General features: G+C 44.5%; 3 protein-coding genes and 2 pseudogenes across 15 annotated transcripts; 2 read left to right on the plus strand and 3 right to left on the minus strand.

The window, feature by feature from the left end:
- Positions 1-1,778: 1,778 nt before the first annotated feature.
- Positions 1,779-57,166, minus strand: LCMT1 (leucine carboxyl methyltransferase 1). Of its 2 annotated transcripts, XM_060078723.1 has the most exons (12): positions 56,904-57,166; positions 36,842-36,933; positions 34,629-34,750; positions 33,940-33,972; positions 28,284-28,360; positions 27,325-27,386; positions 17,972-18,074; positions 13,551-13,671; positions 10,143-10,244; positions 8,423-8,514; positions 4,798-4,895; positions 1,779-1,996 (listed from the first exon to the last, which is right to left on the minus strand). In XM_060078723.1, the coding sequence occupies exons 1-12, from the start codon at positions 57,008-57,010 to the stop codon at positions 1,974-1,976; spliced, it is 1,032 nt and encodes a 343-aa protein (XP_059934706.1). In that variant the 5' UTR covers positions 57,011-57,166; the 3' UTR covers positions 1,779-1,973. The 2 variants fall into 2 exon arrangements, with proteins under 2 accessions (XP_059934706.1, XP_059934707.1); XM_060078724.1 differs by lacking the exon at positions 33,940-33,972 and having other exon boundaries at positions 56,904-57,165.
- A 9,073-nt stretch (positions 57,167-66,239) lies between these two features.
- On the minus strand, positions 66,240-71,489 carry LOC132476957 (thyroid receptor-interacting protein 11-like; annotated as a pseudogene).
- A 1,151-nt stretch (positions 71,490-72,640) lies between these two features.
- Positions 72,641-162,492, plus strand: ARHGAP17 (Rho GTPase activating protein 17). 7 transcript variants are annotated; one of them, XR_009534616.1, is made up of 22 exons: positions 72,641-72,811; positions 108,143-108,182; positions 111,883-111,987; positions 117,545-117,618; positions 118,858-118,969; positions 119,204-119,280; positions 124,440-124,551; positions 126,794-126,862; positions 127,023-127,104; positions 132,074-132,201; positions 133,643-133,754; positions 134,307-134,388; positions 136,586-136,666; positions 138,486-138,599; positions 141,057-141,148; positions 142,484-142,643; positions 144,326-144,559; positions 146,999-147,162; positions 153,355-153,960; positions 155,104-155,408; positions 156,937-156,985; positions 161,994-162,079. XR_009534616.1 is itself a non-coding variant. In XM_060119939.1 (21 exons), the coding sequence occupies exons 1-20, from the start codon at positions 72,759-72,761 to the stop codon at positions 155,148-155,150; spliced, it is 2,544 nt and encodes an 847-aa protein (XP_059975922.1). In that variant the 5' UTR covers positions 72,641-72,758; the 3' UTR covers position 155,151; positions 161,994-162,079. The 7 variants fall into 7 exon arrangements, 5 of the variants coding, with proteins under 5 accessions (XP_059975922.1, XP_059975923.1, XP_059975921.1 ...); XR_009534617.1 differs by lacking the exon at positions 156,937-156,985 and having other exon boundaries at positions 161,994-162,062; XM_060119939.1 differs by lacking the exon at positions 156,937-156,985 and having other exon boundaries at positions 155,104-155,151.
- On the plus strand, positions 122,147-123,053 carry LOC132503690 (tubulin alpha-1C chain-like; annotated as a pseudogene).
- A 7,112-nt stretch (positions 162,493-169,604) lies between the features above and the next one.
- SLC5A11 (solute carrier family 5 member 11) lies at positions 169,605-214,369 on the minus strand. 6 transcript variants are annotated; one of them, XM_060120072.1, is made up of 15 exons: positions 214,235-214,369; positions 210,154-210,225; positions 205,132-205,236; positions 203,873-203,932; positions 195,306-195,410; positions 194,017-194,122; positions 191,014-191,094; positions 185,377-185,582; positions 180,743-180,878; positions 175,161-175,268; positions 174,671-174,821; positions 172,466-172,634; positions 171,853-172,068; positions 171,002-171,170; positions 169,605-169,810 (listed from the first exon to the last, which is right to left on the minus strand). In XM_060120072.1, the coding sequence occupies exons 1-15, from the start codon at positions 214,367-214,369 to the stop codon at positions 169,605-169,607; spliced, it is 2,025 nt and encodes a 674-aa protein (XP_059976055.1). The 6 variants fall into 6 exon arrangements, with proteins under 6 accessions (XP_059976055.1, XP_059976057.1, XP_059976056.1 ...); XM_060120074.1 differs by lacking the exon at positions 195,306-195,410; XM_060120073.1 differs by lacking the exon at positions 191,014-191,094.
- Positions 214,370-248,145: the final 33,776 nt, after the last annotated feature.

Raw genomic sequence — 248,145 nt, forward strand, 5'->3', positions numbered from 1 at the left:
TTTAAAATTCTAGCCAAATGCTATTGCTCCCTCAGTTGGAGAAATGCTATAACACTCTGACCTCCACCTGTGATCAAAACCAAAACCAATGCTAAGGGGGAAGGGTGGTTGGGGGAGGGAAGTATTGGGATGTAGGGATTGGCAGATGCAAACTATTATATACAGAATGCACAAACAAGAAGATCCTACTGGATAGCACAGGAAACTACATTCAGTATCCTGTAACAAACCATAATGGAAAAGAATATAAAAAAGAATGTATACATATGTATAACTGAATCACTTTGCTGTACAGCAGAAATTAACACAACATTGTAAATCAACTACACTTCAATTAAAAAACAACCCAAACCAAAACATTAGAAACAGTGCTAACATGGTAGTATATACACACATAAAAATGAAACAAGTTACAAAAAAAGTACTCACCCTTACTACGGACGATGTGCTATGACATTCTCCGTTCTAGTCCGTATCTGACAACGTGCTATGACATTTTCCGTTCTAGTCCATATCTTTTTAAAATAAGGGACTTGATTCCCTACATGGAGTCACCACCCATTAATGGCCTAGTACACGGTTTCAAAAACAATGGATTAGTAAATATGGCATTAGTGTTAAAGACACACCAGCACCAGCCTGAGATCTTCTCCTTGGACTTCTTAAGATCTGAAAGGTCCTTAAGACCTTACTGAAAAGGCAGTAACTTTCTCACTGGGTGATTCAATGTCATTTCACGCTGTGTCACCACCCGGACTCCTGTCAACAGGCGTGCTGCTGTGTAATGGGGGACAGGCCACACTGTAGGGAAAGCTGATCTAGAGACTCTGCAAGTCTCTAGTAAGGGGCCGTGATCTCTCTCGGATGGGAGAGGGCTGGCGGGCTGCCTCACTGCCGTTCTGCACACACAGGCTCAGGTTCACAGCCCCAGTCACATAACCAAAAATTTCATTAGGTGTGGACAGGCCTTATGTCTTTGAATTGGAGGCCAGGTCTCCAGGGCCCCTTTTAATCTGTATCATAACTGTATTAGTTTCCTACTGCTGCTGTAACAAGTGACCACAAACTTGGCGGCTTACAACAACACAAATTTATTCTCTTACTGTTCTGGAGGTCAGAAATCTGAAACCAGCTTCACTGGGCTAAAGTCGAAGTGTCAGCAAGGCTGGCTCCTTTTGGATGCTCTGAGATGTTCTCTTGCCCCTTTCAGCATCCGGTGGCCAACTGTATTCTTCCACTTCCACCCCTTCCCCCACATTCAAAGTGCATCACTCCAGTCTCTGCTTCTGGTGTCACATGCCTCCTTCTCCTCCGACCCGGACCCTCCTGCCTTCCCTTATAAGGAAGGACTCTTGTGAGGACATCCGGCCCACTTGGAGGCTCCTGGGTAATCTCCCATCTCAAGATCCTTGATCACATCTTCAAAGCCCCTTTTGCCACATAAGGTAACATATTCACAGTTGGAGGGCTCAGGGGCTCATCATTCATCCTGCCACAGTGACCAAGGTGAAGGCGGATTTAAGCAGGAAAGGGCAAAAACGGGAGCAGAGATGAGCTCCAACATCTGGTCAAGGTGCCAAGTCCCATGTCGGGTGCTGCAAACAGGAGCACACAGGAGTAAATCCCACAACGGACGCAAGGGCATGAGCTGAGTCTGACTCACAGGGAGTGAGCCAAGGTCAAGGTCGGGTTAGGACCTCTGGTTCCAGCTGACACAGAGGTGAACCGCAGCCCACCCAGGGGAGCAAAGGACAAACAGCAGAGGACCAACACACCGGCAATGGCAACTGAGATTTATTTAAACGGTAAAAGCCGACAGGAGCAGGAACTGGTACAAGCACCTCGGTCAGTGAGGTCTCTCGGCGAGCGGGGAGACTGGTAGCCGAGGCCTAACCACCACTCAGAAAACCCGGAGACTCAACTCCGGAAAGGTCAGTGGCTTCAGCTCTGGCTCAGCACGAGTCTTGAACAGATCAGTAAGTTATTTCCTTCAAGCCTGGGAGGAAACACACAGAAGCTGTGAAGAGACTCTCACGGATTGGGGCAAACAGCCAGAGGTGGGAGAATGTGACTCCCGGATCCCAGGCCCACAGTGACCGGCTCTGGGGCACCAGCCACATGTGTGATCACCGCAGCCCCGGCCTCCTGGTTGTGTAAGATGAGACTTCCCAAGGCAACAGGAGGTTGGATGAGACTGTGTTTATGGGTGGTTTTAAAGGGATTGAGAAATGTTATAAGAGTTTAAGGGCTCTCTGCAGTAAACCTGAAAGTGTATCCTTTAAACGCTGAACTTTTTTTTTTTCTGAATAATACTTCTCATTCAGACAACTTGTTTAAGGAGATCATTCTTTTTTTTTTTTTTTTTTTTTTTGGCGGTACGCAGGCCTCTCACTGTTGTGGCCTCTCCCGTTGCGGAGCACAGGCTCCGGACGCGCAGGCTCAGCGGCCATGGCTCACGGGCCCAGCCACTCCGCGGCATGTGGGATCTTCCCGGGCCGGGGCACAAACCCGTGTCCCCTGCTTCGGCAGGCGGACTCTCAACCACTGCGCCACCAGGGAAGCCCCAAGGAGTTCATTCTTGAGTCTTCTGCTTTTTACTTTAAACATTTAAAAATTAATATTGGCCTGTTTTTGGTGAGAAAGAAGCCAAAGGGCCAGTGACTAGCCTTAGCAATTTTGTTCACCCTTTTCTATTTGAGTCAAATTCAGGAATAAAAAAGACTAGTGTAGGAAATTTATTTCTTCACCTGTCTAGTAACTTTTTTTTATCGTATACTGACATGGCAGATAATAAGTTGAGGAGACTCTGAATTCTAATATCTTCCTCTGAAGAGTGTTGAGTTTTGTTCTAGCAGGCAATTATATTATTGGAGAATCATCCTGATCTTCTACAGTCTTGGTTGCAGGGTTGTTTTAGTATGAATCTGTCTAGGTTTTGTACCAGAGCCTATTCTTTAGGAACTTGGCCTTTTAAATGCTGAACTTCAAGCAAACACAGTTCTTTCTTCCCCCCACACACAGAAGTACAGTAAGTCCCCTACATACGAACAAGTTCCATTCCGAGAGCACATTCGTTAATTCCAATTTGTTTGTTAAGTCCAACAAAGTTAGCCTAGGTACCCAACTAACACAATCGGCTATATAGTACTGTACTACAGGTTTGTAATACTTTTCACACAAATAATACATAAAAAATAAAGAAAACATTTTTAATCTTACAGTACAGTACAGTACCTTGAAAAGTACAGTAGTACAGTACAACAGCTGGCATACAGGGGCTGGCATCGAGTGAACAGGCAAGAAGAGTTACTGACTGGAGGGGGAGAGGAGGTGGGAGATGGTAGAAATGAAGGAGCGTCAGCAATAAGAGACGGAGGGCAAGCTGTAATTTCACTCACGCCTGATGTTGATGGAACGCAAGTTTGCATCTTTGAAAGTTCGCACCTTGAAGGTCTGTATGTAAGGGACTTACTGTACTGATACAACAGAGCAGCCATGCGCAAAGTGGGGAAAAGAAGCCCCTTACATAAAAATGCTCAATACACCGCTAGTTACAGAAACTAGAATTAACTCTATGCTATTACAAGCCACCTATATTTTTTAAAGTGTGAGAAAGTTAAGTAAATTCAGACATAGCCTCATGACAGAATATTTATAAAGCCATTAAAATGCAAGGGGAAATGCTTATAATATTAAGTTAAAAAGATCAGGAATCAAGGTTACATAAATAGATAAATTCAACTCTGCTAAAAACAAAACAACAGCTAGAAAAAGAATGGAAGTGAAAAGTTGCCAGAGGTTATCTCTGAGGGATGGGCATACGGGTGATTGTTTTTTCTTCGCCATACTTTTTTAGAAGTTTCCAAAGTCCCTACTAAAAATTACACTGTGTTTAAAAGTGCGGGAGGACAGCAGTACAAAAACACACTAATAAATGATTTTTTAAATAAAAAATAATTTAAATGGATTTTGTGCACTGAACTGCCCAGCTGGGTAAATTTATAAACTAGCGGAAAGATAAGCCCAAGGGGGATGATTAACAACCTGGAATTTTCACACAGGAGACAGTCCTTGACTCTGCCAAGTTCTTTGTTTTGTATGGACTACCTGCCTAAAGCCATGTGTCAGACACATCATAGGAAGCTTAAGGGCACCTATGACATTAAAGGCCAGGACCGAGATCTAAAATGGTCTCCACTGGCTGGAGAGCCGCCCAAGGGCTATTCCCCCAGGGGAAGCAAGGTCAACAAGGGGCAGCTGTAAAGGAGGAACTCGATCAAGATCAAGGCAACAAGAAACACTGAGACAAGGCTCCATGCTCTGTCCCTATGGCCCTACTCTTCCAGGCCGGGGAAATTCATCTTAAATATAAGAGAAGAGAGAAATTCAACCCACAGCTGCAGGGGTGTTAGAGAGATATAATGATCTGTGTGTTTAACATCTAGTAAACCTGGTTACAAGCTGATTAAAAACACAGTCATTGGGTCCTTTTATTAAGATGATTACAAGACTCAAGGTCTCTTACCATCCAGCTGAGAAAATTCCACAGTCTTCTAAAGGGCTATTGATTTGTTTTCATACATGTGGTTCATTTAAACAGTTCTCCTGGGTTTTGTGCTATAAAAACACGGAGGATATAACAGCTGATTCTCTGGCTATGTTCATGGATCGGATCCACGTATATATATACGTCCCCTAGTTCCTCCTGAGTCAAAAATTCCCGTCAAGTCTTATGTTCTCTGGAGACAAAAAAATTCCCCCTTTCTAGGTTAAATCAATACAAGTGAAGTCACTTACCCAGTTCACTTCCTCCTTTGGTGGCCCAGCAAAGGCAGTAATGCTGCATCAGTTGTTCAAGAAGCTCCATTTCATCCAGGAATTCAAGGGACTCTATTCTGTGGAGAGAATGAAGAGACAACAGTATAAATGTATCCAATCAAAAATGAAGGTCATGACCCATGCTTATTATAGTCATGGAAAGGTGCTCAGGATATACTATGTGAAAAGCAGCAGGCTACAGAATAGTATGCATGGTGTGGGCCCATTTTAACTTATTTTTATTGAAAAGGAGAAAAAATCCCATAAGCAAAGTCAAAAGTGACAAATGACAAACTAGAAAAAAATGTCTGCAATAGAAATGACAAGGGGTAGATTTCGTTGTTATATAAAGAGCTGTTACACTTCAATAAGAACATCTTTTAAAACTTATTTAAAAGATGGGTAAAAGACCAGTTCACTGGCAAGGAAAAACAAGAGCTTTTCAACCTCATTTATGTGAAAAGAAATGTAAATTAAAACACATGAAATGTTTTCAGCTAACAGTTGACAAAGATAAAAAAGGCTGATACATCCTTAAAAATAAATAAATAAATAAATAATTTTAAAAGGTTGATATACATTTTACCAAAGACATGGGAAAGAGGTGCTCTCCTGCATTACTAGCAGGATGACAAAATAGTATAACCTCTCTGGAGGGCAATTTGACCACCTCCATCAATGTTTAAAATGTACGTCCTTTCGTTCTGCAATTCTGCTTTAAGAATGTACCCTATAGGTGTTCAAGAAATCTCACTGCAGCATCACAGCTGCAATGTAGTAACAGCAAAAGGACAAAACAAAAAACAAACTTTAAAGTAGAAGAGATAGGTTGAATAGGTTAAACACATTCATACAATAGGATACTGTGCAGCCATATAGGGTAGGTTTATATGAATTGACATGGAACAGCCTCTAAGATCTATCATGGAATTTAAAAAGCACGTTGTTTAGGAGGTAATGTACCTAGTATATTACGATCTATGTAAAGAAAAAGTGGGGGATATATATGGTTATACACGCATGGACTAATTTTGGAAACTGCAGAAGAAAGTGGTAATAGTGGTTGTCTCTTGAAACAGAAGGTAGCTGATAGTAGTGAGGGTGAGTAACCGGGTGTTTTGTTTTGTTTTCACTCTATACTACTTTATTCTGGTTACTTTTTTCCCCCACCATGTGCTTATATGACTTTTTTCCAAAAATCACTTTAAATGTAAACTTTTAAATATATATACACACAGAGAAACATATGAAAACAGCTCTTTAAAATGTTTTCTGTTGAGATATGCACACACTGGGGCGGTGGGGACAACACAGGCATTTCCAAAAAGAGTAAAGAAGAAAAATAAAAGGTGATCCATATTCCACTATTTACAGCCACTGTTAACATGCTGGTATTGCCATTAGTCCAGGCTGTGTGCGTCTGTGTTTGTGCGCATATGCGTGTGCATGAAAGTGTATAGATGTACACGCTTGTGCATGTTTCTGTATTTGTGTTTAGCTCCCGCCCTGGTGTGCAGGCCAAAGAGTCACATCTGAAGAATGACTATCCAAGGAGTACTCTGGTGGCTTCCCAACTAATCTTAGCAGAGGACCTCAAGGCAGCCTTCCTAGTATGAGAAGAAACCAGCATCACGATCAAGGCCCCATCACCGTCATGACCAAGTTCAACTATCAGGACACACTAGACTGTGAGGCTGTTCCCTAGAAGGTGAACTCTGCAAAGGCAGGCATGATGCACAGTAGGCATCTGTTAAATCAACAGGCCTGCCTCTGGTTCCTTTTTATACAGAGTATCTGGCAAAAGCCCTTGACAAATGTAGACACAAACCATGAGGCATCTACAGAGCTGGGAGGGCTGGTCGGCCTGGGGTGGACAGACCGAAGCCTGTCCCGCCTCTTTATCCACCTCTGTTAGGACAAAGGCTGCTGTCTGCAACATAACTAAATGCGCAGCTATAGACATTACTTTTTAATTACTTTAAAATTATTATTATCAAGGAAACAACCTAAGTATCCATTGATGGATGAATGGATAAAGAAAATGTGGTATGTATACTGACATTTACAATGGAGTATTATTCAGCCATAAAAAAGAATGAAATCTTGCCACATGTGACAACATGGATGGACCCAGAGGACATTACGCTAAAGGAAATAAGTCAGAGAAAGACAAATACTGTAGGATCTCTCTTCAAGTGGAATCTAAAAGAAAACAAACAAACAAAACAATTGGTAGGTGCCAGAGGTGGGCGGTGGGAGGGCAGGCAGGCAAAATATGTGAAGGGGGTCAAAAGGAACAAACTTCCAGCTGTGAAATACGTAAGTCACAGGGAAGTAATGTACAGCATGGTTATTATAGTCAATAATGCTATATTGCATATTTGAAAGTTGTTAAGAGTAACTCTCAAAAGTTCTCATCACAAGAAAAAAAAATTCTGGAAAAGTAGTGAAGATTGCTGCCATTTGCTGCACACGGTGGGGTGTTGCTCCAGGACCTTGCTTCAGATGTGATGGCCCGCACTATAGAACCAGTGGAAACTTCTTGCTCATCATTTGCCTGAAATCTTGGCTTGTGTTCACCTTTTTAAACAAAAAATATGCACCAAAAATGCCCACAAATTCAGCTACTACATCTCCTTTAAAGATCTTCTTTAGAAGATCTTTTATTCCTTGGACTAACTGTGAAGAAGTTGATGGAAGGTTTATTATGTTCTAAATGGAGTTTTGTTTACTACTCAAAATAAAGTGGTTCTCCTCAAAAAAAAAAAAAAATCCTGTATATGCAATGACCGATGTAACTGGATTTATTGTTATCATTTCACAATATATACACACATCGAATCATTATGTTGTGTACCTGAAACTAATGTTGTCTGTCAATTACACCTCAATTTTAGAAACTGTTATTAATATATATCCACACATAAATAACAGGTACCACTAAACAGGATGTGGTAACCCTGAACATCTTGACATGTAGAGATAAATACAATCTATTGTTAAGCTTTTGAAAGGATGGTGGTTTACAGACCAATACATGTAATATCAATCTACTGATTCAAAAAATATAAATCTATATATTGATAAATATTTATCTTTATATACACATAGAAAAAGAATACACCCCAGCTGTCTCTGGAGGGTGCTACAGAGCTCACAACTGCTCTATACTTCATGCACTTTACACTGCTCGAAAATTGTTTTATTAGAACGAGCATGTATTTCTTTTATAATGAGAGGAAAAATCCACTTAAAAATCCATAAGCAGACTTTTCCCCCCTTAGGAGCCCTTGGGCAATGTCATTTTCCTGCTTCTCCAAAACACAGGGATTGTGCAAGATTTCCACTGCAGAGGTGTAACCGCTTATTTCAACTAAGATAATCTGTTTGGGCATAAACCTTATCTTGGCTAATAGCTAATGAGTTACTCTCAAGGAGCTATCAATGTTTAATCTACATTAGCAGCAGCTTAACTTGTTTCAAAATAAGTCTAGTTCAGGGTTGAATTTTTTTTTGTTTTTGTTTTTAACATGAAAGGATACAGACAACGATGCCTTTAGTTCACAGTTATCTGCCACGGAGCAAACTCTTGCCAATCCCATACCTGCTCACTTCGGCACGAGGTAATTTGCTGTACAATTCCATCATGTCGATGGCTGATGCCGATTCCCACCCACTTGACAGGAGCCGTTCTTTCTAAAATGTGCAGTGGAGAGAAAGGGAGAGGACAACGTGCTGTCATATGACCCAAGACACTCTTCACGTACACAGAATTTCCCTCGGAGGACTCCTCTTTCAAAAGCCCACCGTGGCCACTATCATCTTTTTGTTTTTAATTTTCCCATTTTCTATACTGAACACACATTGTTACAATGGGGGAAAATGCACACTAAAGTATAATATTTAAAGAGAAATAAAGGAAGAAACTTTTCTATAACCAACAGTTTTTTAAAGTACCTCAGTTGGTAATGTGACACAAGTCAAAACTAACGTATTGGGCCTCCCTGGTGGTGCAGTGGTTGGGAGTCCGCCTGCCGATGCAGGGGATACGGGTTCGTGCCCCGGTCTGGGAGGATCCCATATGCTGCGGAGCGGCTGGGCCCGTGAGCCATGGCCGCTGGGCCTGCGCATCCGGAGCCTGTGCTCCGCAGCGGGAGAGGCCGCAACAGTGAGAGGCCCGCATACCGCAAAAAAAAAAAAAAAAAACTAACGTATTCAAATGGGGGCAGGGGTGGGAAGTGTCTCTTTAGCAAAACATTTTCAAAGGTTGGGGAGTGGTGGGGGCGGGAACTATTACAGGTTCCAAGAGATTTAAGGGACCGATCAGTCAAGTACAAAGTGGGAACCATGTTTGGATCCTGATTCAAATACACCAACTATGAACATTTTTTTTTAGATGACTGGGGAAAACTGGAGATGAATTGGGTGTTAGGTGCTATGTAGGAGTTCGTGTCGACTTGTAAGGTGTGATAATGGTATCATCACTATCCTGGGGGTAGAAGATCCTCATTTTTTTTTAAATTTAATTTTATTTTTGGCTGCTTTGGGTATCTTTTTGCTGTGCGTGGGCTTTCTCTAGTTGCTGCGAGCGGGGGTTACTCTTTGTCGTGGTGCACGGGCTTCTCATTGCAGTGGCTTCTCTTGTTGCGGAGCACGGGCTCTAGGCGCATGAGCTTCAGTAGTTGTGGCACGCGGGCTCAGCAGTTGTGGCTCGTGGGCTCTAGGGCACAGGCTCAGTAGTTGTGGCGCACAGGCTTAGTTGCTCTGCAGCGTGTGGGATCTTCCTGGACGAGGGCTTGAACCCATGTCCCCTGCATTGGCAGGCAGATTCTTAACCACTGCGCCACCAGGCAAGCCCAGAAGGTCCTTATTGGTAGGAGAGTCACACTGAAGTATTTATGGGGAAAATGATACACTGTCTGGGATTTGCCTTAAAATATTCCAGTGACACCACCAGCAAAAATTTGGAGGCAGGGGGATAAATCAAACGATAATGACAAAATGTTATTAAATTATTGAAGCTGGCTGATGGAATATGGGTGTTCATTTTAACTATTCTCTCTACTCTTATGTTTGAAAAACGGCATAATAAGAAGTTAAGATAATAGGGGGTCGGAAATGTAAATCTGCATCTTCCATACCAAGATGGCAGGACAGGGCTTGGATTTCCCCCAGCATGATGAACCAGTAGCCCACGTGGAGCCCTAGCTGCCCAGAGGCAGGCACTCATGAGGGGCTCTCACATTCTCTTATCTGTGAAGGGAGGGTGCCCTTTCTCGGTTGGCTAACGGTACAAGAGGACGTCCTGGTCTCTGCCCTCTGACCTGAGACTCTAACGACTTGCAGGTCTCCACTCCCGCCAGGTCACACTGTCGTCTCCGCAGGTTCTCAATCATGATCTGCCCAAACCGGTCATCCATGTTCACCTGGGAAGGGACAGAGGAGGCTGGGCATTGCCGTAAGGATCTCTTTCTTTGTTAAATATGCAAGATTAAAACAACGACATCCTATTTCTAACCAGTCAAGGCTGATAATACCCACTGCTGGTCACAGAATCCTGAGTGCCATGCTGATGCAGTAGAGCCCCTCGAAAGCCCAACTGGGCAGTGTCCATCCATTGCAAACACTCAGTCTGGGATCCAACAATTCCACTGCCAGCAATCTGTCCTACAGATAGACTCACACGTGAACGCAAAGATGCAAGCACATTTACTGCAGCATTATGTATGATAGGAAGAATCTGGAAAGAACTTAAATACTCATCATTTGGGGTTAAATTAATTCTGGCATGTTCATATAATGAAATACTATATAGCTGTGAAAACAGGAAAGGAAGATAGATAGATAAACAGACGGACAGATATGAAATGATCCCTAAGATAAACTCTTGAAAAGTAAGGTACAGAGGAATGTGTATAGTATGCTCCCATCTGCCTTTAGGGAAAAAAAAGAAAAGAAAAAAGAAACTCTCTCCACATTTATATATGCATAGGAAAATTCTGGAATACAGCAAGGTTGCTTCCCAGATTAGAGGCTGAGGTATTGGGTAGATAAGAGACTTACTTTTCTTTGTCTACCCTATCGAACTATATGATTTTTTTGTTTTATTCTGCATGTGGCATTACTTTTTGAATAAAAAACTGGTTTATAAAACATAATTTATATATGTGCACAACTGCCACAAAACAAAATATTATGTACATGGGAATTCCCTGGTGGTCGTGGATAAGAGTCCGTGCTTTCATTGCTGAGGGCATGCTTTCATTGCCAAGGGCGTGGATTCGATCCCTGGTTGGGGAACTAATATCCCACAAGCCGCATGCAGTGAGGCCAAAAAATATATATATATTATGTACATTATTGTACTGATAGCATATACACTGTTACTTTGTCATATACAAGGTATCAAAAATTCAGCACTTTAACAATATATGAAGTGATTCCCAGATTCATAAGCCAACACCAACGCCAACGCTGCAAGACAAAATCCAATGTTACTCTTTTTTAGGGGGATGAATAAGGCTTATGTGGCACTAATGATAGGATTGCACACTATTCATTCAGGATACAAGCGTATTTGTGAGCACAAACTCCTTCATTTTATTGCCTAGGTTTGAAGCCTGGCTTGATACTTAATAGCTGTGAGCAAGATGCCTAACCCCTTGGTTCAATAGTCCTCTTACCTGTAAAACTAGGATAGTACTAGTACCTACCTTGAGGGCTGTTGTGATGATTAAATAAGTTAATATATATGAAACTCAAAGAATAGCGCCTGCTATATAAGTCATCAGATTCGAAGAATGTGCAATAATTATTATCATTACTGAAATAACCGTCATCCATGTGGTTTTGTCATTTAACCACTAATTAAAAAATAATACATGTTATGTGAGCAATTGACAAATGTGAGGATGATGATTCTGTACTTGTTAGGAAAGAACTGAATTAAGTTAAAAGTTTATTATTCACAAAATGAAGGTGTTGGGTAGGGTTTAACCCCATCTAAGGACAGCTGTGGTCAACATATTGAAAACTGGCACATTCTCAGGCCTGTTCCAAAGTGACAGTGTCTCTAGTCAAAACTCACTTAACCCACAGTCTCTCATGTGATGTTGAATAAAGGTTTGTTGAATAAAAGAAAACAAAAATGAAGCAGAGTGAATGAAATGGTACACATCCGAAATGTGTGGAAACATGGGAAGTGGAATTCCTTTTCCCCCAGGTATGGTATCCTGAAAGCAAAGACAGGTCACCAGGATTTATCCACATCAATACTAAAGACCAATGAGGCCAGCTACCATTATATCCATTCACTAGGACAGAAGACTGAGTCTGAGGAATGCCTCCAATTAAACAGAAAAGGAAGAAAAATCAACGAACCAAGAACCACCTATACAGGAACCTGGACTGGGTGAGGGGTGGGCAGGAGGCCAGGAGATCAAGGTCTAGCCTTAGACCTCTCCAATAGCTATGTGACATTGGGCAAGGTCCTGTACTGCCCTTATCTGTAATAAAATATAAGAATAAAATAAAACGAGGTAAAAAACAAAATAAAATCAATAAAGCTAAACTAAAATAAACAATAAAAGTAGCTAAAGTGTATTCAGTGCTTATCATTAGTCCTCTGCTGTTCAACATCTCATGAATTCCCATAATAATCCAGAGAAGCAGGTATTCTTTGTTTTAATGAATGCACTTGCCACATTTAATCTGAATTATTTAGACTTGAGAGGTAGGTATTCTTATCCTAGGTATCTAGGTATCTAGATACCTAGATACCTAGGTATCTAGGTAGGTATCTCTCTCTATCAGAGAGATCCAAATAATAGCTAACTTAATAATAGCTTACTTAATAGCCAGGCAATGCTGTAAATGCTTGTGCACCTATTAACTCATTTATTAATTATGAAGTCGGGATATTATTATCCTCACTTTTCTGATGAGGAAGCAGACACAGAGAGGTTAAGTAACTTGTCCAGGTCACAAAGCTAGGCAGTCTGCCTCCAGAGCATGGACTCCCAACTACCAAGCAATTCTGCTCAGGTCACACAGTCAATAATAAGAGCTAGGGCCAAGATTCAGATCCAATCTGAATTATTCCGAAGCCCTAAAACATAACCCCTTTTGGCACTAGATCAAAGGAGAAAAACAGGGAGCTCATGGGCCAAGCTCAGTGATTTTAAAAAGTAGGAAATTTTACATTAAAATCCTGCATTTCTAACATTTCTTGAAAAACTGGGAGTTCAGGCAACTCCAGGCTCACTCCACATGGTAACAGTTGGCTGGAACTGAATAGTGGGCACCCCATGAAATGGAACATGGGTGCCCCAGTTCACCACAGTCCCCATGACTCCACACTATATAACACCTAACCAACTGCCTGCATCTGCATCACTACCTGCCTCTGAAGGCATCTGAGTTTGCTACCCCTACACTGATGACAGCCAAAATTCCTTCCATCAAAATCTATGACACTACAGGAAACACAATGATAAGAACTCAAACAACTTTCTTAAAGGACAAGACAGAAGTTCCAAAAAATCTGGCTAAAAGTTTGCCAGCAGTCAAGAACTCAGTACTAGGTTTGCGGGAACCGATTAATAAAGGAGATATGTGAGTGGCTGGAGGCAAAAGGAAAAGAATAAGTGAAAACATATTCCGAGGGTGCTCAGAGAGAGAAAGCCACCACCAGAGTCCCAAGAAGAAGGCAAATTTCTCATGCTTCCTTTTACCTGTTCGTAGTTTATGAACATGGCAGTCTCAAAACTCTTGGCTGCCCACTTGAGAAGGTTTGTAGACTGCTCCGGAGTCATGTAAACCAGCACACATTCAGCTATCAGGAGGGTTGGCAATCTTAAGGAAAGAAAAAAAAAAGGCACATAAATATGTTTTCATCAAAATGGGACTCTCAAATTGCACTCACATTACAGGGGAGGCACTTCATACCCCAGGGAAACCAGAAGCACTAGTTTTCACATCAACAATCAGTGCATTGGGGCCCAAAGTTTTACACTGTAAAAAGGCGAGCAATCAGCAATGAGTTTTGTCTTGCTGGTGAAAATGTGTTAAATGTGTGTGGTAGACTATAAAAATAGCTAGTCTTCCCTACCGTGCACCCACAGTGTGGCGATGTGAACCCGCAGATTCTCCCACTCAGGAGGTGAAGCTTATTTCCCTTCCCCTGGAATCTGGGTTAGTCATGTAACTTGCTTTGGCCAATGGAACAGCAACAGACAGGATACAAGCAGAAGCTCGGAAATGACTTACACACTGGTGCTTGCTCTCTTGCGGCACTTGGAAACCTGAAACCACCACGTGAATGAAACCAAGCTAGCTTACCACTGGAGGGGAGGTCCTGTGGATGAGAATGAGGCAGCCCAGCTGACCTGCCCACTGTCCACACATGAGTGAACCCCAGGGCACATCACCTAAACCTGGCCCCCAGCAGGTGAGCCACCCACCTAAGCCCAGGCCAGGTAAAGATGGCTATATGGGAGTTTTTTGTATTATTTTTGTAACTTTTTTGTAGATTTGAATTATTTAAAAATGAAGTTAGACATTTGTACAATATATTTTCTAAGAGGTAGCCATTAGCAATATTAAAAAAGAGGATTAATATTTTTCAAAATATAAGTGAAAGAAAAGCAAAGACAAGACAGCCCATAAAGGAAAACAGAGAATACAAATGAAACCACAAGGAGGAATACATAATTCGAATACTTGTTTCAACAATTGTTTTTCATCCATTTTATAGATCTCCAAAAGCGAGGCAAACTTCCCAATCAAGAGCTAGCCCAACTTATACCCAATTACTTCCCTAACCTTCCAGCACATCTGCCAAAACAGATGGTTACTGCAACTATAGTTAGAGTCAGAGGCAACTGACTCAGGGCCTATCACGTGCCAATTCCTGTTCAACTGTTTTTGCATGCCGTTACTTGATCTTCAAAACCATCTTGTGAGATAGTTTTTAGCCCGGTTAATAAATGAAAACACTAAGCCTCAAAAAGATTAAAAAAAAAACAAACAAACCCACTCCCCCCTATTAAACAACTAGTGAGCAGAAGTAAGACAGAAACCCAGGGTGAGATTCTAAGACTCGTGCTCTCCTCATTCTGAGAGGGCTCCAGGCCCATCGGTATCAGCTTTAACCAATCTACTTCTGACTTCACAAACCCATGTGCCCCCAAGAAATCCAGTGGTGTCCTTGAAAGTTAAGACTTCCCTTCAGCTAAAAGAAAACACACTACTTGCTCAACATCGCTAATTATCAGAGAAATGAAATTCAAAACTACAGCAAGGTACCACCTCACACCGGTCAGAATGGCCGTCATTAAAAAGTCTACAAATAACAAATGCTGGAGAGGGTGTGGAGAAAAGGGAACCCTCCTACACTGTTGGTGGGAATGTAAGTTGGTGCAGTCACTATGGAAAACAGTATGGAGGGTCCTCAGAAAACTAAAAATAGAGATAGAGTTGCCATATGATCCAGCAATCCCACTCCTGGGCATATATCTAGACAAAACTCTAATTCAAAAAGATACATGCACCCCTACGTTCATAGCAGCACTACTCACAATAACCAAGACATGGAAATAACCTAAATGTCCATCGACAGATGAATGGATGAAGAAGATGGGGTACATATATACAACGGAATACTACTCAGGTATAGAAAAGAATGAAATAATACCATTTGCAGCAACATGGATGCAACTAGAGATTACCATACTAAGTGAAGTAAGTCAGAAAGAGAAAGACAAATACCATATGATATCACCTATTTGTGGAATCTAAAATACGGCACAGGGCTTCCCGGGTGGTGCAGTGGTTAAGAATCCGCCTGCCAATGCAGGGGACACAGGTTTGAGCCCTGGTCCGGGAAGATCCCACATGCCGTGGAGCAACTAAGCCTGTGTGCCACAACTACCGAGCCTGCACTCTAGAGCCCACGAGCCACAACTACTGAAGCCCGTGCGCCTAGAGCCCATGCTCCACAACAAGAGAAGCCACCTCAGTGAGAAGCCTGAGCACCACAATGAAGAGTAGCGCCCGCTCGCTGCAACTAGAACAAGCCCATGCGCAGCAATGAAGACCCAACGTAGCCAAAAATAAATTTTAAAAAAGGGCACAAATGAACCTATCTACGAAACAGAAACAGGCTCACAGACAGAGAGAACAGACTTGTGGTTGCTAAGGTGGGAGTGGTGGGAGGGACGGACTGGGAGTTTGGGGTTGGCAGATGCAAACTATTATATTGATATATAGGATGGATAAACAACAAGGTCCTACTGTATAGTGCAGGGAACTATATTCAATATCCTGGGATAAACCATAATGGAAAAGAATATGAAAAAGAATGTATATATGTGTATAACTGAGTCACTCTGCTGTACAGCAGAAATTAATACAACATTGTAAATCAACTATATTTCAATTAAAAAATAAATTTAAGAAAATTTAAATAAATTTAAATAAATTTAAGAAAACACACTACATTCTGCAATCAGTGAACCACCTAAGGGTCTCCCCAAAGGAAAAAAGAAGCACAAATACTCTTTACAGTGTATTGACCTTACTTCTGAACACCTGGTGAGACAGACTCAGACAATAAAGCTGGAGTGACAACACTGGGTCAAGTAGAGCTGTTGTCCCTGACATTTGAGCTGGTGGAAGTGTAAATCCTAAGAATGACAACCTGGTTGATGATTCTAGACTGAACACGTAAGCAAGAACTTCAATATGTAAAGGTCACAGCCATCACTGTGCTCAAGTGTTAGGAAGATCACACTTTAACCCCCTATACTTCCCACCCCTCCATCGCCCAAAGCTCACCTGTATTTGCACCTGTCCTTACCCTCCTTCCTGCCCTCTCAGAAGAACAGAAAGTGTTTCTCTTCCCTCAAGGCTAGTTAACCTCAGTCCATGCTCTACATCCTCCCTTCCCTCTCCTCCAGCAACGATTTCCCTTGTTGCTAATTTCCTTCATCGTTTGCCACTGATTCTTTGCCTTCAATTTATTCTTTAAAATAACCTTCCCTTTCCCTTACCTGCCTTCCAAACCTCTCCCTTGAGTTACTCACCTCAAATATCCTTGAAAGTGTCATCTTCACCTACATTAGACCAGGTGGATATGCCTTTTCCTCCCACTAGCTCTTTATCTATTTGACCAGCATCACTGTGCTAAAACCACACATCTCACTCCCCTCCTCTGCCTCCCAAAGGTAGCCACTCTCAAGAATTTGGTGTGAACCCTTCTGGTCCATTTTAAAAATACTTCTGCTACGTATATATGTAATCATGAAAATACAGTATTTGGGGGGGTTTGATTTTACACATTTGGTATCACACTCTGTAATTTAATTTTGAAAAACTCAACATTAAGTTTTTGAGTTCTTGCTGAAGTCATGCATTTTACATAGCATTCATCCATGCTCCACCTGATGGACATTTAAGTTGTTTCCAATTTTCTACTACTAAAAACAGAAGCTGCAATGAACATCCTCCTTGTACATACATGTAGACCTTCTCGGGGGGACACACCCAACAATGGAACTGCAAATTCATATGGTACTGACAATTTTACTAGATAATTCCATATCATTCCTTGCAGTGGTCACACCAAGATCACTCCCACCAGTGGTGGATGACCATTCCTTTTCCCCCGATATCCTTGCCAACACTTGAGACTGTCAGACTTTTACATTTTTGCCAACTTGGTGGCAGTAAAACAGAATTTCATCTGATTACTACTTAAGTTCAATACCATTTTAATATGATACCCCGTTTCCTCTTTGAGCTGCCTGGTGATCTATCCTTTGCCCATTTTTCTACTGGACTTTTTAAAAAATAGTAGGTATTCTTTATATACCCTGGATGCTAATCCTTTCTTTATATGTTACAATTATATGTTTCTATGCATACAATTATCTTCCCTCAAACTTATATTAGTAGTCACTATTTTACAAAAGCAATACAGGTGATTCTCATGGGAAAACAGACTCAAGGAACATTGCTTCTCAAAAAATTTCAGAAAACTACTCTAAGTAGCAATGAAAAAAAAATGGTACATGTTATCATGCCGTACCTCCAACTGGCCTTATCTCAAATTGGCACGAAATCACAAATGTAAGAGGTTAAAAAAAAATCTCACTGTGTATTCATGTTACATTTCTTTAGTTTCTCTTCCAGTTCAGGTATATCTCGGAGATCTGCTCCAATGATGGCATATCTTGTTGAATCCATCATGTGCCCATCTGTAAATGTAAGAAGAGATTATAATTTCAACAGAAATTGATCAAGAAAAGATTATAATTTCAATGGATGTGACTTTTTCAAAACTAAAGTAAATGTATGGTTTTTCTCCATTATAAAAATGCATGCTCGCGCTTCCCTGATGGCGTGGTGGTTAAGAATCTGCCTGCCAATGCAGGGCACACGGGTTCAAGCCCTGGTCCGGGAAGATCCCACATGCCACAGAGCAACTAAGCCCGTGCTCCGCAACTACTGAGCCTACATTCTAGAGCCCGCGAGCCACAACTACTGAGCCCACGTACAACTACTGAAGCCCGCACGCCTACAGCCCGTGCTCCACAACAAGAGAAGCCACCGCAATGATAAGCCCGTGCACCGCAACAAAGACTAACTCCCGCTCGATGCAATTAAAGAAAGCCCTCATGCAGCAACGAAGACCCAACACAGCCAAAAATGAATGAATGAATGAATGAATAAATAAATTTATTTAAAAAATAAAAATAAAAATCCATGCTCATTATGGGAAAAAAAATCAGGTAAGAGGAGGGTGAAAATTAACTAAAAATCATACCTTCCAAAGACAACTATTAGTGTTTTGGTGTATAACATTCTAGCCTTTTTTCTATGTGCTTAAACTCCTATATACAACACGGACACATCCACTCTCTCTCTCTCTCTCTCTCTCTCCCTCAAACGCACACACACACACACACACACACACACACACACACACAGCACAAAAAAAGATAATGGGGTCACCCAATACTTGTTTTGAAAGCTTTTCCTATTTAACAATAGTATCACGGACATCATTCTCTATGATTTCACCATGCTCCACGGAGTAGAAAAAACAACTTACTTAGCCAATCGCTCAATATTAGACAGGCAGTATTTCCAAGTTTACTCCATCTCAGGCACTGCAACAAACATCCTTGTATACATGTCACAAAGGACTTGTCTGTCCAGTTACGCAGGTTATGATGAAAAGAATTAGGAGATCAAAGAGTAAGCCTATTTAAATATTGGTACCAATTGCTCTCTAAATGTTTTGTCAACTTGTGAGCTATTGTGTTTAAAAGAAAATAGTTTATGTACTAAAGTATTTACAAATAAAATATTTCCTTTAAAATATTCCACCAGAGGTTGGATGGAATGGTATGTATAGTAGTTCTCAAGCTTTGGCAGGCTTCAGATTCGCCCAGAGGGCTTGTTAAAACAGACTGATCAGGCTCCGGCCCCTGAGTTTCTGATTCAGATTTTTCAAAAGTAGAAATCTGTATTTCTAACAAGTTTCCAGATGGGGTTGATGCTGTTAGCCTGGGACTACACTTTTAGAACCACCAGTACAGATGAAATGAGACTGGTAATAAAGTTAGGCGATAGGTACATGGAGGTTCATCAATCTAGTCACATTATTTTTGTGTAGGCCTGAAATTCTTTTCAATTTAAACTCTCTATTTTTAAAAATAGATTATAATAAAAAAGAAATTAAATTGCTTGATTATTTACCTGAAGCACTGTTCACTCAAATTCCTCAAAGGTACAAACCACGGAAGAAGCTGGGACATTCTACAGCCATCCTACATCATTGCTAAGAACTCAGGTTCTCTCCTGAGAACCGACAGCAAAAAGTGTGGGAAAGGCGAAACAGCATGTAAGCAGGTTCACCCTTATTTTCTTGAGAACCCCATTCAGCTTGTTCAAATACACTTGGCCACACCCCATAAGCTACAAGAAATACCTCCTAGGAATCTGCTAGATGTCAGGAAACCACCAAAGGGCAAGGCTGGGAAACCCAGAGTCAGTCCCAGGCACCATAACACCTGAGTCCAGAAAAGAATATCAAGGATGTGAAGGCACTTGCTTGCCCTGCTGTGAAAACAAGCAGTGATTCCCAAATGCCTGTGTGCCTTCTTACAAATAACATATATATTCAAGATGAGTTTTTCCATCCCTGACCACACACACACACACAGACACACACACAAAGAGACCATCAGAATGTTGAAGCATGTGGTTTCCTTTAACTGTGCAATTCACGGAAGACACGTCTTACTCAGAGATGTGGATCTAAAGGTAGCACACAAGACAAAAATGGCACATGGTCATGATTACTCTTAAAAATTGAGCACAAGGTCAAAATTGAGCAAGGGTCAATGACCTGGGGCATACCCAGCAGTGGCCCATCCGTGTGCCCTGGCAAGCTGGCATACTGCCTGGGAAGTGCTGGGTGTGATGTCCCCAAGGTCCCATTAATGATAGATCTGATGCTCTAATAACGCACACCACACACCCATGATGATCCCCATGCTCCTCTGAAGTCAGGGGCTACTCAAGCTGTGTAGAAATAGAAGGTCTAGTATCTGCCCTTGAAGGATGCCTTACCTTCATTTCACAAGAAACAGAATGCATTTGGTAGAGGATACAGGCTCAGGGCAAGTTTCAAAGGAGTTCTACTATTCTGGGAAGATATGCCATTTTTATAAAATCTAACTCTAGCAAGAGACCATGGGAACAACAAAAAAAACCTTGACACCTTTGGAACGCTTCTGAGACTGGGTGAGAAAAAGACCTTGCTCATCAAAACGAGACCCACAGTCCCTTCCTTTTTTTCTATTTTCTACTTCTTAAGAGAAAAACGGGAGAGGATTAAAAAGCTTTTTGTGTGATACTCTTATAAGAACAACTTTCTAAAGGAATAGCCCATAATTGCCCAATTCTGGAAAAGCCAATTAACATTGATTGAAAACCTCCGAACTGCTACTAGTAGTTCCTTCTGTGATCAATCTTTAGAGGATTGACTTCTAAGAGGATTTAAGAGGGAGAACCCCTGAAAACATAACACCATGATGGGTTTTTAAAAAATTAAGAACCCATTTGTACACGGCCAGAATGAAGAGACAAGTATGAAAATTCTATTCCTCAGGCTTGGTCATCATTTCATTCAAGCAGCAGTTCTCAACCAGGGCAACTTTGTCCCTAGGGAACATCTGGCAGTGCCTGGAGACATTTTTGGTTGTCGCAACTGGGGGATGCTAGTGGCATCTAATAGGCAGAGGTTAGGGATGCTGCTAAACATTATAAACTGTGCAGGGCAGCCCCACAACAGGGAATTATCCGGCCCCAGGTGTCAGGAGGGCTGAGGTTAAGAAACCCTGCGTTAAACTTACACACAAAAATTCAAAATCACTAGTCGATGTTAAATTTTTAAAATCCTTAAATAGTCCTAACTATTCTTGGATAGGGACAATTTAACATGCCGTAGCTTTTATCCAGGACATGGTTCCCAAGATGAAAACTCTCTTTGGAGTACACCTGCAGAGGAATGGGCTTTGGTCTCAAACAGCCCTGACAGCAAATGTCTGCTCTGCCAGTTCCTAGTCATATGACATACTGCTCACGCCTACTTTTAAGTATAAAATGCATACAATGGCAACCTCATACGGTTATGGCTAAGATTAAGGGAGATGTCAAAGTGCTGAGCTCCATGGATCCCAAACTGCACTGAGGTGCCCTGGGGTGGCACAACCAACTCACAAGGGCAGAACAGGATGTTTTAAATTTTTGAGGGAAACCCAGAGATACTCAACATGCACCAGACACAAGCAGACCACCAGCTCAAGGCAGTCACAGTTTCCACAGGAGACTTCTCTGCACTCCTAATGACACGTATCTCTGCAAAGCTGATTTCTCAGGTGTGACTGTGATGAAAAAGCCACTATTGCTCAAACATCATTTGCAATATTGCAAGAGGAACAGGTGGTAGTGTCCAATCTGGCTCCCAGGTGAGGTCATAAATGGCCCGACAGGAGCACATATCCCATTAGAAGTAACTGTGGTTATTTAAGAATGAAATTAAGAGAGTATTTGTTCTTAGAATGTAAGTGGCTGTTTTTTCAAATGACCAAAAAGTTGTTAGGACATAAATACTTACAATGCTTGAACCCAACTTATTAATAAACAGAACTGCTGATATGTTTTTTAACCTAGAGTCATCATGAAAGATTTACTGAGGCGCTTAGTAAAGGCAAGTGGGCATGCACTCCTTGGCCTAACTCAATGGTGGTACATCATGGAGGTCTTCTGTGAAGACCAGACCACAGATGATTAAATCCGGCAGGTGCTAAGAAGCTCCACCCAGATGAACCCAACCCAAGTTGCCAAGCTGCAGGATTGTGAGCTAAACAGACGGCTGTTATTTTAAGCCACATGCTTTGCAGTGGTTTGTTACAGAGCAAAAGCTCATATAGGCTTTAATTATCTGCCTCATTCAGCTCACACCTATGAAAGGCAGGAGAAAGTGGAAGATTTACACAATGTAACATGGTAGTTAAACACACACACACACACACACACAGAATCCACAGGGCATACAAGTCACGACCTCTTCCATCACCTCCAAGTCAGCATTTCAAGAGAGATGTGTTCCCATGTGCTACTGACCTGTAGTGAGTCCCATCAATCCCATTCATTATATGTCTTCAAAGACAGACTTATTATTAGGATTGCAAAGTGTTCCTTTAGGTCCCCAGATTTTCCTAGAACATTTTAGTTTAAAAATAAAAAAGCTGGGGCTTCCCTGGTGGTGCAGTGGTTGAGAGTCCGCCTGCCGATGCAGGGGACACAGGTTCGTGCCCCAGTCCGGGAAGATCCCACATGCCGCGGAGCAGCTGGGCCCGTGAGCCATGGTCGCTGAGCCTGCGTGTCCAGAGCCTGTGCTCTGCAACGGGAGAGGCCACAACAGTGAGAGGCCCACGTACCGCAAAAAAATAAAAATAAAATAAAAAATAAAGCTGGGATTGACATGTACACACTGCTATATTTTAAAAGGATAACCAACGGGGACCTACTGCATAGCACAGGGAACTCTGCTCAATATTACGTGGCAGCCTGGATGGGAGGGGAGTCTGGGGAGAATGGATGCATATACGTGTATGGCTGAGTCGCTTTGCTGTGCACCTGAAACCATCACAACGTTGTTAATCGGCTATACTCCAATACAAAATAAAAAGTTTAAAAAATTATAATAAAAAAAAAGCATTGTAAAATAAAGACAGCCTCAGGTGGATTTCTGGACCACACAGAAGTTTTGCTTGTTTGTCTGTCCATCTGTCCACCCAGGAGTACTTACTGAGCTCTCATTATGTCCTGGGCACTGAGTCCTGGGAAGAAACTGATGAACAAAAAGGCACGGTCCTGCCCCCATGGGGCCTGCAATCCAGCAGGGAAGATGAAGAGTGGACAAGTGTGGGAACACTACAAAGGGGGGTGCAGTCTTTTGGGAGCACATAACAGGGTCCCACCTCCCTTAGAAGAGAGTCCACACTACTTGGCCTGGCTGAGGAGATTCTGCAAGATGCAGCCCCGCCCCTTCTTCAGCTTCATCTTGAGCCATGCACCCCTCCCCACTGCCAGCTCCAGTCACACTGGCCTTTCAGCTTCCTCGCATGCTCCTTCTTTCCCTAAGCTTGCCTTGTGTGAGACAATCTCCCCCCTAGAGAGTTTCTCCTTCTTAAGGTTCAGCTGAGATACCTGACACCACTCTGAAATGCTTTGATTTGTTGCTCTTTTTACTTTATACTCAACCAGTTCCACATCGGAGTTGAGATGGATTACAAAGACACAAACATTCACTCATTCAAGCATTCAGGTATGTATTTATTCCATCAATAATCTCTGTGTGCCAGGCACTGTTCTAGGTGCTGGGGATATAGTAATGAACAAGATAGGAGAGGTTCCTGTGCTCTTGAGGCTTATCCCCTCAAGGAGGGAGAGATGGTGAATCATTAAACAAATGAAGAATCAAGATAGCATCAGAGTATTAAGAGCTATGAAGAAAATAAAAGAGGATGAGAGAAAACTATGCCTAGAGTAAGAGGTGGCAGCTGAAGTGGGACATGGGTGATGAGATGGAGCCCATTAAGCAAAATTAGGGGGAAAGAGTTCCAGGCCAGGGGAAGAGGAAAGGTTTGAAGGTGAGAGCAAGCTTGGCACATTCAGAGGACAGCAGGAGGGCAGTGTGGTGAGATCATAGTTACTGTAGTCGAAAATAAAATCGGGGGACTTCCCTAATGGTGCAGTGATTAAGAATCTGCCTTCCAATGCAGGGGACACAGGTTCGATCCCTGGTCGGGGAATTAAGATCCCACATGCCATGGGGCAACTAATCCCGTGTGCTCTAGAGCCTGCGCCACACCTAGAGAGCCTGTGTGCCACAACTAGAGAGCCCACGCACTCTGGAGCCTGCACCACAACTAGAGAGAAGCCTGCACACCCCAACGAAGAGCCCACACACCACAACTAAAGATCCCACGTGCCTCAACTAAGACCCAATGCAGCCAAATAAATAATAAAAATAAATATTTTAAAAAAAGGAAAGAAAATCAGGAAGCATCCAGACACCCAATTAACCATGTAAATTTCGGCACTAGAAAGATTGAAGCAGGAAAGTAATAGAATCTGACTTACTTTTTAAGAACTCATCCTGACTTACTTTTCATTGTGTGCTCATTTACATACTTTTAATTTCTTACCCTGTGCATAGTTCAGCTTAAGAAAACATCTATCATCGATTCTAAGATGCATATATTTTTCACATTTTCACATTTCTGAAATCTGGATGCATCTAACAGTCGATAATGTATCAGTTTAATTTGTCAGCACTTTTTCTCTCCTATTGATAAATAAATAGTGGTGATTCTTACAATCACAGCCCCAGGGGTTTGATGAAAAAGGGTAATTTTTAAATGAAATTTTGGTCAGTTTTATTATCATCTATCACATTTCTCAGATTTTCATTCACGTTTTTATTTATTTTTACTCAGATTCCTTTCTCAGTATGATGGCAAGATCAAAAACTATTGATATAAAGGACAAGACTGGAGAATTTACCCACATAAGACACAAACACAGATTTAAAAAAACAAGCAAAAGACTAAGAAAAAAATATACAATAAAAAAAGTTGACAAGATACTTCCCTGGTGGCGCAGTGGATAAGACTCCATGCTCCCAATGCAGGGGGCCCGGGTTCGATCCCTGGTCGGGGAACTAGATCCCACATGCATGCCCCAACTAAGAGTTCACATGCCACAACTAAGGAGCCCACAGGCCACAACTAAGGAGCCTGCCTGCCGTAATTAAGGAGCCCTGGAGCTGCAACTAAGGAGCCCAGGTGCTGCAACTGAGGACCCGGCAAGCCGCAACTAAGGAGTCTGTGAGCTGCACCTAAGGGAGCCCACCTGCTGCAATTAAGACCCGGTGCAACCAAATAAATATAAACATATAAACAAATACTTTTTTAAAAAAAGTTGACAAGAGGCTTTTATCAAAGAACATATCTGTATGTTATAAAGGGTTCCTACAAATTGAAAAAAAAAAAAGACTGGGGGGAAACAATGCAACTGAAGAAAAAAATGGGCAAAGGAAATGAAAGGCAATTTACAAAGAAATTCCTAAAGGCCAATAAAACTATAGAAAGATACTCTATCTCATTAGCATTCAAAGTTATATAAAATTTTAAAATAATGGGACATTGTTACAGCCCATCAGATTGGTAGAAATTTTTAAAAATGATAATATCCAGCATTAGTGAGGGTGTAGAGAGAGAGAGTCCTCATCTGCTCTTAATGAAAACATAAATTAATAAAATGTTCTTGAAGATCAGTTTGGTAGTAGCTATTAAAATTCAGAATGTACAATTCTCTGAGCTAGCAATTCCTGCAAATACGCACATATATATGTGTTTTCTACAACACTGTTGAATATAAAAATATAAAAAGGCAGCAATCTAAATGACCATCAGTAGGGAAAAGATTAAATAAAATGGACTTTCCATGCAGAGGAGTACTGTAAAGCCATTAGAAATAATGAGGTAGATTTATATATTCTGACATGAAAAGACAGCCATGATTTACTAGGACATGAAAAGAGCAAGTCACAAAACAGTATGCATAAATTATTTATTTTATTAAAATTACATATAAACCTATATTTATATATAGAAGTATAGATCCATTTGTTCAACAAATATATGTTACACTACAACATATATTTATTCAATGTATATATACATTCATTCAACAAAAAATTATTGAGACTTTTATGTGCCACGCACTGGATTATATCTGTGTGTGTACTTTATTATGTGTGACATTTACCTTTCTCTGGGTATACTGTTCATCTGCAGTAGAAAATACTCTGAACACTGGTTATCTTGGGTGGGAGAAGGGATTATGGTAAGTCTTTACTTTCTACTTCATATGTTTCTACATTGATGGATCAAAGTCCTAGGAAAGTACTAGCACATTCATTGCAGATAATCATTCTGACACCAAATACATAGAAAATTACGGTAGCAAAACTGTACAGAAAGCAAATAGGCCAGCAAATGGCAAAGCCTGAACAGCTTCTACTTACAACTTGTATAAGGGAAACAAAGGATGGGGGGAGATATCATTTTCTGTGGAAACTTTATTGGGAATCTGATCACCAGGAGGATGACTAAAGCACTGCGGTTGTGTAAAAGAGGAAGCGTATCTGATTGTCTGATGTTTGCTGTGCTATCTGTGTCAACCATCCGAGAAGGCCATCCTCTCTAAGCATGTTTTCTGACCCAAATTATTAATAAGGCCCTGGAACCTCTCTGTCAGATAGAGACTGAAAACAATGGAAGATTCTGGAAGAGTTTTACCAGAATTCGAAAGGCTTAGAAATGAGGAAAGTGGTGTTGTAAACATTCATAATTAAAACTTGAGGGGAAAAACTGACTGCAGGGGCCAAGGAGGTGACATAAACCAGGAAGCAGGTCAGGTGTAAGACAAGAGGGAGTGGTAGGGTCAGAACTGGAGAAGACACGACCCTTCTAAATGAAGCAGCCACTGCTCAATGACCGCCAGGTAGGAGCTAGATGTGATTTTTCCAAGCAAAACTGAAAATCAAGACTTTCATGAAAAATCTCCCATTTTTGAAATGTTCACAACTAATTTAAATTCTTTTTAAAGAGTGGGACCTATGGACATCTAAGAAGAATCACATCAAAACTGTTTTAAATTCCTTCATAGTAACTGTGGTGGAAGTGAAAATGTATCAGCAGAAGGATACGTGTATTCGTGCACACACACACACACACAAACAAACACACACACACACACACACACACACACACACACACACCATCTTTAAAAAGAAAAGGGGAAAAAGAGCAAAAATTGTTATATAGCCCAGGTTGTATTACTTAGGTTAAGGATACTTGCCCATTTGAAGTGTGTCCTCTGAATGTAAGTCTAAAATGGGTTTTGATAGGAGAGGTTTCAATCTGTAGAAGATGAGAAAAAGAAAGGTGAGTCAAGCAGCTCATTTACCGCTAAAATGCAGGCAACCACTACAGACATGGCAAATAGGTATCACTACTACTCAAAGCAAGGGCCACGCCAAAGGGTCATCTGTTTAATCACATTTGACCCTAGGCACATACAGTAAAAGTCCAGGGGATACAAGTCAGTTAGGTCAGCTAAGCTTTACACGGAGAATCTGATATCAAATCACAAACTGACCATGACATACTTACTTAGAAACAGCTACACACAGGTTAGCAAGAATTTTCCAAATGTTCCAGTGTTTTTAGTAACATTTATGTGATAACTCTCCCAATCAAAAATATGCAAAAAAACAGGGAATTCCCTGGTGGTCCAGTGGTTAGGACTCTGTGCTTCCAATGCAGGGGACATAGGTTCGATCCCTGGTCGGGGAACTAAAATCCCATAGGCCGAGCCCAAAATAACTGATTAACTTCAGCCTCCCATTCATTCATTCAAAAAATATTTACTACACATCTATTCTGGGCCAGGCACCTTTCTATACCCTGACGATAAGTAAGCAAAATACACATAAAAATTCAGACACAACATTGTTAATCAACTACAATCCAATATAAAAATTTTTTAAATTCAGATTATTAATCTACTCTAGGTCATTTTTAAAAATGTTCAGAGAAATTACATGAATGGAGAGAAGAGTCACAAAGGAGGGTATATTTTATGTTGAAGACTGCACAATATGTTGGAATGAGGGTCCCGGGGGCAAGAAAGAGGGAGGAGGGGATGAAAGGAAAGCAGTGCCCTAAAATGAGGTCTCCTGCCTCAGACCTGCCATCTACCAGGATCTGGATCTGGTTCGTCACCAGGCTCTTGCTTCCGGCCAAAGCCATACTTACTTGATGCTGTGCAGCTTTCTCGTGACTATCATTGGAAAGTCGATTTCAAAATATTTACTTGGTAGAAGATCTTCATCCTGAGAAAAAACACACAGTAATTTTTCTATAATTATTTATTACTCATACATTTACCTATCATCTTCATGTACCAAGTGCTAGGGGCCTGAAGAGCAATGGGATACTTACAGATTTAAAATCAGGGGAACGATATGGTAAGAAACGTACTTTTCAAGTTATTTGGTCTCAGCATAAAGAACAAATGGAGGGAAAAAGGAGCTTATTGTAGCTGCCCAGTAGACAAGTGACGGGGAGCCTGAATCAGGGGAATGGTCACTGGGATGTTAAGAGGTAGACTGGAAGCAGGACATTAAGAGTATTTCTCAAAAAAACAGCTTGATGTGCTCCGCAACAAGAGAAGCCACCACAACGAGAAGCCCGCGCGCCGCGACGAAGAGTAGCCCCGCCTCGCCACAACTAGAGAAAGCCCGCGCGCAGCAACGAAGACCCAATGCGGCCAAAAATTAATTAATTATTTTTTTTTTAAAAAAAGTAGCTTGAGACCTATTAGAGAGGGTCAAGAAACCAATGTGGTGGGTTGTGACCAGCAGTTTGGGGATGAAATAGAATAAAGTAGCAAATATCAGAAAGCATCACGTGGAATGAGGGATACATTTATTTTTTTCTGTGATAGTGGAGAATAGTGGGGTGGTAAACAGCAGGCACTCTGGAGCCTGGAGGGACAAGGTTCAAATCCCAGCTCCACCACTTGTTTGCTGTGAGGCCTTGGGAAAGTCACTAAACTCCCTGGGCCAAGGTTTCCTCATTTGAAAAGTAGAGAAAATAACACCTCATAGGGTTGTGGGGATTAATGAGGAAATACGTGAGTGACACTCAGAACAGGGCCTGCCCTTAGTAAGTACCATGTGTGTGCCCTTATTATTTACAGACATAGGTACATAGACGTGGGTCCTGGCTAGGGATGTACAGTTATTTTTTTTACTGTGGCTGCAGTTTTAAAAAGTGTGAAACACACACACACAGCCTGCTTCCCCCTCGTGCTTTTCCTAGCTTAGTCGGTGGCTACACGCCCATCCACTCACCTACTGGTCATGCTAGAATTCTCCAGCTCCTCCTTCCTGTCCAATCAATCACTCAGCCCGAATGTACACAAATATCAGATCACTATGTAATACATACTATGCAACTAACGTAGTATTATGTGTCAAATCATATGATATCGCTTATATGTGGAATCTAAAAACAATGATGCAAATGAGCTTATGTACAAAACAGAAATAGACCCACAGACAGAGAAAACAAACTTATGGTTACCAAAGGGGAAAGGGGGGAGGGACAAATTAGGAGTTTGGGATTAACGTACACACTACTATATATAAAATAGACAACCAACCAGGACCTACTGTATAGCACAGGGAACTCTACTCAATATTTTGTAATAACCTATAAGGGAAAAGAACCTGGAAAAGAATAGATATCTATATCTATGTCTGTTATCTCTCTCTATATATATATAACTGAATCACTCTGCTGTACACCTGAAACTAACAAAACATTGTAAATCAACTATACTTCAATTAAAAAATTATGTCAAGTATTGATATATTTCAATTTTAAAAAATCACTCAGCCCTGCTGAGTATTCTCAAATGCATCCTCTCCTCAGCTCTATTATCACCAGCTGTAAAGACTAAAACACCACCCCTTTCTGCCTGCAACAGCTCTTCACACCCCTAAGACTTAGCAAGAAACAAGGCGTTCCATAACCTGCTACTCTTTTAATACCCTCATGCCCACCTGCACTTATATCCCAGAAATAGAGAGCTACTTATTTTTAAAAAATTTAAAAAGAGGAAAGAAAAAGAAAGTTGCTGATATCCAGAACCTGGTGGTGGCTTCTTTGGTGTAGGATGGGATAAAGAAAAAGGAGGAGTAAGGATGTTTCCTTGTTTCTGTTGAGCAGACTGGCAGGTAAGAGCACCATTTACACAGACAATAACTAGAGATGAAGGACAGGTCAGGAGGGGCAGCAGATTCCCCCCCCCCACCCCAGGACAGAATGATGGAGGCAGAAATCATGAGGAAGCAGTTCCTGGTAGGAAGGTGACCCCTAAAGGCAAGTAACAGAATTGGAAGATCCACCCACACGGAAAATGGTCCTCAGTTAAAATTTCAGGGGGTCTGGTCTGGGGGAAGGAGGGGAAGGACAGAGAAGGAAGAAGAGAAAAAGAAAGAAACAAAACAAAGGGACAATACGGTTTCCTGACATCAGAGGAGACCTGGACTCACCCACCTTCAGCTGTTCACTCTTGGAATTGCAACACATACCTACTACCTGACTACAGAGCAGGGCTATGTAAAAGTTATCTGAAGACATTCAGAGGATGTGTTTAAAGTATACACAGAAATAACTTTCTCTAAGAAATTCTACAACACCTTTCAAGAACTTTTACTCACAAGGTATAGAGTGTTAAGAACAGTCTAAAATTCCAGAAGACCATGAGGACAATCAAAAGCAAATAAATGAAGGACAGCATAGTGTCCCACATCTCACACAGGACTTCTGACTTTTTTTTTTAACATCTTTATTGGAGTATAATTGCTTTACAATGGTGTGTTAGTTTCTGCATCATAACAAAGTGAATCAGCTGTACATATACATATAACCCCATATCTCCTCCCTCTTGCGTCTCCCTCCCCCCCTCCCTATCCCACCCCTCTAGGTGGACACAAAGCATTGAGCTGATCTCCCTGTGCTATGTGGCTGCTTCCCACTAGCTAGCTATTTTACATTTGGTAGTGTATATATGTCCATGCCACTCTCTCACTTCATCCCAGCTTACTCTTCACCCTCCCCGTGTCCTCAAGTCCATTCTCTACGTCTGTCTTTATTCCTGTCCTGTCCCTAGGTTCTTCATAACCATTTTTTTTTGATTCCATATATATGTGTTAGCATACGATATCTGTTTTTCTCTTTCTGACTTACTTCACTCTAAGACAGACTCTAGGTCCATCCACCTCACTACAAATAACTCAATTTCGTTTCTTTTTAGGGCTAAGTAATATTCCATTGTATATGTGTGCCACATCTTTACCCATTCATCTGTCGATGGACACTTAGGTTGCTTCCATGTCTGGACTACTGTAAATAGAGCTGCAATGAACACTGTGGTACATGACTCTTTTTGAATTATGGTTTTCTGAGGGTAGATGCCCAGGACTTCTGACTTTTTAAAGAGCTTTCCCAGGCAGTCGTGCACTTGATCCTCATAAGAATTCTGAATAAGGGGTAACCGAGGAAGGAAAGCTTACAAAAGGCACACCTGGAGCTTTTAAGAAACAGACATCCTCTTTCTCAGCTTTCAGAAACGGGCAAAATGGCTCTGGCAAGTGATGCTTCAACTTTTTATTCCATGATTCTCTGCGGCCCTCTGACACTCCACTCCCAAGTAGCTCGCATGGCACAGGAGGCAGGGGAGACACCCAAGGCAGGGCACAGTCACCGGGGGGAAGCCAGGAACAGCCACGAGGAAGGGTGGCCCTCAGACTCCAAGATCCAAGGTAGTCGACCACTTCACAGGCGGCCAAAACTGAGTCTGCTTCCCCTCCATACCCGACCCTTTGGTTGTACAGGAACAGAATTCAAGAGACACCAAGAAGTGAGGCCACTTAAAGGGTTTCACTCACCCTTTATTCTTTGCTCATGACAATACCAGCTTTCCCTCGCCCTGTTTTTGCCTGCTGCCTGAAGATGAGAGTCTTCAACTGTCCAGTCTTGGGCCCCTGAGATTATACAGAACAAGCTCACACAGTAGTGGCCCCAGAAGGCCTGTGACTCGCAACTAAGCTTCTGCTGGTGCAGCCGGGGGGGCCATCCCAGGTGGAAAGAGCACGAGACTATAAGATCGATGGACACGACTTCCCCTGCTCTTTTATAGAGGCGCATATAGCTCTAAAACAGGGATTAACAAACTTTCTGGAAAGAGTCAGAAAGTAAGCATTTTAGGCTTTGTAGGTCATAATGGTCTCTGCTGTAACTACTCAGCCCTGCTGTGAGAGCCATAGATAAGATGTAAATAAATGGGCATGGCTGTGTTCCCATAAAACTTTATTTACAAAAATAGGTGGCTGGCCAGATTTGGCCTGTGCAACCTCAGCTCTAAAAGAGCAAACAAGGGAATTCCCTGGCGGTCCAGTGGTTAGGACTCCGCCCTTCCACTGCAGGGGAACGGGGTCTGATCCCTGGTCGGGGAACTAAGATCCCGCAAGTACGCAAGCAGCCAAATAAATAAATAATAAAAAATAAAAATGAAAGGAAAACATCAAATCGGGGGGAAAACTCACAACAAAACGGAATAGACTTTAAAAAAATAATAAAAGAGCAAACAAGCATAACTTAAAAAAAAAAGAGAGAGAGAAACTTCAGATTTTTAAAAATCCCTTCAGATCAATACAATTATCAATAAAACAAAAAACTTCCACAAAGGACTTTAAGGCCCTGTGCTACTCCCCTTCCTCACCTTTGACAGAGAACCTTTTTCTTGGAAGGGGCACATAAGCCTCGGTGTACCTGGCTCAGAAATTAAAATCTCAGATTTATTCATTATTAACCTACCTACAAGATGGGGGAAAAAACCAAACCACATGACCAAGTCAAAAGGGTAAAAAGGAGGGATTTCTCCAGTGTCCCCTGTAATGCCGGCAGTGCACACACTCTTACACTACATTCTGTTCCAGTTGCTTCCACCACACCAGGGTCACGGCGTTACAGAGGCACAATCGACCCACAGAAAAGACTCTCCCGAACAACCACAGAGCTGTGTGCAGAGGAAAGAGGAAGGAATTGGGAGCTTGATGAGCTGGAGCCAATGTTGGTCCCACGTCCTAATGCCACTGGCTGTCCAATTTGGGGGAAGACACAGACTTTCAAAGCCCCACTTCCCTCGGATGTGTAAGCTCCCCCACCCAACACAGCTCTTGTGTTAACTTATGATGTCATATATGTAAAGACACTTCATAAATGTCAGTTATCTCACCTAGAAGGAAGAATGCAGAGGCAAACGATACTAGGGCCATGTTGAGGACACTGATTCTCAAGTAACAGAAAGGTTGGGAGCTCTGATGACCAAAGACCTTCTTATCAGGTGAGCTAATTAGGGACAAAATAGATAATGCAGGTCGAGTTATACCTACATACTCTCATCTATCTTGGTGTACACCTGCAAGAAATCTGAAAAGGGACTTCCCTGGTGGCGCAGTGGTTAAGAATCCGCCTGCCAATGCAGGGGACACGGGTTCGAGCCCTGGTCCAGGAAGATGCCACATGCCGCGGAGCAACTAAGCCCGTGTGCCACAACTACTGAGCCTGCGCTCTACAGCCTGCAAGCCACAACTACTGAGCCTGAGTGCCACAATTACTGAAGCCCGCTCACCTAGAGCCCGTGCTCTGCAACAGGAGGAAACACTGCAATGAGAAGCCCACACACTGCAAGGAAGAGAAGCCCCTGCTCACCGCAACTAGAGATAGCCCGCGTGCAGCAATGAAGACCCAACGCAGCCAAAAACAAATTAATTAATGAATTAATTTTTAAAAAGAAATCTGGAGAGATGCACATACCCATTACTACCACATGACTGACCTGACAGAAGAACCAAGAAAAATCTGTACAAACCTACAAAAAAAAAAAGAAAAAAGAAAGAAACTGCAATCAGTGAGATATTTGTAGGGAAAAGGTTTGGCAATAAAATCCAGCCCGGGAATCAGAGACCAGAACTTTAGTCCTGGTTCTGCCACTAACTAGACCCAAGTTTCCTTTCCTATGAGTGAGTATAATTACACCTGCCCTTGAACCCAAAGAGAACAATTGAGGCATCAAATCAGAGAAGGACTACAAAAGGGCTTTTGCATCATGTTATCATTACCCAGCCTTGCAAATCTCCAAATGGTACCTAAAACACTGCGATGCCTACAATAAAATCTTAAGTTATCGTCAAAATTACAAACGCGAGTGTTCTTTTGTCCCAGCAGTTCCACGGGTAGAATCCTTGCTCCTTCTCCTGGTATACTGCCACACATGCAGGGGAAATGTACCCAAGAATGTTTACTATAACCCACTTAGTAGCAGCAAAAGGTGAGAAACCACCCACATATCCTCACTAGGGCTCTGGTGAGATGAAGTATGGGGACGGAGGCAGTTGTGGGGCTGGCGGGCTGCAAAGAGAGGCGGGAGACAGGCTGCCACTGCACTGCACTTTAATCTTCTGAACCAGGTGAATGTCTTCAACAAATTAAACAACTGGAAAGAGAAAATGGGAAATTTTAATTTACCTTTAACCTCCAGAAGGTGGTATCCATCCCAGCCCCGAGGTTTAGAATTTGACAATTACATTCTGTCTTCCGTACAAATGCCTTTATAAGCTGGCTGACGCCATGGACTCGAGCAAAATATCCTAAGAGACAGACAGAGAAGCAAGCTATCGCTCGGTGACGACAGAAATAATCTCTGCAAAGCCCACGGTGTTAGGGAGAGCAAAACTACACGTTGCCCTTCTTCAGGGTCAGCATTTATCTGTAGACTTCATGGGAGAAATAATGACTTTCAAACTCTCTTCCATTTTTTTATTTTTAAAAAGCTGGTTGAACAACAATAAGTACTAGCTACTTAATGGTGGAATTAACGATCTGAAGAAAAATAGTGTCCTATACTTTTACTTAGGAAAGACAAGTGTTTTATAACAAAACATCTGATCTAAATGTTCCTCTTGTAAATGTGCTTTTTCACGGCTCTAGGGAAAGCTAATTAGTACTCTGGTAAAACTCAAAATTGCAAGAGCGTGTGGGAAATAATATTTTTAGGTCAGGAAATGGGCAGATGAATGTCAGTCAAAGCAAAGAAAACCATGCTTCTTATCTTGTTCCTTTCACCTCCGTCTTGTCTGGGTTAGAGCCTCTGTGTTTATAAAATGGCATCGCATCGCAGACAGCGGGAGGAGAGACACCAGCAAGTGGTGGCCTAATTAATGGCCTTGTTAAGCTCTGGGGTGGGGAGCTGGGACAAAGGAGATGGGAAACCCAGAAGGGAGACAGGAAGACAGTGTCTGTCTTGTTCTAAATGCCTGTTGCTCAAGGTGTGACCTTTTTCTTTGTTGTTGTTTTTCTTTTTTGTAGTACGTGGGCCTCTCATTGTTGTGGCCTCTCCCGTTGTGGAGCACAGGCTCCGGATGCGCAGGCTCAGCGGCCATGGTTCATGGGCCCAGCCGCTCCACTGCATGTGGGATCCTCCCGGGCCGGGGCACGAACCCGTGTCCCCTGCATCGGCAGGCGGACTCTCAACCACTGCGCCACCAGGGAAGCCCGAGGTGTGACCGTTTTAAGAACAAAATTTGAGAATAGCATTTAGAAACTTTATTGCCATTTGACAGAGAAATTTTATGTCTGGTGAGTGTGTTAATAAATAATTCGGGGAAATTCCCTAGCGGTTCAGTGGTTAAGACTCTGCGATTCCACTGCAAGGGTGCACGGATTCGATCCCTGGTCGGGGACCTAAGGTCCCGCATGCCACGCAGCATCACCAAAAAAATTAATTAATTAATAAAATAAAATAATCAATTTGATAATCCCTACCTTATAAATAAATAAATAATTTGGGCTTGTGTCTACATTTCATTTTCCTAGTAAATCATCTTTATTGTATATTACAGAATATCATCCACAACGGATTCGACTTGGGAGAAAAAAATATGTCTTCACCACAGACATCTGGGAAGCGCTCTCCTACTGGGCTGGAGGTCCCCAATCTAGAGATACAAACCGGGAGAGGAAGAAGGAAGGGGGGCTGACGTGTCGCCTGGGGCACCGAGCCAGTTGCCGTGGTGGGTCCCTGTCTCCGGAACATTCGTTGGGAAATCTGTCTCAAGAGCTGCGGAGGGAGGCTTAAGAAAGGCCTCTTAGCCAGGCCTTGCCCAATCTAACTGATGCCTGGATTCACCCTCAGCTCAAAGTAACTACCATGTCCTTCTTCTCAGGAACAACCATTTACAAATTCCTTTGCCCTTCTTATAGAACCCACCTATGGAATCCATCTTTAGGGCCTAGATTCCCCACACATACAAGAATTACGTTCACTGGTCAGTTTCTCAATCTGGCTGAAACTAAGTCACACTCCTGTCTCAACTCCTTTGACTTCCTTGATGGAAATTACTTGCAGAACCTAATAGTGTTACTAACACTTTAATAGGGCAACAACAACAAAAATAATCCCTTATGTGAACAGACAGCTCGCAGTAAAAGATATATAAATGGCTTTCATAGTAAAAGATATGTAAATGGCTTTTATACTACTGTGAAAACCATTTTTCACGTATCAGGTGAACAAAGATGAAAAGTTTCATAATACACTGTGCTGGTGAGGAAGTTGGGAAACGAGTACTTTCATACACTGTTGAAGACAGTACACCCCGGAACTCTCTTTTTAAGAATGAATTCCTAAAACCTCAGGCCTCTCAGCTGATGAGATGTCGGGGAAGGAGATGGTCACTTGCCTCTGTTAATTTCCGGGGCCTTCCTCTCTTTAGATAGTCTCACCAAGTGCTGGATGTAAGGGTCCTGCCAGTAGCCAATGCTCACTGCAAACCTGAGAGATGAAAAAGGAAGCAGGTGAGTAGAGAGTAGGTTCAGGCCAGGTTCCACGGCCACGTTCCCAGGAACCAGGTCAAGGAGCCACAGGAAATCTATTGACCTCAAAAGGCCAAATCATGCAACTAGAGATCATCATACTAAGTGAAGTAAGTCAGAAAGAGAAAGACAAATACCATATGATATCACTTATATGTGGAATCTAAAAATATGATACAAATGAACCTATCTATGAAACAGAAACAGACTCATGGACACAGAGAACAGACTGGTGGTTGCCAAGGGGGAGGGGGTTGGGGGAGGGCTGGAGTGGGAAGTTGGGGTTAGTAGATGTAAGCTATTATATACAGAATGTATAAACAACAAGGTCCTGCTGTAGAGCACAGGAGACTATATTCCATATCCTGTGATAAACCATAACGGAAAAGAATATATTTTTTAAAAAAGAATGTATATCTATGTATAACTGAATCACTTTGCTGTACAGCAGTAATTAACACAACATTATAAATCAACCATACTTCAATTTTAAAAAGGCCAAATCACATTTAATGCTCCAGCATGAGCTTAAACAGATTCATCCATCCACCTCTGCATTCACATACACTGCCCATCACATCTCCCACCACGACCATTTCTTACCTCTTCCCCCTTATCACTAATTCCTTTCCCAGGACCCTAAACAGCAAATAACCTCACCTCATACTTCATACAGAAGACCTGCAACCAATTATTCATTCAGCAAACTCACTGGCCAGAGCTAGCCAGATAACTCTGCTCAACCAAGTTTTGTGTCCAGGGGAAGGGAGACCCAGAAATATCTGGCAAACGTCACTAACAACTACCAAAGTACTTCTCCTGACTTCGTATTAAATACTTGTCCTTTCATGTCCCTTAAGGAGGTCACAGTGGGGAAACTAGGAACAAATAAAACAGCTATAACTTGGAAAATGCTAGGGTAGCCCAAACTCTCTCTAACCCAGTCTACACTACAAGCAGTTAAAGTTGTAGTGTTCCAAGCCTAGGAGCTGAAGCCCTGATTACCACTGGAAGTCTCCTGGCGACCATGAGTGGAACCAGCCTTAGGACAAATGAGAAGTCAGGGAAGGAAGCTGGATCCCTAAGGCCACATCACACCCCTGTGGGCCTGGAGCCTTCTCTACCTGGCAACGAATACTTAGTGAGATAAGAAACATCTTTACCACTTAAGTCAAATTGAGTCAGGCTTCTGTTACTTGCAGTCTTAAGCATCCTAAGTGATATCCTGAATAATACATCCATTTCCATGTTGCTTGATAAATAAGCTGAAACTTAAGGTGGCTGGGTGTTTGTGTGTTTGTGTGTGTGTGTGTGTGTGTGTGTGTGTGGTGTCACCCAGCTAAGCTCTAAGCTCCCAGAGCACATATTACATCTTTCCGTTTCTTCATATCTACCAACAAGGCTTACTGCTGCCTTGACAGCAACAGGTGCTGAATTCTGCACAAACATGCCTCCTCCAGTCTCTCGCATCCGCGTTTGCACATCCACAGACACCCACAACAAAGCACATATGTTCAACTACTCAAGGCAGCAACTCAACACAGAAACACACAAAGTACTAAGGAACACAATTTGCTATAAGCCCAGACTGTCCAAGGAAAACAGCAGACCCACAGAGTTTTACAAACAAACTTGCTCAGTTGTCTAAAATAGTGCTTTTCAGGAATTCCCCAGCGGTCCAGTGGTTAGGACTCTGAGCTTTCACTGCTGAGGGTGAGGGTTCAATGCCTGGTCAGGGAACTAAGATCCCGCAAGCCACACAGAACGGCCAATAAAATAATAAAATAAAATAAAATAGTGCTTTTCAAACAATGAGTTGTGACCCATTCATATCATAAAATCAATGTAATAATTTGCAAATCTCCCTTTTAGAAAATGAAGTCGAACAGAGTAAAACAGAAAATAGCACCATCATTCCACATTGTAAGAGTGTTTTGTGAAGCTTTTGTTTCAAGTGTGTGTTGGGGGTGTAAGTGCCGTGTGTTCTCACTGTGGGTGGCAGTTTGAGGAACGCTGATTTCAAAGGAATCATCTCGCGCCATCTAGTGGTAAAAGCCATATCTGCAGTTGAAGCAAGGACGGTAGACCAGTGATGAGAACACGCCTCGAACAATTTAGAGCTTGGAAGGGATCTTAGTCAAGCCCAACATCCAGAGCAAGAATCCTTTCGACAATATGGAGCCACTGTTGACTACTCCCCACAGAGAAGGCACTCACCCCACTGCGAAGAAACTCGAACTGGTGAAAAGCTGATCAATTTGCCTCCCTCTAAGTGCTCCTTGTTGGATTTATTAGTGCCCTCTCGGATAACAAGGAGCAGTTTCTATTCCTCCCAACTCTGCATTATCAGTTGACTTAATATTATTGATTCGGTCTAGCAATATTTATTGAGTGTCTGCTAAGTGCCAGGCATAGGGTTACAGTGGTGAACAAAATAGAGAAGGGACAAAGACAGAGATTATGACAAACGAGGGATATAATGGTATGGTGGATGGAGGACCTACTTTAGAGGTGAAAAGGAAGACCTCTCTTAAAGGGCATGGCTGAGTCAAGTCCTAGAGAATTAGGGAAAGGCAGCTGTGCAAAAGGCATTCCAGGTAGGAGGAACAGCAGATACAAACACTCGGGGGTGGGAGTGCACGTGGAGTGTTCTAGTAGCAGGAAGTAGGCAGGGCGGCCGGAGAAGAGTAAGAAAACAGGAGAAACTGGAGAAGAGGTTGGAGAGAGAAGCAGACTCCGGTCACACAGGGCCTGGCAGGAGCCTGGGATGATCTCCACAACACACTGGACGCGGTCAGCGATGTACAGCAGTACAGAAAGGTGGGGAGATGCACGGACATAACACAAGGGCCCCCGATCATTTGGGGAGATGCCTGGACATAACACAAGGACCCCCGATCATTTGGGGAGATGCACGGACATAACACAAGGACCCCCGATCATTTGGGGAGATGCCTGGACATAACACAAGGACCCCCGATCATTTGGGGAGATGCCTGGACATAACACAAGAACCCCTGATCACTAGTTCCCATGACTCCTACTTCTTAATTTTTCCAACATGTGTCTCTCTGCAGTCCTCAAATCTAGATGACTGCCAGTGGTTTCCATGCCTTCGAGGAAAAAGGCTCACTGCTTTGTCTGTGAGAGTGGCCAAGATAAAAAGATGTACAACACACTGCTGCAAAGAAGGAAGAGGGTGCTGCTGGGCATTGCTGCTGGGAGCTCTGAACGGAGGCGGGCACCATGATTCAGCCGAGCAGATTACAGTGCATCCACACAATGAATACTAACAAGTCATCTGAAACGTAAATTAGAAGAACTGGGGACGGCAAGAGGTTCATGAAACATAGGCTATATTTCATTATATCCAGGACACCACCAACTGTAAGACTGAAAAAAGAAATTAAAGGGACTTCCCTGGTGGCACAGTGATTAAGAATCCGCCTGCCAATGCAGGGGACACGGGTTCGATCCCAGGTCTGGGAAGATCCCACATGCCGCGGAACAACTAAGCCCATGCGCCACAACTACTGAGCCTGCGCTCTAGAACCCACACGCCACAACTACTGAGCCTACACACCGCAACTACTGAAGCCCGCATACCCTAGAGCCTGTGTGCCGTAACTACTGAGCCCGCACTCCACAACAAGAGAAGCCACCGCAATGAGAAGCCTTCACACCACAAGGAAGGGTAGCCCCTGCTCGCCGCAACTAGAGAAAGCCCACGCACAGCAACGAAGACCCAACGCAGCCAAAAAATAAAAATAAAGAAAAAAGAAGTTAAAAAACACTGCCAATTAGTTAATGTTTTTCTTATCGCTTAGAATTTTAATTTTGTGGTTACTGAAAAAGCTCCTTCATTGGGACAGAGTGTCATCATCTCTCTCTCTTGTACAGACAGAAAAAGGAAAAGGTGAGTGAAGTAAGCTGCTAAGACTTCACGGTCAGGATGTCTGTGCCTTTCGACACAATATCAACCTCCGTGCCAAGGGCGTTGGCGAGGATACATTCCTTAACAGATCTCCACCATCCTCTCTGAGATTTTCTTCCAAGCAGCTAACCCTCACCCTGGAAGTTTTGATACTGGCTCTTTCTTGATCTCATTAGAAGGTATCAAGGGATGATTTCCAACAGCAATCAGGATCTGGGTTCTTTCTTCAAATGGCCCTTAAACAGTATGTAGACTAAAAGCACCAGGGACTGTGGTCACAGCTGCCCAACCATGCCATACCAGCAGAAATAACCTCCATGCCTGCTTGCACAGGTAAGGACACCTCTAACAGACTTGACAGTGTCTGCAGGACACATTGAGAGTAAGTCACATCTGATTTCAGAGAGGTTAAAATGCAATACCATGTGTGCTACAAAATGGCTCAGATAGTATTGTCACATCTAGATAACTGAAATCAATTTGTTGTACACCTGAAACTAACACAATATTGTAAATCAACTATACTTCAATTTTAAAAAATAGTATTGAACTATGAGGAACCACCATTGCCTATGATGACAAGGGACTCGCCAGATGTCAACATTTAGCAACGGAATAGCTAACAGGGGAGGAATAGTTGCCTTTTTTTTTTTTTTTTTTTGGCTGTGCTACACGGCATGTGGAATCTTAGTTCCCCGACCAGGGATCAAACCCGCACCCCCTGCAGTTGAAGCGTAAAGTCCTAACCACTGGACCACCAGGGAAGGCCCAATATCTGCCATTTTTAAATGATGTTATTCTATTTCTTTTTAAACTAAATTAATTATTTCCATCAAAAAGATAGTATTGTCTTCACAACAAGAGCAACAGTAAGTTTGGATTTCATAAACAAACATACAAGGCAAATATTACACTAGGAAAAATATTTGTAACAGGTCACAAAGTGCTAATATCCTTACAATATAAAGGACTCATAAATTAATATGGGAAAAAACTAATATTCCAGAAGAAAAAGAATGGGTAAAGGACAAAAATGAACCATTCACAAAAGAAGAAAAACTGACCAATGAACATACAAAAAGCTCAGCCTTATCAATGATTTTTTTAAAAAAGCAAAATGAAAATGAAAGCAAAAACAAGAGAGCAGTACTGCTCTTATCAAATCAGCAATAAAACTGTTTTAATAGAACCTGGCTTTGGAGAGGAATGAGGAAGAGGGCCCTGGAGCACCAATGTCCAAACTGGAAACTGGCACGGTCATGCTTCAAGGCACTGTGGCAACAGGTATAAGAAGCCAGAATAACGTGCGAACACAATAGCCAAACAGTCCCACTTCTGGGATTTTATCCTTAGGAAATAACCAAGAATGAACACAAAGATTTTTTTTTTTTTTTTTACAAGAACGTTGTACCTGGAGTTATAGTATCAGGTCGACAAAACAGGCCACAAGATTATATGGACAGGACATTCCCAAGTTTGTTAGAATGAACGTACACATATATATAAAGAGTGCCCAGAGTAGATACCAAAATGTTAATAGTGGTTATCTGCACACCCCAATACTGTGCACCCAATTCTGTCACTTCCACGATCGTCCTCTGCTTCCCAAATCCAGAGAACATCCCTTTCATTTGAATATCTTGATTTCATGTTTCAAACCCAGAATCAAAGAATCAAAAATCTCAGATCTGGAAAGACCCAAAAGATTTATTCAATCTTCATTCAATCACTACTGCTTTCAAAATGTTCATGACACTCACATACCACCTGTTCAAAGTAATGTCTTTTTTTAAACATTTATTTCATTGAAGTGTAGTTGATTTACAATGTGTTTACTTCTGCTGTACAGCAAAATGATTGTTATACATATATATATATTTTTCATATTCTTGTCCACTATGGTTTATCACAGGATATTGAATATAGTTCCCTGTGCTCTACAGCAGGACCTTGTTGTTTAACCATCCTATATATAATAGTTTGCATCTGCTAACCCCAAACTCCCAATCCTTCCCTCCCCTGCCCCCTCCTTCCCAATGTAATATGTCTTTAAATAAACTCAATTTTCTTAGTACTCAGGTCTGATGTGTTACCTAATATTTTCTTCTAACACACACTGTAACGAATACCTAACCATTAACATTTAAAACATCTATCTGTGTACCGCCTAAAACCATCTCACATTCCTCTCATGGGAAACAGTGATCTGGCCCAACCACCAATTCATTAAAGAGACATTTACTGATTCTGTCCTATTTGCATAAGTATCAGCTGTAACAATGGGAAATTCATGTGAAGTTGTGAAACACCATCCAATAGGCATTTCTTCATCTGAGGATTCAGGGACTGGGAAAGGCCCTCCCTGTCTCCCTGACTATGAGGGTCAAGGCTGGGGCTGGTTTATTTCACTTCTCCTGGACACTGACTGCGTGCTTACCGCGTGCCAGGCATCATTCAAATGCTCGACAAATAGGAACACATTGAGCCCTTGTAACAACCCTAAAGTAGTTTGCCCAAGCTGTGGAACCTTTAGGGAAATTAATTTGACTGCTTTACAAACCTACCTACCCACCTGGATTTAGATCCCTCCCCCAACACTTCAGTACTTAAATGATACATATCTATCGTGTGTGTGTGTGTGTGTGTGTGTGTGTGTGTGTGTGTGTACTGTTTAGCTGCTTATAGATACATATGTATCTGTATGTATGTAAATCCATATATATGCAATTGCAAAAATCAACTGAATATTCTCAGCACTAATTTTCAAGTTTGGGATTTTAACTGCATACTTCTTGTGGTCCTCCAATTTTTAATTTTATTGTTCTTCTACACCTTTTAGTTTCAATTTTTGGTTTCTATTTCCTGTTGGTTTTATTCTTGGTTTATAAATGGAAGATAGGAAGCAAAGTCTTAAGGGCAATAGACTCTGTACCTAAACAGAGTCTGGATTTGCTTCCTTCCTTGGGAGCTCTTGAAAGCTTCTTTTTGTTTTCCTAAGCAGATCGGCAGACCTTAAGTGTTCAATCATCTAAAAAACTGGGCCTGAATAACTAAGAAGACTCACAGGCTAGTTTCCTCCCAAAGGAGACTACTGGTATTGCCTTTTGGCTTCATCTAACATCTAATTACTTTACAAGTAATATGATCTACAATCTACTGTCTGTCTTGTAAGCAGTCACTGAATAGTGGGCAAAGCGCAAACGGAAAAGGAACCTACATTCACAGAGAGTGAAATAAGTAGAAGAATCAAATCAGTCCCCTTGGTACAATGTCCCATATCTAACTTTTTAACCAAAAAAACAGAAAATGTAATTAATAAAATTAATACAGAACACAGTAACAGGATGCCATGGACCTGAATAATGCTGATGTACTTTTGAAAAAAATAAAACATTTAAGAACCTGTATTCTGAATATTTTCTCCAGTCTGAGGCTTGCCTGTTCATTTTCTCAGTTTATCTCTTTATCTTTTGTAGTTAGGACTTTTTGTGTTCTACATACTAAATATTTACCTACCCAAGGCTGCCAACGTATTCCCCTATGTTTTCATACAGAAGCTTTACGGTTCTAGCTTTCATATTTAGGTTTATGATCCATCCCAAATTAGTATGTGTGTACAGAATAAGGTCAGTGTTCATTCTGTTTCCACCTGAATACCCAGTTGATCCAGAATTATTGGTTAAAAAGACTTTACTTTTCCCCACTGAACTGCCTTGGTACTCGGGGCAAAAATCAACTTACAGCACCGGTATAGGTCTATTTCTGTTTCATTGATCTATTTTTCTACCTTTATGCAAAGACCACATTGTTTTGATCACTGTAGCTTAAGAGTGGGTATTAAAATTCAGTAGATTAAGCAGTGTAAGTTCCCCAACTTCACTCTTCTTTTGAAGATTTTTTTGGGCTAGTCTAGATTTTTTGTGTTTCCATATACATTTTAGAATCAATTGTTAATTTCTTCAAAAAAGATGGCTAGGGTTTTGACTGGGATTTAGACAGTTGGTTTTTTAATGTTATTGTAAATAATATTTAAAATTTTCACTTTCCTATATGTGTACATACATTTATAACACATCTATCTGACAAACAATTCCTATACAGAATATATAATGAACTCCAACAAGTCAAAATCAACATTATCGTTAGTGAAAACGGGCAAGGGCTTGAACAGACAATTCACAAAAGAAGATGCAGGAATGGCCAATAAGCACACAATAAGTATACATCTGTCACCAGGGAAATGCCATTTCAGACCTTAATGAGATGCTATTTCACACTCACTAACAATACTGAATGTTTAACAAGGATATGGAGCAACTGGAGTTTTGATACATTGCTGGTGGGAAGTGTAATCTGATAAACCACTTTAGAAATTAGTCTGGCAGTTAAATGCATACCCACCCTGTGACTAAGCAATTCTACTCCTAGATATTTATCCAAGAAAAATTTCAGGCGTATAAAAGAACATTCATTGCAGCTTATTCACCATGGCCAAAAACTAGATACAACTCAAATGTCCATCATCAGGTGAATGGATGAACAAATCGTGGTACATTCATACAACACAAAAAGGAGCAAACTATTTTACCCTGAGAAAGCTCCTCTCCTTGACCAAACTCTAGCCAGGCTCCTCTGAGACCTCCTCTATTAGGCATCAACCTTGGCCTATAATATAAAGACCTGAGCAAACATTAACATAGTTCCTAACAGCTCAAGGCCACACCGCTAGGGTGTCTCTAGTCCCCCTTAGCATGCCTGCCTGAGAAAACTCAAGGCTGCCAAAAGAACTTACTGTTGGTTCCAGGCAACACCTAAAGATAGGGCCTCCCTGTCTCCCAGCTAGCAAATCCAGATGGTTTCTGCTGGACCAACACCCCCTTTTCTCATTTTCTGTAATTTTTTCTCTGATTCTACTGAATCCCTGCTCGGCCCCCTCCTTCCTCCCTCATTTGCCCTTTAAAACACCCTCTGTACAAATCAGAGTTGAGTTTAGTTCATGCTGGATTCTTTTCCCTGTTGCAATAGTTATTACTGATTAAAATCTGACGTTACCACTTTAGCATCCGGCTCTATCTGTGACAACGGGTGTTTATCTTTGACAACGTGTACAACATGGATGAATCTCAAAGAACATCTTGGGTGAAAGAAGACACAAAAAGAATGCATACTGTATGATTCTGTTTATATGACATTCAAGAATAGGCAAATCTATGGTAGCCCGAAACAGCAAATGGTTGCTGGGGGGTGGGGGAGTGGTAAGGAGACTAACTAGAGACAAGGGAACTTTCTGGAGTTTCAGAAATATTTTGTATCTTGTTTCGGGTGGTGGTACACAGATATATGCAACTATCAACACTCATCAAACTGAATATTTTATTCTGTATAAATCATCTCCCTCTCCCCATTCCCCTTCTCTCTTAAGAATACCTGAGGAAATTCTAGAAGGAAAAAAAAAAAAGGTGAGGGATATAGCAAATCCTCCAAGTTCCCTTTCCAATATCCATTCACCCTTTCTTCCTAAGAGGACCCCAATTTTGTTTGAGGCATCAATCTGCCCTATTAGAAATTCTTACCTCCCCACACTTTGCTGCACCCAGGAGTGGAGCCATGTGTCCTAATCATGGCTAATGAGAAGTACACAGAAGTCTACAGGGTTGGGCTTCCCAAAAAGCTACTGCTTTCCTGACGAAAATGGGCAGATTCAGACACATACATGTCTCTTGCTAGTATTCCTTCCTTTTCTTTCTTCCTGGAGCACAGCTGCTCAAACAGACCAAAAAAATTCTGATAACCCTGCTACAAACCTATCCTCACCCTGTGAAGCAAGCTGTGGGAGCTTTGAATCAATTCACAGCTGAGTAACTTTGTGAGTTGAAAGTTTTCAGACATCAAAATGGAAAAAAAAAAAAAAAAAGCGATTTCAACTGGAAGTCAAGAAATGACAACCAAGGACCTACTGTAAAGCACAGGGAAGTATACTCAATGTTTTGTAATAACCTATAAGGAAAGAGACTCTGAAGAAGAATATAGATATATATATATACATATATATGTATAACTGAATCACTGTGCTGTACACCTGAAACTAACACGGTATTGTAAATCAACTATACTTCAATAAAAAAAAGAATGACATATGCACTGCTGTGTTAAAGTATATATAAGAATTTAGTATACAAGTGACATTTCAAATCAATGGGGAAAATAAGACCATTCAATAGATGATGTAGGAACAAATGGCTAATAATTTGAGACAAAATTAAGTTAAAACTGCTACCTTATAACGTCCAAAATAATAAATATAGATGAATGACCTAAGCATAAAAGCCAAAACCATAGAAGTGCTAAAAGAAAATGTTATAAAGATTGAGAATGGCCTTTCAAAGCTTTACCCAAAAACCACAAGCCATAAAGTTAGATTGTCAGATTCTATACCCTAAAGCGTCACCATTTCTGTATTATGAAATGTACAGTACAAGCTATACTGAAAGACAAGCAACAGCTTGAGAGAAAATGCTGCAACAAATACCAAGGCAAAGGATTACTATTCCAGATACAAAAGGTTCTTACAAATCAATAATAAAAATACAAATAACTGAACAAGAAAAAGACAACAACCCAGTAGGACAGCAACATGGGAGAGAGGATTCACACAGAAAATATCAATGAGTGTGTGAGCAGACAAAAAATGCTCGGTCTTAGTCATGATTTTAGGAGTACAAATTAAGAACAGGTGTTATCTTCCACCTGCCAGTTGGTGAACAATCTAAGAGACTGAGAATGTTCCATGATTAGCATCTACGTTCACCATAGATAAGAATGGAAATGGATTATCACCTCCTTGGAGGACCATCTTGCAGAAGCTTCTCCCCTGAAATCTGTCTCAAGGGAAAACTCAAACACGTGTGCAAAGATGCTCATCACAGCACGATTTTAAGAGTAAAATCATAACCACCTAAATGTCAACCAAAAGAAGAACAGTCAAATAAGGTACAACCACACTGCAGAATACTGTGCAGCCAATAAAAAGAATGAGGCAGATCTGGGTGAAATTACATGTACAATATGTTCATAGTAGGCTCTTGAGTGGGGAAAAAGTACAGTTGACCCCTGAACAACGTGGAGGTTAGGGGTGCTGACCCCCATGCAGTAGAAAATCCAGGTACAGCTTTACAGGTGGCCCTCTGTATCCTCGGTTCCGCATCTGCAGATGTGACAACTTTGGATCGTGTAGAGCTGTATTTAATGAAAAAACACTCTCCCTGCATAAGTGGACCTGTGCAGTTCAAACCCATCTTGCTCAAGAGTCAACTGTATTCACCTTTCTCATTTAAAAAATTAAGCTTTTAAGAGAGGGGGGAAAAAAAGATGTGATATTACTATTTGAGATCTAAGATCACTACCTTTCACAAATGTTTTCCAAAATCTAATGTTTTCCTTTTATTAAAAAAAAAAAATGGGGGCGATAAAACATCCACAGTTTATTTGACCTTTTTGATGGGCAAGGTTGGCAGCTAATGTATCCTCCACAGTATGTTCTAGTTCTAAAGTGACATGTCTTCTCTGGGAGTGGAAGGTACCTTGGCACCTGCCTTCAAAATATTTCAGATCAGAATCTCAGCCCTGCTCTCTGGGGCATAGCTGTGAAGACGCAATCCGTGTGCTGGAGAGGCCAGGGCCCTCGGGAAAACGCTGGCTTTCCTGAGAGGTGATCCTGTGTCCTGCTTTCATGACGGGGTAGCGGGGGACATCTGTCGATTCGGTTGAGAAATCAGATGAACTTCTATTATTTGCACAGTGGAATTTCAGCCTTACAGCCCTGGTCTGGCTTCTAACACATACGGACCACTGAAAACCAGTTAAACAGAAAACCAGAATTTTTAAGACCTCATCAGGAAATATAATCTTGAGCATTTGCATTCGGGTCTAATCAATTTAGCCATCCGACAGATAATTATTGTGTGTCTACAATGCGAATGGCACTAAGGTAGACAGGTCCCTGCTCTGTGTTGTTTTCATTCTGGTCGGAGGGACAGACATTAAACAGCATGTCTGAACTACAACTGGGCTGATGACCACAAAGGAGACGTACAGAGTGTTATGAGAACACGGAACAGAGGCTACGTCTTGTCTGCAGGGGCCAAAGAGGCCTCCTGGAGGGAGCCACACCTGAGATAAGCCAAAAATCTTGGCGTCACCTCTGACTCCTCACCGCACATCCAACCGTCAGTACATTCCATCAGCTTGACCTTCACAGTGTATCCAGAATCTAACGGATTCCCAGCACCTCCACCGCTACCATCCTGAGCCAAGCCCCCAGCAGCTCTGACTTGGGATATTCTGAGAGCAGATCTCCCTGCCTCCATGCTGCCCCCTACAGTCTGTTCTCAACAGAGACGCTGAAGGGATCCTGTTCAAACCCAAGTCCCAATGGCTCCCATCTCACTCAGAGTGAAAGCTGTGTCCTTAAAAGAGCTCCTCTCCCCCTCACTCAGCCGGCCTTGCAGCTCCTGGGACAGGCGGGGCCAGCTCCTGCCTCACAGGGCCTTTGTACTCTGCCTGGGACATTGCTTCCCCAGAAGTCCATCCTCAGGGCTCACTCCCTCCCCAGAACTGACCTTCTTGTCCCTGGCCATCCCGGCTCACGTGGCCTTCCAACATTCCTACAGCATTGCCCACCATCTCACGTGCCAGATATGTTGCTCGTTTGCTTCCTGGCTGCTTCCTCCACTGGAATACATGCCCCACGAGAGCTTCGCTTTTGTCTGTTTCATTCACTTCTGCATCCACACTAGAGCAGGGCCTCCATAAATTGAGCAGGGTCTCAATAACGAATATCAAGTGAAGGCATCAGTCTGAGGGATGACATGAAGCTGATCAGACAAGGAAGGGTGGGAGAAAGCATTTCGGGAGGGAACGGCCTGCTGAAAGGCCCCAGGAAAGACGGGAACAGGGCTCGCCTGAGGAACTGAGAGGACGGTGGCGAGAAGGGAAGAGTGGGGGGAAGCAAGACTGGAGAAGCCAGACAGAGCAGGCAGGGCCGGGCGGACCATGTGAGAAACTTCACTCGTTTTCTAACAACAACAAGAAGCCATTAAACTAGGGAGTGACAAGGTCCCATGTGCCTTTTGCAAACCTCTGGCTTCAGTGTGAGAACTGGACTTGGGGAGGTAAGCATGACTGGGGAGCTCAGCTGGCAGATGAGTGTCATGGCTCAGACCACGGATGACCTGAGTGTGCACTGAGATGGCAGCCGCAGAGGTGGAGGAAAGGTGGTAGATTCCAGAAACACTTTGCAGACACAATCTAAGGTCTGGGTGATTGATCACACAGGGGGTAAGTGAAAGGGCAGCTCCACGATGACTCCTACCTTTTTTACTCTAACCGAGGGGACAATAGCATCACCCACTGAGTTGCGGGGGTGGGGTGGCATGGAGGAAAATTCGGGAAGGTGATCTTGAGCACAGTTTTGGAAATAATGAATTTGAGATCATTCTGAGAAATCCAAATGGAGATTTCCAGCTGGCAAGGATCAGATCCAGGGCAGCGTGATCAGATCAGGAAAGGTGAGGTGTGTCGCTATTCATCTTGTGGCTGACGGAGAATCAAAGAGTTTCAAGTAGCAAAGAGACAGGGTAAGATCTGTGATTCTGAAAAAATCACCCTGGCCACGGCATAAACACCTGGACAGGGGAGATGGCCAGACTAGAAGCAGGCAGAACAATAAGGACGTGTTGCAACAGATCAGGTGAGCGAGGGCTGTGGCCGTCGGGAAGGAAAAGGGACCAGACTTTCCCTTTGTCACCAGCCCATCTGCTGCACAGCTGCTGGGGATTTTTCTAAAACACAAACCCAGATCATGTCAGTTCCCCAACTTAAAAGCCCTTGGGACCTTCCCCATTTTGTTCTCTGACAACCTCTCCAGAATTCACTCTTGCTACCCAGCACCCATCCAAGGTCAAGTTCCCCTAACACTTCCCCTAAGAGCTTCAATCTCTATGTTCTTTGGCTCCTGCTCTTTTCTCCTGCCTGGTAAACACCCATTCGTCTTTTTAAGACTCACCTCTCCTCCCCTGTGAAAATAAGAAAACCAGTGCTGACCGCTAGGAGTTGGCCTGGTACCATGAGCCAGGCTTCTCTGCAGTTAGATGCTTGCCTGGTGCTCACAGAAGCCATGCTGTCCTTCTGTTGGACAGAAACAATCTCGCAGGACCAGCAGCGCAAGGTCGCGCTGCAAGAGCGATGAATTGAGACAAAACAGGACCCCTTCAGAATTGTGTCTAACAGACAAAACCAAGGTCATCATGCCAGCCACAGGGTCCCAAACACTCCTCTCTCCTGGCTGAGATGAGCAACTGTGGCTTCTTTACGAATCACAAAGTGTCTAACTCTAGAAAAGTCAGACACACCTCCTCCTAGAAAAGACTGAGCTACCCAATCACAAAATTGTCCCCGCCTCCTGTGAGCACCGAATCCCAGGCAAATCCTGCTTCCTTGAACCCTCCCCCAAATTACCCAACTGAAGCCCAAATCCTGTAAGTTCTTTCTAACACCCCTTACGGATAGGCCACAAAGCTCCCTTAACTTAAAAAGAGACTCCTATTTTAACTCAGGGCTTTCATCCGCTTTCCCAAGATTAATAACTTTAAAGTTTCAAATTCATAGATGAAAAAGAAAACTTCCCACTGGCTGGAAAATAAGGCAATTCTAAAATAAAATGTCTAGGGCTTCCCTGGTGGCGCAGTGGTTAAGAATCCGCCTGCCAGTGCAGGGGACATGGGTTCGAGCCCTGGTCCAGGAGGATCCCACATGCCGCGGAGCAACTAAGCCCGTGTGCCACAACTACTTAGTCTGCGCTCTAGAGCCCATGAGCCACACCTACTGAGCCCGCGCGCCACAACTATTGCAGTCCGCGCGCCTAGAGCCCGTGCTCCGCAACAAGAGAGGCCACCGCAATGAGAAGCCCGCGCACCGCAACGAAGAGCAGCCCCCGCTCACTGCAACTAGAGAAAGCCCGCGGGCAGCAATGAAGACCCAACGCAGCCAAAAATAAATAAATAAATAAATCTATAAAATAAAATGTCTATCAACTTTTTTTTTTTTTTTTTTTTTTGCGGTACGCGGGTCTCTCACTGCTGTGGCCTCTCCCGTTGCGGAGCACAGGCTCCGGACGCGCAGGCTCAGCGGCCATGGCTCACGGACCCAGCCACTCCGCGGCATGTAGGATCTTCCCGGACCGGGGCACGAACCCATGTCCCCTGCATTGGCAGGTGGACTCGCAACCAGGGAAGCCCTCTATCAACTTTTTTTTTTTTTTTTTTTTTGCGGTACTCGGGCCCCTCACTACTGTGGCCTCTCCCGTTGCGGAGCACAGGCTCCGGACGCGCAGGCTCAGCGGCCATGGCTCATGGGCCCAGCTGCTCCGCGGCATGTGGGATCTTCCCGGACCGGGGCACGAACCCGTGTCCCCTGCATCGGCAGGCGGACTCTCAACCACTGCGCCACCAGGGAAGCCCTCAACTTTTTAATGTTTCATTTTTATTACGAATTTTACACTCAAAACACTGGCGAATAGGAAAGTGAGCTAGCCAGAGAATCACGCTGGAATGAGCTGATCCTGCAAGGGCACAGGTGAGGCTGGCTGACATGAAATCACAGCAGTACGAAGCCACCCTGCTGTGTGATTTCTACCACCAGTATTACGGGTGAAAACGGAGAGTCTGGTTCAACCAGGGTCGGGGTTTACTAGGATTAAGGGCAAGGGAAATAAAGCCATTGTCAAGAGAACTACTGAAGGATGGACTATGAACTCGAAGCTCAATTAAGAGGTAGCAGCCTACAGGGAAGTGTCTAAAGGCTGGAGAAAACCATGGAGGTCCTGAGGAGAAAGATGCTGAGGGCAGCGCAGAAATAACTGATCCAGCGTGCTGGAAAGAAGAGACTGGGTTTGAAGGGCGCTGCACTGTTCGTCTGTGAGGTGGTGCATGCAGCACCGGGACGGAAATCCAGGGGATGGTGGCAGGAATGGTGACAGAGGTGGATGAGCAGAGGTAATCACTGCAGATGAGGTGTTCAAGAAAATGAGTGTTCCCACGTGTACACTGGGTCCTCCACATGCACGCTAGGAAGTCAACTAGGATGATGGCAAGAACTGAGGCAGAGAGGAAGGCCTGTGGGCCAGATACCCAAGTCATCAATGAATTAGGTGAATAACCCGCAGAAGGTAGAAAACAGTAATATGGAGGAGAGGATGCTGGGGACGTGGGCCTCAAAGAAATGGGGTGAGGGGACAAAGAGCAGTGAGGACACAAATTTTGATCCTCCTGATTCTAGGATATCCAGGGTATGAGAAAACAGAGGCATGACTTGGCTTCAAGAAAAGGATATCCCCAGGGAAGGGCCAGCGTCAATACAAAGAGAGGGAGGGAATGACTAAAGAGAGGCTAAGGAAATAGAGGTGGGGGGTGATCATGGAGTGGTAATCTCAGAGGGCACAGTGGGGGCTGCAGGAGGGGTGCGATCAAGGGTAAAAAAGAGTGGGGAGGGCCTCCCTGGTGGCGCAGTGGTTGAGAGTCCGCCTGCCGATGCAGGGGATGCGGGTTCGTGCCCCGGTCTGGGAGGATCCCATATGCCGCGGAGCGGCTGGGCCCGTGAGCCATGGCCGCTGAGCCTGCGCGTCCGGAGCCTGTGCTCCGCAACGGGAGAGGCCACAACAGTGAGAGGCCCGCATACCGCAAAAAGAAAAAAAAAAAAAAAGAGTGGGGAACTGACGTAGGGGCACAGCATGATGGGGAAGATAAGGAGGACTGGGGAGTGGGGTGAGTTAGCCATCCTGGTAAGTGCACTATAGATAGCTGTTGAATCGAATGGGAGTTATTAGGCATAAACCTAATATATCCAATCAGAAGCATTCTAACTGTTGGACTGTAGGCGTGATAGAGTCTGTGGTGATGACGATGATGATGATGATGATTTGGTGACAATGGGACAGTGATGATGACAACAACTACCAATTTTGAACATCTACTGTGTGCCAAGCACTCTTGGAAGAACTCCACATTTAAGCCTCACAACAACCCTCTGAGACCGATAACAGCATTATTACCTGCAGAAGGGCTCTAAACCAAAAGGAGGGAGCAAATTAAAACAGAAATCACAGAATCGTAGGAGCCCTAAGGAGCTAATCGGCTTTTTGAGCATTATTTTAGGGATCTTACAGCTGTAACTCGTGGGGGCAGGAACCAGCCTGATCCACAGCTATTTCAGTAACTTCAACAAAATAATATTCAGACTGGAGGAAATATCAAAATAACAATAAGAATTTATTGAAGGCTTCACTTCGTGCCAGATCCTGTGCTAACCTTTGCATGGATTATCTCATTTAATCCTCACATCTAAAAGGCAAGTTACCATTATTATCCCCATTATAAAGGTAAGAAAACTAAGGCAAAAAGAGAGTAACATGCCCACAATTCACACAAGGAATCCCTATTTAATAAGATGACTTTTTGACAAGACTTAAGAGTTTCATATGTCACAGTGAAGGTGCAGGTCACAGTATCAACAGAACTTGAAAGTCATTAAATCCTGCAAAATATCTTAAAACATTAACTTATGGATTCTCACCATCTCTTTGCATGTTTTTTCCAGACGAGAGAAAACCCAGTGCAAAAAAGCTTTGATGAAATGCATCCAGATGGCAAACATGTCTGGTTTTTACGGCCCGGGAACCTATCCCAGAAGATTCTGATTCAGTGGATCTAGAGTCAGCCCTGAGTATCTGCGTTTCTTTTAAAAGCTCCATAGGCTATGCTGGTGTGCAGTTTGGGCTGGGAACTACTACCTTAGATTCTCTGCAGTTCCAAATCCAAACTTCCCCTATGACGTTGAGATGTCTGAAGACACCAAGGGCACTGGAAACTGAGGCAGAGAAGAGGTGAAATTATAAAAACTATCCAACAGAGAGCCAAGGAAAGGCATGCTCTGGTTATACTATTTCTCTGTACTTTTGTGTCTGAACTATTTCCCAGCTAATTTGCTTTATTTTCTTAATTTTTATTGTAGTTGATTTACAATGTTGTGTTAGTTTCTGCTGTACAGCAAAGTGAATCAGTTATACATATACATATATCTACTCTTTTTTAAGATTCTTTTCCCATACAGGTCATTACAAAGTATTGAGTAGAGTTCCCTGTGCTAGACAGCAGGTTCTTATAAGTTATCTATTTTATATATAGTACCTAATTTGCTTTATGTAGGCAAGTTGGCCAAAAATGTTACCAACAAATATTAAATGAGCCAAGTATTACCAATAAATATTAAGTAAACCTGGCCCTAATGTGCTACTGAAAAGTATTTTATTTCTCTCTGGTGATTCTGATGGCACTTCTGATTCTCTTAGCAAACAGCAGTCAAATACGAGAAAAATTGCTTCTAATTCAATAATGCTACGGATGTGGTCAATAGAGATCAAAAGCTGGAGAAGAAATACAGTTGGGTATAATTCATTAAAGTTCACAAATTTCACCAGGGACTGCCTTCAAGCCTTTAATACTTATGAATGTATTTATCTATTTATTTAATCAACCACCACTAACACGTACTACATGCCAGACGCTACACTAAGTGCTTTACTAATATTTAATATCATTTCATCTTTACAAGCACCTATGAAGTGGGTATTATTTTCATCCCCACTTTACAGATCAAGAGACTGAGACACAGAGTGATTTAGTAACCTGCCCAAGTTTACGCAGCTAGTGAATGGCCCAGCATGACAGTCTGGCTCCAGAGTCCATGCTCTGAATCACTATGCTTAGTCTCCAAGACCTACAAAAAGTTCAAGCCTTAACCCAAAACTTGTTTTCCCCACCAGGTCCCTACAAGGCCGCAGCTTCCAAGGCATTCATTCAGTTCCTCAAACAGTCCATACTCCTTCCTTGACCTGCCTGAACACCCTCCTATATCCCTATTTTCTTTCTTTTTTTATAAGTCATCTGTTCTCAGCTCAAACATTATCAACTAAATTTCAAACTCTAATAGCACACTGTATTTCTCAGCATTAAACACAAAATTGTAATTATATTACTTCCTGGGTAATTATTTGCTTCCTGTCTTTTCCAACTAGGAGGTGAGTTCAGACACCGTGTCAATCTTCTTCAGGTGTTCTCAATCACTGAATACCCACCAACCAGCCAAAAGGAAGTAAGCTCTCCATAATTTGGGGGTTTTTTTGTTTTTGGCCGCGCTGCCAGGCTTGTGGGATCTCAGTTCCCTGACCAGGGACTGAACCCGCGCCCTTGGCAGTGAAAGGGCAGAGTCCTAACCACTGGACCGCCACGGAACTCCCTCAATAATTTTTGTTGAATGAATGAATGAGTGGCATACACTCAAGTCTCATGCTTTCTTTTTCATGCTTTCAGGTACGTGACACATACGTGTGCTCGCAACGACCCCCCACATAGCCCCCACTACACCCGCAAAGTTCAGACTCCAATAGCTCACAGGAAAGCACTCTGGAAAATACTGGCTCTGCACACAAATATTATGTGACCCTGAACAGGTCATTTCCCCCCTTAACTGACCTGAGTTTCAGGTGCACAATGGGGATCACGCCAAGTCCCAATGGAATGTAACCTACCAAAGAGGGAGAACCTGCACTTCTCCCCATAACCTATCGAAACTGTAGTTATTACTCGCTTCAAGTGTGTTTCCAGCAAGACTTTGGCTCCGAGAAGGCCAAGTCCACGTCTGCCTGGTTCAGCGCCGTATCCCAGGCACGGTATCCACGGGCTTGTACCGTGCCTGGCCCACAGCAAAAATTAGATAATTATGAGTTAAGTCGATGAATGCCTGCTCTGAGCACTTCACAGATATCGCACGAGTTGACGGGTAACTTCTGGCGTAAAAGCGTATTCCTTAGACACAGGCCCGGCTCCCACCTAGGCCCCAGCCCCCCAGGGATGCCAGCCCCTAACCCCACGCCAGGCACTCACCTCTTGCATATAGAAGCATCTTCGCAAGTGCCGCGCACGCCCTCGTCGTCCGTGTCGGTAGGAGAAGAACAGGCGGTGAAAGAGGGCCTCCTCAGGCTAGCGGCCATGGGCGTGAAGGTTTCGGGGTGCTGCGTCCACCGGTGACATGGAAGCGGGGTCGACGGACGCCGGGAAAAGGAGCGAGCCCCGGACAAGGTAGTAGAGAGAACTAGGCTCTACAAGGCTCAGCTGGCGCGGCTCAGTGACGCCGCCCACGGCTGCTTCCCCAGCAACCTTCCCGCTGATTGGCGCCTTTGCGGAGACGCTCATTGGACAATTTCCCCGCCCCATCAGCCCGCGGAGGTTCCCATTGGACAACACCTTGGCCCCGCCCACACAACCCGGAAGTACACGGAGGGAGAAAGTAAACTGAAATTGACGCAAGGGAGCACCGCAATGCTCTCTGGGAATTGTAGTCTTATGTGCTTTGAGAGGCCACTGGGTTTCTTTTCTTTTCTTTTTTTTTTTTTGCGGTACGCGGGCTTCTCACTGTTGTGGCCTCTCCCGTTGCGGAGCACAGGCTCCGGACGCGCAGGCTCAGCGGCCATGGCTCACGGGCCCAGCCGCTCCGCGGCATGTGGGAATACTCCCGGACCGGGGCACGAACCCGCGTCCCCTGTATCGGCAGGCGGACTCCCAACCACTGCACCACCAGGGAAGCCCCGCCAAGCCCCGCCAAGCCCCGCCAAGCCCCGCCAAGCCCCGCCACTGGGTTTCTTATTGCTAGTCACGAAATTTTATAACTGTAGTTAACTCAGAGCGGAAGAGCTGGAAGAATCCTCAGCACTGGGGTGAAGGGCAGAGAATCCAGCCGGAAAAACAAGTGTCAGTGTTACAGTCAGTTGGGGCTCAGTCTCATTCAGAAATTGAACAAGTATTTACTGAGTGCCGACTCTACCCCAGGAACTGGGCGAAGAGCTTTGCACACGTAATCGCCTTTGAAATGTTGTGAGGGAAGGAATATGTGGAAAACGAATACAATGGAAAACTATGTAGCAGTGAAAATGAACGAACTAGAGCTACCAGTTACAAGCATCAGTGTCTGAATTTCAAAAACATGATACTCGGTGAAAGAAGAAATAGATAACAGTTTTGTAAAGTTCAACCCAAGCAAAAGTAATGTTATTTAGAAAAACAACATATATGGTAATAATGTACAGAAAAGTAAAGGAATGAGTGGAGAAAAACAGAAGTTAGGCTCTTTGTGACCTTTAGGGAGGAGGGTAGGACACTCCAGGGAAAGGGAATGGGGAAGGAGTATATAGACACTTCAATAATTTCTACAGCTGAGGTAGGTTCACGTGTGTTTGTTTCACTATGATACATTTTCAAGATGTTCATATATTTTGTACTAGACTTATTATAAAACATTATCTTTTTTTAACTTTTTTTTTTTTTAATTTTTGGCTGCGTTGGGTCTTTGTTGCTGCACACGGGCCCTCTCCAGTTGCAGCGAGCAGGGACTACTCTTCACTGCAGTGCACAGGGTGCGCAGGTTTCTCACTGCGGTGGCCTCTCCTGCTGCAGAGCACGGGCTCTAGGCAGGCAGGCTTCAGTAGTTGTGGCGCACGGGCTTAGTTGCTCCACAGCATGTGGGATCTTCCCGGACCAGGGCTTGACCCCGTGTCCCCCGCATTGGCAGGCGGACTCCCAACCACTGAACCACCAATAAAACATTTTCTAACTAAAAATTTTAAAGTGTGTTTGCATGTTCCATTTCATTATCTGTCAGGAGCAGAGAATGGATATACTCAAACTTGAAGAACCTTGAATCTTACACACACACACACACACACACACACACACACACAAAGTAAACAAATGACAACAAAAACCCACTACAGATATCTTGGGGCAAGATCAGTTATCAAATCCTTGCTTAGTATTCAGTGGAGGAACAAGAGCCCATTGATACCCAAAGTAGAAATGACAGTGGGGAAGGCTGAGGTTAGGGAGTTTTGCCAGGGGTAGTGGTGATGAGATGAAATACACCACTTTCTTTGAGTGGTCCTTTGCCAAGAGGGTAATGCAAACCAGTGAACACGCATAGTCTCCCAACTTGACAGTGTACACATTCCATGGGTGTCAGTGGGCAAGAACAGTGGGTCAACAGCAAGTAGTAGTATAAGACATCAATTCCATAGGTCTGGATGGTGAGGCTGAGGGACTAGAAGAAGGTGGAAACTTCTTCCTCTCTTGTTTGATGAGCAAAGAACATCTCTGATCTTTGCTGAGAGTTTGATTCAGAAAAACTGTTGATTCAGAGGACTTTGGTCAGTTTTTCACTGAGGGGTCACCCCAGAGGCTTCCTGCAGGCAGGGCTAGCTCATTCCATTTGAGCTCCTGGTTAAGGTGCTGGAACTTTATGGTACAGGAGTAGAATCTGGAAATGGCAAGCTTAGCCATCTTAAGCTGCATAATGCCTCCAAATATGAGGCCACGCTGGGGTGGTCATGAACAATGTCCCAGCGAAAGTTCACTGACAATTAATCTGCATCCCCTGATAAAGTCAAGAAAAGAGAAACTAGGGTTTAAAAGCCCTGTTGAACATTAGTTAATATTGGGAGCAAATAGCTGGACTTTAACCATGAAACTTCTCCCTGAGAGGCTAGAGTGGATGTTTGCCGCTTTGGCTATTCAGTATTCTTTCTTCTATAACAACAACCAGAGTTTATTATGGAGAACCAAATTCTCCTTTTAGTCCACATGGATCAGGTAAGGCTCCGTGCCTGACACTGGGGGTGGAACCTTACCAAGGCCTGGCCAATCATACACAAAATCACCCTAGCTACACTTCAAGAGTGTGTGTGTGATGTGGTGGTGGTGACCAGGTTGGTCCAATTCGAATGAATCCCAGGAGTTGAATGGGAGTTGTTAAGTCTATAAGAGCTCTCTTTTCTGGCAGACTTGAACTCAGGAGGCTGTACCTTTGAAGCTACTGAGGGCCATCTTGCTACCTTGTATAGCCTGAGAATTTTTCTACTGGGAAGGCTAATGTTGTCTGGAGCACTATATGCTCAGTTAGGGGTGACCTGACTTTGCAGTGTGGGGCTGATGGGGAAATCACCAGAGCCTGTGACGGATCAATCAGAAGAGGCTGAATTCAGAAAGATGAAATAAACACCTGCAGCTTTCATCCTGAGCTGCGTGCACATTATCCCTCCCCGCCCATCACTACCTGGTAGAACCTCAATCAAATCATTGTCTTCCTTCTTGGCTGGTCCAGTTTTCCAAGTTTTTAGCCTGCAATTTCCTCACAAGCTTTCCATAGACAGCTATGGCCTGTTAAAAAGGCTATCTTTCCTGCTTTGAACTGCTTTTGCACAATTGTCAAAAATCAGTTGAGCGGGCTTCCCTGGTGGCACAGTGGTTAAGAATCCGCCTGCCAATGCAGAGGACATGGGTTCGAGCCCTGGTCCGGGAGGATTCCACATGCTGCAGAGCAACTGGGCCTGCACGTCACAACTACTGAAGCCCGCATGCCACAACTGTAGAGGCCCGCATGCCTGGAGCCCATGCTCCGCAACGGGAGAGGCCACCAGAGTGGGAGGCCCTCGCACTGCAGCGGAGAGTAGCCCCTGCTTGCTGCAACTGGAGAAAGCCTGCACGCAGCAATGGAGACACAACATAGCCAAAAATAATAAATAAATAAAATAAATAAATTTATTTAAAAAAATCAGTTGAGCATATTTTTGTGGGACTATTTCTGGATTCCCTGTTCATTGATCTATATGTCTATCCCTCTGCAAATACTACACAGTATTGGTTACTACAGCTATATAATAAGTTTTGAAATGGAGAGGACTGACTGCTCCCATTTTATTACTTTTTTCAAAATTGTTTTAGCTATTTTAGTTTCCTTATCTTTCCATCAAATTTTAGAATAAACTTGCCTATATCTACAAAAAAAAGGCTTACTGGGTTTTGATTGGAATTGCATTAAATCTATTAATTTTGGGAGAATTAACATGTTTACTATGTTTTGTCTTCCAATTCATGAATGTGGTATATCTCTGCATTTGTTTAGATCTTTGATTTCTTTTACCACTGTTGTAGAGTTTTCAGTATGCAAGTCCTGGACATGTTTTGTTAGATTTACACTTAATTATTTTATTTTTATTAGTGACTGTAAATGTGTTTTAATTTTTGCCGTCCACATGTTCATTGCTAGTATCTAGAAATACAATTGATTGTTGTCTTTATTTTGTATCCTCTGACATAATTGAACTCAATTATTAGTTCAAGGAAGAAATACTTTTTAATAACTTCTTGTGGCATGAGGCCTGAAATTAAAATTCAATATTGAGAGCTGTCTTAACATCTAGTAAAATTAAGAGGGCCTCAAATGGTCTAACTGCAATTCCCCACTACCTCTTCTCCCACAGGTAAGGTCCCCTAGCTATATGATCCTTCTTATCATAGGAACCAGACACAGTGCCTGTTTATTCCCGAGTAGCAGGCTTCAGTTCCCTATCAGCCCACTGAATTATCCAAACAAGCCCATCATACCCTCCTGTGGGAACCAAGGCTTGTCCCCACCCTCTTGTTACCACAAAGTCTGCCTCCCAAGCCCCTACTTGTTCACTCTGTTCCAAGTGTAATCCCCCACGTGGCCCTGCATGGTGAGTGGTGTCCTCTCTTGGGCTGTGGGTAAATGTGACTTGTAAATTGCTGTTCATCCCATCTTTCAGTGTAGAGTGTCATGTGTTCAGCCAACCCCATTAGTCTAGGGAGGGAATCTCTCTCTCACTGATGGATTGAAGAAGAGGTGAGTAAGACAATTGGCATCACAAACAGGATAGTCTAACCTCAGCTGAGGACACTTGGTCAGCTTTAACTACCAGCTCCTTTGAGACTTAACTGGTTTGTAAGGCAGCAGTTACTATCTGGGATGTAAGTACCATTTGCTGGCCAGCTTGGGCTTTAGCTCATGTTCTGTTATTTCAAATGGATGTTGCCATCTCTTCGCACCCTAATGTCTCATGCTTGCCAACAAGGCAAAAACTATTGTTAATTGACTGTATCCCAGATGGAGGTGCCATCAAGTGTGGCTTGTATATGATAGGTGGTCTCTGAGGCTCCTACCTGAGACCAGTGACAACATAATGTCCTAACTGGTGGGTGTTTGAGTTCCACTTACTGGGCATGGGCTAGCACTTTGGTCATTGTGTCTAGCCTGATAACCATCACTGGCTGCTTGGGGCAGCCATAGAACTCTGGGAAAGTAACCCCCACCCCTACCACGCCAAACACAGTCCTGGGGATGACCCCTTGTGTTGTTTGTAGAAAGGAAGGAGGCCATGATCCCAGGAAGATTTAAGAATGGCCCCTTGATTGCCTCCTGAGTCATTGCTGTTCAGGCAAAAGTAGTGACCTTGTCCATCTCTCCTGTGCTGCATCTTCCCTTGGAGCAGTTGTGTCCTCTCGTTACTCCTAACGGTTTTGAGGTGCACATCCATGGCAGCCCATGGCCCGAGAACTGATGAAAAAAACAAAAGTGGGGGGAAGGGTCATGGCAGGGCCCTCCAAGGTGTGCTGTGCCTCCTGTTTCTCTGGATCTGTAGGCATAAAGACTTCCTCCAGGACAGTCATTTCTGTATCTTTGTGTCTTACTATACCTGATTAAAACAAATCCTGGGTACCCCTGAAATACCTGGGATCCCACTAAATTTAAATATGGTAAATATTTTGCTATTATAGATTTGGCTAATAGGTTCCATTCAATGCCTATTTCAACATTCTCTCAGCCTGTTTGCCTTCATCTCCAAAGGGGCACAGTACACTTTTACCTTGTTACCCACAGGGCAACTAAACAGCTCTGCTATCACACACAGTCTTTGCAGACAAGACCTTAAATGCACCCACCTTTCTCCAGGAGTACAGGTATGACATTACCTTTATGACATCCTCCTTTGCAGACGTTTGTTTGACACACTTGTTAAGGATACACAAGTCCACCATCTTTTAGTCCTTTCTGGGTTCTGGAGGCAACGTATTCCTGGTTTACAAATTTTACTTAAGCCCATTTATGCTGTTACTTTTAAATGAGCCCACCTTGAGTGGGGGTCCCTCCAACAACAGGCTCTAGAATCTGTCTAAATTAAAATCAACAGGCACTCTCCTTCGTGCCCTCAGAGACTCCTTCAGTGAAGAGGCTTTAGCAACTTCCCCTCCTGCTTCCTGGAGTCTCTGGACTGCTCATGATGTCTGTAAGTTGTCCTTGGGCTTCTGATGCAGGAAACTGCCCTCCTTGGCCCTGCATCACATACCATCAGAACAGGAATTTCTGGCCATGCACTGGGCTCTTCTGGAAATAAATTCTCTCCCAAACCCCAAGCTTCCATACCCAGCTGCCCATTATTCCTTGAGTCATGGAAGCAACACTCCCACAAGCTCAGTAAGGTTATCAAGGCCTCCTTGCTACAGGGTGGAGCCAAACCTGAGCCCTCTAGCACATCCTACCTGTAGGTGGGTATGGCCTCCCGTCATCAGTCCATTGCCAGATGCCATGGAGCTGGAAGATGTTCCTCTCCCCCAGACCCTTTGGGATCAACTAAGTGAACATCAGTGAGTTCATATACTTTATGATGTTGAGGACCACGTCTCCCTCTTGATCAAGTGCCAACTTCACTGCCTAGGGAAGGACTTCACCTACTCCCGAAAAGTCTCAGCCATCACCAAGGTTTAAATTGATGTCAAGCTATCAAAGAGTCAATTGTGAGGGGCTTCCCTGGTGGCGCAGTGGTTGGGAGTCTGCCTGCCGATGCAGGGGACACGGGTTCGTGCCCCAGTCCGGGGAAATCCCGCATGCCGCGGAGCGAATGGGCCCGTGAGCCATGGCCGCTGAGCCTGCGCGTCTGGAGCCTGTGCTCCACAACGGGAGAGACCACAACAGTGAGAGGCCCGCATACCGAAAAAAAAAAAAAAAAGAGTCAATTGTGGTATAAAGCCATGAAATCAAGATTCACTATTAAGCATTGCCTTGACATCTGGCAAAATTAGAGGACTTCAGATAGCCTAACTTCAATCTATTGCTTGGTGACAAGCCTATTGCTTGGGTGACAAGATGGACAGAGGTTTAGGAGATGATAAAAGGAAAGGAGGAGGAAGAGGGTTCTGAGGGAAGATACTGAGTTCCCTTTTGGACATGACAATTGTGAGAAGCCCATGGATATCCTGACAGAGGCGTCCAGCAGACAATTAGATAAGTCAGTGTCAAGGCAGGAGAAGGGGGAGGTCAGATATAGGCATTCAGAAGTCATCAGCATCCAGGTGAAAGTCAAGTGGATGAGCTTGCCCTGAGACCACAGGGAGAGTGAGAAGATTCAGTCAGCTGACAATGATACCTTAGAGAACATATGCATCAAGAAGTGGCCTGAAGATGAAGTCACAGAGGAAGCAGAGAAAGAAAAGTCTGATGTTAGGAAGGGAACCTAAGGAGAGTGGCATCCCCAAAAGAAAGAGGGTGGAGAGAATTTAAAGAATGAAGATGGAGGGCTTCCTGGTGGCGCAGTGGTTGAGAGTCTGCCTGCCGAAGCAGGGGATATGGGTTCGTGCCCCGCTCCGGGAAGATCCCACATCCTGTGAGCCATGGCCACCGAGCCTGCGCGTCCGGAGCCTGTTGCTCCACAACGGGAGAGGCCACAGCGGTGAGAGGCCTGAGTACCGCAAGAAAAAAAAGAATGAAGATGGGGATAACATTTATCAGACACTACAGAGAGTTTAAGTAAGTAAAAAGACTACTTTCTAAGGCATTCAAAAATGCCTGGGGCATTAATGAGACAAGATTTTGTGATGCTTTCAAAAAGAAGTCAGTGAGAAATGAGATGGTGACAAGGAGTAAAGAATTTTTTTCAGAAGCTTAGCTGTGGAAGGTAGAGAGAGACGGTGGTAGCTGAAGGAGCAGAAAAGGGAGGATTGGTTGCTGGGAGAGACTTGGACAGGTTCTGAAGCTTAGGGAAAGAGACAGGCTCAAGATAAAGCAGGAAGGAAAATTAATGGAATGAGGTCTTTGAAAAAGTCTGAGTGGACAGTTTTGGGGGTACAATGGAGCAATTAGCCTTAAACTGCAGAGCTGGATCCCTTTTCCTCTAAAAAAGAGGGAAAGAGTAGAGGTGGATGGAGGGAAATGGGTGGATGGTTAAATATAGGAAGGGGGTATGGGAAATTGAGAGTTCTTGACTGCTGGCCTCAAACATCTTCAGGAGGGCATAAGGCCTGATAATGCTTCAGGAAAGTGGTGAAGATTTGGAGCAGCTCTTAAGGAAATGGGCAAGAGAGTTGGCCATGGCCATTTGATCGTTTGGGAGGTAGAAACTGCTTAAAGGCTGATTAATAGGAGCTAGTTAAAAGAATTAGGGCACATCCACACTGCAAACTAATGACTGCTTTTAAAAAGAATAAGATGGGGACTTCCCTGGTGGTCCAGTGGTTAAGAATCTGCCTTCCAATGCAGGGGATGTGGGTTCCATCGCTGGTCGGGGAACTAAGATCCCACATGCCGCGGGGCAACTAATCCTGCACACTCTAGAGCCTGTGCGCCACAACTAGAGAGAAGCCTCACGTGCCGCAATGAAAGATCCCCCTGCATGCTGCAACTAAGAACCGATGCAGTCAAAAAAAAAAAAAAAAAAAAAAAAGAATAAGATGGAATTCATTTGCATTTGGAAAGATCTCTAAGGTGTAGTGATTTTTTTTTTTAAAGTCAGAGAATAATATGCTCCGATATACACAAATCTGCATATATTTCTAAAAGGCCTGAGAGAATACAGATTACCAATGGAGTGGTTTCCCAGGCAATGAAAAGAGGAGTGGGACTTAGCCAGGAAAAGTGAACTTTTATTCATTTTTTTTTTTATTATTCAAACAGAAAGTCACAAAAATTATAATCATCCTCATAATGAACTTTCATTCTTAAAAATGTTATGCATCTTGTACTTTTGGGCTGTTCACCTTTTTTCTTATATGAAGAGTATGCACTTGTGTATTCTATAATTTTGAACATTAACACAAGTTAGTGTTTTAATTCCCCAAGATCTGCCTAAGTACCTGCTCCCTGTAAAACATGAAAGCATTACAAAAACCATTTGAAGCATCCCTTGATCAGCCTTCAACCCCACTCATGCCCTTTCTCACAAGAAGTAACCACTGTCTGAAGGTGGGTGAATATCTCTGAAGTCCTTAAAACACCCTTTTTTTTAAAGTATTCGTATTTTTATCAAGCAAAGTCAAAATACATGGCTTTTTCAGTGACTTGGTTTCTTAAAAATGCCATGTTGTCTGTGGCTGAAGAATCATCTATGGCTTTGAAAGGTCTTTCAGCACAACTCCAGCCCTCTTGCCAGGTGAGAGCAGCAAAGGCATATATGTGGGCAAAACATCAGTAACAGCATTTAAAAGAAGATGCCCAGATCCATCCGTTTCAGGTCTGGGTGGGTTAATCAGAGAGACAGCTGCAGAACGTTGATTCACATCTGGTTTTTTGGGTGTGGATCCCGAGGTAGTTTTAAGACTTGATGGTACATTTTTAGCTAGTTTTTTTCTTTCCCGGTGAATCCAGAGGTTTTGGATCATGAGCAGAGGGTTTTAGTGGTGGAAGTGTGAGATGAGATTCTGTTTCTAGAAATTTAACAAAGAGTTCTGAAAAAGAATTCTTTGGCCTCGATTGCTGATTTGGACTCAGAGGTGTGTTGGGGACACTTTTTGATCCAAGCCAGCCAGTCATCCATCTGGTACCACCGCCTTGCTCTTCATTAAAAACCAGATCTATTTCTTTCTTTCTAATACCCAGAATGTTGCCCGTTATCTGTAGCACTTCATGACGTTGTTGTTTTGGTGTTTGAAAATACCCCAAGAAGAGGTTCCTCATGAGGCTCTTGTCAACTTTTCCTTCTGTGTTACTTAGTAAGTTCATCAATTTCTTCTGCACATCATCCAGCACTTCCTGTTGGACCTCATTTTGTTTTTTCAAATCTTTAATTTGTTCTTCCTTCAGAGTCGAGGCAGCATTCACTTTCTCCTGGTGTCCTTGTGCCGATATTAGTTTTTCTTCTAGATTATCTGCAACTATTTCCATCCATTCTGCGAGTTCCATCCTCATGTTAGCTTAGCGCTTGTGCATACTACTTTTCTTGTTCTTGGGAAACAGAAAGCTGTAGCCAAATGTCATCTCTCTGCTTTGTGACAACATTCAGTTGTTCCTTCAACGACTCTACCTGCAAACTGGCTTGCTGATTTGCATTTTCCCTCGCATTGGAAGATAGAAGGAGCTTTTCCTCCAATGCGGTGACTTTCATTCTTAGTTTAGCTGCTCTGTCTTCTGCAGCCAAAGCTTCGTGGTTATGAGACACTGATTCTACTGCGTGCTTACGCGATCTCTCCGGCTCCTGCTTTAAGTGTAGTTCTTTGTCGTGTAAATGTTGAACCTCATTCCGGAGGGCACAGTTTTCTACTTGTTTCTGTTTCAGTGCCAACATGGTCTCATTTCTGGCCTGTTGAAACATAATAGTCTTTTCTTGCATTGATGTAACTGCATTTAAAAGCTGACTTAATTCCCCTGTCTTGCCGAGTTCTGTTTCTTTCAAAAGATGCTCAAAAGCAAGCGCCTTCTCCTTCATTGAACATATTCCAATTCTTTCTCTCTCCGCATCATAGAAAACCACATCTTTGTCTCTTGATTTTGTTTCCTCTTCCCTAGATGTTTCTACTAATTTTTCATTTTCCTCTTTCAGTTTAAACATATCCAGCTCAAAGTTGACGACTCCCTCCTTCAGGTTGATTACTCCCTGCCTCAAAAGTTCATTTTCACTCACTACATGAGTGAAACTTTCACTTAAAGAAAGTAATTCATCACTTTTTGCTTTGATTAAAAGCTCTTTTTCCTTAAGTAAGTTTTGCAAGTCATCTTGTTTCTCCCGTAGCTGCTTCATTTCTGAATCCATTTGTTCACGTCGTTTTCTTTCTAGTTCTGAACTGTCTGCAATGGAATCAGACAATCTCTGATTATCTTCCTGGAGTGTTCTAATGGTTGCATCTTTTTCCTCCATTAATTTTCTTAACTCTTCTATCTCTTCTTTGAGCAATTTAGAAGATTCACTCAATCCATCAGGTTTCATTGCCTTCAGAGAGGCTGCTGACTCGGATGTAAGTGATTCATTGGAGGACTGTAGTAAAATAAGGTCAAACATCCCTAACAGAATATCTTTGGTATTGCAAAGCTGCTCTAGGCTAAACTGAATTTGCGCTACTTGCTTCTCCAAGTTTTTGAGTTTGATTTCATTCCCATCATAAGTTTGATCAGGTCAGTATAGTTCATCTGTAGTTTAGAATTATTATCATTGTCAACTAACACCCGTGCCTGAAGTTGTTGAAGCTCTTTCTGAAGATGGGGTGACCCACGCTGCATATTTTGTACAGTGGCCATCATGTGCTCTTTCTACTCTTCCATTATCTTAACTTGCTGTTTTAATTTATCACGTTCCTGTAGAAGCTCCTCAAACTGATCCATATTAACACCTCTCACTTCATCACCATTGCTGGATGTTTGCAGTATTGCCAGTAAAGTCTGACACTTCTGAGTTAAAGCATCAATTTCAATATCTTTTTCTCAAATGATGTAGGATAAATTCTGCATCGTTTCTCTAAACATATCCTGACCACTGTTTTCAAATCTGGTGGAGAGTTTTGTATTTGCATCTTTGAGTTTCATGAGGTCTGCTTCTTTGGCAGCAATTATATCCATCATTCTCAAGTTTTCTCTTTTAAGATTGCTGTTTTCCCTAGTCTTCTCATCTAAAACAGCTAATATTTGTTCTCTTTCCAAAGCATAGGCTCGCAATTGCTGTTGACTCTGTCCATTATCTTGGTCACTAGAGGAAGCTGAAGATACTTTCATGTGGAGACACAGATCTTTTTGCTGGATAAACTGAGTTAGTTTACCAATCTCACCTTTGGACGGCTGATCAATCTGTTCCATTAAAAGGGTATTCTTTTCAATTAGAAGTTTAATCTCCAATTTTTGTTCTTTTATTCCTTGTACTGATCTTTCAGTTTCAGCTTTAGATAAGTCATGCTTTTCATTTCCATTTTCTATATTAAGACTCTGAACTTCTGTTACTTGAAAAGTATCAGAATGTTCTGTTGGCGTGTGCTGGAATTTTTCCAGCGGCTGGGTTTTGATTTGTTCTATTGCATTTTGCAAATTCTCCTTTTCCACCCCTTTGGCCAAAAAGAGCTGATTGTGTTTAATATTCATTTGCCCGTGTTGGTATTTCAGATTTTTCTGTTTCTGCTCTTGTGAAGATTGAAGTAGTTGCATTTTACTCTGGTTTTGTTCTTCAATTATCTTTTGATGAGGTTTAATCTCAAGATTATCTTCAACTGTTCTCTGTTGAGTTACCTCAGATTCTAGTTCTGTAACAGTGTCTAGAGTTTTAGGGTCAATCATAGGTGCGGTTTGACTGTGTTCTTCCCTCAGTCATTCCAATTCTTCTTTCAGGTGACTGTTTTCTTCTTTCATGGATGCAAGACTTGTATCTTTTTCCTCTATGGTTTGTTGTAAAATTTCCATTTTTCTTAAGGCTTGAGTATATTGATCTAACTCCTCCTGAAGCTGTGAACTTCCTTGAAGTTTTTCAATAAAAATTTCTTTCTCTCTTATGAGTTGTTTCAATTGCTTCTGCTCTTCTAAACTAGATGACAAAAGTTCCTTAGTTTCTTTGTGCTCAGCAATCATCTGCTCAATATTCTTTTTGAGTTCTGATATTTCACAGTCTTTCTCTTGACCGAGTTTAATTAAACACTCATGCTCCAGCTGTAAGGCACAGCTGTCTGGGTTATCTGTATTTGACAGTTCTTTAACAGCTTGCTCATACTTCTTTTCTTCCAACGGTCTCTGTTCATCCTGACAAAATTCTGCTTCTAACTGTCCTTTTTCCATTTTTAAATGAATTAACTTTTCTTTTTGCCCATCTAACTCTTTAGGAATGTTCATTTTATCATCTTCAAGTTAACGAACTCTTTTTTTCCTCATATTCTAGATCTTGTTTTACTTTCCTGATGATGCTCTCCCCTTCATTTTGTTGTTCTGTTTGCTGGTCTTTCATCAAAACCACGTGCATTGTAGTTTTTTGTTTTTGCCTGTGCAACTCTCCTAACTCAGGAATCAGTAATTTCTTTTAAGTAGTACTCTCATTGACTTTTCCTTCTTTGATTTCCCAGTCACATCTTAAATGATGTACCTCTGAATCCAAATTCATGTCTCCTGTAGCTGCTCTTTTAATGAGTTCCTATTCATTGCTCAATTTGACAAGTGATAATTGAAGTTCTTCCTTTTCTTTATTTAATAATGAATTTTCTTTTTCTAAAACTTGGACTCATTTTTAAAGTTTCAGGTTCTCTTCCATGAGATTTTTATCTTGCTTTAAGCTACTCAATTGTATTATTTCATTTTCAGCATCAGACAGTGGCTGTTTCTATCTGGACACTTCTTCCAGTGATGTGCTCTGTGGAAGAACTTTTTCTTTTTCTGTCACAGCATCACTCTACCTCCTAATAGAAGGCTGCAACTCACCTTCTTCAGTTCTTTCATTCATTTCATTTATCTGGTCTTGTTCTCTAATTAAAGCATCCCTTTCCTTTTCTACAGAAGATAATTTTTTAAAAGATATTTTACTCTAATCTCAAGTCCTTTGATTTTTTTGGTGGACTCTATTTTTTCAGCTGCTAGGACTTCAATAGCTTTTTGCATATCATGAATCATTCCCTCATTCCCTTTAATTGTTTTTGATGCCTGCGACTTATTTCTGCCAGTTTCTGTTGATGAACTTCCTGCAACACTGCTATTTCAAGTTGATGGTCATCAATTTCCTTATTTAGATTCTGTTCAAATTCCTTGATGGTATTTTGCAGTTTGTAGATTTCATTTACATCAAAACTATAGATCTAAATGAAATGCTGTAGAAGTTTGAGCAACATGTCTCCAATGGCTGACATCAGCCTCAGGTCTTAAGACTTCTTTTGACAATCTATTTATTTCTTGCTGTGACCAAATTAGGTCAGCAAAGTCCATATCATCATTCTGGAAAACTAAAGCATGCTGATAGATATCATAACCCAGTGAAGAGGGTACACGAGTTGAGGGCACAAGGCCAGCCTCAAGATTTACTATCTGGGTGACTGACTGCACCTTTAGCAACTGATCCTTTAGCGCTATCTGCCTTGCTTTAAGAAGTTTGATTTCTACGTCTTTCTGGTGTAATTGATGACTGTAACTTGCAGCTTGCTGCTTTAGTTGAAGCTCTGAGGCTTCATACTTCTCGTCCACATCACTACAAAGATTCTAAGTCTCTCAGCCTCTGATTTTAAGACTGACTGAGAGTCTTCAACCTCCTCTGTTGTAGAGTCAGGTACTTCTACATTTTCAGCTCCCTTCCTCAGCACAGCTTTTGTGAAACTAGAAATGTGGCCTGTGAAAGATGCCACAGTACCACCCACTTGCCCCAGGGAATGGCCTAAGCAGGAGCCAAGGCCACCAAACCAGGAGGACATCAAAGCAGGTCATAGAACTGACCTGGTCCGCTCCGAAAAAAGTGTCCAGCACAGTCGGACAATGCCGCCAAGTGTCACTGCACTGCTGCCAGCGCGAGGTTAAGAATCAAAGCACAGTGAGAGGTTTCTAGGCAATGCGGGCTGCGAGGGCCCCTCAATGGCCACACCTGCCTGGCAACGCCCAGGCCTGGCCTGGGACATAACAAAGGGCCCATCTCCAGTGACCTGTCCCCTCTCGGGCCTCTGTTCATCCACGACTTCCTAGCGCTGGAGTTGGGCTCTTCTCCCCTCCTTCCGTGATTTTCCCAGTGCCCTGCACCACCTCGGCCCCCTGGACGCAGCCACCATCACAGCCGCTCTGAAGGTGCCATCTCTGAGCTCCTGTTCGTAGAAAACACACCTTGCCTCTAATATTTTTTTTTGATATGGAATGATATGCAAGGTAGATTTTAATCAATAAAAGAAAAGCAGTACTAGAGTAATACTTTTCGAATAGGAGTAAAATATATTTAATTGCCTTTGACTTTTTTACTAAGTGGCATCACACTGTCCTGCAGCTTGTGAGTTTCACGCAACCATTTTTTTTTCTTAAAAAAATCGAGGTAAAATGTACATAGTGACACGCATCCCTCTTAAGAGGACAGATAGGTGCATTTTGTCAAATGTCTACACCTGTGCATAAGTACGGCCCTGGTAAAGACTTTGAACAGTTCCATCGTCCCAAAGCTCCTTTTCGGGTCCACCTCGGCCCTCCTCCCTCAGCGAGCCCTGCCCGGGTGTCTAGTTCCGAAGATAAGTTTTGGCGGTTCTTGGACGGAGTGTCGCACCGTCTACACTCTTTGTGTCTGCTTTGTCCACCGTGTGTTTGAGATCTAGTCTGGGAAGTGAATTAAATATCACTCGAGCGGGCGATCGCTGAGCGAAAGCACGCCGAGGTCCGAGTGGACCTCAGGGCCCTGGGCGGCCGCGCGTCGCGAGGCCCGGGGACCGCCTGCGGGCTGGGAGTCGGGCGGCCCCCGGGCCGGGGTCGGAGGCCTGGCTGCGCGCCGCACGGGGCCTGGCACTCCTCGCCCGACCAGACCCCGCGGGCCCGGCGGGCGGCGTCGCTGGAAGTGACGCGACGAGGGCGGGGCCGCGGGCCTGGGGAGCCGCTGCCGCCGCCGCCGCCGCCGCCGCCGCCTCCGCCTCGGCCGCGAAGCGATGTAAGAGCCGCCAGGCCGTCCCCCGTCCCGCCCGGCCTGAGCCCCGCGGGCCACCGCCGCCGTCGCCATGAAGAAGCAGTTCAACCGCATGAAGCAGCTGGCCAACCAGACCGTGGGCAGGCGAGTGCGCCGCGCCGGGCCGCCCGGGGGTTGCGCGGGCCGGGGGCCGGGGGTCACGGCCGGGGGCCGGCCCGCTCCTCCGCGGGCCCGGCCGCTCCGGGCCCGGCCGCCGCCCCGCCCGAGGCCGGCGGGGCCCGGGGCCGGGGGCGGCGTCACGCCGCGGCCTGGCGCCCGGCTCTGGGCCGCCGCCTGGCCCCCAGAGACCGGCGGGGCGGGCCGCGCCTCCCTGCTCCCACCCCTCGGGGTCCCCACTGGCCCGCGAAGCATCGCCCTCCGGGGACTGGACCTGTCCCGGGTCTTTCCCACCAGGAGATCGAGCCGGCCCGGGCCGCCGCCTGCGGCTGAAACTCCGATCAGTGGTGTGTCCGAGGCTGCGGGGCTTGGGGGCGGCATTCTCAGCCTTTCCGGATCGCCCCGCTGCCGCAAAGCCTAGCTTACAAGTGCATGGTGGCAGTAAAGAAGTAAAGGGTCATTAAAGCCCAGCGGATCTGCCTACTGAGTTTCAGAACGCCCTTTGAGGGAATTTAGAGGTGGTGCCGTCTCCAGACCAGGGGCGAATATGAACGGGATGCCTTGACATTTAAAAAGTTGGAATTGGGAGAAAAGGATTCTGGAAACGCCTAGTGCCAATTTAAAAGGAAATGACTGTTTTTTTTTTTTTTTTTTTTAATTCTTTCTCACTTTGGGTTTGGAAGCAAATCCTGCACCATGTTTCTTTGGGATTCCTCGACTGCTTGACAAGCATTGATTCTGTAATGACAGAATAGACCAGAGTTTGTAGATGACCAGGCTGTTGGAACAGGACTGGTTTGTGGTTTTGAGAGCTTCTGGAGGTGATTGTCATGTGCTGTGTTATCTGGGGCAAATATTTCAAGGTCTTCCAGGGCAAGTTAGCTGTATGGTACGGATTTTGCTGTTTATTCTGGGAAGAGATATGAAAGTGGGAATTTTTCACAGCTTTTGCTGCTTCTTTCAGCAGTTGAGTCAAACGGGGAGTTTGGTTTGGCCGGAGCACGTGGGACACTTCTTTTTTTGTGTGTGTATGAAAATACTTTTACTTCCTCCTGAGTTTTCTAAATTTGCTCTTTACTGTTTCGTTTCCCTCAACTTTCTGCTTAGTTTTGTTGTTTAATTTTTTTGGTACCCCACCCTGTTGGCTTGGTGTGCATTTATCCTATTTCCAGAGTTAATTCCTGTCTAGGCTAAAGCCTAGGTGTGCCTCCTTTTCTGTTATTTGTGGGGAAATGATAGAAATAATGCTGAGAGAGAGGAAGGTAGACAAGAGTATTAGTGACGGCTAATGTTTCAACCAAGAATCTGTAAATGAATTACAAGATAATTTCTGTGAATTTTCTGCCCCTCTTAGCGTTCTCAGTAACATGAATTGTGGAATCAGTACTTAGTGAGTGTCAAGATGCATTTGTCAGATAGTCATTTTGGCCTGTTTGTACATTGTATCAGGCAAGTGATTTTTTTTTTTTTTTTAAACAAATTTCTGAGGCTTTAAAAGCTACAGAGCAGTTCAGGGAAGCTGTTCAGGGTGTCTCTGGCCCCTGCTTCCTCTGTAGCAGCTACTCTCTTTACACTTTTAAGTTCTAGCCATACTTGCGTACTTTCAGTTTCCAGAGGAGGCTGTGCTTTCTTATGTTTTAGCCTCTACCTGGAACTCTGGGAAACCTCTTTCATCACACCTGCCCTAGGCCACTTCCTGCTCATTCTTCAGGTCTCCTCATAAAGGTCTCTGCCTCTAAAAGGCCTTCCCTGATGCTCCTGCATAAACTGGATGTCCCTCCTTGGTGCTTTCATAATTCCATGTAGCACCTGTTTTTGCATAATGTAATTGCCTCTTTACTTGCCAGCGTTCTCCATTAGACTAAACACTTGAAGAGTTTTTGCCCATTCTTTTTTGATTCCCAGGGTCTGCTGTGGTTCCTATAACATGGTACATACTCAGTAAATATTGTTAAACGAATGTAAATCCAGTTCTCAGTAGATTGCCCTGGTGGTGTGGGCCCAAGTATGGGAAAACGAGAATTGCATGGAGTAAGTGGTGTGACTCATCCTGGGACTATAATTCTGGCCCTGACCTTTGACTCTGTTTGAAAATCTTTATTGCTTGATGCAGTGGAAGCTGCAGCTATTACAGAGCTATTAAGGGTATGGCAATTATGCACCTAAAGTCAAAACTGTTTTTACTGGGGAACCTGTTGCTTTACTGCTATTGATTTCCTAGATATATTTGTTGTTGTTTTTTTCCACTTAAGTAATTGTAAAGGACTAGGGAGGGAAAATGGAGGTAGGAGAGAGCCTAGAATTGTTATTGGGCAGAAGCAGATGGTTGGTGGGCACCAGAATCAGGCTTCTGGTTGTATTTGGGTCAAAACAAAGCCTAGAAAGCACACATGCACTAATGAATGAAGTTATTTGTGTGAATGGCTTGCCCATGGTGTGTATGTACTATCAGTTTGTAGAGTTCTAGGTGGTGTCTTGTGATGAAGTATTCTCTTCGCAAAATTAGGAACTTGTGAGTAACCCCACAGTGAGGTTTCATGGGATGGGCATGTGGGAGAATTAGTAATGGATGGAAGGAGTGAGTTCTCATGATGCAATTTGTTTACAAGGGGTAGATGAGTCTGTTTCAGAAGACGGTTTGTGTCCCATAGGGTCAAGGCTTAGGAGGTGTTCTCCTGATATGGGTGTCCCAAAGGAGAGAAGGAGGATGGTTCCTTTCGTCCTCCTGACTTTTGTTGATTCATCCATTCAATAGACACTTGTCGGCCCAAACTGTGTGCCCGTGTGTGAGGTATTAAAGGGTCAAAAGTGAATACGACACAGTTTCTGCCCTGAAGGAGCTCAGTAGATTTGTGGAAGAGATAGGCAAGCAAAGAAATAATTATCTACCCTGAGCTAAGTGCTTATAGAAGGATGGCTAGTGCCAGTTCTTATTGGATGGAGAGAGGCAACCAAAAAAGAGGAGAAAGTTTGAGCGAAGGCTTTGTTTCCATCTTCGAGCACTTCTTTCAAATTTCTCTTGTATTGATGAGGTCTCTTTTGATTGTAAGAAAACCCAAATCAAACTGCTATAAGCGAAGATGGGAGTTTATAGGCTTACATGTGACCAGAAGAATCCAAAAGGAGTATGGCTGCAGGTTGGTCTGGATGCAGGGCTTCCACTCTTTAGACAAGCTGTGTCCACAAGGAGAACCCCCAGCCCCACCCCCTTCTTCCATTGCCCTCAGTTCTGGACCCAGAGGGACAGAATATTTTTCTTCCAGTCACCGTTGCCAAAGGCCCAAGATTGACTCTGAGTGCTTCTGACTGGGTCCCATGCTTTTCCCTGGAAATGGGTATGGAGTAAACCCTGTCTGAACAACAGGGACTGAGAGTGGGGGAGCGCTGGCTCCCCAAGGGAAACCGGGGTGCTGGTCAGGAAATAAGAAACATCATGTCGTGTCTTTTGTAGTCCTGCTAAGAAAGATATTTTGTTGTTTGAAAATCCTTGATGCAGATAATCCAGTGGATGCAGGTGGTGATTTTGGGGAGGTGATGCCCTGCATGGAGGAAGGTGTACACAGGATGAGGAGCTTGAGGGAAGTTTGGTTATGAGGTCGAAGTGTCCAGGAGAAAAGGAAGCTGAAGGACTAACCAGGAGAGTTATTACCTAGGTGAGGCTCTGGGAGGGAGTGTCTCATTGGGTGTGGGTTTCTGCCTGGGTTGAAGTACTACTCCCTGGAGGTTCAAATGCTTTCCCAGATAGTTCGCTTTAGATAAGCCAAGGTTACAGACTCAAATGCCTAGAGGGGCCAGACTAGTAAAATAAATGAGTGACTGAGGCCAGGTAAGGGTTGGGGGCATGCCCCCCACCATGAGCTCACCAAAGGGGCATGTGGGAATATGGGCCCAGAGTGACTCAACCGTTGTAGCTTTCCAGAAAAGCCTGAAATCTGGATTTTAATGAAGGTTAGATGGCAGTTAATGCAAAGGAAACAATCACCATGATACTATGTGGGGCTAAACAAAATATATCGGTGGCCAGATTTGGTGTGTGGGTCACCAGGTGGCAGTTGCTTGTCTAGAAGGACCTGGAGTTTCAGAATCCCTATTATTATTTTTCTTTTTCCCCCTGTACCTTACCCTGATATTACTGCATTCCTAGTTCTTTGGATTTGTTGAAGAGCTCATTCTTTCCTTTGCAGAAACCTTTAAAAGATTTGATAGTACTAATCATCAACTTTTTTCTAGTTGGTTTAGTTTGCCAAATGCTGTACCAGACCACCTGGCTTGGTTCTCACCTACTGGCAATGATCATTTCTATTCTAGAAAGAGGGAAAATGACTTGCCATGTTCACACAGCTGCTAAGTGGCCGAGGCACGACTTGGGTCCAGGGCTTCTGACTCTGGATCCCATGTGCTTCCGACTACAGAATCTGGGCTGCCTTTTCACCAGGGAAGGATTAATGTTTATTAAAAGTTTTTCGTGCTTATTAAGCCGCTGGGCTCAGTGCTTTGCATAAATTATCTCACCACATTCTTGCAGCAGCTCTAAGAGGCCATGTTATTTGTTCCTGATTTAATGATGAGGAAGCCAGAACTCAGAGAGGTCATCAGGCTAATAAATGACAGAGCTGTGGACTCAAACCCAGGTTTCTGATTCCAAAGCAGCTATAAATCTTCACGTGGGCAACTCTTATGTGAAAAACCTGTTGTTTGAGTCGTGAGTGCTGCCTTCGTAAAATCCTGAAGGCTGAGAGCTGGATGTTGCTCTAGTCCAGTGGCTCTTACCAAGGTATGGTTTTGCCCCCCCAGGGGACATTTGGCAATGTCCGGAGACATTTTTTGATTGTTGTGACTTGATTGGGGGAGGGGTAGATAGAGGCCAGGGAGGCTTCTGAATATGCTGCAGTGCACCTGACAGCCTCACAATCCAGACTGATCTGGTCCCAAATGCCAAGACTGCTGAGGTTGAGAAACCCTGATCTAGTCCTTCCAGGGTCTGGACGTCTGACTTATCAAAACCAAAGCTCCACACTGCTTGCTTGCAGGCCAGAGATGTGTTCTCTTTGGCCTATTCAGTATTTATTTATTTATTTACAATCATTGGCTCATATTTAAAAATGAGAAGTTTTCACATGAAAACCTGGATTTCCAGCTGCTTCTAAAATCTTGGAAGACCTGGCAGTGCCTGGCATCCCTCCCGAGCACAGAAATCAGGAGCTCAGCAGCAGCTGTCCCATATGGGTGGGGCATGAGCCGTCCAGTCCCTACCTGGCTCGTTTTATTCTGTTGCGGTCTTTGCCGACCCTCCCTGAAGGGCACAGGTATCTAATGACCTTCTACTCCAGGCGGGCAGCACTGATTCTCAAGGTGAGTCAAATACCCCTTACCCCGCACACCCCAGAGCAGTCCTCTGGTGCCTCATTGAATCCGTCTTGTCTCTCTTCCGTGGGGCGGTCCTTCCTATGTTTGACAGTGCAGACCGTATCCTTCCTTCTGCCAGCATCATAGTCTACGTCCCTTGCCTACTTTGCTGCCTCATTTTACTCACACTGATTCCCTCTGGACAGTAATTCTGAGAAAGGGGAGGTAGCTGTGCTCTGCTTCAGCCCGAGTGGATTCCATCCAGTCTCTGCATAGAGTGGGGGTGGAAAGGAGTCTGGTGTCTTCGCAGCTTCTTCTGAATCTGATCTTCTGTGGCCTTGTTATGTACTTTACATTTTGTGAAATCCTAGAATAGCAAACAGGGTATTTATAGGTGAGTGAAAACCCATTGTTCACTGAAAAAAAAACCCACAATCCTAAAAGGATGAGGTTATAAGCATCATTTTCACATATCATATAGAGTATGTGAACACAGCATGTTATTCTAATATGGAGTTACCTTGGTGCCAGTGATTCCCAGTGTGTGCACGGCAGGACCCCGTCCCCCGCCCTGGGAATCAGCACTGGGGTATAGGGTCCTAGAGTCAGCATGTGCTCTACGCTTTCTTATCAGACTGCGATGGTTTTGCATATATCATTCTATTTCTGTTTCTCAAATGGAGGTAGATGCCATTGTAATTAATCCAGTATAAATCCATTTAAAAATATTATTACACTCCTATCTGCTTTGTGTATGTGTGTTTTCTTAAACGTAGATAGTAAAAGTATAACAGGCCCATGGTCCTTTATCCAGAACCCCTGGGGTCAGATGAGTTTCAGAACTCAGAATTTTTCAGATTTTAAAGAAAAGTAGGTACTTCCCTGGTGACACAGTGGTTAAGAATCCACCTGCCAATGCAGGGGACACGGGTTCGAGCCCTGGTCCGGGAAGATCCCACATGCTGCGGAGCAACTAAGCCCGTGCGCCACGACTCCTGAGCCTGAGCTCTAGAGCCCACGAGCCACAACTACTGAAGCCTGCGAGCCACAACTACTGAAGCCCGCGCGCCTAGAGCCCGTGCTCCACAACAAGAGAAGCCACCACAATGAGAAGCCCATACACTTCAACGAAGAGCAGCCCCCGCTCACCGCAACTAGAGAAAGCATGCGCCCAGCAATGCAGCCATAAATAAACTAAAATAAAATAAATAATTAAAAAGAAGAGACAAGTAATAATGCACATATGCTGTTATGTAGTATTTCCAGTAGGGTCTGAGGCAGCAGCCTGTAATCATCATACATGTTACTATTTCCATAGCAAAATATATGAGTGTATTTCACACTAAATGGAACCTTTAAAGATTAAAAATAGGTTCATGTTAGCTTAGGTCAAGTTATGTTGCCAAATGAGCTACAAAAAATCTTTTGTTTTTTTAGATTTCAAAGTGATGGATAAGGGATTATGGACCTGTAATGTTCCTGGTGAGAGAGTCTGAACTTTTGCTTTACATATGTCTCCCATATTGCAAAAAGTTGGAAACCACAATTATAATTTGTAAGCAGGGGTCGCAAATTCAAGTGCCAGGGCAATTAAAAGTAATAAGTGAAGTAGGAGATAGGTTTAAGGCAATAGGGGATGATGAGGACTGCAGTGAATTAGTGAGTACATGTTCATTTAAAGGGGAGAGTTGCTCTCAGCTCCAGCTAGTTGTTGCCATGGTGAAATGTGTGTAATATAGTCACCTCTCCTTATTTCTAATGGTATTCCAGCATGCTGATTTCTTGATGTTTAATGTTGGCAACTAAAAAAAAAAAAAAACCAAAAAAAGCACTGCGTAGGCCAAAGAAAATGTATCTTCAAGCTTTATCTGGTCTTGGGCTGCCTACTTTGATCTCTAGTTTAGAGACTAATTCTTACGGTATGAAAGTTGGACAGTGGTGTTTTGGTAATGAACTTCTTCACTTCTTCTTAAGTTGGAGACCAAATATTTGTTCTGTCGTCATTCATCATACTTAATGAACATGTTATATATGTTTTGAGTGTAAAATTCATAATAAAAATGAAACATTCAAAAGTTGATAGACATTTTATTTTAGAATTGCCTTACTTTACAGCCAGTGGGAAGTTTTCTTTTTCATCTATGAATTTGAAACTTTAAACTTATTAATCTTGGGAAAGGGGATGAAAGTCCCAAGTTAAAATAGGAGCCTCTTTTTAAGTTAAGGGAGTTAATGGAGATTAGGCCATAATGTCTCTACCGTTCCAGGGCTGTAGCGACCCAAAGACAATGCCCATCTGCCCTTGTACTGGGACAAGGAAGTGTCCTTCATGTCCTCTCTTCTGAGGCCATTCCCCCTGGGTGATCTCAGCCCCATAACTGCCACCACCTGGCTGATGACTCAGTTTTATTCCTCTGGCCCTGGCATCTCTTCATCTGTAGATTGAACATCTCCACTTAAATGTCCTGCTAACACTGAACTCACGAACTTCATCCTGAAATTGGCCTCCTTTCCCTGGATCCCATAGTCTATGTGTTGGCAAACTTTGGCCTGCAGGCCAAATCCTGTCTACCTCCTGCTTTGTAAAAAAGGTTTATTGGAATGTAGCCATGGGCTGATGCAGCAGAGCTAAGTAGTTTTAACAGTGACTGTATGGGTCGCAGAGCCTATGCTATTTACTGTCTGTTCCTTTTACAGAAGAGTTCCCTGACACTTGCTCTAGTGCATGGAATGCCACCACACCTACTCAGTCACCTGTCAGTCCCCCCATCTCTCTTGCACGTTCTTTATTATCCAGGCTCTCACCACGATCTGGCAGTTCTGCCTCCTGAGTGTCTTTTGACTTGGTCTCTGCCTCTCGATGGCCATTCTTCCAGTTACTTTAGTTCAAACTTTCATTTTTTTTCCCTTGGACTCACAGTTGTCTTTCAACTGGCTTTGCTGTCTTAAGCTGGTCGTTATCCCTTCTGAAGGACATCTAGGCCTCCCCTTTCTTTTGACATGGCCAGTCACCATTTTAATGATCATAGCTGTTCCCCTCTAAATTATTTTTTTCTGATGAATTCTCTGGAGTTTAGAATCACTACATTTGTAGGAAATTAATATTTACATAGCGTATTGCCAAATTGCCTTCTAACAAGATAGCGCTATCATTTCACTTGCAGCACAGCAAGTAATGTTGCATGGCAACACATGTCACTGTGTGTGACATGATGAATGCCATGTCTCACCGTCACCCTAGTAGCACTAGACATTGTCTTTTTAAAATTTGCTACTTACTTAATTTTTTCCACTAAGGTTGAAATGACCATTGTCCCTATATTCATATTTCCTTATATGTTCAAGTTTTCTGTATGTCATTTGTTTATTTAATTGCCATGGAATTAATGTTCAGTTGTCAATTTCATCGTTCAGTTACCAGTTCAGCTCAACTGATGTCTGTTGAGAACCTGTCAAATGCTAGGGTCTGGGGTTAAAAACATAACCGGTTCCTAGGAACTTGAGTGGGAAGATGGACATACAAACAGATAATTTGAATATAGCCAAAGGTACCTATTCTAACATTTCAGGTGTTAATAATGAAATGTTAATGCCATATCTTGATTTATTCATATATTTTAATATAAACAAGTTGATATTCTTATTCTCAGATATATTACTTAATGAAAGCAATGATGGAATCTTGAGAGAGCATGTCTATGACTAGGTGCCGATTTGATATAACTTTCAGAAGATAAAGCAGATTCTGTTGAAAATCTAACCCTGTGATTTATATAAGAAACTGCTTTTGAATAGGTAGAGCCTATTTGTAGCAAATGATGTGAAAACAATATTCAGTTCACCTCAGCCCTCCAGGTTGTAAGACTTGTTTCCTATGTCCTAATATTTCACATTAATTACGGCTTATTGATTAATTGCTTAGGCCACTTCCTTTTAATTAGTTCTAAGATGTTTCTCTTCCTCTCCTTTCCCTCGGTTCTTTTTTAGGTGTCTTATCAGAGATACCTTTTGGTCTAGCAGTCAATTTGATCTCCCCTTTAATGTTTCATTAGTATTTCTTCTATGGTTTCTCGGTGTTCTTCCACGTGGGTTAGCCAAGTTTATGCCTCCTAAAGAGTTTAAATGATAAATTGTAGACTAAGTAAACAGGTGCTCAAATGAATACAAATATTTAAATATATAAATGTTCAGAACTGACAGAAATTCTTGTATGCAGCTACCAGCTACCTGTCACCTATCAGCGTGAACATTTACACATCTACCAGCTTGGATTTCACGTGGTCATTGGATACTTTCAGATGCATGGGCTGGAGTGGCCACTTAAACCCATGCCCAGCTGTACCTTGGGGAGATACACCAGAGTATTTCTACTTCACTAGCTACAGTGAGTGCTAGGATAGATGGAGCATGGACTCAGGCATGGGGGCTCTGAGATATGCTTTGGGCTCAGTGAAGGCACCTCTGACATGTGACACTTTAGCAATCTCGATAACAAGCAGGAAGGGATGACAGGTGATTAAGAATTCCAAGAGGGAAGAAAAATTCTTAGGGGAAACCTAAAACTCTGAAAATTTATCCTTTAACTTAATATTTTTTGTCTATAAATTGGAAAAAGACAACTATATCTGACTCTTAACAGTGGAAAAACTCTATCCAGCTCTTATTTTCAAATTAGATATTGAAAGGTTATTAGGTAGTGAAAAGTTGTGTGTAGATCCACATGTTCTCAAGTCCGGAGTGACTGTGGTATTTAAATTCACAAACCCTGGATGCATTTCCATCCAGTTGGAGGAGCAAGTTGGTTCCTCAACGCTTTAAGAAGCCTTAAAACCAGTATATTCAATTTTCTTTGCCTCGTGTAGCAAAGATGGCCATCTTCCCCCAAATAGACAATTTTGCTGTACATTGAAAGTCTATTGAGTCATCATATTTAACAGTGTAACTTTTAGTTTCTTTAATTTTCATTATACTTGTTCATCCCCTCTTATAACCTTTTCAGTAATCTCACTGCTTTTGCATTTTTGGACATGCTAGGATTAATAATAATCCCCAAACAATCCCAAGGTGGCAAGACTAAAATACATGATCACCCATGACCATGAACACCAACTTTTTGGAGTCGGGCAGTATTGGTTGGCTTTTGTTCTCCTCTGTGGAAGACCAACATTAGAAAGGCTTCTGTTCCAGTTTTGGGGGATCATGGTTTGAGGACCACTGCAGTGGAACTGGGGAGCCCTTACATGCAGAATGTCGAAAAAATTAAGTGGGTGCTTTAGGAAGACAACTCTGGCAGCAGGTGGAGTTAGGATTGCAGAAGAAGGAAAAGAGAAGGTGAAAGGAGACTAGCTAGGAAACTATGGCCACAGGCTGAGAGAGGTGATGGCAGCCAGAACTAAGACAAGGGCATTGGAGGTTGACTTGAAAACATACTTAACACCATGATGTTTGTGGTGAAGAAAAAAGGTATATGATTAGGTGTTATTTACAGAAATAGGTAACACCATGATTCTTCACTTTTCCATTGTTTTATAATGCTTCTCTTTTTTTAAACATGTAATTCATATATCTGCTTTTTTAGCTGGGCTTTCTATTCCATTGATTTATGACTTTAGTGTGTGTGTATGTATGTGCACACCAGTACCACACTGTTTTACTAACTGTTGATCTGTAATGTGTTTTCAGTCTGGTAGAGCTGGTTCCCTTCAGCTCTTCTTTTTCAGGTATTCTTTCCTGTTTCTGTCAAAAAATGAATTTTGGTGTCACTTCTTTTCCAGTTCCTAGAAATATTCGTTTAGGATTTCGATTAATTTGGAGCTCACTTATCCAGGTAATATTTATTGGGTGCCTGCTATGGGCTAGGTCCTGAGGATACAGAAATAACTAAAACCCAGGAACTATGGTCTAGTAAACCTGTGAACTAGACCCTGGGAAGAATTGGTATCTTTACAGTGTGAGTGTGGCACATCTCTTTATAGACACAAAGCTTTTATGTGTTTCCTAAATATTTTGCTGCTTTTGTTCTTGTTGAGGATAGTGCCTAATTAGTGTAATTGGTAAACATGGGCGATATTGATGTTTGTATATACTTGTTTACTTTACAACTTCTTTAGCTACAATTGATAATTTTGTTACTTCTTTGACTTTTCTGTGTATACAATATCATCTGTGTTATGTTTCTATTCTTTTGCTATTATTTATTTCAATGATTTCTTTTTCTTTCCTTATTTAATTGGTTAGACTCTCCAAAATAATGTTTAGCCTTATAATTGTTTATAGCAATATTGTATAAAGGGCATGTGATTGCACCCCTATTGGGCATTCCAGAAACATGATAAGGAATGCTTAAAACCTGCTAAAATGCAGATGTTTTCATCTGAATCGTACCCAGTGGAAATCAGCCAGCATTTGCCCTCTCTTTTTTGAGCCGCATACCTTTTAGTATGTCTGATGAGCCTTTATTCTGTGTCTTAGTCATAAGATTGGCAGGTGATCTTAAAGGCAGAATGCTGACTCTTAGTGGTCCAACTGTATGGAGGAAAAATTTGCCATACATTTAGGCTGAGGAAGGACTTGGAAGAAAAAGTTGAGAAATGGTGAGAGGAGTTTAAATGGAGCCTATGTGACTTGTCAAGTGGTCAGCAGGTCACAGGGCGATGGACTTAATTGTAGTCTCTGAATATGAGAGCAGTCTTTAGGAATAGAAACCTTGCTACCCGTAGATTTTGATGGAGATTCTAACAGTCCTCTCCCCAGAAAAAAATCTCCGCAAACACTTGTATATAACTTCATGGACTTCACAGACATCCTTAAGCCCATGGATTAAAGAAAACCTATCTATATGGTCTGCGGCTCAAGAAGCCTACTGGTTATCGGAGAGATGCTGGGCTGCAGTTCCTGGGCTGTGAACTGGTCTTAATGTACAGATGGGTCCCTCACATGTCTGTCTGTGTGTGTTGTTCTGCTAGTCTCCAAAATATGCACTCAAGGTCTCTCTGAGAGCCTTCCCCACAAAAAAACAGAAATCTGGCTCTCTTAATGATGAGATGTGGTGAGCACATCAAATTACTTTCCCTTAATATAAATCAGCTTGTTGGGCAGTTTGTTAATTTAGTTATGTTTTCAAAACTTTTAGATGAGGGCTTAAGGAAACTAACATTGCTTTAGGGCAGTTGGGGTATAGTAAGAGGTATGCTGGACTCCAGTCTGAGGAGCTGAGATCCCGTCTATGCTGTTCACTAGCTCTCTTTCTCTGACCTTTGCTGAATCAGCCTCCCTGCTGTGTTGTCCGCCCAAGAACCAGCCCTGGTATGTTTAGGAAGTTGGCAGGTGATAAGGACAGTAAGGAAACAGTATGAGACAATAGGTTAGTATTAGGAAAAATAGTCAGGTGAGATTTCACCTCACCACTATATGCCAAGATAAATTACAAACAGGTTAAGAGTTTCATGTAAAAAAGCCCTAAAATAAATACAAGGAAATATGGAAATTACTTCATGTTCTGGCTTACAAATGCAGAGAATGAACAATAAAAGATAACCTATAGATTTAACCACATAATAACTAAAATTCTGTCTGTCATAGATCGTAATTAAAATTATGACAAATGATTAACTGGAAAAAATTGAGAGCAGCCACAACAGAGGGTTAATATCCTTAATGTATAAAGCTTTCTTATCAATCACTTTAAAGAACTCTTCTGTCGTAAGCAAATACCATGAACAGAAAGTCACAGGTGAAATACAGATGACCAGTAAATATGTGACTCTTTTTAAACTTACAAGGAATCAAAGAAGCACAAAGCTTCGAGACTCCATTTTTTATTTACCAAATTGGCAAAGTTGAAACTAATGCTGTGTTGCTGCCTTGGTAGAGATGAGGAAGCCTGTGTCATGCATTGCTGGTGGAAAGGCAAAGTGGCTTTCTTTTCCAGAAAGAAATTTGCCATTGGGTTTTAAGACCCACTTCAGTGTCGGGGAGGAGGGATAAACTGGGAGTCTGGGATTGACATATACACGGTACTATATTTAAAATAGATAAGCAGCAAGGACCTACTGTATAGCACAGGGAACTCTGCTCAATATTCTGTAATAACCAAATGGGGAAAGAATTTGAAAAAGAATAGATATACGTATATATATATAACTGAATCACTGCTGTACACCTGAAACTGACACAACATTGTAAGTCAACTATAGTCCAATATAAAATAAAGATTAAAAAAAAAAGGAACCACTTCAAAAGTCTTAGCCCTAATTCTCTGTCCACCACCTGACTGCAGTCTCTTACTCTCAGATTTCTCTCCCATCCAGTTCCTCCTGCCCTGGATAAAGTCCCCTTCCTCCTCCACCTAAGTCCATAAAGCCTCTCTATGACATCACTTTCAGAACTCTGTCCAGCTGGCCTTTTCTTTTCACCTATTCTGCAGAATATGAGCCTGACTCCTTTATCTTCTTGGCATCTTCACTCTGATACCTGGGATGCAGGGTGTGACCTAGAAAGATCATCCAATTATGCAAGTTAGGGCTGCCAAAAGTTTATGGCCTCCAAGCTCAGCTGGGCTTTTAATCCTGCATTCCAACCCTTGGCTGAGTTCCCCATCCCATTTTCCAAAGTGCCTTCGCCAGACTTTTACTTTTCTCAAACCTACTCCGCCCTGCTCCAGACACACCCACTCTCCTCAGATGACATGCCTCCTGATTTCCAGAGGAAACTGGATGCTGCCCCCAGTTCTCGGTCCCTGATGCTCCAGCACATCATCTTCGTGCTCATCCTTGCTTCCCCTCTGTCTCCTTCAGGGCGGCTTTCCTTCCCACTGGTCTTCCTCTGTCTGCTCTGCATTTCCAGCCTCACTCTCTCCACTGGCTCTTTCTTCTCAGCTGCTAACTGTGCTCAGGTTTTTCTGAGGAAGCTTTGCCTCTGCCTCTCCCACCTCCCCGCTGCCTCTTGGCTTCCAGTAACCGTTCTCCTCACACTTCCCTGTCCTCTCTGCCACTGTTTGCATTTTTAACCAGTCACTCGACCTTACTCCACTGCCAGCTTCTTCTCTGCCCTCCCAGGGGACTCCTCTTCTGTTCCCTGCTTTGGCTCCTCTTCCATTGTGTTCACAAGTCTTCTGTCCTCAGCCTCCATCTTCTCTGCAGGATCTGCATTCCAGGTGAACTCCCCCAAATCCATGTTTGCTGCTCCTCTTTACAGGATGCTCTGAATTTCCCATCCAGACCCCTCTTCTGTGCTTCAGAACCATACATCAAAAAACACAGAGGACAGTTCCACCTGAACATTCAACAGATCCATTAAACTCAGCATTTCTGGAGCTGCCCCCATTGACCTGACCTTCAGATCCTCCCAAATCTCTTTTCTAGGTGAAGAGCCTTATTATCCAGCCAGTCACTCAAGATAGAAACCTGGCGATCATTCCTTCTCGCTTCCTATCCACACCATATCACCAGGTCCTGGTCACTGTACCTCTGTAAAAGCTCCCCATCCCCTCCTCTGCTTGCCCACAGCTTTCTCACTTGGTGGCCAGACCCCCATCTTTCCTCACTTGGATCTCATGTATTTGGGTCTCTTAATGTTCTCCTCACCCTCCAGTATGTCTTCCCCCTCAGGCGTGTTCCACGTGGTTGCCAGAAAGATCCTTCCAAAGAAAAATCATTGTAATAATGACAGCTTACATTTATCTGGATGCTTACTATATGCCGGGCACTGTTTCAAGTGCTAGTTATATACCGGCTCATTGAATACCCAGCACAATTAGTACTGTATTATTCCCTTTAACAGGTGAGAAAACAGAGGCACAGAGAGATTCAATAACTTGTCTGAGGTCTGAGGTCACAGAGCTAGTAAGTCTGTCTCCAGAGTCTATATATACTCTTAACTACCTATGACAAAACAACAACAGAAACCATTTGGGGGGCTTTCTAGGAATGAGCACCTTGCATATATTATCTCTTTCCATCCTTTCAAGTATCCAAGTTAGAAACTCAGTATCTCCATTTTTACAGATGAGGAAATAGAGGCCCAGAGATGTGAAGTAACCTCATAGTTACACAACTTTTAGATGGTGGAGAGGGCTTTTAAAAAAATAAATTTTATTTATTTATTTTTTAATTTAGTTTTATTTTTGGCTGCGTTGGGTCTTTGTTGCTGTGCGCGGGCTTTCTCTGGTTGCAGTGAGCGGGGGCTACTCTTCGCTGCGGTGCACGGGCTTCTCATTGCGGTGGCTTCTCTTGTTGTGGAGCACGGGCTCTAGGTGCACGGTCTTCAGTAGTTGTGGCACATGGGCTCAGTAGTTGTGGCTCACGGGCTCTAGAGCACAGGCTCAGTAGTTGTGACGCACGGGCTTAGTTGCTCCACGGCACGTGGGATCCTCCTGGACCAGGGCTCGAACGCGTGTCCCCTGCATTGGCAGGCGGATTCCCAACCATTGCGCCGCCAGGGAAGCCCAGGGTGGAGAGGGCTTTGAGCCCCAGCAAACTTGGTCCAGGCTTTCACCCTAAACCACCTCATCCACGCACAAGGGCCAGGCGGGGTGTACCTTCTGGACTCAAAATTTTATGTGCATTTTTCTGTTCTACTTTCAGAATTATAGGTGGCAGAGGAGATATGCATGTATGAGATGGTCTCACTAATAAGAGCATTTGTGGTGATAAGAAAAGACCAGCTTCCTGTTTGAAAGATACCAGATATGATGAAATGTCACACTTGCCCAGTAATGCCGTAGAAATTCCTATGCTCGTTTAAAATTCTCCATTCCGACTGCTTCCTCTCTGCCTTTTTATCCACTGATTTTGTAATTGGGAATTTTTATAAACTCTTAGGGACACAACTGTCATTATAATGTGTGACAGCACAATGGATTGAACGATCGTCTCCACTAGTAGGTTCCTGAAATTATCCATGGGAGGGAAATTCTCTGCTGAGGAGAGGAACTTAAGACATTATGGAAGACAGTTTAGTTTAAGACGATTGGCTGAACACGTTATTTATTTCTTCTCTCCCATTAAAATCCACTGAAATGTTAGAAGATTTTTTTTTTTTTTTTTGGAAATTAAAAAGGAAGGCACTGAGAGCCATTCAGAAAAAGCCCCAGGTGACTTATCGAGTAGTAAGTAGCTCTACAGGTGACTAAAGCAAGTGCAGTTTTATTTGTTCATTTGTTGTCCAAGGCAGGACAATAGTATGTAAGAAAAAAATCCTCAGAAAAGATATTGTATCCACTAAAAAAAAAAAAAGAAAAGAAAAAAAAAGACTACTAACAGAAAGATACAGATTTCTTGGAAGTTAAAAAATATACTACTGTCATCAATTCATAAAAAGCCTCAAGGGACTAAAGAAATAGTCTTTAGAAAAGAAGTAAAGCAAGTTTCTATGTTCTTTCATTTTCCAGGACACAGGACTCCCCCAAATTTACATCAACAGGAAGAGCACTAGTGAAACAAAAAAGAGTTATTTACTAGGTTATTACAGAATTGGATGAGCATCCTTCCTCTTCCTTCAAACTTCCATCCCATTAATATGAATAAATTATATTGATCTTCACACAGAAAGACTGCCACCTTTGTGCCTTTCTGACAACCATGAAGATTCTTTCCGTTAACCAAATGGTTCTTAACTGGGGACAGTTTTGCCCCCCGCCACCCCGACAGATGGCAGTATATCAAATGGTTACTTGGTTGTCACCACTGGGATAAGGGGAACACAATGCCACTGGCTTCTAGGCTGTAGGAGCCAGGGCCACTGTTAACTTTCCACAATGCCCAGGACAGCACCCCCAGCAAGAAGGAGTTATCCAGACCAAAATGTCAGTGGTGCCAAGGTTGAGAAATCATTAACTCTAAATTGCCTAGCACACTTGTAGCCAAAACTTTTACTTTATCTCCCAAGACCTCAGAAGACATAAGAAGTTAAAATCTGAAAGCTGAAAACTGGCAGTCTTCTTTATGTTAAACTATCCTAATACTTTACTAGAAAGTAGATGAAATCTCTAACATTTCCCTGTGCCTAATCTGCCTGCACGGTGAAACTAGGCTGTGACATTAAGTTTGACATTTAGCCTGGGGCAAAAATCTCCATAGTTAGAACCTCTCTGCCACTCTATCATTATCAGTCTGTCTGGTTCTCTTTCCCAGGGAGTTTGGGTGCAGCCTCACAGTGCCTCTCTGACTGTGGCTTCGGACAGCCATGACTAATCGGAGTTGGCATGGGAAGGAAGAGCTCAGAGCTTTCCCCACCCCAAACTGGATCAGCAGAGATGTTTTGTGCCTAAGTTCTCTCCATCTCCCCCTGTCCTCCCCACTGCAATACTGTAGTGAGGTCTTCAGAAGATGAAATCTTTCTAACCTTTGTATCTCTAAAAATGTCTATTTTGCCTTCATCTTTAAGGAATATTTTCATTTGATGTAGAATCATTGGTTAACTGTTTTTTCTCTTACCACTTTAAAGATGTTATTCCATCGTCATCTGGTTCTAGTGTTTCCTGTGACAAGTCAGCCGTCATTCTTATTGTTGCTTTCCTGTATGTGAAGTGCTGTGCTTTTTTTTTTTTAGATTTGAAAGCCTCTCACTCTTGTCCCTTCTCTCTCTCTCTCTCTCTCTCTCTCTCTCTCTCTCTCTCTCTCTTTCTTTTAACTTTTTATTGGGGTATAGTTGTTTTACAATGTTGCATTAGTTTCTGCTGTACAGTGAGCAAAGTGGAGTTCCCTGTGCTATACAGCAGGTTTTCATTAGTTATCTATTTTATACATATTATTTTATATATGTCAATCCCAATCTCCCAATTCATTCCACCACCACCCTTCTCCCTTGGTGTCCATACGTTTGTTCTCTACATCTCTGTCTCTATTTCTGCCTTGCAAACTGGTTCATCTGTACCATTTTCTAGATTCCACATATATGCGTTAATATACGATATTTGTTTTTCTCTTTCTGACTTCACTCTGTATGACAGTCTCTGGGTCCATCTGTGTCTCTACAAATGACCCACTTTCGTTCCTTTTTATGGCTGAGTAATATTCCATTGTATGTATGTACCATATCTTCTTTATCCGTTTGTCTGTCGATGGGCATTTAGGTTGCTTCCATGACCTGGCTATTGTAAATAGTGCTGCAATGAACATTGGCAACCTTGATCTTTTTAGGTGTGTTTTTCTTTGTGTTTATCCTGCTTAGAGTTCTCTGAGCTTGGATCAGTGGTTTGATATTGTTCAGTAAATTCGGAAACTTCTCAGCCATTGTTTGTTCAGTGTTTCTTCTGTCCTATGTTCTTTCTTTTTTCCCTCAAGCACTCTAATTACATATGTGAACGATCTCAGATACTTTGTATCTTAGCTTGGATAATTTGTTTCAATTTCCAGATCTCTGCTGAAATCCCTCATCTACTCATGCATTCTGTCCATCTTTTCCACTAGCTCCTTTATTGTATTTATCATAGTTGTTCTAAAGTCCCTGCAAGATAATTCCAACATCTTGGCTATCTTTGGATCTAGTTCTGTTGACTGTATTCCATCTTGATAATGCATACTTTGTTTCTTTCCTGTGGTAAGTTTTGATTGAATGCCAGATATGTGTGGAAACTGAGAGTGTGTGCCTCTTCTGTCAGGCCATTCGTATGAGGACTCAAGTCAGTCTAGTCTGTTGCTGTGTGACTCCAGGCTTTGTTGTTGCTTTTGATACACTCAGTTCACCACTGACTTCAACTTATTTGAAGGTGGGATGAAAATTTTCCCTCTGGCAGAGCTTGTTTAGCTCAATTTTCTTGCTTATCCCCAAGTTTAGTAGGACTTGTATGCCTACATCAAGAGAGCTTTTCTCAGCTCTCCTGCCCCTCCCTGTGGTTGAGGACCACTGCCTGATACTCATGTTATGGCCCAAAGTCCTGCAGGTTTCTCTGCTTTCCCCTGCCCTTGAGCAGGCTCTGCATACCTGTGCCTTGGGTGGCTTCGGGGGGATGTGCCAGCTCTCCCGCTGCCTCCCTCAGAGGTGGACTGCCACCACCTCCCACTCTGTGTGAAGCCCAGAGTACCGGAAGGTTTCTCTGGTTCTCCTGCTTTGCCCTTGGACTTCAGCAGACCCTTGCACCTGAGCTAAGGTGGGCTCTCGCCCAGCTCTATCACCTTATGTCTATTCCTCTCATCCCCTCTCCCTTAACCTCACTGCCTTAATGTCCTCTTCTCTGTCTAACACCGGTGCTTCGAACTCCAATTCATCTAATAGGCCTCAAAAGCCATTGCTAGTTTCAGAAAACTTTACTGGTATCTTCAGTCTGCATTAGATGCCCTCCCATTGCTCTGTAACCATTGGCAAGCTAATTAACTTCTCTGTTCCTAGGTTTCCCATCTGTAAGATGTATATAATCATAGTATTGATCTCATCATTATCTTGAGGATTAAATGAGTTAATACATGTAAAGCACCTGGAAACAAGATGTTAAGAACAGGATCTCTGGAATGAAATTGCCCAGATTCAGAGCCTAGCTATGAAACCTTGGGCAAATCACTTCTCTGTTCCTCAGTTTCCTCATCTGTAACATGGAGATGATACTCCTTACCCCACAGAGTTATTGTTGTACTTTTAAGGAATTAATTCATTCTTTTTTTTTTTTTTTTTTTTTTTTTGCTGTGCTGTGCGGCATGAGGCATCTTAGTTCCCTGACCAGGGATTGAACCCGTGCCCCCTGCAGTGGAAGCTCAAAGTCCTAACCACTGGACCACCAGGGAAGTCCCTTTAAGGAATTAATTCTTAAAAGCACCTAGAACAGTGTTAAGCACATGGTACAAGCTCAATAAATGTTAACTGTGGTGACGATGACAGACAACCACCCCTTTCAGAGTGCCCTGTGCTCCCCCGTCAGAGCATTCACTGCACTGGAGGTAATCGTTTATTTTCCTCGATAGTCCTCGAGCTTGTCAGGGCAGGGGCCGTATCTCTTACTCATAATGGCTCATGGAAGGGAACCCAACAAATATTTGTTCAATGACTAACCACATGGAAAGGTTAGTGGCAAAGTATGCATGACAGCAATCTGCAGTTGAACTCAGTGATGGGCTGCAAGCTCCACTCAGTTAACATTTCATTTCAGTAAAAGCCTTTTGAGTAAAAGCCTCATTTGAAAAACTCCATTTTTTATTTCGAGTCATCCACAGCATCCTTTCATCCATCAAGCTGTAGTGTTGGAACACTCTTGCCTTTGACCTTCAGAAAAGGGCAAGTGAAGATGGATGGTGTTCTCCACCCAGAATCTATCTGTCATCCCTCAAAAGCAGCTTCACCCCAATTTTCCAGGTGAATGTTTTTTCCCTTCATTTTGTGCACCACGCTAATCATGGAACTTTCTGGGCTACATCTGTGATGCGTGTTCCTTGTAGAAACCTAGAGGGTCCACACTTATCCAAATTCTCAGTATTATATGCCTTTAAAAAAAATTGTTGTTTATAGAGATGCAGTCCTCTATTTGCAAAGCACAGTTTTGAAGGTTTCAAAATATTATCTCATTTGCTGTTTTATTGTGGTCTTTTAAAAATTGTGGGAGATTGTTGATGCAAATATAAATAAAGTGAGATACAGGAAGGTCAAGAGTGTGTTTTTAGATCATTTGGTTAGTTTGTGGTGCAGCTAGGACCAGCATCTAGTATGAAAATTAATTCAGAGAGACTCAACTTTGGTTAATGATCTTGAAACTGCTCTCTTCTGAGGGTCCAAAGACTTTTGTTTCATTATGTAATTTATTTAATAGGTGTTTGCCTCAGTTTCCACATCCAAGAAATAGGGATAATAAAAATTGCCCCATACGGTACATGTAATATAAGAAAATGAAATATTATATGTGAAAGTGCTTTCATTTTTTTAAAAAAAAAGAAGAAATAAATACAAAGTCTTACTTAAGTTTTAATTTAATTTAGTTTTGGAAATCTGGTGATTTAAGTTGGTTATGATCCATGAATTTTAGTTTCCGTGTTTGATTTATTTCTTGACCAGAGAGAGCTCCATATTTTATAAATTTTTCTTGAACTTTAAAAAGTGTTTTTCATGTTGTTAGTTGATAGTCAGTGATTCTGCCCTACTATTTCTGTTAAAATAGCAGCATGTCTTTGGCCAGGATAGGACTGTGAGGGCTGGGAATCTGTGTTCTTGTCTGTCTCCTGGATAACTGCAGAGGCCCTCCAGGTGTTCTTCCTACCTCCATTCTACACCCCGCTATCAGAGTTGTCATTCTAAAATTCAAATCTGGGTTTCACCATGCCACTCCATTGCGGAGAAACCGTCAGCGGCTTCCCATTGCCCCCTACTTCCTTAGCAGGCAAAGCCTTTGTTTCAGCCAGGTCCCCTCACCCCATGCTCTGTGCCCTAGTGCAGACTGACTCCATACCGCTTTCGCCCACGCTCACTGGACGCTCTGTCTTATCTGAGATCTGCTTGGACGGCTTCCCTGTGAAGCCTCTCCCCGCCACGCAATCCATTACTCTTCTCTCTGTGCTCCCACAACTCTGAACAAACGTGTTTACGTTTCTGTCTTTCCCATCAGCTCCCCAAGGGTGAAGACTGTGGTTCATTTCTCTCCTATTTTTTCTTCCCCAGTTCTTGACGTTTAGAGAGTTTAGAGAGTGCTCCATGAGCACGGGCTGAATGAATGAAGACCTAAAATATCTTGTTACAAGTCCGTTCTCAGGTGGTTTCTCTCTAGAGAGTTCTTTGGCCCCTCTGTGAACATGCACCTGAGAGCCACCAGTGCTGGCATTTTTACAGCCTCGTTACCGTCCGTCGTGAGGCTCAGCAGCTTAAGACGTTGATCCTTTGGTGAAGGATTTTGCTAACTCACCACATATTTGGTCTCTAAGTTTCTGTGTACTGTGTGCCTGTGCTTCTCTTTGGTGGCTTCCAGCCCACACAGCATTATCACAACCAACCCTTTGTTTTAATTGACAAGCCTGCCCTGCTCCGGCTGTATAAGTGTGACATAGCTTTTTGTCTTTGTGTGGTCTGGGCTCAGCCATGACTTCTTCCAGGAGAAGCTACAATAGCTTGATGACTGCAGAAGCATTTTTCTTAGATAAGACTTACTACTCTGGATTTATCTGCAGGTGGTTGTTATTTGCTGTAATTCTCAGAAGGGCTAACACTCCATGAACCCTCACTAGGTGCCAGGGACCAGGTTTATGAGAGAAATAAGTTAACTGGGATAAATGGCGTTACTGTATAACCACTAAAGTGGTGGTATTATTGTTATTATTATTCCCATTTTACAGTCAGGATTATTCCCATTTGACAGTGGAGGAAGTGGAGCCTCCCGTTTGCAGCTTGCCAGGCGACAGCACTGGGATTCAAAGTCACGTCTGTCTGAGTCCAGAGCCCTGACTCTCAGCTCCTATCATGTTCTGTCTCCTTATCCTTTGCCTAAAATGAAACTTAGAATCTGCTATCCATTAGTTTCTTATCCCTCAGCTTACTCTCCCCGAGAAGGCAAGAGAGTAAAGTCAGTTGTGAGTCATGCCTATCAGACCACATCCTGGGTGGTCTTGACCTAGAAGGAGCGCCACTCTGGCCTGTTATCCATTGACACTGCAAGCTCTCTCTACTGCGTACCATTTACTGCTGGACCCTCTCTCTACCGTGTCCTGGTACTTCCTCTGCCACCCACAGCTACTGGTACTCTGACCCTCTAATGCAGGGGTTCTCAGCCCTGGCTGCACTTTGGAGTGGCCTGGGGAGCTTTAAAAAAAAAAAAAAAAAAAGCCAGGTCCCACCCCCAAAAGTTCTGATTCAGCCGTTCTGGGTTGGGGTCCAGCTGTTATTCTTTTTTTAACAACTTCATTGAGTTGTTAACGACTTTATATATCATAAAATTCACCCATTTTAAGTGTACAGTTTAATGATTTTTTTTAGCCAATTTACAGTCGGGTAACCATCACCATAGTCTGATTTTAGAACAGTGGCATCACCCAATAAGATCCCTCTCCTACCCCTTTATGGCTAATCCCTGTTCCCACCCTTACTCTTGGCTGACTACTAGTCTTCTTTCTGCCTCCATAGATTTGCTTTTTCTGGTCATTTCGTATAGACGGAATCACCTGCATTATTTTGAAAGCCCCCAGGATTGTAATGTGTAGCCATGGTTGAGAACCACTGTTATCTCCTAGTTTTTTACTACTGTTCCCTGGGTTCAGCTGATGGCTACCCACGAGGGCTGTCATTTAGTTTAGCTGTAAGCGAAGTGAGTCCCTCGGGACTGAGAACGTAATGATCATTTATAACCTGCTTTCTACGGGAACATGCTTTTCAAAGTCCAAATGTGCTGACGTAGGAAGAAGCCTTTGGAAGGAAGCCTGCACAAGCTGTCTTCAGATGCGGAGTGCCTCCCCGCCAGCGGCCCCGGCCCTGAGTCAGAGCTGAGCCCTTGACTTTGTGTGGCTTTGCCTTTGGCACTCTCAATTTAGCTTTTTTGCGTGGCTTCTCAGCTCCTGCTGGCCTTTTGCCTCACCTGGCGGTGAACAGGACACCCCCCCCCGACCCCGGTACTCCACCCCCCCACCCCCTGGAGGTCTCAGCTCCACATGCACTGTCCGCGTTGCAGTGCTTTGCGAATTATTTCTCACTATTTTTGCCTGTTTGAGAAAGCTTTGAGATGTCAAACTTAGCTGCCTGCAGGCGCAAGCAAGTACTGTAAATGACTTGAGCAGGCCTGGGAGGGAGGGACTGGGACCTGTGACCGCTGAGGGGAGTCGCACAATGTGCTGGTGGCCGTGAACTTTCTTTCTGACTTTGCCATAAGCAGGAGTCCTCAGTGGAGCTTTTAGACTTAGCACATGGTTACAGCAGGGATAGCAAATAGATTCCATTCCATGTGCCGGAGGGGAAGAAAGCCAACTGACCAAACAAAAAGCTGTGGGATGAGCTTATGGGTGTAGGAAAACGATAAACTCAATTCAATTTATTTTAAAATATAACAATTCATCTTAGTCATTGATTGGAATTCAAATAATATTATGGAGATTCAGTTAAGATTGATAGGGTTTGTTATTGTTATTTAAAGTAAAAAATAAATATTACTTAGAGTAGCTGTAAAATATATGGGTAAAATTCTATCATTTGGGGAAATAAGGTATAGAACTATGAGACATATGTCACCCATACTATTACCAAAATACTTTCTACTTGATCATTTTCCCTCTGATAAATGTCCTATTTCTTTTCAGTGTTAAGTATGGAGATTTTTTTTTCCCCATACTATCCCTTTAGAGTTCTGTAAATGCTCTTTTAAGGCTTTTTAAATTACTTTGTGGAATGTGTAGCAAATCGATTCATTTACAAAGTGTCAGAGGGTCCTTTATTTTTAAAATCCAATTAAGTAGATTTGCAATTCCTTCCCAGAAACTTAAGAAGACAGCTAATCTAATGAGGTAAAACAGGAAAACCTCACTCAGTAGTCCCCTGGCTCACTGTGAAATCAGATGAGTGAATCCAAACTCCGAGCAAAGGCTCAAGGGGATTTTGTAAACACTTGAAACAGGAGATGACAATGTTGCACAAAATCTCATTCCCAGCAGAATGAAATAAACCACTTAGCCGTGGGTCTGGCCGCTGTAATTTCTCTGAGAATGCAAATTCCGGTGCATGCAGTGCCATGCAGTGTTGTTGCCCCATGTACGATATTGAGAATCCTCAGAAGATTGATCAGAGTTTATCTTACTCATCAAAGATGCATTTAGGTATTTGCAGATAACCAGAATTTAAAATCAGTTTATTAAAAATTCTCTCCAAGTCCCATTTCTTTTTTTTTTTTCATTTTAATTGGTATATCAAAGCGAATGTATAAGTGAAAAACCAACAGAACTATGATCTCTTGTGTGAATTTGTAAATTAAAAAACAGCAGCACTGGATCTTGGAGGCATTAGAAGCCCTTGATATTGGATGATAGTACTGGCTCCTGGACCACTAATTTGCATCCCTGGGTAGAGAGTGTACTGAGGGGGGAGAAAGATGAGCCCCCAGAGTGGCTGAAGGGATTGAAGAGGAATAATCTGATGGAGTCCTGAAAAGCCAGTGTCTGAAATGTACGTTGGGAAAGTGCAGAAATCCCCCTTCAAAGTCAGAAGAATTTGTAAGTGATTAAAAAGGATTGGAGTTTCATGGGAAACCGTATTTCACTTGTACATGGATCAGAGGTCAGCAAACTGTAGCCTGTGGACCAAATCCAGCTGCAGTAGGCTCAGAATGGTTTTTGCATTTTTAAATGGTTGAAAAGAAATCAAAAGAAGAATAATATTTCCTGACATATGAAAATCATGTGAATTCGAATTTCAGTGTCCATAAATAAAGTTTATTGGAAGCCACCCAGGTTCATTCATTTTTATGTTGTCCCTGGCTGCTTTTGTGCTACATGGCAGAGCTGAGTAATTGCAGCAGAGACCATATGGCCTGCAAGCCTAAAATATTTATTATTTAGTCTTTCCAGAAAAAGTGTGTGATGCCTGACACAGATAATTGTATTTATTTACATCTTGTCCTGAGATATGTTTATAAGTAGGAATCAGGAAGAAAACAATCGTTATAATATGTGTTTGGGGGGGACCTGGGTGGGTGGAAGCGGGTAGGCGGAACAGAAACATAACTTCTGACTTTTCTTTGTCACCAGCGTCACCAGCGCTGGGCTCTGCCTCCACGTTTGAACGATACTGTCCGAGCCAGCCACCCCCATTCATTTTAGCAGCTGCTTCTCAAACACGAGGCGGAGAAAATACACCTCCAGACCAGCCTCACACACCAGTTCTCAAAGTGATTCTCAAAAGCCTGCTGGTGTGGTTTGCACCACATGCTGTGAGCATCACTGCTACAGACCCCCGGGTCAGCAAACTTTTCCTGTAAACGAGCAGCTGGTATTTTGAGCTCTGCAGACCACACCGTCTCTGTTGCGACAATTCAACTTCTCTGCTGTAGTGAAAACAGCCATAGATAATACATCAACAAATCAGCCTGGCTGGGCCCTAAGAAAACTTGACTTGTGCACACTGAAACCTGAATTTCATATAATTTTTATATGTGACAAAATATTATTTATCTATTTTGATTTCTTTCAGCCATTTAAAAATAAAACTCTCTTAGCTTGCTGGCTAAACAAAAATAGGCAGTGAACTGGATTTGACCAGCAGGCCATAGTTTACTGACCTCTGGTCACAGAGATGGTTTACTTTTTGTGTTTTTTTTCATGAAAGAAAGATGAATTTTGGAAGACAATATCACGTTTTAATTGTAGTCATTGTGGATTTTACAGTGGAAGGCAAATCTGTATTTATATTATATGGCTGCTTTTCTGCCTTAGTGTTACTGGGTTTTTTCCTTGCTATCTCTTTTGAAATCTAGAAAATTCTTTTTTTCAAACCTTTCTCTGTCATAGTGACAGCCATTTTCTTTGTCATTCGTTCATTCAGTGTATATTTACTAAGCACCTACTGTGTGGCAGGCAGGGGCTAAGCTAGGTACTGGCGGAGGGGTGATGCTAAGATAGACCTGGTCCCTGCCCGCAGGGAGCTCTGTTGAGCAGGGATGAGGTCAGTAATGCTCAGTGCTTGGAAGACCACAGAGTGTGTTGAAGATGTGGACTTGAGCGTTTATTTCCATGGCTCCCATGGTACATGCTTTAAACAGATGTCTGTGCCCTGGGAAACAGAATGGCAGTTCATGATACTGGCGTATGGCATCAAGTGTCGTGATGGCAGAAACTCCTCCAGAAATCAGTCCACGGTTAGAGATGGAAATTGTCAGGCCCAATTGGAAATTTTCCTTTGATCCTGTCTCCTCACTTGAGCATTTCTGGAAAAGGTGAACACATCACGACCCGCACAGCACTGCTGCTTTTAGGCTTTGGGGATTAAGAGGAAAAAATCTTACGCTTTACCAGAAAGTGATAGATAAATTTAAAATCCTGCCTGATGTAAGCCTTGCTTGAATGACTAGCGAAATTGCACAGCAACTTGCATAGGAAAAAACAACCCCCAGAGTAAAATGGCGAGTGGGAAGTGCCTTCCTGCTTTGTATTGTTTTTCCAGTTACAGACAGGAAACATCAAGTGTGTTTTCAAGCATGGAACATTGGACACAAAGAAAGCTGTGACAAAGCAGAAAAAAAACCCATATGCAAAAAGGTTAGGTCTGTGTAGCAAAATGTTTGATTGAAAACAATCCGGTTTAGTAAGTATTATTTTTATGATTGGATCACTTTGTCTTGATAAGTTCAGTCTCAGTAAAACCAAGTTTCTTTGGCTTAGGTAAATGGCTTTTAAATGGGGACCTTGGCTGGTATCCTGAATGCTAATTGCTGAACTTTCCTTAGGTAAAAATTCCACATCTCTGGTAAAGATGAATGTTCCAAAACACTTCAGCGTAGAAAGGGCTGAGCCTTGGACCAGTCACAGTGATGAGGGAAGTCAGGTCATTTGGACCGCATACTGGGGGAGGTGGGGACATTGATGGTTCCCTAAAATTAAGATGGGGATAACACAGGCCATTGGGGGAATTTTTGTGTGAAGGAGCTACCTCAATTTGTATATTACATTCCACAATCGTGATTTGTAACTTAAAAGTAATCTTTCCTAGATATCCCATATTCATGGATTGGAAGAATTAGTATTGTTAAAATGTCCATACTACTCAATCTATAGATTCAGTATAGTCACATCAAAATTCCATTGGCATTTTTCACAGAAATAGAAAAAAGTGTCCTCAAATTCATATGGGACCACAAAAGACCCCTAAATAGCTAAAGCAATACTGAGTAAGAACAAAGCTGAAGGCATCACACTTCCTGATTTCAAACTATATTATGAAGCTACAATAATCCAAGCAGTATGGCACTGGGATAAAAACACATAGGCCAATGGAACAGAATAGAGAATCCAGAAATAAACCCACACATATATGGTCAATTAATCTTTGACAAGGGCATCAGGAATACACAATAGGGAAAGGATAGTCTATTTGAAATGGTGTTGGAAAAAATCGATATACATATGCAGAAGAATGAAACTGGACTCCTGCCTTATACCACTCACAAAAGTTAACTTGAAATGGATTAAAGACTTAAATATAAGACCTGAAACCATAAAGGTCCTAGAAGAAAATAGGGGAAAAACTCCTTGATATTGGTTTTGGCAATAGTTTCATATATATGACACTCAAAGCACTGACAACAAAAGCAAAATAAACAAGTGGGGCTATATCAAACTAAAAAACTTCAGCACAGCTAAGGAAACAGTCTACAAAATGAAAAAGCATCTATTGGAATGGCAGAAAACGTTTGGAAACCATATATCTAAGGGGTTAATATCTAAAAATATATATATATAATTCAATAATAAACTCATATAATGCAATAGCAAAAAAACCAAATAACCTGATTAAAAAATGGTCAAAGGACCTAAATAGACATTTATCCAGTGAAAACACTTTTCCATATGGCCAACAGGTAATTGGAACCCTTTTGCATTGTTGGTGGTGTAAATTGGTACAGCCATTAAGGAAAACAGTATGGAGGTTCCTCAAAAAATAAAAATAGAACTACCATATGATCCAGCAATCCCACTTCTGGGTATATATCCAAAGGAAGTGAAATCAGTATTTCAAAGAGATATCTGCACTCCCATGGTCATTGTAGCATAGTCACAATAGCTAAGATACAGAAACAACCTAAGTGTCAACGATGGATGAATAGATAAAGAAGTTGTATACACACACACAGACACACACACACACAGGAATATTATGCAGCCGCCGTGAGAAAGAAAGAAATCAGGAAATCCTGCCATTTGCAACACATGGATGACATTATGAAGGACATTATGCTAAGTGAAATAAACCAGACAGAGAAAGACAAATACTATATGATCTCACTTATATGTGAAATCTTAAAAAAAAAAAAAAAAAAGTCAAACTCATGGAAACAGAGAGTAGAATGGTGGTTACCAAGGACTGGGGAATCAGGGAAATGGGGAGATGCTAGTCAAAGGGTACAAGCCTTCAGTTATAAGGTGAATAAATTTTGGGGATCTAATGTACAGCATGGTGACTATAGTTAATAATACATACTTGACATCTGCTAAGAGAGTAGATTGTAAGCATTCTCACAACTATAACAAAAGTAATGGACGTGTTCATTAACCTGATTGTGGTAGTCATTTCACAATGTATGTGTAAGTCAAATCATCACACTGTATACTTCAAATATATACAGTTTTATTTGTCAATTATACTTCAGTAAAGCTGGGGGGAAAATAATCTTGATATTTGTCTTTCTCTGTCTGACTTACTTCACTGAAATTATTTAAAATTGCCTATAATCAGGAAAGATTATTTTCCCCCCAGCTTTACTGACGTATAATTGACAAATAAAACTGTACCTCATTGCAGTTTTTATTTGCAGCTGAGCATAGTAGTGTACTAGGACTATCTTGCCATTGGACTTTTTGATTTTTCCAAAGTTAATTCTTGCTTTCTTTTTATATTGGCTTTGTTTTCTTTGTGGCTGTCTCAGTGCTATGCTCATATAACTGACTCTCAAAAAAAAAACCCTGATTTGTATTACTTGCATTTGTTTGCATTGTATTAGATTTTTTTTTCATTTCAAGTTACCAGTGTGAGGTCAGTGAACAAGGAGCTGGGACAAGATGCACAGAGTTGGTTCTCCTGGACCACTGAGCTGTTACTAACTCATACCTGCTAAGCACCCTCACTGGGATTTTATTTTATCTTATTAATTAATTTTTAATTGAAGTATTATTGATTTACAGTGTTGTGTTAATTTCTGATGTATAGCAAATTGATTCAGTTACACATACACATATATATATTCTTTTTCATATTCTTTTCCATTATGGTTTATTACAAGATACTGAATATAGTTTCCTGTGCTATACAGTAGGACCTTGTTGTTTATTTTATATATAGTAGTTTGTCCCTGTTAATCCCAAACTCCTACTAATTTATTCCTTCTTCCCTCTTCCCCTGTGGTAACCATAAGCTTGTTTTCTATGTCTGTGAATCTGTTTCTGTTTTGTAAATAAGTTCACTTGAATCATATTCTAGATTCCACATATAGGTGATATTTGTCCTTCTCTGTCTGACTTTCTTCACTTAGTATGGTAATCTCTAGGTCCATCCAGGTTGCTGCAAGTGACATTATTTCATTGTTTTGTATGGCTGAGTAATATTCCATTGTTTATATACACCACATCTTCTTTATCTATTCATCTGTTGATGGACAGTTATGTTGCTACCATGTCTTGCCTATTGTAAATAGTGCTGCAGTGAATATTGGGATGCATATATCTTTTTGAATTATAATTTTGTCTGGAATATATGCCCAAGAGTGGGATTGCTGGATCATACGATAACTCTATTTTTAGTTTTTAAGGAACCTCCATACTGTTTTCCATAGTGGAAACTTACATTCCCACCAACAGTGTAGGAGGGGTCCCTTTTCTCCACACCCTCTCCAGCATTTGTTATTTGTAGACTTTTTAATGATAGCCATTCTGACCAGTGTGGTGGTACCTCACTGTAGTTTTTTTTTTTTTTTTTTTTTTTTTTTGCGGTACGCGGGCCTCTCACTGTCGTGGCCTCTCCCGCTGCGGAGCACAGGCTCCGGACGCACAGGCCCAGCGGCCATGGCTCACGGGCCCAGGCGCTCCGCGGCATATGGGATCCTCCCAGACCGGGGCACGAACCCGTATCCCCTGCATCGGCAGGCGGACTCTCAACCACTGTGCCACCAGGGAGGCCCCTCACTGTAGTTTTGATTTGCATTTCTCTAACAGTTAGCAATGTTTAGCATCTTTTCCTGTGCCCACTGGCCACCTGTACCACATTGGGATTTTGAAACTAAGTTTTCCTCTTCTATTTTAAAAATTTTGTTTCAAAGAGTATATATTTGCTCTGAATCTATTCTTTTGAACGTGTGAATATTTTAATAGGCCTTGGTACTTTTCTCTGTGTATACTTATACCTACAGAAGGAGATTTCAGAGTGCTGTCAGAGGTGCTCAGGGCCCTCTCCAGGTCTTTGGGTTCTGGCCAGTGAAGACAAGGTGAAAGTTCCATAGTCCAGTGGTGGTACTTTGCTTGAGGAGTGGCAAGGCTGTTGATTGAGAGGGAGTAATGGTGAAGCTATGGCGGTCTCATGCCAGGTCTGTCCCCGCTAGGCCAACTGTCAGCCTTCTTTCTGAGGCTGCTTGCTTGAGCTCATAGTCAGCTGGGGCGCTGCTCCACTTCCCTCACTGGCGTGACTACCTGTGTCTGGTGCTTCAGCGGTGCCTGGCACCACGTGTGCCAAGCGAGGGCTGGGATAGCATATATTGGCTTGCTGCTTGCAGAACTTGTTCATAGAGTTGAGAGTTGGCCTCTTCTGGAAGCTGGGACCTCGACCTCATCTCCAGGCTGTGCTCCTCTGGACCTGGGAGGGATTTGAGTCAGGTCAGAGTTCCAGTTTCCTGCAGAAACCAATGAGTGAGCCACTCCTGTAGGCATCTCCAAGTTAACTGGGGCACTGCTGTGACGACCAGTATTGGAATTCTCTGTGCCAACGCCTGGGTTTTACTTGACGTGCCATCACCCAAGTGTGGGTTGGGGGTGTGGGCCACCATACTTGTTGCGTCTAGTGCTGCTCTGAGCCTAGCAGTGTTTTGAGGTCATTCTAGGGGATCCCACCATTTTTTTGGCCAAATGGCTTTTCCTTCTCTTGTGTTGGTTCATGGGCAAGATCATGCAGCCTTCCATTGCACAGTGTATCTGATAAAAAGTCTTCAAATTTTCTGGTTCACTGATGCTCTTCCTTCCCCCCTCCTTCCATGATCAGAACTGAAACTGTTTTTTTCTTTTTCCTTTAAAAATTTCCTGGTTTGTTTCAATGGGAATTTGGTAGGGAATGTTAAATGACTTGGTTTAAATCACTATTTGAACCAGAAATCCAAAACGTCACTTTGTAGTGATTCTGGGTATAACATTGTATGGCAACAATGCTGCCTTTTTGGACTGTGGAGAAAAAGTCTTTGTAAAGAATGATTGTGATCTGGCAGCTGAGGCTCCAGCAGCTCAGAATGCTCTGCTGATTGTTGGCGGCCACATGGGCCTTCTGGAAAGGTCCTTGAAGTCCACAGGAGTTCTGAAGCATAGATAAGGGAAAGTTGTGAAAATACTTTTTTTTTTTTTTTTTTTTTTTGCGATACGCGGGCCTCTCACTGTTGTGGCCTCTCCCGTTGTGGAGCACAGGCTCTGGACGCGCAGGCTCAGCGGCCATGGCTCACAGGCCCAGCCGCTCCACGGCATGTGGGATCTTCCCGGACTGGGGCACGAACCCGTGTCCCCTGCATCGGCAGGTGGACTCTCAACCACTGCGCCACCAGGGAAGCCCCACTTTGTTTCTTTTGAAAATAAAGATGAGATAGCTGAAGGAAGGAAGACTCAATTGTTGTTACTCATTGCATAACGTTTCTGGATTTGTGATAGACTTGTTTGCTGTGAAACTCAGAAATGGTCATTTGAAGAACTGAAGTTTAATTTTCTCTAGAGCAGTCTTTTCTCAAAGTGTGGTCTACAGGCCTCCTGCCATGGAATTCTGGGAAGGGAGGGGCTTGTTAAAAATGCAGAGTCTCACGCACCTATGGTCAACTAGTCTATGACAAAAGAGGCAAGGATATACAATGGGAAAAGACAGACTCTTCAATAAGTGGTGTTGGGAAAACTGGGCAACTGCATGTAAAAGAATGAAATTAGAACACTCCCTAACACCATACACAAAAATAAACTGAAAATGGATTAGAGACCTAAATGTAAGACCGGTCGCTATAAAACTCTTAGAGGAAAACGTAGGAAGAACACTCTTTGACATAAATCAAAGCAAGATCTTTTTTGATCCACCTCCTAGAGTAATGGAAATAAAAACAAAAATAAACAAATGGGACCTAATGAAACTTAAAAGCTTTTGCACAGCAAAGGAAACCATAAACAAAATGAAAAGACAGCCCTCAGAATGGGAGAAAATATTTGCAAACAAATCAACGGACAAAGGATTGATCTCCAAAATATATAAATAGCTCATGCAGCTCAATATTAAAAAAACAAACCACCCAATCCAAAAATGGGCAGAAGACCTAAACAGACATTTCTTCAAAGAAGACATACAGATGGCCGAGAAGCACATGAAAAGCTGCTCAACATCACTAATTATTAGAGGAATGCAAATCAAAACTGCAATGAGGTATCACCTCACACCAGTTAGAATGGCATCATCAGAAAATCTACAAACGACAAATGCTGGAGAGGGTGTGGAGAAAAGGGAACCCTCTTGCACTGTTGGTGGGAATGTAAATTGATACAGCCACTATGGAGAACAGTATGGAGGTTCCTTAAAAAACTAAAAATAAAACTACCATATGACCCAGCAATCCCACTACTGGGCATATACCCAGAGAAAACTATAATTCAAAAAGACACATGCACCCCAATGTTCATTGCAGCACTATTTACAATAGCCATGTCATGGAAGCAACCTAAATGCCCATCGACAGACGAATGGATAAAGAAGATGTGGCACATATATACAATGGAATATTACTCAGCCATAAAAAGGAATGAAATTGTGTCATTTGTAGAGACATGGATGGATCTAGAGACTGTCATACAGAATGAAGTCAGAAAGAGAAAAACAAATATATATTAACGCATATATGTGGAACCTAGAAGAATGGTACAGATCAACTGGTTTGCAGGGCAGAAATAGAGTCGCAGATGTAGAGAACAAACGTATGGACACCAAGGGGGAAAGCAGCGGGAGGTGGGGGTGGTGGTGTGATGAATTGGGAGATTGGGATTTACATGTATATGTTGATGTGTATAAAATTGATGACTAATAACCTGCTATATAAAAAAATAAATAAAATAAAATTAAAAAAAAAAAGCAAGGTCTCACTCCAGACCTACGGAATTAAAAACTCTTGAGGTGAGACCAGGAAAATGGCATTTTAAGACAGCACATCCTCTCCCAAACCCCTGGTGGGTCTGTGCATGCCCAAGTTTGAGAACCACTGGTCTCAATCATTTGTTCTTTTTTTTTTAATTTTTTTTTTTAATGTTGGGGGTAGGAGTTTATTAATTAATTTATTTTATTTTTGCTGTGTTGGGTCTTCATTTCTGTGCGAGGGCTTCCCCTAGTTGTGGCAAGTGGGGACCACTCTTCATCGCCGTGCACGGGCCTCTCACTATCGCGGCCTCTCTTGTTGCGGAGCACAAGCTCCAGACGCGCAGGCTCAGTAGTTGTGGCTCACGGGCCTAGTTGCTCCGCGGCATGTGGGATCTTCCCAGACCAGGGCTCGAACCCATGTCCCCTGCATTGGCAGGCAGATTCTCAACCACTGTGCCACCAGGGAAGCCCAATCATTTGTTCTTGTTTTGGGGTGCTATTCTCTGCAAACTTTCATTTTTTAAAAAAATTTATTTATTTATTTATTTATTTTTGGCTGCGTTGGGTCTTTGTTACTGCATGCAGCTTTCTCTAGTTGCGGAGAGCGGGGGCTACTCTTCACTGTGGTGTGCGGGCTTCTCTTGTTACGCAGCATGGACTCTAGGGAACGCAGGCTTCAGTAGTTGCAGTGCACAAGCTCAGTAGTTGTGGCTTGCAGGCTCTAGAGCGCAGGCTCAGTAGTTGTGGCGCACGGGCTTAGTTGCTCCGTGGCATGTGGGATCTTCCCAGACCAGGGCTCGAACCTGTGTCTCCTGCACTGGCAAGTGGATTCTTAACCACTGTGCTACTGTGTTTTTTTTCTTAGGTTTTTTCTTAAGTTGCCCTCTGATATAAAAATTGGTAAAGTTTGTCCCCTTGTGATCATTCATTTCTGCCTGTTTTGTTTTAAACTCCAGGACAATCACTACTCGATTTCATGAGTTGCTTTTTATTTCTGAATGTCTAATTTTGAACTTTTCATTTTTCCCACAGAGCCGAGAAAACAGAAGTCCTCAGTGAAGATCTGTTACAGGTAACAAAAGAAAGACTTTTAAAAGTGCTCTGTTTAAACAACAACAGCAACAAAAACCCATAGGAAGAACTGAAGCTTATGGTTCTTTGCTTTTTTTTGGTTTTTGCCTGAAACAGAATTAGCGTGATTAGCATGGTTTTGAGCAGGAAAGAAAAGCAGTTGAGTTGTGCAGTTATCAAAAGGGGATCTGAAACTTTGGTGTCATGTTATGAAGTTCAGATGGAGCTAGTCTTGCATTCAAGTGCCAGGTGTTGGGGTGAGCACGGGGGAGGAGCCTGGCTGGCCCGGCCGGTCCACTGGCGCCGTGGCCTGGTCATGCGTCCTGGGCAGGCTGCTGTGCTGGCGACCTTGATGGGACAGGCTCTGCCAGCTGCAGCAGTGGCCCCACTGGTTCCAACCTAGACTTCAGGTTTTTTGCTCCCTTTTATGCTTCTTCCCTAAAACCGACCTAAGTTGGGTCCTGAAGGACTCAGAGTCTCAGTGACAGTGACCAGATCTCAGAATTCCCCGGGGGCCCTAGGGTGGCCTCACACCAATGGGCCAGACTTTCCTTTCCGTAGGGAGGGGCGTTTCCTGCTGGGGACCTTAGCCAGGGCCACTCCACGCCATTTCTCAACAGGTTTCCCTAACTTTGGGGCTGGGAGTTTCTGCCAGGAGGGCCTGGACCCTTTATACACATCACTTTAGCCAACCCCACTCCATCCCCACCCACACCGAATACTTTGTGAAGGACAGGACCCCTTCTGCACCTGTCTCCTCGCCTCTCATTTCCATCACCTGCCTCTGGTGCACTCGAGCGAGTCCCTGGAGACCAGAGATCTGCTCCCAGGTGGCTTTCTGTCTCTTCCCATGCAGAGAAGGAGCTGCATAATTTTAAAAAAAGCTATTTCTGCCCCACCATGCCAAAACAGCCTTCTAATTTATGGCAGTCTTCTGTAGGTAGAAGATTTTAAGAGCACTTTTTTTTTTCTACTTTTGAGGACTAGAAGTTTTTATCAAGGATTAGAAGGGTTTTTTCAAGAAAAGATTTATTAAAGAATCATAATCTTTAAAAAAATTTTTTTATTAAGGCATAGTTGATGTACAATATTATAGTTTAAGAATCAGATTCTTAACAGTATTTCCTCACTGGTTTTTATCAGATATTTCAAATCCATTTTCAGAATTTTAGAAATATTTTTTGGTACGGTTACACTAGGTTTTCCTGTCAGCATTCTCCCTCCTACATCCCACGTCAGTAATATACGTCATTCCATTTCATCCTTTAAGCCCTGAAAGGAGGCCAGAGGCCTTGCAGGCAGGTGGAGGATGGCAGAGATCGCACGGGACTCAGACAGTGACTGTCTGTGCTTATCCCTTTGCCCAAACATCCACTGGGGCCTGAGGAGTATGCTAGTTTCTAGGAACCCCCCCTTTTTTTTTAAATTTGTTTTATTGAAGTATAGTTGATTTACAATGCTGTGTTAATTTCTGCTGTACAGCAAAGTGATTCAGTTATACACATATATACATTCTTTTTCATATTCTTTTCCATTATGGTTTGTCACAGGATATAGGAACTCCTTATTTTATAACACAGATACTCCACGTCTGTGGCAATTGTTTTCCTGCTCTGATTTCTGTTTTTTTTTTTTTTAACCATAAAGAAGGCATGTAATGGTTCAAAGTGCTGAGTGCTGGGTCTGGTGACCAGCCACCTGGATTCCCATCCCAGGTCTGCCCCTGACTAGCTCAGTGGCCTCAGGAATTAACTTAACCTCCCTCTGCCTCAGTTTCCACTTCTCTAAAAGGAGGGTAATCACTGTATCACCCCATGGGTTTGTTAGGAGGGGTTCATGGGTTAAACATGGTTAGCACTGGGAGTGGGGCCCATCACGTAGTGAGGGCTAAATATTATATTAGTGATTTGTTGGTATGATTACCACTGTCACAAGCCACAGAGATTTTTTTTTTTTTTTTTTTTGGTGGTACGTGGGCCCCTCACCGCTCTGGCCTCTCCTGTGCAGGCTCAGCAGCCATGGCCCACGGGCCCAGCCGCTCCATGGCATGTGGTATCCTCCTGGACCGGGGCACGAACCCACGTCCCCTGCATCAGCAGGCGGACTCTCAACCACTGCGCCGCCAGGGAAGCCCCCACAGGGATTATTTTGTTTCTGATGTGAGACTTCCCTTAATTTGCTCTTTCTCCTGCCTCTTTTCTCAGATCTCTGGTAGAGCAGTTCAAGAGGCTGCCTTTTTATCTTGTTTGTATGGAGTTTACCCAGGAGGCTGTGAATCCCAAGAGGGTGGGAACCACAATTTACTTACTGTTGTTTTTCTAATACCTGTACAGGGTATATACAATATATATACTTGTTCTTTCAACAAATATTACCTTCCATTTGGGCCAGGCAGTGATCTAGGCACTTGGGATAAATCTGTGAATAAAACAGACCAAGGCCCTATCCCTTTGGACTTTACATTCTAGTAGAAATTGGAATCAAGTGAAATGGAGTTTTGGGGTTTTTCTCCCCCCACCCCCGCTTTTGTGGCAAATGAAAAACGTGTATTAGTTTTCCAGTGTCTTAGAATCGGATCATTATGAGATTTTGGGCAAGTAATGTGGCATCTGGCCCTAAATAAATGTGGCTGCAGATCGGGGTCCTAGGATGGGGCCTTGGATCTGAAGAAGGGCTGCTTGAGAAAGAGGCACAAAACCATCTCATTGGGTAAAATGTTTTGGGGTAAAAATGTATTCTGCTTTGAACTTGTTGATTTTTCTTTAAAATAGAAAGCATCCCTAAGGGCCTGCCCTCATTCTTAATGAGTCATCAGAATACACATTTTTGGCATTCCTTCCTGTAAAAAGCAGCTCTCTTTGCCATAAACAGCCATATCCCAGCAATAATATTTTGGGAAGCTAATCGTGATGTGTGGGCCCCCTAAGTCAGTGTTTCTTACTGCTGGCTGTCCATTCTGCTTTAGAGGTTTATTATTAAAAACAAACAAACAAACAAACAAAAAAACCACCCCAAGCCCAATAAGAAATAATTTTGAAAACATTGATCTTGAGTTTTAGTTGTGGAACATTTTTTTTGATTCTCTGTCGGTTGTACCGTGTGTGGAAGGCTCCATTGCCATGTGCAGGAGAGAGCTGAATGTCCCTGTGGCTTTCCCACTTGGCTTTGGGCCTGAGGCTGGGCTTAGGCTGTTCATTTGCAGTTCTGCTGTTTGGACCTGGGACTTTGCTGGTGCTGTAGTGTGTGAGTTTGTCACCACTTATCTGATAGCAAGTTCTAGTCAGGACTGTTCCCTACCCCTGGACATAGATTCAGCCTTTAAGGGATCTGAAAACTCATTGGTTCTCAACTAGGGGTGATTTTGCCCTCTGGGGGGATATTTGACAATGTCTGGGGGCAGTCTTGGTTGTCACGAAGAGGAGAGTTGGGGGCTACTGGCATCTAGTGGGTGGAGACCAGAAATGATGGTAAACCTATTGATAATGCACGGGACAGCTGCCCACAACCCAGAATTCTCCAGCCCACTTATCAATAGTGAGAAACCCTGGTGTAGCTGCATGGGAACCATTTCCATTTACATCCAAGAGCTGAAAAATTCAACGGCAGGATGCTTTTTCCTGCCTACATGCAAACACCGCAGGAGGAAGAGGCTGAGTTGGTCTTGAGCCTTGCCAATGGCTCGTCTGTCTTTGTGTTGTCAGATCGAGCGGCGCTTGGACACAGTGCGCTCCATGTGTCACCATTCCCACAAGCGCCTGGTGGCCTGCTTCCAGGGGCAGCACGGCACCGATGCCGAGAGGAGACACGTGAGTACTGAGTGGGACTTGGAGCCGTGGTTCCGTGTCGTCTCTGAGAGGCTTTTCTCCCTCTGTCAGTCGATTTTTCCCAAGCAGCATCAGCAGATTTGCCTGCAGACCTGTACCTTGTATCACCATTCACGTTCACGACACCGGCCTTATCATAGCATTCTTTTGTGCTTAAGACATCCCTGAGCTGAAAGCCATATTCACACTGAATTCTCTCCAGGTGCTTTTAGAGATTTGTCATCATAAGAGAATGGACACATCAGTTAGGAATCCTCTGATGGCAGAAAGCTGAAAGCCTCTCTTAAATTGACTGAGAAAGTAGAATTTATTGGCTTACTAACTGAAAAGTCCAGTAGTCAGGATGGACTCCAGGTAAGGCTTGGACTAGCCTTTCAGTGATGTAACCAGGACCCCAGTTTCTTTCCTTCTCTCCTTCTCTCCCCTTGGCCTTCTTCAGTGTCTGCCTTATCCCTCACGGTTGCAAGCTGGCTACCAGCAGCTCCCATGGGCTACCTACTTCCTTGTGCATGCCCAGCAGGAATAGAGAGTGTCTCTTCCAGTAGTTTTTCTTAATGGAGTGAGAAGACTTCTTTTTTCCATACTGTTGGCAGGTAGAAATCCCTTCCCATTGCATTGATCTGCGTTGAGTCACATTCTCCATTATTGAACAAACCCCTCCCACAACCCCTAACCAGTTACCGCGGGGGGCGGGGATGAGGTTGGGCGAGGAGACCGGAAGTGCTGGTTGGCTTAAGCTAATCACAGCTCACCCCAGAGCATGGGCTGTGGTCCTACCTCCAGCTCATAGGCTCCATTGAGACCAGGATAGGTCCTAGGAGGACTCAGGAAGGATGGGCTCTAGGAAACAATCAAATGTCTACTCCAGGGTACGTTCAGAGCGTCCAGGTCCCCGTGTCCCACCAGCAGAGCAGCAGCTTTGTTCATCAGGCAGTTCCGCCCTTAGTTTTACGAGTTCCCAGCTTACGAGCATTCCCTGACCCCCATATAACATTAAGGTGGGAGTTTCCATGGCACACAGGGAAGCTATGATTTCCCATATATATATTTTTTTAATTTATTTATTTTTGGCTGCGTTGAGTCTTCATTGCTGCATGCGGGCTTTCTCTAGTTGCGGCGAGCAGGGGCTACTCTTCGTTGCGGTGCGTGGGTGTCTCATTGCAGTGGCTTCACTTGTTGCGGAGCACAGGCTCTAGGCACGTGGGCTTCAGTAGTTGTGGCACACGGGCTCAGTAGTTGTGGCTCACGGACTCTAGAGCATGGGCTCAGTAGTTGTGGCACACAGGCTTAGTTGCTCCGCGGCATGTGGGATCTTCCCAGACCAGGGCTTGAACCCATGTCCTCTGCATTGGCAGGCGGATTCTTAACCACTGTGCCACCAGGGAGGCCCATCCCATATTGTTTTATTTGCCACTAGATGTCTCACAAGGAAGAGCTGGTGTGCAGATGATCTGTGTCACCCTCCTTTTATATTTCCTACACACATTTCTGGCCAACTTGACAACAGGGTTACTCCTCTCTTGCACAACACATAGTTTCCGCAGCAGTGTATATCAAAGGAGCAGGAGTTTGCCTACACCTCCGATTCCAGGAATGCTTGCAGCAGTTCCCATCCATCAGAACCAGGCCCAATCCACTGGTCCTGCCCCCTCTGCTCGTCTGCATTCTCTTGTCATGGCTTCTACTCTGCCTGCCCTTTTCATATTGTTTCCTAAGCTTCTGCCCTTCATCTCCTTATTCTCGCCATCACATTCCTTGGGCCGCCTCCTGTCTTCTCACGGCGCCTAACTAATGTGTTTATTCAGACACTTGTAAACCATTTCCAACGAAGCAAAAAACTTCCTCCCCTAGTTGTCTACTTTAGCACGTATAAACAGTTCTTCCTTCTGTGTTGACTCTTGGATTCTATCCACCCTAGTATGCAAGCTAGGTTATCTTTTTTTTTTTTTTTTATGAGTGAAGGGCATGTGTTTGTTTTGTTTTTTAATATATTTATTTATTTATTATTTTTGGCTGCGTTGGGTCTTCGTTGCTGCATGCGGGCATTCTCTAGTTGCGGCGAGCGGGGGCAACTCTTCGTTGTGGTGCGTGGGCTTATTGTGGTGGCTTCTCTTGTTGCGGAGCACGGGCTGTAGGCGCAGGCTTCAGTAGTTGTGGCACGCAGGCTCAGTAGTTGTGGCTTACGGGCTTAGTTGCTCCGCACCATGTGGGATCTTCCCGGACCAGGGCTCGAACCCGTGTCCCCTGCATTGGCAGGCAGATTCTTAACCACTGAGCCACCAGGGAAGCCCTCCCTTTTGTCTTACCCTCAACCTCCCATAGCTGCTTGATTAGCAAGTCCTGTGATTCTCTTTGTGACTATTTCTTGAATTTCTCACCTCTGCTCCATCTTTACCACCTTCGCCTTAATGCAAGACCTGATTACCTCTCATTATCCGGACTGTTGCAGTCACCTCTTGAGCTACATTTCCTGCCTCTGATTTCCTTTTTTTCCAGCCTTTCTTCAACCTGATCACCAGAGATGGTTTCCTGAAATACAAATTGATCCTGTCATCCTTCTGCCTAAAAAAAAAAAATCTTAAGCTTAGTTGTTCTCAACAGGGACCAGAATTACACTCTTGGGGATATTTGGAAATGTGTGGAGACTTTTTTGGTTGCCATAAGGTCTGGGGGACACTACTGGCATTTGGAGGGTGGGGACCAAGATGCCTGGAGAGATAGTTCCACATAAGGAAGCATCCCATAATACCAGTGATGCTCTGGCAGGGACGATGGCTGGTTCCCATTGCCTGGGTTAAAATCGAAGCTCTTTTTTGTTTGTTTTATTTAATTGAAATATAGTGGACTAATATTATATTAGTTTCAGGTGTACAACATCATGATTCAGTATTTTTATAGATTACACTCCATTTAAAGTTATTGTAAAATATTGGCCATATTCTCTGTGCTGTACAAAATATCCTGAAGTCCAAGCTCTTTAGATGACTTCGGCCCTTCATAATCTGATCACATTTCCCTTATCAGTCTCAGTATCTCCCGCTTCCTCCCATTCATGCTGTAGGCCATTGTCATTCACACAGATTGTCTTGTTGTCCCTTTGGTCTGCTTTGAAACACAGCCCAGGTGTCACATAAATTCATTAAAAACAAAGAAATTAAGTGTTTATCAAACACCTACTATGTACAAGTGCTGGAGCCATAAAATGAATTAGATGTAGTGTCTCCCTTAAAAAGTGCTCATAGCCTGGTGGGGGAGGCTTCCTCCACAAATGGATAATTATAAAAACAACATACTAAACAAAATATGCGCAGGATATTATGGGAGGACCAAGAATGGGCACCAGAGGAGGAGAGGGGTAGTCAAGGGAGGCTTCCTAGTGAGGGTGGTGGCCTAGCTGTAAAGGAGGAAAATGAGTGGCAGGTGATGGGCCTATTCCAGGCAACAGGGGCAAAGGTGCCTCTCCCTCATTTCTAAAACCTAATGCCTTAGGCTTCCTTTTCCAGCCTCAAACCAAAGTGCCCAAGACAGGGCTCAGAGGTTGTCTACGCTCTGCACGTGGGAAGAAGAGTCGCCATGGAATAAATGATAGGTGACCACGAGAGGTCAGCAGTCTCTCGCGCTCTAGAAAGTACAGGAGGAGCCTTGCAAAGGCCCCACCAGAAGCTCCCATGCGTGTGAAGAGGCAAGAATTGGAGGGAAGAGAGACAGGGCAGGTGACCTTCTCAGCCCAAACTGTTGACATGGCATAGCTTATGTCGTGGTTCATATTAGACCTGGAATTATTTCTTTTCATGCAGCTGGCATGCCTTTTATAAATTAGGAAGCCCTCAGCCCTCTCTGTGGAGGAGTTTGATGTTGGTAGACAGCATGTTCATTAATCAGCTCAAATGTTAAATGAGCAGAATGTGTTTATTTCTGTACATCGGGAACCAGGATTGTTGATGCTTTGGAGTCAGGGCATGGAAACCACAGGCTAGTTACAACTGGGCACTTGAATGATACTTGTCAAAGTCAACTCCTCTCTTTATGATTTTTTTTTCCCATAGAGCTCCAGAGTTGCACAAAGTATATTTCTCTTGATTACTGCACTTATCCTATATTAAATTCCCTTAGAAAGGCAGCATAAGTAAAAGGTATGAATTATCCTCTATGTTGATCAAAGCGCACTGCCCATTTTCTCATATCTTCCTGGTCTATTAATGTGGAAGCTGGGAATGTCTCCTTGTGGGGCAGATGAAGCCTGTTATTTATTTATTTGAACATAACCTGAGGGAGAGGAGAGATGGGTAAATATATTTGTTCATTATTTATTTTTAAATTTCTGTGTACCATTTTGAATGGGCTGTCCATCTACATGGTCAAAATCCATAATATGCAAAAGAACGTAACATGAGGTCTCTCCCAGCCCTGTTCCCCAGGCACCCAGTTCCCCTCTCCAGGACCACCAGTAGTAGCAGTTTCTTGTACAGCCTTCCAGAGATATTCTAGAAGTGTAACAGATGGAGCCATTTGAAGGCAGGAAAGGCAGGTGACATGCCCGAGGTCAAGGCAGAGCAATGCCACGGCAAGGTGGACCCCAGGTCTTTGACATCAGTTCCCTTTCTACTGGGAAGGCAAAATTACATGGGGTACCACAGCAATGAAAGCATTTTTCGTTAGCAGATCATGGTGTTATAACCAACCCACATGCTACTTTCCAGGCCTCTTCTGCCTGTATTCTGAGATAAGCCATTAGCTAGTCATGGACAGACTCTGAACCGGGGCTTGGGCTTTTAGCACCGAGGTCTAGCTCTGCACCGTCACTGGGGTGCCTGGCCAGGCCATGTAATCCCCCTGGGCTTCACATTCCCCAACTGCACAATTAGAACATTAATCAGATGATCCTTATGGTCATTTCCAGCTGAAAAACAAATCTCTGATAGGAAAATGAGTGACTTGGTGCTTAAAAATTTTTTTTAATTTTTTGGATATTTAGCTAGATATTTTCAGATCTTTAACTAAAGCTAAATCTTTATGATTCCAGCCAATTTAAGAGCCAGTTTAAGAATGAGTATTCTAGCAAAAGTTTTTAAAATTGAGCACTTCATTGCATTTATTTGTCATGATAATCAGAGGGCACGGTGTATGTCTTATGTCCCCAGTGCCTGGGTCATAGTACGCTCTTGATTATAGTAATTATAGTAATAGCAACGACAACAGTAATAATAGCAGCTAACATTTACTGAGTACTTATCATATACTCAGTAAATGTTATGTGATACATTTACTTGGGGTACTTGACCTTGAATATCTGCTTTAGTCAGCGGACAGCCCTAGGACCCTCGCACTGTTATCCCTAATTTCCAGGCATGAGGAAACTGACACAGAGCTTAAGTCACACAACTCATACCTTTGAGACCAGAACCTGAACCCAGACAGGATATCTCTTACCTGTGCAGTTTACCTGGAGGAGAAACCAGTGACTGATGATCTGAAGTAGGTAATTGAGAATGGGTGTCAATTATAATGAAAAAGAAATGCATTGTCTTCTGCCTTCCAGAAAAAACTCCCTCTGACAGCTCTCGCTCAGAATATGCAAGAAGCATCAACTCAGCTAGAAGACTCTCTCCTGGGGTAAGAGTTGGGCGATTTCAGAAAGAGAGCCATGCGCCCTGTGGGTTGGTAGAGGTGGATGGATGGGTGGTGTACATGGCAGCCACATGTGTGACCAGAGGCTGAGGCCCCGTGGGAGGCCACTGGGATGCTAGAGAATCTTCCTTTTAGTAGAAGCAAGGATGGATGATACAAAGGGCCAATAACAAAAGTAATTGATAAGGTCAATTACTTAATCTGCTGAGCTTGGATATAAAGAACTCAGTCCCGGGCTTCCCTGGTGGCGCAGTGGTTGAGAGTCCGCCTGCCGATGCAGGGGACACGGGTTCGTGCCCCGGTCCGGGAAGATCCCACATGCCGCGGAGCGGCTGGGCCCGTGAGACATGGCCGCTGGGCCTGCGCCTCCGGAGCCTGTGCTCTGCAGCGGGAGAGGCCACAACAGTGAGAGGCCCGTGTACCGCAAAAAAAAAAAGAACTCAGTCCCTTCCATGGTCCAGGTGTTGACTCAGATTTATAAGCCCTGACCAGTCCCATCTAGTCCTTAAAAGTCACTGCTTTTAAAGATGATCACTGTAATGTCAGTGGAGGTTGTCTCAAAATAGTGCCTTTTCTGAATTACGTGGATTTTTTTTTTACAATGAGCATGTATTAGATAAATAAGTTTAGAATCTAATAATGAAGCTGTTTTCATTGTAAGAGGGAAGGTTGACGTTTCCTTCTACTTGCTTCTCTACAAGGCCAGTGTCCTTTGATCCTGTCTGCTCTCTCCAGCTGTAACATGGGCCCTCTTTTTCCAGCTGGATATGGCCTTTGGACTTTTCAGCCCATTTCCCAGGGTCTGCCGTGCTCCACGACCTACAACGCTCTGTCATTCTTTGAAGGACCCTGCCTAGGCCGGACTTACTAGCAGACAGAAAACAGCATAGTATAATAAACGTTACATATGATTTAAAAGATTTTCAGGGTACTTTTGAGAATACTTGCTTTTCACCTGACCAGAGGACCTAATCTGTCAGTGAGTTCTCACCTCACTGTTTACACACATCCCACACGTGTACACACAAATTATACCTGAGGTAGTCTTGTTCATTTTAAAGCACAAGTCTGTGGACTCACGCCCTAAGTTTATAGTACTTTCAAGGCTCTATTGTATAGCGCCCTAATGCGTTCCCATCGTATGGAGAGCAGAGCTGGCTCAGGGTGGGAACCTGGTGCCAGATTTAATGGACATGTTTGTTGTTGGGCATCTTGTTTTTAAAGGAAGATGCTGGAGACGTGTGGAGATGCTGAGAATCAGCTGGCTCTGGAACTCTCTCAGCATGAAGTCTTCATCGAGAAGGAGATTGTGGACCCTCTGTACGGCATAGCAGAGGTGGGTGCTTTGGCGGGGGATGGGGGGGAATGGTTCACTTGTGTCTGAAACTTTAACAATAATCAGTGGCTTTGGCATACACTTCTTTTTGGAAATAAGGGGAGTAAGTTGAGGGTACAAAATCCTTTGCCTAAGAGACAAAAAAAAATGGTAAATAAAGATAGCACTTTCAGAGGTTAAACTGAAAACCCCGAAGCTCGTCCCATTTCATATGTGGTGTGTTCTTCTGTCCAGGTAGAGATTCCTAACATCCAGAAACAGAGGAAGCAGCTCGCCAGATTGGTTTTAGACTGGGACTCGGTCAGAGCCAGGTAAGATAAAGCTGTGAAAAATAACCAGTAATGCGGTTTTCTGTCACATCCCCAGCAGCCATCCCCCTCCTCAACACAGATAAAGACCGCTGGGTGCACGAAACAGACGTCATCACAGATTCACACACTTGACTCACAGACTGAGTCACAGCCTACTTACACCTGCTTTCAGGCCTCGTTCTCCCAAGCGTGGCAGCGGGATGATGTTAGAACACCCTGTTCTTAGTCAACCAATAGTGAAAGGAGACAGGGAAAAAAATAAAAACCTAAGTAAGTGTATTCTGGGGAGAAGAGACGGTGGCAGACAGTTCTAAGAGCATTGTCCTTGGAGTAGTGGAGTGTAGGAATAAATAGATCTGTGATCTTAGCAGCTGCTAAGCGTCCCACTGTGTCAAAAAACACCTGTGTGGTTAGGATCGTTTTTCACAATCAAGAAATGCTGTGCTCAACAGGGAGGAACTAAGTAAGACCTAGTAGCTGTCCTGGAGGGCTGATGTCAGATGACCCGTCTGTAGTGCTCCGTGGCTGGGCTCCAGCCTCAGCTCCATCCGTGAGGGCGTTTGTATCAATGACTCATATGAGAGGAGTAGGGAGGTAGCTACCATGGGCCCCATCCTTTCTCATACCTTATACAAGGGTTGACAGACTTGTTCTGTAAAGGGCCAGGTACTAAATATTTTCAGCTTTGCAACCCAGATGCTCCCTGTTCCAACCACTCAGCTCTGCTGTTGTAGCATAAAAGTAGCCCTGGGAGGGCTTACCTGGTGGCGCAGTGGTTGAGAGTCTGCCTGCCGATGCAGGGGACACGAGTTCGTGTCCCGGTCTGGGAAGATCCCACATGCCGCGGAGCGGCTGGGCCCATGAGCCACGTGGCTGCTGAGCCTGCGCGTCCGGAGCCTGTGCTCCGCAACGGGAGAGGCCACAACAGTGAGAGGCCCGCATACCGCAAAAAAAAAAAAGTAGCCCTGGGCAATACATAAATGAATGAGCAAGTCTGTGTTCGAATAAAACTTTATTTACAAAAGCAGTTGGCTTTGCTGAGCCCTGCTTCGTTAACTCTTTTAATCCTCATTGCACTCTTGTGAAGTAGACATGATTATTTCTGTTTGGCAAATAAACGGAGATACAGAGAACATTTACTGACTTTCTATGTGTCAGATGCTTTTTTTTTTGGCTGCGTTGGGTCTTCGCTGCTGCGCGTGGGATCTCTCTAATTGCAGTGAGCGGGGGCTACTCTTGGTTGTGGTGCTTGGGCTTCTCATTGCGGTGGCTTCTCTTGTTGTGGAGCACAGGCTCAGTAGTTGTGGCGCACGGGCTTAGTTGCTCCGTGGCATGTGGGATCTTCCCAGACCAGGGCTTGAACCCATGTCCCCTGCATTGGCAGGCAGATTCTTAACCACTGCGCCCAGGGAAGCCCCGTGTCAGATGCTTTTATTGCAGATTTCCTTGTTTCTAAAGTGTTGCTGAGTGTCAGATGCACCAGTGATTTAATATCCGATTTTGGGGGGAAAATGAAATAGAAACACCACTTTATTAAGTGTACAAATCAATTGGTAAGACATGTCCTGATTTAAGAAAAGTTGAGATGATAAGAGGGACATCTAGGAATTAGCACATGGTGAACATGATAATTGCCACCACTTACTGGACACTTGCCATGTACCAGATATCAGACTACGTATGTGATATGTCAGCCCTTTCGATTCTCCCAGCAATCCCTATTCATTTGCCCACTTGTGTTTTCAGCAGACATCGAGTAGGTGCTCGCTGTGGGTCAGGCTCCGTGTTGGACACTAAGTGCAGAGGCCCTTCAGTGAGAGTTGGAGGGGACAGAGGTGAGGAGGTTAAGTGACACCCCCTACTTTGAGAGGAGATTTGTACAGACACTGGAGGCACCTGCACATGCTGTGTCTATGACTTGCTTTGAGTCTTAGACATAATAAACGGCAGGGCTAGGATTCTGAACGCAGAGTCTGCCGTCTCCTTGTCACACGCACACATGTGATTAGAGCCCTGTGGCCAGAACCAGGATCAGGGAGTGCAGGCCCCCCTGTGGTAGATTTTTGCTGAAGATAAGGAAAAATGTTCTAATAGTTAATTAAACAAGGCCATGAATGCGCTCTTGCTGGAGTTGGTTGAGCGATATTATAGATGCCAACCTGCCAGGAATCTTACATCTGCAGCACATGTATCCCAGAGGAGATTTCAGCACTGATTCTTGGTCCTGCATCCATGGTCCTGTTCACTTAACTAATCAAAGTAGGTATTAGAGAAACTGAAACAGATCAATATTTCTTCTTTATTTGACTTATTCCTGTGGCTTTTCCCTGGAGGAGAATGATGATAGCTAACATTAAGTGGGAATCCATCATAGTCACACACAGGCGTATATATATTTATTCTCTCTTCTGCTACTTATGACAGTTCTGCCGGGCAGATGGTATTTGTTTCCTTAGTTTGACAGATGAGACAACCTGAAGCACAGAGAGGTGGGGCCATTGCCAAAGGTCACACGGCTAACGAAGGTAGAACCGAGCTTCAGACTTCAGCCTGTCAGGCTCCAAAGTCCATGCTCTTTCCACTGCCAGCTTTGCTTCAGCAGATTTACTGAAGCCTTGCTGTGGAGAAGTGCGTCACAACAGGAACGTGAAAGAGGGCAGGGCAGAGCATTCTGGGGGCAACGCAGTCATCTGGGAAGCTTGATAAGTTGCTAACATGGGCTTTCATGCTGCATCTATGTAATATCCATGTTTAAATTTAAAGTGCTAGAGAGTGCGTTACTTACCTCGACTCTTAACTTGTTGAGGACGGTAACCAGGACCCGGTGTCTACTCCTGTTGCCTGAGCCTGCTGACCTGTAGCCACCATGCATAAGTGCATCTCCATCCATGTTGGTCAGGCTGGGGTCCAGATCGGCAGTGCCTGCTGGGAGCTCTACTTCTGGAACACGGCATCCAGCCCGATGGCCAGATGCCAAGTGACAAGACTACTGGGGGAGGAGATGACTCCTTCAACACCTTCTTCAGTGAGACAGGCGCTGGCAAGCATGTGCCCAGGGCATTGTTTGTGGACCTGGAACCCACGGTCATTGATAAAGTTCACACTGGCACCTATCGCCAGCTCTTCCACCCTGAGCAGCTCATCACAGGCAAGGAAGATGCTGCCAATAACTATGCCCGAGGTCACTACACCACTGGCAAGGAGATCATTGACCCAGTCCTGGACCGAATTCAGAAACTGGCTGACCAGTGCACAAGTCTTCAGGGCTTCTTGGTTTTCCACAGCTTTGGTGGGGGAACTGGTTCTGGGTTCACCTCCCTGCTGATGGAACAACTCTGTCGATTATGGCAAGAAGTCCAAGCTGGAGTTCTCCATTTACCCAGCCCCCCAGGTTTCCACAGCTGTAGTTGAGCCCTACAACTCCATCCTCACCACCCACACCACCCTGGAGCACTCTGACTGTGTCTTCATGGTAGACAATGAGGCCATCTATGACATCTGTCATAGAAACCTCGATATTGAGCGCCCAACCTACACAAATCTTAACCACCTTATTAGCCAGATAGTGTCCTCCATCACTGCTTCCCTGAGATTTGATGGAGCCCTGAATGTTGATCTGACAGAATTCCAGACCAACCTGGTGCCCTATCCCCACATCCACTGCCCTCTGGCCACATATGCCCCTGTCATCTCTACTGAGAAAGCCTACCATGAACAGCTTTCTGTAGCAGAGATCACCAGTGCTTACTTTGAGCCAGCCAACCAGATGGTGAAATGCGACCCTTGCCATGGTAAATGCATGGCTTGCTGCCTGTTGTAGCATGGTGACGTGGTTCCCAAAGATGTCAATGCTGCTATCGCCACCATCAAGACCAAGCGCAACATCCAGTTTGTGTACTGGTGCCCCACTGGCTTCAAAGTTGGCACTAATTACCAGCCTCCCACTGGTGGAGACCTGGCCAAAGTACAGCAAGCTGTGTGCATGCTGAGCAACACCACAGCCATCACTGAGGCCTGGGCTCACCTGGACCACAAGTTTGACCTGATGTATGCCAAGCATGCCTTTGGTACGTGGGTGAGGGCATGGAGGGAGGAGAGTTTTCTGAGGCCCGTGAAGATATGGCTGCCCTTGAGAAGGATTATGAGGAGGTTGGTTTGGATTCTGTTGAAGAAGAGGGAGAGGAAGAAGGCAAATTACCATTCCTTTCAGCCGTGCAGCATGTCATACTCAGAACTTCAGCTTCAACATTAGCTGACAGGAGTAAAAGCTTTCTGACTAGATTGTCTTCACTTTCAACTGTGATCATGTATTACTTTTCCATGTGTACCTGTAAGATTTTTCTGTCATGTCTGAAAGGTAAAGGCTTTAAGAAAGATAAAAAATAAATAAAGTGCTAGAACTTTCTGCCATAGCAGGCATGTCCGTATTTAAACAGAAGGTCAAAACACACTTGAAAACCAAATAGAAATTGTTTTAGGTTATTATTCCCCATTCACTTCCCCTGACTATTGCTATAGTATAATTTTGGGGGAGGGGGTCCTTTTGACTTATTTATGAAGGGAATATTAACATTCCACATTATGTTTCAGATTTGCTGTAGATACTAGTATTAATTCTTACAAATGATTTTAATTCTTAACATGCTTTCACAGTTATCAATTACTAGCTCCATGACTGAAGTTCTGGCTTTCACTTACTGAAAGTAATCACAGGTCAGGATGGTAGTAGGCGGTGTTATAAGGGGTCCTGAAGAGCAGCAACTGACCCCCAGTGGCACAGGGAACATTCTAGATCAAAGCAAAAGAACAAGGGGGTGTTTGATGGGAAAGAGCCCAAGATTGGACAGTAGAGGAAGGGGTTCCATGGATTGATTTGCAGCAGTTGGGCTTGCATGGAACAAGGCGTGGCCATTTCTGCTCAGAGCAGACCGCTACTCTCAGCACTACCAGAGTCCCATCACAGCGGGAAGCCAGTGTCACCTTTGCCCATTTCCATTCTTAAAGGATAAACTCCAGAGAAGCTGCCATCCTAGGTGCTGATACCTGTCCCAGATAGAATCAGTTTTGGGGAAGGAATCTGTCTCCATTAGGTCCTTGACTCCATAAGGTTGAGTATATACAGCTGATTCTCAAATAATGGCTATGCCTGTGCTTTGCAGATGGAACCAGGCTCACAAATCTTCAGGAACCAACTTTCAGGGGCTTCCATCAAAAATAGATACCCTAAAGGAAGAGATGGATGAAGCCGGAAATAAAGTAGAACAGTGCAAGGTAGGAGAATTCGCTAATGAATATGTACTTAAATCAATCTTTTGGTTTTTGCAAGTGATGGATGAAAGGTCAAATACTGCAAATTATTTAATGTTTTACATAACTCCTATTAGAATTCCCTGAATGATATTCAAGGTAGGTTTTATTTTCTTCTTCCTTCTTTCTTTATTTTCTAAGACTCTACATTACTTTTTTTTTTTTTTTTTTTTTTTTTTTGCCGTACGTGGGCCTCTCACTGTTGTGGCCTCTCCCGCTGCGGAGCACAGGCTCCGGATGCGCAGGCTCAGCGGCCATGGCTCACGGGCCCAGCCGCTCCGTGGCATGTGGGATCCTTCCAGATGGGGGCACGAACCCGCGTCCCCTGCATCAGCAGGCGGACTCTCAACCGCTGCGCCACCAGGGAAGCCCTCTACATTACTTTATACTCAGAATAAAACATTATTTAAAAATAAAATTCAGGCACTTCCCTGGTGGCGCAGTGGTTAAGAATCCACCTGCCAGTGTCCACCTGCAGGGGACATGGGTTCGAGCCCTGGTCCGGGAAGATTCCACATGCCGCAGAGTAACTAAGCCCATGTGCCACAACTATTGAGCCTATGCTCTAGAGCCCGCGAGCTGCAACTACTGAGCCCACATGCTGCAACTACTGAAGCCCACATGACTAGAGCCCGTGCTCCACAACAAGAAAGCCACTGCAATGAAAAGCCCGCACACTGCAACAAAGAGTAGCCCCCATTCTCTGCAACTAGAGAAAAAGCCCATGCGCAGCAATGAAGACCCAATGCAGCAAAAAAAAAATAATTAATTAATTTTTAAAAATGCAAGTAGGATATTTTCAAAAACTTGACAAAAACGTCTACGCTTATTTAAAATGAAGAGTGGGAGAATAAAAGGCGAAAAACTATATAAAAACATATCATAAAATTACAGCAATTAAAACAGTGCGCAATAGGCACAAAAATAGATCCATGGAATTGTATAGGTTTTCTAGAATGAATGCTGTTATATTTAAGGGTTGAATTTATAGTAAAGGGGTCATCATATATCCATAGAGAAGGGAAGAATTATTTTTAAAATGTTGCTAGGACAATTGGCTTCTAATTTGGAAGAAATAAAAATTTGTATCTCATAATCTAAATTCCAGAGTAGGTGGTTATTCTCTATGCATCTATCTACGAAGATAAATGTTTATTCCAAATGTTATTTGAGGTGGTAAAGAAACAGGTCTTTGGTGAATCTTAGGATCATCGCCTGAGACTTTTCCTCCTCTTATTATTCATCATTTTCCAAAAATGGTCTCCACATCCTACTAGATAGCATTAAGACTGCTATATTTTAGCTTATTCAGGTCATGCTATAATTCACTTTTCATGATGGCAAACCTTGGACAGTTAACTGCAGTAAAATGACTTGTTGAAAATAGTATAGTGGGTAAGAATTAATACTGGACTCACAAAGTCATGCCATAGCCTTTACGTTTAAAAAGATGATAATCACACAAATGCTTCTGACAAAAGTCTTGCACTGGCTTATTCTTGTTCAGAAGAGTTGTAGTTTTGCCAGTGTCATTTACGCAGCAGTCTTCCTCATATCTGGTCTAACCTAGATCTTGGCTAGTGGCTCCTTATTGGATATAAATTTGTCTAGCAGTTTGGGGGTTTGAACTGGTGCATTATAGGCTAAGTTAAAAGAGAGACTTCTTTTTTTGTGTGTGTGGTACTCGGGCCTCTCACTGTTGTGGCCTCTCCCGTTGTGGAGCACAGGCTCTGGATGCACAGGCTCAGCGGCCATGGCTAATGGGCCTAGCCACTCAGCGGCATGTGGGATCTTCCCGGACCGGGGCACGAACCCGTGTCCCCTGCATCGGCAGGCGGACTCTCAACCACTGCGCCACCAGGGAAGCCCCCTAGGGGTATTTTTATACAAATATGGTGATAAAAATATTTCCTCTCCCTTTCTTACCCAGATAGTAACATACCATACCAAAAGTAGTGCTCCATGCTTTCCTTCTTAACAAGGCATATTAATAATAAACCTTGGAGATCTTTCCATGTCAGTCCATAATAAGCTTGATTATTCTTTTCGTTATCCCTGTGTATGATTGTACCAGTGAGTTGATGGACATTTAATCTGCAGCTGTTTCATTACAGTTTGCTCTAGGAGCTCACAGATCAATTCGCAGATGCTCTTTTCTTTCACCTCTTTTTTCTTCAATGACATATCTTCTCTTCCACTTACCCAGGATCAGCTTGCAGCGGATATGTACAATTTTATGGCCAAAGAAGGGGAGTATGGCAAATTTTTTGTTACGGTAAGCACTTTGCCCTGACGAGACGTTAAAGCATTGTAAAAGTTGAGTCATTTTAGCTTTTTTGCAAAAGATGTCATTTTTGGTTTTGCTCAGCCATTGTGTGTGTGTGTCCATCCAATGCTAACATTACTTTTGTTTTTGAATGTGGGTCTGTTCTCAGTTATTAGAAGCTCAAGCAGATTACCATAGAAAAGCATTAGCAGTCTTAGAAAAGGCCCTTCCCGAATTGCGAGCCCATCAAGGTAATGTAACCTGCGTGCTGGCCTGATGCCTCCTTCTCGCCTCTGCCACTTCTGCCTCTGTTCCTCTTTACTCAGCTCCTTTGCATGCATTTCCTTTGGACAAAGCCTCTCTGCCTAGGCAGGCACTATTTCCCAGCACACTTTCATCTTCCCTTGCTGCATTCTCTAATTTCTTCCAAATGCAAATTAACATACTAATGGAACATTTGCAGTTCTTCTGAAATCTTCAGTTGAAGAGAAAGCTGCACCCTTTGGGGGAAGCATCTGTTTTTCTATCTTCTAAATAGGCTCAAAACATTCTAGCCTCTAATTATCTTTTCGCAAATCAGTTATTTGTTTCATAGGGCTTAATTCTAGCCCTGTGATTCCAAGAGCATACATCCTATGAAAAAAATTTTGGACTTCCCAAAAGGAATTTTAGAAGCCAGTACCTGATACCGCATCATCAGGCACATAATCAGTGTGATTGAATCGTGAGACCATGGCCACCTCGTTCAGATCTTGTTCTCATCAGCACTCACTTTGCCCACCATATTCAAACGCATTGCAGATCCTACCCTCAACTTACGAGTGGACCAAACTTTCCTCTGATGTTTAGTTTTAAACTGAACATTAATTCTTTTGATTCTAATTCTCTCTGACTTGCCATCAGAGCATCTATCAGCAGAGATCAGTAAATGATCAGACATTCCTCTGTCACCTTTGGACTTGTTATACTCTTTTGCTTATGGTATAGTCCTGACATTTGGAACTCAGGTGCCCCCGACAGAACCACTGGTCTCAAGCTGAAAGAGGATCAAGCCAGGTGCTGAGTGTGATGACTCTGTGATTGTGAAAGAGACTGAGCATGTGTGTGTATAGGGCTGGTTATGTCTGTGCGTACACACTGGCCCCTCAAGAATACCACTCCTCCTCCCCTAAATTGCAGGCGATCCCAACAGGGTGTGACTTTGTGCCTGAAAGTCCTTAGATTTTGGAATCAGAAAATTCTATTTAGGACTTCCCTGGCGGTCCAGTGGTCAAGACTCCGCGCTTCCACTGCAGGGGGCGCAGGTTTGATCCCTGCTCGGGGAACTAAGATCCTGCATGCCGCACAGCGCGACCAAAAAAAAAGAAGAGAAAATGCTATGTCTTGACTGACCCCTTAGCCAGATCTTTAGCCATCTTGAGTGTAGTGGCTCTGATTTGCTGGGCCAATCTTCAGAGGCCGAGCTGCCCTTGCTTTCCAAAGTGATCCCATTTCCTAATTCGTGGGTAATGGGGTTGAGTCAGAGTGCAAAGGAATGAAGCTGCTGGCGAACAGTCATCCTCGCAAGGGGCCGACTCTTGCTGGCCCAGGTCAGAGCACTGGGAGCCTGTATTTATGGGGTCCCTTCTGTGTGCGGGGCCGTGCACAGGACAAAACAGTAAACATCATCATCCCAGCCTTTGAATGGCTTTAAGCCTGGTTTGGAAAGGTTGACTTAACGGGCACAAAAAAGAGAAGATTTAAGCAGCGCCATGCCCCCTTTTTTTAAACTCCCATTCTATTTTTACCCAAGGCTATTTTCCCTAGAGAAGTTTGTCAGAAAGTCATGGGGAACAGGCAGGGGCAGGGAGGAGGTTTAGGATGGAACAAGGGAAGCTGGTGTGTGTGGGGGAGCAGCCAGTGAAGGAAATGAGATTCTTCTTTCTCTCTAAGGCTGCCGCCTTCACCCAAGCCTTGGAATTCAACCCTTCTCACTTCTGCCTGTCCGCACATCTGCCTCTCGTCTTAGTTCTGTCCTCTTCCTTCTTCTCTGTCTTCAGAAAGACTCAGAGTGTCCTTACAGTAGGAAAAAAAAAAACTTGACCCTCTGCCCCGTGCCCCTGTGCACCCTGCTCTCACATTCTCGGTCGGCTGGCCTTAGTTCGGTACCTGCCTGTCCTCAGCGTGATGCCCCGTTTCATTGCATTCTCCTTCATTTTCCTGGGAGGTTCTTCGAATGGCTCATTTCCGTCGGCCACCTCCGTTTTCTAACCCCCTTCCCACCCCTAACACTTTGCAGTCTGGTTTCTACTCCCAATCACTCTGCTATTAAAACAAACAGACAAAGAAACATTGCAAGTCCCAATGGGTGGATGATTCTGATTGTTAGATTCTGGCATTTGACGTGGCTTGAGCCCTCTCTTCCTTGTCAATTTTTTCCCCTCGTTTCACTCAATTGTTTTCTGTCATTGTTGAGGCTGTGTTTCCTTCATGTCTGTCTCCTCCTCAGAAGTCAAGCCTTTCCTGAGATCCAGCCCTTTCTCCTGTGTTCTTCTCCCTCCCTCCCACCTTTTCTCTCAAAATCCCCGCATTTTGGTGGCCTCCACTGACACCTGCATCTCTATCCTCTCAGCCTCAGCGTCAGTTCCCTTTGATGACCGGCTGTCACCTTAAACTCAGCGTATCTCAAGAAGCAAACTGATGCTTCCCCCACCCCAGCTGGCCTTTCCTCCCGCCTCGTCTCCTTGGTACCTCCCTTCTCCGAACAATCCAGGTTTCAAACCTTGGAGCCATCTTCTCCTTCCTTTCTGATACCCTCTCGCCGGATTCTGTGCATTTTTCCCTCTGCTGTGCCCTCCTCTCCATTCTCACTGCCCCACTCTACTCCGTGCCCCTGTCGCCCGGTGCATAAGTGTGGAATAAAGTGTCCATCCCCAGACTCAGGATCCCTGGTCTTTTCTCAGCCTAAGTCCTCCTGGTCTATTTAATTCCTGTCCATCTTCTAAGACCTTCGCCAAGCTCCCCTTCTTTGAGAAGCCTTCTCTGACAACTGAAGCCAACAGTGAACACTTCCGTCTCCTGAATCACTCTAGCATTTATGGTCTACACCAGAAGTCGCAAACAGCCATATCTCATTAAAAAAAAAAAAAAAAAATTAAAAAAAAATTTTTTTAAACTCATTGCCATCATTTAAAAATCAGACTCTTTTCACATAACAGTGCTAACTTCTGGCTTCCCTTGAAAGTCCAGAGGGCCTGGTGATGCTGGGTCTGCCTTCTCGCGTGGTAACATTGCTCTGACGCCAAGGAGCAGCTGCTGCGTCTTGGCCGACCACGCCCTCCCCACCCCGATCCCGCACCTCCAATGCCCATCCGGCCCCTGCAGACGATTGTGTTTGCGACCCTAGTCTATACCATTTTTCTGCCATGGCTTAGCAAACACATCTTGCCTCGTTAATTGCTGTTGTGCGTTTGCCTGTGTGTCTTGTGTTTTCCTCACACGTAGACTGCTCTCATCCCAGGGGCGGGGGGCCGCTGTGAACTCTGGGTGCCTGCCGCAGGGCCTCGCGTGTCAGAGGTCTGTGGTTTGAGGAGCAGCCCCTGCGGTGGAGTTTGCCTCCGGAGTGGCCTCTAGGTCAGCGGCTCTCACCTCCACCCTCTGCCAACATTACACCGAGGTGGGGGAGGGGCACCCTGTCCGGGGTTTACTAGAAAGTTCCAGCAGGAGTCTGGATTGTGCCCACCTCTCAGCATAGTAGGGTCGGGCATGGGGAGGTGATGGCGGGAGTCATTTGCAGAACTCCCCTGGGTGATTCTGATGTATCCACCCAGGCGAAGGGTCAGCTGGCCCTTTTCTGCCTGTGTTGAGAATCATTGCTTTAGATAAAAGGGAGAAAGTATTCAAGGTAAGATCTGGCCTTTGAGAGGACTGTCCCAGAGCTCTGTCTTCTGAGAAGGGCCAGGCCCTTGGATGCTTCTTGTGTTTGGAATTCCACTGACCAGGGCCGGGGCTGAAGCCAGGGACGAGGGGCCTCCGGACAGTTCTGAGAGTGGCCACTGCCTTCCTCACCCCCCACGCCTCCCTTTAACCTTTACCCTGCTTGCTCTTTCTATCCGGTTTTGACTTTGCACAAGCACCCAGGTCTGCGGGTTTGTGGGATCTCACTTGCCTTCCTGTGATGGGCCCCGCCTGCTCTCACGCGCAGGGCAGTGTTAGAGCCACGCTAGGGTAACACCGCCTCTCCTGGAATCCAGGATTCGAATACCAGAGTGGCTGAAGGACACACGTCCACAGGCTGAGAGGGACACGAGCCCTTCCTGTCGCTGGAAAGAACCACGCTTCCCCAGTGGACTAGTTTCCACCAACTGGTTTGCCCTCTTTGGCTTCTGCGTGCTTCTCAGTCGGTGCTGGATCTCTGCACCCCGCCAGGCAGGCTGGGCCCAACCACACCCTTACTCTCCTTCAATACATCCACGTCCTAAATGCCTGTTTCTGTTTCCCGCTTTATTGTGTGTCTTTTTTGCTAAGCTGCCTCAAATCTTTTGTGGGATGAAGCAGAGCACACGACTGGAAAATAATACGCAGTATTGCTTTGCTGCCGTCGGCACAGCCTCCAGCCTCAGCTGCCTTGGGGCTGCATTCTCTCCTACTCAGAATCTTGGACTGTTTGGGGATATGGCACCAGAAGTGCTGCATGTCCTGGAGATGTCGCCTCTAATAGGGGTTGGCATGGGCCCTCTCCAGTCCTGTATGACAATGTGTGGCCTGTGTTTAAATTTTTAAGAAATTATTTCCTTTTTTAATGGAAGGAGTCTATTTCTCGTCCTCTAGGTAGAAGACCAGTTATGCTTTTCATGGCTAGATAAATTTCAGTGAAAACAGTGTGCCTAGATGGACCACTGGTTTTAGCGCAAGGCAGCCCACTCGTCTCGGGTAAATGCGGGTGTGATGCTGGGCCAGAAGCACCATCGCAGCTTCCACTGGGCATCTTGCATTGGGTGCCACGTGGGCGCGTCAGGGCGCTGATCCACTGGTCACCTCCCCAGCCTGGCACACATTTTGTACCCTAGTAAATGGGAACTGACAAAAGCGAAGAGAATAGATGCTTCCCCCTTTCCAAATCCTTGGCTACGGGCTTTAAAAAAAAGAAAAGAAAAATCCCCTTCAGTAGTTTGGGGGAGGAAATAACTTGGCAATGCCGTGAGGTTGTCGAATGTCTTACTGAATGGTCTGCTGCTCTAGATAAGTGGGCAGAGAAGCCCGCCTTCGGGACGCCTTTGGAAGAACACCTGAAGCGGAGCGGGCGCGAGATCGCGCTGCCCCTCGAGGCCTGCGTCATGCTGCTCCTGGAGACGGGCATGAAGGAGGAGGTGAGGCCCCGCCGCCCCGGCCGGCCTCTGCGGACCAGTGGCTCTCCAACCGCGCTCACCATGACCACATTTCACACTGAGACCCTGTCCATGTTGCCATGGTAGACCCTAAATGAAACAGAGGCTTCATAGAGCAGTATTTACCTTGCCTACCCGCAGTACACTCTGCCTTTTTCTTTTTGGTCCCATTTGATTATTTCATTTTACACTGTTGTTGTGATTTGTGAAAATGAATTTCATGAGGTACTATAGAACCAGAGCTCCCATGAGCTTTAGTTTCTAATAACACGAAGTTTATATTTGTGTAGTACTATGTAGTGGGGTGGAAGTGGGAGGGACATTTACATACTTTATTTTGTGGAATCCTTACCCAGAAAACCCCATGAACCAAGCAGGGCAGGTCTCATTACTCTTCTTGTGTAGACAAGGAATTCAGCACACGAGGAATTCATGCTGGGGCAGAGCTAGAATCAAAACACAAGTCTTCTTTTAACTTTTGAAAGCTTAGTATTGAAGTGTAACGTACATATAGAAAAGTGCATGTATCATAAGCGAACAGCTTGATACATTTTCACCATCTGAACTCACCCATGTAATCAGCACCCAGATCAAGAAACCCCCTGGGGAACCTTCCTTGCATTTGCTTCCAGTCACGCCCCCACACCCCGACCCCATCACCGTGACCCCAGCTCCTAACAGCCTAGATGAGTGCTTCTCATCCAAGGGCAGTTTCACTGCCTCCGGGGAAGATTTGGCAAGGTCTGCAGACATTTTTGATTGTCACAACCTGGGGAGCAGGGGGAAGAGTTGCTACTGTATATCCAGGGGGTAGAGACCAGGGATGCTTCTAGACATCCTTCAGTGCACAGGACAGCCTCACAACAAAGAATTATTTGGCCCAAAATGTCAGTACTGCTGAGGTTGGGAAACTCTGCCTAGATTAATGTTGCTAAAAGCCCAAGTCTTATAAGTGCTGGCCCAGTGTCTCCATCAGGCCTTCTCCCGTGGCTGACCTGTCATGGGTTTTTCTCCAAGTAACATTTAGGGCAGTGAAAGTGACCAGTAGGCAAGCCTAACAATTTTTCTTGAGATTTCAGTTTTTAAAAAATATTCCTAAATTTAGAAAATCCATGGTGATCAACCTGGTGGAAGAATGAATATTGCTTTTAAATCGATTCCTAACAGGCATGGTTATTTTGGCAACGGGGCAGGGCACAAGCTAGCACTGATGAAAAATGGTCCGCTCTCTGCCTGTCACTCTGCCCGGGGTACAAGCTCAGTCCTCTTTACTCCTCCCGACAGCCCTGCAGCTCTCCTGGATAAGCTGTGCTGGAGCTGGGGGGCCGGGGTGGGTGGAAGGCTCTTCCATCAGATTTTTACTGCCACTCAGTGTAAGGCTCACAACTTGAACTTGATACTAACGGCTTTTCATTGTCTTTAGGGCCTTTTCCGAATTGGGGCTGGGGCCTCCAAGTTAAAGAAACTGAAAGCTGCTTTAGACTGTTCTACTTCTCACCTGGATGAGTTCTACTCAGACCCCCATGCTGTAGCAGGTGAGCTCCAAGGAGGCGCCCTCAAGGTGGTAACAGATCATCAGTTAAAGATCCAATATTAAGTGACAGTTAAAATTAAATGGTCTCCTTATAAGTTTTAGTGGCAAAACTGAAATGACAAATAAAACTGAAAAGCATGTGTGCGTACACTTACACATACATATCTTTTCTCTTCCTGTTTTGGGGGTTTTGTTTTGTTTTCCTGATTATTAAGTAAAGGTGAAGGTAGCTTATAATCCAAATGTTTAGAGGCATGCTTTTATTTTCTTCCCTTTTACCCCCAAATCTCCATCTGCCTAGAGAGATGATGTCTTATTAAGAAGATAGCTTTGAAACTAATTTTATTTTCTATTGATCTCTCAATATATTTTACACGGGGTGGAAATTGTTTTATGAGCATTTCATTCTGTAACCACTCCTGCCAATTCATGATTTATTCTATACACATTGTGAACGGTTATAGCTGAGATCATTTCAATTTGCAAAATAATATATCCTGAGAGTTCCGGCCTTGCCCCTTCTCATACTCAAAGAGGGTGTTAATAATTTCAGGTGCTTTAAAGTCCTATTTACGGGAACTGCCTGAACCTTTGATGACTTTTAATTTGTATGAAGAATGGACACAAGTTGCAAGGTAAGTTGAAAGAACACCTAGTTTTAAAAGCAAAAGGAAACGACGCAATACTCTGTCCCCTTTGGAAATCATCTTACCCTTGGGGATCATAAAAATAACATTAAAGGGCTTCCCTGGTGGTGCAGTTGTTGAGAATCCGCCTGCCAGTGCGGGGGACACGGGTTCACGCCCTGGTCCGGGAAGCAGAGCAACTAAGCCCGTGCGCCACAACTACTGAGCCCACGTGCTGCAACTACTGAAGCCCGTACGCCTAGAGCCAGTGCTCCGCAACAAGAGAAGCCACCGCAATGAGAAGCCCACGCACCACAACGAAGAGTAGCGCCCGCTCACCGCAACTAGAGAAAAGCCTGCGTGCAGCAGCAAAGACCCAACACAGCCAAAAATAAATAAATAAATAAATAAAACTAATGATAACGTTAAAATAGTGTATTTAGAGCTGTGTGGGAAGTCAGCTGTGTAATGATATAATGTTCCCATTATCAGTAACAATAGTTGATGTTTACTGAGCACTTACTGAGTGCTGAGTACCGTAGTAATCCTTATGCCCATTACTTCTCGTAGCCCATAATTAATGACATAAAAGGCAGAAGTTGTTGTTACCCTCCTTATACAGATGAGGAAACTGAGGCTGGGGGAGGAATGGCATCAAATAATTGGCAGAGCTGGAATTCAGACCCAGAACTCTCTGCCCCAAAGCTGGAGTTCCTGTTGTTTATCCCTTCCCCTCCATTCCCAGCTTCCGTCTGCCCGGAAGTAGTTGGTTTAGGCAAGGCCGTCTTGTTGCAAAAGTTCTAGAGGTTCCTCTCCAGCCGACCAGCCCACCTCCTTGTCAACTTGTCCCTCCCGGTTCTCCCTCACTCGGAGGTGTCTTAATTCCTCACCTGTAAGGGAAGAGGAACACATCTCCCCTGCCCTTCCACTCCTCCCCCACCGGTCTTCAGATGCAGTCACCTGTTCCCAGCAGATAAGCTGTGTGTTCCGATGAACTTTATGTCATCACTTGAACCAGGCATCTGAGCTTTTCTCCTTAGCTGTGGAGTGAGAGACTTTGTCCCTGGTACGTGGTGAGGATTTTAAAGTCAGAGTAAGCCCTTGGTCTGGTTGTGTCCTTGGAACCCAGCCCAGGGCGCGGCCTGCTGTGAGTGCCCGTGTTTGTGGGGCTGAAGGAGTGGAACCTGCCCTCAGTGTCAGGTCGGGGTTCTAGGGTCTCGTATTGGGTGGGCCCCTTCGCTTCTCCTAGGCCTTGACTCTTCTCTCTGTTCTGAGACTCCCAAACTCATCCTGTGAGGAAATAAGCTGTAAAGGAAGGTATCCGTCCACTGGTGTGTCGCTTCTACACCTGAGAACTGTCATCCCCTCCCGGTGACACGTCGACTAGCTTCTAAAGTATAATCATGTTTAACCCCTACCCGAAGCTCTGCAGGCTGGTTCAGTTGTGGAGGAGGTTTTAAGTCCAAAGGCATGTCGTGTGGGCAACTTTTAACACTCTGTGCTGCTGGTGGGCAGAGTTGACTCTGCTTTGCAGGCTCTTTGGGCTTGTGAAAGCTTGCACGTTGAAACTCTACAGCAGAAGACCTCCTGCAGTTGCTTCACAACAGAAAGGGCTTCTTGGCCTGGAGCCTTTGAGCAGTACTGAGAGCAGGGAGAGACCCAGGGGTCTGGGTGCTGGGAGCATCTGGCTCCCCGAGGCTGTACGTGAATATACACATTTTCTAGACAGAACTTTCAGAATGTCTCCTGTGTGCCATGCATTGGTCTAGGTGGTCCCTCCTTTTTCTGCCTCTGAAGTCTCACTGTCACTTGGCAGAATTAACATTCTTATCCCCAGTTTGGCACATCAGGAGACTGAGTCTTGGCAAGGCTGACTAACTGCTCAGAGTATGTTAGTTAGTATTTGACTCCAAATTTCTTTCCCAAAAAATGGACTTTTAAAAAATTATTTATTTATTCATTTTTTAAAATTTTGGCTGCACCATACAGCTTATGGGATCTCAGTTCCCTGACCAAGGCTTGAACCCGGGCCATGGCAGTGAAAGTGCCAAATGGGATCCACTAGACCACCAGGGAACTCCCGCTGTGCTGTTTTCCAGCTGTGCTTTCTCTGTCAATAGAGGCATCGCTGTTAATATAGCAGATGAACACAGGTATTCCTAAAATGAGTATTAATAAATGGTTATGAATAAATTTTTTTTCTCAGTGTACAAGATCAAGACAAAAAACTTCAGGATTTATGGAGAACATGTCAGAAGTTGCCACCACAAAATTTTGTTAACTTTAGGTATGTATGATTGGCATTCTGCAAATTAAGCCACCAAGCTACAGTGAAGAATGGTTTAATCCACAGCAGAGAGGCCATTTAATTCAAGCATGTTTGACACATCAAAAAAATGCTCTGGAGAGTAACTCGGGTTTGCTGGGAATGGGATTTGATGTATATTACTGTGATGCATCTGAAGCACATTGATTGTGTCTGGCATTAATAGGTAAGTTGCCTGATCATTTTATCGTTGCAGCTATTGGGGAAAAAAATTCTTATGGAAAGGTTGACTGACAGTATGTTGGATTTGGAGTCTAAATTGTCCAGTATCTAAAAGGCAAAAATTAAACAATAGCTGTACTTTCTGTAATATCTTTCATATATGCTACATAATTTATTTTAAGCAGAACACAAATCATCCTACTAAATAAAATTTCAAGAAATGCAGATTATGTATTAGTTTATGGAATGACTATGTTTTTAGGAAATTTTACCATGGAATAAATTTCTAGAATTTAACCTCTATTTTCCCTTTGACTTAAAATATAACTTTGAAGAAGCATAGAGAGAAGGGTAAAAGGTAGCCCCAGGCAACAAAGTCATTTAAAACCAAAGAAAATGTTGTGAGAGGATTTGGTCCAAAATGACAAATACTTTACTAGTGAAATTTCTGGTATGCCACTTGACCGTTAATTTCAGTCTTAGGTCCTGTCACTAAGCTAAGCTAAACATTCTCTTTTAATATCTTAACTCTCAATTTTGCCGTATGAGTGCATTGATATTTATAATATTCCTTATTTGATTCATTTAACACACTCAGCTTGGAGTTGCAGATACTCTTAGCCTATTTAGTGTCTTATGGTGGAAACTGAATTACAGTTCTTTTACTTTGGGATTTAGCCTTTTATTTTATTTAATTTACTCATTAAAATTTTTACTAATTGTTTTTTGAATAGGGAGGACATTCCCATGGTTCAAAGTTCAAAGACGTACAGTGGAAAATATCTCTCTCCTCTTCCTCTCTCCCAGCCACCCTACTTCCTCTCCTGAGACACAACCTATGTTTTCAGTTTCTTATATATCCTGTCAGCAAGAGATGATACATATAGAATCAAATATATATATACATATACATATGTACAACCATTTCTTTCTCTCACAGCTTTCACTTTTTTAAAAAACCAAATGGCAATGTATATTATATACATCATTCTCCTCCTTGCTTTCTTTGCTTAATATACATCCTGTAGGTTTGTCCATATCAGTACTTCTTACTTTTTTATGACTGCATACTACTCCACTGTGTGGCTATGTTGTAATTTATTTAATCAGCCCCCTATTGGTAGATAGTTGGGTTGTCCTTAATTTTTTGCTTTTATAGTGCTGTTCTTGTACATAAGAGAGTATATCTATACGATAGATTGGATATCTTCGTAATTACAGCCTAAAGCATTTTCAAATACAGTTTCTTTTAAGCAATATACCTATACTTCTATTTTTTTAATGTTTGTATTAAAAACATTGATCCCATTGTTAATCATAGCATAATCTATTTCGGGATAGATAGGGCATAAAGGAGAAACGGATTAGAAATACACAGCATATAGAGATCGAATCTTTGAGGTTTACATTTGACCTGTTTTCACCTTTCAAGCTCTAAACTATCTGTTCCATGAAACAAAGAACACACGCTTAACCCGAGCCCGGTTTGGATTTAGTCATTTAACACCCTGCAGTTAGCACCTGAGCAGTCTGGGGCTGAGCGCCCCCCGGGCAGGGAGATACTATTCCTCCAGATATTTCAGAGTAGATGCTCTCCCCCTTCTCTTTTGTTCCATAGGTATTTAATCAAGTTCCTTGCAAAGCTTGCTCAGACCAGTGACATTAATAAAATGACTCCCAGCAACATTGCAATCGTGTTAGGCCCTAACTTGTTATGGGCCAAAAATGAAGGGTGAGTAATCATTTCCCATATCCTATTATTGTAACTTCTTTCCACCTGATGGGAACAATAGAAATGTAAGTCACTTCTGAAGTTGATCTTTCCCTTTAGCTGACTTTCTCGGAGCACTGCTGTGAGCTGGGCCTGTCCCAGATGCTGGTCGCACAAAGGTGTAGGAGACCTTGTCCCAGTCCTCAAGGGGCCCCAGTCCTGGGCAGCCAGGCAGGTGGACGGCTATAGTGCAGTGATAAGCTCCACATACACGTCTGTGTATCACAGACGTTATGAAGGAGGAACACAGCTCAGGTTGAGAAGTTCAGGAGGCGATGGCACTTGAGGGGCTGATGGATGAATGGTTTCCCACGCGTGGGACCTGAATGAGCCCCGCACAGCGGGTGTGAAAGGGCCTGGTCTCTATGTTGGGCGGGGGCGGGGGGAGCGTAATCATGTGGTCTCATGTAACTTGAGCACAGGGGCCATGAGGCTGTGGCTGAGGTTTATGGAGCTGGAGCCAGGTTAGGAAGGGCCTCACGTATCTTGCTTTTACGGGTCATGGGGGGGAAGGGAGCATCAGAATTTCTCGGCAGAAGAATGACTTGATCAAATTGCATTTAGAAAGATAATTTGTTCGCATTGAGAGCTGTAGATTGACTGGAGGAGAGGGATCAAGGAGGTCAGCTAGAAAGCGTCTGGGAAGTCACGTTGTTGTCTGCTCTGTTTGGTGGCATTATGATGATCCATTTAATCCTCGCAAGTTATCTTTTGGAGTTGGTGCTTTGGTCCTCACTTTTGCAGATGAGGATGCTGAGGCTTAGAGAGGACGAATAATTTGCTTAAGGTTGCACAGCAGGGAAATGGTGGGGCCCACGGAGTCTGTCCTTAAGCTTCACCACCCTTCCCTGCCCCCCGTCACTGCTGTTCAGCTTTGTAAAATCATGAGCGGTTCAAATTTCCATCAAAAAATGCAGGGACTTTCTGAATCAAAATCTTTCTATCTTTAACTCATTCATTCCCTCATGTATGCTCACTCTTGTTTCAGAAAGTATTTATAAGATTCTTTACAAAGATCCAATGTCATAAAGCAAATGAAAGATTAGTGGATATAAAAGCTAACTACATAGTACGTCACATCTTATAGCAAATAAATTCCAGGAAGACCAAAGAGGTAAATATAAAGAGTGATGTCATAAATATGGCAGGTTAAAAAATAAATAAATAAACATAAACACGGCAGGTAAATATTTATTAGCTTTTGGGATATAAATGAATTTTATAAACATAAAGTCAGTTCTGGAAACAAAGAGATTTAGCTCTGTAACAGCTAGAAACTTCTGTAAGTCAGAAAGCTCCTTAAATAAATGGCAATTCACAAACTAGGAGTTCCTCAAAAAATATCCAGGTATATAAAAAGGTCTTGAAATCAATAGACAAACAGTAGCTCCTCAAAAAGAAAAATTTGCAAAGAACAGGAGTGGACTGTTCCTCCCCAGTTCTAAGGTTCTAAGGTACAGGAGGGATCAGAATCCAGATGGGCAGAGGGAAGTGTGAACGGGTGGGGAGGGTAATTTACAGGCAGAGCTTGCATTTTAAGCTGGAATTTAAAAGGAGCTAGAACTTTCACCTGGTTGGAAATTGGGGTGAAAGTGTTCTCCCCAATGGAAAGAGAGGTCAGAGTGATAAAATGAGGGAGGAGATAGGTTTGGGGCAGTCAGGTGTGGGATCCAGCCTATCAAGGATTCAGTGTCTTCATTTATAAGGCCTCAGAACAGTCCCCATGTTGTAAAAATTAAACGCAGGGAGGAATCTGAGGCTCTGAACACGGTAGGTGCTCAGTAAATGTCAGGCCCTTGCAGCTTGTCTGCTTTCCCGTGTTCTGACTCTGAACTGGATATGAGCCCCTCAATAGCAGGAACAATGATTCTTCTTTATTTTCTTCCTTTTGGGCCCTGGGCATTCGGATGCAGTCAGCTTCTGAACATGCATCTGGGGACCAGTCCACATACGTGCGTGACAGCCTTAATAATATGTGTAAATGGGGGGGCCCAGGTCTTCTGATGATGAGAGGCACCCTGAAACACTGCATACGCTTGGCTGCATTCTAGGCAGAATGGGTTTGTGGTGATCTGGAGACTTAGAAGATGACTCCCAGGGGAAGGACTGTGCCAGTGGGTAAATGCAACCCTGTCCCCAAACAACTGAAAACCAGCATTCTGGCACACTGTTGGTCACTGACTTATGCCTAGTTGTTATCACAACACAGACTAAGAAGTGACAGCCGAGTCAGGGCAATCTCTCTTCCTGGGTGATCACTGCCACACCCCTAGGCCAGGGCCTTGTGCATTTAATTTTTGCATTTGTACTTAAATGTTTTATCCTTCTGATATAAAAAATTGAATTGCCCTGACTCAACCTGCAGAAATCAGAGGCTGCCTAGGGAAGGTGTTTTAACTTTGTGAACTTCCTTTGCAGAACGCTAGCCGAAATGGCAGCGGCCACATCCGTCCACGTGGTTGCTGTCATTGAACCCATCATTCAGCACGCCAACTGGTTCTTCCCCGAAGGTAACTGCCACTCCGAGTTCACTGACTCCAAAAGCACAATAATATACAACAATAGTATAAAAAATCTTTTTAGGGGCTTCCCTGGTGGCACAGTGGTTGAGAGCCCGCCTGCCGATGCAGGGGACGCGGGTTTGTGCCCCGGTCCGGAAAGATCCCACATGCCGCAGAGCAACTGGGCCCGTGAGCCATGGCCACTGAGCCTGCGCGTCCGGAGCCTGTGCTCCGCAATAGGAGAGGCCACAACAGTGAGAGGCCCGCGTACCGAAAAAAAAAAATCTTTTTAAAGAAGCAGATACTTCAGTAATCCCTTCATGATTACATAATTGGCTTCACTTTTTCACGTTTCTTTTTAGACTATTTGCATTCATATTTTGACAAAGCAGTAACCACGTTATTGTGTATTTCACTTTGTTTCACTCAACATGGATTCATTCATTCAGCCAGTGTATACTGGACACTCCCTAGGCGCATATGTTTGCTGGTAAGACATGCTGTCTTCCCTGGAGGAACTTGGTCACTGGAGAAGGAGGCTTCCTCATCAGAGAAACTGTAACACATGGCACATTAGAAGGAAGATGGATGGGGAATGAGTTGACAACTCATGCTGGGCACAAAGTGCCAGGGATTGCGTTATAGAAGAGGTGACACTGAATACGCAGGGATCCTCAGAGGTTCCGTGGCTCCCTTTGCGGGTACTGGTTGGGCAAGTGCTGGGAGTCTGGACCTCCCACCCCAGCTTTGCCCAGAGCAGCCCTGCTGTCATCCTCTGGCGTGTAAGCTCCGTGAGGCCAGGACACGCTCATCTTTTCTTTACCACTGACTTCCGCCGTCGAGAATCACGCCCCACTCATGTAAGGTTGTGCAGTAAATGTGTGATGGATGAATGAATATTGTCATTCTGTCCAAGATTTCCTTTGAGAAAACGAGTCTTCAAAATCTGCTGTAGGCAGTATGGAATTGATGTTGCCTTTTATTTCGATTTAATATCAAGTTGTAAATATCTTATTTTTTTATGATTCAGATAAGTATAACCCATGCTCACATTCCTCTTCTGTATTCCATGATATTTTTTTTAACAAAAAGGAAAGCAGGGGTGTTGTGTGACTTGGATTCTGAATCATAACCCCTCCCCTATTTCTGGTTTTCTTATTTTACCCGCCACCCTGGTTTGGTAAACTGTCCTTTAAGAAGGTGAGAGTGCCCGGGGCTTCCACCTGTGAAATAGTGAGGGCTTGTGGATGGAAAAATGAGGCTCCTATTCCAGTGGGGTGTTCTCAAGCTCCCTCAACCCCTGTGCCCTGTGTCTCATATACACTTGTTTCTTTCTTCTGGCAGAGGTGGAATTTAATGTTTCAGAAGCATTCGTACCTCTCACCACCCCAAATTCCAATCACTCATCCCACACTGGAAATGACTCTGTCGACTCGGGGACCCTGGAGAGGAAGCGGCCTGCCAGCATGGCGGTGATGGAGGGGGACCTGCTGAAGAAGGAGAGGTGTGTGCAGAGCTATTGACTTTCACACCGGCAGTCGATGGCTTGGAGAGGAGTCGGTGGCCCACCGTCCCTGGTCCTGCCTCAGTGGCCTTGCCACTGGGGAGTGGCCTGCACCCAGGCCTGTTAGAGTCCAGCTAGTTTCAGGAATTCTGCTTTAGTCCATTGCAAACATTAATCTGACCCCAAAGTAGGTGTGTAGCTTGTCAGTTAACAATCATACCTGACACATTCAAGCTTTACTTGGTGGTCTCTGATAAGCCCTACACGGTAGCATCACACACATGTTACAAATTCACCTAAATGTACTTGACTGGGGAAAAAGAAAGAAAAAGAAAAAAAAATGTTAAGTATTGTGGACGTCTGTCCAGGAGTGAATGTGAGAGCAACCCACCCCTCACAGTGACATGTGCGAGTTGGTGTTTGAAGACATATATTCTTAGTATAACCTGGCCCCTCATTGGAAGCCAACCATAGAAACCTCAGTGTTTGCCAATTCTGGAATCCAAAAAAAAGCCTGTGTTGGACTAGTGAGAGACAGTACTAGTCTTTATTGCTAGGCTTCTTGGGTGATTTGTGGGACTTTCAAAGGTTGTTAAGGCTATTTGTGATTTTTGCCTTCAGATGCCAATCTATCCGACATGTGTGCTTAAGTGCCACTGTGTTCACCAGTAATGCTGAGTTAGAAGTCATGTGCTTTTCTCGCATACATGCATTAATGTTACTGAAAATAGTTTTACATTAAAACTAAACAGCAAGCTCTTATTCTAATTGCCCAATCTTATAGTGTGGTCTGTTTTTTGTTTTGCCTTCTTTTTTTTTTTAAACCCATAGCAAAGGAAAAAGCTTTACTTTTCTATTCTGTCACTTCTCTGAACCCACATTCCCACATTCAGAAGTGCTTCCTGATGACAAACTCTGTCCTCCACAGAATTAGCCTTTATATATTTTAACTTACAGAATGGAATGTCATGGGTCTAGTTAGCACACAATAAACAGTTCTTAGCCATCTTCCTGGATGGATTCCCCCCGCCAACTGACCCAGTAGCCACAAGCCCAGGGAGCCATGTGTCTTTTTATTTTTTGAACTGGAAAAAAGTGTTGAGGTTCATACACCAGTGGGCTTCAGTGAAAAGTGAATATCCCTTCTAACCTGTCCTCCAACCACCATCCCCTTCCCCAAAGCAACTATTTTTCCAGTCCTACACATCCTTTCAGATACATTCTTCGCATACGCATAGACCAGTGTTTGTACATCTCAGCTTAAGAGGCAGTGCAATGTGACAGCCTTACGTTGCCACTGGTGGCACTTCTGCACTCAGCTTCCACCTTGATGCCCAAACACACAGGTTCGAGATAATTGCCTTGTACATCGTACTATGGAAATAAAAACACAAACATGATGTCACCTACTCAAGATGAAGGCTGCCCATTTGCTTTCAGCTGCTCATACCCACTTTGAGAAAGGGCATTGATGAGTACCAGGTCCAAGTTTAAAGCCCACTTGAGTTGCTTGCCTGGGTAACAGGAGTGACCATTAATCTGGTCCTTGCCGCTTCATTGCATGCTGGGCAACTTGGGTGGCTGTCCCTGCGTGTGGGGTTTTACACGCAAGGACCCATGGGCTTCTGTGTCAGTAGTCGGCTCGCATGGTGTGTTGTTGACTGTTTCTTCTCTCTGTGTAGCTTTGGTGTGAAGCTTATGGACTTCCAGGCTCACCGGCGGGGTGGCACCCTAAATAGAAAGCACATATCCCCTGCTTTCCAGCCGCCACTCCCGCCCACAGATGGCAGCACCTTGGCTCCAGCGGGCCCAGAGCCCCCTCCCCAGGGCTCTAGGGCCGAAAGCAGCACAGGGGGTGGGACTGTCCCCTCCTCTGCGGGCATACTGGAGCAGGGGCCCAGCCCGGGCGACAGCAGGTAAGGAGGCCAGCATCTGCTGGCGGTGGGTGCCAGACACCCCAGCCTTCTTGCAGGCGCTGGCCTGTGGGCATGGCCTCCATGCCCCAAGGATCACTAGGCATGGAGTGAACCAGCTTTGCCTTCACTCTTCCGGTTGGCAAAGGATGGAAAAAAAGACTGCAAATTGCTTGCTTCCTTTCCTGTTTTCAAAAGAAAGCAACATTTGTTTGCATTCTTTACCATACTGCTTTGGGGCTGGAAGCCAGAAGCCGATAAGTGTCTAGCAGTCTTATAAGCCTCTCTTACCTGTTTGATGTGTACTCGTTGTTCGTGTACCATTTGCTTGTTGTCATTCAGTATGCTAACTAGTAAACATTTGAATGCAACAAGTTAGTGAAGTTATTATATTCCTGGCATTCACTCACTCATCCATTCATTCATCCGTCCATCCATTTATCATTCATCCATCCATCCATCCATCCATCCATCCATCCATCCATTTATCATTCATCCATCCATCCATCCATCCATCCATCCATCCATTCATCCAATCAGATTTACTGAATAACTGAGTACTGAATAATATGTGCTGTCTCTGCTATACTGAGCATCCCCCCAACCCCCTGGCTTTCAGTCTTGTAGGGCAGGTGATACATGAGTACAAGGTAGAAAATGTGATGATAGGTTTTCTTAAGAAGCTCTTTTGTTGCTTCACCTTTTGATTAACCACCTGGAGCGGACTAAGAATATATAGCAACTTAAAGGAAAAATACCTTTGAAGTTGAGACCTTTATTTAATTTGCACAAATTCAGTTCTCCACTCTGACCTAGGCAGATGACCACCAGAGGCCACTTCAGGTGGTATCTCGGGTCGTACAGAACTGGCAGCTGCTGTAAAAGATGAGCCCCTCTAGTACGTGCTAACATTTTTATTGCATTTGGTCTACCGTGGCCACCTATAAAGCACTAAATGATTACATATAAAGTAAAATAAATGATAAAACAAGGATGGCCTGTTAATCGTGTACTTTTTTTCCGCCCAGAGGTGACTTTGCCTTGGGAGAACTCCCTCACCTCTTCTTCTTTGGGTGGAGAGAGAGTGCCTCGTGCTGTGTGAAGCTAGCTGCTTAGGAGATCGGAATCTCGTTAAATCCTTATAGCTGAACTCTGAGGACTTTGTGCATTCCTGAATACCTTTCTACCCGTATAATTTGAGGAAATTCACTTTTTTGGTTAAAAATGTCTAAGGCTTCAAACTCCCTAGTGCTTCACATGCACGTCGTAAGCTCCACGTTGGTCTTTCCGTAACTGCTACCACACATATATTTGTTTGGGCTTAAATCTTTTTCTTGGAGAAAAAAAAGTCTTAGCAAACTCTTACACATTTCCATTTACCTGTAGCATTCAATTTGTTTAATCAAGGCTAAATATATTATTTAAGACAATAATTAGTCTTCACTGCAGAAGGACAAATAGAATGTCAGTTATCAATTTGCTCTTTGTTCTTTTGCTCTGTAGATATTTTTGTGTACATCTCACTAATGCCATTTACTCTTTGGTGACCTTGACAAATTGTAGCTATAAAGTTCAGTATAAAAAGTTCTGAGCCAGGGCTTCCCTGGTGGCGCAGTGGTTGAGAATATGCCTGCCAATGCAGGGACACGGGTTCGGGCCCTGGTCTGGGAAGATCCCACATGCCGCGGAGCACCTAAGCCCGTGAGCCACAACTACTGAGCCTGCGCGTCTGGAGCTTGTGCTCCACGACAAGAGAGGCCGCGACAGTGAGTGGCCCACGCACCGCGATGAAGAGTGGCCCCCGCTTGCCGCAACTAGAGAAAGCCCTTGCACAGAAACGAAGACCCAACACAGCCAAAAATAAAATAAATAAATAAATAAAATTTTTTTAAACTTAAAAAAAAAAAGTTCTGAGCCAGGAATTAGGAAGCCTGAGCTCTGATCCCTACCCCAGTATTAACCAACTCTGGGCCCTGAGCAATCATTTAGCCTCTCAGAGTTTCTCTTTCCTGAAGTCCAAATTACTGATAATAATTGAGCACTTTGTAATTTAGAGTAGTGTTAGTATTTTGCTATTGCATTTGCTTAGTTTTGTGCATCGTTTATGACAAAATCGCATTATTTTGAAGTCCAAAAACCCTTTCATGTTTTTAAATACTGCCCAATTTAAGTGCAAGCACACTAGAACTTGAAATGGCCTCTATCATGATATTTAAGTGGCAGAGTAGTTGGAAGATAGTCTGATGCCATGAATCTCATAAAATATGTGGTCCTGTGTGGCACCAAATATTAGCTTCACAGACCCAGTGTGAGCTATTTAAAATTTCAGATCACCTCCTTGCCCGCTGCAGTGAAAACTCTAGCTGGAATCTGATATTTTAGCATGTTTAGCTTTTCTAGCTGGGAGTGCCTGACATCTAACTTGGCTTCTGCTTCCCTTAGTCCTCCAAAGCCCAAGGATCCTGCGGCTGCACCTGTACCCGGGAGAAACAGCAGTCAGGCGGCCCCCGGGCAAAGCCAGGCCCAGGCCACTGGCGGCTCCCATCAGCTATCTGTGGGCCCTACGCACAATTCCGCCGGCCCGAGCCCTCACACGGTGCGCCGAGGTAAGTCACCACCTTTACTCTGCACCCTTGGGGAGGGATGTGCAAACCTTCCTGGGTCGGTGCAGGGGTCAGGTTGAGAACCTTGTTCCGATGGTTCCATGTCTGTTATAAAATGGCGAGCAGAAAAACCAGTCGTTAAGGAAAAGAATCATTAAAGGGAGATGGAAAAATGGGGAGCAGGAAAGCAGACATTTAAGGATATGTTCAAGCTACAAAGCTTAACAAACAATCATTTCTCCAGAAACGCCCCCATTTTCCAGGAATCTGGTGCTCCAAGCCCTCGCTCTGTTTTGGAACTGCCACAGCCTGGCCTCTGTCCCAGCCAGGCTTCGTGAGTCTGGGAGCACTCGTGCCCTCTGGATTGGGATCAGGGCCTTCTAGTTCCCTATTCACATGTAATCTGGACTGCTCCCACTTATGCCCTCGTGGTCCTCCACCCAGCAGCCAGGGAAATGGCTGTTTTTTCTTTCTTTCTTTCTTTTTTTAAATGAATGAAGGGTTCTTTAAATTCTATAGTGCTTTACAATTGTCAAAAGTTTCACACAAATGATTTCATATAATCCCATAATAACACCTCCTCTTTTTTTCCCTACTCCTCTATCTTGCCCCTTCCCCCTTCCCTCTCCCCACTGGTACATTCCCTATGTCTGTGAATCTGCTTCTTTTCTGTTTTATTCACTAGTTTGTTGTATTTTTTAGATCCCACACATAAATGATATCACATAGGATTTGTCTTTCTGTCTGACTTATTTCACTCAGCATAATGCCCTCCAGCAGGGGGTAGCTTTAAAACACAAAGCAGAGCGTGTCATCCTGGCTGAAGCTCTCCAGTGCCTTCCACGTGGTCTGGCCGGGCCGCCTGTGAGCCCAGCTCCTCCCCTGCCCCCTCACTCACTTCAGCCTCGCTGGTCTGCACTCTGCCCCTCAGTGCACTAACCTTATTCCCTCTTCAGAGCTTCCACACGTGTTCTCTTACAGAACATTCTGTCCCACATCTTCACATGGTTCCTTCTTTTTTATTTTATCGGGGTAAGATCACAACATGAGATCTACCCTCTTAAATATTTGTGTACAGTATCCAGTACTGTACTCTTAAGTGTACAATACAGTATTGTACTATAGGCACAATGATGTAAAGCTACCTGACATAATTGAAACCTTATGCCTATTGAATACCAGCTCTCCATCACTCCCCATCTCTACTCTATACCCCCAGCCCCTGGCAACTCCCATTCCACTCTCTGATTCTAAGAGTTTGACTATTTTAGATACTTCATGTAAGTGGAATCATGCAGTATTTGTCCTTCTGTGACTGGCTTATTTCACTTAGTATAATGTCTTTAAGGTTTGTCCATCTTGTTATATATATGACAGAATTTCCTTCCTTTTTAAGGCTAAATAATATTCCATTTTATGTATATACCACATTTTTTTAATCCAGTCATCTGTCAATGGGCATATAGGTTGTTTCCATGTCTTAGCTATTGTGAATAATGATGCTTCAGTGACCATGGATGTGCAAATAATCTCTTCAGGATCCTGACTTCAGTTCTTTTGGATAAATACCCAGAAATGGGATTCTTGAATCAATATGGTAGTTCTATTTTTAATTTTTTTAGGAGCCTCCATACTGTTTTCCATAATGGCTGTACCAATTTACATTCCCACAAATAGTGTATGGGAGTTCCAGTTTCTCCATATTCTCACCAGCACTTGCTGTCTTTTTTTTTATATTAGCCATTCTAACAGATGTGAGGTAATATGTCGTTTTGGGGTTTGATTTGCATTTTCCTGATTGTTAGTGATGTTGAGCACCTTTTTATATGCCTGATGGCCATTTTTATGTCATCTTTAGAGAAATGTCTATTCAAGTCTTTAGTCCATTTTTTTATTTATTTATTTTTGGCTGTGTTGGGTCTTCGTTGCTGCACACGGGCTTTCCCTAGTTATGGTGAGCAGGGGCCACTCTTTGTTGTGGTGTGAGGCCTTCTCACTGCGGTGGCTTCTCTTGTTGTGGAGCACGGGCTCTAGGCACGCAGGCTTCAGTAGTTGTGGCACGTGTGCTCAGTAGTTGTGGCTCACGGGCTCTAGGGCGCAGGCTCAGTAGTTGTGGCACACGTACTTAGCTGTCATGCGGCATGTGGGATCTTCCTGGACCAAGGCTTGAACCCATATCCCCTGCATTGGCAGGTGGATTCTTAACCAGTGTACCACCAAGGAAGTCCCTTTAGGCCATTTTAAAATCAGGTTGTTCGTGAGACTTCCCTGGTGGTCCAGTGGCTAAAGACTCTGTGCTCCCAATGCAGGGGGCCTGGGTTCAATCTCTGGTCAGGGAACTAGATCCCACATGCCACAACTAAGACTTTGCATGTCGCAACTAAAGATCCCGCATGCCACAACGAAGATCTCGCATGCAGCAATGAAGATCCCTGTGTGCCGCAACTAAGATCCAGTGCAGCCAAATAAATAAATAAATTTTTTTAATTTCTTTTTTTTTAATCAGGTTATTCATTTCTTTGCTATTGAGCTACAGGAGTTCTTTATATACTTTGGAAATTAACACCTTATCAGATACATGGTTTGAAAATATTTTCTCCCATTCTGTAGGTTGCCTTTTCATTCTGTCGTTTCCTTTGTTGATTGTACCAAAGCTTATTAGTTTGATGTAATCCCACACATCTATCTTTGTTTTGTTACCTGTGCTTTTGGGGTCATATCCATGAAATCACTGCCAACACAAATGTTACGAAGCTTTCACTCCTTTTCTTCAAGGAGTTTTACAGTTTCAGGTCCTATGTTTAATCCATTTTGAGTTGACTTTTGTGTATTGTGTAAGATAAGGGTCCAATTTCATTCTTTTGCATGTGGATATCCAGTTTTCCCAGCATCATTTGTTGAAGAAACTATCCTTTCCCCATTGTGTATTCTTGGTACCCTGTCAAAGATCAATTGACTGTATAGGCATGGATTTATTTCTGTTCTCTCTATTCTGCATCACACATGGTTCCTCCATCATTCAGGTCTCAGCTCAAAGAGTACTTCCTTTGTGAACCCTCCTTGACCACCCAGTCTGAACTGATGACCACCTGCCAACCCCACCACTCACATAAATTATTCTCTGTCACATCACTCTATTTCTCTCAGAGCCTTTTCCTCCATCTGAAATTTTTAAATTTGTTTTTTAGCGTATTTCCAGTCTCCCCTAGTAGCTCTTAAAGAGCTGGGATTTTACCTGACTCATGCACTCCAGTATTCCTAGCCCTTGTCCTGTGCCTGTCACAGAGAGGGCACTCAAATATGTGTGGTCTGAAAGCTTCAAGTGCCTCTTAGATCTAGAGCAACTTGGGATGATTTAGCTGTCCCCCACCATCTGGGACACTTGACAATGTCCAGAGACGTTTTTGGTTGTCACAAGCAGGGAGGGGAGTGGTATTGGCATCTAGTGGGTAGAGGCCCGGGATGCTGGTAAACATCCTACAATGTGCAGGACAGCCCCCAGCAACAAAGAACTATCTAGCCCAACATGTCAGTACTGCTGAGGTTGAGAAACTCTGGTCTAGAAAGGGACATGATTTACTGAAAATGCTTCTAAAGCCAATTAAATTCCATGTGAACCATGGTACCCTGTCTTAACTCCCAACTGCATTTATCGGAGGATGGATAATCTTCAATATGAAATGACATATATTTAAAATTTTTTTGAATTTTATATAATTTTAGACTTAAAGGAAAGTTGCAAAGATAGTATAGAAAATGCCCATATAGTCTTCACTGAGCTTCTCTTAATTTTACTATCTCACAGGACAACTACTGAAATCAGGAAACTAACACTGATGCAATATTATTAGCTAAACTTCAGGCTTTGACCAGATTTCTGAGTTTTTCCAGTAGAGTTTTCTTTCTGTCCCAGTATCAATCCAGAATCCCATGTTGCATTTTCTTTTAAGATGTACAATACAGTGTGATGACTCAATATATGTATACATTGTGAAATAATTACCACAGTCAAGTTAGGGGGTTAATATCCAACATATGATAAAAAACTCATACAATTCAATAGCAAAAAAAACAGATAACCCAATTGAAAAATGGGCAAAGGATATATTTCTAGTCCATATCACTTTAATATCTCCTCTGTAACCAGGACTGGGGAAATAGAATAAATAACAGTTTTGCTATTGAAAAATCTTAAGAAGGCTTTCCTCTGAGCCACCACCACCTTCATCTGTATCCCAACTGGTGCGCAAGGAAAATTAGGTCTTTTCTACCTGGATTCCAGGTAGAGCCCTGCTTTCAGGTTGAGGTTCCTTCGTAGCCCCATTTGGAGTCTTTCCTGCTTCCTTTTTCCTGCAATCATAGATCTCAGTTTGATCCTTTGTGTGCCATTCCCCACCCTGGCTCAGCCTCCCAGCACCTTCACGGTGGCCTCAGACAAGGCCTGCCTTTCTCCCAGCCTGGCCTCCACGTTGGACGTGGCCAATGTGGGACTTGAGCCTTATCACGCTACTCTCATGCTTCCTCTTCTAATTCCCTCTGCTCCCTTAAGTGTCAGGAATGATCTTTTATTCAATATGAATTTATAATTAACGTTGCTTAGAACAGAGAGCTAGAAACTTTTCTTTTCAAGTTGCTTACGATAACCAGAGTGTGGCTAATATTCCAGATTCCTTTGTCAGCTGGTTGGTTGTTTCTGTGGGAAAAGCTCTTCCCAGTTCTGGGATCAGAAGTGGCCCCTATGAGCAGGAAGCCAGGCAGTGCAGGAAGGAGGAAGAGGGAAAAAAGAGTCCAAGGAGTCCACAGGACATGGTGTGAGCCTCTGTTCTGCTCCCTACTGGCTGTGTGACCTTTTACAAACACTTGACCTCTCTGAGCCTTGGTTTTCTGCACCGTGAAATGGATATAACAATGCCTGTTTTGTGGTGTGCTTGTGAGACTTAAATGAGACAGTTTATGTAAAGGGCCCAACTTGGTGCTGGTCATGTGTTAGGTGAGTGATACATGTTCATTTCTTCCCTTCGTTTCCCTCTCCCTTCCTTAGGCGATTAGTAAGAGCTCAGCAGAACTTGAAATATGCTAAAGTCTCTCCTTTCCACCCAACCTCTCAGCCCAAACCCAGTCTCCAGACTTGTTTTTTCTACCTGCCTTACCATTCTCAGTACCAGATTCCCACCACCAGTGATGCTGATCTCAGCTGGTGTAGGGAGGAGACGGATGTGATTCCGCTCTCCTGAGAGCCGAATCTAAGGCGATCATCCAGATTTGTACTTTTATCTAGAATATATCTATTAGCACAAATGATTCTGGAATTCATAGAATTTCTGTTATAAAAAAAATCAAGTCCTCTAGGAGAAGATGGCTTAGAGCAAGGGGTCCATGGTTATGTACAGGCAAACCAGTCGTGCTTAGGGGTCCCCCCCCACCACCGCTTAGCTGCTCTTGCTTCTCTGTGTCTCTCCTCATGAGAGAAGGTCGCTGTCAAGTGGGCTTTGAGCGGAGATTCCATGTAGGCGGGGCGGCCTCCATTAACTGAGTTTTCTAATTATTCAACTTTTTAAATGACAGGTCTGTAAAGACCTATAGGTGTATAATGTACTTTTAAAAAATAACCTTTTTATTTTGGAATAATCTTAGATTTACGGGAAAGTTGCAGAGATAGTCTGGAGTTCTCACATACCCCTGACCCACTTTCCTCTGCTAACATCTTACATCACCACAGTACATTTATCACGGCTAAGAAACCAACGTTGGTACATTAGTACTCACCAAACTCATTTTGTTCAGATGTCACCGGTTTTTCCTCTAACAGCCGTCTTCCGACCCCTGCTGGCCCCCACCCAAAAGAACACAGGGCATTTAGTCATCACGTCTCCTTACTCTCCTCTGGCCTGTGACGGTTTCTCCGTCTTCCCTTGTTTTCTCACGGCCTTGACAGTTCTGGGGGGTGCTCGCATTTTAAAGACAGTCTCTCAATTTGTGTCTGTCAGATGCTTTTTTCACGGTTAGACTAAGACTGGGGGTTTGGGGGAGGAGGACCACGGTGGTGAGGTGCCACCAGCTGGCGTCGTATTGGGAGTGGGCCTGGGTGCTGATCTCAGCTGGCTTACACGGTGACATCAACCTCAGTACCCTGGCCCAGGGGGCGTTGGCCATCACCGTGCTGCTCTTCCTGAGAGGTGTTTTTCCTTTGTGCAGCTGTTAAGAAACCTGCTCCAGCACCCCCGAAACCTGGAAACCCGCCTCCTGGCCATCCCGGGGGCCAGAGTTCTCCAGGAACATCTCAGCATCCACCCAGCCTGTCACCAAAGCCGTCCACCCGAAGCCCTTCCCCCCCAACTCAGCCGCCCGGCCAGGCCCCAGGCCAGGCCTGCGCCACGTCGCAGCTCTCCGCACCCCGGAGATACTCCAGCAGCCTGTCTCCGATCCAAGCCCCCAACCACCCGCCGCCGCAGCCCCCCACGCAGGCCACACCGCCGCCAGCGCTCGCCAAGCCAGGCAGCCAGGGCCCGCCGGCCCCCGGGGCCACACCCGGTGAGCCCGGACTGGAGCAGTCCTCCCACACCCCTCCCCAGACGCCGACGCCCCCCAGCACTCCGCCCCTAGGAAAACAGAACCCCGGCCAGGTGGTGAGTAACCCTGAGACCACGCAGCCACACGCTGGAACCTTGCCGAGACCAAGACCAGTACCAAAGCCGAGGAACCGGCCCAGCGTGCCCCCACCCCCTCATCCTCCTGGCGCCCACTCCGCCGGGGATGGCAGCCTCAGCATCGCAGCTCCCACCTCCTCCAAAATAGTCACGGGTAAGTGGGAAGTGGGTTCAGACATTTCCCCCTTTCCAGTCTACCTGGCTTTTTACTGCTCCCCCTCATTTAGGCTTCCGTTTATATCAGGGGTTGGCAAACTACCATGCAGGACAGATCTGGCCCTCAGCTTGTTTTTGTAAATAAAGTTTTATTGAAACACAACCACACCCATTTGTTGACATATTCTTTCTGGCTGTCGTGCTAAAACAGCAGAGTTGTGTAGTCCTTTCAGAGGTCATATACTTCCAGAGCCTTCAAAGTTACTACTTCGCCCTTGAAGTTTGCCAACCCCTGATGTCTAGGTTCACTATGTGTTTAAGAGCCATCTACATTTACATTTTTCTAGGTATAATGACCTGGTAATCCAGGTGGAAGGTATTGTACAACTTGAGCATGACATCCATTTCTTAGTGAATCCCTCATTAAAATGCTTATTTTCCTTTTAAGAGTAAAAATATTCATAGAAATTGAAGCATTTCAGGTATAATCTTAAAAAACGTGATTTGTGCCACATTGGATGCTCTGGGAAGGGAGATTTGGGACACGATCATATGAGAGTGCCAGCCTCTAGTGGCAAAGGACAGAAGAATCAATATTTCCTCATAATTGCATGGAAATCTGTTTTGGGTATTGGTGATTGTACAGATTTTACCTACCTAGTGGGGTATTTTTTTTATAGACAGTCTAGAACATGACCATTTTCTTTAATTATGATTCTTTTAAAAATTTCCATCTCAAGTGCTCTAATTTACTATTTGATTTAAGGATGGGATGGATAGATTTTTTTTAGTGTGTTTTCTTAAAATGGTAATTAGGAGCTTTGAATCATTTCTTAGAACAGCCTAGTTTTAAATTTTCCTAAGTGGAGCCATTTTTAGAGAAGTAGCTGAAATATACCTCTGGGCCCTCCAAGCATCCTGAATGACATCTCTGCTGAAAATGAGCAAAGGATACACCCCACACTGGTACCCTAAATGATGAGGGTTAACCGACTAGTCTTTCTTTTGATAACTTTTTTTTTCAGGAATATAATGCGTGATTTGTGTGTGTTATAAATTGTTAACTTTTTTCTGATGACACTTCAGCTTTTATGTTTAAAAAAACAAAGCCACATTGGTTTGTTTGTTTGTTTCCCAATAGATGCCCTTCCTAGCGCCCTCACAGGTGGGGAAGGTTTCCAGGACTAAGGTCTGTAACCACCCCCAAGCAGCTTCCTGCAGCTCCAAATGCTCCTGCTTAGCCGTGTTTTGCATACGTGCTTTTGACTTTGTGCTCAGGAGCAGCCATCTGACCCCCTGCCATCCATTCTCTAGACATCACTTTTGTTTTTATCAGAAGCACTTTGAGCTGCAATGCTTCGAATTCAAGAGGTAGATGTCAGTAGATTGCAAGCCCGATTTCAAGCCGCTCAGATAAGATACTAAGAAATGTCTCCTTTCTTTTTGGTAAGCCTTTCACAAGCATTCTGCTCTTTTCAGCGTGATTTCCCTCTCATTGATTGGCTCATCAGCATACATCCAAAGAGGTCTCGGGTGCAGTTAGCACGGAAAATTGAGTCCCTTGTGTCTTGAGCTTTAATTTTTAATTTTATCTCTTAAGTGCAAGTTAACTGCATGGAGCTTCTTAATTTGGTGTTTGAATTTCTCAGAACCACCCCCCCCAAAAAAAAAACAATCTTCCTCCAAAGATCCCACACTAAATTTCTTTGCATTCTGGCATGCTTACATTTTGCTTTCTTAAACCATATGAGCTTTTTGAAAGGTACTGTGAGGCTCATCTGAATCTTGCCTTTAGGTCCACACTTAGACGGAATAAGGCTCTCGTTACTGCTTTAATCAGCTGATCTGAGCCTTAAGCCTTCAGTGGACTACTTAGCCAGAGTTTTCACATCTTTGGTCTGAGGAAGACTTTCTATAGATACCAGAAGGGGAAAACAAGAATGTGATCTTTACAGCACAGAGGAGGGCACAAAGGCATGATTCCGCCTTCCTGACTCCTAGTTGATGAACCCAAAAGTCTGTGGTTGCCCAGTTGGGTGTGAAAATCACAGAGTGAAATGACTAAACCCTAATTAAGGCTGAGCCTTTTAACACTTCAATACTTGTGACACATCAGAATTTTATTCCCAGATCTTCCCTTTTATTTAGATGAAAGACTACAGACCAGAATTACGTCTGCTCTTTAATACCATTTTTACCTGGGGTTTATTTATTTCAGAAGCTTATTTTATTGATCTGCTGTAACACTGCAGTGCTGTGTACTTTGACACTTGTCAGATAAGTGAAATTTGATATTATAAATACTTTTCCTTAGGATATTAGCTAAATATTTTAAAACCACTCTGCACTTCGAATTCTCCTAACTCAAGAAATTACAGGTCACCACCATTATCTTTGTATTACAGAATTACTTTTTAATTTCTTAAAATCCCCTGGATTGCCATTAAGAGTACACAGAAGGCCAGCATTTAGAATTTATGAATATGCTCCTGTTGTTCATGCTGCTATTAAGCAATCTTGGATATAGCCATTGGGTATTTCAAGAAGAAAAAAATGTCACTTCCCTAGACAGGTAGTCCTTTATTATGACATCATGTTTTCACTTGGAAAACTCTAGACAGACAAATTCCTGAGAACAGGTTATTCATTTAGAGCATTTAATCTTAAAAATTGAATTAAGGCCTGGGGATTAAGATAAACTCTTGGGGGGTGATTACTGCTGCTAAACAGGTTTGACAGCCAATTTGTGGCAGCTCAGCACCAGCACCAGAGGAAGGAGGGATTCTGCTGTCATTGTGAATCTCTTCCTAATTTGTTTCTCTAGAAAGCAGTAGGAAAAAGAAAAAAAGAAAGAAAGAAAAAGAAAGCAGTAGGAGTTTAGCTTTCCAAGGAAAAGAGTTTACATCTTGCTGTTTTTAAAGTAATAGATTTTAGCCAAGAGTGTTCTAATTTAACATTTTATTAAATAATTTAGATGTATGACCTGCCATATTCAGTAGGAACTGAAATTGGAATATTTAATGGTAAGGAAAAGGCACCTGATTGGCCAAAGCATTTTTGCTGCTTGATGATCATATTTGTGCACTAATGCCTGATATTAACCGGTCACTCTAACCCTGCCTGCTTGCACCCCTACTAATAGTGCATGTGCTAAAGGAGGCTGGCTTTGTTCATGCTTGCTGCCAAGTACTCTGAATACTAAGCGCGTTCACAGCCATGCAACACGTCATCACCAGGCTGGCCTTGTTACCTCTTTAACTTCCAGTCTTTTCTGTACTGGGCAGGCTTGAGGGGTAGTGGAAAGAGCACACACTAGAATCAGACAAGCCTGAATAAAAATTTCAGCTCACTCTGTGTAACAATGGCACGGCACAACCTGGTTGATCTGTAAAATGGTGACATTCATGAGAATAACCTTCAAAGGGATTACAGTAGATAAAATAAGAAAAGCATCGTGCGGTTCTTAATATACAGGGGGTCTAAGTAAATGGTAGCTATTTATTATCATTTATATGGAGAAAAAAAAAGATAATACAGAGTTAGGTATTAGATTCGTATGTCACCGTTTTAAAAACTCATGCCGGGACACAGACGCAGGAGGTCTGGAGCCCAGGCATCCATATTTTGATCCTGATGTGCCACTTGGTGGTGGGTTAAAAAGACAGTGCTCTGGGGCTTCCCTGGTGGCGCAGTGGTTGCGAGTCCGCCTGCCGACGCAGGGGACACGGGTTCGTGCCCCGGTCCGGGAAGATCCCACATGCCGTGGAGCGGCTGGGCTCGTGAGCCATGGCCGCTGAGCCTGCGTGTCCGGAGCCTGTGCTCCGCAACGGGAGAGGCCACAACAGTGAGATGCCCGCGTACCGCCAAAAAAAAAAAAAAAAAAGACAGTGCTCTGGAGTAGAAGATGTTCTTAATTTAGTGAGGCTGAGATTAATTCAGTGAGTCATGTGTCCGCTGTGTGGTGGTAGAACGAGTCACAGTAGTAGTCATCAGACACTTGGGACTTTGTTGGTTCTCATAGCCTTTGCTTTTTAAAATTAAACTCCTTTTATATCATGAAAGTAATGCATTTTTAAAAATAAGTACGATACTAAAACAAATTGGGGAATTAGAAACAATAAGAAATCACCCTCCCATAATTGAAAAAGTCCACTATTCATATTTTATTTTTTCCTCCTAGTTTTTTTTTCTCTAAAAGACAAGGGGATGCACAATCATAATTATTTGGCATATACAGATTTTGATTTTGCGGTTTTAACATCACATGCTCTTTCCCACGTTACAATGTAGTTTTTCAATGACTGCATAATATTTCATTAAGCAGATGTATTATTGCTCGTGGTTGGACATTTAAGTGGCTTCTGCTTCTACTTGCACTTTATTTTTAATAAGTAGATGTCAGAATCATGTCAAGATAAACATCCAGTGAGACTGGAACAGAATCTCTCCTTTGACTGAAATAATAAAAAGTTGACTCAGTCTCCCAGAGATGAGTCAGCCTCTCACAGCCCTAGAAAACTGATGAGGACTACAAGGAAGTCATTCCCTCAGACTGTTGTTTAGAGAAGGATTTGATGATGGGGAGGGGGCTGATTCACCCTGCAGCCGTGCCTGAAGTGTTTGATTTCAATGATGTATTTGGATCTGTTACCTGTCAAAGTGGCTATCAGAATAACCTTGGCCTTTCCGAAGGGGAGGTTTACAACCTAAAGCACATATTCAAAATTGCTGAAGTGACAAACTTTCTAGGACCATACTCTACATTGTAGAATGCCAGTTCCCACCCTCGGAGGGTCCACTCCTGGATAAAGATACTCAATAAAGGAGGGAACCAGGCTACATTAGTCACAGCCGCAGAGCAGTGGTGAACCACGTGGCATTCTGCCTGTGAGCGGAGGCTGTGACCTGGGCCCCTTGCTCTGCTTTCTTGTTTTTATTTTTTTTCCTCTTTTAATCTAATATCTTTCATATGAACTTAGCTCCAAGCAATATGCTCAAAGACCAGCCCTTCTTGGAACACATATAATGAAAAATGATGCCATGTGTAAATCTATAGCCAGAAAGTTTTAGAGGTGTTTAAAAAAATACTGAAGGGCTCCTGCAGGCATCTTTCTAAAATAACCTTTATCTCCTTTGTACTAAGATGAAGCAGAGTGTTTAAGACTCAAGCCATCATCTGCTTAGACACTGTCTTCTCTCCCAGGCCGCTCACCCAAGGGCATACGTCCTCCTCGGTGGGGGGAGGAGACGCCCTCTGCAGATTAAGAACCAGGCTCCAGAGCCCAACCAGTCTGGCTCGGCTGTGTCGGAGAGTTGAGCCTCCCAGAGTCTCCCCTGCTTATCTTACAGTGGCGCTGACGCTGCCTTGGGGTTATTTCATGAGGGTTCAGTGAGGTTCTGTGTTGTGATGACGTGTGGAGTGCTTAGCACTGCGTCTGGAAAGTAGTAGCTGCTCAATAGCATCGGCTGTTGTGATGAAGATCAGTCTCCTCTGAAAGCTGGCTCTGCACACATGCTGGGATACTTCCTGCTTTTGGTGTATAAACAGATTTGTTGTTTTCTTTCAAGAAATGATCCATATAAAAGTGAGAGAGGGACTGGGGGAAGAAACCCGCCAGCCTCAGGTAAACCAGATGGGGTGAAGTAAAGGAATTTCCCTTGTGCCGCATTTTTTCCTAAGTATGTAAGTAATGTGTGTTCATCATAGATAGCTAGAGAAATTCAGAAAAGTACAAATCCAGATTTATTTGTGAAGTAAAAAAAAAAAAAGAAGAAAGGAGAAGAAGAAAGATAGCAAGTTTGTCCTCCGAAAAGGGTCTGTGGCTGATAGGTGTTAAGTTTGCATGTAAATATAGATATTCATAAGTAGAAATCTAACTAGTATGTACACTCCCTTTGCATCATGCATGTCAGTTCCATGGTTCCTTGTAAAGTCTTTGCGCCAGGAAGAGACACTGGCTGATTGTACCATCTATCTTGTTGAGTTAGGATAGTGGCAAAGGGGTTGGATTTACAGTGGGTTTCTTGTATCAGTGTTGTCTTCAAGACATGGCTACTTCTTTATATGAGGCTATCAGAAAAGAGGATTGGAAAGATGGTTGGTCTAGGCTTTTTGGAAAGATGGTTGGATGACTTTTTATCTATCCATCCTCCATCCATCTATCCAGACAGACAGACAGAGAACCACAACATTTATTGAATGTCTGCTATTAACCAGTCACTGTTGTGGGCACTAGGGACACACTGTAAGCAAGACAGACACGGTTCCTGCCCTCATTGACTTTCATTGTGCTGAGGACACATCTGACACAGCCTGTATTCTGTGCACATAGACCACCCTTGACTGTACCATTAGACAGTGCAATTCAGCACCATTCAGTTGGTTTTACAGTTATAAGACCTGAATTGTCTGAAATGACATCCAGCACCTGAACTCTTTGACACCTTGGCACCTTCATAAATCTAGACGTTTCTCTGGGTTGTGGTGCATAGGAAACCTCGACGGATGGGCCTTCCAACCCAGGAGTCACTGAGAGTAAAGGGACGTCCCAGGAAGTAAGTGGATCTCACAGCTCAGAGCTGTGGGCACGTGTTGGATCAGGAACCAGTCTCAAAGCAGTGAGCCTCCCAGGGTGCACCTGCATTTGCCAGCTCTGTCTGCGTGGGTTAGGAGCAGGTAAAACAGAAGTACTGCCGAAAACAGCTCCCAGCAAGGGCAGACACGGTGTACCTACACCACAGCAAGTGCAGAAAAGCAGCTCTTAAGCATAACAGGGAAACCCCAGCACACCCACCTCCCACTCTCCCTCCCTCCCTGCTCCTTACATGACTAGCTCTAACCTGGCACAGTGAAACTACCACAGATCTGAACGTCTCCCTTCTCTCTTCCACCAGCCCTAAAATCCCTAACAATGCTCATCATTTGCTAGAACTCGCATCTACCAGAGAAACAAATTCTTCAAGACAGAAGGGCCTGTCTCCCCCACTTGGCTGTAGGCTTCATTAAATCTGTGTCTGGCTTGTTCACTGTTGTGTCCTCACCGGTAGAATGTGGGAGGTGCGCAGTAAGTATTTGTTTATGAATGAAGGAATCTGAGGCTCACTGTCGCACTAGGAAGAGGACTGTGATTGGTTAAGGTGTCTTGTGAGCATGGGAGCGAGGGATGATGGCTCGAGGACCCGTGTATTTACTGTCTTGCTGAAGGAGTTCCAGCCAGCATAATAAGACGTGAAAAAGGAATTGAAGTTATATAAGTATTGGGTTGGCCAAAAAGTTCATTCGGGTTTTTCCATGGTACAGAAGAGCCCGAACGAACTTTTTGGCCAGCCCAATGTTAGAACTAGATGAGAAAGCTAGTATGTGTAGGAGATTTGGTGCTCCACTTCAGTGATTGCAGTCAGGGGTGAGTGTTCCCCCCTCCCACCCCAGGGACATTTGGCAGTGTCTGGAGACATCTTTTGTTGTCACACTGTGGGAAAGAGAGCTGTGTGCCATCGGCATCTAGTGGGCTGAGGGCAGGGATGCTGCTAAGTATCCTACAGTGCACAAGACGGCCCCACAGTCCGGAGTGATCGGCCCCGAGTGTCACTAGTGCCGAGGCTGAGGGCATAGCACTAATAACAGGAGGACACTCGCCAACCTCGGAGGAGGGAACTTCTCCCAGTGAAGCTCAGCTATTCCTGCAGCCCAGATGTTGTCAGGAGATTTCAGTTAATGTGTTAGAGACATTGGTAGGAATAAGGTTTCCTCTCCTCCATCACAGCAAGCAAACCCTTCCAGGGTCGCATCTCAGAGGACTGCCGTGCACTCACAGAAAGGACCACCAGAGCCAGGAGGTGGGGCTGTGCCACGTGGCTGGCTGCCCCTGGGGTATCAAAGGCTTGACTCAACTTCTCAGGGCTGATGGTGCCTCTAGTAAGGGAGTGTGCGTGCATGGGCTGACTCTCAAACCTTCCAGCTTTTCCTCCCCTCGGGTGGCCTCTTGGGTGTTACCACGCATTGATACCATGTCTCCTCGTGTTTTTGTCCAGACGCCAATTCTAGGGTTTCAGAACCGCTTCGCAGCATCTTTCCTGAAACGCATTCAGACTCAGCCAGCAAAGACCTGCCCGGCCGCATTCTGTTGGATATGGACAATGATACAGAAAGTACCGCCCTGTGAAGAAAGCCACCCCCTGCCCTTGACCCCTTCCACCCTGGCGAGTGGAGCAGGGGCAGGCAGACGTTAATCTTCGCAGACCAAACAGCGAGAAGCTTTCAGTGGAGGGAGAAAGAAGGCCTCACCATGCAGGACATGGCCTTCTCACAGCCTGAGGAGAGAGCCGAGGCTGACACTTAAAGCTGAATGACCTGTGTCTTGAAGAAGTTGGCTTTCTTTACATGGGAAAGAATCATGCCAAAAAAAAAAATTTTTTTTTTTTAAAGAAAGAAAAAAGAAATACCTACAGTGGAAAGAGTATCATTGCCGAGGCATGTGTAGGAAGCATTTGTCACTGCTATTAATGCAGGCAGCGCCATCAGCAATTTGGAATGAATAAAAAGCAATGCGTTAACTATCTATTTAATAAAGTACATCCATTGCGCAAGTCACCTGCTTCCTGCTACTTGGGCTTTCGTTCTTATATATCACAAGGGAGGTTCCTCTCCTTCGGACGTGCTGCGGAATCATTTTGTATGAAGTATGGTCTGTGTCTCCCCGACTGCCTCAGAACCACAAGCATTGGTGGTGACTGCTGGATCTGTCACCTCAGCAAACTGGATTGCCTTGGCCTTGTTGGATTGCCAGAATGTAGACGGAAATGTACTGTTCTTTTTTTTTTTAAAACAATGTAATTGCTACTTGATAAGGAGCGAACATTATTCTAGTTTCATGTTTAATTTGAATTAAATATATTCTGTGGTTTATATGAAAACTTCATCATTCTTAGAGGCAAAGCTGTGGATTGTGTGCGTGCATGTTGTCACTTAACTACATAGAATTGTGGATGGGACATCTGGGGGTCCACTTGTGAATGTAGAAGTTTGAAAGAGTGGCGAGCAAGGTCACAACAGTGAGACCAGCCACCAGGTGACCCAGAGTCTGCCCAGACTGGCTGTCTCTTAGCGAATGTTCCATGGGCTGGGCTCTTCCTTTGCTCTCACCAGTCCTGACACCCTTTCTTGTCCGGAGACACTCGTCTTGTCTAGAGACACTTAGACCCTTGGAGGCCAACTCCCAGTACTCAGCCCCACAGGCCTAGGGCAGGAGTCAGAGCCATTACGTTCCAGGGGAATATCCTTTTCCAATGACTGGAAGGCACTTCCTTCCTAGGATTGAAATACTTGGGAAGAGTGGGTGGGGAATTGGAGCAAAGCGAGGCCGATGGGCTGGATGGCTGTTGTGACGATAGCCCCTCCCCGTGGCCCAGATTTGGCCTCATCTTTTGGAACACATGCTGCCATGTTGGCTGCCCTGAGCGGCTCCACTGATAGAACTGCTCACCAGGTGCATCCATGACCCAGTCCTTGCTCAGAAGCCCCTGGACCTCCTTCCCCTATGAACTGACTTAAGTTTAACTTGAAAAGGGCAATCGCTTTTTCCTCTTAACTCAAAGTTTCCTGTGCCCCAAAGTACTCCCTGCACTTATTAATTACATTGAAAATATGTACCCATATTCCCCGGTATCTTAAATTTGTGTTTGCTGAAGGCTCACTCTTTCCTTCCTCATACACCATCCCTGTTCTTTTTTTTTTTATATATAAATTTATTTATTTATTTATTTTTGGCTGTGTTGGGTCTTCGTTGCTCTGCTCAGTCTTTTTCTAGTTGCGGCAAGTGGGGGCTACTCTTCGTTGCGGTGCACGGGCTTCTCATTGCGGTGGTTTCTCTTGTTGCGGAGCACGGGCTCTAGATGAGCGAGCTTCAGTAGTTGTGGCACGCAGGCTCAGTAGTTGTGGCTCGCGGGCTCTAGAGCGCAGGCTCAGTAGTTGTGGTGCACGGGCTTAGTTGCTCCACAGCACGTGGGATCTTCCCAGGCCAGGGCTCGAACCCGTGTCCCCTGCATTGGCAGGTGGATTCTTAACCACTGCGCCACCAGGGAAGTCCCCATCCCTGTTCTTTTTCTCTGCTCCCCCTCCCCACTGCCCTTAGCTCTAGAACAAACCGTATAGAGAAAGCAAAGGTCTCGATGTATGTTGCTCATAAGCGTTGACCCCTTCTTCAAGGAGCTCAGCTGTCCACAGTCAGGCATCTCTGCAGACCTTGGAGATGCTTCCTCCAGGATGCCTGAGCTCATACTCAGGAGGGAGCTGGGACGCAGTGCTTGCCGAGGAGACGGCATTAGTGCCTGGGGACACGGAAGGGCCGTGATGAACAAAATGATTCTGAAATACAGCAAACCCTACCCTCATTATTTTAAGAACAGTGTTCCATTTTCACTCTCCTATTGTTTGTAGCAATCTCCCTGCCTCAACAGCTCCGATCTAAAGAAAAAGGAAACCTCCTTGCCCCTGTACCTGTGTCAGTGACTGCTCTCCATCTTCTTGGATGGGCGAGTCATAGTGTGGGACGTGGCAGCTCAGCTGTAATTGCACCATGGCGGAAGCACCTCCAAGGTGCTGCAGAGATGTGATCACCCCTGCCGGGGGAGGCGCCACGTCGCTGTCACCTCGCCCTGGCACTACACACGGGAAAGAGGTAGACAGCTCTGAAATCTAATTCTTTAAATTTACTTATGTATTTATTTTTGCCTCGCAGCTTGCGGGATCTTAGTTCCCCGACCAGGGTTAGAACCCGGGCCCCCCCTCAGTGAAAGTGGAGTCCTAACCACTGGACCGCCAGGGATTTCCCGAGAAGTCTGTAATCCAAACTCATGTGGCCATCCCTGACCATCCAGGAAGGTGCTAGCCTCTAGGAAGATGCTGCTGGTATCTGCCCCTTTAGATTGCTTCCTTCTCTTCTCCAGAGAACAGTTTCTCCTGGAAACTTCAGTCCTGTGTACTCAGGCCTTCTGTTCCTGCTCTCCAACCTACAGCTACACCAGGGTCAGGGACATGTGCCTCTCACCACACACCCCTTGCAAGCAATACCCATCTAGCCTGATCTTGATCCAGCACTTTGGAGACTATAAGGGGTCGGGGCATCCCCCTGGCTGCCATGATTGTACTGGGCCATACCCTGTGGATTCCCAAGTGTTCAGATGCAATTGGAATGACTGAACCCCTGGACCTCCTTGATGGCCTTGGTTCCCTTGGGGACCCTTGTCCCACTCTTGGGGCTCCAGCTCCCAGTGCTGTCCTGAGCCCAGTGAGTCCCGCAGTGCTCTTACTTGAAAGTCTTAAGACAAACCCTCTTTCTACGTTCTACCTGTGGTCTGTTCCCACCATTCTGCCACCTGCACCGTGAGCCTGGTGGTGTGTAACCATATTCCGGAGCCTTCACCCTCTTCTCACAGATGCCACTCTACCATCTCTTTACTCCAGGGTCTCAAGTGGGCTCTGTGCCTCATAGTCTAGAGGTCTTGCGCCAGACTGGGCAGCACCCCATTGACAGATATTTCTAGACCAATGGCTTCCACTTTTCTAATATCGTAGTGATGGAGCTGAGGATAAAGAAAGATCTGCTGGCATAGTGAAGCCACTGGCTCCAATGCAACCAAAAGGCAAAAAGTGGTCATGGAAATTCCCTGGTGGCCCAGTGGTTAGGACTCGGCGCTCTTGCTGCCAGGACCCGGGTTCAATCCCTGGTCAGGGAACTAAGATCCCACAAGCCATGTGTTGCAGCCAAAAAAAAAAAAAACGCACACACACAAACACGTTTATTATCTCATAGTTTCTGTGAGTCAGGAGTCCAGGCACAGCTTAGCTGGGTCCTCTCCCTGGGTCTCACAAGGCTGCAGTCAAGGCTCAGCCAGGGCTGGGGTCTCATCTGCAGGTCCAACTGGGGAAGGACCCACTCCTAAGATCCCTCAGGATGTTGTCAGAAGTCATGTGCTTATGCTTGTAGGGCCACAAGGTCTGAGGCCCAGGGCTTCTTGCCATCATTGAGGGGTTGCCCTCAGCTCCTAGAGGCTGCCTGCAGTTCCTGGTCACGTGGGCTTCCCTGGGGAGGCTGCTACTTCAGCAAGCCAGCAAGGACAGCCCCTAGAGTGAGTTTGGTAGCAAGACAGAGTCTACATGCTGTGATACAATTACAGATGACATCTCATCACCTCTGCCGTATTGTATTGGTTAGAAGTCAGTTGCAGGTTCTGTCCACGCTCAAGGGGAGGGGATTATACAAGGGCATGAACACCAGGAGGTGGGGGTCACTGAGGGTCACCTTGGGGTCTGTCTGCCACACACATCAAAATGTCATTACAAATGACACGTCAGGGTATACTTGAGCCAAATATCTTTTTGGAAGAACCAAAGCAATCCATCAGGGTTCTGTTTTTACCCTCTATATTTGTATTGAATTCAGTTTTCATACACATCAATAAATTATATTTGATGACCAAATTTTTTTTTCACATCATTTCATGGTAGAAACAGCATTCTTGCTTTCATACAAGGATGCTTAGAATTGAAGCCATGGCTTCTAAATAATTCTGTGTGTCTCCTCCAGGGGAATACTGGCCTAGACCCTGGTGAACCAACCTGAACCATACAAATGTGGCCTCGGCCCCCAGGAAGCTTGCAAACAAATACCCAGGAAACAGATAGAGACTGTGGAGTGGGGGAGCCGTGGAAGTATGTGGGAGGAAGGCCCATCTTGGTGGAGACAGGAGTGGGGAGGTGGGCCCTCCAGGTGCTAGGAGTGGCTTGTGAGGTGAGCGACAGCATGGAATTAGAGGGGGAAGCAGGCAACGGGCAGGGAGTGAGGCTGGTGAGGGAAGCAGGAGCTGGAGTGTGAAGATCCTTATAACTCATGTTTGGAGTCATCGAGGGGAGCTGCAGACACAGGAGGGGAGTGACTGTCGGATTTGTACTTTAGGTCCTCGTGGCTGCGATGCAGAAAATGGACTGAAGCAGGGGCAAGACTAGCAGCAGGACACCCCCGAGAGAGGAGCCAGTGGGGCCCCGATAAGGTAGAGGCAGTGGGCCGACGAACACAAGGTTACAGAGACAGAGCCAGCGTGACATGGTGACTGATGTGGGCCTTTCCCAGAGGTGAGAGTGGGTCCTATGGGCAGCCCTAGAGACCATCGTCTGTGGTCAAGGAGGGTTTGGAAGTTGCACAGTTTCCAAAGGGCACAGGATGGGTGGGTGATGGATCAGCCATTCAGTTACCTCCACGAGCTCAGACCTCAAGGACTGACTTGATGCAGGAATAGTGCGTGCTCCTGGGCAGGGGTGGGCAGCCAGGCCAGGGAGGGGGTGTGGCTGGAGGATATGAGACAAGGAGCCAGACATCTGTGTTCTGGAGGTCATCCATTCACCAGGCTGTGCTAGGCATCAGTGTAAGCCATGCCTTCTGCCCTCGTGGAACTTTCTCTCTAGTTGGGAAGATGCTTAAGCAATCAATAATAAAGTGTGATACCTGCTTTGAAGATGCATGTCACAGTGGGTGTGGGGTGACCGAGGAAGTCTTCCTGGAAGAAGTGATGTTTAAGCAGTGACTAGAATAAGAGGTAGCCAGGAGAGGAAGGGGGGATCGTTTAGGCAGAGGGAAGAGCAGAAGCAAAGACCTACTTACTGGATATTTATGGGGCCCACTGGGTGTCAGCCACTGTGTTAGGCCCACAGGTGGGACAGCATGAGTGTGGTCTGACCCTAGACTGTGAAGGGAGAGCAATCAGAGTTGAAGCTGAAAAGAGGCCTGGCTGTCAGGGGTCTGGAAATTCCCATCCAGGTGTGTGGACTTGATCCTGGGAGCAAGCAGAGGAGTGGCTTGATCAGATTTGCTCTCTGCCTGGAGCTGGAGAATGTGCAGGATTAGAGGCAGGAAGGCCAGTCAGGACACTGGTGGCAGCGATCCAGGGGAGGGATGGCAGTGGCCTAAGCTACCAGTGACAACTCCCACCAAAACGCACTTCTGACCCCAACCTGCGGCAGCAGAGGTCTCGGCATGGCAGGGGGCTGGGGGGGAGGTTTGGCTGAGGGGCAATTTGGGGAAGCCTTCTGGGCCTCCCACTCCCCTCCTTTGGCCCTTGAGAGGGTCACTCAGCCTCCCCTTGAGCCCACTTGCCCCAGACAGAAGCTCAGCCTCTTGTAGAGCCAGTTACAGGGTCTGGATAGCAGCCACATTAGCAAACAGCTCTCCATAGAGGCCCTTTCCTGGGAGGGCCAAGGGGCCTTTGTCCAACCCACAGCTGTCATCTGGATCCATGTGGAAAAGCCAGGCCTCTGACTAGGATAGGTGTCGAGCTAATGCCTTTACCTTTGGACAAGGCTGGTCCAGGTGTTGAGGGCATCAAGTAGGAACTCAGAAGATGTCATGAGTGACTGGATGAGCCAATGACTCCTCAGCCCCAGGGCTTCCTGTCCATGCTCCTTGGAAACTGGGCTTCCTTGAGAAACTACTCATTCTCCAGTTGCTAAGCCAGTGAGTGGTTCTAACCCGTCCCACCCCCCAGCCCCCTTAACCCCAGGACTAGGGTACTATCTCATGGCCCTGGGCCGCCCCAGAGTTGGTCTCAGGGCTAACTCTGTTGGCTGCCCCTGCTCTTAGCTGTGCATGTGGCACACACAGCCCCTACAGGTCATCCCATCAGACCCCACTGGGGCCCAGAATAGAGTAATTAGGATGCCTGACTCTCCACAGAACAGGGGTGGCTGTTCTTCAGGTCAAAAGCCCTCGTCCAGTAACGATTTATTGTGCAGTTGCCCATCCTGGCTACTTGTTTTGGGGAAGCATCATTGTGGAGAATCAAGCAAAGAAACCCCAGGCTAAGGCAGAACTTGGGACGTGCACACAATTCCCTGATTTTTTTTTATGGCACAAGATTCCAGGGCACCAACTCAGGTCTATTTCCCAGACTTCACAGTGAGGGGCAAGTTTCACAATGAGAAAGCCTTTGGGCACCAACTATTCCTTCACCCAAAGCCAGCAACAGTGAAAGGCAGGAGATAGAATGCAGGTCCCATTCTCTGTGCTTGGAAGGTGAGCTGGAGAGAGTTCAAGTGCTAACCGTCAGCCCAGGGGATGTGGCTACCGGGGGGCTCGGCATCTCTTCGCTTGTCCAACCCTTTGAATTTGGCTATTGATGTTACATGATGGACAGGAAGAGTGAATAACTGGCCTTTTGAGACAAACAAGCCTTTATGCCTCTCTTTTTCCAGCTTCTAGCCTGCATTCCCTTTTAAGAACAGGGCTAGGGCCTCCCTGGTGGCGCAGTGGTTGAGAGTCCGCCTGCCGATGCAGGGGACACGGGTTCGTGCCCCGATCCCGGAGGATCCCACATGCCGCGGAGCGGCTGGGCCCGCGAGCCATGGCCGCGGAGCCTGTGTGTCCGGAGCCTGTGCTCCGCAACGGGAGAGGCCACAGCAGTGAGAGGCCCGCGTACAGCAAAAAAAAAAAAAAAAAAAAGAACAGGGCTAACTAAATGTCATGTTAAAGGGGCCCATAAACACCTTTGAAGCTTGGTGGTAAATAAACAAAGCTTTATTATTTTTTTCCTTCATTAAAAAATTGGGGCATTGATAGCAGACTGAGAGCTTGGACCCCTGGGTTCACCCCCATGTTAAGCAAAGTAGCCCCAGAGAAAGATGGCACAGCTGATGCAGATGATGAGGTTGACGTCCAGAAGGGTTTTCACCAAGGGCTTTTCATCCAGGGAAACTATGACAGGGTCTGTTCTGCTCGGCATCTCCTCCTCGCCCTTGTTCTCCACCCCACAGAGCCACAAGATGGCTTTCACCACTTTGGACTGCTTTTTGGTCATGTCACCTAAAAAGAACCCAGCAAATAAGGGTCATAAGGATGGGCTGTGTCTCCCAGGCAAGAGAGAAGAGAGACCGGGTGTGCGCCATGCACTGTGATAAATGCTTTATGTTCCTGTTCTGGAAGGTATTCATTAAGACTTTGATTCTGGAAGACTCTTTAGTTCTAGAAGATTGGTATTTTGAGACTTTTCACCATCTTCAGGTGCAGAATTTCAGATGAAAAGATAGAGACTCAGCCTAACTTGAGCAAAGCACACAGCTGGTTAGCAGAGGCAAAGGTGGGTTTAGGACCTGTTCTATCTGACTTCCTCCCTGTATTGCATCACCTGCCAGGAGGCTGAAGAGAGATGTGCACTCTTGCAGGGAACTCTCTATCCCCATTCAGAGCTGGGTCTGCAAAATCAGCTGCGGGTGGAGCCAGGCGGGTGACGTGTGGGAGTCAGGGGAGCAGATTTTCTTATTAAACACGTCACCTCTACCAAGAAAGATTCTCTCTCTTGTCTTTCTTGAAACACACAGCCTTCTGGATCTATCCTTGAGTTTCCCACGGTAGGATGACATGGGTTCATATCCACAATTATTATTGTTTTTAAAGCCATGTATGATGATTAATGACAACCACAGCCTTGGGTCATGGAGACAGTAGGGACTGGTGGGGACCCTGGCTAACTGTATATTCCAGGTCTAAGGAACAGCTGCTTTGCAGCTCCAGACAACTTTTGCCATGCAGACATATGGGCTCCATGTTGCCAGATATTCCCGTTTTTCAAGAGAAGATGGAAATCTGGAATTTTATGTGAAAGCTCACAATTTTTAAATGTTAACTCACATTTTATTAAAAGAGTAGGTGAGCTGAAGCAAAATACGCCTGCAAGCTGCCAGTCTAAAACCAGTAATTTAGAGAATGCCAGCAGTACCCCAACCTACCACATGGGGTTTTGTGAGGATCAAATGAACCGTGTTTTAGTAGGCACTCAACAAGCACTGGCTCTAATTTTCCACCTGAGGCATCTGTCGAAAGTTACTAACCCTTCCAGTGGCCAGAGACTGAGGGAGGACCAGACCCTGGGAGTCAGGCGATGCTAAAATTCTAAGTGTGCCCATTTCCTGGCTTGTGATTTGGTAGAAAAATTTCCCCTTAATTATATGATGCTTCTTGAGGTTCCTACTGTAACTGAAGAGGAAGGCAACTCACAGCTGTGGTTTTGGGGCATGTTTTCTTGAACAATCTCGAACTGGACGTTGGTTCTGCTGGCCTCTGGTGTCCTGTTCTGAGAGAGGGCAAGAGGCGGGGGAGTTGCTGGTGGCACCTGTTCCTTCTGGACCATGGGGTCATGGCGAGTAAACCAGGTCAAGCGACTGACCTACGGAGCAAAGATGAACTGTGAGATGGGGGTGGAGCGGTGACTTTCATCCCTTTCTCCCACCGCCTTCCAACCCCAAGCTCAGCCTTCACACCTGAGTCTCTCCCAGTCTTGCCCTCTCACTCCACCCTCCAACAAGCTTCAGCTCCCAGCACTCTTCAGAATCAGTGGACATTTCCCCCACTCAGTCCCCCATCTTTCTTTGACGGCCCTAATTCTCCAGGGGGGGATCTCACCCTTCCTCATTCTAGTCCCCAGAGCTTAACCCTAGCCCGTGGGTGTGGGGGGAACCCAGTGATCAGCATGCAGCTCATCCATTTCTCTGGCCACAGGGACTAAGTTGGTTCATGGGTGATCATGGGTCTTGAGCTGACTCCATCAACGGGCATCAGGAACTTCACTGGAAATGCTGGGACAAAAATGCTTATGCTTTTGCTTAATGAGAATAAGAGAGGATGTATCCCTAAAAGCTGCTGGGCCCACAAGGGGCCTGAGAACAGAAGGAGAGGTGAGAGATGAATTCTGATGGTCTTTTCAGTGTCCTGAAATCAAGTTCTTCCCAAGACCCAGCCCTGGACTTTTCAGCTTTTTGAACAATCAGTCCTCTTTACTGAAGTCAATTGGGTTTTCTGTCACTAGCAGTGAAGGGTCTCAATGGATACAGTGTCAAACCCAAAAGTACCATCTCCTTGGAGGGCGGCTCTGTGAACCAGCTTACGACGGACACAGTGATCAGGGTGACGGAAGACAGAATCATGGAGAAGTAGAGGTAGTGGACATCCTTTACCACAGCTGGCCGCTTATCTGGCTGGTCACACCGAGGCTGCACGTAAATGAAGTCCAGGACCAGCCGAACCAAGCCTAGGAGAAGGCCCAAGATGAGACCGAAGAAGGCACCCTGTGAATCGGAGCAAGGCCGTCTTAGACACGGGCAGGGCTGTGGGGCGGCCGGCACAGGCCTCTGGAAACCTCAGCAAGCCCCCTCAAGAGCGTGGCTTTCTAGTGACGGTCACAGCAGGGGTCAGTGATTCGAGAAGGGCTGGAGATACTTATCTGTTTATCTTTTACATAGAATTAACCAATTACATATAATTCCCTGTTAATTCAGCTTCCCTGTCTAATGACAAGATGCATCAAAATAGAACCCTCATTGCTTTTTTTCAAAAGCCAGCTAACACCCGCCCTGTATCTTCCTGCACAGAACTCATCCTCCCTAATGACACCTGACATCCTCATGTCCCTCTCCAGTCCCCTTCTCTCCCATCCGATGGGCTGAAGGGCTGATCCAGAGCTACCTTTTCGTTGGTCCGCTTCCAGAAACATCCCATGATGAAGACCACAGCCACGGGAGGCTGCAGGTAGGAGCTGATGGACTGGATGTAGATGAAGAGTTGGCCGCCCTGGCTGGCCTGGACCACAGGGATCCAGAGGATGGAGACCAATACCAGCAGCAACACAAACACCCTGGTGCCAGATGGAGAGAGACCCCCCCATTAGTGTTTTATCTCCCCTGAACACTTCTCTCTCTCTCTCTCTTTTTTTTTTTTTTTTGCGGTACGCAGGCCTCTCACTGCTGTGGCCTCTCCCATTGCGGAGCACAGGCTCCGGACGCGCAGGCTCAGCGGCCATGGCTCACGGGCCCAGCCGCTCCGCGGCATGTGGGATCTTCCCGGACCGGGGCACGAACCCGCGTCCCCTGCATCGGCAGGCGAACTCTCAACCACTGCGCCACCAGGGAAGCCCTCTCTCTTTTGTATAGCTTTTCAGAGGTAGAATTTATATGCCATAAGGTTCACCCATTATAAGTGTGCGATCCAGTAACTTTTAGTAAATTTATAGAGTGGTGCAACCAACACCACAATCAAGTTTTAGAACTTCCATCACTCCGAAAAGTCCCCCCATGCCCATTTACAACTTATTCTTGTCCCCACCCTAAATAAGCACTTATCTACTTCTGTCTCTATAGGTTTGCCTTTTCTGGACGTTTCAAGTAAATGGTATCATACAATATGTGGTCTTTTGCAGTTGGCTTCTTTCACTTAGCATGTCTTAGCATGAGGTTCATCACATATCATGTATCAGTATTTCATTCCTTTTAATTGTTGAAAAATATTCCATTGAGTGGATATGCCATTGTGTACTATTGTTTATCCTTCACCCATCAGTGGACATTTGGATTGTTTCTACTTTTTGGCTATTGTAAAAAATGCTGCTATGAACATTTGTATACAAGTCTTTGTACAGCCAGATGGTTTTATTTCTAGGGATGCAATTGCTGGGTCACATGGTAAGTTTATACTTAGCTTTTTAAGAAAATACCAAACTGCTTTTGAACAGTTGAACCATTTTACATCCCCACATGCAATGCATAAGAGTTCCAACTTCTCTGCCTTCCTGTGTGCCTTTTTGATTATAGCCACTCTAGTGGGTGTGTGTAGTGGTATCCTGCAGGAACTTTCTAGACTACAATCTCGCTTTTTAGATTATTCTAGATGACAAGTCCTTTGTCAGATATATGGCTTGCAAATATGTTCTCCCAATCTGTGGCTTGTCGTCTCATCTTCTTAATGGTGTCTTTTGAAGCAAAAAAGTTTTGGGTTTTGATGAAGTCTAATTTCTTTTTCTTTTTCTTTCTTTTTTTTTTTTTTGCGGTACGCGGGCCTCTCACTGTTGTGGCCTCTCCCGTTGTGGAGCACAGGCTCCGGACGCGCAGGCTCAGTGGCCATGGTTCACGGGCCCAGCCACTCCGCGGCATGTGGGATCTTCCCGGACCGGGGCACAAACCCGTGTCCCCTGCATCGGCAGGCAGACTCTCAACCACTGCACCACCAGGGAAGTCCTCTTTTTCTTTTTTTTTTAGTGGATTATGCTTTTGATGTCATACCTCTCCCTAACCCAAGGCTGAGACAGCTCTTAGGTACACCTTCTTGAGGGGCAGAGTCCCAAGATGCTTATTAGCATATATTTTACATAAAATGTACATGCCACTCACTTCGGTCATTTTCATTCCCCCATTAGATATCAGGACTTTGCACAAGACTTGTTAGAGAAACCTTGCCCCCAACCCCCAGAACACCCTTCTCCCTTTTACCTGGCTAACTCCTATTCACCCCTCAGGTCCCAGTCCAAGTTGGAGACTTTACCTCTGACTCCCTAGGTCTCCTGGCTCCTCCATCATAACATTCACTGTGGTTATAACTACCTGTTTACCTATCCTTTTCTTCTTCTAGCTCCACAAAGGCAAAACTGAGTCTTTTCTTTTCACTGCTATATGCCCGGCACCTGGCACATCGTAGGTGCTCACTGAATAGCTCTTGAATGAATGAACACCTTACTCATCCACGGAGCCCTGATGTACTTCACCTTTGCCATCAGAGGAGGCTGAGACAGCCTGGAGAAGTCGAAGGCTGGACTTTCCCTCTGGGTGGCTCAGCTTTCTCCTCCCTGGGTTATCTGGACTTTTCACACCCCTGCCTGGCGCCAACCCAGTAAGACTTTACCTGCCCACAATCATGAGCTCCTTCTCAGATGCCCGAGGCCGGAGATGATTCCAGAGGTCCATGGTGAAGATGGTGCTGGCACTGTTAAAGATGGAGGTGAGGGAGGACATGAGCGCCGCCACCATCACAGCCATCATGAGCCCGCGGAGCCCTGGGGGCAGAAGGGAGGTCTTTGGGCCTCAGGCTTTTTCTGCCTTCACCACTGACCCCATTTCCCAGGCCCATAGCCAGCTGGTCCCGAGAGGCTCAACTCGGAGGAGGCAGAACTCAGGGGTGGGAGCCAACAGGAGGGACTCGGAGGGGTGGGTGGGGCAGAGCCCCCTGCGTAGCCAGGACTGGAGCTTTATTTGGGGGCTTAGTTCCTCAGCCCAGAGCCCATTCTTTCTCACAGCCCTCCCATCTTGTCCCCCTCCTCAGATTAGAGCCCAGCCAATGTCCTCCTTTCTGGGTGCCCCGGGGGGACTCAGCTGAGGGGTGAAGGGACCATTACCTGTAGGCAAGAGTTCCAGCACAAGTTTGGGATACGCGATGTCAGAGCAGCCAGCGGGGTTGCTACAGACCTTCTGGCAGATTTCTGGGTCTGCACAAGCCACTTGGTCTATGGAGGAAACAGGCCCAGAGCTAAGCAGACGGACCCTCAGAGGCCCAGGCCCGGCCCAAACACAGCCTGGCACAGGCCAGCACCAGGAGACAGGGCTACTGTATATAAGTGTACAGTCCAATGAAATAAAAAGGAGCCTAGACTCGATAATCCATGGCCTTGTTACTTCACCGTTCTGGACCTCAGTTGCCGTATCTGCAAAACTGGGACGGTAACAGAACTCTACTTCCTAAGATTGTAGTGAGGATTAAATGAAATGATATACATTACACACTCAGCACAGAGTCTGGGACACAGGAAGTGCTGAATACATTTCAGCTGTACTATTGGAACCCAAAAAAAAGCTGAGACACCTCATGGCCAGTCTCAGCACGGTGCCCTACACCAGGCTCCCTAAGCCCCCCAAAAGGACACAAGCAATTTACATCTTTACCTAAGTTCATCGGAAGTGCAAAGGAGAATGCCATCCCTTGACACATGGCAAATATTTTAAAAGTTCCTCTTTTCCCCATCTCCTTCTCAACAGTATACTTAGTTCAACAGCTGTTCCTCATTTTAGACTCATAAGAACCCAACCAGGCTCTGAATTCCTCTCTCCTCCTCTCTCTCCATTTCTGTATCAATCCTTTTCTCTCCTGAACAGCATTTTGATTTTCTAGTGTAGATCCATCCAGACTTCCTGGCACCTCTACTTCTTCATCTCTATCGTGATGAACACATGCCAAGCTTAGAAGCATAGACCTCCTGCTTGGAAGACAGAAGAAGAGATTTAAAAAGTATACGAGTGTGTGGCGCAGAGTAGAGACTCGATACATTTTTCTTGGGGAGAGGCTAGCTATCTCATTATTAGTGTAATCTTTACAGAGGGGAAGGGACCTGGTTATAATCACCCAGCAAGGTCATGTCGGAGACAGAACAGGTCTCTCAATCCAATCCAGTCTTTCAGAGGAGGAAGGCCAAGAGAGTGTAGATTGTTTCAGTGGTCTGGCACGTGTGTTTGAATGATAGCTTTCTTGTTACTTTCTGTCTTCCTCGTATCTGAGCTGAGCCACACTCCTCACCACCAGCTCAATGCCAACACAACACCACTTACCCCCGCTGGACCACTTATAAATCCTCAAGTCTCTTTGGCCAGCTGCACCTAGGAATAAGTCCCATAAATAACTCCTAGACCCTCCCTCTGCTCAATCCAAAGGCTTCTGTCCTTCCTCATTCTGATGAGTAACACTGCCTTCCATCCCACATTCTATGGCAAGTGGGAACGACCTCGAGCTTCAGTTTAGGGGTGGGCTTGGAGCCCCTCACTGCCCACACCCATCTCCTCCCCGGTTCTGATGCAGTATCAACATCATGATGATCATGTAGCTGAGGCCTCAAATTCACAAGTGGCCTCAAATAGAGATGTTTGACAGTATCTCCAGATGAGGTGGTATGTCTAGTCTTTATATTTTTATGTGTGTTAAAACTGTTAATTTAATAAATGTAAATATTTAAAGTGCATCATAACTTTAAAATCTAATATTTTGGGGGTTTTTTAATTAAAAAAAATTTTTTATTGATGTATAGTTGTATAGTATAGAAGTTTACAATGTTTCAGGTGTACAGCAAAGTGATTCATATATTAAAAGAATATATAAAAAGAATATAGTTCCCTGTGCTATATAGTAGGTCCTTGTTTATTTTATATATAGTAGCGTGTGTTAACCTCAAATCCCTAATTTATCCCTCCCCTAATATTATTGATTCTGTTTTTTTGTTTTTTGTTTTGTCATGCCATGTGGCTTGTGGGATCTTAGTTCCCCAAGCAGGGATCGAGCCTGGGATCCCTGCAATGGAAGCGTGGAGTCTTAACCACTGGACCACCAGGGAATTCCCGATCCTTCATTTGCTTGTTTTTCTTTCTTTTTTTTTTTTGGCGATACGCGGGCGTCTCACTGTTGTGGCCTCTCCCGTTGCGGAGCACAGGCTCCGGACACGCAGGCTCAGCGGCCATGGCTCACGGGCCCAGCTGCTCCGTGACATGTGGGATCCTCCCGGACCGGGGCACAAACCCACGTCCCCTGCATCGACAGGCGGACTCTCAACCACTGTGCCACCAAGGAAGCCCTCATTTGCTTTTTTAAGATAGCATAATACCTAAGAAATGGAAATCACCCAAGGCCCCTTCATCCATTAGGAAGCCCAAGGACTATCTGGTCTTTGTAAAGCTTCTCCACTCACTGTTATGTCTTGTCAAAGCTGGGACCCTTCCCTCCACTTACATCCACCAATGGGAGAGGAAATGGGTGCTGTGGCCACAATTCATAATACAAGTAACAATTGCTATGGAATAAAAGTAGATGCCTCCAAAACTCTGATTCAGTCTTAGACAAAATTAAGACCACAGACCAAAACTGATATTTGACAGGAAGTATTGAGAAGAAACAACCTCGTTGAGAAAAATGCTTTTGAGAGGTCAAAGTTCTTGGCTTGTTTATGACTTGTCTGTGGAAGTTTAGGAGAAGATTAGAAAATAGTTATATTCCTGTGGCCAGAACATGGTATGGAGCCTCCCAAGTGGGGCAAAGATCTTGTTTATGTTCAAATCTTGTGGGTTTGGACTCCTGTTGTCCAAAAGTTCCTCTCTTCAAGGGACACCAAGACTCCCCCTGAAATAATTCATTTAATGACCTAGTTTTCGTTTAACCTTCTAGGAATGCAACCTTCAACCACGAAACACATGACAGACACAAAGTTTATAAAGCATGTTTAGGGCAGAAAATTGTGTTTGTTCGTTCAGGCTAAAGAATATGTTCATCACAGGGAAACTAGTTGGCTCAGCTAAGTTATAAATGAAACCAACAGCCTTGTGATTGTTAACCCACCATTCACTAATATCAGCTCACCTGTCTTGGGTGAATTAATCAACCATTTCATATATGGAGTGGATTCCCTTGTCAGATCCTATGATGCTTGAAATAAAGGATGGCTCTAGCAGAGTCCAATCCAAACACAGCACCAAACCTCCTTCTTCCAAATGCCAACATTCATGGAAGTTCACTATGACTCGGATGCCGCAAATAAACACTGTACATACACCTTCTCATGTAATCTTCACAACTCCATGGGGAAGATATTGCTATTATACCCATTTCAGAGACAAGTAAACTGAGGCCCATAGAGACTAATAACATCCCCAAATCATAAAGCTAGTATCGTGGATAGGATTCAAAACCTTAGCTTATTCCAAAGCTCAGGTGGAGATGATTGGCTTTGTAAACAGGAACATTTCTAGACTCTTGTGTTTCATGGTTTTGAGGGTTGTTTTGTTTCTTTCTTGGCTTCCACTAGAGTTCCTTTATAGGTGGACACTATTTCTTGGATGGACTAAGTGGAAGAGGCTGTTGTCCAGGTTCAAGAGAGCTCAGGATCAGAGCATCCTTTTAGGCAGTGCTGGACCCATTTGAAGATTCAGCAGGTTGCTGATGGAGCTGAGATGGAGAGAAGAGTGGAAATGGGTAGGAACAGTGGCTTGGCCTGGCACCTGGCCCTTTAGACCAGGGCTTCTCAATCTTCTGCCGGGCACCACCCCCAAAGATTTGGATTCAAAAGATCTTGGATGGGACCTGAAAGTTTGCATTTTTAACAAGTTCCAAGGCAACCCTGATGCTGCTAGACTAGGAACCACACTTTGAAAAGCTTTAGTCAAGACCTTCAAATACACCACACCCCCCTCACCATCTCCACCCTACCTCACTCTCTTAAATTCCTTTCGCACTATTGCTAGTACCAAATGCTAGAGTGTTTTGATATCAATTTTCTCTTACTTTTTCACGAGTACCAGATTCATCTGTTACATTATAAACTCCCTAGGGGCATGGAATGTGGCATTATGTTTCGCTTGACAACCATTATTGATTGGCTGACTGCTAAGAGTGAGGGTCAGGGTCTTGTTATTGATCATCCTGATACTGATCCAGAGCTTGATGTGATTTCCTGAGAGAGACAGTAGCATGATTAAGAGGCAGGTTTTGGGGCTTCCCTGGTGGCGCCGTGGTTTAGAGTCCGCCTGCCGATGCAGGGGACATGGGTTCGTGCCCCGGTCCGGGAGGATCCCACATGCCGCGGAGCGGCTGGGCCCGTGAGCCATGGCCGCTGAACCTGTGCGTCTGGAGCCTGTGCTCCGCAACGGGAGAGGCCACAACAGTGAGAAGGCCGCGTACCACATACACACAAAAAAAATGTATAGAATAATAAAAGTGAACACTTCTATAGTGTTTACCACGTGCCAGGAACTGTTTTAAGCCTTAGGAAATATTATCCCCATTTTACAAGTGAGGAAACAGAAGCACTTAACAGAAATTAAGTGATTTATTCAAGGTCACAGGAGCCAGGAAGTGGCAGAGCCACGATTCAGGCACGGCACTTCGGATCTGTGTTCAGATTCACAACCGCCACACTCCACTGCAAGGGTCCTCACACAGGGACTGGCCCGTAGCACAATGAATGTTGGTTGCTTTAAGCCACTTTCTTTGTTCATATGTCGCCTTGCCCCTTAGCTGTATGTTTTCCATCAAGTCGCCATAAAACCAAGATCCCAGTTCTTATCCTCATCTGGGATCTTTCAAGCCTTGTGCCGCTTCCCCGGAAAGAGGACCAATGGCTCTGGGTTCGTCATCCATCAGGGCTGGAAAGCACAATCCCAGCATCTGGCGCCACGGACGGCTCCCCATCCTTCCTCTTCCCCAAGTCCTTCCACCTAATTCATAGTTCTAAACTATTTTGACAAAACTTCTGGACTAACCATTTCATCCTACCCTTTCTTTACCTCTGCAACATCATGTAAGATAAGGCACAGGGGAAGGAGATTTCTGCCCGTTTGAGTTAATAACAGCTTTGGTCAATAAAGGGTTAAGCTTAATGAGGCAGAAAGGAGCTTTCTTCCACACAGATCACCAGTTCCTGACATCACAGCGACTCCCAATAACATCCCCCACCCCTAGTCCTGTTTAATCCCCATGCTGCAAACCTCATCCCTCTACCAAGTTTAAAAAAAAAAAAAAAAGCTAAGACAAATACTCTAGAGGTTTTGATATCCCTGATTTTGTTAAGAAAAGGAACCCCCAAAGGGTTCTATTGGGCCGAAGTTGCCAAACCACTGGGTTCAAACACTGAAGTGTGAGGGGAGCCAGGGAGCTGACATCTGGAGCCATGAGATTTTAGGCTAGTTTGTTGTTTCAAAAAATATATAGTTGAGGCGAGGCCCCAGATAGGTCTCCATTTGATTTGGCCTTGGACATTAATAGGACGTTCCCATTGAACCAATGTTGGGAAACAGCACTGAGTCAGTAGTTGCCGGGATGGAGACACCTCAGCTGAATCACCAGGAAGGGTCTCCAGCTGCATTCTTGAGGGGCAGTCAGTAATATGTTCAGAACACTTCACAGGGTCTGAGACTCACAGACAACTTCTCCTCCCAACTGTCTTCTTACCTGGAAAGAGGACACGGCTGACCATACCAGGGAACACCATGATGAAAAGGGGCAGGACCTTCAGGTATGCGGCCATCAGAGAGCCTCCTTTGGCATGGGACAGGTTCTTGGCAGCCAGAGTCCGCTGAACAATCACCTGGAAAACAGTGGTGTGGGTGGAAGTTGAGATAGCTTTCTCTTAAGGCCAACTAGGTGTGCATGGCTTCTTTGTAGGCATAGTAGACCCAGGAGCTTGGTTTGCCTGCCTTCTCTAAGGAAACATCTCTCCTATTCTCAGTCCCTGTGATCCAGTGGTCCATGTGGGGTAGCTATACCAAGGCAGAGAAATCAAGAACGGGAAGGAGGATAGAAGAGGAATGCAAATACTTTGCTAGGAGTGATGAGTTAAGAGAAAGAGAGGATCTGAGATATTGCTACCAACAGGATCGGCATGTCTGGACTTGTAGTTACTGCATACGGTGTGCCTAGGTCTTATCCTGACCCCCGTCTCTCTGTTAGGTGGCATAAGGTAGGCCTTGTTAAGATTTATCCACTTAGGGCTTCCCTGGTGGCGCAGTGGTTGAGAATCTGTTAATTCAGGGGACACGGGTTCGAGCCCTGATCTGGGAGGATCCCACATGCCACGGAGCAACTAGGCCCGTGAGCCACAACTACTAAGTCTGTGCATCTGGAGCCTGTGCTCCGCAACAAGAGAGGCCGCGATAGTGAGAGGCCCACGAACCATGATGAAGAGTGGCCCCCGCTTGCCACAAGTAGAGAAAGCCCTTGCACAGAAACGAAGACCCAACACAGCAAAAATAAATTAATTAATTAATAAACTCCTATCCCCAACATCTTTTAAAAAAATAAATAAATAATTATCCACTTAGAACAGATTGGTGGTTGCCAGAGACAAAGGGTGGCAGGTGGGCAAAATGGATGAAGGGGATCAAAAAGTATAAATTTCAGTTATAACTTAAATAAGTCCCAGGGATGTAGTGTACAGCATGGTGACTATAGCTAATAATACTGGATTGCATATTTTTAAGTTGCTAAGAGAATAGATCTTAAAAGTTCTCATCACACACAAAGAAGTTGTCATCACAAGAAAAAAAAATTGTATCAATAACTGTATGGTGATGAATATTAACTAGATTTATTTTGGTGATGATATTGCAATATATACCAATATCGAGTAACTAAAACGATTTATCCACTCAAAGGGAATGACATGTTCTAGAGTGTTTTCTGAGTAGAAGACTGGTCCCCAAAAATCCTGCTCCAGGCTTCAGATGGAATCCACATGAACTCAGCACTTTCTCTACTATTTCCTTAGGCTTTGGATCTTGAAGCATCTGGAGAAGTTGCAGAGGCCTTGGTGAGTTACTAGAGTTTTATGAGTTGGTTCAGTGAACTGTGGACAAGAGGAGTGAAACATCATTACCATTATGGTGCTATGGTGAGCAGGACAAAGTGGGAATTCTTCCCATTTTTTAAAATAATGTTCATCAATGGCATAGGCTTCCTAGAGCATCCTGCTTCTTCTTTTGAAACCCATTCCCTCTCCACAAGGCTACCCTGTCATCTTGGGTACGGAATCTGCCTGACCCAGGGGTAGGCATCTGACCCACCCCTGGCCAATCAGAGCCCTCACACGGGGTATTTGGATATGGGACTTGGAGTGTTGTCAGTCTCTTTGCAGTTGGTCTGCAGTGAGAGACCATGAAGTCAGCAGGTAAGAGAGAAAGACAATGGAGAAAGAAACCAGAATAAGTTCCAGCAGTTTCTGAAGACTAGTTCAGCTTCCTGCCGTTTGTATTCCATGAGCTAATAAATCCCCTACCCTTTTCCTAAGCTGGTTTAAATTTGATTTTTTTTTTCTGTGACTTGCAACCAAGTGTACCCTCACCTGCAGAGATTATTATTATTTGTTTGGATGCTGTCAGTGAAAGACTCTAAAACGTGGCATCAGCTTATGTGAGGAAAGGTGAAGGAGCAGTGAGGATCCCTCTATCCAGAGCTGGGAAGTCAGCTGTTTAACTGTTACCTGTCATTTCTCAGGACTCCAAACATACACCTATTGGGCTTTCTAGAACACTTAAGAATGTGATAGTTACATGGAACAATACAGCAACTATAGAATACTTTTTACTGCTTCATTAAGGTGCCAAAAAGAGGCATGCAAGCTTCAGTCCTTGTCTTTCTATCTGGAAGCAGAGAGGAAAGAATTTAGAGCTTTGGAAAACCACGCCCTTTCGACAGGAGATCCAAAGCTGTGACTGAAAAGAATGCTGGCTTTTATTCCCATGAAGCAGAACCGCCAGATGTGAATTTGAGACAGCTGAGTAAGTTTTAAGAGAGTTGCGCTGCTCAAAACCCCACAAGCCCTGGGAAGAGGGTGTCGCCCCGTATGACAACCCCCGGACCCAAGTAATGGAGCATGACTCATAGGAATGTTATGAAAATCAATGAGTTAACATATAGGAAATGCTTAGATCAGTTACTGGTAAATGGTCCAGCATCAATCAATGTTTGTGTCATTACGATTATCGATTGTGATTTACCTCTTCCGTCTCTGCCCAGGAAGATTAGGAACACACCCCCAATCAGTGAACAGTGAATGCTGCTTTGTCTTTCTCCTGCTCTGAAATGAGCTACATAGGGCAGCACCAGCACAAGGGACTAACACAGTCTTTGGACTCAACGGAAGTCAGCTCAGCAGCCACAAAACCAGAAGTCATGGGGTCCAAGGAGGGCTTGGGTTTCTGGGCCCTCTGGCCCTGCCTGCCATTTGGAAGAAGATCAAGTCATCCCGGATTAATTAAGTCCCAGGCTCTTGAACAATGCGAGGTGGGTTGGAGGTGGGCTTCAGGGGTTGCCCACTGGAATCCCAGCTAGTAAGGGTGTGAGGCATCTCAAGGAAATATTTGTATGGATTAAAAAATATAAGCTGTTGAGCCATGTCAAGAGCAGTAGCATAAAACCATAGCAAAAATGTAAATTTTTTTTTTTTTTTTTTTGCAGTACGCGGGCCTCTCACTGTTGTGGCCTCTCCCGTTGTGGAGCACAGGCTCCGGATGCGCAGGCTCAGCGGCCATGGCTCACGGGCCCAGTCGCTCCGCGGCATGTGGGATCTTCCCAGACCGGGGCACGAACCCGTGTCCCCTGCCTTGGCAAGCGGACTCTCAACCACTGCACCACCAGGGAAGCCCCTGTAAATGTTTTAAACAGTTTATTAAATGCCCCTGGAACAAAAAGGACTATGAGCAAATCCCTAATGCTCCCCTTTTTCACAATTATTAGTAACTCCACTAATGAGGAAACAGAGGCTCAGAGATCTTAGACGGTGTCCCAAAGTTATGCCACCTGAACTTGATTCCAGGTCTGTTAAGGTTAAAGCTCAGGCTGTTAGCCTCCGTCTGAGCTGTCTCCCAGGGTCTCTCCAGCCTGAGATTTGCTAACGAAGAGGAGGGGTGCTCTCTCTTAAAGGGAAAGTATTACACCCATCTCTAGCTCTTGGTTTCTAGCTCTTCACTCAGGAGTTCTGACCCTTGGGGTGACCTGGATTCACTCTCTGCAGTGTCCCCTCCATCAATTCAGTGGTCCGACTCCATGATCATTATTTTATTTAAAGTCTCATCAGCCCTGAATATGAAATAGGGCTTCCAAAATGGCACACAGATCTCTGATCATTAATGTAATGGAAAAAACCATTTCAAAAGATGATATATTCACAGGGTTTGAAACCTGAGAAAGTATAAACAGGTGTGCAGTGAAATGGCTCCCATCCATCCTGGCACATCTGCCCACCTCCCTGCCCACAGGTAACTGCTCTTAGTTTTATATACATCCATCCGGAGTTTCCTTCAGCACATACAAGCAAATGCAAATATGGATTCTATCCCCCCCACCCACCTTTTAACACAAAAGGGCTTATTATACACACCACAGTGCCTTTTGCTTTTCTAATTTCTTTTTTCACACCAGTTATATATTTGCTTTAAGGGCTTTGCTTTGGCGGGTCCCTCTGCCTAAAACTCTCTTCCCCAACAATCACCAAAGCCCACTCACTCTCCTTAGCTCAGAGGTCACTTCTCAACCATGACTCCCCTAATCACTCTATTTTAGATGACACTCCCACACCCTCCATTTCCCCCCCACCCTCCCCCCCGCTTGTTTGTTTGTTTTAATGACAGTTATCACCTTTTAACATTCCCCATAATTTATTTATTGCCTGTCTACCTCCACCAGAAGAAGGTGAGCTCCGAGAGCCTGTTTGATTTGTTTACTTGTGATTTCCAAGTGGCTGGCACATAGAGGACACCTAGTGAGTATTTGTGGAGCAAATAATACCAATTCCAGTTTTAACCTCTCTTTAAAATGTTTCATCTCTTTTGCTTACTGGATCTTTCCAGACATCCAGCAGGATGTATCAAGCTTTCCCCTTTGCAAATATCAGCAGCTTTGGATTTGCTGCGACATGAGCAAGACTAAGAAGATAACATGTAGAGCAGTAGAGAGAAAGAAGTTCTCAAGGACGTTTGGGGAGAAACGCAAATAAGAGAACAGATAGCGGGAGAAAAAAACCCAGCCTCCAGGTACTCCAAGGAAGGAAGCGTCCCAGAGAGCAGCTTGCTCAGCCTGCTGCCCTGTACCTGATCGGTGCACCAGTACCAGAGGGATGGGATGGACATTCCAAATAGGATCCCAGGCCACGGGAGATCAGATGTCAGTGGGTCTCGGAAAATATGGAAGGCATCTTCCCGGGGCAGCCCGCAGCTGCTGTTCTCACTCCGGTTGCTGGCCACAGCCAAGAAGTATTTCTCTTCCAGGCCTTCCAACCCGCCAACTGCAGCAAAACCTAGTATTCAGAGGAAACCCAAATTTGCCAGGAACTCAGACTGACCACAGCAACTCATGAGGGGATGGTTGGAGATTGGTGAAATCCTACTTAGAACAGAGATACCAAGGAAAGTTAGTTGGCTTAAAGATTCTTCGCCTTTTTTTTTTCTTTCATGCCTTTGGTAGTGACCATGGATTGCTTCTCAGAATAATATTTCTAAATATACAATACAAAATACATAGATTGTAAAGGAAACCAAATATGTTGAAGGCACCCATCAAACCATAAAAACTCTGATGTAGTAATTTATTTATTTGCTCCATTAAGTAGAAAGACCCCACAGTGGGTCAAATAACAATTTAGTTTTAAAATAACCATGGACACAGTGTTTCAATACATCAGAAGCAACTGTAAAAACATTTGGATAAAAACCTTGGGGGGTATGTTTTGGTATCAAAGTCACAGATATTGCAAATATTCCTGTGGTTTGTTGCCTACACTAATAATTGAAAGATGCTAATATGAAAATAGAGATGAATTTCTTTCCCATCCAAGATTCACAAAACCCGTGACTTCTGTCCAGGTTAAGAAAGCCTGCCTTAAGGAAACATTCTTTCACCTCTGAACTTCTCAGCTACTCTCAATTCATGGTATCACAAGAGTGATCCAAGTAACTTATGGCCTTGAGCAAGTCACTTCCCTGTCTGAGATTCGGTTTCCTCATCTGCAGGTGGGGATAATGTAGCACCAACCTCATAGGGCTGGAGAAAGACTAAGTGAGATAACGCACATAAAATGCACAGCATCTGGCACAAATGTGTGTTGTCCTTAAAAAATAATAAAGCACTGCAATTTGCAGATAATTTGCTTCTTTTCATTAATTGAACAGATTCAAGGTTATCCCCAAAATAACATTGCTCTCACTGGATTATGTTCTGGAAGGTTGTGTTTTGTTGTTGTTGTTTCGTTTTTTTCTTGTGTTTTATTTTTGTTTTTTTGTTTCATTTTTTGTTTGTTTCTTTGTTTTTTGGTATGGAAGAGAAGGGGTTGGTGTTACCACTTGAGTAGGAATGATATGTAACCTGCAGCCTGGCTTGTCTTTGCTGAAGGTTGTGGTGAACAGTGGCTACTGGGGGAAAAATATTGTGATGATAAATTTTTGTCATGCTTTTTTTTCCCTGAAAAATTATTTTGTGGTAGTGGGAGAGAGGGAGGTTTTATTAATAATTGGACCTGCCCATTTGAGTGTGTAAAGCACATACATATAGATAATAGCAGGTAGAAAGGCTGAGAAAAGAATCACCCCAGGATGGGTGAAAATAAAGTAGGCAGAGCATCGTAAACTTTAATGTACACACAAATCACCTGGGAACCTTAAAAAGCGTATCCTGATTCAGCAAGTCTGCAGTGGTGCCTGAGATTCTGCCCTTCTAATGGGCTCCCAGTTGACACTGATGCTGCTGGTCCATGGACCACAGTCTGAGTAGCACCCATGTAGGAGACATCAGGGTACCAAATGAAATTTGGAATCCTCTTGGTATAAAGGAGAGTGGGGGATCTTGATTTCAGTCACTTTAATAAGCTCCATTTTAGGTTAGTTTTTCAGTTTCTCTTGTTTTTTTGTTGTGTTTTCCCTAGATAATCAGTCATCTACAGATAATAAGAATTTTGTCTTTTTTTCCTGTGTGTATATTTTATGAGTTTTATTTTTTATTACATAAATAATGAGATAGCACTCTTTTTTTTCATTCTAATGGTATGGCTTCTAGTTTTCTTGGTGCCTCTTTTTGAATGTGTTTTTAAAACAAATATGCTAATCTCTATTAATTTCCATTACAGTTTCCTACCTCTTGAGTCAAATTTAGTAACTAAAATTTTCCTAGAAAAACATGGATTTTAAGCGAGTTTTCATGTAGCTTTGTAAATTATATTCTTATAATCTAAATTTTTCTCTCTGTGTTTTTAGTTCCTTTTCTCATTCCTGATTATACTGCCTTGTTTTTCTCCATTTTCCTTTATTTGATTTCCCACTGTATTTTCTGGTTCTTTTCAAATAAATAGATATGGGAGTAATTCATTCTGTAGTTTTTTCTAATTCACTGGATTGGACTTTCATATTCATGAATGTAAATGTTTTTCTAGGAGTACAGCTTTGATTTCACCATTAGGTGTGAAATATAATGTGCTCATCATCTTTTCTAAAGTCTGTAATTGCAGTTTTTATTTCCTCTTTGACCAAGCACCATTATTAAGGAGACTGCTTTTCTAAGTAATTAGATTTTTTAAATTTATACTTTGCCCTAGAGAATTGAAATTTTTTTGTTTTGTATAGGTAAAATAATATAATCTGAACAATATTTACATGAATATTTTTGCAAAATTTAGTTAGTTTTTCAATGATTCATTTTTGTAGATGGTTCTATGATGCTGGGGAAAAGGTATACTCACTATTATGAGAATGTTTATTCATTTATATAATTATAACTTCCAAAAGCTTATTTATGTTTTAGCTTCTTGTTCTGTCATGTGTTAAAATTTTTGGTACTATTTTGGTTTCTATCAATTTATTTTATTTATAACAACTTTTGCTTTGTGAATCTTGCTGCAAAGTTATTTAATACATAAAAGTTATATCTTCATTGTAAGTTTGCTTTTTTTCAATATAAAATTACTTTTCCCTCTGTTTAATGCTTTTCACCTTATGTTGTTTTATGTGTGCCACCTGAAAAATTGTATAAAGTTTAATTTTCTTAACTATAATCCTTGAGTTTTGTTGAGAAAATAAACAATATATAACTAAATAAAAGCATAATAGCACAGTTATACTCGTGAAGGTGAAAGATCTGTACATTGAAAACTATTGATATAAATAAAGTGATGAAAGAAATTGAAGAAGACACAAATAAATGGACAGATATTCTGTGTTAATGGACTGAAAGATTAATATTGTTAAAATGTCCATACTACTCAATGTGATCTACAGATGCAATGCAATCCCTATCAAAATTCCAATGGCATTTTTCACAGAAATAGAAAAAAAGAATCCTAACATTCACATGGAACCACGAAAGACCCTGAGTATCCAAAGCAATCTTGAGAAAGAAGAACAAAGTTGGAGGCATCACATTTCCTGATTTTGAGCTATATTATGAAGCTCTAGTATTCAGAACAATATGATATTAGGACAAAAACAGTCATATAGATCAATGGAACAGAATTAAGAGTGCAGAAATAAAACCATGATAAACCGGCAGATTGGGATTGACATATACACACTACTATATATAAAATAGATAACTAATAAGACCGTACTGGGAACTCTACTCAATACTCTATAATGACCTACATGGGAAAAGAACCTAAAAAAGAGTGGATATATGTATATGTATAACTGATTGACTTTGCTGTACAGCAGAAACTAACATAACATTGTAAATCAACTATACTCCAATAAAAATTTAAAAAAAATTTTAAGTAAGCTTCATGATGAAAAAAAATGAAAGAAAGAAAGAAGAGAAGGAAGGAAGGAAGAAAGAAAGAAAGGAAGGAAGAAAGGAATAAAGAAAACCATGCATATATGGTCAATCAATTTTCCACACTTAAAAACCTGCAGATACCTTGGGAGAAAGTCTACTACATATAGCAGAATGATGAAGGTTGTTGAAGGTTGATCTGTAATCTCTCTCCTGACTGATTGTAATGAATCAAGTAATAGAACTTCCTCATTGAGACCCCATACTTTTAGGGAGAAATATCAGGAAGTTTGGCTAACAATAACAGACAATGTCAAGATCTATCTTTTGGCTCTCTTGCCTCTAAAACCTGAAAGTGTTGTGAGTCATTTGTGTGGCACTGGGAGGTTCAAAGTTTTGCTATTTATGATAGCAACTACACCAAACATTTATCTAGTGAGGCTGGACATGTGCCCTTTATATAGTTATTACTCATTTGTATTTCCTCTTTATATATACCAGTGATGTTTTTCTTCTACAGACGGTCCAAAACATTTCCTGTTAAAGTTAATAATAAGCAAGTCTTGTTGCTGTTCTTGTTGTGAAACTAATTTATTATTCTATGAATTTTTGTTTGAAAGGTAAAAGTGACACATGCAAACATTCAAACTGTGCAGAAAGGCACAATGTTAAGGTAAAAATTCCTGCCTATAGTCTTTGACTCCTGCTCTTAGACTCTTCCCACAAAAGTTACTACCACATTATCTCCCCACTATTATCACCAGGGAGTATGATGGGGAAGGAAGGGTATGAGATCTGAAGTCAGTCTGACTGGGTTTGAATCCTAGCTTTGAATTCTAGCTTTGTGACCTTGAGCTAACAGTTGGTGCCTTAATTTTCTCATCCAACAAAAGGGGTAAAAATAATACTGATATCATTGGGTTGTTATGAGCATTAAATGATAAAACATCTGGATCACAAGTGTTTTAATAGGTATTCATTTATGAACTTTTAATTTTGAGATAATTATAGACATACAGAAGAGTTGTGTAAGTAGTACAGAGAGTTCCCATACACCTTCTCCTAGCGTTACTGTCTTACATAAGCAAAGTACAGTTACAGAAACTAAGAAATCAACATTGGTGCCTTACTATTAACTACAGTATGGGCTGTTCAATTTGCACCACTAATGTTCTTTTTCTCTTCTGGGATCCAATCCAGGATCCCACATTGTGTTTATTTATGTTTCCTCCTTTCTCTGTAGTTCCTCAGTCTTTCCTTATTTTTCATGTCTTTGATACTTTTGAAGAACACTGCTCATTGTAGTGTGTAAAATGTCTGTCAATTTGGGTTTGCCTGATGTTTATTTACGATGAAGTTGAGGTTATATATTTTGGCAAGAATGGCACAGAGGTGATGCTTGTCCTTCTCAGTGTACCATATCAGGAGCTACATACTGGTATGTCTGATTTCTGTAATATCAATTAATATGCCTTGATCGCTTACTTACAGTGGCACGTGCCATGTTTCTCCAGTGTAAAGTGGCTATATTGCCCTTTGTAATTAATAAATATTTTGGACGTGATACTCTGAGACCAAGCAAATATCTTATTTCTTCATAAACTTTCATGCGCTGACTTCAGCATTTATCATTGGATCTTGTCTGTAGCAATTATGACTGTGGTGTTCTAATAGTGATATTCTATTTCCCTCAGTCTGTCTTCATTTATTAATTGGAATTTTCCTGTACGGAAGAGTTTTCCTTTTGCCCCCTTTTATTTGTTTATTTAATTATTTATCCATGTCAACATAGGAGGATCTATTAACTTTTCCTTAAAAAACAGTAAGTTTCCATGATATGCACAGTTCTCTTCCAGCTAAAATTACCATGCCTCAAGCAGGAATCCCCAGCTGGGTTTGAAACAGTGATGAAAGCAGATGTCCATGCTTGAGAGAGGTGCTGTCATCCACCCAAATGACCCTGGGACCCCACTTACTGTAGCCCATCAGGGTGAGCGCTCCTATAAGCATGATCAGAGTCTGTAGAGCATCCGTGTAGATCACAGCAGCCAGGCCACCTAGTGGGAAAATGAGCACTGAGGTGAGGGTCAGGTACTCTGGTGGAGAGGAGTTACTCGGGGTGGCAGAGGGAACTTGGAATTTCAAGACCTGATGGGGGACAGTTCCTAGTGTTGATTGTTTGCAAAAATGGCCACAATATCTCCTTCCCAGGTTCCTGCCCATTTTGTAATGTGGCTTTGCTGCTCCTTTCATGTTGAGGTGAAGACTTCTCTTCTTCTTAAATATGGTTTGGCCGAATGACTTGCTTTAACCAATAGATACGGTAGAAGTGATGTTGTGCAGCTCCAAGTCTGGTCCTCAAGAGGCCTGCAGTTCCTGCTCTTGTTCTTGTGTTGCCCCGAGAACACTATGCTTCTTTAAGAAGCCCAGTCTAGCCTCATGGAGCATGATGGGCCACCTGGAAGGAAAGCCCAGCTGACAGCCAAGTTAAACACCAGCCACCTGAGTGAGACCATGTTGTTCCACCCAGCTGTTCCAGGTACCATCTAACTAGTATAATTCAACCGAGCCAGGTGAGACCAGCAGAAAAACCACTCAGGCAACACACAGAATGAATTGTGGGCAGAAATAAACCATTAACTCCCTATTGGGGGGTAGGTGGTTAGTTACACAGTAACTTCTAACTGACATGGGAAGTGATGCTTGGGCCATGGTCCCCAAGCTCTGAAGACCTTTATTTTAACATTGGAAAGAGGATGTGAGTACTAGGTAGTCAGAGTCTAACAGGCTTCCCAAAGAGGGTCACAGTGGTTGGCCTAAGTGGATTCTTTTTTTTTTTTTTTTTTGCGGTATGCGGGCCTCTCACTGTTGTGGCCTCCCCCGTCGCGGAGCACAGGCTCCGGACGCGCAGGCTCCGGACGCGCAGGCTCAGCGGCCATGGCTCACGGGCCCAGCCGCTCCGCGGCATATGGGATCCTCCCAGACCGGGGCACGAACCCGTATCCCCTGCATCGGCAGGCGGACTCTCAACCACTTGCGCCACCAGGGAGGCCCCTGCTAAGTGGATTCTTATGGGTCTCACCACCTAGAACAATCTTTGTAATGACAATCATGGTAGCAAATCCATCAGCATCTGGACAAAACAATCTTTCCAGTCTCTTCCCTGTCCTTTTCTCCTTCCTCTTTCCCTACAGAGAAGGGACACTTATCTGACATGAACATATTTACTCATGGGTAAAGTCACAGTACACTAAAAAAACCAAACAAACATTCATGTGGGTGTGTTGTTCTGTGATTCCTCCTTCTTTGCCCCAGGAACAGGGTCATCTCACAAATGGTGAGAGAACTGGCTTAGCATCTGGCCCCAATTCTCTGCTGGCCCCACTCAGGCAATTAGTCAGCCTGAATGTGATGAGATCCTGAAGATTGGTACCACTGAAACCCACCCACGTATCTATACTAATGTTTATTGGGCATTTATCACTTACCAGGCACTGCATCTAGTGTTTTATTCAATCACTCACCAAACATCTGGTGAGCGCCCAACCTAGTTCTACGTGGTAGGGATACAGAGGCAAACAAAACAGCATGTTGCCTGTCTCCTCAGAGCTTCTAGTCTAATGGGGGAGACACCCCCAAACAAGGAAACAGAGAGATAGATTGGCAATTGCGACTAAACCTTTCCTTTCCCTGTGCCCCAGACACGTGGCTTCTGTTAGCACTGAAAACTCAGCCCAGATCTTTCTGCATCAGCGGGCTTTTGTATTTCTGAGAACTGGTCACTCTTCTGTCTAGAGCCTCCAGTGGTGTTCCACGGCATTTGGGACTAAATCCAGGCTCATCTGATTTCTTCGAGGCTCCAGTGCCTGCCCTTTCCTCCACTCCATCAGGGCTGCAGCACAGCTGATGCTGGCATCACCACTGTCACTCCAACTTGTATGAGTGGCCTCCTCCACAGCTAGACAGGACACAGCCTCAACACATGTGCTCGCTCGGCTTCAGCCACCCTGACCCCTTGCTATTCCTCAAACAAACAACATGGGTTCTCATGTCAGAGTCTTCCCTTTATCTCATTTAAATCGGGTCCACATATCACCTTAGAGAGGCCTTGCCTGAACGTTGGAGGGAAAAGAATCCTCCCACCATTATTCCCCATCTTGTTATAACAGTATACTCTGACATCACTTATTGGCTCCCTTGTTCATTGTCTGTCTCCTCATCCCCACTAGAATGTAAGTTCCTTTGGAGTAAAGATTTTTTCTGTCATGGGAATTCCCTGGTGGTCCAGTGGTTAGGACTGGGCACTTTCAGTGCCGTGGGCCCGGGTTCAATCCCTGGTGGGGGAACTAAGATCCCACAAGCTGCACGGCCAAAAAAAAAGAAAAAAAAGATTTAGTCTATCTTGTTCACTGCATTGCCCCATTTCCTAGCACAATGCCTGGCATATAGTAGGTGATACATAGATAGATATAGATAATTTGTGGAATGAATTACACCAAGAGGAGGCAGAGAAGGATGAAACTGGAACAGAAGATGAGAAGGTGAATATTCAAAAGCAGATACATGTCCAGGTGCTGCACTCCACCAGCCACTCTTCTGGATGCAAGCCTGAGGGGGAAAGTTGAGGCTCCCCGGCCTCAGGCTACAGAATTGCAGTGGTTTATGGTCTAGCTTTGTATAGTGTGTGTGAATACACATGCTCAGCAGTTAGTAGGTTCTAATGAATAGTTCTTGAATAAATAAATGGAAAATAGCTTTATGCAGTTGTGGTACCTTTTAAAATCCTCCCTTCTATCAGGCATCCCTCTTCCTTTGGACAATGACCAAGAGAAATCATATTATATGGGATGATGGACTGAGGGTTCATGAAGACATGGTCTTAGCACACTGGAACATCAGAAGATGAGCCAGGAAAAGACAGGGTGGCCCACAGCCCCTGCCCACCACCTCTCCCAGAATCACCCCTTGTTCCGTCGTACCTGCAACAGTGTATAGAGCTGTGATGGCCAGCAGCCCGACTATGGCCAGGTACAGATTTAGGTTCAAAGACTGCTGAATGAAGATGGCACCTGCATACATGTCTACCTGGAGAGACATGAAGTTGACAGGTGAATGAATGAATGGACGTTTTAGCACAGTTTCCCCAGGCTCAGGCCGTAGCCTTGATTCTGGCAAACACAGAAACATCATATGATGTCCTTTCTTCATCTCTTCCTAGATCAGGGGTCTCAAACGGGAGGCTTACGGGTGATTATGTTTGAGACCCCTTCACTGGGCTAATACAAGCGCCTCAGTCGTCTTCCTGCTTCTATTCCTGATCTGCCTACTCTCCATCCTCCACACTGCAGCCTTTATCAAATACCATCATGATCATCTCATCCTCATCAAAACTCTTCAGTAGCTCCCTACTGCCCCCAAGATAATGTCCAAATAAGTTAGAGCTGTATACCAGGCCCTTCATGGTTTGCCTGCCACCTGACCTCATTTCCTTTACTCACGTCATGCTCCCAGACACACTGCAATACACCCTGTCTCCCTAACAAGTCATGTTTGTTCATGCCCCCAAGCGTTTGCTTCTTCTGTCCAGCCCTCTGGAATGCCAATCCCCCTTTCTCCACATCCCCTCTACATCCTCCTCAGATGTAACTTTCCTTGGGAAGGTTTCCCCACATCTGTAGCTTCCCACCAGAATGAGAGCGAGCATCGTCCTTCTGACTTTCACATCTGGAGCTGGCACAGAGGCAGTTATTGTTGTTTGAATTGAATGGAATTCCTCTGCCCACCCCCCTCCCCCACATAGGACAAGGTTTTCCCCAGATCCAGATGGAAGAGAAGAGGGCGTCAGTGTGAGTCAGGCTGAGCAGCACGTACTGGAGGTTGCAAAGCATCTGCTCTTGGCTGCTTTCCAGAGGATCTGCCCATCCAAACGTCAGGGTGGGGCAGGCTCAGTGGGCCATCAGCACATATGATTAATAGTTGATAACTGCCTGATCCCAGGAGGAAGATGACAGACCCACCTGAGGGCTCTCCGAGTCCCATTCAGTGATGGGCACCATCCCAAGGTGTTGCTGAAGAAGCTTTGGCAGGAGAAGGGGGAGGAGTCCTTTCCGCTCCCTTTTTCCCGTACTTCCTCTGCCCCTGCTTAGCCTTTGCCCCCACCCCTCCTAACTTCCTTGAACCTCCCAGAAGCTTCCTCAATAGGAGGAGAAAGTGGATGGGGAGGGACACCACCAGCTAAGCTTCTCACCAGGCTGTGTCCCCACCTTACCGAGATCTTGGTGAAGATGTAGATAAACAGGTAGAGCACAGCCAGGATGATGGGGATCCTGTTGCCGCCAAAGCGTTTCCTTAGGTATTCTGGCATCGTGGTGACCTGGGGACCAGAGTTGAGATTTTGACGCCCAACAGCCCTTCTTCCCCCTCCCCCCTTCTCCCCAAACTCAGAAGCACAGATGGTCTTCTTGGGATTCTCAATGGGAGACTTAAAAGAGAGGAGAAAATGGGAACAAAGGGGTGGGGTGAGGATGGACTGGGGTTCTGTGCAGAGTTAGGTACCCAACTATCATATATTCCAAATGTATACACCACCCCAATTTTTGCCCTCTCCTGTGTTATTAATGTTATTACCTAAAACTTATTAATATAGATGTTACTATTATAAAACTTAATGTTTTTCTTTAAACCAACTCATGTTTATATTGAAGTAAACTTATCTAAAAAGAAAACTTCAAATCACCACTGTAAATGAAAAATCAATCCTAAACTTAAGGGAATCAGCAAAAATATTCACATGGATAATAAAATCACTCATTCATGTTCTATTCTTTCCTGGCAACTTCCTCTTGCACACCAAAAACCCTGGGCCCAGAGCCTACTCATTCTTTCTTTAAAAAAAAAAAAAAGAAGTCAGGAAAAGTGTTGAACAGGTATTAAATGCTCACTAACACCAACATGAGACTTTACTCTTGAGCTCATTGAAAGAGGATGGAAGAGGAAATAATTTCACCAGGTGATTCAGTGTAGTTGGCTCCATGTCTAACACCTAAACTCATCTCAAGCATCTCCATTTGTCCATGTTCTAACCTTTGGGGAAGTTGCTCTCATGTAACCCTTCAGCCACATTACCAGGAGCAGAGAATCCAGAGACAGCAGAGAAACCAGGGAAGCACTGAATTAGGTCCAGATGGGTGGGCCAAAGCTAGGTGCCATTACCATATAGGGCACCCCAGGGGCTGAGCCATACTGAGGAGAACCATTATTTGGGTGGCACTTTTCTTTGGGGATAGCATGTCCTTGCCCAGTCTCCTCACTGTACCCGCAGACTTGGGGGTTGAGACAACGCCATGTCTAGACAATGGAACCTCAAATGCACAACTGTTCTTCCATGAGGTCCCGGATGTTGGATGGGAAAAGACAGTAATGATTATGTTTGCAGCCCCTCGTCCAGGCTGTTGCTGCTTGGGTGTTCCTTAGTCTAACCCAGGGAGTAGACTAATGGGTACCCGATCATGAGCTGATAAATGGCAAACCATCCATTCCAAGGTCAGATTGTGAAGGCAGAAGAAGCTGGAAGTGGAGACTGGGAGAGACTGGATGGCCAGACTTGATCCAAGAAAGGTAAGTTGTTAATAGTAGAATCTGGGTACAGTATTCAAGACTATAAGGGTGTCCAGTGTAAAATTATTTCAACACTGATGTAGGTTTGAAATTTTTTTCATAATAAAGTACTGGCCAAAAAAATTGAACTCTAGGAATAAATAGACACCTTAAAATTTAAAAAAAGAAAATAAGCGTCTCTTTCCTCCCCCTCTCCCCCAAAGGGCAATTCGGGATTCTGACCCTCATGAGTGGCTTGCCTCAACCCTCTGATTTGCTGCAAAGCAAACAGAGCAGGGATTTTCCAGAAGCACATTGCACTGAGCTCTGACACTCTATCAGGGAATAACACACGGAGAGATTCAATCAAACCATATTGAATGGACACACTCTTGGTGATGGTATGAAAGCTAATTAGAGAACTTCAGCCCATTCAGATAAGTGGACCAAGGAAGATGCTCCTCAAGAGGATTCACTATCTCGCCTGTGAATGACAACCACCAGCTGGTCTTGCTGGGGAGCAAGACTCCTATCATTGGCTGAGAGCTTTTATCATCAGTTGACCTCCATTACGATCTACAGAGAGCCGCACAGCCTGCTACATGCAGGAAGTTTCTAATGAGCTAAGAAAGGAAGGAGGCATGAAAGTCATCAGAAGGCGAGCAGCACTGGTATCTAGAAATCAAACTCTGGGGAGAAATGTGAAGCTAGCTGACAGATGGGAGGCAGAACCTAGGCTGTTTGTCGTAAAGTAGCTAAGAAGGCAATTTGCCAGCAAGCAAGGTTGAGAGAGACAGAGACAGAGAGGTGAATGACTGTTAACACAGGAACCACCCTCTGAGTGTTGCTGGGTGAATGTTAACAGGAAATAAATGCAGCCAATGATGACTGCCCTGAGAGAGGACCGCCCAAGTGCCTTGGTCTGGTGGCCCCTCATCTCCTGGGGGTGGAGGGCAGTGAGGGAACTTCAGCATCTCTCTTACTCTCCCTTGAATCACGTCCAGACAGTCACACTCAGTCCTCATGTAAAACCCCTCCCTCTTCCTCGGAAACCCATGCCATCCGGCCATAGCAACTTCCACCCACCCCAAGCCTCCCGGGAACACTGTCCAGCAGCCAATGAGAATTCAGCTCCTTCACTGTCTTCCCCTCTTTCTAGACTTTCCCTGAGTCTAGAAGCAGCTTCAAGGACCGTGACGAGCACCCACTGGGACATCTTGTACGGTGTCTTAGTTTGTTTAACCCCTCCAGCAACCCATTTCTCTGGCCAACATCCAAACCTCGTCATCTCCAGGACCCCATTCACCTCCGATAGCCCAAATTTTCATCAGTGCAACCCTTTTGTTTGCTGACTCTGATGACCCCGGCTTTGGGACCTGACCAAGACTTTCAGTCCCTAATTGGTGCCTCTTCTTTTGGGTGTCAGCTCATCCTTCATTTCACTTCCTTCTGAAATCATGGACCCTGCTACTGAGTAATTTCAACAAATATTTTTCAAATATCTACTATGTATCAGGCACTATTCTAGACACTGGGAGAAAACAGAGATAGTCCTTGCCCTCCTGGAGCTTACAATCTAATGGGAGAGACACACAGTCTAGTGCAGTGGCTCTCAATGGAATGAAGAGATTTCATACCTCCCCAGGGAACATTTGGTGATGTCGGGAGACACTGCAGCTGCCACAGTTTGGGGGGTGCTATTGGCATCTAGTGGATAGAGATCGGAGATGTTGCAAACATCCTACAATGAACAGACTACCCCTCACACACGCATAAAAACACACAACAAAGAATTATCCTGCCCCAAATGTTACTACTGCTGATGTTGAGAAAGTATAATGGGAAAAACACACAGTCTAATGGGAGAGGCGTGTTAATTTAATAATCACACAAGCAAATGCAAAACGGCAACTATGGCAAACACAATGAAGGAGGAGACTTCACCTAATCAGAGAGGTCAGAAAGGGCTTCCTGGAGGAATAGTTGCTTGAAGTAAGATTTGGATAGATGATAGGAGTTAACTGAACCACAAAGGAAAAGGAAAACTTTCCAGCAAGGGGGGAAAGCACTGTAATGGGCTGGGGAAGTAGAGAGTGTGGTGAGGACGAGGAACTGTTAGACCAGTGCCTGGAATGCAGTTGGCATTCAGCTCAATAAATGCTTCTTCAATGAACAAATAAATGAATGAACTGACAGGAGTAAACTGGTGGTTAGAGAGTAGGGTGGGCCCCTAAAGAGTAGAGGTCATTTTCCATATTCGTAAGTAAAACTGGTTTGTAATTTCCTTGATGGGTCATATTAGCGTTATCCTATTCTCAAAATATGGTAGACAAAAATTACTTCTAGGTGGATAATTGACTTAAATGTGAAAAGTTCTAGAAGGTAATATAGGAGAATATCTTTATGACTTTAGAGTAGGAAATATTTTTAATAAGACATAAAAGATAGTAATTAAGGAAAAATGATAAATGGAACTACATTAAAACTAAGATCTGTTAAAGGGAACCCTCCTACACTGTTGGTTGGAATGTAAGTTGGTGCAGCCACTATGGAAAACAGTATGGAGGTTCCTTAAAAAACTAAAAATGGAGTTGCCATATGATCCAGCAATCCCACTCCTGGGTGTATATCCGGACAAAACTCTAATTCAAAAAGATACATGGGGACTTCCCTGGTGGTCCAGTGGTTAAGAATCTGCCTTCCAATGCAGGGGACGCAGGTTCGATCCCTGGCCAGGGAACTAAGATCCCCCATGCCATGGGGCAGCTAAGCCCGTGCACCGCAAGTACTGAGCCTGCGTGCTCTAGAGTCCATGCACCACAACTAGAGAGAAGCTCGCGCACCACAACGAAAGATCCTACATGCTGCGACGAAGACCTGACACAACCAAGTAAATAAATAAATATTAGAACAAAACAAAACCAAAAAGATACATGCACCCCAAGTTCACAGCAGCACTATTCACAATAGCCAAAACATGGAAACAACCTAAATGTCCATCAACAGATGAATGGAGAAAGAGAAAGACAAATACTATACAATATCACTTATATGTGGAATCTAAAATATGACACAAATGAACTCATCTACGAAACAGAAATAGACTCACAGACATAGAGAACAGACTTGTGGTTGCAAAGGGGGTGGGGGGTGGAGGAGGGATGGATTGGGAATTTGGGATTAGCAGATGCAAACTATTATATATATAGAATGGATAAACAACATGGTCCTACTGTATAGCACAGGGAACTCTATTCAATATCCTGTGATACACCATAATGGAAAATAATATGAAAAAGAAAGTATATATATATGTATAACTGAATCACTTTACTGTACAGCAGAAATTAATACAACATTGTAAATCAACTATACTTGAATAAAATAACTTTTTAAAACATCTAAGATTTGTTCATCAAAAAACACCATTAAGAGAGTTAAACGGCAAACCACAGAGTAGGGGGGGAAAGATATTTGCAACACATATAATCACCCTAAGGGCTTGTTTCCAGAATGTATAAAGAGCTTCTATCAATAAGAAGAAGCTATATAACATAATAAAAAGGTTGGCAAAAGTCTTAGACAAGTTATTCCCTATAGAGAAAATCCAAATGGCCAGAAAATATATAAACAGAATTGCCAATGGAAAGAACAGTGAGGGGGACTTCCCTGGTGATCCTGTGGTTAAGAATCCACCTTCCAATGCAGGGGACCCCTGGTCGGGGAACTAAATCCCACATGTCGTGGGGCAACCAAGCCCGCACGGGGCAACCAAGCCCCCGCGCTGCAACTACTGAGCCCGTGCACCACAACTAGAGAGAAGCCCACGTGCCTCAGTGAGGAGCCCGTGCACCACAGCAGAGGATCCCACATGCTGCAGTGAAGATCCCGCATGCCGCAACTAAGACCTGATGCAGCCAAAAATAAAATAAATAAATTTTTTTTAAAAAAGAAAGCACAGTGAGACATTACAACACACCCACCAAACTGGCAAGAATTTTAAAGTTGGAAAATACCAAGTGTTGGCAAGGATGTGGAGCAATGGAGCAAAGGGAATTTGCATGCACTGCTGGTGAGAGTATAAACTGACAGAGCTACTTTGGGAAAATTTTGGCAATATCTAGTAAAGCCAGATAAACACATCCAATGACCCAGAAATTCCACTTATAGGTAGATTTTCTCTAGAAATTCATGTCTATATGCATCAGGACACTTGTATAAAAATGTTCACAGCAGGGCTTCCCTGGTGGCGCAGTGGTTGAGAGTCCGCCTGCTGATGCAGGGGACACGGGTTCGTGCCCCGGTCTGGGAAGATCCCACATGCCGTGGAGCGGCTGGGCCCGTGAGCCATGGCGCTGAGCCTGCGCGTCGGAGCCTGTCCTCCACAACGGGAGAGGCCACAACAGTGAGAGGCCCGCGTACCACAAAAAAAAAAAAAAAAAAAGTTCACAGCAGTATTGTCCATCATAGGCTAACATTAGGAGCAACCTTGTTTATGTGCATCAGGACACGTATAAAAATGTTCACAGCAGCGTTCTCTATCATAGGCCAACATTAGGAACAACCTAAATGCCCACGAACAAAAGAATAGACAAATATATTGGGGTATAGTCATACTACAGAACACTACATAGCAGTGGGAATTAACACACCAGCTACATGCAAGGAAAGAATGTAACCCCCCCAATTCCATGTATATTTCATTCCAGAAAAGTACAATTAAACCATCTTGTTTAGGTATGCCCAATTAAAACTGTGAAGAAAAGTAAAGAAGTGAGTCCAATGAAAGTCACTGTGAAAGGAAGTCATCATGAACTGCTAAACCACGTGGAGGAGTGTTATATTTTGTGTCATTTTTTGGGGGGGTACGCTCCATGCAGCATGTGGAACTTCCCCGACCTGGGATTGAACCCGTGCCCCCTGCAGTGGAAGCACAGAGTCTTAACCACTGGACCACCAGAGAAGTCCCTGTTTTGTGTCTTGATCTGGGTGTTCATTTTACAGTAGTTTGTTAAGCTGCACACTTGTGTTTTACCACTTTTCTCTGTGTTTATTTTATTGCCCAATAAAAATAGATTGGGTAGCTTTTTATCTTTTTTCAGCACTCTGGCATTTATTATCTAATATGGGCTTAATCTTCTCTCTGAATAAGATGTTGCCCAAAGAATGTCTAGAGTCACAGGAATTTTTTTATTGAACAACAGAGCTTGCAGATCCTTTCACAGCAGCACAACTCTGTCAATTTCAGCCCTTTTCACAGCATGATATCCACAGTACAGATGCTCAGTCCCCTAATGAACGATACTGTGGTTGTCCACAGGTTTTTCTATTACAAACTATATAAGTCATTTCAACTCTCATGCCTCTTATTAACCTTCGACCACACAAATTCCTTCCTCATTCAGCAAATGACACTGTCTTCTACTTCCCAGAGAAAACGGAAACCATCAGCCGAGAACATCTGGCCACCCTACCTATGAATTAACCTACGTCTCCACCATCCTTTACTCTTTCCTATACTAGGTGCTCAAGAAATATCTGCTGCTGCTTTGGCCCAGAGATCCTCAGTCCCAGTCAGTGTTGTTCTATCCCAGAGATTTTGTCTATGTGGGAGCTAATCACAGGTGGATATGGGAAGACTCATGCCCCCAGTCACCAAAAACCGTGCTTTTAGACTCAGTATTATCTCCAAGTGAGGTTATTTATCCCTACATCACTGCCCTTTGCATAAGATTGCACTACTTCTGGTACAGAGTGATTTTTTTTTCAATGATTTCTCTGATCATGAAGTAGTTCTTTCTACTTTGTGTATTTTTTTATTTCTGTAATAAAAAGTTAAAATCAGTTATTGCTTGACGAATAACACTATGATATTGTATGATCTTGCCCTGTGTAGTAGAATGTCTAAAATAGAATTAAGTCAAGATGGTATGAATGACAGAAAGCTGTCAGTAAGATCACAGGTGATTTTTTTTTTTTTTTTTTTCTTTTTGCTGTATGCGGGCCTCTCACTGTTGTGGCCTCTCCCGTTGCGGAGCACAGGCTCCGGATGCGCAGGCCCAGCGGCCATGGCTCACGGGCCCAGCCGCTCCGCGGCATATGGGATCCTCCCAGACCGGGGCACGAACCCGTATCCCCTGCATCGGCCAGCGGACTCTTAACCACTGCGCCACCAGGGAGGCCCTCACAGGTGATTTTTAAGTTTACTTTTTTTATTTTATGTTTTGGCTGCACCACACAGCATGTGGGATCCTAGTTCCCCCACCAGGGATCGACCCTGCACCCCCTGTATTGGAAGCATGGAGTCTTAACCACTGGACTGCCAGGGAAGTCCCTAGAAATGATTTTTTTAACTACTTTATTTTTCAAAAAGTCTAAAGCAGCATTATTTTGTAACAAAAATTTTGACATATCACATCAGCCAGAAATAACTCAATTATTATGGTTTTGGGTACAAAGGAAGAAAAAAAAAATCACTGAATCGCGCGCATGTGTGTGTGTGTGTGTGTGTGTGTTAAAAGCAGTAATATGTTGTGGCTTAAACATTTAGAAAAGACTGTGTTTTTTACGTTTGTGTTTTGGCATTTAAAAAAATCTTTTGAGCCTACGTTTCTTCCAGCTTCTGAAAGCCCCTGCCCCCCATGTATCTTTGATGTCCATTACTAGGTGGGCAATGCTAAGGACAGGGTTCCTAACTGTCTCAGCAGTGCATCATCCCACACTAATGCTGGGACCTCTGAGGGACTAACGCAGAGGCCCCCAACCCCCGGGCCGCAGACCAGTGCCGGTCCGAGGCCCATTAGGAACCGGGCCGCACAGCAGGAGGTGAGCAGCGGGCGGGCCAGCGTGGCTTCATCTGCAGCTCCCCATGGCTCCCCATCGCTCGCATTACCTCCTGAACCATCGCTCATGTTACGACCTGCACCATCCCCACCATGGCCCCCTTCCCGTGGAAAAATTGCCTTCCGCGAAACCAGTCCCTGGTGCCAAACGCACTGCAACGGAGAGTGGCCCCCGCTCGCCGCAGCTGGAGAAAAGCCTGTGTGCAGCATCGAAGACCCAATGCAGCCAAAACAAATAAATTAATTAATTAAAAAAAAAAAAGTTTGGGGACCGCTGGTATAATGGATGTCTGCAGGCAGGAGGGAGGGAAGGATGCTGGTGGGAGGGAGGGAATGCAAAGCTGACCCTCCCAAAGGGTCTTCCTATTCCATAGCACCCCAACCCCCTCAGACTCACCTGACCAGCGATGTAGATAGGGAGGAAGATCCAGGCCAACATCAGCACGGAAAATAAGCCCTGCCGGGGAAAGCAGAATCAGGATTCAGCTCCCGCCCACACTGTCGTGCCAGTATGGATTTCCCTGTGTCCAGATGGAAGCTGGCCTCATCTGCCTCTGGTTCCATCTCTTACTTACTGAGTAGTTCACCCTCCCTGGGCTGTCACATTTTCATGTTTAAATAGGACACAGGGATGAAGTAGGGCAAAATGGAACGAGAAGCTCTTTGTGGCCCCCAGGGCTGTGTGTCCTAAACCTTGAGTGTCCCCCTTCGTCCCCTTGTGTTCCATCCCCTCCTTGGGCTGGGGTTAAATCAAGCCTGTGAGTTCAGGCAGGCCACGCTGATGAGTAGCTGGTGATGCTAGAAGAGTTTACACAGGTCTCTGAGACTCACTTTTCTCACCTGTGAAATGGGAGTAACTGCCCCCACTGGGTTGTTGGAAGGAAATCAGTGAGATGATGCTTACTGAGCACTTACGATACACCAGGCATTCCTGTGCACACTTTATAAGCATGAATTCATTTAATCCTCTCAATGACTTGATATGGCAGGTACCATCATTATCCTTGTTTTATACATGAGGCTCAGAGAGATCTAGTAATTTGCCCAAGGTCACACAGCTTATAAGTTTTAGAGCCCAGATGTGAACCCAGGCAGTCTGGTTCTAGTCTGTAATTGAATCCTGTAATATGATGATGTATGTGGTGTACTTAAGTCTGTGGCACGGAGTAAGTGCTTAAAAAGTGTGAGTCATTATGAAGATGAAGATCACTATTAATAAGTGCCCCCCTTCCCACTAAGTGAAAATCATCCTGCTACACAGAAGAGTGTGTCTTATCTCTTGGGTATCTGTGAGGTGGCAAAAAGATCAAGAACCACTGAACCACAAAGTTTTGTGATGGGCAATTGATATCTAATACACAGAAACACCCTCCAGTCCCACAAAACCTTCTATCTTCTGCATCCACATGGGAGAGATTCTGAGCCTTCTTCACACATGTATTTGCCTTATGGGCTCCCATCAAGCAAACACAGGGAGGCCTGGGACTTGCAGATCAAACTGATTTTTGTTAACTAGGGGTGCCCTTGATGATTCCTGTTTGTTTTTTCATAAAGCACCACTCTATTTTTAAACGAGCAGAGCATGCATACAACTGCCCCCTGGGATCTACCTACTGGGTAGAGGGTGGGCTGTCCATGCCCTGGTAACATACGTACATTAAATTCATAAGCAGTTACAGAAAGGCCCGCAGCAGCACCTGACCCTGCCAGGCCAATGAAATGTCCACTTCCAACATTGCTGGCAAACAAGGATGCACCCACCTGTGGGGAGATGATAGATCAGATCTTGGAGCCAAGGTCTGGTGTAGCTTCTTCCTACCACCAGTTCTTCCCATTCACCAAAGAGACCAAGACAAAAGGAGAAGTGGAGAAAGCAGGGCCATCCCTAGACCATCTAAGCAACTTTTTAAAAATTAGAAGCCTCTTCTTCCCTAAGACTATTTTACTTCCACCTTTAGAAAACTGGCATAACAAATACACATATCTATGATGCCTAAGATGTGAACTGTGTCCCCTCTAGGGTTGTGCAGTGCACAACTTGAACAACTGTATGCAGCATCCCTGTTGGGGAGGGAGGATGACAGGTGTTGTAGAAAGTGCTTCAGGATGAGAATCACAAAGCCTGTGTTATTCCCCAGCTCTGCTTCTAACTTAGCAAAGAAGAGAGCCCTCCTTCTAGTAGAAATCTAAGTGGCCAAGACGGTACTTGATGACCCCAATCCCTGGTCTCAGTTGATTGCATGAGACAGGCCTGGGCACCTGGCCCAAGCTGGGCCAATTACATTCTCTCTCCTGGGAATCTGGAACTGGAAAACCATATTTGCTGGTCCCTTAGACTGGGGGTGTGTAACCCAGGGAGGTGTGTGTGTAGCAAGGGGATGGGGGAGGTGAGTAGCATGCTCAGCTATGCACTAATCACTGCCATTCTGCTGAGAGAGAGGAGAATGAGGTAGACTTGCAGAGAAAGGCAGATCAAGAGAGGACAGAGCGAGGGCTTCCCTGGTGGCGCAGTGGTTGAGAGTCCACCTGCCGATGCAGGGGACACGGGTTCGTGCCCCGGTCCGGGAATATCCCACATGCTGCGGAGCAGCTGGGCCCGTGAGCCATGGCCGCTGGGCCTGCGCGTCAGGAGCTTGTGCCCCGCAACGGGAGAGGCCATAACAGTGAGAGGCCCGCGTACCGCAAAAAAAAAAAAAAAAAAAAAAAAAAAAAAGAGTACAGAGCGAGATGGAGACAGAGATAGAGATAGTGAGGGAAGGAGGGAGAAAGAGACAAAGAGGGAGCTATCTGTGAGAGGACTGTTGTGCCTCGCATTGACTTTCTGGTCTCTGGTTTTCATCTGATTCTATTCCATTGATCTGTCCTTATACCAGTATCACACTCTCCTGATTACTGTAGCTTTGTAGTAAGTTTTGAAATCGGAAAGTATAAGTCCTCCAACTTTTTTCTTCCTTTTCAAAATTGTTTTGGCTATTCTGGGTTCCTTGCATTTCCATCTGAATTTTAGGATTGGCTTGTCAACTTCTGCAAAAAAAGAGGGGGGGATGCAGCTGGAATTTTGATAGGAATGGTGTTGAGTCTGTAGTTCAGTTTAGGGAGTATTACTATTTATGTTAAATAGATACTATCTAGTGTGCCATTTTAATTCCCTTATTGCTAGCTCAGGCAGCTACAATGTCAAACAATTGCCACTGATTTTTTTTAAACGAATGCCTCTGGGTAAAGGGCTGCTCACACTAGATGATCACTGAGTCAGATCAAATAAAGACAAGTTGTGCAAGGGAAGCTTTCCAGGGAACTGCAAGATGGGTTAAATACTGACAATAATATGAGAATGGGACTTTGAAAGAGATCCAATCCTGCTCTAACCAGTGGCCTTCAACACTACTGCAGAGCTGAAGAGAAGGGAATGAGAATAGAGCCAGGTAAAACACTACAAAACTTCCTGTTCTTATTGAGATTCAGCTATTTTTCTTGAATTATATCTCCCTGGATGGTTACTAGCATTAGGTCAATTTCCAGAGTTCTGAAAATGTTGATTTTGACAATTTTGCCACTGTTCTCATTGTTTTTATGCAGGAGGAGATTTCAAAGATCTTTATTCTGCCATTCCCAATGACACCACTCTGCATGCTCCTCTGATTTTCCACTCTTCCCATAAAGAATCTGCGCTGGCCTGTGGCTTATTTTGATCAATATAATGTGGTGAAAGTGACACTGTGTGACTTCCAGGCCAACACACAACAGCCCGGCAGCTTTCATTTTTGCCCTTGGAATCAGATGCCTTGTAAAAAGCCTTGGGCCAGGCCATTAAATGATGAGAGGCATATAGAGAGAGTGAAGTCCTTGTCTCCTAGCCAGTCTAGCTCCTGCCAGAGCTCCAGATCTGTGATGAGGCCATCTTGGACTTCCAGCCCTTCCCAGCCACCAGCTAAACGCAGCTCCATGAGCCACTCTAAAGAGCAGGGGAGGAACCACTCACTCAAAACATGCAATCATTAGAAATAATACACTGTAGCTGTTTTGAGCCACTAAATTTGTAGGTGGTTTGTTAGGCAACAACAGCTAACTAACGTACATGTTCCAAAGTCTATTCTCTCTCTCTCTTTTTTATTTTTTTACTTAGTAATTACAGACAAAATGGATTTATTAATCAGGGGCAGACCTGGATTAACAAAACTCCTAAGATTTACACATAAAAGCAGAAAGCTAATAGATTTCCAGTGAGACTTACAACTGGGTATGCAACCAGATATTCAAATTGTCTAGCCTCTACAGCCTCTCCATGTAGATAAGCTATGTGAGAAGCCAAACTATAATCAGAAGGTTGCTTTGTGGACTAGAGCAGTTCATAATGTGATTCAAATGTTTAGTGCTATCAGACTCTGTTTACCAGCGACAGACATCTGTTACTTGAAATGAAATGATGGGATATGCACAAAGGCACCTGCCCCTGGACAGTGTTTAGGTGGGCCAAGGCTGTGAGAGACCACATAAACCTCTATAACCAATTCCTATCAGAACTAGTATTGATTTTCTATAGATGTTAACATTGTATCAAGCCAAAGCCCATACTCTCAACCACATCTCCTTCACATTGACATCATTCTCCTTAGGTGAAGAAAGCAAAAAAAAAGCTCCAAAATTTCCCTTTGCTTCTTGACCTGGGAAAGGGTCATCCAAGGAGTATGAGCAGAGAAATGGTCCCAGAAGTGACATGCAAAAGCAGGCATATTTAGGTGGGCTGCTGTATTCCTACTGAATTTTAGGAACTCAGCATCAGTCATCATAGAGACCCCTAGACCAGGATTTCTTAAAACTGTCACTGAATATTTCCTTTGTAGCCTTCTCTAAGTTCACTGCACCTGCACTGCTATTTACTTAATATTTTACCTTATATTGACTTCTTCTTTAACTCATATATATGAATCACATATTATTTAATCAATGTATTATATATTAATACAATATATTAGTAATATAATAGTACATGCATATATATATATGTATATATATATATATATACATGTATGTATCCACAGCCTTAAGTAGAAAATCAGTATCACTTGCTCTACATAGAAGAGAACCATACAAATAAAATGAAAATGAAAAAAAAATTATTCAATTCTAGCTAGGTTCTCTGGACAACCAAATTCACTTAGCCTGAGGCTTGCATTCTCTTTTATTTTTATTTTATTTTATTTATTTATTTTTGGCTGTGTTGGGTCTTTGTTGCTGCATGCAGGCTTTCTCTATTTGCGGCGAACTGGGGCTACTCTTCATTGCAGTGAGCGAGCTTCTCATTGAGGTGGCTTCTCTCATTGTGGAGCACGGGCTCTAGGCACGTGGGCTTCAGTAGTTGTGGCACGTGGGCTTCAGTAGTTGCAGCACGTGGGCTCAGTAGTTGTGGCTCATGGACTCTAGAGTGCAAGCTCAGTAGTTGTGGCACATGGGCTTAGTTGCTCCGCAGCATGTGGAATCTTCCCGGACCGGGGCACGAACCCGCGTCCCCTGCATCGGCAGGCGGACTCTCAACCACTGCGCCACCAGGGAAGCCCCTCAGGGAATTTTTTTAATGAATTGGTTGAATATATAATCCAGAGCTCATTTTTGGTATCTTTTGAGGATACTGTGGTCATTGTCTTTAAACATCTCATGGACCAGAAACTTATATACCTGTTATCTCTGCATCTTACATCCTACATCTTTGGGACTCCCTACAAATGGGAGATGTCTTCTCTTTTTTTAGTTCAAAGATTTAACACTTATATTAAGAGATCATGAATAAAATTATTATTCCTGATCCCCTACTCAGGGCCCAGGAAGCAGAGGTCTGTGTGCATGTGTATGTTGCACATGTACGTGTGCGTGTGTGTATTTAGTAATGCCTTTAGCTACCCTTGAAAAGAAAGTACTAATTGGGCTGTTGTATTTGTTATTTATGTTCTCAACACCCATTCCACCTTGTCCCAGTCATGCTCTCCAGTTTTCCTTCAGAGTCTAGCCCCTCTCATTTCTCATCACATATGCCCCAGAGCAGGCTCCATGCCCCACAGCTTAGGCACTGAGTGTGTGACCCAGGCTTGAGCCAGTTAGCACATCATGAGCCAGTTAGCACATCAAACTACCTTGGTCACAGTGATTGGCACAGAGGTGGGCAAGGGACACAATCAAAGATGGGATATTTTCCAGGGATACTGCCATGGAGGCAGGTGCTCTTCCCTTGCTAGGCTGGAACTTGAGAGGATGAAAGGTCTGGAGCAGTGGCCGCCATCTTGTTGACATGAAGTTGAGCCTGTTTGGGAATAGCACCCATCCAGAAGAAGAGAAGCAGATAGAAATAGATAGATGACAGATAAATAATGGATAGATAAATGATAGATAGATGATAGATAGATAGATCGGATAAACAGAGGGAGAAACCAGTCCTACTTATCACTTGGGCCCCTATACTCTGCCATACCTGAAACCAGACCAACCCTAAGTTTTTCCCTTAGGTGAGCTGATGAATTCTTTTTATTCAAACAAATTTGAGTTGGAGCTAAACCTTCTCTAGTCTAGACTGTGACTTCCAGACAACATGGAACCAGAGAGTCTTGAGCGAGCAAAGTTTAGACAGAATATCAGCACTTGAAGAGTCTTTGAGAAGTAATTTTAATTGAACCAAAGACTACTTACTGGCCACCACACCATGTCCCCTCCAGCTAGAAAATAACCTTTCACCGTGTCTCTTTTGGTCTTCACTGTGGACTGAAACAAAGAAGAGGGGTGGGTGAGGGAAATGTTAGCAATCAGACACCTCCCAAAATGGTCTAGGCCACAGATTATAACCCGGGAGTCCAGCAGACCAGACTCAGACATCAAATTTATTTTGGGTTTTTTTGTTTATTTGTTTTTGGTTTTTTGTTTGTTTTTGGTTTTTTTGCAGAGGTCCCTGAGCGATACTTCCCATGGACATTGTTTGCCTGAAATATCTTACTCACTTTTTTTTTTTTTTTTTGCCACGTGGTTTGTGGGATCTTAGTTCCCCAGACAGGGATCGAACCCAGGCCCTTGGCAGTGAAAGCACAGAGTCCTAATCGCTGGACCACCAGGGAAGTCCCTCACCTATAATTAAAAAAAAGATTGAGGGACTCCCCTGGCAGTCCAGAGGTTAAGACTCCACGATTCCACTGCCGGGGGCACAGGTTCGATCCCAGGTGAGGGAACTAAGATCTCACATGCCCCGTGGCTCGCCAAAAAATAAAAATTAGAAATTTTTTTAAAAGTAAAAAACTTTGAGGTCCTTTAAAAAAAAATGACTTCCCTGGTAGTCCAGTGGGTAAGGCTGTGCTCCCAATGCAGGGGGTCAGGGTTCAATCCCTTGTTGGGGAAATAGATCCCTCATGCATTCCATAACTAAAAGATTCCACATGCCACAATGAAGACCCCACAGCCAAAATAAATATAAATAAATAGATAATTTTTTTAAAAAAAAGTATAGTTGATGTGTGATATTACATAATTTACAGCTATACAATATGGTGATTCAAAATTTTTAAAGGTTATACTCCATTTATAGTTGTTATAAAATATTGGCTATATTCCCTGTATTGTACAATATATTCTTTTTTTTAAAATTAATTAATTATTTTTTTTTGCTGCGTTGGGTCTTTGTTGCTGCGTGCGGGCTTTTCTCTAGTTGTGGCGAGCGGGGGCCATTCTTCATTGCGGTGTGTGGGCTTCTCATTGGGTGGCTTATCTTGTTGCAGAGCATGGGCTCTAGGCACACGGGCTTCAGTAGTTGTGGCACGTGGGCTTCAGTAGTTGTGGCTCACGAGCTCTAGAACACAGGCTCAGTAGTTGTGGCACACGGGCTTAGTTGCTCCACGGCATGTGGGATCTTCCCGGACCAGGGATCAAACCCGTGTCCCTTGCATTGACAGGCGGATTCTTAACCACTGTGCCACCAGAGAAGCCCTGTACAATATATTCTTGTAGCTTATTTTATGCATAATAGTTTGTACCTCTTAATACCCTACCCTTGTATTGCTCCTCCCCCCCTTCCCTCTCCCCACTGGTAACCACTAGTTTGTTCTCTATACCTGTGATTCTACTTCTTTTTTGTTATATTCACTAGTTTGTTTATCTTTTAGATCAAATATATTTTGTTTGACCCACGGTTTTTAAGAAGATTTTCATCTGAATGCCCTTAGAGGAGACATAAACTCTTCAGGTCAACACAGCCCCTACCACTCCCTGCCTCACAGATGTATAATAACCCACTAGATCCCCCTAGGCATTTGAGTTTCAGACTCATGGCTTGTATAGACAAGCCACAATGAGCTATAGATTGCTCACAATGGATATCATTTATTGAGTATCAGTACTATGTGACAGACACTATACTAGTCATTTTGAAGCATCATCTCATTTTAATCCTCACCAACTCCTATGAGGTTGATGTCATCAGGCCAGTTTAACAGATGAAGAAACTGTGGCTTGGAAGTAAAGTCACGTACATACGTGCCATATTTCTACAGAGCAGAAGGCTGGGAACTCAAACCCAGGTCAGCCTGATTTCAGAGCTCTTTAGGAGTGAGCTTCCCACCATTAAAGGTGCTTTAACAGAGACATTTTAACCACTAAGTAGCTATTTGTGATCTTGGATAAGTTAACTTCTCCCAGCCTCTGGGTGCAGGTGTTGGTGATAGGAGTCTTACTGGATGGGAGATGACATGAAATGATATCTTTTCATCTCTGCAAATGATCTTACTATAGAAAACAGACACTACGGCTCATTCCTGCTGAACCCTGACACAGGAAGTATTTTCCAAGAGTAAAGAACTCCTTGTGCTAAAAGGGAACATCTAAATCCATGGCTTCAAAAACCAGTAATACATCAGAGTCTCCCAATCCTCTTGTGAAAATATAGATTCCCAGGAACTCTAACCCTCACCCTAACTCCACTCCTACACCTAATCCTGATCTCAAACCTGTCTGACTCAAAAGCCCTGACTCTTGGGAGTTCCCTGGCGGTCCAGTGGTTAGGACTCGGCACTTTCACTGCCGGGGCCCCAGGTTTGATCCCTGGTCAGGGAACTAAGATCCCGCAAGCCATGCAGCGCGACAATAAATAAATAAGTAAATAAATAAATAGATAGATAAATAAAAGCCCTGACCCTTAACAACATCTCACCCATCTCAATATCAGATCCATGGTCTTTGGGATGTCCAGCACTTTTATCCCCTGATTGATCTGGAGGAGGGAAAGCTAAGGGATAAGAGTAGAGAAATGATCTACAAATAGTCAAACTGAAGTGGGGACACCTCAGTAGGCTACAGTTTTCAAGTCATTTGACCTGAAAATCAGATAGCAGCACCTCCTCTGCACTATCCTTTATCCCAAAGTTACTGTCTCTTTAATATGTAAAGCGTTCCTAGAAATTGATAAGAATAAGAGCAAGAACTTAATGAAAATGGAAAAAAAATATGAAACCATACTTCACATAAAGGAAACAAGTGGTTCTTATACATATGTAAGGATGTTTATTTTAGCCTCACTGATTATAAGATAGTACATTGAGATATTGTGTTTCCCTGTCAGTTTGGCAAAAATGAAAAAGTTTGACAATGCAGTGTTGCTGTGGATGTGATAATGTGACTTTCATACATAATGATTTTGTGCAGATTGGCGCTAAACCTAAGGAGGGCAATTTGACACAAGCTATCATAATTACAAATACATATATCCTTTAACCTGATGATTCCACTACAGGGAATTTATCCTACATTATAGTTGTATACATCCAAAATAATGTGTCCAAGACTTGTTTATTACAGCATAAATTTTAGTGTTAAGAGATGGGGAACAATCCAAATGACCCTCAGCGAGAAACAGGTTAAATAAATTGCGGTATGATCATCTATGGAATACTAGGCAATTTTTTTTAACACCTTTATTGGAGTATAATTGCTTTACAATGGTGTGTTAGTATTGGTCAACTTTTAAGAAGATGCAGAAGCGTCCATATACTGATATGAAAAGATATCCAGGAGACACTGATCAGTGAAACATATCAAAGTAAAAAACAGTATGTATAATAAGCTACCTTCTATTTAAGAATGAGGGAAATATACACATTAATATTTGCTTGGATTTACCTAAAGAAACTCTGGAAGAATACACTAATGTACTAAAAAGTTAATAACAGTGGTTGCCTGTGGAGGGAAGGTAGTAGTGAGACTTTTCACTGTGTGTCATTTTAAGTTGTTTTTATTTCATTGCCTTTAAAAAAACAAAACTACCTTTTAAATAATTTTTTTTAAAGAGCATGGGCTTCAAAGTGAAGGAGATATGGATTCTAACCCCAGCTCTCCTAACTTACTAACAGAATAAGGAACTTAAATTCTTTGAGCCTCAGTTTTCTTATCTATAAAATGGGGTATAGCAATAGTACCTTCTTCATAGTGACCCGTGCAAATTACATGAGGTAACATGAATGAAAGTGCCTAACAAGGTACTTGACACACAGTTGATACTCAACGCATTCTTTAAATATTAAAGTTCTGATTAGGAAATTCCCTGGCGGTCCAGTGGCTAGGACTCTGCGCTTCCATTATAGGAGGCACCGGTTCGATCCCTGGTCAGGGAACTAAGAACCCGCATGCCGTGTGGCGCGGCCAGAAATAAAAATAATAGAAGTTCTGATTACTGTATGACCTTCAGCTAGTCTCTCACCCCGCCCCAGCCACTTTCCCTCCCCCTGACCTGGCTTACCCATAGTCCAACGGCCAGGACAAAGAGGAAGTACAGAACCAGCACTGCAATGTCACCTGGTTCCAGAGTCCTCTGGGGAAATGCCTCCAGGAGATCTGACCGCGTGGGCTGAGGGCCGCTGGGGCTGCTCTCCATGGTCCTGAATGAACTCTCTCACCCCTGTGGAAGTGCAAATGTGTGTCAGATGCCAGGACCCGGTGGCACTCTTCTCACCCTCTCTGTGACTGCCTCCTTGGGACATCCGAGCAAGAGGACACACGTGGAGGAGACAACCTCGGGAAGGCAGATGCATCCACCCACTCACTCACTCAGCAAACATTTACAAGGCAGTCACGTCAAATCTACAGTTAATGTTTACCAATCCAACCACTCACTTGGCAAAATACAAAGAAGAATACACAATTTAAGTAGTAGAGATGTTTCACCACCCTCTTCCACATATCCGGGAGTGAGAGAAAAACAAGACACCTGGGTCAGTCTCTGTTCCCCAGGTACCTCACTGCTGGGTGAAAGTCAAGCCAGCAATTTTGTCAGAGGCTCAGCCAGTGAACACAATCTTGTTTCACTGCTGGATATCCCCATAAAAATGCATCTATTTAATAAACACTTACATAGTACTTACTACATGCCAGGCATCATCCTAAGTGTTTATAAACCTGCAAAGTGGGCACTGTTGTTATCATACCATCTTACAGCTGGCAAAATTGTGGCACAGAGAAGTTAACTAACTTGCCTAAGGTAACACAGTTCAAGTGGTAGAGCTGGGATTTGAAGGCTAATAATCTTGCTCCAGAATCCATGTTTTGAACCAGTATCTTAAGGTATTTCTCAGTATATTGCACTTCCTTGGGCAATTTAAGGGATTCCTGTGGTGGGTAGAATCATGTCCCCCTCAAAGATGTTTACATCCTAATCCCCAGAGCCTGTGAATGTGTTACGTTATATGACAAAGGACAATTACATTTGCAGATGAAATTAAGGTTGCTAGTCAGCTTCCCTTTAAATAGGGAGTTTATCTGAGTAGGACTAATGCAATCACTAGGGTCCTTAAAAGTGGAAGGGAAGATTAGATGAGAGAACCAGAGAGATGAGAGTGTGAGAAGGATTTGGCCTAATGTTGCTGGCTTTGATAATGGAGTGATGGGGCCATGAGCCAAGGAATGCAGGTGACTTCTAGAAGTTAGAAAAAGCCAATTAATGGATTCTCCCCTAGAGCATCCAGAAGGAAGTGAGCCCTACTCTCACCTTGACTTTAGTGCAGTAAGACCCACTGAGAACTTCTGACTTCCAGAACTGTAAGATAATGAACTTGTGTTGTTCTAAGCCACTAAGTTTGTGGTAATTTGTTACAGCAGCAATTGGAAACTAATACAATTCTCAAGGGTAATTTTTTTACTATAAGCGATTTGGGCTTTGACTTATTCCTGTGTTAAGATGGCTCCACTCTGGAGGTGTCAGCCTCTAGGGGTTCAGGAATGAAAAACGCAGTCCTGCTCTCTATGATGTGCACCCCAATAATGGGGTAAACCCACTCAGATAATAACACAACGTGATGTTTCATACAGTGGAGGTATATAGAGGTAGAGGTATTAAGGATTCAAGCTTAGGAGTCATCAAGCTGGCTCCACCACTTACTGATCCTGAGAACTTGGACAAATTCCCTAACTTCTCAAAACCTTAGCATTCCCATCTGCAAAATGGGGCAATAAGGGTTTACATTTCATAGATTGCTGTGAGCTCGTACCTGTGAAGTGTTAAGAACAGTGCCATGCACAGCTGTGTTCAGTAAATTACAGCTGCTATTATTAATATTACTAATTTTCTACAATGTGCAATGAGGTAAGGACCACCTAATTTTACATGGAGAAATCCAGATGGTAGCATATGAGCTGGGTTTTGAAGAATGAGTGGGTGGTCCTACACAGCATAAGCGGGTATGAGAGAGCATTCCAGGCCAAGACAACAGTATCTACAGACATTGAGGTGTGAAAAAACATGTCATGCTTAAGGAGCCATCAGATTCTTGCCTGAGTATTAAGTAAGATTGGAAAGAGGGAGATGGGCAGTGAGGCTCGTATAAGGCTATGAAGACATTATACCAGCCCTCTGATGTCATTCAAAGGATTCTGTAAGGTCAGTAATTTTCAAAGATAACATCAGTTGTCATCATCTTCAGATATCATCCCCTGTTTTTATGTTTTGTTTTGTTTTTTAATAAGTGTAATTTACTTTAATTTTTTTTTTAAAGCGGTATGCGGGCCTCTCACTGTTTGCGGAGCACAGGCTCCACGTGCACAGGCTCAGCGGCCATGGCTCACAGGCCAAGCTGCTCTGTGGCATGTGGGATCTTCCCGGACTGGGGCATGAACCCGCATCCCCTGCATCGGCAGGCTGACTCTCAACCACTGCACCACCAGGGAAGCCCTGTTTTTATGTTTTTAATTTAAATTTTTAATTGAGCATTTTAAAATTTATTTAATTAATTTATTTTTGACTGTGTTGGGTCTTCGTTGCTGCATGAGGGCTTCCTCTAGTTGTGGCGAGTGGGGGCTACTCCGTTGCAGTGCGCGGGCTTCTCATTGCGGTGGCTTCTATTGTTGCGGATCACGGGCTCTAGGTGAGTGGGCGTCAGTAGCTGTAGCACACAGGCTCAGTAGTTGTGGCTCACGGGCTCTAGAGCGCAGGCTCAGTAATTGTGGCTCACGGGCTTAGTTACTCTGTCGCATGTGGGATTTTCCTGGACCAGGGCTCAAACCCGTTTCCCCTGCATTGGCAGGCAGATTCTTAACCACTGCGCCACCAGGGAAGCCCCATCCTCTGTTTTTATAACAAATATTTTGTAATATTCCTTTTACTGAAAACTGAAATGAAATTCATAGTTAGTGTTACCTACTTACGCACATAATTTTTCAAAAAATCAACAGTGCGTAACTCTACTATAAAAGAGAAATAGAAGAAATTTATGATTAAAATGATGGATAATCCAAAATGTAACTGCTCCATCTGAATCCACTGCAAGACTCAAAGGGACAGTCAGATCATTTTACCTATAATACTGAATAAATTTTTAATTTAAGAGAAATAAGAAAATAGGAATCCATTCTATTCCAGAAGCACAGAATAAAGCATGAGTTTACAGAGGAACACCAGAATGTTTAAATTTGTGAAAAATGCTTTGTGATTTTAAATGTTATGAAGAAGTCCAAACAACTCCCATGATATACCATGCTTTTAATTTAAGATAGAGTCCTCTGAGAAATATCAGAGACAGCTTGGTGAAAATAAAAAGCAGGTACATTTTTTTAAACCATTTTTAAAATGAAGTAAAGTTAATTTACAATGTTGTGCTAGTTTCAGGTGTATAACAAAGTGATAAATATTCTTTTTCAGATTCTTTTCCATTATAGGTTATTATAAGATATTGAATATAGTTCCCTGTGCTATTTTTTTAATGTAAAAAAAACCCAACAGGGGCTTCCCTGGTGGCACAGTGGTTGAGAGTCCGCCTGCCAATGCAGGGGACACGGGTTCGTGCCCCGGTCCAGGAAGATCCCACAGGCCGTGGAGCGGCTGGGCCCGTGAGCCATGGCCACTGAGCCTGTGCATCCAGAGCCTGTACTCCGCAACAGGAGAAGCCATAACAGTGAGAGGCCTGCGTACCGCGTACTTGAAATAAGAATAAGGCTCCATTATATATACTACCAAATGTAAAATAGATAGCTAGTGGGAAGCAGCCGCACAGCACAGGGAGATCAGCTCGGTGCTTTGTGACCACCTAGAGGGGTGGGATAGGGAGGGTGGGAAGGAGACGCAAGAGGGAGAGGATATGGGGATATATGTATACGTATAGCTGATTCACTTTGTTATACAGCAGAAACTAACACACTATTGTAAAGCAATTATACTCCAATAAAGATGTTAGAAAAAAAAACACACAACAGCCAACACTTTGTGTTTTATGCAAACTGGTTCTACTCTCGGATAATTGTAAGCATGTTTTTCGCCTGCATGAAGGTCAGGTGGGACATCTGAAAGTCCTGGTTGCTTGGGGAAGTTCTGTGAATTTCAAGGTGTCTAGCACCTCTGGTCTCCACCCAGCCATGGTACCCCAAGTCATTGTGACAACCAAAAATATCCGATACATTTTCAAAACATCTCCCGGTAGGCAGCAATGCCTCTGTGGCACCCCTCTGCTCTAGGTTAAGAAATGCTACTGAAGAATTTTGAACAAGGTGGTGGAAGTGGTGCAGGGCAGGAGAGGCTTGACTGGAAGCAAAAAAGGTGGGCGGGAAGGGTATTTTGAAATAACCCAGAGTTGAGATGAAGTATATGGAGTGTGAGAGAAAGTGCATTAGAGAAATAATTTGGGTTAGAATCGGTAGGACCTGGAGATTAATTAACAGGGTAAGCGAGAGAGGTGGGGAGAACTGGGGATAGTTTCCTGCTTCTAATCAGAGCTGCTCAAAGACAGAATGGCCTGGTCACCTGGACGGGATGTTCCTTGTTCTTAAAGCAGAGTTTTTCATCTGCAATACTATTGGCATTTTGGCTCACATAATTCTTTGTTATAGAGAGCTGTCTTGTGCATTGTAGGACGATTAGCAGCATCCCTGGTAGCTACCCACTAGGTGCCAGTAGCACCCTTCCCACAGTTGTGAGAGCCACAAGTGTCCCCTGGGTTGAGAACCACTGCCTTTGAGCCCTAGAAGATTGGACAGTCACTTAGAGAAGATGCCTCAGGGGGGCGCTCAATAACTTTTAACGTCCCTTCCCACACCAAGTACAGTATACTGGGGGCGAGCCTTGCTCTTCTGTTGAGAGGATGCTCACAGCTTCTCAGACCTGTGAGAAGACTCAAGCAATCACTGATTCATAGCTCTCATCCAAAGATGAAAGGACAAGAGAAGGAGGGAAGGAGGGAGTATACACTTGCCAGTATCAAGCAAACCCAACTCACTTACCCCACTCGAATGCAGGAGTGCATAGTGGAAGCCCCAGTTCTACCTCAGATCACTCCTCAGCCCTCCCTGCCTCAGTCAAGCCTAGGTTTTATGATCATTGTCGTCTGTCCAATGGGATGGTAATAACCTAAATGAACCAGAGAACTTGCAGGGAGAAAGTGGAAAGGGAAGACTGGTGCTGGAGACCCTCCCTAGGGTGGAAGTAGAGGTTCATAAATGAGGGTCTAACCAAGAGGCTGATTCTGGAGGCTTGGGGAGGACAGAGTAGATGGTCCTTAAGGCTGACTCAGGGGTGAAGCGCCTGTTAGGTAGGTAGTGTTCTTATTGCTACTCCACAGTCAAGGAAGTGGTGTCACATGACTGAGTGCCCAAGGCAGGACTCAAATCCAGATCTGTCTGATTTCAGAGCCTGCATTTTCTTTCTTTCTTTCTTTCTTTTTGCCATGATTTTAAAAAAATTATTAAAGGGTTTCCCTGGTGGCGCAGTGGTTGAGAGTCCACCTGCTGATGCAGGGGACACGGGTTCGTGCCACGGTCCAGGAAGATCCCACATGCCGTGGAGTGGCTGGGCCCATGAGCCGTGGCCGCTGAGCCTGTGCGTCCAGAGCCTGTGCCCCACAACGGGAGAGGCCACAACAGTGAGAGGCCCATGTACCGAAAAAAAAAAATTATTAAAGTATAGTTGATTTACAATATTGTGTTAGTTTCTGGTATACAGCAAAGTGATTCATATGAGTATATATATTCATATATATATATATATCCATTTTCAGATTCTTTTCCATTAGAGGTCATTAAAGATATTGAATATAGTTCCCTGTGCTATACAGTAGGTCCTTGTTGTTTATTTATTTTATATATAGTAGTGTGTATCTGTTAATCCCAAACTCCTAATTTATCTCTTCTCTTTCCCCTTTGGTGACCATATGTTTGTTTTCTATGTCGGTGAGTCTATTTCTGTTTCGTATATAAGTTCATTTGTATCATTTTTTTAGACACCACATATAAGTGATGTCATATGATATTTGTCTTTCTCCAACTTACTTCACTTAGTATGATAATCTCTAGGTCCATCCATGTTGCTGCAAATGGCATTATTTCATTCTTTTTTATGGCTGAGTAGTATTCCATTGTATATATATACCACTTCCTTATCCATTCCTCTGTTGATGGACAATTAGGTTGCTTCCATGTCTTGGCTACTGTAAATAGTGCTGCTGTGAACACTGAGGTGCACTGTATCTTTTCGAATTAGAGTTTTCTCTGAATATATGCCCAGGAGTGGGATTGCTGGATCACATGGTAACTCCATTTTTATATTTTTCAAGAACTTCCATACTGTTCTCCATAGTGGCTGCACCAGTTTACATTCCCACCAACAGTGTAGGAGGGTTCAGAGCCTGCATTTTCAAACAGTTCAACTGTTTTGAAGTATCTTGAAGTACTTTGCTGCTTCCAAAACAGGGGACTTGGGGAAGTTGAGGGCTAGGAGCGGAGGAAGCAGTTTAAGGTGGAGATTGATGCTGAACTGGGGAGTGGGCCAGCTTGTTCTAGAACCCCACGGGTCTGAAAGGGAGGAAGAGGAGGAAGGAAGGAGGAAGGGCAACAGAAAGACTGGTGACACTCCCTCCCCCGTGTCCAGCCCAGCTCCCAGCCGCCCCTTCCAGGCCTCTGCCTGCCAGGCACCGAGAGGGGCGGGAGCAGATAAACAAGTCATTCATCACCAACTCCGGGCAGGCTGGCACCAACTCCAGGCTCTTCCTGAGTCCCAGGGAGGGGGGGGGACCTGCCGGCGGCCAGGAGGGACTGGCTGTGTCTTCAGGGTGGGAACAGGAGCTCGGACAACGGACCGGAGACGCTGTGGAACCCAAGTGCTGCTGCCTTGGCCACGTGCTCCCAGGCGGAGCCCTCCACGTGCCCTCGTTCGGTAAAGTCACGCTGCCAGCGTAACAGGGACCATCTCTAAAGCTTAGTGAGCGCTATGAATTGAAGTGCCAGGCCTGGAGCTCGCTGTACATTGGTCCTCTTATCTCATCCTTGTCAGCCCAGTGAGACAAACACATTACACCTCCACTTTACAGGTGGGAAATGGAGCCACCAAGAAGTGACAGTGAGCTGGGTTCAGGTCCTGGCTGTGCCACTGGCCTCTGGGTCACACTAAGTGCCAGAGGTGGGATTTGAACCCAGGTCCTGAACCGAAGCTCATTGGTATCCAATACTAGCTGGTGTGTCTCTTTTTCCTCCCTTCCTCCTGCCCTTCTCTCCTTCTTTCTCTCCTCCCCTCCTTCAGTCCTCCCCTCCCTCTACTTGTTTCTTTTCCACAAACATTTATTAGGCACCAGCTGTGTGCCAGGCTCTGTGCTAGGCACGGAGGAAAACGTGATGATTACTGTGGATGTGGCCCCCCATCCTCGAGAGATCTCACTCAGCCCCTTGCAGCTCCTTGTGTGCCCAGAGCCACCAGTTGCACTGCGCCGGGAGGGCTTCACCTCCTGGGAGGGACCCTCCCCTGTGGGAGGCCAGGGTTGACAGGAGTCTAGGTAAAGCGGGCGTTGTAACAACGGCCCTGTTTGCAAGAACACGCTACCCTTGCAGTTGCCAGTTGGCCAAAGAACACAGGAAACTCAGCAAGCAGAGACGGCTGCTCGCCCCTTTCCTTTCAGCCGCTTACATAATTTGCCAGAGCAGATGTGGAAATTTTCCCCAGTGCGAGGCAAGGATGGGGAAGCACATCCACAGCAAGGTGAGGGCTCTGACCGTATTCCCTGCGCTCGGTTGCTGAGGCCGTCTCCTGTGTGTGTGTGCACTGGTGGGGCTACAGTATTCTCTACAACATGTGTGCATCTGAAACATTTCATGATGGAAGAAAAAGGAACAAGCAGAAAGAGATTTACAGCATAAAACCATATGTGTATATTAAATACATTCTGAGACAGAAGATAGTACCAACTGTTTTGCCAGGATGCAGGCCTATTTGCTGAAGAACAGCAAACACGTTAGCAGGGACAGAAAATGAAAGAGACAGAGAGAGAAACCAGGGAAGGACTCTGCACTGGCTAAAGATGACAATGACCATCTAATTACAAAGTTTAATTACATGCAAAAACTCCCTGGGAAATAGATGCACTGTGATCAAGTGTAAAGATGTTAGAACTGCATTGCCCGGTTCAAATCCCAGCTCTGTCACTTACTAGCTCCGTGATCTTGGGCAAATAAGCTCTCTGAGGCTCAGTTTTCCCATCTATAAAATGGGGATATTAATCAGACCTATGTCACAGTTTTGCTAAAAGCATTAATCGAGTTCGTTATAGAACGTGATCAGGTCCAGAATACTTGGTCTGACTCCATCCTTCTGGTAAAACCATTAAAGGAAAAAAGAAAAAGAGCACGGACTTTGTGGTCACGCAGACCCCGGCCCCTACGTGTGTGGATCTCACTTTAAGCACACTGCACCCCTAAGAGGTCAGGTCTCTGGTTAACCCCACTGAACAGGTGGGGAAAACAAAGCCCAAGCTGGGGCCCCAAGGTCACGCCACTGGTAAATGACTGAACCAGGGCTTCCAACAGGGGCTTGACCTGCAAGTTCCTAACCACGGCTCAGCACGTGCGCCCTTGGCAGGGAAAATTCCAGAGCTGACAACAAGGGCCTGCACAGGCCACACCTCCGGGGCCGGCAGACACTCACGCCCTTTCCTTCCACTCCTTTGTGGAGGTAGCTGCCTCCTTCCTCAGCCACAAGCCTGGCCTTTGGCTCAAGTCCAAGATGCCCAGAGAGGCTGGTGGTAGACGGAGCCCAATCAGAGGGAGGGGGTCAGTTCTGTCAGGCTGAGTGGAGCCGTCAGAGCCTAAAACTGCAGAAGCGAGGGCTGAAGGAGGACCACCTCTGGCCCGCTCTACCAGCTGATGCTATGTGGTTCATTAGGAACGGGTCTGTAGAAAAAAGGGCCAGAGGACAGATTCCAGCGGTCTCTGAGCTGAAGCAGAGGCTGGGACTCTCCCCAGCCTGTTAGAAAGAGCCACCTCTCCGGTCACTAGGAAGGAAACAATGGGCAAGGCAGGGTCTGGCTCAGGAGGTTAGCAGGTGTGAGTACCAGGGAGCCAGGTGAGGTTTCTCCTCCCCCCGCCTCCCCCCTTCAGTGACGACCTTGTCTCTTGATTCCTAGAGAGAATAGATGTCACAAGAACACCTTCTGAGCCCCAGACCTGTCCATCCAAATGCCGGCGTGGAATCTCTCACGGATGCCCAGTTGGCCTCTCAAACGTAATACATCCAACTCAGACCACGGTCTTCAAGAGCTGCCAGTCCTTCCCTTCTCACTAAATGGCAACTTCATCTACCCTGCTGCTCAGGCCAGAAACCCAAGAGTCATCCTTAGGTCTTGCATTCATTCATTCATTCATTCATTCACTCATGCAGTGGTCTGTGAGCACCTCCTACGTGCTGGCCACTATGTCTAAGCACCAAGGATGCCGGGGCTCGCAAACGTACCACCAAAGACATTATAGTGTCTCTTGCTCAACTCCCGGAATCTATTGACCTCTAATCCCATTCTGTTCTACTTCTAAAGCAGAGCTGCAATCTATCCATTTCCCCTCACCTTTACTTTTATCTTATTTTATTATTTTTTTGCAGTACGCAGGCCTCTCACTGTTGTGGCCTCTCCCGTTGCGGAGCACAGGCTCCAGACGCGCAGGCTCAGTGGCCATGGCTCACGGGCCCAGCCGCTCCATGGCATGTGGGATCTTCCCGGACCGGGGCACGAACCTGTGTCCCCTGCATCGGCAGGCGGACTCTCAACCACTGCGCCAGCAGGGAAGCCCTCACCTTTACTTTTATTGCTTTCATTCAAGCCACTGTCACTGGAAGAATCTCCCATCTTGCCTTCCCGATGACACTCTTGCTTCCTTGGAATCCACTCCCCTTACATGGAAGTCAGAGAGATCTTTGAACATAAATCGGATCAGTTCCTTTTCCTGCTCAGAGAATCAGGGCCTGGTGATGTGCTCTGCTGTGGCCCCAGCCCCACCCCACCTGCTCTTATTTCTATCCCTGAGCACTAGTTCTGCCTCAGGCTCTTTGCCATTCCGCCCATCCCACCCGCCCTTGCCTGGAGCGCCCTTCCCTGCACTCCTGGCTTGGCGAACCCTTACTCATCCTTCAGATGGCACCCTACTGTCACAGCCCCAGAGGAGTCTTCTCTTGGCTTCAATCTACGTTGGATCCCTAAATGATTTGCCATGATAGCAAACATGGCTTCCCATAACCGTTGAATCAAGCAGGACATTTGTTTGTACAATTCTCTCATTACCTCCCGTTCCCACTCTACTGTAAGCTCTGCGAAGGCAAGGACCCTGTCCGTCTCGCTCACGTTGTGTCCTCAAAGCAGGCACTCAATAAACCCTTGTATAGCAAACAAATGTGGAATTTTCTCAGCCTGCAATGGTGACACCCACTCCCAAACCCCGCCGCTGCCAAACTCATATCCTCAGGATGCCCTTTGGAGGAGGGCATCTCTCTCGGCTGCTTCCCCGGAATCGGTCATCGAGACATCATTTGAAAAGCAGACCTTGTGTCTAAGCTCACGGCCGGCCGTGGGAGTTGGGTCTCAGCTTTGCCTCCCCACTCTCCATGCAACCTTGGGCACGTTTCTTAATGGCTCTCGGCCTCTGTCTGTGACTTACAGTGGCTGGGCCAGCCAGACCAGGCCCAGGATGTGAGGCTCTCAGCACGTGCCTGGCATATTTGCTTTGCATGGCAGTTACACATCCCCCAGGGTTTTGTTGTTCTTTGTAGGTATTTTTCACCTGCTTATCTCTTGGGTCCTCGTGAGTCCACCACACCTGTGGGCTGGGCTGTGCTGAGGTTCACGTTCTCATTTGACAGATAAGGAGCCGGAGGCTAAGTGAGGTGAAATGATTGCTCCACATCCGTGAACTCGGTTAAGTGGAGGCGCTGCGAGCCTCGCCTGCCTGGGGCGCTGGCTGTACCCACCCCCGCAAACACACTCCGTTTGCCTCGACAAGCCCTCATCTCCCAAAGAGAGGAGCTGTGCGCCCCTCACCCCATCCTTCCTGGCAGCACTGCCTCCGGTCCCCAGACCAGCTTCCCCAGTTTGCAGAATGGGTATCAGTTTGCGGGGCTGGGAGTAGGGAGTCTTACCTTCCTCTGGATGCAGGGCCCACCTGCCCTGGGTCCTGTCGGTGGCGTCTGAGGCAGAAGGAGAGAGAGGTGGCTGTGAGGAGGGAGACACTGGGCTCCTTTTCCCTCGCAGCCAGAGTTTGGAAGAACGGCAGTGGCCCTCCCTCCGGCACCGCCTGCTAAGAGAGGCTCCTTGCAGGTCAAAATCCAAATTCCAGCCTGGGCTACATACAGCAGGGCTTAGAGGAAGCGTAATGATCTCCCCCGGGGCAGAGGAGAGGTCCCGGGCCAGTCCTGAACCCTGAACTTGAACTTGAACTCTGAGCAGGCCCCTGCGGGGAAGATGGGCTGACCTGAGCCCCGCCCACATGGCCTCCCTCCTCACCTGGTGAGGGGCCCATGGCTGGGAAGGGGAGGGGAGCTGTTGCAGCCCAGGGCACCGTCCTGCTCCACTCACCCACTCTGCCACAGGCCCGCCTCCGCGCTGGGGACGGGCGGGCTTGGGACGAGCTGGAAGGGGGGGAGGGGGGAGGCGAGACGCTGGCAGGGGAGGACGGGGACAGAGGGAAAGTCCCAGGAGGGCACTTGCCGTGGCCCTACCGCTGCTGCAGCAGCAACAGTGACCACCTTTGTTCGGCTCCTTTTCCGTGCGCTCTCCAGACCAAAGCAGGACAAAGACAGGCGCCTGGAGCCCAGATGAGTTGTCAGGAGTGACCGAGCCGTGGCCGGGGGCCCACGTCCAGCCCACAACACCAGGACAGGCAGTGGGGGACAGCAGAAGGCTTGCACTGGATGCTCAGAGCATTCAAAATTAAAAAGAAAAAAAAAGATAGCTACTAGCCTTTGCAAAACGAGAGACTGAATAACACTCTGGATTTCCCACTTTACTAGAAAAATCTGAAGATCTGGCCAGACCAGGCCCACATGGACGCAGGATGGCCACTGGCTAGAGCAGAGGCGTGGCCATCCCTCCCGCCTCCACCACAGACCCCACCTCCAGCCCACCTCTCTCCTTCCCTTGACCTGCCCGGGCCCTGGGCGGGGTCAGCCCCTGGCACAGAGCAGTTCAGAAAGCATGGTGAGAATCAATATGCTCCTGGTTCTATTCTAAATGTTTCCATGTCTCTGCTCACTTGGTCTTTCCAACAAGCCTCCGGGACAGATCTTATTGTTATGTCCATTTTACTGATGAAAAGACAGAGGTAGAGAAGGATGAGTAACTTGCCCAAGTCACCAGCTGTGAGTGGCAGAACCAGGATTTGAACCCTGGGCGTTTCATTCTAGAACGCTACAGGGCCAGTGGGTGTGGCTTAGAGACGCGTCCCACCGGACAGAGGGCACTCTGGATGCACAGAGACTCAGCAGTTGGACTGACGTCAGCATGAACTGGGGCCTGCAAGGTGGTGGCCGGCCTGGGAGGACAGATGGACAGAAGGAACAGCTAGAATTTGGAGAAAGGGGATGGGCGGACGGAGAGCCAGGGAATGGACAGCCTGAGCCTGTGATCTGCAGTGGAGGACTCAACACCAGGAAGGCAGAAGATGCATTGCTCCACCAACCTGGGGTCCAGTCCTGATTTCTTGGGGGCATGTCTGGGGGACCACGGGCACGTTCCATGGTCACGGTGCTACAGACAACACACACAGATGAGAGAGGTGGGCCAGATACGGCTGTGGCAGACAGGAAAGCTACATCCCAGCCTTGACTCAGCTCCAACTGGTGGAACACAGGCCCAGTGGGGCCAGACCTTCCAGTTGTCCTAGAAAAACAGGAAGTCCAGAATTTTTTAGCCTCATGATTATTCACCTGTGAGGGCTGATTGTGGCCCACTGGTCACTGGCATGTCACCTCCCACAGTTTCTCTGATTGTCAGACTGTTTTGGTCCTCTCCTAGTGCTGTAAAGAATAGGAGAGAAGATGGTGCAACCACTTCAGAGAATGTTTTGGAAGTTTCTTATAAAGTTAACATACCCCTACCATATGGCCCAGCAATCCCACTCTTAGGTATTTATCAAAAGGAATGAAAGCATAGGTTCCACAAAGACTTTACACACATGTTCCTAGCAGCTTTGCTCACAATAGCCCCAAGGGGGAAACAACCCAATGTCCATCAACAGATAAATGGACAAACTGTGATGCCTTCATACTGTAAGCAGATAAGTTAGGGGGTCCCTGGAGAAAGAGAACCAGGCATGGCTTTCTAGACATAAGAGAACCCATTTTGGCAGAAGACATTTTGTGATCTACACCTGGCCACAATGCTTACCCTTGAACACAGTATTTAATGAGCTTAAGGGAACAAAGGAATGCAGGAAGAGAAAAAAGGCAGTCAAACAATGGTGCTGTGATAAGGCAGGGTCCTGGTTCCTCAAGGAATATACATAATAATATACCTTTGAGTTCTTCAGGAACTAAGGCCCCCAGCCAGTTGGAGGATGGAAGGATGATGCTCTGACCCTCTTAACTTCAATCAACTAAAGCTTGGACTCTGTTGACCTTTGCCCCAATTCTATGCTGAATTCTCCTCTGTTCAAGTCCCCTCATGAAGATGCATGTACCCTTCCCTTAAAACTTCCCCAATTTTGCTGTTCTGGGAAACACTGCTTTGGGAAGGATCCCCTGGTGTTCTCCCTACTTGCTTCAAGTAATAATAAATCCTTCCTTCTTCCGATCTTAGGCTTGGTTGTGTCTACTGACACCATTAAGCTGCAAACCCGTTAGGGGCATGAGTGACTGAAACCGCCCGCCCTGGCCAGGCCTGATAGTAGCCACTTGCATGTGTTATCTTACAACAGGAGGTCCTGGTAAGGAACGCAGAACTAACAAGCTACCACCAACTGGAAGAATTTGGGAAAGGTCAAAAGGAGAGAGGAGACACCAGTCCATATGTCCTACCAACCTCCCAGAATCCTTCTCCCTGGAATCCAACTTGGCTGAGCAATGCTTGTGTCACCAGGAAGGACCCTGAGTCAGAATGATTGGCCAGAGACAACCCTGGAAACTAACCCCATCACCATAAACCCCGAAACTGTGAGCCACGTGGCAGAGCAGTTCTGCTGGGTTCCCTGACCTCCTGCTCTCCACCCGGGCACCCCTTCCCAATCAAAAGTCTCTTGCTGGGCTTCCCCAGTGGCGCAGTGGTTGAGGGTCCGCCTGCCGATGCTGGGGACGCGGGTTCGTGCCCCGGTTCGGGAGGATCCCACATGCCGCGGAGCGGCTGGGCCTGTGAGCCATGGCCGCTGGGCCTGCGCGTCCGGAGCCTGTGCTCCGCAACGGGAGAGGCCACAGCGGTGAGAGGCCCGCGTACCGCAAAAAAAAAAAAAAAAAAAGAAAAAAAGAAAAAAATCTCTTGCTTTGTCCGCACCTGTGTCTCCTCGGACAATTCATTTCTGAGTTTTAGACTAAAGCCCACTCTCGGGCCCTGGAAGGGGTCCCCCTTCCTGCAACAAACCCAGTTTTTCGGTAGCAAAACTCCATGGAAAACCACATTCGTTTTCAGTAGAACAAACTAGTGACACATAACGCCATGCATGAATCTCAGAATTATGCCAGATGCAAGGAAGTGCACACCTTATGATCCATTTATGTGAAGTTCAAGAACAGGAAAGATGAATCTATGGTGATAGAAGTCAAGAGAGTTGAAAGCATTTTCTGGAGAGATGGAAATTTGCATATCTTAACTTAGGTGGTAACTATATGGGTATATACCACTGTTCAAATCCATTGGACTGAATAAGATTTGTGTATTTGATTACATGCAAATTACACCTGAAAAAAAAAGTAGGGCAGAAAGTGTGAATGATGAGTTTGGCAAATGCAGCTCTTGCTTCTCTGATGGTAGAAACAGTGGTCTTTACTCAAATCTTACCTCCCAGGATTTAGTTCCAGCCCATTGTCTCCACGTAAGAATGTGGGTCACATGTTGTCAAAGTGCCTGAGTTTTCAAGAGAAATCCCAGAGTCTGAGTTTTTATATGAACGCTCCTGTTTATAAGGTTTGGCAAGTAATTTGGAATTAACAAAAACCGTTGAAATGCTGTACAGTCAACCCTCTGTATCTGCAGTTCTGCATCCTGGAATTCAACCACCCACAGATCAAAAATATTCAGGGAAAAAAAATCTGGAAAGTTCCAAAAAGCAAAACTTGAATTTGCCATGTGCGGGCAACTATTTATATAGCATTTACATTGTATTAGGCAGTATAAATAATTTAAAGATGATTTAAAGTATACAGGAGGATGTGATACATGTAGGTTATACAAATACTACACCATTTTAAATAAGGGACATGAGCTTTCTCAAATTTGGGTATCCATGGGGGTCCTGGAACAAACCACCTGTGTATACCAAGGGACCACTGTGTGTATCAAGTGATGCATGTGTGATGTTGTGATTTATAGGAAGAAATATACATTTGGTCTTCAACCCCATTTCTGGCACAGAGCTCCTAAAACTTTTGGAATTTTCTAAGTGACCAGAGTGAGTAAGGTGTCTTTTGTTTTGTTAATGAGGCTACATTGGGACCTCACCTATGGTTGGGGCCTGGTTACCAGGACAACTAACCCGGTGTTTAGAGGGTTGGAACCTTCAGTCCCACCCTCTGACGACTGGGGAAGGGAGAGAGGCTGGAGGTTGAATCAGTCACCAATGGCCAATGACTTAATCAATTGTGACTATGTAATAAAGCCTCCAGAAAAAATCCCAAAGGACAGGGTTCTGAGAGCTTCTGGGTTGATGAACACATGGAGATTTGGGGAGAGTGGTGCTTTTGGAGAGGGCATGGAAGCTCCTGGCCCCTTCCCCATGCCTTACCCTGGGCATCTCTTCCATCTATCTGTTCCTGAGTTATATTTTTTATAACAAACTGGTTATCTAATAAATAATATGTTCCTCTGAGTTCTGTGAGCCACTCTAGCCAATTAATCAAACCTGAGAGGGGCTTCCCTGGTGGTGCAGTGGTTAAGAATCTGCCTGCCAATGCATGAGATACAGGTTCAATCCCTGGCCCAGGAAGATCCCACATGCCGCGGAGCAACTAAGCCCGTGCACCACATCTACGGAGCCTGCACTCCAAAGCCCGTGAGCCACAACTACTGAGCCTGCACTCTAGAGTCCATGAGCCACAACTACTGAGCCTGCGTGCTGCAACTACTGAAGCCTGCGTGCCTAGAGCCCGTGCTCCACAGCAAGAGAAGCTGCTGCAATGAGAAGCCTGTGCACCGCAACGAAGAGTAGCCCCCGCTCGCCGCAACCAGAGAAAGCCCCGCACACAGTAACGAAGACCCAACATAGCCAAAAATAAAAACAAATAAATTTATTAAAAAAAAAATCAAACCTGAGGAGGGGGTCTTTGAAACCACTGATCTAGAGCCGGTGAATCAGAAGCACGTGAAGACCTGGATTTGCAACTGGCGTCTGAAATGGGGGAGGAAGTGGAGGGGGGCAGTCTCGTAGGACTGAGCCCTTAACCTTTGGTATCTGATGCTACCGCCAGCTAGATAGAGTCAGAATTGAGTTGAATTGGACACCGCGCTGGTATCAGAGCATTGCTTGGTAGCCAGGGGAGGGGGCTGGGGAGAGGGACCCACACGCTGATATTGGTCCCAGAATTTTACCCAGTATCCCCAGGGCACACCCTCTGCTAGACTGGAATCCAGGCTGAGCTCCACAGGAGGTCATGATTCCTTCCTGTATTTTCTACAGCCTTTTAGAAACACACCTTCATCCACCCACACACTATAGTCCAGTGTTGCTATTTATAGTAAAAACTGAAAAGAGCAAACCCTAAAAACCCTGAAATAGGTGAGTTTTCCTGACCAGCAGGCAAGGGTGGTGCAGTGAGCCCAGGTGGGGGATAAAACGGGATACAATTTTTTTTTTTTTTTTTTGCGGTACGCGGGCCTCTCACTGTTGTGGCCTCTCCCGTTGCGGAGCACAGGCTCCGGACGCGCAGGCTCAGCAGCCATGGCTTACGGGCCCAGCCGCTCCGCAGCATGTGGGATCTTCCTGGACCGGGGCACGAACCCGTGTCCGCTGCATCGGCAGGCGGACTCTTAACCACTGCGCCACCGGGGAAGCCCGGGATACATTTTTTAACTTAGTAGCCGTGAGACCTGGGTGCAAACTGATGTTCACACGCCTGCTTGGCAGGAGATGAAATGAGGATAAAACAAACGAGACGCCACAGAGAAACACCGGGTAGTAGAAGGTGCTTGGTCAACGCTGGCTCCTTCCCTCTGCCTGAACATAACCCCCAGTTACCTGTGTCCTGCCTGCCTTACTTTTAGTTGCCACTGGGAATCTCAAGCCTAATTCTTTCTCTTTATGATGGCTTCAACCAGGAAGCACTGAGCATTCTCCCTCTGTTTCAGGTTATGTTTGTTCCCTGCTCCCAGAGTCACGTTTCCCACAAATCTGTGACTTGGGTGGCCTTTCATCCGCAGCGGCTGCAGAACAGTGAGCAGCTTAGGAGCCCAGAGATAAGGGCAGGCAGACCCCAGCCTCCTTTTGCTTCCTCTGCTGCCAGCTGTGTGTTCTTGTGTAAATGACTTAAGTGCTCTGAACCCAGGTTTTCTCATCTGAAAAAGGGGATGTCATAATAATAGTCCCGAGCCATTTTACCAGGAAGACTCAATGAGATAATCCATATAACATTCTCCATAGTACTAAGATGCTATTTTTTTCTTTTTTCCTCTCATTATTTCATGAAAGTCCAGTTGAGTTTCTGGAAAACTACAAGACCTGAGGCGTCACGACAGACTGAAGGCAGAAGCAGATGTCGGCATCCAACTGTCTTCTATTCAACCAGTCATTAAAGAGATTTTCAAATGTGTAAAACAATGCCACTCTTCTCACTAAATCTTTTGGGAAAATATGATTTTTTTTCATAAAAATGTTATTTACTTAATATGCAAAGGGTTTGTTATTGTTCTTCTAAATTAATTAATATTTTAAATGGTTTCTTCATTTAAACACCTAATTTGGTAAATATCTCTACCTATAAACACACATCAATGAAATGAAGGTGTTCTTCCTTATAATGGGATCCTGAGACAAAAAGTTTGAGAATCCCTGCGCTGTGACAAACTTGATAGGGGCCTGTGGATCTGGGAAAACTCCTGGAAATGGTCTGTCTAAACCCAAATCCATATAATTCATTAAAAGGTGTGTTCTGATCAAGTGGACCCTACCTGGGAAACCTATTTGTGGCCATAGGGTCTGTGGGAGAAAGTTGTTTGTAAGTCAGGAGACCTTGCCGGTCAGTGTATAGTGTGGATCGTTAATGAATCAACAAGGATTCTCCTTAATCACTAAACACTTTAACAGCAGGTCATCTGTGACAGCGAGGTTGAAGTTTGGTGTGTGACATGGACACACTTGGAGATTATTGGAGTGGAACAGGATCCCGTGGAAGCCAGCTTGACCAACACTGCCCCCACTGCCCCACCAGACACTGCACGAGTCTGGGTTACAAGAGGTGGTTGTAGTAGCAGCCCATGGTCATTGCCATCATGTGAGTTCCAGCCTGGGGCCAGCCGTATGGCCCGTACTTGAGTCCCTGGGCTCTGCCTCCAGTGTTTGTTTAAATCCTGGTTCTACTAACTTGGTGGCTTACAGCCACCTCTCTGCTTTACTCTGTTGTGCCTCAGTCTCCCCCATTTGTCAAATAGTTAGGGTTGTTGTAGGGATTAAATCAAAGAATTATTTGAATTAGTGACTGGCCAGCAAAATCTGCCCTTCTCCGTCCCTGCATGACATGTGAGAGGGGGTGGAACGCGAGGGGGTGCGATCTAGGTGATTTCTGTCTCCCTTGCTTAAGAGAGAGCCATTCTTTCCTGCCTTCCTGCTGGTCAGGATGGGGATGAACTGGAGTGACATTGGAGGCACATGTGGAAGCCAGAATGGCTGCCAGCAGCCTGGGTTCCTGGTGAAGCAGAGAAGCCGCCAACGTGGAACCTCCCCGTGGATGGAGAAATGAAACAGACAGTGTTGCAGGAAGGGGGCCCCTTCCAGGGCCTGAGAGTGGACTCTTTTCTAACACTCGGAAATGAATAGTCCAAGGAGACACACGTGCTGAATAAGCAACAGACTTTATTGGGAAGGGGTGCCTGGGTGGAGGGCAGGAGGGTGAGGGAACCCAGGAGAACTGTTCTGTCACGTGGCTCGCAGTCTCGGGTTTTATGGTGATGGGTTAGTTTCCAGGTGGTCTCTGGCCAATCATTCTGACTCAGGGTCCTCCCTGGTGCCATGTGCATGCAACCGCTCCACCAAGATGGATTCCAGCAAGAAGGATTCTGGTAGGTTGGTAGGACATATGGACTGGCATCTCCTCTCTCCTTTTGACCTTTCCCGTGTTCTTCCTGTTGGCGGTGGCTTGTTACTTCCGTGTTCCTTACCAGGATCTCATGTTGTAAAATAACTCATGCAAATTGTTACTGTCTTTGCCTGGCTACGGCGGGCAGTTTCAGTCAGTGTTTCCCCTAACAAGAGTTTGGAGCAGAGAAAGGTTTATTGCAGGGCCAAGCAAGGAGAATGGGTGACTCGAGCTCAAGAAACCTGAACTTCCCAATTTTTTTTTTTTTTTTTTTTTGGCCAGGCGGTGCAACATGTGAGATCTTAGTTCCCCAACCAAGGATCGAACCCATGCCCCTTGCAATGGAAGCACAGAGTCTTAACCGCTGGATTGCCAGAGAAGTCCTCCCCAGTGGTTTTGGGGGAAAGTTTTTATAGGCAAAATTTGGGGTGAGGGCTGCAGGGTGTGTGACTTTCTTCTGATTGGTTGGTGGTGAGGTAACAGGGAGGGGCTCCAGAGATCTTGCTCTCAGCCTAAAATTGCCATCCTCCACCGGGGTAGTGGCCTTAGTTCTGCAGAAGAACTCAAAGATATTGTTATATATGTTCCTTGCAGAGGAACCAAGACCCTGCCCCATGGCTGCACTATTGTTTCTTGACTGCTCCCTCCTTTGTTTCTGCATTATTTCCCTCCCCTGATTAGCAAGTTTTGCCCTTGCTCTCTGCCCTCCGGAACTCAGGGAAGGTCATGGAGGCTAAATGAAGCCTATTTCCTACAAACAAGAAACGGGACACACAGAAAGGATTTGTACCCGGGAGCCCCACAGGGTCCTGCTCAGTTCCACCCACCAAATATGGCCCCCTGCTTGTTTTTGTAAATAAAGTTTTATGGGAACACAGTCATGCCCATTTATTTGCATATTGTTTCTGACGGCTTTTGTGCTACAGTGGTAGAGTTGAGTACTTGTGACAGAGACCATATGGGCTGTAAAGCCTAAAATACTTACCATCTGGCTCTTTACAGAAAACTTTTGCTGCCCCCTGACCTACAGCACCACCCAGTGAGTTAGTGCCCCCAGAGTTTAGGGCACTAACAGGAAAGATTTTCATCCCCAGCTTTCCCTCTCAGAAGGTAGTACAACCCTCTGTTTGGGGAAATGTGAGTGGAAAGAAATGTAATCCAAAGCAACTCTCTGGTAAGAAAGATAAGCCATTCTCAGAAAGCCTTCAGGGGACTTCCCTAGTGGTCCAGTGGTTAGGACTCTGCCCTTCCACAGCAAGTTCAATCCCTGGTTGGGGAACAAAGATCCCACAAGCTGCTTGGTGCAGCAAAAAAAAAAAAAAAAAAAAAAAGCCCTCCAGTCTGGCTAACAAGCCATGAACATCAATATGGTTATTTTGAGGCTTTTAATGTAAATATAATCCTTCTATATCTTTATCAGATCCATTGAGAAAAGCAACAAACAGGACAGGATTGTGAACAAAGCAATCTCTAGAGACTTCTCTCTGTTACATGCTTTCATACTTAAAATCTCAAAATAGTATACTGAGGGGAAGAAACCAGACAAAAAAAGAGTACATACTGAATGATTCGGTTTACACAAGATTCTAGAAAATGTAAATGAATCTGTTGTGACAACAGATTAACATTTGCCTGGGGGTGGGTATGGCAGGACAGAGGGATATTACAAAGGGGAACAAGGAAATTTTGGAGGTGATGGGTCTGTTTATTAGCTGGATTGTTGTAATGGTTTTATCAGTTACACCTTTGTCAAAACTCTTCCCATTGTACATTTAAATATGTGTCCTTTATCGTAGGCCATTTATACTTCAACAAAGTTGTTTTTAAAAAGTATGAGTCTTGGGCTTCCCTGGTAGCGCAGTGGTTGAGAGTCCACCTGCCGATGCAGGGGACACGGGTTTGTGCCCCGGTCTGGGAAGATCCCACATGCTGCAGAGCGGCTGGGTCCGTGAGCCATGGCCACTGAGCCTGCGCGTCGGGAGCCTGTGCTCCGCAACGGGAGAGGCCACAACAGTGAGAGGCCCGCGTACCGCCAAAAAAAAAAAAAAAAAAAAAAATTTAAAAAATTAAAAATAAAAAGTATGAGTCATAAATATCATATCACTTATATGTGGAATCTAAAATATGGTACAGATGAACCTATACATAAACAGACTCACAGATATAAAAAAAATACCTTAGGGTTACCCAAGGGGAAAGTGAGGGAGGGATAAGTTAGGAATTTGGGATTAACAGATATACACTACTATATATAAAATAGATAAACAACAAGGTCCTATGTATAGCACAGGAAACCATATTCAATATCCTGTGATAAACCATAATGGAAAAGAATATGAAAAAGTATGTATATATATATATATAACTGAATCATTTTGCTGTATACTTGAAACTAACACAGCATTGTAAATCAACTATACTTTAATTTAAAAAAACAGAGAACTCAGATAGAAAAAAAAGTGTCTTAAAAATAGAATAAAACAAAATAAAAAGTATGTCTTCTGTAAATGGGTTCTTATGGAGAAACACAGACCATTGCAACATGAAAGGGGAACAGTGAGGATCTCTTTCCAGTTCTTCCTCTACAAACTTCCAGAAGGAGATGGTTAATCTCTACTGTTCAACCACATCGCCCAGCCAGGATTCCTTTTCTACTCTTCCCGTTGTGCTCTGTGCCCCAGGAGGCTGACTTCAACGAGCTGTATCACCTGGTCTCCTTTGCTTTCCAGCCTCCAGTTAGATTTGGCCAATGGGAGGCACCAGCAGGAGATCAGAGGGTAGAGGAGAGTGGTCGGGGTAATTTGTCCCTTCCCCTGGGCCACACTACCCCTGCTCCCTTGCTGCATCCCTGCGGTCCTGGTAGTGGCTTTGTTCTTCCATGACCACTGCTCTGCAGAAGCCGTGTAACATTATTCCCTTCTTCTTTCCAGTCTAGGAATAACTGTTCCCCACAGTGACTATACCACTATACCAACCATTGTTGGTACCCCTAACCCCGCCTAAATCTCAATAAACAGTCCCTTTAATATGGTATCTTTGGTTAAATTCTTTAGACTCTGATATCTCTTTTATGCCGGAACCCTGACTCACAAGGCTTCCCACTGTCTGCAGGATAAATTCCATATGACACACTCTGTTGGGATTATTCTCCTCTCCTCAATTCCTGGGACATTGGGTGTGAAATTCTACCTTTTATTTATTTATTTATTTATTTAGGCATAAGTTTAGTAGATTTTCCAGGAGAAAGGTTTTCCTGGGTCTAGCTGTCTGCTCTTCTAAACAAAGGTTAAAAAATTTTTTTTTTCCTGCAGGCAATGGGGAGTGGTATCTTTAAACACCCTCTTGAGTGTGAGCTACAGAAACCCAACTCAAACTAGCTTATGCATTGGTTCACACAACTGGAATATCCCAAGCTTCAGGTCTGGCGGGATCCAGTGTCTCACTGTCATGTCATCGGGCCCTGATTTCACTGGCTGTGATTTCTGGTCTTGTCTTTGCTCTCAAGCAGCCTTCTTCTCCACCTCTTGAGAGGCTCCAGCTAACATCCACTCAGGTTCAAGTCCAGTAGGAAATGAAGATTTCCCAACAGATTTGACAACAGTCCTAACGGTCCTTGGCCTGACTCTTATTGGTCCACATTGGGTCACATGCTTATTCTTTTTTGTGTGTGTGTGTGGTATGTGGACCTCTCACTATTTTGGCCTCTCCCGTCACGGAGCACAGGCTCCGGACGTGCAGGCTCAGTGGCCATGGCTCACAGGCCCAGCCGCTCCGCGGCATGTGGGATCTTCCCAGACCAGGGCACGAACCCGTGTCCCCTGCATTGGCAGGCGGACTCTCAACCACTGCGCCACCAGGGAAGCCCTCTGACTCTGCCTTTTAACAAAATCTCCAGGCGAGTCCAAGCACTTTAAAGTTTTAGGACAGATCTGATATCCTTAATGAAGGGCGGTTCCACTGTCTGCAGTTTTCTATTACAATCAAGGTTGCAGTGACGATTGTGGTCAATGTCCTCTCCTAGACTGGAATCTCTCTAGGTCAGATCCTAGGCATGGGATTGCTGGTCCATGGAAGATGGACCTTTACAAAAGTTTTTGAGAGTATTTGTTTGGCTGTTTTTGATTTTGTTTTGTTTTGTTGTTTTTTTTAAGATTTAAGAAGTTTCTAGTGGGAAAGCCTGCTAATCTCAGAAAACCTTACTTCTCATACCTTCTAGAAAAAGGAAATCACGGTACGCCCCCTGGTGGCTGTCTTCTCCATTTACAGGCAAGTGGGTCCAGGGCTAAAAGACCTTGCAACCCCAAACCCGCCAAGAGTTAGTAAACCCAGAGCAAATGAGGATTATGCTCTCACCAGGGCTGACTGGGTGCCTTCAAGGCTACTCCCCACAAGAACCGCTGCAATGGTCATGCAAGCAAAGGGCTGTATGCAAGAGGACTGACACGCCAGTGCAAGACTGACAAAAAGAGTCCGAAAAAATGGCTAGATGGAAACATAATTGCTGCACAACAAACCACACATATAAAAAATGTCCAATGCTTCCCTGGTGGCCCGGTGAGTAAGACTCTTCTCTCCTTATGCAAGGGGCTTGGGGTCAATCCCTGTTCGGGAACTAGATCTCGCATGCTGCAACTAAGAGACCTGGTGCAGCCAAAATAAATAAATAAATACATAAATTATTTTTTTTAAGTCCAATGGATGAGTTTTTTTTTTAATTGAAGTATAGTTGATGTAAATATTATATGTTTCAGGTGTACAACACAGTGATTCACAATTTTAAAGGTTACACTCCATTTACAATTATTATAAAATATTGACTATATTCCCTGAGCTGTACAATATATCCTTGTAGCTTATATATTTTATACATAACAGTTTGCACCTCTTAATCTCTTACCTCTACCTTGCCCCTTCTTTCTCCCCACTGGTAACCACTAGTTTGTTCTCTGTATGTGTGAGTCTGTTTCTTTTTTGTTATATTCACTAGTTTTATTTTTTATACTCCACAGGTAAGTGATATCATGTGGTATTTGTCTTTCTCTGTCTGACTTATTTCACTAAGCACAATACCACTCAAGTTCATCTATCCATTTGTTACAAATGGCAACATTTTATTCTTTCTTATGGCTGAGTAGTATTCTACTGTATCAGTGTATATATCCCACATCTTCTTTATCCATTCATCTGTTGGTGGACACTTAGGTTGCTTCCATATCTTGGCTAGCATAAGGGATGAAATAAAATTTATATTTTAAACAAGACAAGAAAAATTAAACAAAGCATTCTCTGTGTTTGCTTGGGCCTCTTCCCTCCCTCCCTCCCTAATGTGCAGTGTGCATCTGCATTACACATTAACCAGAGCTCCTCAAAGATGGGAGTGCCTGCTCACCCGTAAAAATCAATTTTTTTCTTTCTTCTGACACTAGCAATGTAAATTCTTAAAAGAATAGTGTTCTTCCCCAACTCTGCAGGGGGTCATGATGACCTGCTTCTCGCCTTGTACATGCTTACTTGGACTATGTATCCTTGGTGAACTTTATGTAAAATTATCAGTATGTACATTTTGATATATGGTCCTTAGTCTCGAAAATGTGTATGACTGTGCTTTTGGCTTCTAACAGGCAAGTTAGCTCTCAGAGCTTTCTAAGAGTCTGTTTCCTGGGTTACAATCCTCAGTTTGGCTCAAATAAAATTCTTTTTTTTTCTCCTTAACTTGATTGTTAATTGAATTTTTGTCGAAATAAGTAACGCTGCTATGAACACTGAGGTGCACGTATCTTTTCAAATTAGTGTTTCTGTTTTCTTTGGGTATATACCCAGGAGTGGAATTGCTAGGTCATGTGGTAGCTCTGTTTTTAGTTTTTTGAGAAACCTGCATACTGTTTTCCACAGTGGCTGCACTAATTTACGTTCCCACCAACAGTGCACAAGGGCTCCCTTTTCTCCACATCCTCGCCAACATTTGTTATTTACAAATAATCTTTTTTTTTTTCAGTACGCGGGCCTCTCACTGTTGTGGCCTCTCCTATTGCAGAGCACAGGCTCCGGACGCACAAGCTCAGCGGCCATGGCGCACGGGCCCAGCTGCTCCGCGGCATGTGGGATCTTCCTGGACCGGGGCACGAACCCGTGTCCGCTGCATCGGCAGGCGGACCCTCAACCACTGCGCCACCAGGGAAGCCCCATGCACTCTTTTTTGTTTGGATTTTTTCACATAGCATCATTATTTTGAGATTCATCCATGTAGTTGGGTTTATCTATAGTTATAGTTCCATTGTATTGATTGATTGATCAATTGATTTTTTTAATTAAAAAATTTTAAAGTATAGTTGATTTACAATGTTGTGTTAATTTCTGCTGTACAGCTAAGTGATTCAGTTATACATATATATATTATATATACATTCTTTTCCATGACAGTTCTGTTGTATGGATATACCAAAATTTATTTTTTTATAAATTTATTTATTTATTTATATTTTATTTTTGGCTGCGTTGTGTCTTCCTTGCTGCATGCGGGATTTCTCTAGTTGTGGTGAGAGGGGGCTACTCTTCATTGTGGTGCGTGGGCTTCTCATTGCAGTAGCTTCTCTTGTTGTGGACCACGAGCTCAAGGCGTGCAGGCTTCAGCAATTGTGGCATGCAGGCTCAGTAGTTGTGGCTGGTGGGCTCTAGAGAGCAGGCTCAGTAGTTGTGGTGCACGGGCTTAGTTGCTCCATGGCATGTGGGATCTTCCCAGACCAGGGCTTGTACCCGTGTCCCCTGCTTTGGCAGGTGGATTCTTAACCACTTCGCCACCAGGGAGTCCTTGTTTGGTTTTTTTTGTTTGTTTGTTTTTACAGTCCAGGTCTTTTATTTTCTTTACACCATCATGCCATGAATTCATAAGGAACAGGCTCCAACAGTTCAGGTTCCTTTCCACTGGTTCTCACGAAGTGTGCTTCTCTGGGTGGAGCAGGCTGGCACTTCAGTTGAACCCAAGTACCTTTCTCTTTGGCTTGCTTTTTTTCTGATCATTTTCCTTCACACGTTTCAGGAAGCTATGTTGGCTCTTAGAGTGCTTAATATGCTCGATATGCACATTAATTTTCTTGTCAAGAATCTTGCCCTTGTTTGTTTACAATGATGTCAACAGCATGCTGGGTAACATGGTAGACTCTTCCAGTTTTGCCATGGTAACATTTATGGGGCATTCCTTTTGAACAGTGCCCATTCCCTTGATATCTACAATGTCAACTTTCTTGTACATTCTCATGTATGTGGGCAGAGGAACAACTCCATGTTTTCTAAAAGGCCTAGAGAACAAGTAGCAGGTGCCCCTCCTCTTTCCCATTGTGTTGGTCATTTTGGCGAATTACTGGAAGATGGCGGTTCCGGCCAAAAGGAAGCCACAGTTTGTTTCTCTGTGCATCTGTTGGCGGATACTTGAGTTGTTTCCAGTTTGGGGGAGACTGTAAATAAAGTGCTGTGCACAACAGCATAAGTCTTTGAATAGACACATTTCTTCCTTTCTCTTGAGTACACGCCTAGGTGGGGAATGGCTGGATCACATGGTCAGTGTAAAATTAGGTGTTTAAGAAACAGCCAGGACTTCCCTGGTGGTCCAGTGGTAGAGAATCCACCTTCCAATGCAGGGGGCACGGATTCGATCCCTGGTCGGAGAACTAAGATCCCACAAACTGTGCAGTGCAGCCGCAGAACAAACAAACAAACAAACAAACAAAAAATTGTAGATTAGGGATAGTGGACTCAGATTGTATTATATTTCTGTTGTACAACTAAGGAAGCAGACTCAGGGCTATTCAATGTCATCAGCAAGGCCACCCAGCCATGCAACCATTCAGCACATCGTTATTATCTGCCTGCCACCAACCACACACTCTTCTGGGCACTGGAGAATCGAGAGGAGGAAAAACAGACAACCACTGTCTCTTAGGAAGCTAATGCTCTCATGCAAAAACTGTGCATGAATGTTCATAGTAGCATTATTCATCATAGCCAAAGAGTAGAAACAACCCAAATGTCCATCAGCTGATGAATGGATAAACAAAATGTGGTCTATCCATACAATGGAATATTATTCCATTTTCTGACACATGCCACACATAGATGAACCTTTAAAACATTATGCTAAGTGAAATTTGCACTAAGCCAGACATGGAAGGTCACATATCATATGATATAGATGGTTTATATAAAATGCCCAGAATAGACAAATCTATAGGGGCAGAAAGTAGGTTAGTGGTTGCCTAGGGCTGGCAGACGGAGAGGAGATGGGGAGTGACTGCTAATGGTACAGAATAATGAAAATGTTCTAAACCTGACCATGGTGATGACCCCACAACTGTGAATATACTAGAAACCACTGGATTTTATGGCATGTGAATTATCTCTCAAACTTGTTATGAAAAAAAAGAAGCAAATGCTCTTGGGAGTGAAAGTAGATCAGTAAAGACAAAAATACAACTGATTTTTTCCAGAAGTGGCAACCTACTGGAGGCATACACTTAAACCAGCTTTAGTTTGTCTGATCACTGCTCCTAACTATTCTACGTCTAATAGCACAGTTATTATGCTTTCTGTTATGAGGATAGTCTCACTCTGGGATTTAAGATTCTGTGTTAGTCAGGGTTCTCCAGAAGAATAGAAATAATAGGACATTTAAGGCATTGGCTTATGTGACTACAGAGGTCAGCAAATCTAAAATCTGCAGGGTAGTCCAGCAGGCTGGAGACCCAGGAAGAGTCAACGGTGTAGTTATAATTCAAAGGCCATCTGCTGTCAGAATTCATTCCTTCTTGTTCCAAGGAGGATCAGCCTTTTGCTCAATTAAAGCCTTCAACTGATTGGATGAGGCCCACCTGCACTATGAAGGACAATCTGCTTTAATCAAAGTCTACGAATTTAAATGTTAATCTTGGGACTTCCCTAGTGGACCAGTAGTTAAGAATCTGCCTTCCAATGCAGGGGACAGGGGTTTGATCCCCGGTTGGGGAACTAAGATACCACATGCCGTGGAGCAACTAAGTCTGCGCGCTCTAGAGCCCATGGGCCACAACAAAAGATCCTGCATGCCACAGTGAAGATCCGTGTGCCACAACTAAGACCCAATGCAGCCAAATAAATAAATAAATAAATAAATAAATAAATATTTAAAGAAAAAATAAAATAAAATAAAAATTTTTTAGGTGTTAATATCATCCAAAGACACTCTCACAGAAACATCCAGAATCATAACATCCAGGGGCAGGGACAGATGGCTGAGGGCCAGGTCACTTCAGAACAAGTCACGCCCCCTCCCCTCTTTTTAATGGTCATTTTCTTGGAGAGCCTCTCCCTTACCCTGCCCCTTCCCCCCACCAGGGTGGCAACGTCTTTCCTTAGCCTGTGCCCTCACTCCCAGGATGGAGACACCCTTCTTTAGCCTGTCCCCCCTCCCCAGGGTGGAGACCCTCACTGCCAAGGGTGTGCAAGTGCCCTTGGGAGTGAGTGCCTCTTCCATCTCACACCCCACGTACCTCCCTTGCCTCTCCACCATCCCGGTCCTGTCTCTCCAGGGAAACTGCATCCCCATCCCCCAAAGGGTGGGCTCCATCTCCCCATCCCTGAATATGGATGGATTCAGTTGTTCTCAGTACGTCTTGCAGGGAGGGCCTGCTCCCCGCAGTCTGTGACTGGAGGATGAGAAGGATGTCCCCAGCCCCCATGTGAGGTGCATGAAGAGCTGACGGGGGCGGGGCAGAGCATCCAGCCATTGCCGACAGGGAGCCACAGGCTGGTGGGGAGAGAGGGCTGGACCTACTGAGGGACTGGAGGGAAGCCAGTGGAAGGCTGGTGAGCTGGTGGAAAGGGCAACAGGGGAGGTCGAGGCCAACAGGGCCGGTCCTGCAGGGCCTTGAAGGCCACGGGAAGGAGCTTGTGGTTTTGCCAAGTGCAGTGGGAGCCACTGAAGGGCTGGCGGCTGAGGAGTGACCAGATGTGATCTTCACTCCGCAGTCTGATGGGAGGATGACACTGCGTTTGTTCTGGTAACGCACTCGGACTCCTGGGAGATGGCAAGCGATGCTCTGAAGGAAATAAAACAGGGCACGTGCTACACCTGGCTTCTCATCCTCTGCGCTGTTGGCACTTGGAGCTGGATCATCCTTTGCTGTGGGGTCTGTCCTGTGCACTCAAGGACATCTAGTAGCATCCCTACCCACTGGATGCCAGGAGCAGTCCTCCCTCCCCCTAGTTGTAACAGCAAAGATGTCTCCAGACATTGCCAACCGTCCCCTGGGGCGGGGCCCAAAATCGCCGCCAGTTGAGAATCACTGTCCTGGACTTGAGAACAGCTGTGGGTGGGAGGGGACTATTCAAGAGGAGTCTGGGGAAGGGTTCTGTGCAAAGGCACCTCTGCCCGGGGTGGGATCAGGAGTCAGCCAGCTGAACACCTGGGTCATGACTGATTCAGAGGAAGAGAGGATGCCCCAGGGCAGGAGTGAGAAAGAAGGTCTGGGGAGGGCTGAAGAGAGGAGAGCAGATGAGGACAGGGGGTGACAGTCTTGGGTACACCAGCTTGCAGGCTGCGGTAAGGGTTTGGATTTTTTCCTAAATGTTTCGGAAAGCCATTGGAGGGTCGTAAACGTGGTGATGATGTAATTGAGCCGAGGCCGTAGAGTTTAGTGGTACAAGAGGACTTTCTGGGGTGATGGACTCAGGTTATATCTTGACTGGGATGAGGGCTACATGAGTGCACGCATTTGCCCAAACCCACTGAGTGGTACACGTTAGAACTGGGTTCCAGCACTGTATGAAAATCATGTTGGTTTTTAATTTTTTAAAAAAATTTTATTTATTTTTGCCTGCGTTGGGTCTTCATTGTTGCACACAGGCTTTCTCTAGTTGCGGCGAGCGGGGGCTACTCTTTGTTGCAGTGCGCAGGCTTCTCATTGCGGTGGCTTCACTTGTTGCAGAGCACGGGCTCTAGGTGCATGGACTTCAGTAGTTGTGGCTCATGGGCTTAGTTGCTCTGCAGCCTGTGGGATCTTCCCGGACCAGGGATCGAACCTGTGTCCCCTGCATTGGCAAATGGATTCTTAACCACTGCACCACCAGAGAAGTCCAAAATTTATGTTGGTTTTTAAAAGGGTAAAAAGCAAAGCTCGCTCTAGCTGTTGTGAGGAGGGTGGACTGTGGGGCAGGAGCAGAAGCTGGGAGAAGAGAGAAGTGGCTCCAGCAGGAGACGTCCGGGCTGAGGTTGTGGGGGTGAGGTTGGAGAGATGGTCAGATTAAGGATCTCTTTTGGAGGAAAAGCAGATGGATTTTTGATGTTGGGGGTCAGGGACTGAGCTAGTAGGTGGTCTGATGAGAATTTCAACCCAGAGTGGTCTAATTCCAAAAGCCATGCCCTTAACCAATAAAGATTATTTTACCTACTCTCTCCACCCCCCCTTTTTTTTTGGCCACAGGCATGCGGGATCTTAATTCTCCAGCGAGGGATCGAACCCATGCCCCCTGCAGTGGAAGGGCGGACGGAGTCTTAATCACTGGACCACAAGGGAAGTCCAAATGGTACCTACTCTCAAGGGCATGGGTGGGCCCATGGGAAGAGCTTTCCCTCTGCCATGTTCCCTGGGCCTTAGGCACTCAGGAAATCCCACTTCTGCCTGTCACCTGAACAGCTACTTATGTAACTAAGATGGTCTTTATTTTTATTATTTAAAAAAATAATTTATTTATTTTTGACTGTGTTGGGTCTTTGTTGCAGTGTGCGGGCTTCTCATTATGGTGGCTTCTCTTATTGTGGAGCATGGGCTCTAGGCGCGTGGGCTTCAGTCGATGCAGCACGCGGGCTCAGTAGTTGTGGCTCGTGGGCTCTACAGCACAGGCCCAGTAGTTGTGGCGTATGGGGTTAGTTGTTCCGTGGCATGTGGGATCTTCCTGGATCAGGGATCGAACCCGTGTCCCCTGCATTGGCAGGCAGACTCTTAACCACTGCACCACCAGGGAAGCCCCAGGAGTTGATTTCTAAAACTATGAAATCAGCGAAAACCCAGGTGGTTCAGTGATATGGTGCAACTGAGCAGGACCCTGAGGGGCTCCTGGGCACAAAAGCCTTTCTGGGTCCCCCATTTCTTATTTGCAGGAAAAAGGCTTCATTCAGCCTCCATGCCCTTCCCTGAGTTCCAAAGGGCAGGTTCAAACAGTTGCTAATCAGGGAAGGGAGGGGATGCAGAGACAAGGAAGGAGCAGTCAAGAAACAATAGTACAGCCTTGGGGCAGGGTCCTGGTTCCCCCCTCAAAGGATACACGTAACAATGTTTTTGAGCTGTGTTGCAGATACTGAAACGCCCACCAGGTGGGAGAAGTTAACTGTATGCTGTCCACAAGCACAGACCCCAGACTGAATGGATCCAGAAGGTTGATGAGGCTGACTCCCAATTGCCTCACCATCAACCAATCGGAAGAATATCCACAAGCTGACCACACCCTCTTGGAACCATTACTATAAATCTCCTCACTAACCCCTCCAGGTCAAGATACACAGTTTTGAGGGCACTAGCCCGCTGTGGCCCCTTTTGCCTGGCAAAGCAATAAAGCTATTCTTTTCTACTTCACCCAGAACTCTGTCTCTGAGACTCAGTTCGGTACCGGGTACAGAGGCCAGATTTTGGCTACACTGGTAACATGGTAATGGGGTCTATGAATTGGATTCAGGCTTGCAGACTGTTTAGATCTTGGGATCCAAGTTTGTCCTCTTCTAGAAGTTGCTGGACTGTGGATACAGCTTCCCTCACTATCCAAAGCCCAACTCTGCTGTACCAGCAGGTTGGGGTGCTTCTCTACCTAGTGAGTCAATGGCTGGTCAGGACAGGGGCATACTGGTCCCTGAGGGCTGAGACAGGGCCCAGAGACTCAGTGTAACCTAGCAGGACCCTATGGGGGCCTTCCCCTAGATACTCTGCTTTAGCTCCTCCAGAAAGTACCTAGATAATGGTATTTGATGCAAATTTCCTGAGTTGTTCTGCAGATGTGAAACAGCCCCCCACCAAATGGAAGGTGTTAACTACTTGATGACCATGAGCACATAGCCCCAGGCCTGCTGGAGCCTAAGGACTGATAGTTAACCCCTGTGACACCGCCCTGTTCCCTCATCATCAGCCAATCAGAGAATTGTACACGAGCTGATCAGTACCCTGGGACCCCCCCCCGCTCCCTCACCTGGCTTTTAAAAATGCTTTGCTGAAACCCTTGGAGCTTGAGGCTTTTTAGGGCATGAGCCATCTTGTCTCCCTGCATGGCCCTGCAATAAACCTTTCTCTGCTCCAAACTCTGACGTTTCAATTTGTTTGGCCTGTGCATTGGGCACATGAACTTGTGTTAACATCAGGACTGGGAGGTCTCTCTGATGCCCCTTTACCAGAGCGATCTCTGACACTCAAGTCATCCAGAGCTGGAGCTCTCCAGCCCTGCTTCTTCAGTTCAAGTAGGGTTCGTGGGCCTTATCATGGCCCATCTTTCTGAAGCATCAGAGACTCTTTGAAGGACAGCAATGTAACTGGCTATTTGAGACATTATTTCTAGGTGAAAATGGGTATGATGGAGCCAAATGCAACATTCATATGCAGCTTTAGCCTAAATTGAAGAGTTCAAAACTCTGCCCCCAGATCCCAGAGAGATCCACACCTTCCATCCTCTCCTTAACTTTGGGAGTGTGTTGGTGGACAAATTGAGCCACGCTGTACTAGGACTTTGTTTCCTGTTCTAGGGCCAGGCTGGGCCCTAGAGAAAACACGTACAAACACTAGGTATGTAGAGAAGCCTTTAACATACTGTTACTGTTATCCCCACCCCACCCAGGACCCTGCAAACACCTACTCAGAGGCTGGGCCAAAGCCCTGGTCTCTGTAAGGGGCTCTCAAGTTTCATCTGGGTGGTTTCTGGCTCTCGTCCAGGGACCCCGCCGCTCACATCTGAAATCAAAGGATCGACTGGAAAAGATCTCCTAAGCTTTGAAGAGGGAAAATCAGTCAAGTCCCAATGCATGCAAATTATTTCTCAGCCAAATGTTAAGCCAGCTTGCTCAGTGCAAGTCTTCCCATCTTGATTCAGCTATCTCCTCCTTCAGCTCAGTCGTTATCTTAACACTACTTAGACCCCACCTGTCAAGAACTTCACCTCCACCTTCCCTGGCTCACCCACCCTCACAGCTTGACAGCACGGCACTACCACAATTTTTGGTCCTCAAATGTCAACCGCCAACAGCTGTTATCCCTTCAGTATCTACTCAGCACCTACTCAGTGTGTGACCCCGTGGATTACGAAGACTAGCAAGAGATTACGCACTGGCTGCAGCTCACTCATCAACAGCAACGATCAGAAAGGGGATCACGGTTTTGAAGCAAGGGAGGACGTACCTAAATTTGATGGAGAAAAAAAAGCACCCCGGGTAAGCTGAAGCCAGTGATGACTGTCTTTGAGGGAAAGGCAGGGTTGGGCAGGCCTACAGGGGAAGG

This window comes from Mesoplodon densirostris, chromosome 16 (genome assembly GCF_025265405.1).
Source record: "Mesoplodon densirostris isolate mMesDen1 chromosome 16, mMesDen1 primary haplotype, whole genome shotgun sequence".
Classification (NCBI taxonomy): Eukaryota; Metazoa; Chordata; class Mammalia; order Artiodactyla; family Ziphiidae; genus Mesoplodon; species Mesoplodon densirostris.

Bases quoted from the DNA above. Each gene is read 5' to 3' on its own strand.
- ARHGAP17 (XM_060119938.1), top strand. From the start codon at position 72,759: ATGAAGAAGCAGTTCAACCGCATGAAGCAGCTGGCCAACCAGACCGTG. The intron at 72,812-108,142 runs GCGAGTGCGCCG...TTTTTCCCACAG, and splicing joins GCCAACCAGACCGTGGGCAG to AGCCGAGAAAACAGAAGTCC. The intron at 111,988-117,544 runs GTGAGTACTGAG...TCTGCCTTCCAG, and splicing joins CCGATGCCGAGAGGAGACAC to AAAAAACTCCCTCTGACAGC.
- LCMT1 (XM_060078723.1), bottom strand. From the start codon at position 57,010: ATGGCCGCTAGCCTGAGGAGGCCCTCTTTCACCGCCTGTTCTTCTCCT. The intron at 28,361-33,939 runs GTCAGTCATGTG...GTTTTTTCTCAG, and splicing joins TTTCTTGGTTCTTCTGTCAG to GATGAAGATCTTCTACCAAG. The intron at 13,672-17,971 runs GTGAGATTTTTT...TCTTTCCTTAAG, and splicing joins AAATGTAACATGAATACACA to ATTGCCAACCCTCCTGATAG.
- SLC5A11 (XM_060120072.1), bottom strand. From the start codon at position 214,369: ATGGAGAGCAGCCCCAGCGGCCCTCAGCCCACGCGGTCAGATCTCCTG. The intron at 191,095-194,016 runs GTACGACGGAAC...TTTTCCCACTAG, and splicing joins AGCTCTATACACTGTTGCAG to GTGGCCTGGCTGCTGTGATC. The intron at 171,171-171,852 runs GTACTTTTGGGT...TTTGCTCCGTAG, and splicing joins AGCCGCCCTCCAAGGAGATG to GTCAGTCGCTTGACCTGGTT.